This window comes from Phaethon aethereus, assembly GCF_964289735.1.
Source record: "Phaethon aethereus genome assembly, chromosome: Z".
NCBI classification, from domain to species: domain Eukaryota; kingdom Metazoa; phylum Chordata; class Aves; order Phaethontiformes; family Phaethontidae; genus Phaethon; species Phaethon aethereus.
The window spans coordinates 25,201,348-25,433,661 of NC_138577.1; the positions used below are offsets into that span (position 1 = coordinate 25,201,348).

Sequence of the window (232,314 nt, forward strand, 5' to 3'; positions counted from 1 at the left end):
GCCTAACATTAAATTCTAAATGTGCTTGTATTAGTAAGACAAGGGGCTGAATCTGAACAAAACCTCGGGAGAAGTTCAGTATTACATGTATCGTTTTATATCCAAGACAGATTTTGCAAGAGGATAAAATCTTAGTCTTGACGTGAAGTATCAAAGTCCTCACCAGATGAATGGAAAAAATCCTTCAGAGGTTTATCTAAGTTAACCTTGTAACTATGGAGTTAACACTGAGGTTGGGTAAATAGCTATTTACTTACTTGTCTGACAATTTCTTGTGTAAATGTTGATTCCAGTCTAAGAGACCAAACACCACTGCATTCCTTTCCTGTGAACGTGGCAATTCCTAAAACCGAGGGAAGTACAGCATTTCAGCAGGGAGAGCCTGAACCTCAGGACACTCCCTATGAGTCTGCAACACTCCCTCATTCCCCTCATCTGTCCATGATGTTATGTTGCATACTTTAATGATCACAAAACAATTTTTCTTGAATGACCTCTGCCCCATTCTGTATGTTCCAGACTTGGAGGGTGAATCAAGGCTGTACATGCAGTACAAAAGGCTGTCTTCTGCAAGTACTCAGTTTGGCCAAAAAGCTGGAAGAAAAATTTGAACAAAGACAGAACTGCAGAAAGAAGAGTCTGGTTTCATAAGTCAAGGCTGATAAGTGATAATCTGGAGCATTTTTCTCTGGACCTGTCCCTATATAACACTTTTAATTATAGTTAGTGCTATACAATGCCAAGTACATGGGGGGAAAAAAAACATAGAAAAAAATCATTCCAAGGCTTCTGAAGCTGGGCACCCAAAGTGGATTATAGTATTGAATTGTAAGATTTAATTATATTCTATTAAATTGTAAAATATGGGGCCTTTTAACCTGCTAAAAGTATCCTGAAAATATTGTGACTGACTAATGTTTGAGAATTCTTAGATACCATTGTGGCAACTTCCACATAAGAAACCATCAGGAAGTTAATTAATCTATTTACTTAGCATAATTTTAAGAAAACACAGTAAATATGGCCAAATTTAGATATTGAATTGCTTGTTATTTCATCTTCAGTTATGGTATACAGAAGTAGCACAGCGAATAAAGTAGCATAATATATTTGGCCTTATATGCAAAACTACCACACATTGCATTAAGAACCTGTTTAAAAATGTTGGGTTTTGTTAACAACAATCCAGAATTCTGAACAGTTTTGCTGTTGCCACAGCTACCCTGGTTAGGCATGATTAAATTTCAAAAATAGAAAAACAACAGCAGATATGGGGGGAGGGTCTTATTTTTTATACCATCATTAACAAAGAAAGTGTTAAAGGAAGATGAGAAAGAGCCCACTTTCTCTTATTCTGTGCAAAGCTTCTGAAATCCTAAAGCATCTAAGATGATCTTCTTTATCTTAAACACGGAAGACTACATTTACATTTTCATTTCTTATTCTAGAACTTTATTAATGAAGTTGCTCACTCTAAGGAAATACTACTTAGAGGCCTGTTACTTTTCTAAGAACTCACAGAAAAAGTCTTTAAAACTTTCTAAAATGTAAAACTTTTTAGAGAAGTAATATTAAATAGAAGGAACTCAGCAGTTTGCAGTAGAGCTTATTTCTCAGGAATGGAAGTATATTCCTTCTTTGTGGCTTGTAGAATACAGAGAAGTCTACTACAAAAATCAACAAGTAATTACAAGGTTAAAAAAAGTGGGTTTTTTCCTTTTTCCTTGTTATAAACTTTCTTCAGCTGCTATTGACCACAGGACTCCAGGCTACATATAGTCCAAAATCATTGCAAAATACTAAATAATTAACTTGTGATATTTTTCCTCTTCAGAGACAAATTGTGGTTTTCCTACATGAATTAATCTTAAGATGAATTGGTTCCTTCTCCTGCAATGTTATGCTCACTTGACACCTCATACGTTCCTTGCTTTGTTTTTTGGACTAGATCTGGGAGAAAGAAAGTTTCCTAACATTGAACTCCAGGCTGCCCATAATTCAGAAAAGTCTCCCTAAAGATTGAGAGAAAGTGAAGTGAGTCTTCTTTGGTTTTGTTACTATGGCTGCTAGTGGTAACACTTAAGATTCTAAGAAGCTTCTTGCTAAGTCTAGACTGAAGTACATCCTAATTACCATAATTGTATCAGGCAGAAAAAAAAGCAAGCCCCTATACCCACAGTCAAGAGGAACAATTTAATACATATAAGGTACATAAATGAATTACTTTTTCTGGGTGAATATCATTGTTACAGCTTAGCTTAAAAGAAAAAAGTTATTTTAGACGGCACACAACGACAAACTTGTTCCAAGGTTTATGAGATTATTTACTACTATTAGGATGTTTCTTCATTCCTCAGAAGTTATTATCATATGCTCAGAAGCCTTCGAGCATATTGTGGAATATGACATTTAGCATGACAGTATTTAACTGTTATACATCCATATTCCATATTTCAAAGTATCTTATTTGTTACCTTCTTTTGAAGATATGAGGTTAGATTTTACTTTCTAGCAAATAACAATGCACCCCAATTTTTTTTTATTTCCAGAAAAATCCATTACCAATTTTGTGTTACACAAAATTTGATTTGAAAAAGCAAATCCATTGTGTTTGTACAGATAAATAATCCACTGATCTTTAATCCTGTTTCATGCCAGCAAAAGGAGACATTTTAACCATAGCATGGAAATATTTTGCAGGTGCTGAGAAGAAGTATAATGAAATAGTTTAACCATTGGAAAGATCCCATTAAAAGAAAGACTATTAATATTCTGTCACATTTAAGATTTTGTATAATTTTTTTTTTCTAAATGTGTTGTCAGGAGAGGATTCCAACCATTACAGAAAAAGACATTCTCAGCTTCTTCAAACCTCTTTCCATTTACTGTGTAGCATATATAGTCATCAGTTCAAGAATGTAACCTGTGTGGCATATTTTGATGGACATACCCTGAGGCTGCAATACCGTAAGTGATTAACAGAAAGGAAACAAATGCCTCCTTGTCATCTGTTGGCTGATGTTATTGCCATCATGGCTGTCAAAGAAAACAGCAGAAGTTACTGAAAGGAAGAAGAAATTAGCATCCTTCTGAGCATCAAAATTGACAACACTAAGCTATTTCAGTGCAATATATAGAGTAATTCAAAGTCAGGTGATTCCTCAGAGCATGAACAACTGTATAGAGTAACTTTGCACACTAAAAGGATAATAACAATTCCCCTGAAGTAAAAAAAAGTACTGAAAAGAGTCTATCATTAACTAGCAGGTGATCACACACATGTTCTTATGTGACTGTTGAAAATGAAAAAGAAATGCAATTTTTAATATCTTCATCAGAATATTGTCCTGGTTATTAGTACTGATCCCTTAAAAAAAAAATACTGACAAATCAAATGAAACAGCAAAAGAAAAACAGCCTAAAAGGAGTTCAATTTGTGAGGGAAGATTAGAAGAGCTACAGATTGCTGTAGCTTCTCTTCCCACACCTCTCAAGAGGATGGACTGCAAGACAGAGGCTGGGGAAGCAAAGTCCCTCCCACTGGGAGAAAAGATCAGGTTCGAGACCACCAAAGGAACCTGAACATACACAAGTCTATGGGACCTGACGAGATGCATCCCAGAGTCCTGAGGGAATTGGCTGATGTAGTTGCCAAGACACTCACTCTCCATGACGTTTGAAAAGTCATGGCAGTCAGGTGAAATCCCTGCAGACTGGAGAAAGGAAAACTTTGCACCCTTTTTCAAAAAAGGGTAGCAAGGAGGATGCTGGGAACAACCGACCTGTCCACCTCCCTTCTCTGTGCCTGGGAAGATCATGGAACAGATCCTCCTAGAAACAATGCCAAGGCACATGGAGGGTAGGGAGGTGATTCGAGACAGCCAGCATGGCTTCACCAAGGGCAAGTGCTGCCTGACCAACCTAGTGGCCTTCTGTGATGGAATGACCACATCAGTGAACAAAGGAAGAGGACTCACACTCTTCCCTTGCTCCAGCATGGGTTCCTTCCCATGGGAGATAGTTCTCCACTAACTTTTCCAATGTGAGTCCTTCCCACAGGCTGCAGGTCTTCACAAACTGCTCCAGCCTGGGTCCTCTGTGGGGTCACAAGTCCTGCCAGCAAACCTGCTCCAACGTGGGCTCCTCTCTCCCCACAGGTCCACAGGTCTGGCTGGGGCCTGTTGTGATAGGACAAGGGGTAATGGTTTTAAACTTAAAGAGGGCAGATTTAGACTAGAAATAAGGAAGGAATTTTCACACTGAGGGTGGTCAAACACTGGAACATGTTGCTGAGAGGTGGTAGATGCCCCATCCCTGGAAACATTGGAGGTCAGGTTGGACAGGGCTCTGAGCAACCTGGTCTAGTTGAAGACGTCCCTGCTCAGTGTAGGGGGGCTGGACTTTATGACCTTTGATAGTCCCTTCCAACCCAAACTATTCTATGATTCTATGACTCTATATCTCAAGTAGCAGAGCCAAATCCTGACTAAGGAAAGTCTGTAAATACTTTGTAACAATTTGTGATACAAAATTATATTAATTCACTCAAGTCAGACCATAAGCATTCATATTCTTCCTTTTTCCTTGTTTCACATCCTTTTCTTCAGAAGTCCCCAAGTGACCATTTATCCAATGTGGGTCCTAGCTGTTTGTTAATTGTCCCTATTGGTCTAGCCCCACAGCTTACATAATGTAAATAGCTTTTGTCCCAGTGAAATTGTAACTAAGGTGGTAGGGAATTAAAATAGCATTAGAAAATAGGTTTGTGAATTTGTAGCAAGTTGTAACTCTAAGAACATTATGCACCAGCAATGCTGCTCGAGAACCCACCTAACCCTTCCCATCTTGATTTAATTATCAAGGAGTTAAGTGTAACTTTGTGATCATGGTATTATGTTTTGTTCTAATAACAAGTAGTCAGAAAGAAGGAACCCCTTGGTCAGTTCTACGGTCCGGTGGGTGGGTAATTATTCATTCTATAGTCCTGTCTTAAAACAAAGGACTGTGGGGTGAATGATTGCATATTGGACCGATAGCCCGTGAAGATGTATTTAGTGTTGCCAAGTTGAAATGAACTTAGAGGGAAAGGTAATTCCGGCAGGGGGAGATCGCGACCACCGACTCAGAGACCACCCACTCAAGAAACCCTCCGACTCAAAAGATTAAGGAAGTAAAATCCCAAGAAATTATAGTGAGCATGCGTGGTCATTTACATGGTAGGCGAGGAATACTTAACCAATCATTGTATGGACACTTGATGAATATGTATTAATCTTGCCTATAAATGTTTGATTTTTGAACCGATTGAGGAACTCGATTTAGGAGGAACTATCCCCCGTGTTCCCAGCGCTGAGAATAAAGAATGCCTGCCTTTTAACACTACATTGGTGTTACGAGGTTTATTCCCGATTTCGGTGACAGTTTTGGCGACCCAGATGGGACCCTGCTTGTGAATCTCGACGGATCTGTGGGATCACAGGACCTCCAGCCGGCACCGAGGGATTCTCGGGGAGAACCTCTGATCCCCGGACCGAAGAATTCTGAGCAAGTCCCCTGGAAAGGTAATAAGGCATTCTTTAAAGGATTGAAGTAACGTGGGTTCGAGTCCCACTAGCTCGCTCGTAAGGCGCAGCGAAAGCTACGCAGAGTAGGGCTGAAAGGTACCTCTGGAAAGGGTGAGGGTACGAGACCCTCACAAGGAATGCCTGCCTATAAGACGCGGCGAAAGCCTCGCAAGGTTGGGCTAGGGGCCCAGGTAAGGAGGTTGGGGGATTTCTAGCAGGGGGCTAGAAGATCCAGAGGGACCCTCAAGGAGAGTAGGGGTCCCTCCGACTAGTGCCTGTGATAGTGCACAATCACACCCACTAGTCTTGGGAAAATGGGAACATTTCCGAGTAAAAGATCTATCCCACAAAAAAACACCTTTGGGATGTATTTTGAGGCATTGGAAAGATCTGGGAGGTGATCCTCTGACTCGGAAGCAATTAATTGAATATTGCAATCATTGGTGGCCAATGTATGTCCAAGGTTGGACAGTGGGGAGAAATGGTCAGAAAATGGGACATTGCAATATAACACCATCTTGCAATTAATGTTGTTTTGTAAAAAGGAGGGTAAATGGGAAGAAGTGGCTTATATTGATTTGTTCTTTACACTACAAAATCATCCAGAATGGCAGAGACAGTGTGGAATACATCCGTATGATCCCATGGTAAAGATTGTGAAAAAGGGGAAAATGAGATGAGAACTCAAAACAGTGGTGGTGAAAGTTCCTTTTTCAATTACTGATTTAAGATCATGGAAAGAGACTGCAGGTACCTATCAGGAGGATCCCGAAAGGGTGGCTAAGGTAAAATGCTTGAAATTACTTAGGCTGTATATAACAATAGAGTAAAAGAAAAATAGGTGAGGCAAACCCGAAGGGGTGGAAAGCTACTAGCAGTTTTGGCAGGGAATAACAGGATAGGCAGAGGGAGAGGACAAGGAATGAATATCAGAGAGAGAAGGAAAATAAGCCCCGATTGGCAGAAGATCAATGTGCTGTTTGCAAGAAGTGTGGGCACTGGAAAAGAGAATGTCCTAAGGCAGGAGAATTAGATCCGGCTCTCCAGGCAATTAAATTAATGACTCTGGATGAAGAACTATGAAGGGGACTGGGGGAATCAACCCTAGCTGAACCTCTGGTTACATTGAAGCTAGGGAATGAAGAAATAGAGTTTCTGGAGCTACTTACTCAGTATTGTGTACATGTAAAGGGAAATTTAGTCACAAATCAGTAGATGTTGTTGGTGCGACAGGGCGGAAGGAAAATTGGCCATTTTTAGAGCCATTAAAGTTTAAATTGGGAAAACAATGGGTAACTCACCAGTTTCTGTATATGCCTGAATGTCCACTGTCTTTGTTGGGACGAGATCTATTGAGTAAATTAGATGCACAAATAACTTTCAAAGATGGAGAAATCAAATTGTTAATGCCAGAATCAAAAGCCATAGAGGCAAGAGTGTTTATGTTACAGGATTCCTACAGGGAAGAACAGATTCCAGAAGAAGTGGAAAATGCAGTTACTCCTTTGGTCTGGGCAAGTGGAATTCTGGGACGATCTAAACTGGCAGAGCTGGTAAAGGTGATTTTAAAACCTGGAGCCAAACTGGTAAGACAAAAACAATATCCTATTAAGTGGGAGGCTCGAAAAGGATTAGAGGGGTTGATTACAAAATTTTTAGAATATGGACTATTGGTAGAGTGTGAATCAGAATATAACACTCCCATATACCAGTAAGGAAATCCGGAGGTAAGGAATACCGATTGATTCAGGATTTAAGAGGTATAAATCAGATAGTCCAAGATATACACCCAGTAGTGACTAATCCATATATTTTACTGACTTCCTTAAAAGAGGAACATAAATGGTTTACTGTACTAGATTTAAAGGATGCCTTCTTCTGCATACCTCTAGATATAGGCAGCCAAAACATATTTGCTTTTGAGTGGGAAAGTCTGGCCACAGGACGAAAGACCCAATTGACATGGACTGTACTTCCACAAGGATTCAAAAATAGCCCTACGATATTTGGGAATCAATTGGCAAAGGAATTAGAGATATGGAAGAGACAGGACCAAAAGGGAAGTGTTCTGCTATCAGTTTACTAAATTTCCTAGGCCAAGGAGGATATAGAGTCTCCAGAAATAAGGCCCAAATAGGAAAAGAAACAGTAATTTATTTGGGATTTGAAATATCCCAAGGACAGAGACAATTGGGAAATGAAAGAAAAGAAGTTATCCGTCAAATTCCTGAACCAAGTAGCCTGAAAGAATTGAGAACTTTTCTGGGAATGGTTGGGTGGTGCTGACTTTGAATTTTGGATTATGGATTGTATGTAAAGCCACCGTATGAGGCTTTAAAGGAATCCAAGGATCAGTATCTGACTTGGACACCACAATGTTAGAAATCATTCAAAGAACTGAAAAAGGCATTAATGATGGCACCTGCTCTGGGATTACCTGATGTGACCAAACCTTTTGAGTTGTTTGCACATGAAAGGCAACATCTAGCTCTTGGAGTGCTGACGCAACAGCTGGGACCCTGGAGACGACCAGTGAGGTACTTCTCTAAACAACTTGACAACGTGAGTAAAGGATGGCCAGGATGTTTACGCACTGTGGCAGCAACAGTATTGCTGATCCAAGAAGCTCGAAAATTGACCATGGGTCAAAAGATGGTGGTGTACGTACCGCATATAGTAATAACTGTTCTAGAGCAAAAGGGGGGGTCACTGGCTATCCCCCCAGCAGAATGCTGAAGTATCAGGTTGTCCTATTGGAACAAGATGATGTGGAATTGAAAACCACACCGATTGTTAATCCAGCAATATTTTTGTCAACAGAGAATCCAACAGGAAATTTAGAACATGACTGTTTGTTAACTATTGAACAAGTTCATTCCAGTAGACCAGACCTGAGAGATGAACCTCTGGAAAAGCCTGATCTGGAGTTATACACAGATGGAAGCAGTTTCGTACGAGAAGGAAAACGAATGGCTGGATATGCTGTCGTCACCACCTCTGAGGTATTGGAAATCAAGGACACTACCTGTAAGTACCTCAGCACAGAAAGCAGAATTGGTGGCATTAAGGCGGGCTCTGCAAATAGCAGAAGGAAAAAGGGTAAATATTTGGACTGATTCTAAATATGCATTTGGTGTGATCCATGCTCATGGAGCCCTCTGGCAAGAAAGGGGACTGCTGTCAGCCCAAGGAACACCAATAAAGTATAAAGAAGAAATTCTCTAACTCCTGAAAGTTGTGCAGAGACCGAAAGAAGTGGCGGTAATGCATTGTAAAGCTCATCAGTTTGGTCAGACGGCTGTAAATGTAGGTAATTGATTGGCAGACAAAGCTGCAAAAGAGGCCACAGAACGAGGTATCCTTGCACTAGTACCAGTAAAACAAACAAAATTATTAGATTTGAAACCGAAGTACAAAAAAAAAATTGGATAAGCAATTAGCAAAACAATTAGAAGCATCACAAAATGCAGAGGGATGGTGGGTGACATCAGAAAAAAAGGTGATAGTAATCCTGCAAATTATGACATAACTCGCTAAGGAAAAACATGAACAAACACATTGGGGAGTAGATGCTATGGTTTCAAGTTTAAAAACATCTGTAGTATGTGTAGGAATGACAGGAATAGTTAAATCAATAATAGCTAGATGTCCGATCTGCCTTAAAAATAACCCCATGAACCAAAAGAGGCCACCTCTAGGAATGATAAAACACGGAAATTCTTCAGGAGATTACTGGCAAATTGATTTCTCTGAGTTACCCAGTCAAAATGGATACAGGTATTTATTAGTACTAATTGATACATTTTCTGGATGGCCGGAGGCCTTCCCTTCCTGCACCAACAAAGCTAGAGAGGTAGTTAAAGTGTTGTTGAAGGAAATAATACCAAGATTTGGAATGCCATTGGGAATGTCTTCTGATAGAGGACCACACTTTGTGGCAGATGTAGTTCAATAGTTCAGTAAAGTTTTGGGTATAAAATGGGACTTATATACCCCTTGGATGCCACAATCGAGTGGAAAAATTGAGAGATTGAATCAAATGTTGAAAAGACAAATAAGTAAAATTTGTCAGGAAACATCTTTGAAGTGGCCACAGGCTTTACCACTAGCTCTCTTGAAAATCAGGATCCAACCAAGATCAAGAGACGGTATAAGTCCATATGAAGTCCTGTATGGTAAACTGTACCAGACTCCTTTAATCCCAGGGGATATGAAGGTAGCTGGAGAAACTGATTTGCAAGTGTATCTAATTTCTTTAGGAAAAGTCCTTGGAGCACTTTGGAGATATATTGTGCTGACTAGGTCACTTGCCTGTACATCAGTATCAGCCAGGTGATCTTTAAACTTGGAACTCTGAACCACTGCAGGAAAAGTGGAGGGGACCATTCTAGGTACTGTTAACAACTTATACTGCAATCAAGGTTGGAGGAGTGGAACCGGGGATACACGACACCCGAGTGAAGAAAGCCCCGTCATGGAAGGTCATCAATAGGGATTCAGAGACTGCAAAGTTGATTTTAAAACATGTTTAAGAAATTATCATTGGAAAATATGGAAAAATGGGTTTTGATTTGGAAACTGATGATGTTGGGAGCATTATTTGAGATGATAATAGATCAATTGGAAGGGAGAGTGAAGCAGAGCAGCTAATATACATTCCAAGGAGAACTCCAGGAGAAAATTTAATGGTAAGATTGATAAAAGAATTTACAAATTTACAAAATGTAACCCAAATAACCACATGTCTTCCAATTCCAAGAGCAGTAGGTGAATCAATTCCGTGGGGAATCTTAACAACAAATTTGAGCGCAGTAAGCACAAGGGATGAACAATTATGCAAAGAAATAAGTAGAAGCCTCCCTGTACATGATCCTGAGGAAGCTGGACATGTAGTCCATAATTGTGAAAATCAAACTAAGCGAGAGGCAGAGGTTGCATGGGATTCAGTGTGGTCTATGGATATTTTATCTCAATTTCAATATATGGCTAATACTTTATGGTGTTTTGCCTGGGACGGAACAGTCTTTACAGTTTTCCCATCAGTTAATGACAGGAGAACCACATCCAAGGAAAAGGAGGATATAGTACCCTGGTGGAATTGTAAAAAGATATGTAATTGCAGTACAGTTTATAGAGCAGTTCAAGAAATCCCTCCCTTAGCAGCTGCATTGAAATATGGGTATTGGTGCAAAGGACTCAAGAACGATTTAAATTTGACTAGTGTATATAAAATTAGAAGGGGATCAGTATTTAGTTGTAGAAGGTCTACAGTTCAGAGCCCGGGACATTTAGTTTGGGCAATGAGTGATGGAACTTGGACCACCCATTTACCAATGGACGGGAAAGTAAAAATTACTTTAGGAATGCCAACATTATGTCCAATCTGAAAGAAAGGTCCCTTTAGGGGAGATTCTGAAAATTTAAAGTTAATATGGACAAAAAGATCACAAATTGATGATGATGATTGGAATGAACCCTCGACAGGAGTGAAACTTGGATGAGCCTTAGAATCCTTATTGACTCCCCTGGTAACTTACAGGAATAGAGATTGGTTATATAAGTTGACAGGTCAAGTGAAAAGATTAGCCAAAATAACGAGGAAAGGATTTAAACAACTAAATTTACAGTTACAAGCCACTTTGAAGATGACCCTACAAAATAGGATGGCTCTAGATATGCTCTTACTAAAAGAATATGGAGTTTGTGGATACCTGAGGGATAGGATAGATCATTGTTGCATACATATCCCAAATGTTACCCAGGATGTTGAATAGGATTTGGACTTATTAAGAAAAATAGAAAAGGATACTCAGGAAATACAACAAGACATGCAAGAAAATTGGTTTGATAAAATTTTCAGTGGATTGGGATGAAACTTGAGTTCTTGGGTTAAGTCCTTAATTGGTACTGTGTTATTATTATTAATAATATCTTTGAGAATATTATTCATTTATCATTGTTTGAAAAAGGAATTTACAAAAAGAGCTACCATTGATAGCAGAATTACACTTGCATTGACTACAAAACACCAAAATTTAAATGGACTAACTAATAATGCTCCTATCATCATACAATGAAGTGATTGAATGTTAATAAGGAAATTAATTTGTAATGGAAGTATTGAAAAGAAATTATTTCAAAACTTCCAAAGGGGGGAAATGTAACCAAGGTGGTAGGGAATTAAAATAGCATTAGAAAATAGGTTTGTGAATTTGTAGCAAGTTGTAACTCTAAGAACATTATGCACCAGCAATGCTGCTCGAGAACCCACCTAACCCTTCCCATCTTGATTTAATTATCAAGGAGTTAAGTGTAACTTTGTGATCATGGTATTATGTTTTGTTCTAATAACAAGTAGTCAGAAAGAAGGAACCCCTTGGTCAGTTCTACGGTCCGGTGGGTGGGTAATTATTCATTCTATAGTCCTGTCTTAAAACAAAGGACTGTGGGGTGAATGATTGCATATTGGACTGATAGCCCGTGAAGATGTATTTAGTGTTGCCAAGTTGAAATGAACTTAGAGGGAAAGGTAATTCCGGCAGGGGGAGATCGCGACCACCGACTCAGAGACCACCCACTCAAGAAACCCTCCGACTCAAAAGATTAAGGAAGTAAAATCCCAAGAAATTATAGTGAGCATGCGTGGTCATTTACATGGTAGGTGAGGAATACTTAACCAATCATTGTATGGACACTTGATGAATATGTATTAATCTTGCCTATAAATGTTTGATTTTTGAACCGATTGAGGAACACGATTTAGGAGGAACTATCCCCCGTGTTCCCAGCGCTGAGAATAAAGAATGCCTGCCTTTTAACACTACATTGGTGTTACGAGGTTTATTCCCGATTTCGGTGACAAAATCCCAGAATTATAGGAGTAACAAAACATAAAGGCTAGTCATGTTGCTTCAGGAGCTGGAAGGTCCTTCTTTCAGATGTTTGTTCACAATCCTAGAGATGTTGGGTCTCTCCAGCCAAAGCAGGGGAAGACTTTCATTAAGGTTTTCATTTCAGTTGTAACCAAGATCTTCCAGGTCTGAAGGGATCTTAGGAGACTTTTTCCACATGATGGAACACAGTGAGATTTCTAAATGTCCCACAGCAAGACTGAATATTTTTCTAACTTCCTGCCCCCAAAGGTCTACTTATCAAAGATTAGATACAGACCACAAGATGCAATTAAGCAGAACAGACAGGCCCACCAAGTGGAGGAGGAAGGGTAGGCAATCATCTGTTACTGTTGTACAACTATTTCCACTCCCACTCTTCTTTCCTGTCCTGTTTACTTTCTCAGTTCATAAAAGAAGTAGAATAGGAAAAGTTTATCATATATTCAGCACATATGACATACACAGGATAGCATCTGGCAAATGAACAGTTAAACATTTTTGTCCATACCCTCAAGCTCTCTGAATGTAACAATAAAAAAGTTTGTTCTCAATTTTTTTCTTCCGTTTTAGCTTAAGGATTACCTAAATCCTTTTACTAAGCTGACATGACTATCTAATCATCTCAGAGATGGCAGTAAGAGTCAAGCTGATATATTAATAAACAAATCTGGATCCAGGATTTTTTTCTCATTTTTGAATGAGAGTGAAAATAATAAATCAAGTGATAAATTCATTCTCCCTTAGTGTCTTTACAGTTGAAACTTCATATAACCATTGGAAGAGCTTGTGCAACCTGATGCATGCTTAATGCAGGTACTTCCAAAAGCAGTATTCCTATATGACTGTGCTTTACAGAACTACAAAAGCTGTTTAACTATAAAGATCCTTCCTGAATCATTATAATCTCATTGACAGTTACAGAGTATTACAGAGTCAAAGCCTCAAATTGCCAAAACGTTTATATACGATCAAAAATACATCAGTGTAGTCAAAGAACACATCTCATTTGTGCCAGGCTAGGATGGAGAATGAAACACACCTTGCAGTCTAGACTTCAGTGAGATACTGAAAAGAGGACTCTCTGTTATAAAGCCCTTATTTTGCATAACAATAGAACTTAATTGTACGAGTCATTTTCTATCCATTAACTTACTTTTGGATGCTGCAGCCAGAGCAAAGAAAAGAGATGGGTCAAAACTATTTAAAGCGGAATGAGACACCTCTACAGTGTTGTTTGCTCAGATCAGGTGGGATATATAGGAGACCTTTAAGCTCATTTGGGGAAGGAGTGTTCTTGGCCATTTTAGGTGCAAACATTGTTTTTCCACTAACAAGATGATTGAGGTCGGTTTGCTGGAGTACTGAATAGTTTCAGTAAAGAGCTAAATAAATGTAAAATGCATTGATTACACCTCAAAAACTAAGAGCCATCAGATTGCTTTCTAATCTGCACAGAGCTTAAAAGTCATTCAGTATTGGTATATTTTAAATTTCACCTTTACATCAAAAGACAGATATAAAAACTGGGATGTTTTACTTATGCGCCTTAAGACTGGGTTAAAGTACAGGTTAGTTCTTCAATTTTGGAAGTATAAGAAATCTGTACAAAGCATCCTTGACAAAGACCTGGCTCTTCATCTCCCAATTTTGCATGCTTCAGTAATTGGTTTTAATCACAGGACTGTATTTTATCTGCAGATGTCACTTCATAGCATTGAGGAAAACATCTGGCTAAGAGGGTTGTACTGGATACCTTTTTTGTTCTCTCTCATTCCTCAAAACCTATGTATCTATGTTTGACAGTGGGCTGCCTCCCTTCCTCAAGGCATAGGAAGGAAACATAGTAAACAAATATGTAAAAATTCAGGTGGCTAGTTCTGAAAGTAGCATTTCAATAACTGCTCCTTAAATGGAAGCTTTCTCCATGTTGGCAACATCAGCAACACTTAAAGTTATGCTTTAACTTATGGAGAACAGTTCTAAAATATGGTAGACAGATCATTTACAGATGTCCAGTCCCAAAATCTATATCGATTTGTAATAACACAGTGCAGTATATTATACAATTATTCATCTTGGTCCAAGGTAAACAAGTACAAAATATGTACAATATTTGTTACCAATTAAGAATATCTGCATATATGAATCACGAGGTAAATAGAAATAAAATCAAAATAATTTTGATCAAGTTTTGCTCTCTCATTTACAAATGAAGTAATAATATTGCTACTTCATTGTCCTTATCCTGGGCGTATCTGCACAGCTTGTTTCTCCCTAAACTAGAAGCCAAAGATCAAGAGACAATGCTAGACCCAGATTTACAGAGATTAAATCCCACCTAAATTTTTGTGACATATTTCTTACTGGCTAGGTGACTACCAAGGCCACAGCGGTCAATCAAAGGCTGTACAAACACCAGGGACAGGCATCTAGGTGGAACACTTAGGTAGAACACTAGATAGGCATGCAGGCATTTAGGTAGAGGCCAGATGAATCTGCCCAAGAATCATATTCAAACAGATCTCATCTTGCAAGGGAACCACCTTTTTATGAGACAGCTGCTGAAAACACACCTTTGTCTAATTCTCACAGCTCTGAAATAAAAAACTCTGCCTCCAGTTTAAACTAATATAAGAGAGTTTCAGTTTAGCAGAAGCTTATTAAGAATGCAGATTTCCACTTCATCAGGAATAATCCAGAAAAGTCCTGTTTCTGTGTCTGCCATGTCTGAACATAGAAAGTTGTATCAAGCCAAACCACACTGTGAGACTACTCCTTACATTTTTCTGGTCCTCCCCTTCCACTTCATTTTTTCCATTTTTTTGGGAGGGGACTGGACAAGGTGGTCATTCCTCAGGGGTCCTTGACTTGGGTTCTTGCCTGCCATTGTGTATCCCTGAGCTCCTCTCGGCTTGTGCAGATAGGCCTTTAGTGAGCTGCTGGCTCCTATGATGGACTTGGCAGGATATTATTTGGCCTCTCCCTGCTGCCACTGTCTCTGAGAGCATTTTGTCAGTGTTTTATCATATAACCTACCACTTAGATTTAAAAATAAATAGGCAAATAATTTTGAAAAAATAATTCATTTTTAAGGATGCTATTCAGAGTGATAAGACATGTAGAAAATGGCTATTTACAATTCAAGCTTCCATTTATCCTTACAGTCTCAAGTTGTAATGACTGACAGTTAGCAAAAGCACTGGTGGAACCAAAGGGAGTAAAGTGGAGCATACTTAAAAATGAAAGTTGCATCTTTTTTTTTTTTTTCTCATCATAGGTCTGCCTTGCTCAGCAGATCTTAGAAGACTTGTATTTTGAACACACTCCGAGCTATATTTCTCTTAAGCTTATCTTATGCTTAGCTTCATCTTTTCATAAAATTTCTGCCTGTTTCAACATCACATAGCAAGTGACAGATATGTGGTGATAAGTACTATCATTAGATGGGATAAATATACATTCTGACTGTGGGTTTCAAATACTGCCATTGTGAAACCACACTTGGACACAGACAGTCTGATCAGCGCCAAGTGTTTCATTTTTTTTCTAGAGCTCACAAGATCTGGCACAAACAGCAGGTACCTCAGCTTCTTCTACTGCTTTTAGAATAACATGAAGTTCAATAACACAGTATAAATTCAGTAAATATAATACCAAAGGATTTTTGGCTTCATATGAATAAGAAGGCCAATGAACAGATTATAAACAGGCAAGGAGGGGAATCTCACTTTACTGACTTTGGCCTAAGATTCCCTGAGATAGGGAAAACAGAAACCATAATTGCTTTTTTCTAATCAACACAGCTCATAAGCTTGACTGGTAGCAATGGTTGTGTCCTGGTTTCGTGCTAAACCATGGCAGCCTGTTATTAGGATTACTAGATTTTCTCTTTTATAATGCCCTGCTCCTCAAGTGATATGCTACTCAACAAGACAGCAGCTTTAAATACTTTTTGGTTTCTTTTTACCACCTGGGTTTGCAGCATCTATCACTCTTTGACCACTAAGAATCCAATAACTGATATTAAATCTAGCAACATTCAAGCTGCTGCTGCTTCAATTTATTACAAGCTGTTTAAAAAAAAGTAATTTAATATCTATATGAAAGCAGAGTATTAATAGAGTTTCTGTTTCTCTATCCCTGCTAACAGGGCTCAAAAGAGCTAATCACATGAATGCAGGATCTAACTCTCCTAGACTGTAACAAAGCTCAGTGATGACCATTTAAATTGCCTCTTAATGCGCACACATGCCAGAGCACTGCTTGATTTCAAAGCAAAGACTCAGCCAGATCTTCTGAAAGCAGGCATGCATCATCAGACCTAGTTAGTCAGGTCAAGAGACCAAATCTCTACTTATTCTTACCCTGCTAGTGTCTACATGAGTTACAACCTCTGAAAGGTGTATTTTCACCAAATTACAAGGTAACAAATACTTGCTGCCTCTCACAGGATGAAGTGACCTCCCTTGCCAGCCTGCAAAGCAACATCAGTAATACTGCACTAACGACCTGAAAACCAAAAGTATCTCAGCTCTAATCACTGTAGTGCCACAGGAGTTGTTGGCTCTGACTGCTTTGGCACAATCAGCACTGAAGGTCTTCTGACTGCTGGCAGGCTTGGTAATGAGTTCCAAGTACTAGGGGATTATCAGACCATGCCTTTTTTACTACCTCTTTGTTCTAAGCAGAAATCTAAGAAACAATTAACTTGCTATGGAAAAACTGTTACTCTCCATCAGTGATAAGAACTTTTTCTTCTAACCTTTGAAAGGGATTACCAACAGCAACCATTTCCTCTATCTTAACTCTTTCTTGAATTCCACACAGGCTACGAGATTAATTGTGATTTTTTTTTATGTGTGTATATATATATCTCATAGGTCATAAGACTCCACGACACCACGGCCAGCCTGGGATCTGCCTGTGTGCCTCTCTATTTACTCTCATGCAACTTCATTAAATAATACAGAATCTGTAGAATTGACTAAAAGCGGTCATTTGCTCCAAACAAATCGCCCTGAGCTCCATGGAATTGCTGCTGTTCACAACTCTAGATATCAGGCATCAGCTGGGAAATGCAAGCATCCCTATGGACTGCTTTATCACTTCTAGAAATCAACTCATGAGAGCAGCACAAAGACTTCCCAAAAAACATTTGGGACAAACTTCCTATTCACTAGAATTGTATGCTCCAGCCCCAAGTCACAGGAATACAATCAAGAGGTTCAGCTTTCCTTCAGACAGAATCGCTCTAGCAGTAACTCCAGAAACACCCATCCCAATCACAAACGAAGCATCGAATTGCTTATCGACAACTCTCCTTAACCTCCTCTTCAGAAGCCTCCACAGAGGGAAAGCCAACTAAAGGGAGTTTTGAGAGGAATTGTAAGAGCCATGGATCAACCCACTTCACAGCATGACAGCTACTTCTGTTTGTTTTAGAAAGTGCCCGGAGCTACCTAGGACTAATGGTTTCTCAAAACTCTCAGCAAAGGGTTCACAGACAATTTCCAAACTCTTTCAAACCTTTCTATGTTTCCAATGCCTAGCTGGAGGATAAGTGGTGATGTAGAAGTCAGTTCCCTAATATACCTGAAGTAGCAGAGGGAGCACCTACAGGACCTCAAGTGGAAGAAATTCTAACTCTACTTCTGTTGCACAAGCATTTTGGAGTCTCTCATTTCCAAATGTACAAGTACTTGACTTTGTCTGTACGCAATCCAAAACTATCTGTATATGGCATTTCTCACAGCTGTGATGACAGCACCAAACCAGGCAGAGCAATACATCAGAGAGACTATTTCAGTGCAACATCTTAAGTGTTTGTAAATTAAGCGAACACGATACTGCATCTCACATGTATTATCAATTCACTTCCCATATGCCTTTTGGATTAGTCATACAGAATTATTATGGTCAGAGCTTCATGAAATAGGAAAAGTGGGTTTGTGCTGAAACCCCTCCACTGCAAGCCAATTCAGTAAGTGCATTCACTCCTTTCTGTGGCATCATTGCCCTGTGTCTGCCTCTCCTGACTTTTATGCATAAGGAACACAGCACAAATGTAAGAGTTATGCCTTGCCTAGAGCAGGTTCTTCAAAAAGGTAACAGAGGAGTTGCTGTGGATTACACAGAACAGCAAGGTGAGCTCAGTATTGAGAGAGACCATTTGAAGCTGCATCAGGCATGAGATTTGTTTCTTTTTAGGGAGAAGGGACAATCCAGAGTTGAACTTCAAAGCAGAGAGGAAAAAAACCTGTCCAGTCATAGGAACAGGCAGTCAAGTATGTGACCCACTGATTTGAGTACCTTGAGATATATTATGGGGCACAAAGCCCAGAATAGGTGAAGGACTATTATAAAATGAGCTCGTTCCATGACAAAGTATTCTGCTAAAAACTATTTGTCAAAACCAAAATATTTCACATTAACCACAAAGAAGGGTAAACACACCTTATGACACTGTATCGGTCCTTGCTAACCACTAGAAAACTTGTAACTAGCCTGAAGACAGGAGAACGTTAAAATAAATCACAGAATCACAGAATTACTAAGGTTGGAAAGGACCTTCAAGATCATCAAGTCCAACCATTACTCCAGCACCACCGTGTCCCCTAAACCATGTCCTGAAGCGCCACATCCACAGGTTTTTTGAACACTTCAAGAGATGGTGACTCCACCACCTCCCTGGGCAGCCTGTTCCAATGTTTGACCATCCTCTCGGTAAAGAAATTTTTCCTAATATCCAGTCTAGACCTCCCCTGGCGCAACTTGAGGCCATTTCCTCTCGTCCTATTGCTAGTTAGTTGGGAGAAGAGACCAACACCCACCTCACCACAACCCCCTTTCAGGTAGTTGTAGAGAGCAATAAGGTCTCCCCTCAGCTTCCTCTTCTCCAGACTAAACAACCCCAGTTCCTTCAGCCACTCCCCGTAAGACTTGTGCTCCAGACCCCTCACCAGCTTCGTTGCCCTTCTCTGGACACGCTCCAGCACCTCAGCATCCTTCTTGTAGTGAGGGGCCCAAAATTGAACACAGTATTCAAGGTGCGGCCTCACCTGTGCTGAGTACACAGGCACGATCACTTCCCTACTCCTGCTCGCCACACTATTTCTGATACAGGCCAGGATGCTGTTGACCTTCTTGGCCACCTGGGCACACTGCCAGCTCATATTCAGCCGGCTGTCAACCAACCGCTGTCAGCACCCCCAGGTCCCTTTCCGCCGGGCAGCTCTCCAGCCACTCCTCCCCAAGCCTGTAGTGTTGCATGGGGTTGTTGTGACCCAAGTGCTGGACCCGACACTTGGCCTTATTAAACCTCATACAGTTGACCTCTGCCCATCGATCCAGCCTGTCCAGATCCCTCTGCAGAGCCCTCCTACCCTCCAGCAGATCAACACTCCCACCCAACTTGGTGTCATCTGCAAACTTACTGAGGGAGCACTCCATCCCCTCATCCAGGTCATCAGTAAAGATGTTGAACAAGACCGGCCCCAGAACCGAGCCCTGGGGAACACCACTTGTGACCGGCCGCCAGCTGGATTTAGCTCCGTTCACCACAACTCTCTGACCTCAGCTCTCCAGCCAGTTCTTTACCCAGTGAAGAGTAAACCTGTCTAAGCCACGAGCCGCCAGTTTCTCCAGGAGAATGCTGTGGGAGATGCTGTCAAAGGCTTTACTAAAGTCCAGGTAGACAATGTCCACAGCCTTTCCCTCGTCCACTAGGTGGGTCACCTGGTCATAGGATGAAATCAGGTTGGTCAAGCAGGACCTGCCTTTCATGAACCCATGCTGGCTGGGCCTGATCCCTTGGTTGTCCTGCACATGCCTTGTGAGCACTTTCAAGACGAACCACTCCATGATCTTCCCCGGTACAGAGGTCAGGCTGACAGGCCTGTAGTTCCCGCGATCCTCCTTCTGGCCTTTCTTGTAGATGGGTGTCACATTGGCAAGCCTCCAGTCTTCTGGGACCTCCCCTGTTAACCAGGACTGCTGATAAATGATGGAGAGTGCCTTGGCAAGCTCCTCCACCAGCTCCCTCAGTACTCATGGGTGGATCCTATCAGGCCCCATAGACTTGTGGGTGTCCAGGTGGCTTAACAGGTCCTTAACTGCTTCCTCCTGGGTTATGGGTGGGTTATTGTGCTCTCCATCTCCATCTTCCAGTTCAGGGGGCTGAATACCCTGTGGATACCTGGAGTGGCTATTAAAGACTGAGGCAAAGAAGGCATTCAGTACCTCAGCCTTTTCCTCGTCCTTGGAGACCATGTTCCCCGCCATATCCAGTAGGGGATGGAGATTCTCCTTGCCTCTCTTTCTGTTGTTAATATATTTGTAGAAGCATTTTTTATTATTCTTTACAACTGTGGCCAGACTGAGCTCTAGCTGGGCTTTTGCCTTTCTAATTTTGTCCCTGCTTGACCTAACGAGATCCTTGTACTCTTCGTGAGTTGCCTGCCCCTTCTTCCAGAGGTGATAAACTCTCCTCTTTTCCCCGAGTCCCAGCAAAATCTCCCTGTTCAGCCAGGCCGGTCGCCTTCCCCACCGGCTCTTCTTAGGGCACATGGGGACCGTTTGCTCCTGTGCCTTTAAGATTTCCTTCTTGAAGAATGTCCAGCCTTCCTGGACCCCTTTGTCCTTCAGGACTGTCTCCCAAGGGACTCTTTCAACCTGTGACCTGAACAGGCCAAAGTCTGCCCTCCGCAAGTCCATGGTAGCAGTTTTGCTGACCCCTCTCCTTACTTCGCTCACAATTGAGAATTCTATCATGTCATGGTCGCTAAGCCCAAGACGGCCTCCGACCACCACATCTCCCACCAGTCCTTCTCTGTTTGTAAACAGCAGGTCAAGCAAGGCACCTCCCCTGGTGGGCTCACTCACCAGCTGCGTCAGGAAGTTATCCTCCACACACTCCACGAACCTCCCAGATTGCTTCCTCTCTGCCATGTTATACTTCCAGCAGATGTCCGGTAGTTTGAAGTCCCCAGCAAATGCAAGACTTCTGCCAGTCGCTTATAGAATGTCTCAGCTGTCTCTTCGTCCTGGTTGTGTGGTCTGTAACAGACTCCCAGCAAGATATCTGCCTCAATGGCCTTCCCCCTCACCCTTACCCATAAGCACTTGACTTGGTCTTCACTATCATTGATTTCTATGCAATCAAAACACTCCCTAACATACAGAGCCACCCCACCACCTCTCCTTCCCTGCCTATCCCTTCGGAAGAGCTTATAGCCACCCATTGCAGCACTCCAGTCATGAGAAGCATCCCACCATGTTTCTGTGATGGCAACTATATCATAGCTGTCCTGCTGCACAATGGCTTCCAGCTCCTCCTGTTTGGTGCCCGTGCTGTGTGCACTGGTGTAGATGCACCTGAGCTGGGCTATCGATTTCAACTCTGGCACGCCACCCCTTGGCTCAACTCTATTGAGCCTGGTTTTATCCCCTTCCCCCTTCAAATCTAGTGTAAAGCCCTCTCGATGAGGCCTGCCAGCTCATAAGCAAGAATCCTTTTAGCCCTTGGAGACAGTTGCACTCCATCTGCTGCGAGGAGGCCCGGTGCCGGGTAAACCGCCTCGTGCTCAAAAATCCCAAAATTCTGATAATGGTACCACCCCCTGAGCCATGTGTTGATCAGATGTGCTTTCCTGTTCCTTTCAGCATTCTTCCCTGTCACTGAAGAGATTGATGAAAACACTACCTGTGCTCCTGCTCTGTTGACCAGTCACCCCAGGGCTCTCAAGTTCTTTTTGACTGCCTTTGGGCTTCTTAGTGCAACCTCATCGTTGCCAACCTGTATGACCAACAGTGGGTAGTAATCAGTGGGCCGAACCAGACCAGGGAGTTTCCTGGTGACGTCTCTCACCCGGGCCCCAGGGAGGCAGCAGACTTCCCTGTGAATTGGGTCTGGTCGACATATTGGGCCCTCTGTACCCCTCGGAAGGGAGTCACCTATGACAATTACCCTCCTTTTTTTCTTAACCGAGGATGTCTTGATGCGTGGGGCTGGCTGACTCACCATAGGCACCCCCTTGGATGGACTTTCGTCAGGGTCTTCATGTTCCTGTCCCTCATGTTCCAGAGCCCCATACCTGTTGTGTAAGGGCAGCTGGGACGGTGAGGGAGGCCGGGAGGGGATTCGTCGGCCTCTCCGAGCAGGAACCTGCTTCCATTTCCCCTCATCTCTTAGGTCCCCTTCTTCTGCCCGGCAGCAAGAGGGCAGGGGATCCCCTGCTGCTTGTGGAGCCTCCACCAGCTGCCCCTGCTTCAGGGATGGCCAGGTGCAGCTCCACCAATCTATTTCTCACACTCCCTGATGCGTCTCAGCCTCTCCACGGCCTCTCTCAGCTCTGCCCCAGGCTGAGCAGGTCGCTCACCTGGTCGCACCACACGCAGGTGGTGTCTCTACTGGTCTCCGGCACAAGCGACAGGCTCAGGCACCGCCTGCAGCCGCGTACTTGGGCAGCCGCGTGCTTGAGCGGGAGCTCTGTCTGTGTCGCCGCATTCTTTCTGGCCACGGTTTTCAGCCGAGTGGCGACCATGGCTGAGCCCCCTCTGGGAGGACGATGGCCACTTGAGCCCCTAGTGCCGGGGGGGGAGAACTGCGCCCTGCCCGCACGCCTTTCCTACGCGAACTGATGCGCTACGTCTTTCTGACGCGCTACGTCCTTCTGACGCGGCACGTCCTGTCTGTCGTGCTCCAGGTCGCTCGCGCTTCCTGTGGCTGCTCTTGCACGTGAGGGGCTTTGGCTGCCGCCGCTCTAGTCCCCGCCCACGCTGAGTCAGAGCTGCCGCGCGTCAGGAGCCCGGTCTGCGGGCCCGGGGCGGGGCGGGGGGGAGCTGGGGCACCCTCGCTCTCTCCCTGTGCTGCCGCCTTCGCGGTTTGGCCGCTTCGGGAAGGGTCCCCCGGCGCGGTCCTTCGCTCCGGAGCCCTTCGCCTCAGTGGCTTCACATGTCATAACATGCAACTTATATAATTGGGCATTGCTTCCAGGTACCAATGGAATAAAATGCTTGTAACTTTTAAGGTTTAAATGTGAGCACTAGTGGCCAGTTTTCAAAAAGGGAGTGACAGGTAACTTCTGGCACAAAATCATTCCCAAGTTGCTTTTCAAAAAAACTCCTCTTTAACACAAAAATATACCTGTAATAAGATAGCATAAGATACAGCTGGAAATTCCCAAAGGTTGTGTATAACATGGATGCGATGCTTATGTGATCATCAGTAAACAAACACCTTGGTGCCTGGGTATGCTCGTTTACCCATTACGATCTTGAGAACGCTGGTGAACTTCCTGAGGCATTAACTGATTTCTGTAAAATGCATCAAGATCCACTAAAGAACAGGGTGACCTAAGAGTAAAATCGGTCAAGGAGGAAAGAAGGGGGTCTGAAGGGAGACCCTAAGTGGGTTTTACATTTTTTTTGCTGTCAATGAACTGTAATTGCATGTTAGTTTTGCAATATATGGGTCACATTTTATTCCAAAATTGTTTCTCTAAACAATGCTTTGTAGATTTCCCTAGTGCATGTGTGTATTTTTAAAGGAGACTGCTAACAGCTTTTAAAGATTTACTTGTAATTTTAGTTCTGAGTCAGAAATGCTGTTTGTGCTCTTTTTTTGAAATTTGAACTGAAATTCCAGGACATTCTTCAAATTTCCTTATCACTACTTCAACATCTGCCTATCAGAAAAGTGTATTCACTCTGTATTCACTGCGTATTCACAACGACAGCGTAGGTTGCAAAAGACTCTCAAGCGAAAGAAAAAGGAGACAAAATACTTAATTTGGGAAAGATCTCTGTCAGTTTGTAACTAACAACACTGAAGGAAACTTGGTCCTTTATCTAGCACATTCACATATGAGATAAACAGTTCAACATACTCCTTTTTGTTAAGTTTTCAGTAAACTATAAAAGTTAATAAGCCTTCCAACTATTTGTTAATCGTTTTGGATGAATCACAGGAGCACCCAGATACTATCATATCAGCAGAGTCCTTCATCAAATACTTACATATGAAAATGGGTCAGACTATCCACCCAGAAAAATCATACTCTTCCTTGTATGTTTACTTCAACATTGTTATGTACTTATATGGAATTGTTAAACTAATAATATTTTTTGCCAAACTGGCTATAATATAATCCACCTATGACTGACCAACTACAGAAGAAAAATTAAACAAACATTTTGCTGTTAAACTTTTTTTCTGTGGGTTTGAGCTTCTGAAGCCAGAAGGTTACTTGGATTATGTATACAATGTTGGTAATTGCATTCCTTAAATCTACAAAATGCCACAAAGCTCACTATTTTCCAAAATAGCTTTGCAAACAATGACAATTACTGCCCAGACATTTTCAAACACAGCAGGTTATTGGCTTAGGCAGTGATGGAAACCCTAAAAAGAAGATAAATATTTTGAAACGCACTGTAAATCAAATTTGTGCACTGGACTAAGAACGGATTATCTGCCTCTAAACAGCAAAAGATGTTTTAGTTTGAGGGGCTTTTTCCATACTTATTTACTAGAAATGATTTTAAATTGTGTCTTTGTGTTTTTTTATTTTTTCGAGATCTTTAGCAGTTGCATTATAATAAATACTCTACTATAATTAGTTGTACATACTTTACTCATTACATTTACTGATGTCCAAGAATTCAGTGTTTCTCAATCTTTTATTAAAAAGTACATTTTTCAGATTAAAAATTGATTGGGAACAATGCTATGTCGGCTTCATGCTGCTCTGCAAGTATTTATAGCAGATGTATCTACAGTCTCAACTGGGCAAATTTCTACAATGTAATTAACCAAGCCCTTGACTAAGAACGAATCTGTGAGGAGGATTATTATATTGTGATGTACTATGTTCTGATACTGTGGTACCAAGACAAAGGCAGCCACCTTTTGCATCCTTCATTTCAGAAAGTCAGTATTTGGACAAGAAAAAAAAAACAGCCTAAATGGGAATTCATACAATTGACTGTCCAAGCAGCTTTGGCTAGTATCAATAGAGAGGCAACATCAGGAAGCTAAAGGCACTGGTTTTATGTATGTGCACTCCAAGCTGTTCATGAATTACCAGGTTTCTGACTTTGTGCCAGATTCACATTCGCTGTCAGAGCACGACTGTTGTAGGATGAAGACAACATTACCTTCGTAGTCTCCAAGGAGTCCTTCAGCAGACCACAAGTTCAGCTTTGCTGGGCACCTTCATGAAAGAAGCAAATGTAAGACAGGATGCTGCTACATTGTTGTTGAGGGTTTACTCATTGGTATAGAGCTGGTACTGCATCCTTCTCTTTCCTAGCAGATCACAGATGTTAGAGACAATGAGAATGTGGATAGAATAACCCTGGGTTCTGGCAGTTTCTAGCTGGAAGACAATCCCTTGAAATGACCCAGAGAGAAGCAGCATTTCACTGTCAGGTCATTATTTTTATAAAATGGGGATCAAAGCTTAAAGTTTTATAAAACAATTGCCTTTACTGAGAAAGGTAAGTATAACTGACACTTCCTAAAAAGTGTAGTGAGTGTTCCATCCTAATCAAAATGGGATATTTATCCCACTAGCCCTTGTAATTTTATAATGTCTGAAAGTGTTTGTGTTTTCTACTGAAAGACTACTGCAATTACATGAATCCAGCTGTTGAGGTTCCCGCCTTTCCTCTGACTCTTAAAAAATTTATTTTCTATCTTTCCTCAGTACACAGAGGGGGAAAAATGTGAAACTAGTAAACCATAAGGCTTCAAAAAAAGCCTAATAAGAGAACAGTAACTCAGAAGTTTGGGTTTGGTTTGGTGGTTTTTTTTCCCAAAGACAGTATCATGTTTTTTTTTCAAACCCTGGCTCAAGATTTTTGAGCAGTAAGGCTGACTATTCATCTGTGCATCCTTTTCCAAACTTCCATAGACTAAGTCCAGGTAAGTACAGGCCATTAAAAGCAACCTCCAAGAACAGCATGAACTCGATCAAAATAAAGGTAAACGTATACTGCTGAATGACGCACATGGTATAATAAGGAAAACACAGGCAAAACAAAGCTGACATTTTACACGTAACCACAGTACTCCATTGCACAACTCTGGACACCCTATGCAAGGTGACTGCTTTTGTAATCAAGTTGCTGAAGCCACAGAGGAATGATCAAAATTTCAGTCCAAAGTTAACCAAAACATGTTACCGCTCTCTTACCCTTTTATTTTTAAAGGAGATTCAAGGTTTATTGTTTTGAAGGCTTCAAGTCTCAGACTATTAACAAGCAACATACCTCTTGGCAGCTCTTCACTATCCCGATGACCAGCTGAGAGGCAACACACGCTGTAAGCATTTGTTCATCAGCTCAGCAGAATTACATGGGACTCAGCAAGCATCTGGCACTCAAAAACGCTGCTGTCTTTGCGGCAGGCAGATTTATGGACATCATTTTTGCAACTGCTACTTTTTGTGATCATTTGCAGTTCACTCATCTGCTGAACACAGCATAACCAATTAAAGCAGGCTATCCAAAGAGGTATAGAGTTCAGCTCACTGCTGCAAGTCACCAAGAGAGTAACAGCTTTATTCTTTTAATAGTATATATAGCATTTCAGGAGTTCACTGAAGGCATTAAACTGACCATGGGTGTCTCTGTTTCCAGAGTCCTGCATGGGTCCTCCACTCCATCCTGAGGACTGAGCTTCTGCAAGGGAAATCCCCTTGGCCTCTCTGAGCTCAAGGTTTTGCTAAAAGTTTATCTCACACTCTATCTACCCACAGGAGCCATCTCCTCTCCGCTGTAGGCACACCTCTGGCTGGGACCTGTGGTCTCCACCAATTCATCCAACCCTTGCTCCAGGATCCCCTCGCTACCTGAGATTTCTTCAGCTCCTCATGCCCTCCCAGCTCCCCTACTCCATCTCATGGCCCCCTCTCCCTCCCCACCCCTTGGTCCCTCTGCAGCTTTTCCAGCCCGGCAGCGTCCCTCCTTCATCGAGCGGCCCCACCGATGCACATGCCCCAGAGCCGTGGACCCACTGTGGCTCCCCCAGCCCCATCGCTGGCCTTCCACCTCAGCTCGAGCCCTCCTGCTCACACGCAGGGAATTCTCCCTTTAGGGCTGTGTGGCTGCTCACTGCGGCGTCCCCTTCACTTCTCCAGGTGAAGGGGCAGCTGCCGTGAGCCGGAGGCCAGACAGTGGTTGCTGCTCAGCCCGGCCCGAGCAGCCAGCAACAGCCATGGGCGCTCCTTACCCTGGGCACTCCCCAGACTGAGGCCAACCCTGCCCAGCTCCCGGCCTCCGCACAGGTGCCAGCTGCTGGTGGAGGAGACCCGTCACAGCTTGGAGCTCAGTAGCTCTCCACACCACACACAAGCGACCAGGGCAACCCCCAGCCCCAGCCAGGCCCTGTGACCGCCTTGCGCACACCAGCGCCTGTCCTGGCTGTGGCTCTGCGCTGCCATGGGCCGCTGCTGGGCTCCCAAAAAGGGCTGAGGGACACCTGGTGCCACAGGCAGGAAGGCTAAGAGAAGGCTGCTAGCCGAATTTGAAAGATGCCCTGGAAAGAGCTGTTTTTTGAGTGCACCCTGTCCCCAGCATGCCGTGCCAGGTGACAGGAAGGCCACGTCCCGCAGAATTCGATTTGATGCAGTGCTGTCCAAGGCGCCACAGGCAGAGGCACCTGCAATGTCTGAAGCCACATCTACCCGTTTTACTGAGCGTCTGCCCAACGCCTGGGAATGCCGAGGAGCAGCCAGGACGTCTGTGGTGCCAGAAATGTGTTTTGCTCGTACTGGGGGAAAAAGGGCGACATGGCAGAATTTTCCCTCTAGAAGAGAAAGGGACAGAGGGAACACATCCAGAGCCGAGAAACCAAGGCCACAAACCAACAGTTCTCGGAATTGGTATATGGTATAACCATGGTATAATTTTCTTTCCTTAGAATTTGTGATCATCACGACTGCAAGAAGTGGCAAAACCAGCATAGCAACCTCACAAATCTCAGGGAGGATACCTTACAGAAGGATGCTTGTCTTAATGCTTGAGCTCTTTCTCAGGTTGATTAGGCTATGAAAGTTAAAAAAACCCTAACATGTTAACAGAATTTAGGCCATCCTCCTTTAGCTTTAACAAATATTTTTACCAAGGATTGCAGTCAGCAACCAAAGCTGAGCCAGCTTCTTAAACCTCACTGAAAATCCTGAGATGGAATATTCTTCCTTTGTATTTTCCCTTTGCAGCTGATACAAAATGCAGCTTAAATTCTTTTCCTTTTTTATTTAAATCGGCTTTTCTGCACATAGTCCTATTTCACAAGGACTCTAAGCAATATATAGTTAATTGATATATGTAATTATAGCCGTCATACCTCCCCTCCCTAGGAACTCAGTTACCAGCCCTATCCTTGACAAAATGCTTGTGAAGAATAATACATCTGAAGTCAAATGTTATCTGCTAATTGACAGGATGGTTACAACAATGTAACCTTATCTTAGGTAAATAAACTTCTAAGGAAACTTTGAGCCAGAAAGGCCAAATGAGATGTTTGAGATTCCTTTTTGCTGCAGAAGGTCTTGTTTTGATAGTGCATTTGAATAGCAAAGGCTAAATGTGAAAGAGAATCTGAGAGACCAAAAGAGAGGCTCAGTTCCCTTTGAGGGAATATTTGAGTTTATATTTGCTCCAAACTCAGTGTTTTTCATAACAGGAAAAAGCATCTTGAGGTCTTTTAATTATTGTGGTAGAAAAAATGTGAAAAATTATCTTTATCTCGTATCTTATTTGAAAAAAATAAATATAGTGCATCTCTAGCATTTGTTTCTTTAAATTCTTATTTAGATTTTATATCAATTTTTTACACTCCAATAAATAAATAATTCCCAAAACCAACCTAAAATTAGCATTTTTAACATACAACAGTGTTGTTACAGATGTGAAAACTCTTAATAACATTAATATTAAAATATTATATCATAGACAGCAGTACTATACACCAAATGTGAGTTCCACAGATGTGCGAAAGCAGTGAGAAAGAAGAGGTCACCAGCGGAGAGATGATGATGAAGGGAAAAAAAGTTCTGTCCCAGTGTGTGGATTCTGAGGAGTGAACAATAGTGTCCTGGAAATGGACTGCAAACTTTTCAAACACACGTTGTGGTGCATTGACCCTGTCTCTGATGAGTATTCGAAGATGTTAGAAGGCAGTGACCCTACGAAGTGCACTGCACTTCTGTAAAATTATTTGCTTTATTATAAAAATTATAATATATTTATTTATTTATTATAAAGCATAGCTGACCTCAGAACAAAGGTGGCAATAATAACTTAAAATGCACTCTCAACTTAAGTTTGTCTCCTGAAATTCCAGTTAACTCGAGGGTCTGTGACTTCACAGAAAGTCATAACTGGAAGACATGCCTACACGTGCAGAACTGTTACCTCAGCTTAATTGCACATGAAGCGTTACTCAGTACCAATCTGCTTCCAAGGGGAGGGTGATCTTGAATCCTACACAGAAGACTGATCTTCATTGCAAAGGATAAATCATATTGTGAGATAGGTTTTCAAACCATATGAACGATAATTTTTATGTTATAAACATTGCAAGAGTGTGTACAGTTACAAAGACTTTGATGTCAAGGGGCTTGGGGAAAAGAGTAAACAAATACACTGATTTTGATGTGCTTAGCATTAAAGAAATCCAATTTCCAAAAGCCATGGCTTATCCCTTATCAGCCAGGCCAAATCTGATCCCTCTGGGTGGTCATAGCAACCGAAGCCTGGAGCACTCTCTGGCTGAGCCTTCACTTCTAGCTTCCAAAATACTTCCTTTTCTATCTCAGGCTGTGATCCGATGAATTTGTTCCAAACAGGATTACTAAAGAAGTGAGATTATTTATCTAGTGATCTTTCTAGGTCTTCTCTGAAAAGGCCTTCCTGTTTATAGAAATGACATCTTCCCACTCTTAATGCAGAAATACATACTTATATTCTTTCTGGGTCAGATTTCAGTAATTTTCTGACTAGCAGCTATATGACCTCTGAGCATAAACTCTGTGTCCTGTAGCCTGTCCAGCTCAATGAAAATGTCAGCCCTGTACAGAAATAGAAGAAAATAAATGACGTGTGGTGCTTAGGTGATATGCCAGTTTAAGGGACACAATATCCTTAAATGCATGCCATACCGCATTCTGAGTGGCTTGGTTTCCTAAACTGGACATTAACTCCCCCTCTAGCTGGGCCAAATATACTTGGGAAACTACCAAGTTGCTAGTGCTGCAGTGAACCTTGTTCTGCGGCTGACTGAGTCCTTATAAATCTGTTTGGGATTCCATCCTGATTACTGCATGCAAATGCTCTTACACCATTCTGTCTAGGACAAAGATTGGAGGGACCACACAGAAGCAATGATCCATCCCTTCCACCTAATTGTTGTTTGTGGTGACGGGAAGACAGCCAGATAGGGTGTCACTTCTTGCAGAATGACAGCCTCAACTTAGTAATGGCCTTAAGACTCTTAGATTGATGACTGACTGACTCCAAATGAGGCTCACAGGACTCATCCAGTCTATTGCAGTAAACTTCCACAGAAGAGTCCTGGATCTTAGTTCCTAGTAATAAAAAATAATAACAATAAAAAAGGCAGCAAAATAACCAAGGCCTGTTCAGCATTCTACAGAGGATATTTAAAAGTCCTTCTTGTAGATCACATCGCTTCAGAAAGAACAGGGAGTTTACTGATGAAGGAACAGTTGTGGGGTATAGCAAGGGAAATCAGAGAAAAGGAAAGCAAGTTATCTCAGGTAAAAATGGTGTCCATTTCCTCAAGAAATAAACTGAAAAAGTGTAAGAGAGAATTATAATAGCAGGCTTGGCTCCAGAAGGAAGTTCAGGCGCAGGAAGAGTGCATTTTAATAAGACTGAAGGGAATTTTGCGTGCCAGGAATTCTACAGTCAGCATGGGTGATGTTAGGTTTAAGGTAGCAGGAGGAGGAAAAGACAGGGAAACACGACAGCATCTGTTTCAGTGTACCCAGTTTGTCATTATAATCCTAAACACAAATGCTCTGGGGCGGGGCAGGGGTGGAGAATAATACTCAAAACTGAACAATAGTGGGAAACGGATCAGGTAATAACTTGTCGTGTAGCTGTATGGAAGGAAAGTCAACAGAGTTTTGGAATGACAGATGAAACTATTATTAGACTGTGTTATTTACTAAGACTACTCCATCTTTAACTTCTGATATGTAAGGCAATATAACATTGTGACAGAGCACAGAGAGAAATACCCGTATCTTTAAAACAGGTAATTGTCTCTTGAATCCTCATTTGTAAATAAAATAAAAAAGAATAAGCAAAATTAGTAAACACCTTATCAAAATATTTAAGGTTCTCTGTACTTTCTTTAACATCTTACTCATAATAGTAGTGATTATTTTCATTAAACTAGAAACTAGATTTTAACTGAGAAACAAGAAATATTTCATAGGGCTTGATCAGATATTTCCATACAAGATATTTTTACTGTACCAGGTAAGAAAAGAAGCATGTCTCAGCAACAGTGACCTAAGCACCAAGTCTTCTGAAATTACTTTCTTTTTTATATTTAAAAACATCATGGCTTCAGATAAACTTCAGATAAAACCTTAAAAGCTCAATGCAATAAGGACATTTTATTGTTATTGTTATTATTGACTGGCTGTTAATGAAATAATTCCAAGTAGTACACGATATTTTTGCTGCCATTAATGTCATTCTTGATCTACATTATAGCTTAGGTTAAAATATTATCTAGTAACGTACATGACCATGTTCTTGACTTTTCCTTTTCCTTACTGTTTTGCGTATATATGACAAACATTGCTGCTGACAAGGACAGGATTCTAGCATAACATATAGATGTTACTTGAAAGAAAACACCTTATATATATTTTGGCGCATCTGACGAAGCAAACATTAAGCATACAGAATTCTCGTAACTGTAAGTCAGGGAATAGACAACTGTACCATGGGTATCATTCTTAAAAGCTGCAGTTTTATTTTACTAAATTATCTATGTTAAAAACAAATCTGTGCCTGGTGTGGAATTTCACTGCATCAAGTGTTACAATATTTTTGTTTTCATTACAAGCAGGAGAATGCATGTAGAACAAGTGTTAAGAAACATGACAATAAATTAGAATATAATTTACAAAAGCAAAAATAATAATAATAAAGTAACAGTGTACCACATTAATACTGAGTATAAAATAATAAGCAACTAATCACAATAATACAAAGGTAATTTCAGTCTGTATTATTAAGGATATCTATGTGACATTCACTCCATTACAAAGTTCCTAACAAAATGGACTATTTTTAGGTGTATACACCTTGAGGGGTTAATCTCTAGATTTTTCTGTTTTGATCTTCTTCAGCTGATAGTATTGCTCAGTGGAAGTACTGGCACCAGACTGATTTCTGCATTTCGTATTCTACTATTTGATTCTAGGCCTGTGATATTTATAGCCTATACAAATAGTCCTTTCGTCATTATTTGGGAATATAACACTATTTAGCTTAGATTATATAGATGGCTACAGTGTAGCAGCAGCAACGAACTGTGCTGTGGAAACCAATTATTTTTCTTTGAATTAGGTTTCATTTTTCGGTCTTAGTCTGAAGTGTTGCTTAGTTTGTAAATCCACATACATTCTGTGTTTTGTTCCCTTTAACAATACAATTCAACGTTGCTCCAGGGAGTTCTTTAAATTCAGACCTCAGTGCTGTTACGTTGCAGAGTAAACATCAGACTCCCTAGTGTTCTAGCACCAGTAAGAGAGCAAAATGTGTCTTTGGAAACACTCCTTACAATTTTAATGTCCTAAGTGAGGTAAAAAAAAAAAGAAGGTTTCTTTTGAATACATAGAAAACCCTTTTCTTGTTAGCTAAAAGACACATTAGCTGATAAACAAAATCATGCCCTGGAGAAAACCGGACCCTGATACAAAGAGGCCTCTTGCTTAGGGAACGCTATAGCAACCCCTTTCCCTTTCATTATATTTTTGACCTAGCCAGGGCATGCTAGCACCAAGGTGTTTTGTCAAAAGGATATAGAAAGTCGATTCACTTTACAGAAAAGGACTACATATCGCCCTTAATCCCCATGTGCAACCCCCAAAGATTGGGGGTTTTTTATCTACTGGTGTCAGTTTTAAGAGGAACTGTTTACATGGTGATGAGAGCAGCAGATAAGCATACGTGAATACACGCAAGTCAACTGAAAATGAATTCCACTGGTCACAGGAGTACAGAAGTGGAAATACTGGCAAGAGGTAGCAGATGACAGAAATTTGACGGCCGTGAATATGTGGGCTACACAAAACCTCAGAGACAGATTGTCAATATGTTGGGGTTATTTCATAGTATGAGTCTTGTTAACAATACCTATTGTTCCATGTTAATTCACATTACTAAACTGTGTGCAACACATTTGGCTTGTTATTGGTAAAATACATTGGTACACTTCAATCTCATGATATTTTGAAATAATTTTTCACTGAAAAGAGTACTTTTTTAAAAAAGTGCTATTTGAGTTAGAATTTGCAACACATTTTTGTTCACAGAATTTTAATTGCACTACAACAAAGGAGGCAGTTGGACACAAAAGCACATTCATCAAGTACCTGCTGCAAAATGCAAGCATTCAAGTACAATATATTAATATAAACAAGTACCTACTTTCCTTATCTCCTTGTTGAGTCTGTTACTGAAAAATGAAGGGGAAGAGGAGCATAATAATTAACTTTTTTATGGTAGAATGTGACTTGCCTAAGTAGTTTGGTTTCACGTTTAAAAATGCAAAGTATTTGGTGAATATTAAAAATATCGTAATATGAAGTAAGTGGAATATGGCAGCAGCATAGTTAAGGCATCTAGCTACTAATCCAAAGGCATGAGTTTGTTCCAGCCTCATGCTGAAAGCTGCCCCTAGCTTTAAATACAGTCCAGCCTTAAATATGTACCTGGCCATTTAGGTGATGGTGGCCAGACTTCATTCTAGCCATTCCTTTTCCAGTGTGCCTTACTCCTGATAGTCCAACACGCCTCTTGGCTCAAGCACGCTTTTGACTTCTCATTTGAACAGAACCTAGATACTGCCACGAGTCGTTTATTCTTTGGTTATCCTTGCCCACTTAGATGTGGTCTCCTGAACGGCACATTCACATATTCTTTCTCATAAACAAATGCCCTTCTCCTATGGTATCAAAGAAGGGAACATCTGGAATCCATTTTAACTTTCAGCTTTGCAAAGGATTGTTGCTATTACACAGTAGGCTTATCTTTTTCACTGGAATTCCTTAGTTTTGGAGAATCAAAAGTAACATGTAAACCAGATCTAGATGCCCACAGTTTTTTCTTCTCTGTGACTGGTGTTGTAAACAAAAGTGATCTGGAGTCAAAGTGTAAGTTCTAAAGTTCTAAGCAACCTGTACGGTAGTAGTGAAGGAGCTGGCAATACAGTCTTCACCACTGTTTGAGTCTGCATCCTCCATGATAATGAAATATGTTCCCTTTCAGTGGAAATATCAGCTTCATTTGTACAATGGTAAGATGGCTATAAACCTGAAACAGAGATTTCATTTTGTTTCATAGCACACTTGTATTTCATACACCACCGCAATAACTGTTGCACCTCTTAAAACTAACTCCCTCATCGTTGTTCTACTTAGTATAGCTTTATATATGGCTCACAGCAGTGTTCAGGAAATATGGATTACTCCAAAGGGAATTAGGTGGAATGAAGGAAAAATACATTTTTTTAAAAAATTTCTGCTCCTTAAATAACATTACCAAGCTCATTTTATAATTTAAATTGTGGTGCTGTGTCGTGAGATAAAATAGTTAACATTTTTAAGCTATGACTTAATATTTTTTTGATTCTTCTTTACTTCCATAGTAGACCAAGTCATAACAGCTACATTTTAAACAGTTTTAAATACAAATGGATTCAGTGTCATTGCTAAGTCCATAATAAAATTTATTTTAATGGTCCAAGGAGGTAAACAGACTATTGGATTTAGTCAAAAGAACACAAATGTTCCACAGTAAGCTATTCTATATGTGTTGTGTGGATCTTTCCAATTTGGCATCCCCTCCTTATACTGTGTCCAGCACTTTGGATTAATAAATCCCACTTCACAGAAGTTAAAATAATATTGAAATCCTGTCAGCTGGGGCTGACCAGTGGTTACGTTTTCCACAGGGTAATGCATTTGCAAGGACGTCAATCTCATTCCACTCTGTGGCTCTCTTCGATGGACACTCTTCCACAATGATAACAGCAAGGCACATTCTTGTGCTTTCCGTGGGTCAGTGTCCTTGGCAGGTCTTGCAGCACATCTGTCTGAAGTATGCTCGACTGCAGAACTTGAACTTCAGCACCAGTGGGCAATATGCCACTTTGTTCACATCTTTGCACTCTAATAATTAAGAGCATTAAAGAGAAAAAATCAGAAACAAAAATTAAAGTAAATTATTAATTAAAATAAAATAAAATTTGGCATTTAACATGCTGCTCCTCTATCCAACCACCTTGTCCTCTTTGTAACTACTCTTTCTAGTCCAGCCTACTGCACACAATATATTTTAAAAAGCCATAAAAATGTTTGCAGGGCTTCCCTCCCAGACATTTAGAAATGTGCCCACTTTGTCTTGGAAGAATTATCATTTATTGGGATAAATGATCACTTTAGGCAGCTAGGAAATGTGAGTCATTTTTCTTACAATACTTTTATAGCTTCTTTCTCAGGAGTTATTTTGTCCATCATGAGAAGTTATCCAAAATCTAACATGATCTGCACTATTTGGTACCATGCCTCTGTATTTGTAAGAATCCTTGAAATAGAATGTGCATTGCAGCTAACAGGGATGGAGAAAATTATGAGCGTTATGAATAAAGGCACCAACAGTGTGAGTTCAGTGACTGGACTGAATGGTGGATTATACCTTAGGCTTGGTTCCACACACCCATAATTTCTTCTATGCAGGCGGAAAAGCCATTTTTATGCCTGTAATAGACATGTAGGAGCTTTTTTCAGAGTTGTGTTTTCCCTATATGCTGGGCTTACTGCCTCAGTACCCCTTGTCATACTGGCAGGTAATTCTCCCAGGAAGGGAAAAAACAAGAGCTCAACCATGTGGAGGAAGAATTCCTTCTCTTCCATTCCATACAGGTTGTATCTAAAGTGACTTGGGGGGGTACATTACAGGAACACTGCTGGAATATGCTGTGGTTCTCCTCTGGCTCAATCTTCTTTCTGTAGAAAGAAGGTGGTAATAGAGAATGGGATAGTTTGGTCTATGTCCAGCTCTTATTCTGGTATAGCTGGAGATACAGCTGTATCTGAGCGCTCAAGGGTACACTCAGGTTCTACAGCTCAGATGTTGCTGCTGCAGATTTCATTTGCACTGGAGTTAATATTGTGATAGAAGCCTGATAGGGAATTTTTAGTTAAAAGCATTTGCACAGTTCCTTCCAGACTAATATTAAAGCAGGACTTTGTCAAGGAAGTTTGCTTCACACGTAGGAAGATGGAATAGATGTATATGGAGAAAAAGTAAACCCCACAAGTTTGATTTACAAAAATTAAGTGATGGGAAGAATGAAATTAAATTCATTTTCTGAAATTCTCAGAAAATTATTTGTCTCAAAAGGATGCTATTTTTACTCTTTAAATGTTGCATTTGATACTGGCTTCCTCCTACAATCTTTCTCATTAGCTATTAAAGAAAACGTGAATAAAAAGGAGATGAACTAGTAGTACTTTGACCATTATCATACTTTGTATTGATTTGATATCTAGAAGTGAGGACTGGAGGCCAGGATGCTGTTGCTCCAAAGCCTGACAGAACAACAGTCCTTGACTTCAACATGTTTGTAAGCCAAGTATGAAAGAGACAACAGACCCACTGAACAGGTAAGAAAAGAAAAATGTCATGGTGAAACAAACACATCAGCATGTACAATCATTCAGCCACTCCTATTTGTCTTCCTTCTACATACAATCTTCTAGTACATTATTTTTTCTCTAGAACAGGTCGTTATGGACAGTTCATTTGTGCTGCAAGCATACTGTAGTAGCAAGTTAAACACAGATGAGAATTTTTAGTATTTGAACTTAGGAAAGCATTAGTGAGGCTGAACTTCAGGGTCTCCAGTGAACAGTATTTCTGCTAATGGCAATATGCAAGCTTTTAGCTAGATAAGTAGAGGTCATGGAATTACTTAAACTTTGATTTCATTAACACAGATATAGTGCTTTCATTGTAATTTTTTTACTCCACCTACCCAATGTTTTATGTACTACTTTTCTAATAGTTTCATTCTAAATTTGGAAACAGAGTTGGATGCCAGAAGAAAAGACATTGGGGGTAGCTTGTTGAAACATATTTCTCTATCAGCAACCGCACATGGTCACTGTCTTTCACTGAGTTTCAAAAACTCTTCCCAGAAGAGGTCAAGTATCTTCCAAAAATATTTCAGGTCCTTGTGTTTGTGAAGAGTGGGAATATAGGAAAGACAGATGGTGAATTATAAATGAAGTCAGGAATAAAAAGGCCCACTTGATCTCGACGAGATGTAAAAAGTTCACTCAATCCCAAAAACAACCTTCATGCACACTGTATTTAGTTAAATACAGGTAAAGCCACTAACTGCGTTTTTGCTAAAAGTAGGATTTGAAATTATCCTGTTTCATGTTTCTTTAAGTTATTCTTCCTCTTGACTACACCTGCACCCTGTTCAGCCAATGCCATTTGGACAGCAGTGAAATAGTATTATGGAAGTTGCCCACAACTTCTGTTTTAAAAATCGGTTTTGAAATAGATATGGTGGCCAATGAAGTAGTCTGTTCTTCATAGGACTGTGGTTGAGTGGAAGAGGTTTAGCAGAGCCCTTTTTGTTCCTAGCAACTATTGTTAATAAGTTTCAATAAGGTACATGTCCTAAACTCTCCCTTTCTGAACTCTGTGGCTAAATCAGACAATATGATATGAAGTATCATGTTACAGTAATAAACACAGAATGCCACTGTGACTTCAGCTAAAGAGACTGCAAAGACATATCACACAAAGTACAAGGAAAACTGAAATGACATAAAAATAGATAAAATTTTTCAGATAAAAAGTTTTTCAAATAAAAAGGTTTCAGGTAAAGTTTCAGGTGGCCTTTATCAGTCTAGATTGAGCAGGCATATATATACTTAAGGGAATAAAATAATTCTGAATACATTTCAAATTGTGTGGTACATGCTGTCTGTAGTTCACTTCCAGCAGCAAATGCAATGTTACCTTCATCAGCAGCAGCCCGTCAAAATCCCATCTACAATATTCTAAATCACCAGTGAAGAGTTTAAAGAAAACAAAGAGCTAAAGCAGATGTAAAATGTAACAAGATATATTGTTTTACTATTTCCGTATACCCAAAATTTTGACTCTATGTAAACAACCCATGTTTTCCCCAGGAAAGTGCTTCCAAACTTTACCAACGTGATCATTACACTGCAGAGCGGCTCAACCTTCCTCAAAAACATGTATGTCCTTATCTTGGGTTAGTAAAATTAAATTGTCCAGAAATTGTTGAATGGGTTCCACAGGCTGCAAGCACCAGAGTTTAACAAGTGAAGGAAGTGAGGAGGTTTGCTGGGGTTTGAATTAGGAAGGGAATCCAGCTACTTTGACCCTGCCACAAACCAATGACCCGTTGCTGAAGTTGCTTTTGCCCCAACAGTGGGGCTCAAAGCACAAGGCAGTGATACTAGGTGGCATGTGGACAAAGTCTCCCTGTGCAAGCAGGTATGCTCGGCTACGTGCATGCACTCCCAAGGCCTTGAGAGACCTGACTCCTTCCCTGAAACCCAAATACTGATAAAAGTTCACATCCCACTGCACCTGGAGAAGAGACAGAAGCGAGTGTGTAGGCACAGTATGCCTCTCAAATACATTCACATGGAAATACTAGAACTCAAGTATTTCTTTCTTAGAAAGTATCATCTTTCCAAAATAGTTGTGCTCTTTAGGATTAGCTAGTTCTTGACATCTTACAAGCTTTCCATCATCGCCAGTATGCTGGAAAAGATATGCCTCTCTGTTTAAAGGCTAACACTTTACTAACACAAGAGACACAATTCTCTTGTGTCTAAGAGGATTTTTTTAAGGCAGAAAATGTGCAATACCTGTACATTATTCTGCAAATCTTCAGTTTGTGCTTCTTACATTCAGTGTTTGATAGCAGCTCTGAGATGTGTACAGATTAGAATATGTACTTAAGAAATACTTGAAAAATTATTGAAAAAATACCTTGAAGACAAAATTTGTGTTTAATTTTGGGGTAGGGCACCCTGAGTATTTCATGGATTGCAGCAAGGTAATTCTGAAAGGATGTAGGTATTTTAAATTGTTAAATGAACTTGGAGATTACATTTACTTTTTACCTACTTGAGCCACTTAATTGCTTACAAATAATCAATGGTTTCCAGTAAATACATGTGGAATCCAATGTGGGACATCAGCAAAATGGGGATGCTAAGTGGCAACGCACTGGGACCTGTATCTATTGGAAGAGATCTTTTCCCCCTCGATTCTTCCTAACTGCGCTAATGAGGTTGCATGGCTGTCAGTAAGGAGCTGGCTCACACTTGGCCCACTCAGAGTGAAGGCCAAAGAGCTGAAGTCCATCTGGAATACTATGTAAGTGGTTTTCAACATTTTCTATTTGTGAATCCCAAAAATTTTCCAGTGAAAGTATAGGTCCTTGAAAACCACTATTACCAACAGGCTTACTTTTCAGAGTTACCCTGCACAGTTCCACTGTAAAGAAGTCCATGCCCACCAAGTGTGCATAGATCACACACAGAAAACCCTGATTGTATTCATCTATAGGAGATTAGCATATTTTCTTGATAATACTGAAGAATTACTAACATAATCACTATAAATAACATGACCTTGTCATTCTGAAATTAAGAGGAGACTGGAACTACATCATGCCCACTTGTAAGTAATTTATTACCTTCCTTCCTTTGGAAAAAGTCAACATCTGTGTTTGAAAATATCATTTAGCCTTTGAGCTTTAAAGGGCAGAAAGTTCCCTAGACTGATAATCATCACATAAAGATTACTCAAGAGCACTGAACATAAAAATGGGAATTAAAATAAGCAAGGAAAATTCTATTGTGAAGATGTTTTTCAAATGACAACATGGGATGATAAGCCTCTATTTCAAATTAAAACTTCCAAGCAGGAAATTATGGTGCTCATACAACTGAATCATCAGTGTATTTCTGGGAAGATTTTAGTATGCTCCCGTTTCATCACAGGCATCTCCATTTGACAGACTTTTAAAACAACTTTTAATCTATGGCGTGAACCTGAATGGATACAGGAGGTATTGAATGACTGTAGTATAAATTTGCCCTTTTAAAAAATTTTAAAATCAGAGTATTTGTTCCATATAAATAGGATATTAAACTCCAATGTAGTTGGAGAACCTACGTAAAAGATACTCCATTATATACTGCACAGAGACTAGTTACATTACAAAGCGCAGTGTTAGTTACATTGTGGTCAAGTATTCAAAATTCAGGAAATATCATAATTTACAGAATAGCTGTTTTAAAAGAACTATTGTTGCTGTGTAATCTTTCTTGGTTTTTGGACATGTATGTTTCGGTAATTTTTTATTCCTGTTCCTCTTTCACACGAAATGAAATGTACTCATCTGGTGAACAACTATTCTAAATTTGTACTATCAGTGAGAAAACTTTTCTTTTACTGCCTAGCACTCCAATTCTACTTTGAAGCTTTGACAGCATTTCCTAATAGGTTGGCTGGGACAATTTATGAGTTCAGATGTGGAGCCTTTCATAAACATTAATAAGCTTATTCTGACATTATTATCTAATATATCCTCTAGCAAAAAGAGTTATGATTAAGCTAGTAAGTAGTCCGACTAAATTAGACTGTATCACATAAAAATACTGTAATTATTTCAAACAGGCATTATAAATCCATTAAATTAATAGTTAATTAGAGGAAGCTGACAAGTAAGTCAAAGTATAAGAACAGGCTTGTAGCACCATGTAGCATTAAATCTGTGGTCCCAGTCTTTCAGTGAACATGTAATTAACTATTTTTGTCACTACATTGTTATGTTAACGGCTTATGGAGTAGATAGAAGGACAGTGAGAAGTATATCATGCTCCCCCTGCTATTGAACCAATAGAGAGACTGGAAAATTAATGACACAAAACAATAGTATTTTGTCTATGACTTAGGATGTATATTTTTAAGGGTGGTTTTTTAAACAAAGAACCTGTATGTAGGTTTTTATTGACTTTACCTTTGACTTCACACTTCACCTTCATCTTCACCATCATTACAATGACTAATTAGAAAACAGTTGTAAAAAAATAATTCGCAGTCTGAGAGATGATGTCATGTAGACTTTTACTAACATATTAATGCAGTAACACTAGCCATGTCACTTTACCCTGTCCATAATAAATTATATTAAGATGGCAAACCTACCTTCTGTGTTGGAAATGGGAGTACTGTCACATTTACTTTCACACTGCTGCATTGATGGAGGTCTAAGTGTTTCTGGACACTCACTGGATGCTTGTCCGGTGTATGAGAGGCACTGTACTGTTCTCATCTGTTGCCCAAGACCACACTGTGCAGAACACTAACAATAAGAGAGATAAGAAAGTAAAACAACTTGGATCCAATTTTAAAATATAAAACAAGATAATAAGAAAGCAATCAGGAATAGTACACATGCACAAATTTTAAAGAAGGCAGGCATATGAAGAGATTGGGTTAATACAGAAATTAATTTTTGTAACATAGTTTAGAATTCTTTTTTGACAGTATATGCAAGCACTTCTCTTTCAAAGAAAATAAAACACAATGCAATGTTGGCTCTCTGAACAGTTCAGATTTGAGTTATAAGAATATAAATTACATGATTTCATATATCATGTCTGAGTTTAAGTGCCTGTTTTCATGAAAGAAATAATCACTTCAGAATAAGGAAGAAATACCCAGGAGAACAAGAATTCAAATCTGCTAGAGGACTTTTTCAAGGAAAAAGGAAACTATCTTTCAAACAAAAATACTTTGCTGTTTCAAAACATTTTTAAATTTCTATAACTAATCAGTAGTTTTAGTACAATATCAATTTAAGATAAATGCACATCTGAACAACTACCATAAAAGAAAAGCTGATTAGACTGTAATACCACAAATGATTGTCCCCTGGTTAGTTAAGATGAAGTGTTTTATTTTCATTCGTGGCAAATACCTCAGCAAACTTAGAAACTGCAACATCCATTTAGTATTTTAAAAACAGGCCATTGATCATAGTTGAGATGCAAAAACATAAAGCAAGCAGGAAACTCAGTATATCGTATTTAGAAACACTGCATAATGTCAGCACTATTCAGTCCATCCTGTAACAATGTAGCTCCCTGTCTGGTAATTCAGCAGATTTTATGTAAAATTATATAGACCTCAAAGGTTTTTTTGGCAGCTATATATATCTTGCTAAAATAGGAATTGGGTTGGTATTTCCATCATGCTTCTCAAGGAAGTTAAATGTGTTTTAAAAATACTAAACCTTGCAAGATTGCTGTATCCCAAAAGCCCCTTCCAAAAAACCCTGTAACAATGACTATTTAATTTAAAAAAAAATGCATACAGAAACCCATCCAGTAGAAACTAGACTGCTGTCAGCAAATCCTTTCTAGTTCAGCAGATGACTATTATTCAGAATAACATTTCAACCTGAGACAAACAGGGCTCAAACAGAAGCTTTTCTTTCAGTCACGGGAACCATCTCTTATCCATCTCCAGCAACATCTTATCCTTAGAAGGTGCCAATGTGTAGGAGACTAACAGAAATAAATACTTATATGAACTATCTTACCTGCCCCCAGTCTCCAGTAACCCAGCGAGGAGGAGGACATCGGCCTAAACTACAGCGGATGCGGACTGGCGGCTTGTTTTCCTCTTGGCATTGCGCGGCTGGGAAAGTTTTTAAAAGATCGCTGCTTTTGCACAGTACAATTCGGTGTTTGAATCCTGGGCCACACTTTGGTGTGCACTGAAAAAATATTGATATAGATAATGAAAAACTTGGTAAAAAGTCAAGGAAACTGTAAGAAATGTTATTACGGAAAACAAAATATATTTATGGTCTTACAATTAAACTATCATCACAATTTTCTGAAGACGGTAAGGATAATTTTAAAATGTTTAGAAACACAAACAAGCTGACTGATGACTGCTCTATTAAGTTCAAGTTTTTATAAGTTCTTCGCCTCAGTCTTCACTGGCAGTCTCTCTTCCCACATCTCTGAAGCAGATGGACTGCAAGACAGTGTCTGGGGGAGCAAAGTCCCTCCCACTGCAAAAGAACATCAGGTCTGTGACCAGCTGAGGAACCAGAACATACACAATTCTATGGGACCTGAATATGGAACTGCCTTTCATAGGAAAGCAGCTGTAGAGACAAAACATTATCTGGGAAATACTACTATGTGGATCTGAAGAGGTTGCACACCAAAGGCCCTCCACTCATCCAAAACAGGTCAGTATATAACAGGAAAAAAGAAACCCCCCTAAGATTCACTTTTAAAAATACTATTTGAGAGATCCAAACTTTACTGTTGTATGCCTAACCTTGAAGCATTTCTGTCTAGCTTGAAGAAATTTTAAAATAATTCTACAGTACTACGTAAGGTATCTATAGTCTCTATACATATGTAAAAGTGTATATACATATACATCAAAACAACATCTTTAAGAAACATCTCAGTGGGAGCCACCTAAACAAGTCAATACAGAAGGTACAGGTTTATCCTAAATCTTATCTACGCTTAAATTTAGGATCTTAAACTGGGCTGCAAAGAGATGGGTACTCCATTTGGTGTTTATAATCCAGAACTGCAAAATGGGTACATAATCACTTTTCTTAAAATTTAACCTTTCCTTTGCTATGCTATTCTATCCTTTCTTATCAAGGTACTGCCTCCTTGACTACTGTAGTGCATTGTTCAGAAATCTGATACAGAATAGACAGGTTAAATCATCCTCACACTGAAGGGGCTTTAACCCCAAACTTTGTGTACCCTAAGTACCTGCCTACTACAAAACTAGGGGAAGGACTAAAGTAAGTGAAGAAAGATCTCTCTCTCTCTGGCTGAACTGAAAAAAAGAGTATTAACGCTAAATAGAGACCAAAAAAGAATGACAATGAATATGTGAGGTCTTCAGCATCATGATCGTGACTCCTCAGTTCTGGTCCATATGCCATGGAATGTTGCGTGTATTTTCTCCCACAGATACTTAATGTAAAATGCAGGACATTTAAGCAGGAACTAGAAGCAAGTGCCCCTTCCTAGCTGAGTGCTTAAAAATCACTTGCGCTCAATCTTTTCTTCTCAGTGACTAAGCCTTCTGTCAAAAACAAAGAAAAGAGACACTTGAAGACAACATGAAGAGATCTTGTAAAAAATGTCAAAACCCAACGTGCCTGTGCTGTTTCATAATCTCTATAACATGTTAGTAAATAACCAAGAATTTGATGATCAAAATTTGAGTTTAGATGCTTCCATTTTCTTGTCCTGCTTGAAGACACGTTCTTTTATCTACGTCTAAGCTGTGATCTGAGAAAAACCTTCTTTCAGCTACTGGTACCGGAAGAAAACAACATGCTTTAAAAAATTTTTTTTGGAGTTATAGTCAAAATGCCACTAAATAAGATGGACAGCAGCCTGTCCCCAGAAATGAAAGTGAAGTAAGGAAATAGGTTGCCTACAATAATACTGAATCACCAAAAATAAAAAGCATCAGTGGAATTTAACAAAATATGTATGTCTCCAAAGCAAATGCAAGACAAAATACCCAGACAGACAAAAACAAGAAAAAGTGTCTTCCATTACTAAATGCTTCTAGAATTTTTGACCCAGTGGAAGTCATGACTAACGGTAATATGAATGCCAAGTGAATGTGCTTTTCTGATAAGGCTCTTCTCAAGAAATTCTTAGATTATTTTTTGCCGGTTTATTTTATTATCTGGAAAAATACAAAAGAAATAATTTACAGTGGGCAGAATAATTCAGTCAAAGCTCAACTATTGCAAAGCATGAAAAATTTTATGGCGAAAGTGATGTTACTCGAGAATGACTACATTCTGAAGGGCATGACAATGTTAGCTTTAATTATTATTTAATGAAAGCACTTTTACATTCTCCTAAGGACTTAATTTCATCTCTATGTTTACAAACATAGAGATGTTTTTCTGTTTTTTTACTGGTTTTTTACTGTTTTTCTGACCAAAAAGATAGAAAATTTCTTGTTAATTATCTTTGAAGACTAAAAAAAATGTGTAACTATATTGATGCTCAATAATTCTATAATTAGTAATAATAAATAATAGTTCTATAATAGTTTATATCACATATTGCTTGTTGTGAGTATGAAAACAGAACTTTAGAACTTGCATTCCAGACAAAAGTAGCAGGGTTTGCCATTGGTTTAAATGGAAGCAGTATTCAACTTTTCACATTCTGAGTTCACTCTTGTTTTCTTTTTCATGCTTCTGTCAGAAAGTCATACAAATACATATATATAAATCTCTATATTTCTATGTATAGAATACCACTATAGAGATTTTAATACATTATATTTCTGGGAACGTGAACAGAAAAAAGTGCTATTTTTCTCATTATATTAAAATAGTATCATCAGTCAAGACAGTTTGCCAAGCTACACCAGGCAAAATTCATAGCAGAAAGAAGTTGGCACTTTTTCCATAATCCCGATTAAACACCATCACAACCAGAAGTTTAGCAGAGCTTAAATCTTTAGACTAGAATGATTTTGTTCAAGTCTATAACACATTCCTGCTGTATAAAAGGCTGTATCTGAAGACCTTAAAAAGTTGTTCAAGCTTCTTATGAGGCTGGCAGTGTTGATAGCTCTAAGGATGATGTATTAGTGAGCAATGCCTCAAGGAGGTAGCTAAAGGGTAACAGTATATAGACAACATATATCTAGGGCTCTGTAACTTGTCGTACAGATACTATTAGTTGTTAGTACTGAGTTGATGCCTGGATATTCCTATTGGAAATAAAGTATTGTGATAATAGATGCAAAGAGCTTACAAACTATCAATACCACAGATGTGGTATGATAAAGTCTTCAACTGAACACCCCCTCTCACTCATCCATTCTTTCCTTCTCACTCCGTTCCCTTCTGCTCCAAGACAGATTAATTTTCAAAGGGCTGGAATACACTGTGCCCTTTCAGGTAGGGACAAGGATTTTAAGTTTAATACCTTTTCTGCCTTGATTTTGGTGCCCAACTTCTTGCATGAAATGCCGGCTAACAGTGGGGTAAAAAAATAGTGTTCTGCATGTAGAACAACACATACTTTAAGATTCACTGTGCCATCTCTAGGTTTCTTGAGGTCCTGATCTACACTGAGAAAAGTTGCTGAAAGAAGCTGTTTTTCTACACGTTTCAGAATATAAAGCTGATAACTTTTTATAGAACTGATTCAAAAAGATATCTGCTATCTTAAACTGAATAAAACTAGAGACAGATTAAGGTGTAGTCTGGGAATGACTTATCTGTTTTATGATAAAGGATTATTAACAAAACCTTGTTCAAATAACAGAAGATCCAGAATATAAGGAAAAGCATCTGTCTGACAAATTAAGGAAAACAAAAAAAATTCAGAAGTTCACGTTATATTTTAGAAGATTTTTCTTTGATATAAAAGCTCACTAAAATGGCATTTCGTTCATTAGTCCTTACACAACAAACCCAGTTGAACAGTACAGCAAATTGAGACATTTTTCTTTTGTTCAAAGAAAAATAATGTGTATAGTAACAATAATAAAAGAAGTGTTTAAGGAAGTAGTTTCTTCAGCTAGGAACAGATTAATATTATACAAGCATGAAATTCAGACAGCAAGAAGATGAACAACAACAGCTTTCACGGCAGCTCACAGTATTGTAATTTAACATGCAGGTATTACTACTTTTAAGTACTGCCACAAAGCTAGACTATTATTAACTAATAGCGGATGGAGTCTGCATCTTTGGAGACATTAAAAAGCTGTCTGGACATGGTCCTGGGTAACTGTCTCTAGGTGGCCCTGCTTGAGCAGGGGGGTTTGGACAAGATGACCTCCAGAGGTCCCTTCCAACTTCAACCATGCAGTGATTTAGTGAACTGTATGACCTGTATTAACAAATTATGGTAGGAGCTGTTCTGTACCACTTCTACAGGTGCTCACAGTGTTGACAGTAGGCTTCCTTCTTTACGCTTTGAATTTCCAGATACTGTAACAACTTTTGCAGCTAAAAGTATATGTGCACAGAACAGATCCGTGCAACTGCAGGCACATCAATCTTCTTTATAGTATCCAATGATTTATCATTTACTTTGAATGAAAGACTGTTTAAAGGCAAGCAAGTATACAGAAAAAGGGATACAATGAATCATGGGTATATCACTAGCAGGTGATTCCAGTCTATTCTAATAGTCTCCTTTCATTTTTTTAGACAAAGGAAGTGGAACAGTTTTAAACTACCTGGGCTTTAGTAAAGTATTTGAAAGGGGAATGACAACTGAATAAAGGTTAGGATTTGAGAGATGGTACCTGCAAAGACCTTCTAGGATCAACCATAGGACTGATCCGATTCATATTCCTTTCCAGTCTACTTAATGACGTTCATACAAAAGTAGTTTCAGTTGTTCAGTGTTTCTGAAATTAAGGAAACTAGCAGATAGCTGTCCTGGTTTCAGTGGGAATGGAGTTAATTTTCTTCACAGAAGCTAGCGTGAGGCTATGTTTTGGATGTGCAATGAGAAAATGTTGATAAGGTGCTGATGTTTTGGGTTGTTGCTGAGCAGTCAAGGACAGTCCAGCTTCTCCTGCTGGGCTGCCAGCGAGGGGGCTGGGGGTGCCCGGGGAGCTGGGAGGGGACACAGCTGGGACAGCTGGCCCAGGCTGGGCAAAGGGATATTCCATACCATATGGCGTCAGGCTCAGCATATAAAGCTGGGGTGAAGAAGACGAAGGGGGTGGAAGGACATTCAGAGTGATGGCATTTGTCTTCCCAGGAAACCATTACGCGTGATGCAGCCCTGCTTCTCTGTGATGGCTGAACCCCTGCCTGCCCATGGGGAGTGGTGAATCAATTCCTTGTTTTGCTTTGCTTGTGTGTGGGTTTTGCTTTGCCAATTAAACCATCTTCATCTCAGACCATGAGTTTTCTCACTTTCGCTTTTGCCGATTCTCTCCCCCATCCCACCGGGGGTGAGTGAGCAAGCAGCTGCGTGGGGCTTGGTTGCCGGCTGGGGCTAAACCATGACAATACGTACAGGTAACTAGCTAACCTCGATGCTACAGATGTACGCTCTGCAGAAAGAACTGGACAACCATGACGACATAACAATTGAAATGAAGTGAATTTTGGCAGTATGACATGCAAAAGCACCCATTTCCAAAAAAAAAAAAACCCAAGAAATGAAAAAAGGAGGATGAAGATCTGCATACATTAAGAGAGTATAAGAGGACTATGTAATGAATATGTGATAGCTGTGGAACAGAAGAAGCTTATTTAGGGTATACTGATACACTTCAGGCTACGGGTATTTTCAGTAAAGGCAGAAACAAAAGAATGAGGCACATCTGAAAACTCATCTGGGATAATACACAGATTTAACTCCAGTCATCCATTCCCAAAAAGACAACTTCAAACTGAAACATGAAAGCAAAATGTGATCAAGATTAATTAATTTCTGATGAATAATAGCCGTAAAGGAAGAAGGGCTGTTTCAGGTAACAAAAGCAAACACATATAAACTGTCATGGAACTAGAACATTAGAACACTTCTTGCAATTCCAAGATTGAAGTTCAGGAACAGTTTTCCAAGAAGCAGTGGGACAAATCCCCAGATTAACTAATTTTAAAACATAGTTTAACCAATTTATGAAAGCAATTACATGATACAGCTGCCTTTGAAAGAAAGGACAGAGACATGGAAACTCAGGAAAACCTAACTTCTAAGTACTCCAAAGGGTACTTTGCGATAAAAAGTGGGGTGAGATGGGAGTCCAGGATAGCAAGGATCTGAAAATATATACAGACATTTTCGCACTCTGATTTGCATGCGATGCAGTCCCATTCAAATGGATCTGCCTCTCCTTTCAGCTGCACTGGTTCACATTCTTCAGATTTAATACCCGAATCAGTGTAAGATATAGTATAAGCTTGGCTTATACTATAACAGATATCAACATACTCAACAGAAAGTGTTCTTTCTTTAATAAAGAGAAGACCAACTTTCAAGTCTGCCTCTTGAGGCATGTTGCTAAGAAAAGCGATGCTTTACATGAGCAGAGTTACTTCAGAAAAAAAAAAATCAAGCCATTTATTCTGGCTTCTAATATTGCAAACCCATCATCTCTACTATCCAGCTATTTTCCCATTCAAAAAAACAATAGAAACGGAAATGGCTTTTTTCTTTAAAACTATTATCTCATACTAAATGGCTATTCTAGTTTCTTTTTGTTTCATTGGGGTTTTTTTACTATTTTACTATTCTATTTCTTATTTTACTGTTTTTCCACTACGATTGATAAAAACAAGTCACAACTGCTTGACAAAACAACAGAACTGACAACATCGGAAAAAAAAGGAAAAAACTGCTTCAATACTAAATATATGAGGTTCTGAATTTCTTATTACGATAGGAAATGTACTAATATTCAGTGGTCAGAGCTCTTGTCTCCAGTATTACCAATGAGGTTAACACAGCAAAATTTCCTTACTTCTGACCAGTCCAAAGCGACCCACTGTGGGGGACAGGACTGATTGTTACAGGGCTCTTTTTCAGTAGGCCGGTGTGTTAAACAGTTGGTATTGTCCAGTGTCTCCTCCTCAGAAGGTCCAATCTTTCTGATACAGAGAACTGTTCGTGAACGCATTCCTCCATCACAGGTCTTACTGCATTCTGACCAATCTCCTATAAACCATCTGGATAGAAAACGTTAGAAGACTCAGTTAATGCATTTCAGAAACAGAGTAGAAAATTGCATAAACCCAGAATCCAAATACTTTAAATTACTACACCTAAATCATTGTAACGATACACATATTCACAGTGAAAGAAAGTAGAAAATTCTAAGTGTTTTTACTGAACATTTTAGTTCATGCCTCACTTCAATCATATCTTCCAATAAAAATACTACTTGGTATTTTTCTAGAGCAGCAATTTCCAGCTTAGGCTATAGTAGTTAGGAAGAAGTGTTGAGCCTGACAAAACTGCAGCTATTTACGTAGATTTGTAGTGGACTTGCCTGAAATGATTTCTCTGAAAGTGGTTTGCAACTGGAAATGTTTGAGAACCACTGCTGTAGGTTACAGCACAAGTTAAAAGCCAAGATGGTTGCCTCTCTTATCATTACAATCAAATAATTTTATCTTAAAATTATGCTGAGAGTGGATTCTCACCTGATTATGAAACATTTCTAAACTTTTTTGTAACAGGCTATACTGAAATGCAAAATATTCTCATTTATTAGAGTAAGTAAAGCAAACACTAGTAAAACATTAATTCATCACATTAAAAAACGACCTCAAGGAATACTTAAAAAATTTAAAGCACTCCATGACTCTCTGCTAGAGAGTGTATCTGAGTGTTTGCGTGTACATAGTAAAAGGCAGGAGTTGTACAGTTTATTTAGATTACTTTGTGTTGCAGCAGGGATTAAAGCAGCCGTTAATCTGGGTGTAATGTTATTTATTTTTGTTTGCTACTGAAGAATGGTTAATGCAATAATGGTTAATGCCATAATGGTTAAGTTAATCGACTGAAAGTCTCTCTTCACATTGTCGAGCGCATTTGGTGTTCAGTATTCCATATGTTGATTAGATACCTGCACCTGAATCATCCCTGCAAAGGATGAAGTGAAGTCTAGTATGCTGTCACATGTTGCCAACATGCCAAAAATCGGCCATGTCAGTCACTGTGGATGTTTCTGGAAGTACACTGGGACAAGTGTACTTGGACAAGACAAAGCCTTGTAAGCTTTGTCATTTTCTGAAGCCTCTGTCAAAAAAAATGTGCTGCTATCCTGTCTTGTGTTACAGAATGTGTTACAGGATATTCTAATATGAACCTAGATCAATGCAGAGATGCAAACAAATATGCCATATTCTGTTAATTTTTTGTTGGTACTATGATTTGCTCAAGTGCATTCTCAGGTACCTTTTATGTTTATATATGACAAGACAGTACATAATTCATAGAGCTATGAGAGTTATCTGTATAATTTCCTGAAATCTGGAAGTTTAAGAGTTACTTATTGTAATAACAAATAAAATATTGTGAACAAACACAGTCTTTGCTGCAGCTCAGGGACATCAAGTATAACCTAAGTGGTATTCAGTTAGAGAGAGTAACATTCTTATAACTTTTGGTATACACCACAAGGAAAGCGTAATCATGTTAATTAAAAAAGGAAGTGTTTGGCCACTCTATGTAAAGAGTAAGTCTTACTGGATGATAAATCTTCCTGCCAAAAGGGTCAAACTTCTTTCGGTAACTATCTGTTATTTGAAAACCTTCTTCTAGACTACCTACAGGATCAGTAATCAAGAACCCTTCCTTAGCAATCTGGCATTTTGTGTTCACCCTGTGGGGAACATCAGAGTGGAGTCAGATGTGGGCTGAACTGCTCTAACATGTTCAAGCAGATGTTGATTAATACACACTTGCTGAACCTTGATGACTTGAGTTTCACCACGTTCATCAATGGCCCCGCTGTACTGGATGGAGAATCCAGAAGTATCCCACTTCGAGTGTTGGGGTTTTTTTCTTGTTTTTGTTTTTTTTTAAAATAATGTCAGTGCAAAAAATTAAAACTAACTAGTTTGAAACAACTATATTAACACTACTTTTTAAAGTGTTAATTTGTTAGTAGTTATGCCACACAAAGGAAGGGATAGAGATGTGTTTGGCAAAAAGGAACTGACCAAACATGACCACTTCCCAGGTTCTGCTCTCAAGTACATGGTCTGAGAGTTTAGTTAGTGCACTTACAGCCATGCTAAACAGCACTATCCAAACAGAATCCAAGTGCATATCCTTGCAGGGTAAACATATATTTACACATAAGACTGCGGGGACAATGATTTAGACCTACTTTAGACCTGTTTCTGAGACAGCACATTCACATTCAAACACACTCAAGGTGAGAGCAGTGTAATGGCTTCACTTCTGTTTATGTCCAGTGAGTATGGTACATGACACAGGTGGACTAAGTGTAGAAGACACTGCTCTGCCGTCATGCAACCAGTCACCACACCAGGGAAGCAGCTGATACTCTGGGAGGAAACTGGCTTCAGGAAGACCTGTTGGGGTTTTAATGCATTATAGTCTTCTCTCATTCCTCCCAGAGTCCATGCTACAATTTTACAGTTTCTAAGAGATATTTAAAAGAGACCATAGTATTTCTTTATTGTGCCATATCTGAATTTAATGAGCATTATTGATTTTCACGCCCAATTAAAATATAGCTAGAGATTATATGAACTTAAACTAATCAGAGCTTGTGAATCAATAAACTGTTATATCTCTTCCATTTTTTCCACAACTTTTTATTTTTCTCAAAACATAAGAATGGGCTGTTGTGCATATGCCGGAATTATTTTCTAGTGCAAAATATCACACCTGTTTCTGAACAGCATTTGTAGTAATATTACGCTATGCTGTAGGTCCTTGCCAAATTTCATTTTTTGAACAAATGTGGTTTTAATTATCTTTTCAATACATAGTGTACAGCTATCTTTAAAAATAAAACTAAATAGACATAATCAAGTAGGCACCTAATCCTAAAGACACACAGCATGACTGTACAACACTGAGTATCCTGGAGACAAAGTTGTTTGACAAAACAATTATTAGTAAATGGTTTGGTCTACTAACCAGTTCCTGTGTTTGCCATTTCTCATGTGAACACTTCAATCCAAATTTTAATATAATATACTTTAAAATATGGCCAGCATTTAGTATGTAATATAAAAAACTATTGTGAAGTTAATGTCACCTCAAGATTCTTCCGTCATTGTCCTTAAAAATGATCCACAGTTCTACTCCAAGCACTATTCATCACATCTGACACACCTTAAGAAACTGCTTTGCTGGTATCTTCTTACTTACAATGTCTGAGTTGCTTTGTGTAGTTTACACACCTCTCATACCTCAGTCATATGAGCCCTCCTCTAGGTCAAAGTATGTATTTTCCACAACTGACTTCAGAGGAACAAGAAGCCATAACCAAAACCAAAACCAAATATCCTGTCTGGCAAGACAGGACCCTAACACTAGATCAGAATTTTATATACATTTGGTCAACAGGATTTATTACAGATTACAAAAACTTTTCTATCTATGCAAAACACATGTCCATCTCAGCGATTAATGACTTACTCAGGTGGGCAAGGCTCAGTGTTGCAGGCTCTTTGGTTTTCTGGAGGCTTACTGTCAGGGTCACAGTAATTGTTTTGTACCACAGAGTTGTCATCCAGCCTTTTACACACCACCTCTTGTTTCTGCACACCTTAGGATGAAATGAAACACTATTAATTAATCATTCTTGCTCTTCTACTTGTGGAGTAAAAGTGTATTTCACCTATTGATTTCTAATCCTACCATCCCACTTCAATTGGCCAAATGCTGCAGGGGTGTGAATTCCAATTGACTGAATGCCCCCTGACCACAATAAATCTTCCCTTTTCCTTCAGTGTTAGACCACCCCACTGAAAGAGGATTTTAAATTGCTGTTGTTTTCTAAAACAAAGGGAATATATTTATAGATTTACTAACAGATTGTTTTTATTTGTATATTGCACAAAATCCATTTTCTGTCTACCCTCCTATCCTAGTAAGACACTTAAATTTCCAAAGAAAACACCACCAAACAGAATGTGGTCACACTTCAATGCAGAATTATTGTTTATGTGCTCTGGTTTAAAATAAACCAGCAATGCTGGGAAACAGTGTTGCATTTTTATACATGTCATCCTATAAACATTTTCTTCATTAAAATAATAGAAGCATTATTCATCCTGAAGGTTGCAGTCTGTCTCTGTGAATGTTCATTTTGTCTGGCACTCCCAGCTCCTCTTTCACTGTTAACCATCAACAGGGCAGTTTAATACTGATTATTATTGATTATACATCATTATATATAATGACGTGTCACTGCCAAGGCAACATATAAAGTAGCATATTAAGCAGATTTTCTGATTTTTAAAGAACAGGATTTAAAGAAAGGCATTAAAGAACCATTGATAGGACAACAGTACAGCTCAGAGTATTGGTCTAAAGAGTGGTACACACAGCCGCCTCCTTTCTTTTTAGAACAAGCTGTATGATGTTTGCTAACATAAAGACTGTGGATCTGCAATTCATATGCAGTTCTTACTGAACATAAGCAGTTAAAATACTGAAATAATAGGATTACTTGTATGATAAAAGTTGCAAAAAGCCCTGAAACTTTCTTAAAAACAGAGGCAATTATTTAACTTTCTCCAAAATGTGAAATGCATGCAGTTAAACAGGAATTAAAACATCCTGGCTTCAAATACCTGCCAACTTAATTTTACAGCCCTCTCTTCATTTTAAGACAAGCTTTTTATAGGGGGTAGACATGCAGTAATAAAATTGATTATATAAATATGTTTTTCAGACACTAAATAACCCACTAAAACCATGGGATTTCTTTCACCAAATATTTGTAATCCTTTTGATCATTTGAAACAAGCTAAACAACTTACCTTGCAATTACTTCTTTTGTTATTCATTATGGACAAGAATCAGATCTCCTACTTTGGTTCCTAAAATGTGACTTATGCAGAATTGAGGTATTTAATTCCAACAGTGAGTCAAGCCTAGCCTTGAGATGCCTGAAGTTTGGCCCACAAAGCATCCTGCTTGGTTATAAACAGAAGTCTCCCAGTCCACACAGAGGCATGTGAAACGTTCATGGTGTTATGTGCAAAGTACACGGGGAATATGGTAACCTCCTTTTTCCTGAGTCTTGAAGATGGCATGCACTCCCCCATGAGACAGCAGATGCTGGAGTAGGTATGACCCCTTCTCACCCTGCAGGGATTCCTAATTCCCATGAGCACACTGTAACTTCTGTGACTTATTGGTTAATTTAGCTAAGGTGGCAAAATTGTGGTTTCTAGTCTGTAGATTATTTCTAGTTTTTATTCAGTTACAGTCTGATGTAAAATGTCTAAACCATATTGACAGCAAGGTTGAAAATCCATACCTGTCTGTGCTAGATAAATGTCTTATTTTCTGGTTAGACATTAAACCCTTTTCTTGTCTTCCCGCCATGGGTCCCATGAACCTTGCATCCCTGGCTGCACAGTGGCCCAGAATGCCTATTAAAAAAATCTTCCCCTTCTCTACACTCTTAGATGCCTCAACTTTCTACAGCACACAGCTAGAAGCACTCTCCTGGAGATGTACTCCCAGCTGAAATCTCTTCAATCTGCAACAGAAAATTGCTATTTAATAGATAACTGTCAAGGCATCCTGCAAAATATGGGTATTATCCCTCACATAAAAAAAAAGAGACCCTTCTTAACTCAAACACTCTCAGGAAAAAACAGCAATCTGGATCCTAAGCACATAAAAATGTTCTATGTGTCCTCAACTTTAATGTTGATGTTCCTCACAAGCAGGAGAGGTGTTAGATTCATCATTCAACACACCATTTCTTACAGGATGCCTGTTTAACAGGTGAGGACTTTTTATCAACCCTCAAAACCACCTGCCTCCTCACCTCAAAATCATTAACCATGTTGAGACCACAGTTGCCTAATGCTGGAGTCTTCACTTAGTATGTAAAACCAGAGTGCAGAACTTTGCTGCTGGGACATGTCCTTCTTGATTAGCCACACAGAACCTTCACAAAGTAGGTACTTTAAATCAGGTTGTAAACGATTTCACATGTCTGACATCTCATGTTATCCCTAAACATCACAGTCATATTAAAGTAAGCTTTATTTATGAAACAGATACTGATTAATATCAGACATATGTCTTAGAGGTGAGCCACATAAATGAGTCAGCTTATTCCATTTGCTCTTCTTTCTACATGTATCTGGATGATACTTTAAACAACAGCAGGTACCACTGAACAGCGCAGAAAACTGCCAGACTGTTTTCCAAATGTATCCTATATACACAAATTTACATGAACAAGCTAAAAAGAAAATATTTCTGAAAAGCATCCAACCTCAATTTTTTGCTAATTTTCAATTTACATGCTTTACATGTTGGAAAAAAATCACAGAATCATAGTATAGTTTGGGTTGGAAAATAGTTTGGTTGACTTTCAAAGGTCATCTAGTCAAACTCCCCTGCAATGAGCAGGGACATTATTTAAAAACATCCTAATGAGATCAACCTCAAAGTTGTTTCCCAGATGTATCCCTTCCAACTCCGGAACAAGACAAGACCATAGAATAGAATCATAGAATCACTGAATCATAGAATAGTTTGGGTTGGAAAGGACCTTTAAAGGTCACCTAGTCCAACCCCCCTGCAATGAGCAGGGACATCTTCAACTAGATCACGTTACTCAGAGCCCCGTCCAACCTGACCTTGAATGGTTCCAGGGATGGGGCATCTACCACCTCTCTGGGCAACCTGTGTCAGTGTTTCACCACCCTCAGTGTGAAAAATTTCTTCCTTCGATCTAGTCAGAATCTGCCCTCTTTTAGTTTAAAACTGTTACCCCTTGTCCTATCACAACAGGCCCTGCTAAAATGTCTGTCCCCTTCTTTCTTATAGGCCCCTTTTAAATACTGGAATGCTGCAATATGGTCTCCTTGGAACCTTCTCTTCTCCAGGCTGAAAAACCACAACTCTCTCAGCCTGTCCTCACAGGAGAGGTGTTCCTTCCCTCTGATCATTTCTGTGGCCTCCTCTGGACCCACTCCAACAGGTCCATGTCTTTCCTGTGCTGAGGGCCTCAGAGCTGGATGCAGGACTCCAGGTGGGGGCTCTCAGCAGAGCAGAGTAGAGGGGCAGAATCCCCTCCCTCGATCTGCTGGCCACGCTGCTTTGGATGCAGCCCAGGATCTGGCTAGCCTTGTGGGCTGCGAGCATGCATTGCCGACTCATGTCCAGCTTTTCATCCACCAGGACCCCCAAGTCCTTCTCAGCATCCTTCATCAGCATTGCATCTTGCTCTCAATCCCTTCACCCCCCAGCCTGGACTGATACCAGGGGTTGCACCAACCCAGGTGTAGGACCCTGCACTTGGCCTGGTTGAACCTAATGAGGTTCACATGGGCCCATTCCTCAAGCTTGTCTAGGCAGCTTGGGACACCATCTCATCCCTCAGGCATGTCAACTGCACCACTCAGCTTGGTGTCATCTGCAAACTTGCTGAAGGTGCACTCAATCCTACTATGTCATTGATGAAAATATTGAAGAGTACTGGTCCCAGTATGTCCCAATATGTCCCCCTGAGGGACACCACTTGTCACTGAAGTCCATCTGGACATTGAGCCATTGACCACTACCCTCTGGATGCGACCATCCAACCAATTCCTCATCCACCCAACAATCCACGCAGCAAATCCATCTCTCTCCAATTTAGAGACAACAATAGTGTGAGGGACCGTGTCAAAGGCCTTACAGAAGCACAGAGATGACATTGGTAGCTCTTCCCTTGTCCACTTATGTAGTCACTCCATTACAGAAGGTCACTAGGTTGGTCAGGCAGGATTTGCACTTGGTGAAGCCATGCTGGCTGTCTCAAATCACCTCTCTGTCCTCCATGCGCCTTAGCATAGCTTCCAGGAGGGACTCTGTTCCATCATCTTCCCAGGCACAGAGGGGAGACTGACAGGTCGGTAATTCCCATGGCCCTCCTTGCTACCCTTTTTAAAAATGGGTGCAATGTTTCCCTTTTTCCAGTCTGCAAAGATTTCACCTGACTGCCAGGACTTTTCCAATACCATGGAGAGTGGCTTGGCAACTACATCAGCCAATTCCCTCAGGACTCTGGGATGCATCTCATCAGGTCCCATAGACTTGTGTCTGTTGGTTCCTCAGGTGGTCTTGAACTTGATCTTCCCTCCCAATGGGAGGTACTTTGCTCCTCCAGTCCCTATCTTGCAGTCCATCCACTCGAGAGGGGTGGTAAGAGAGATTTCCAGCGAAGGCTGAGGCAAAGAAGTTACTGAGTACTTCAGCTTTCTCTTCATCTGTTCTTATCAGTCTGTCAGTCTTGCTCATCTAGCGGGGTACACTTTCTTTGACCTTCTGTTTCTGGCTGACATACCTGTAGAAGCCCTCCTTATTATTCTTTGCATCCCTTGGCAAGTTCAGCTCCAGCCACATGTTGGCCTTCCTGGCCCCATCCCCACACAACCGGAAAGCACCCTTGTACTCATCCCAGGATACTTGCCCCTGCTTCGACTGCCTGTGTGTTTCCTTCTTGCCCTTGAGTTTGACCAGCAGGTCTCAGCCATGCTGGCCTCTTGCCTTCCTTTCCTGATTTCTTACACCTGTGGATCGAGAGCTCTTGCACTCTTGGAAAGTGTCCTTAAACATCTTCCAGCTCTGTTCTGCTCCCTTGTCCCTGAGGGCAGTTTCCCAGGGAGTCCTGTTGACTAACTCCCTGAAGAGCTGGAAGGTTGCTTTCCTCAAATTTAGGCTCCTGACTTGACTCTTTGCCTGCCTCATATCTCTCAGGATTGCAAATTCCACCAGTGCATGATCAGTGCAGTCCAGGCTGTCTCCAATTTTGACGTCATCAACTAGCTCACAGGTGTGGGTGACCAACAGGTCCAGTATGGCATCCCCTCTGATAGGGCTGTCTGTTACCTGGCACAGGAAGTTATCCTCCATATCCAGGAGTCTCCTGGATTGCCTACAGCTCGCCGTGCTGCTTTTCCAGCCGATGTTGCGGTGGTTGAAGTCCCCCAGCAGGACAGAAGCCTGCGAGCGTGATGCCTCCTGTAGCTGGAGTAAGAAGGCTTCATCAATAGACTCTCCTTGATCGGGTGGCCTGCAGTGGACACCAACCACAGGTTCCCTTTGTTGCCTCAGTTTTACACTCTTACTTTCTTATCTGATTCTGAATTCCTCTGAAAGCTTATAGCTTTCAACCTGCACACAGCTATTCTTCAAAGATAGCTCTTCTCTCTCTACCAATTTCTTGACATAGAGGGCAACACCTTGGCCCTTCTTTCCTTGCCTGTCCCTTCTGAAACAGCCTGTAGCCATTGATAGCCGCATTCCAACGATGGGATTTGTCCTACCAAGTTTCAGTAATGGCAACCAGATCGTAGCTTTCTAACAGCACGGTGGCTTCCAGCTTCTCCTGTTTGTTGCCCATGCTGTATGCATTGGTGTAGAGGCACTTCAGCTGGGCTGTCGGCCATGTCACCTAAGACCCTTTAGTTCCTTTGAGGTCTTTCACTGGTATTTCCCTGTTGGCTCCTATTACATGGTGCTACATAGTTAGGTTCAGTTGGAATTGAGAAACAAATTAGCATGGGGCTGCAGTACATGCCTCCACAGCTGTTGGTTGATTGTGTTAACACACAGATATTCTTTTTCAGATAGTCACCCATCAGGTATCAAAGATTTTAGGACTTCACATAAAGATTTTCCATATATAGCACCTAATATTTCAATTACATGAAATGATATAAGTCTGAAATTCAGTGAGATCTTGCACTATAAGGGCAATTAAATAACCTTTGAACACAGGAACTTGAAACATACAACTAGAAGCAACACCTTTTATTGCTGGGAACCACTCTGTGTAACCCCTTTCATAAACTGATCAAGCTCCACTTTAAGCCCAGGTACATATTTCTTCTCTGAACTTTACTCCTGTGATTACTATAAGCATTCAAATTTCTATTCTAGATGCATTAACCACCGATTTAATTTTTTAAAGTCAAAATGGTCTTTCAGTTTAAGGAACTTTATTGTGTTAACCAAGTCAACTCTTGCAGTCTCTGTGCTGTTAGATACACCATTCCTTTGGTCAACCTCACAACCCTTCTGCGCATCTGCTCACACCTGAGTTTATTACAGCCACAACACAAACTATGCCCAGTATTCCAGAGGGATTTTACTAGTGCCTCATCCAGTGTCATTAACACTTTTGAAATAGATGCATCCTAAAGCCAAATCTGCCCTTATAATGACAACAACACATCCTAGTCTTCTCCATATGTCTCCTAGTGCTGCACTGTCAGCAAATTACATCAGAGCTTTCCACTTTTTCTGGTGCCATCAAAACAAGAAGTCTCATGAGTCAGGTCTTTAAGAAGCTCACTAGGGTCACTGCCTTTTGGCCCAGTAATTTGCACTTTAAGTATGCCTCTTGTGTACTCATGTTTTCTAATCTTTTTTTAGGTGTAAATGACAACAAAAGCCTTAAGAAAGTCTAGATCAATGAATCTACTACATTTCCTTGGTCTAGAAAATTAGTTCTATATTAAAATATATATGGCTAGTCAAGCATGACTTACCATGTTACGCTTTGTCCCATTTATCACTTATTTCTAGATCTTTATATTTTTCTTCAAAATTTCAAATCAGTTAGTAGTTGTGATTTTTAAAAATATATATACATATATACACACACACACACACAGAGTGAGAGATTATTTTCTTCAGTTTTCTACTCCTTTAGTACTATTTTAGTAAAGAAAAGACATATCAATTGCAGCATAAAAAAAGAGAGAAAAATGTTTACCAGATTAGGCTCTCCTTTATAGTATCTTCCTTTGGTTCTTGATAAATAAGTGGAAGATCTGAATATTTGAGAAGCTGTGACAAGATGATTCACTTTAAATTCTATAATCTACACAAACACTGCCAACAGATGAGAATAATTAAAGTCAGATCTGACAACCTGAGTAGAAGTATTTCTTTTGCAATTTTCTACTCAAACTTCACCATGATGAGAAAGAGTATTTAAAAGGTCTAGCCAACAGCAATGCTAGTAACATGGTGCTGCTAGTTGACATAGAATTTATGTTCAGCTCTGACTAATGAATAATCATTTATCCTTTCTATCACAGGCTACCTTAATTCTCTTGGTGGCTGATAAATGCTGAATGTTGCCTTCATAATGACATTTCAAATAGAATTGCTTAAAAATAATAATTTATACGCACTTTAGAGTTAAGCATTTTAAAGAGGTATACCATTCTTGAAAATATATTTATGGGATAGCATAGATATTAATGTTATGTTTTCACTGAATTTCCTACTGGCATCAGACACATTTCCTTCTAGGCTTTGGCTAAAAATTGGCAGCCTAAGTAAACTAATTTTTGAGGGGCTATGTAATATGGAAGTATTCTGAAGTGCTATGAACACAAAGTATCATTGTGCTCAGTTTTCAAAAAAAATTTAAGTCAGATGTGTTATTTACTGAACATTGTTCAGGTAGCATTATCACCCGTAAGACAGTATTCACCACTATTCACTCACACAGTGAAGAATCTTCAATCCATGCCACTTTTAAAATATTCTGCAGCATCTTGCCATACAGTATGTAAACTTTACACCATTGCTGTCTACTTGCAGTTATTTAAAACAGAATCTCAGAAACAAAATTCTGATTCCAACTTTAAGACAAGAAAAAGAAATGGAAAATGGAGTGCAGTTTTTACCCAGACAACAGATAGAACTTGGTTAAGCTCTATGGGCCTTGAAAAAAATCTTTCTAAATTATCAACTCTTCCCTAAGTATATGGTCTCTCTTAAAACAATCCAAAAAGCACAGCTAAACAAGTTCATTTAAACTCTTGGGGGAATAATTACAAGCAGTTAGACAGAAACACTCTGCTTTCAAATATACAGATTTATAGTTTATAACAAAAGACATAAAACGTCCTCATGACTGGTCAATGCAATTCTAATAGAAAACAAAACTCCAGTGGTTTAGTGACCATAATCTCCAGAGAACTGAGATGCTTTGCAGATTTCAATTCACAAGCAGTCTGCATGACTTTCAGCAGCCAAATTTTAAACTACATGGAGCACATTTTATTCTTAAATTAAAATTGCAGGCATGTAAATGCTATATCTATTTTTAAAAGCAGTCCCAAAAACTGTGGTTTGTGATTGCAACAGTTAATTATTAAGATGCCAGTACCAATACATAGTGAATCCTGCATCACTAAAACTAGTGCATGCTGGTTAACCCAGACATACTTTCTGAGCTCACTCATCAGATCACAAGATGCTCATCACAGAGCCAAACTTACATTTTCCTTAATGAGGACAAGTATGTTTTATTTGTCTAAAAACAGTTTCATAATTTAGTTGAAGGCATGAAAGGAAAACATGGTAGGGACCACTCTGCAAGACTGATGAGCAGCAAAGAAAACTGGATGGCAATCAGTTTACTTATAATAGTATACTGACTGACTGTTTCATTAAAAAACATGAATATCTAAGACATTTAACTCATTTGGAGATGAACTCTAATGGAATGAATGAAATCAAAACCAATGCTTAGGATACCTGGCAAATTCCAGATAATAAATTCTGTCATTTGTTGCCATTTACTGATAGAATTTATTATCATGAAACAAATTTTTAAAAGGGGTGTATGCACTAATTGGTGTTTATTTTTAAATGTATACAAAAGTAAAAACACACGGAAGGATTTTTTTTTCCTTTGTTGTATTTTTTTTTAAAAATACCACCAGCAGTTCACTTCCTTATTAAGATGCTAATGGACCTGGACAAAATCATACACTTGCCCCTGGAAAGCTACAAGATAACATATAAGGAAAGACAGGCATGAGAGTAAATAAACTACAATTCTGTGATCTGGAAGTGATATATCGCACCCTTTCCTATTTTAGCACTTCTTCCTCTCTTTCCAGCCCTCCTTTTCTTGTTTTATTTCCTATTTCCACATATGGTAGTTTTCCCTTTCTCAAACTTTCTTGTTAAGTAATAATCAGGTCCTTAAAGAAAATCTTCTGTTGATGTAATTTTTTTTTTAATTCCAGCAAACTGCTGTTCTGATTTTGGCTGGGAGAGAGTTAATTTTCTTGACAGTACCTAGTATGGGAATATGTTTTCGATTTGTGCTGGAAACAGTGTTGATAACACAGGGATGTTTTCGTTGTTGCTGAGCAGTGCTTACACAGAGTCAAGACCTCTTCTACTTCTCATACCACCCAACCAGCGAGAAGGCTGAGGGTGCACAAAAAGCTGGGAGGGGACGCAGCTGGGACACCTGACCCCAACTGACCAAAGGGATATTCCATACCATATGATGTCATGCTCAGCATATAAAGCTGGGGGAAGAAGGAGGAAAGGGGGGAGATTCAGAGTGATGGGGTTTGTTTTCCCAAGTAACTGTTACACGTGATGCAGCCCTGCTTCCCTGAAGATGGCTGAACACCTGCCTGCCCATGGGGAGTGGTGAATTAATTCCTTGTTTTGCCCTGCTTGCTTTACCTATTAAACTGTCTTTATCTCAACCCATGAATTTTCTCACTTTTACTCTTCCAATTCTCTCCCGAATCCCACTGTGAGGGGACCGAGAAAGTGGCTGCGTGGAGCTTAGCTGCTGTCTGGGGTTAAACCACGACAACTGTTCATCCATCCATCCCTTCTGAATTCCCTGTGTTCTCTCTTCTCCCACTCTTCTCTTCAAGCAGAGATAAACTTGCACTGTACATTCTGGTATTCTCTGGCATTGTTTTCCTGTAGTCTTGTCCAAATCTGCCACCAGCTATAAAGACCTATATGAGACAGTAACAGACTTTCCTTCTGAAAACTCTTGACTGAGAGTAGCACAATTATCAGCGAACTTCCAGGAAAAAGGGGAATTAATATGTAGAATACATATACCTCAGTTTTACATAATGTAAGAAGGAAGAACTAGTTCAGATACTATAAATTTGTATTTTAAAGAAATGTTTTTCAACATAGAAAATACTGGTTCTAGTGTACAAAAAGAAAAGCTGCAATTCTGCATTTCCAAGCCTAAGAACAGATACTAAGAGATATGAAAAATTAATGAAATTATATTCCCACCCTATATATGAGTACATGAATCCAGGAAAATAAAAGAGTTGTCTGTTACCAGGCAAGCTTTTTAACTTGATTACTGCTTGGTTCACTGTGCAGAATATGGTGGTCACTGGCAGAGAAAGTACAGAATATTTTGATCTTTTCTTTTTAACACGAATGACACTACTAAATACACAGTTTATAATCTCTCATGAAAGAAACACTAACCTCCTCCTGCTTTTTAGAGGCAATCTAAACATGTAACTGTTTGTTTTACAAACCTTATCTCCTAGGCCACTCTATGAAGAACACAGAGGGAGAGGATTTATAATGTCTACTGTGGTAAGAGTCCATTCATTTCAGAGGCCTGGCTGAGTTTTCAGAACTCTTTGCTTTACACACACTTCAAGCAATAATGACATTCATTGCGTGCTTCAGAGGTCATACATTCCAGAGAGGTACCCACAGAATGATGAACTGATAATTATCAATAAGACTGTAACGTACGCTTTGAGTTGCTCAGTGTCACATGAGAGCCACACAAGGGAGGCAAGAGTGGAATCCAGAGCCGTGGCATGACACTGGGCTGTCATAAGCAGGAAAACCTCCTCCTCCTTGCTACTATTCCATTTACCATGCTCTTCCTATTCTGCAAAACTGAGACAGGCCCTAGAACAGAGGTCTTGTTTGAAAAGTTAAAGCACTGAGATGTGACTCATCAGCACAGCAGCAATGAACATAATACGGAAGTCCAGTGGAAAAGACAGCACATTAACATCTAATTAAAGATTGTAGGTTGCTCCTACCTTGCTCTTAACTTGCCCCTTGGCTCCTGACTGCTCTAGTTATCCTTCTCCAAGACACGGCCTACAAGTAGCTCTAGGAACAACCGAATGCAGTGGATTGCTCTCAAAAGACTATGAAGAAGAGACTGCACAAAGATTGGACACTTCTGCAATATACAATACTATGAAACTATTTAAACTTTGCACTGCCAAAATGCTGCTCTAGCCTTTTTGCTCTGCTTCATGACATTCAACACACATCCTCAAGTTCACAATACAGAAACATCACTTTGGTGAGCTGTAATGCAGTTCTTGCTTTTTATTTTTTAGATTATTTGAATTTAAAAACAAACATCAAGTAATAACTATATTTTAAGAGTCACAGTCTTGGTCAAAGGGCATGTAATGCAGACACAGTCAGTTTGATTTAGAAAGAACTAGACTTAAGTAGTGCGGAATGGACATGAACTAGCCTGTGACACATCCTCAGAGAACGGTACCTGCTCAACTGGTCCCTTTTTCACAGAACAGCCACAATTACTGAAAACAATTTAAGATTTCAGTCATCCTTAATTCTGTTGTTCCCTGGCTTCTAAAATACTTGCAAAACTTACATTCTTTTAAGACAGCTTTTTAAGTATTACATATACCTAGACAAAAAGACACAATGTTAAAATACAGACACATTCAGAGATGGACAGAAGTATTCATTAGAATTTAGATCTGCCTACAGCTTTGATGTAAAGCCTATGCTTTGATATAAAGGTATATTTGACTTTACATCATCTAGAGCTTTCCTGGATCAAGACGGAATATCATATGATCAGTCCATGTACTACAGGTGAGCTACACCAACTTCATTAAGAGGCAGGAAAATGCTTTTAATTGGTTCATGGTCTGTTCCAATGTAATTCTATATGTTTTAACCCCACAAATAAAAAACAAACAAATAAAAACATTTTTATAAGTAAGAAATAAAATATCACATATAAAAATTTTTTCCAAACTAATATTCCCCACACATGCTTATTGTCCTTTTCTCTTTACTCTCAGTGAGAAATTCTGTAACTGTTTAATATTTTGTTATCCTTCGACATTGAGCAAAATGTCTCTTCTAAAGACAGAATTCAAGTAAATAGAACTTCAATAGCAGACTCCATAATGAAACCTATATAAATAAATAAACGAAAGAAATAAACAAAGCCATGCAGTGGTTTAATTTCTAGGTTTTCTAAACGCTTCATATTTATATTAGCCAATTTTACCAGTTACAGTGTCTGTCTCTACAACTTTTGTCTCCCTTTTCTTTTTCCCTGACTCGGCTCCTTTTTAGAATTGTGTCTTCTTTTGGCATATGGCGAAAGGTGTTTCATAAACTGGGGGGAATAGTAGGTACTCATATGGAGAAAGCAGATACAGTTTTTAACATGAATTATAGCTACAATGAAATATTTATTCCCTGTGCACAGAGCTCAGTGAAAATAAGTGACCATAATATATCCTCGTACTAAGCTGAAAGAAAGGAGAGAAAAGCCACCATAAGCTACGAAAGAAAATATTTCTCAAAAAAAATGTTGCAAATGAATAAATGTATGCCATTTTGAGGGATCCACAAATCTTCACTTAAAAGTTAATTAAGTAAAAATGTTTTAATCTAGACAAGTGCCTACTCCTTCAGAGCCAATTATTTTTTCCATTGCATATTGTCAAATCTGTGAAATGACAATAACCTGCATGACAGAAGATCCATGGCTAAAATCCGGTCTCTACCTAAATCAATGGGAGTTTTCCCCATGACTTACTAACTCACAAATATCATAAAAATAGGATTTGGCAGTACTTATAAGGTTCTGATACTTGGAACTGTCTTTTGCTACGAGCTAGGCACTCACACTCTTCATACTTCTTCTTTAAAATGTTCCTTTTACTACCAGATTCACCATTATTAAAATAGTAGTTAAAATGCAAACTGTTACCCAGGAATCCAACAAATTAACAATAAAAATATTGGAGAAAGTTGGCATCTTCCTCTATTTTGTTTCAAGACTTTCTCTATTTAGTGGCACAGAAGACAATTTGTGCTGTCCTTTGTGTATTACATATGGCTAAGCGAAAGAGCTGTATTTAAACAGCAAACAACTAGTAAACAGCCACGGCAGATTCCAGCAGAAAGATGAGTCAAGATGGTTCTAAGCATGAACACCTCCAGTAGCCACAAAAAAAAGACAAATATTTGGTCTGAAGGCTCTTCAAAAAAATATGGTGTCTTCCTCTGGCTATGGGCAGTGCACAGTGCAGTAGAAAACTGAAATTCTGAGGTGGATTTAAAGTGCTCTCCCGTATCTTCTGAAACTGAGGTATGTTGGGGAGATGATGCACTCAGTCTCCAGAGAGAAGAAAGATACTGTTCACACAGCACTTCTACTCACCAGTCCTTGCAGCAGCAATGGTGTTGGCTTTGAAGGAAGCCAACTGTCCTGCTCTCCCAGCCAGAGGTAAAGAATTGCATTGGTGGCCACTAGAGGGAGGATTAGGAATATAGTAAATTGTGGGCAAAAGGCACCCATGATGAATCACATGGGACAACCTACAAATCCCCCACCGCTGCCAAAGGGCAACAATTCTCAGAGACTGCTATGGGCTGGGAAGTGTAATCCACTTGTTATCATCTGCTACAGAGAAGCTGCCAGTATGTATCCTAAACTTTGGTGGCTGGAGGATAGGAGGGCTGACTAGGATCATGTGAAGCACACCTACAAAAAAACAAAGACATCCCTTTATTTACAGTTGCCTTATTTGCCTTTTGTTTTTTAATCTCCTTACTTAAAAATCCTGATGTCCTTTATCAAGAAAGCTCCTGTGAAAAGCAAACATACCAGCTTCAAGGAAATCTCAGAAGAAGCATCAGCAGAGAGAGACACACTGTGCCAAGATAGACTGTATTTAAAAAAACATCTGAACATATTAAATATATTTGAAAACAAAAAAATCTGTTGTGAGAAAATAAATGTCCTTTCACTAAATTAAGGTTTGAGGCATGTCTGAAAGAAACGTTTTCAATTAGTTACTTAGATAATTATGTAGTAAAGCATATCTTGCAATTCCGTTTACTGTGTAGCTTGACTGCCTGGTGTCTTACCTCCAGCACAAGTGGCAGAGCATTCTGACCAAGGCAGATGATTCCATGCAAAACCAACTTCGTTGTCTCCACTGCCAGTGCGAGAGATGGGAACATTGAATTTATACCTTATACCCAAATTTTGTTCCTGTAGCAGAATCTGTAGTTGAAAACAACTGGTTATACCATTAAAACAGGCAAGCAGAGGGCAACTACATTGACATTAAATCTAGCTATGTATTATGTCCTGTGAAAGGGGAAAAAAAGTAATACAGTAAGCTTGTGGTAGTTCTTTCAGGTATTCCCAAAAGAATCTGCACTAACTTTTAAAATGTATACAAAAGACAGTATTATCATGTAAGGGAGCTTTGTCTTTTTCCCCCCCCTTAACACAACTTTATAACTTGTGTCAGATCTTTACTCTTCAACATAATTGTTCCAAAAAGCAAGTTTTCATAAAATTAATGTCTTCATGGAAATTAACTTGACAGCTTGATAATCAGTGAGGTCGAAGTTGTTTAAGGACATGATTGTATAAATACGCAGCAGTGCTCACTGAAATCTTGTGAGCAGCTACCCACGTAGCAGTTATGAACCTAGCTCTGCCCTTGTTCGCACTTCTAGTGCCTATAGTAATAGTAATAATAGCAATAGCAGCAGACTTGTTGAGATCATTGTTTTCCCCTAATGTAACAGCCAGCAGCTTGGTGGAATCACATCTGTGATTCCTTTAAAGGAGTATCAAAACTCTCTCTGAAGCCATAAGGTGATATAGATGGAAGTGCAACAATCACCCTGAGTTTTTGGCTACCCTCACTGTTGAACTGCACTTCCACATACCACCTGTCCAACACTAGCTTTTGATTCTCTATCAAACTTTTTCCTTCTGTGTTAATAACACATATCATGTTAGATGCAGCAATCTGACACATCTCAGAGCTACCTCTCATCCCCTTCTACCTTCTGTGATATTTTGCAAAGGCATATCTGGCTATCCCCGTTGGATAAAAAAGCAGAGAAATTTCAGGAAGAAAGTCAGTGGCAGTGACTGAATGAGAAAAGGCACCATAATCATTGTGTAACTCATTCTATATGGACTCTCCAGCTTATCCACACCTACAGCAGAAAAACCAAGATTCAGGTGTTTGGAAATGCTGCCTAAAATGTGAATGTCCAGGCAACGATCATTCTATACACAAAAATATCCCATTTGGCTCAAGCAATCCTGAATGGCAAATTTGGCAGCTGACAGAAAATACTGGGCAAGTGTCACCTTATTCTTATACTCAACATAGTGGCACAACAGTAGGCTCACTGTTGCCTGCTGTCAGAGACCGGGTATCAGGATGCTGGTCAGAGGCTGATCTTCTGTTACATTCTTGTATTTTGTACAATCTGTTCAGAGCAATGTACTTCACAGCAACATGCTTTAACATGGGTCAAATCATGATATGCTTCCTGTGGTAAGATTACACTTCACACCTGGGCCAGGCTTAAAACGACTGACATCTACAGAACTGTCAGGAACTGCCATGCTGTATCTCAACACTTACATGTATCAGCATTATGCAGAGTTACAATATACACACCGTTTACAATTTTGGCTACCATTATTTGGGCATTTTCTGTGAGATTTCCTGCGGTTCTTCTGACATTACCCCTGATCCATCACAATATTTGCCAGTTTTGAAAGTAAGAAAGCTGTGTTAAAACACAAATTCAAAGTCCCAGATAGGCAAGCTGGATACTCTTGGAAAACACAACCTCTTTTGATTTCATTCATGGCCTTGTCTTTTCTCAGAACACAAATACATATTTAAATTTCAGAAATATACTAATTATAACTTTACCATGACTATGAGATTTTCTGAAGTAGGGCCTAGTGCTTCCAAAGACTCTGGTTCATCTGTTGGCCTCTTGTAATGGAATGCTGTTCCAGCAACATCAAACTTTCTTGGCCAGTCAATAGTCCAGGCACCATTAATATAGTAGTCATCCTCTTCAGATTTTAAAGCTTAAAAAGAAATACAAGCCACCTAAAAATTGGAAGCAGCATTTATAATGGAGAAGCCATTGCAAGTTTATCTACTAATTTGTTAGAAGTATGTGAGCTTCAGTGGAGTATCACTATTTTTTCAAGCAATATAAAGCCTTTTCTTTAGCCCTGGTCAAAATATCCCTCACAGTTTGACAATATTGCCTCTGCAATAATCTTCAGTGTGCAGGTGTACTTCACAGATTTCAACAAGCAGATGTTAAATGGAACAAAAGAAAATGCCTCATGCAACTTGCAATATATCTTCAACTTTAAAAGAGAGCCCATATACAATGTATGCTGTTCTACATAAGATATATGTAGGTCTATATAAAATGTATGCTGTTCTACATAAGATATATGTAGGTCTAAAATGTATAATCAATTATCAACCTAATCTTTAGATAAAGAAGTCGAGGCATGTGATAGGTACCTTAGACAATGTGCAGAGAAAAAAAAAGAAAGAACATTGAGTTTGACATGGAGCCAATCAGCTCTTGCTTTGTTGCCTATGTCCCCTGGGGTTTTTTTCATTCTTAAAGCATAAATCCAAGATATTTCTACTGCAAACCCAAATACTAGCTACTTAAACTGAGAAGGTATTTTATTAGTCCTAATTTACAGCCTTAAACCGTAAAAGTACTGTAGATCAAACACAAATTTCTTAGCTAACCAACCAATTAGGCTGGACAAGCATATATTATTCAGGGATTTATATTTGGTATTTTATCAATAAGATTAGACTAAGTTTCTAAATGTGAAACTGACTTTATATCTTAAGGTGACTATTCTGTTAATTAGATATTGACTGCTTGATTTAACGTGAAGTTTACCAAGTTATTCAGCATTCATATTTACTTTAAATAAAATGTGTTCTTAAAGGCAAAATGATGGTTGGAAATACATGTCATTTTTTGTTGAGGCAAATAACTGACTCTACTAGATAGGGAATAAACTCTCATCACAATCATAAGTAATACAACAACTTAGGGTCAAGTTTTATTCTCAATTATATCTATGTGGACAGATGGCCTACATTAAACAGGGAAAATGTCTCAGTGATGCTCAAATTTTCTGAAATAGATCAGAGAGCATTCATGTGAGCAGGAGATAGTTGGAGAAGCAGTAATGTTCTGTTGGTGACAGCCATATTCAGCAGGAATTAGTAACCATTTCCATCAGCACCATAAGGTCTGAAAAGGACTGTCTTTCCATAGCATAAATCTTATTTCATTGACTTTCCTTGATTTACTTTAGAAACAATCATGTGCTTTGAGTGAAGAAACTAGCTCTGACACATTCCTTTATCTGGAATTCTCAAAGCAATTCAGATTCCTTATTGTCTGTATAGGTTCTGTAGTATAAGAAGGAGATGGTAAAAAAAGTGAGTATATGAGAACAAGACAAATTGCAAGCAGTACTGTACTAAAGGAAAGGAAGAGTACTTCACTATTGATCTATTTACACAGCTATCTGAAGTAATAGTGTTACAGCTGAACATCAGTATTTTGTTTTATCAGTGGTCCTATTGCCACACAGCCAAAATTTCTATCCATCCTGCTTTTACAAAATCTAGCTTGATTAAAAGAAGGTCGCAGGGTGCCTCAAAGCTACCAAGACATATTAAAGTCTCTCTTACTATGCCACTCAATTCCAAACATTTTCTTGTCAGATGTCTAGTATCTACTAAGAACAAATAATCAAGTGAATTCTTTATTTATATCATTTGAGGCATATAAATGAGCACAAGAGAACAAACGTTCTCATACATGTTTTCATAATTAATAATATTATAATTAATAAATTATGTTATCAATTGTATATATGCTATATACACTTAAACTGATGTATATCCAGAAGCAAAGCAGCTCATTTTTCACCCGTCTGCCAAAGAAAAATGCATTTGCATTCTGTAAATAGATTTATGTAATGTCAGTTGTTATGCATAGGTGAATGCCACACAGTTGTGAATAGCATTCCAGTAACATAATTGCATGACAATGATGACGTAGTGGCATAATGTTGTTAGCATATGAGACAGAAGGAACAAGTTAATGTCCTAATCACATAATTTATGAGAACTTGAGAATGCAGGATGCCCACAGAAAATTAGCACACAACACCCTGTTGCATAAGGGAAATCTAAGGGAAGATGTCACCCTGGATTAAGCCATTTAAGCGACGATAACAGCATTACTAAACACATGTTTTTTCATCAGCTCTGAAAACAGGCAATTTTGTTGTTGCTGGGTTATTTGTTGAACAGACCAGTTTAAAATGCTGAATTATTTATGCAGCTGCAGAAACATGCTTTTGCTGTCGCAACACAAGGAGCGATGTTGGTGCAGAAATGATCAGGCAGAGACAGGTGGAGGGAGGACAGGTGCTGACTCAGCTAACTGAATTGCCAAATGTCTAACTGCAGCCTAAGTTTGAGGCCACGGCTTGCAAAAGAACTGGATCTTAGTTTAAGGCACCATGGGGTGTTTGTTGCAAGTTACTTCGAAAGCTTGGTAACTGCTAAGCTCTGAAGCCAGTGTGAGAGCTACAGAGGAAGAGGGTTTTATTTTTATCTTTTTTTGTATACTTCCAAAGGGAGAAATTGATTTCTTAGATTGTGGTCACATATTTGGCAGCAGTGCACATCAAATATAGCAATATGTGTAAATGGTTGTTTTCAGCTGACTCAATTCTCTAATCTGGTTCATGGTGTGACCACACAAACAGCTGTCCTGGAACAACAGAGGGAACTCCATAAAGACAGGTAAGGAGCTGTGAAGTTGACACAGTCACTAAATAAATATTGATAAAACAATACCCTTGAGGTATGTACTCTAACTCAATAAACTCATTTGTAACTACCATTATGCTTGTATAGTTCTTTTTAGGAAACAGACAGATAAGAGGCCTGCCTTTCCCCAGAAACTGGTGATCCTAAAATAGTGATCTGGTTTACACTCACAATACAAAACATCCCATCACAAAATGAAACGGCCCCTGAGACTTAGTAAGATTATAATACAGGATATAATGGCACCTCTGAAAGCTGGAAACACAAGAAACTGGTGACGGACACAAATACCCCATTTGTGTAGTCAGGGCTTCTGTGGCATGAAGCAAGGTAGTGAGGAGAGATTCTGAAAACTCAGGAAATCCTTAGAAATTGTGACAAGCACATAAAAAACGTGTTTATGTACCACTTTACCTTTTTAGATCTGTGGCCAGATTAAATACCAATGAAGTTGTCTGTATTTTTTATTTAAGCCAAAAAATTTGTATTTGTCATCATTTTAGACAGACGGTGCCAATTTAAATGCTTTTCCAGATCACTCTCCTCTGCTTATAAAATAGAGGAATAACAAAATTAATTGTAGTAGCTAAGAGTTATCTTATTTGTTCTGGTTTTCAGCCGCCCATGGAATAGCACTTAGAAAATTACAATGATAGGATGCATTGTATGCCTCTCTCCCACCAACTCGGTTTGAAATGTCAGTATAGTATAAGCAACCTTACCTAGAGTATAATTTGACATGGTGGAGGGGCCATAGGGACTGTGGTGCTGAAATAATAATAAGCACTCTACTGTTGCAGTAGTAGTGTTGCTATTCCTGCAGAATGGAGGGAGATTCATTATCTCCTGAATTACTGAAGGGTGAGGGCAGGCAGAAAGGAAAGTAGGGATCCAACAGTGAAAGGTACCATTATTATCAATACACTCAATTTAGGAATTAATGTACCTAGGGGAATAATTGCCCTTCTGACTCACACTTACAGGCATCATAATCCCTTCCAACACGTCAGTGTAAATACGTATGAACTACATGAAGTACAGACTGACAAAAGGAGCTTCATCAGCTGCTGTTCAGCCTGAAGAGGTAATAGCTTTCGGTTGTGTTAATCTGTTAGTTTTCTGTACAACTAATCAGCTCTCTAATCTATTTTTGACTAAGAAATGGGTGTTCTTGCACTACTGTGAACTGACTGCTATGCAAATCAGGATAGAGACTTTCAGAAATGCATGCTGTCTTGAGTTCAATGAAGCCAGATTTGTACATATCTTATTTTAAAACAGTATAATCCTCCAAGATCAGAGGCTTCCCAGTTGGAAGACACTACCTCAGAGTGGGACAGTAGATCATCTAGTGGTCCTTGTTGACTTCAGCTCAAGTCTGACACCAGAGCTATAGTGAAGTTGACCTGATTTTGCACTGAGTGGACACGGAGGAATCACATGATCTATTTCATTAGCTCCATTCAAGAGAACACATTCTAACCAACAGCTGCAACTGTCTGATCACAACCCAATTATTAGAAGCTAACAATCACCTCTGCTTCTTCTACTATGTGTACAGTTTGGCCAAACCAGAAAATACACCTTCAAATCACAACATAAACTCTGGCTTAAGAACAGTCTGCTATTTAAACCATGCTCTTACCAATGTAGTTCTTTGACATTGCCACTTCTCTTATTTCAATGTGCACAGAACCTCTTGGAATTTGAATCACTTCCATATAACCTGTAAGACAAAGGTAAATTTTATTTGTTGTTTACATTAATCAATATTAGTCATGAAACTAACCGTTAATAAATCGTTTACCACTAAAAATTAGAATGTGATATGGGATTCAAATATACTTGAACATTTTCTTCCATGTGATATAAAGGAAAACTCTTCAAATTTCATACAAAAATTTAAAAGTGATAGGAAGAACTTACCATGTGATCAGGAATTCCTTTTTTAAGTGCTAAGTCTTTTCAATAGTGTATCACAAGTAACTAACGTATAAAATGACCTTAGGATCATAGGATAATTCAGGTCGGAAAGGACCTCAGACAGTAATTTAGCCCAACTTCCTGCTACAAGCAGAGTCAGCTAGGAGATCAGACCAAGTTACTCAGAGCTCTATCCTGATGCGTCATGAAAAACTCCAAAGATGGAAACTGTACAATGATTCTGGGCAACCTGATCCACTTCTGGACTGTCTTTGTGAAAAAGCTTTTCCTTCCATTTGGTCAGCAACTGTCTTATTTCAATATATAGCTATTATCTCTTCTCCCACCATGTACCCACTGCTATGATGAGCTTGGCTCTGTCTTCTTCCATAACGTCTTCATAGGTATTGGAAGGCTGATACTAGGTAGCCACAAACTTCCTCTTCTCCTGGCTAAATAAGTCCAGTTACCTCAGCCTCTCCTCACAGAGGGGCACGTGCTCCAGACCCCAGTAATCATAGTGCTCCCTCACTGAACTGAACTCACTCCAGTGCATCAATCCTTTTCCTGTATTCAGGAGTCCAAAACTGATAACACTAAGATGGCAACACTGTCTTTTTTGAGCTAAGCTTTAAACTAATTGTCCATAACATTCCTTCAGTTCTTAATAAGATGAACTTAAGATACATTTCTGGATTCTTTCTATTCTACAATTTCATGTATGACTAAATATCAGATTCCACCATACACATTAAAATCATACACAACGTTACTTTTATTATAACACCATAACTAAATAATAATAAACACCCCCCCGCTCACTTCTTTTTATGTGCATGAAAAATCATGAGGACTAAGTATTCAGTAATAAAGCATATTGTTGTATCTGACATAAATCCAAACTAGTATAGAAAAAGGAAACAACGAAGCAAAAGGAGTCAAAGTGAATCACCAGTAGCAATGCCATGCTGGAAATCAATGCAGCGCTGTTATTTGCTAAAGAGTCATCTAAATGCATTATGCAATAGAATGGACATAGATGTGCATACCTCCTCTGGGCAATGAATCATTGAAGAAACCTTCAATGGCTTCACATGTACTCCCATCTCCTCCACAAACACGGCATCTATCTTCCTTCGCATCAGACCCCAAAATATTATCACAACCTACATGCTGACAACAGGTAAGAACAAATATTTTAACAGGATGATGTCTTGCACCACTACCTTCATAGATTCTTTTTTAAATGTTTCTCTCAAGTTTGAGATATTCAGTTCTTTTTATCTACTATTGTTAACAGCTGTTACCATAAGTGGGTTTTCGCTTACCAGAGAAAGAAAATAAAAAAGGAGAACAATCCACATTTTGGCTTGTTACCAAATCTTGATTAATAAGCATTCTGTATTTCTACTGTGACTTTCAGGAAGGGAACTCACAGCAATTTACAAACAATGTAATTATTACAGCTATCAGTAAACGATTAGTGATGTTTTTATTTAATATTACAGCAGCTAACTGTGTTCCATCTATATTGTTTTGTTAAGGTAAACATTTGCTGTGTGTTCCTTAAACATTTATGCAGCATAAACAGTATTATTGTTCCTAAAGGCATTTACAGCTTCATCGATTGTATTTCCACATCCTCCGGGAAAAACTTGCAATAATTTTTGTAAGTTTGAATGCAAAGTCTAAATGACTTCACTCTAAGAATGAATGCACAACAATACTTATTGAAAGGCTGAATTATGTGCTGTATTAGATAGGATTCAAAAGCATTTGGAAGAAAGAGGAGTCTATAACTGATCATAAAGTACATTACACTTCTGATTGTCTATTTGAGAAATCCATGTATGGTGAACAATGATTAACATACTGATTCAACCCTATTACAAAGCTAATGAAAATAGAGACAGCTGGATCCTTTAAAAAAAAACAAAAAAAAAGAGAATGAACAAGTAGGATGTAAACAGAATGAACACTGCAGCTTGCCAAATTTTTCCAGGTTTTATACAAAAAAGGTGGCAGCTACACAACTTTGTTTACTGTCTAAAAATGTTATCTAACATTTTGTAAACAGTTAATACATAGGTCATAAGCAAAGTTAAAATACTTTAAATAATTGATAACAAAGTATTATTCTAACCATGTACATTTCAACTTTCTGATTCACCAAGAAGACAAAGGCCCAACTTTATTGTATAGCTTATTCTCAACTCGAGATTTAGTCTGATTATTAATTTTAAAAGATTTCTCAAAACTACTAAAATCTTCTTGTGTATAAGATACATCAGAATTCCTCAGGTTATTTCTTGTGCCTTTTTTTTTTATTAGTTTACTAACACATGGCAAACGCTTTTGGTCTCACCACATTATCCAATAAACATACATCTTCAGCCCTCAATATAGTGAAGAACTTAAGCATCGGGCAAAGCTTTAGTTATGTTAGTGGTTTCAGTGAAATCACTGGAATTTTTAGAGTCACCAGCACTGTTCAGATGTCTGCACTTAAGTACATAATTAAATGCTTTGCTAAACTGAAGCAGCAGTGGGATGTATATAACCAAAAATATGGCACAGACCTCCATTTCTATTCAAATTCATTTCATGCAGTTCTATAGGAATCTTACAAGATAATCACACTTATAGTAAATAGCAAATACTTGCATCATTATACACTTTTTCCTAGAACTACAGAGCAATAGTAACAACTTCCTGTTTTAGTTACATTAACAGCAGAATTGTTTGCAACAGGATGAACTAGCTGCACAGAAAGAGATTGGTATGTTCACATTTACTGTTTTTCAGCCAGAGTGGTGTTCTAATTGGAATAATGGAACAGGCCTTGGAACAGTGCAAGGAATCTGTTCATCTCCTGTTGCCCCTTCCACTGATTCTTCAACAGAAACCATAAAGCAGGAAAAAAGACGACAAAATTGAGGATTCTGTGAATGTCTGTGAGAAGCTACTGAAATTAAAATTATTTGTCTAATTTATGCAATACATTTTTTATCTTTTTGTCTCAATCTTACTCTTTCATTAACAACTTGACCTGTCAACACTCCCGTTTCATATAAGTAACAAACAAGTACCGTAAATAAATGTAGGAGATAGCAGACACAACACAGTAATCCATAAGTACTTTATAAAGCATTTGTAACCTTGCATTCTCCATTGATACAGATATCCAGTGAATCAGCATTGCACTGAGTCCCATCTATTACTGCAGGAGCACGTTCAGTGTAAAAATTATAACCTTCAGCCAAGCAGTTTAATGCACATGGTTTAACCCCACCTGGACAACATAAACAAATGAAAAAAAGCCACCAGAAATCTTGACAAGTTAACAATTAGTTAAAAATATATATGCATAAACAGATCTGAAATTTATAATCTTATCTCATACCTGACACATATAATGTATATGCTTTATTTAACTTTCCTTTATTGATTTCTCTACTTGATTCTTCTTTCTTGCAAAAAAAAGATTATTTCACATAGTAAGATACGGCAAAGTTGGTTGGCTCCGTAACGATCCCATTATGTTAATACAACCCTAATTATTATTGAAAAATTTAAACAATAAGAACACCACTTCACCTTTTGAAAAACAGGAATAACAGAGGAATGTAGTGCTAGAAGTATGTCAGGGTAAATTTCAAAATGAAGATCAAAATATTTCCATTAGGAATTTAGCCCTACTGAATTATGCTACAGCTCAGACCACGTGATCACAACGATCTTTTTTAGGCTTTTAATGTAAAAAACTATGAGTAAAACCATTCAAGTCAATAAAATTCAAAAACACAACAGGGAAGATGGACTTACTCACTCAGGATTTAGAGCAGGAAAAAACAAGATAATAAAAGGGCAGCCTATGAACTTGGAACAACGACAGAAACTTACTAAACTTGATTAAACTGTCTCAAAGAGAAAAAGAAATTACAACCCTCTTCCCTGCTGCAAAATACCCTTTTATTGCACAGTGCAACTATTTATAATTCAGTTATTGAAATAGTCTTTAGAGACTCTTATAAATGTTTTTACCTCTTTCTCCTTTCCCTAGTATTCTGACCTTAAGAAAGGAAAACTTATTGTGAGATTTTTTTTATATTGAACTCATCACTGCAGCATGAAAGGCACTTACAGATCACGTATGGAATCTCTAATTCTATTGCAACTGCAGGTGGAGAAGGGCTCTGTATTTTTAAAGTGGAGTCCCTACAATGATGCTCACTCTCCTTCACAAAACTCTACAAGAATAGAGATGGCTGTTCTGCAACATTTTCAGCAACTGACAAAAGTACAAGCTTAGCAAACTTAGCTCATTATATTTTAATAAAACATTCTATTTACAAACATTACTCTATATCTATATAACATTTATATAATTTTGAAGACTTTACCTATGATAACATTTTGCAAAGCTAACCATTACCTCCAGTGTAGGGTTTCCAGTTATAATACTTTCCACGGAAAGGCATATTGTCAAAATCTGCACATTGCTTTTCTCGAAAATCACGAGCCCCTGAAGGACATGGCTAAAATAATAAAAACCAAAAAAAATGGTTAATTTCTTCCAAATATCGACATAAAAGGAGATGCTTATATGCTTATACTGCAAACATAAACTAAAAAGTGTTGACAAATCATCGAACCAACACTGACATGATACCAAACATTTTATCTCAGAGAAATCTGTTATCTTGGAGCTTAATGTCAGACAGACTTCAGTAACTGAACTCACTGTGTTTCCTATTAACAAAGGGCTGTACTACACCTCACAGAAAATGAGAAACACAGCCAGAAGGGTGACAGTTGAAACTCAGGTACTATTCCAAGATACAGCTCCTCACATGAATGTATTTTAGAAAAAATAGGCTTGAAAATATTAAAATTATTAAAGCAACGAACAACATCTGTGAATGTATGCACAATGGACGGAACCAACAAAAACCATTTGCCTACATTCTATTAAGAGAAAAGACTGAAGAACAAGAGTCTTTTAAAGGTATGTATACACACATATTTTTATACAGATAAACCATTCACAGAACTTGTAAGCAAAAAATATTTCTTATAGAATATAAAAAATTAGGAGGCTTTTAGAGTTTTAGATGTACGTCCAACTAAGCTTCACATCCTATACATATTTTAAAACAGACAATGAGTTACTTTAACTGAGTAATTATGTGTCTTGCAATTCTATTAGCATTTTTTATTTTATTCACAATTATAAATACTTTGGTTGGAAAAATATACGTTTTTGTTAGATATAGCGTCATTCGTGGTAGAAAATAAGTTTCTGATGAGTGTGTTCTTTCTACCACCCTTTTGTTTCCAGAACTCATTAGCTTATGTTCTTTTCTGCTGATTTCAATGTTTCCATTAGCAGATGCCTTTTGAATTAAGAAGTCATATATGGCTTTGGAAGTGTTTGATGAGAAATAAGCCTAGTAGGAGTGTGTGCACTGTTTCCAAAGAATTAAAATGGTCAAAAGAAAGGGAAACAGAACTAACTCATCTCCGAAAGAAAAATGAAGTCAAAATGAGGTTTTTTTGGTTTATGAATAGTAGGAGCTTTAGGGAGTTCTATGTTGAAAATTACAGATCGGCAATGAATGTTGACACTGCAAAATGAAACTTCAACAGAAAAGATGTACAAACAATACATTTTTCATAAAAGCAAGGACAGATTTGCATGCCCTTAATGCTTACATTAATCAAACAGACCATTCCATTAAAAATGTCAAGCACTAAGGACTATCGTAAATCTTGAAACAAAATCTACTAGTCTCAGCAATTCTTAGTTATGTACAACCCTAAATATTACTATAAAAGAAATAGACTACAATAATCAAAACCACTAAGGCAGTAGTCTGAAGTACTAATGTGTTTATGCACTAGAAAACTATACCCAAAACACATGCTAAAAAAATTATTCACTGTCAAACTGTAAGAATAGCATTTCCAAAGGGTCTGGATCGAGTCTATAATTGTTCCAAGATTTGTTTTTAAGACCTAGACAATGAAATGCAAATTTTCCTTTCCAATATCTTGCTTAAATTATTGATTGAAATCTGAGTATAGGTAGGGAATGAACATTTTGGAATAGAGGATTTGACAAGATTTTCATAAATTGGAGCAATGGTTTGAAACAAAGCAATGGATGAACTTTACTACACTTGAGGAGGAACAATCAACTGTGCAAGCACAAGCTGAGGAATGACTTCCTAACCAGCTCTTAAGAAAGGGATTTGGACATTATGGATCAACAGACTAAATAAATATTGTCACTCCTGCAAGAAAAATGAGCACAATACTGAAATGAATAAACACAATCCCATCACTAAGTTGACAGACGAAGTTTGAAGTTATACTTAGATCTGACAGGCCTCACCTAGAATCCTGCGCAGACGTTTGAGCACCATGCTTCAAGAAGATGTGCGCTACTGGGATTTCAAATGCTATTAACACAGAGACTGTCTAGTATAAAGAAGACTAAGAAGAGACATCATAGTCTACAAACACAGGAAAGCTCCCACAGAGGGAATATCATCAATTCTCGTCTTAGTGGGGAAGGAATAAGTAAGGGTCCCAAAGGATGGGAAAACACACACTGTATTTCATGAAAACTGTCCTGACTGTAAGGACATTGAAGAATCCTAATGATATCTCCTGGACTGGAGGTATTTATAAAACAGGTCAGCTGCCTAACCATCAGTTAAGAATAGTTTAATGACAGTTAATTTTGCCTTTGAGCCAGGAAATAGCCTGAATAACCTCCTCAGATACCTTCTAGATGTTCCTTCTGTGACCCTATGAGCTTCCTCTCAGTAATAAACAAATAAAGAAGGAATAAAGGAAGCAAAATCAAGTAAGAACAGAATTGAAAACTGTTTTACAATAAGAAATATAATATGATAAGAATAAAATAAATCCTAGCAACATTTCAACAGTATCATTAGGTAGCTATGGTATGATTGTTAATAATAAAAAAGCACTAAAAATTGTTGTATATTTGTAAGGGAGGAGGATTACGTATTATGACAACTTTTGTGTACGCTGTGGCAGATGCTAAATAATATCTATTTGAGATAAACATTTTAAATAAGAATGCCTGGACAATTACCTCACAAGAGTTCTCAAAGAGTTAAGGGAAGAGGGATCCAGTGTGTCAATGTGAATTTTTAAACAAATCTTAGACTGTGTGTACAAGCAGAAACAGTGCTACTGTTAAAAGGTCATTATTTGAAAAGGACAAATAGAATATCCTAGGTTACAGTTTGCTTAATATCAATCCCAAATAAGCAGAAATGTTGGCAGAGATTTGACTGATACAGGTTTAAAAGAAAGATAAATAATAATACAAATCAGTATTTTGCATAAGAATAGGTTTTATCAACTAAAACTTTTTACAATTCTTGGTTAAATTAAAAGGATAATGGAATACGCTTAGATTTTGTAGAAGCATTTAACTCAGTAGTACACAACATCCTGGTGAAAAAAACCAGAAACAAACCTCTGCTAGTTCAGTAAAGTATACATTAAATTCATTAAATATTGACTGACAGATTTCAACAGATTTGAATCAGGGATCATCACTTAGTTGGCGACATCAAAGGTGAATTTCCTATCAATTGCAAGAATAAGAAACACACATTTTCATTTGTGAATTGGAGCTACGAAAAAATTTCTTGCTTATGAAGTCTTCCAATTACAAAAAGGCCACATGAGTGAAAATAAAGAGGAAGGTAAATGAATTACAGCAGATCATCTGGTAAGCTGGATCCATTCAAAAGAAAACTGCATAGACAGACCAGCAGAAAGATACATATCTACATTAAAAAATAAGATGGTCGAAGTTTCATAATGGTGCACCTTAATTTGGAAGGCTGTATGACTGGAAAAGTTTTACAGCTCCTACTGGACAAGCAGCTCAGCTTCAGTTTCTCTTACAACACTGTGGCCAAAAGGCCTAACACACTACTTGGCTGTGTGAACAGAGCAGCTGTGATTAGCAGTAGGAAAGTATTTTTAATTTGGAAATTTGTAATACTGCCGAATAATAAGAATAACCTCTACAAAGAAATTTGCAGAACTAATAATTATGATAATTAGTAACATTCATAAAACCAAGTTTTTTTCAAGGAATCAGCACATTAACTAGTGTATTTTTTCCTGAAATATATCAAAAGATATCAGGTGAAACAACACCTTTGGGAAAAGTCTTTCCCACTGTTACAAACTTTCTCGATTTAACAAGAAAACTAAGACAAATTTGAAGCTAAACTAATATGAAAGCCTGTTTATGTTTATAGTGCTACTGACTTGGAAACTTATCAATGAAATTCTTTATTGGTGTGTGCTTTTTTCTGGTTCAATTTTTAACTTACTTGAATTTGTAATTTAGGTACATAATTTTGATTTTGTGCATTTATACCCTGCCCCATGGATAGGGTAGTTCATTATTTGATGGGCTCATCTCTAAAATAAAACTTGATAAAATATGATCATTCTGGTAATACAAGAACCAGCAGATACCCGATTGCAAAACAGCAGGTTTAAAAGACACCAAAAGAAATACATTTTCACCGAATGTATAAAAGAGGGTTTAAAAGTGGATTCACGGAGGATACTTCAATTTGGGGCAGTTAATGTGGTACAGATATGATGTGGAGCTCAAGAAATCTTTAGACACCCAGCTTCTGGAAACTTGTACCATTTATCCACAGAAAAGTGATGCTTTGGCTGCCAAAACTTTGTAATTTTTCCATAAACACCTGTTATTGGCCACTGCTGGGAGACAAGACACTGGGCTAGACAGATTTTTGCTCTGATGTGGAATGCTCCTTGTTCACCTTTAACATGGATGCTCACGTTGAACTCACACCTGTCATTAAAGTGAAGGTACCAGTTGGGCACCACATTGAGATAGGGAACCTAACGTTTAGCAGAACACAGGGGGTGCCTGCAATATAGAAGTGCCCTACAGGACTGTCTGTCAATACAATGCAGGATTCACAGCTTTTCTGAACTGGGAAAAAATGCATCCATTGCTGCTAAAATGTAAAACAGACAAGTTTTTACAGTGGAACAAAAGTTACTTACATCAGTATTACAGGAGCGATATCGCTTCCTTTCTCCAAGACAATATTTGCCTCCACCTGAAGGCCTGGAAAAACATGTTGTATGTGTTACTAAATGTATTAGTACAAACACAAGTTCATGAAGTATACTAATGCATTATTAGTATAAATACAAGTCCAAGAGATATATAACATACAAATAAAAATAAAAGTACATGGAATTTTTTAAGGTGAGATTTTAAAATATTTTATTTAATAAGAATTCTAGCATTGACTTGAATTGGAGCAGATACAAAACAGTACTGGGTACTTGAAAATCATCACTCACACAGTATTCATCTAGTTTGCATAGATACCAAGCAATACAGGGATATAATTGTTTTTCAAACATACTAAAAAGGCATTGATTTTAACTATTTGCTTACTTTGCAAAACTACAATGAGAAATGTGTTAACAACCTAGGTGGTTGTTTCATTTTGTAACAGTAAAAAACTTTTTTTTATATTCTTCTTATATTACACTTGAAAATATAGCAAAATGAAGAAACACTGCCTTCTAAATACTGCAGCCAGCAAAGACTGCATTTTTTAGTTCAAGAATCTGATTCTGATTTGTATCAAGCAGTATTAAATCTGAGGAAACTCCAGTGTAAGCAGGTTTCTATTAGTGTGAAGAAGACATTGGCTCTTAAATTCCCAAACTATTCAAGAACCTTATCTGTCCTCCACAGTGGTCAAATAATGAATTAACATTGACTTAAATGGATGATTAATCAGACATCAGCTCTTTCGCTCCTAACTTGAAAGCAGAAAGGAAAAACACTTGGTGTTTGTTTTCTAATAAAGAAATCAAAGAATTTACAATTAACTGCAAAGAAAATCAATACTATTTTTCACATTACAGCTATTTAACCAGATAACACTATCCTTGAACCAAAAGGAATTTTATTCCTAATGCAGACATACCCTCTACCCCCAAAACCATTTGCTTACTGTATTGTTAAACATTTAAAATTTAATCACCTTTCAACATACCAATCTATATATGTGGTGACAGAAGTAGTTAAAAAAATCTTAGGAAATTACTCATCTTCCAAACAAACATTTCACTAGCATTTTTACTTACTGCTGTGAAAAAAATAATGGATTTAGTTTATCATTCTCTGAGTAACATAGTCTGACATGTTATCGATGCATATGAATAATTTTTGCTTTTGAATCCATTCAGTAAGTAGTGATATTTTTTGCCAGATTTGATAATTATTGCTGATGATAGGAGGTGAACAGGCCACCTTAAGGAGCAGTAACATGCTATTTTGGTGTCTGTCTTGCAGAGCACAGTGGAAAGCTGATGTACAGCCTGGCTTGCAAAACACGGGTATAAGCAACAAAGAACCTAAGTGTACTGAGAGGAGAAGATAAGGAGTGACAAAAGCCAAAGAATGGATTCACATGAAAGAAGCACAAAAGCTTAACGTTTTCAAGAAAAAGTGGTCTTAAAAACTAATAACGGTGATAGAAATGGGATTATGGGACATGACGAGAACAAAGTACGGAGGAATAAAACTATCCTTCTCCAAAGACCTATAGCTGTGATGAGGTAACCAGAACAGGACAAGCAGCAACAGAGAAAAGCAGTGATTAATTCAGCGAAGAACAGCAATGGAAGTAAGTAAGCATTCCTCATCTGAGAAGCGCTAGTGACAGAGAAAGGAGCACTTACCTGACAGACCTTCTCGGGAACAATGCTGGGGACATTGGAAAGCAGACAGATGACAGGACCAGTACAGACACACATAACGGACCAAGCTGTAATGGAGAAGCTGGCCCCTCGTGAGAGAGAGTAGATGGACCAATAGGGAGTAATGGCAGGGAGAGAAGTTGCTGAATTGTTTTAACAGTTAGTGGGGAGTCACAACTAGGTGTTGGACACGACAACATACAACTGTATTGTATGCAACATAGTATGACCAACTATGGTTTATATGTAAGCAGTTGCGTGCAAAAGCTTGGAAATACTGTGTTGTTTGTTTTAATAGGTAACTGGCAACAGTTATTTTATGTCCTAGAAAAGCATTAGAGGTAATACGTCTTAAGAAACAAACCTATCTAAGGTATAACTTAAATATATTTTTGCATGAACAGCAAGTTGCAGAAAGAAAACCATTCTGGTTACTGCTAAATATAAATCCAGCTATCTTTACAGTACATAAGATACATTAAAAATGTTAAAAGTATGTCTAGTGAACTTCTCCTGTTTAAGTGTTTCTGTCTGCTATTTTGAAGACAAATGTTGGCAAACTAGCAAAACATTTTTACAGATAACATGTGAAACCACAGTTTTGAATAATTTCCAAATGTGTCTTTTTGTTGGCTCTGGCTTACTTTAGCTACTTACGCTGGACTGTCACAGTGTCTTATAGACGAGGAGACTCCTCCCCCGCAGGTCCTGCTGCACTCTCCCCATATTGACCACGGACCCCAACCCCCATCCATGCTCTGGGGCCAAGTGCCAAAAGGGACGCACTCTCCCTGATAACACCACTGAAAGATTTCACAAAAAACCACACAATTAGCTTCCAGGCTAGCAGAGTTATCAGGACAGAAAAATATAAGGGTCAGGCAATGACCAATTATAGGCATTAGCATTCTCTGTATAGATAACAAAGCTAATATTTTACTTTTTCTAGCCATGTTTAGACATTGGTGAGGGTGTGTGTGATTTGTTAATTGTCTTCACTAAGTCCTGAATTATAGGTCCCTAACAAACAGCATAAGTTAAAGCTAGTTTAAAATAAAGATTTGCTTTTTTTTCATACATACTCCTTAATGTTTCACGTTAAAGGAAATGAAAGTTGCTTACATTCTTTTAAACACTAAGATTCATTTCTAAGATCAGTTTAGTAAAACACCTTCCACTTAGGGGCTTCATTTACGCAAAACCAAAAATTCCGCCCGATAGTATTTTTAAGTATTCCCTGACATTTTAAGAAAGAAAATCTGGACGATGTTACAATGGAAGAAGAATTTGTTGCAGTACTTAATTTATACTAACCCTACAGACATAATAAAAGTAGTGCCAAAGTGTTAGACATGGTACAGAAAATCATTATATAATAGTGACTGGCCACTTGCTCAGGGACAGAGAAACACACACAACTTCTGTGTCCAAAATCAGGCATACGAATTTGACAAAAAGCACTGAGAGAAGCACAGAAGACATGGACAGATACACATACCCCTGTCCGCCCATAAACACTACTGGAAGACTCAGTGTTGACTTTATACTAATAGGTACAGCAAAGTCTTCTCATAGTTCCTGAGTCCTAAGGTTCACCTAAAGCCTTAGACCAAGCAACACGGAACATATGTAAACAAGTAAATACAGCCATTTACAATGACCTGAATTACTCTAGGTTTTTCTGAAAGAAACTGAAGAGAGAATTTAACCTTCAGACATTACTCAGAGAGGGAAAAAAAAAAACAAACTAGGAGTTTGATATTTTGATATGAACAAGGATTGTACAGAGTGTGAGAAGAAATGTACAAGAGTATTAAAGAAAATCAACAAAGACCCTTATAGATCCTTATTTTTTCATTAGACATATAATTTTGAATAAAAGGTACTTCTAGACTGTCAAGTATGTCGGAGTCTAAGTGTGTAGCTCTCAAGAATGTACATTAAAATGATATATTAATATTAAAATGTGTAGCTTATCATCAGCAAATGCACCTAGATACAACATAGTTTTGCATACGAGCACACGCTACCATTTAATATATTTTCTTATTATATTATTTTCCTGTTATTCATATATTAGTAAGTGAAATCTGTGGCATTGTTTTTCTAGTCACATTTACTCTTGTTTTTCTCTCAAAACATTTTTATCCTCCATGACCTCCTTTGTTTCTCTATGTGCTGTACCTGTTTTAAAACACAGCTGTTACAATCCAGAACATTTCTGTTTTTAAGCCTCATCCTCTATCAGTTAGAGAAACAAAAACCAAGCATTTAAGTGTCTACAGAAAAGATAAAAGAAGACTATTTTAAATCTTGTGTTCAAAATGTGTTGCGTTTTCTACCAGGTCTGGCCGGGACAGTTTTTCTCACAGCGGCCCGTACGGTTTCAGGTTTGTGACCAGCGTGGATGACACAACGATGTTTTAGCTGTTGCTGAACAGTGCTTGCACACCATCAGTGTTTTCTCAGTTCCTCAACCTGCCACCCAAGTGAGCAGGCTGGGGGTGGGCAAGAGGTTGGGAGGGGACACAGCAGGGACAGATGATCCAAATTGATCAAAGGGATATTCCATGCCCTGTACCATCATACCCAGCAGTAAAACTGGGGGCGGGGTGTGTGTGTGTGTGTTTCCAGAATAGCCACTGCTCAGAGACTGGCTGGGGAACAGTCTGCTGGTGGGAAGTAGTGAGCAATTGCCTTTGATCTCTTGTTCGCTTTCTCTTTCTTTCCCTTTCAGTTACTACACTGTCTCTCCCAGGCCATGAGTTTTAGTCACTTTTGCCCTTCTGCTTCTCTTCCCCATCCCTGGGGGGGTAGTGAGTGAGTGAGTTGACTGGGTGGTGGCCTAGATGCTGGACGGGGTCAACCCACCACACCCTCCTTCAGAAAGAAAAAACAGACACAAGGTTTCATGAAGTTGTACTGAAGAAAGGAGGGTTTAGTCTTCTTGGAGTTCTACATTTACAAATCGGAGGCTTATGCCAATAACCAAGTATCCATCAGATGAATGTACCCTTCATATGGAGCTTCTCTTAAATCCAGATTATCACTGAATGTCTGCATAACACATAACGCAGTCCGTATAGTGAACTCACATTTTTAGCTAGTATAGATACATCCATATGGCACAGTGTTTTGTAATGCCTCTAATGGTACAATTATGATACAGAATGAAGTATTTATGTGAATTACATGAGGGATTAAAATCTTCTGGTTTTCTTCTCTTTATACTGATAAATCAAGTGATAATGGTTTTATTAACTACAGACAATAATCTCCTTGCAGCATTTTACTGAAGGTGCCACACAAGTATATGAAGAGTTATCTAATGCTAAAGTCAAAAGTTAAAAATAAAAATGCTTCTAAGAGTAAAAATGTATGCTAATAATTTAAATATACATTATGTATATTACAAACATGTCAAAATCAAAGAGATGAAAGACACTCAGAGTTAAGAAATGAAAGAGTTAAAGTTCAACTCACAAGAATATCACATATGTAAAACAGAACATGCAAACCGTCCTAACTCTATACTATTATGACTGTATACAATAGAGAGTTTATTTTACCTGCTTTATTTTTCCAAATCTGTGTAAAATCCCTGTACTCTGTAATTTCCTCTGTCATGCAAACATTGTCTTCCACATTCCCATATTCCCCTGTAAAAACTCCTTAAACACTGGTTTTTCTCCTCTACTGAAGTTAAATCTGAGGACTTACTGCTCACTTCAGTGTCTCTTCTTAATTTTCTAGTGAAAATTTATCTTTCACCAGATGCCACAGATGCACAGAATCTCTGTCAGAGTAATTCAAAAGGACCAAAATCTTCATTATTTCTAATGGGACTGCAAAAATATGCTTCTTCCACAAATTACAGCAACCTTATCTGCTATAATGAGGTAAGGACTATTAAGTAACCAGTGTATGATGATACTAGAAGAGATGACAGCTATTTTAAAAGAACAATCCTTCATGAAACATTTAGAACTGCAATGTTAATTCTGCTCTAACATTGAATAACTAACTTTCAATTAATTCAACTAGAAAGACAGTGGTGATCCATTTGAGTATGTAGAGAATGTGCAAAAAACTCTTAATAATGTAAGCAGTCTGAAATTTTTCTTATAGAGGTCATTACCAACAAAATAAAACATGAAATTGTGGCACATCTGAGATCTCCTTTATATGAATATTAGCTGTTTAACAGAACTAAGATTTAAAATAGTATGCTTTTAGAAAACTCACACAGCAAGTACTCTAATATTGAAGAAAATTTATTTCATCTTTTGTAGGGGGGCAAAAAGATTGATTCAATCTAAATTTGCCATCTCAGTTTTAACAATGTATTTTCAATCATTGCTTCTACAATTCTTTTGCAAGAAAACCTAATGTCCAATAATAACTTAAATTTACCTTATTGCAATGTCCAATAATAACTTAAATAATTACACAAAAAAGTTTTCACTTTTTGCACATTTGCCTCTCATTTATGTGCCTAGCAAGGATCTAAACAATGATGTTTGAAAAGGTTACTTTTTTAATTACTTTAAATTCAAAGACAAAATAAACATTCCTATCAGTTTTATCTTATTGTTTTATATGCATCATTTCCTCATCAGAGTCTTTTTAAAAGTCTATCGGTTAGTTTACCTTCACAAACACATCTCTGGGTATACTAGAGAGAAATTTAATGTATATTTAAGACTACAAATTAGGAAAATGTGTATCTTTTTGAACCCAGCCAGTATGTAAAATCCTTCACCAAAGCAGGAACATACTAAAGCTTCATAACAGAACAGTTGTACAAGTTCCACTAGTAGCAAGAAACCACTCTATTCTCTTTTCCTGTATGCAGTAAACAGCTGAGTAACTTTCATGGAAAATACTCTAAAACCTTCAGGCACGGGCAGACATCTACTGTGGAAAATTTCAACCCAAAGAGCCGAAAGTTTGGCAGGTTTCTATAAGCAACTGCAAGAAGGATTTATAAGAGAGTATTAGGCCATTTTAATTGTAGAAACCCCTCCCAAATCTGCCAAAAAGATATTAACGCACATTGCATCAAATTTTGCTTTGAGTTAATAGTTACACTGAATTTACATTCGTGTAACTAAAAGCAGATACTGGCCCTCCAAATATGATGAAGTACTCCAAGATCTTGTTAGGCCTTTAGAACAGGGAATGTCATGTATCATACACTTGGACAGAGTCCAGCAAAATAAGACCTAATTTTGTTGTGTCCTTTAGGTGTGACTGCAATATAAACGTAGTAGTAGTAGTGATGATGATGATGGATTAATCGTCGTCATCGTCGTAACAACAACAACACCACCACCACCAATAATAATAATAATAATGTGTTATAGAATTGTAACTTACTGTTTTCTCCTTAGCATGTGGTAAAGAGAACTACTAAAATTGTACTACAGGTACAATTCTCTGCTGTTAACAGAAATGAACAGTTTACCTTTGTAAAGAGTACAGATTCTCTCACTTCCCTCTAAAATCCAATAATGGAACAAGATACCGATGACTGCAAAAAGATGCTTTCTAGTGAGCAAACTGATCAAAGCTTCTGGCAAGTGGACACAGCAACAGTGTCTTAAAGCCTCTCAGCTTGTTCATTGTAGTCTCATGGTTCAAAAAATATAAATTGAGGTAAATTGCTCCTTGTCATTGACAAGGAGTAGTGGTTCCAAAATAAACCTAGACTGTTGATTTAAGAGTAGGGCTTCTAACATTTTCTGTTACTCAAATATAAGGTAACCTTTTTGGTAGCATGTGAAGGTCTCTCTATTTTCATTGGCTAACTCTAAGCACTCTGTTTTTTTAAATGACCCCTTCAATGAATTTATTTAACGTGGTATACCAACATTTCCAAACTCAGCATGGAAAAGCCATCAGAATGATGCTAGGTCATGGGCCCTGAATGAAGCCACCAACAAGCATTAACAAACTGGGACAGCTGCCCAAAAGCTTTCATTTCTTTTGTTTAAACATCAGATTGCAAGTCAAAATGCAGTGTAGTCTTTGCTGAAACTAACCCAGCTAGCACGGCAAAGTCAGAATGAGAATAGATGTCAGCAGTCATTGTGAGGAAAAAATCCAATCTGAAGCAGCAAATCTTATGGACAGATGCAGCAACTCTCAGACAGATACTAGAAATTGTGCAATATAGTAAGTTCTCCTCACTTTGTACAAACCTGCATAAAATACATTATCTTGAAAAAAGGCATAGGAAATTCACTTTTTTCCCCAGTACATGTCCTGCAAATTGGTAATTAAAATATATTTCTCTCCTCTTTAGTATCTGTATAGATTTTGCCTTGCAATTGAGAAACACTTTTACTGTTCTTAATCTAAAACTGTTTCAGAACTTTGAAACTACTCATATACAGACATCATTTTAATATCAAAATTCACATGTTCAGACAGACACAGCAGCGCCAGACATCTATCGCAACATTGACTGTCTGTACTTCTGTTAGGTAGAAGAGTTTATCAGACAGCACAGCAATGTCCTTTAAAGCTAAACAGTTATGCAGATAGAATAGTAAAAGAATAATTCAAAGTCAAAACAGAAAGGTCACCAGGAAATATGGGCTTTTAGAAAATTCATTTATTACGGCAACATTTTTTCTATGTGCTTGTATGATTCAGTTTACATTTGATGGAATAAAGATTTTTTTATCTTCCAACAGAATAACAAAGTTCAGGCTCTAGATATATGTTACACATATACAAAGTCCACACCAGACCTAGAGTTGTAGTAGTCCTTAAAAGAAGAGTGCTATAAAATTTAATAAAGATTGAACTAGAGAGTTTTTAGAAAAATTACTCTAGGCTATAGAATTTTTTTAGCAAGGATAAATGTTTTATTAAATTACATATATGAAATATTTGTGAAAGAATTCTGTGGAGCAATTCCATTAGGATGCAAATGTATTCTGAAATAATAACTCTTTTTTTGAACACTTACAGTTGCTCATAAGTACTTTAATTTTCAAGTTCCTTCTTCCTGTAGTCTTTAAACAATAAACTGCTTCTTCAAACAACAAATTATTTGTACTCACCCCCTTTTCAATGCTCCCTGTTTGGCAAAGAGTACCTTCAGCTGCTGGAATGCTGTTGGTAACACAGCGGTTACTTTTGCTGAGGCACCAGAGCTCTCTACACACTTCCTAGGAAAGAAGGCAGAAGCAAGTTGATCAGAATAAAAGCCTAAAATTGCTTCCAATCTTCATACACACATGTATACACAAATTTTTTTGATGAGAGACTATTAAGAACTGGGCTGTACAGATAAAACTACAGATGGTTGTGAAATATTCTGAAGCAATTTCAAAGCCACCATATTTTACCTAAGAGTATTCTGCCAAAAAAAATTCTGGAATAATCAAATTGTAGACTACAAGAATGTGTTTTTCACACCTGCCATGCAAGTAATGTTTTATACTTGCTTTTTTCTTAGATTAGTGCTATGCTGGGCCCAGTATACTTTAGTGTTGCTGTAAAAGTTGTCTTCAGCTGTGCTGTAATATCTCCATTACTGTCATTATCTGCCTCAAAATTACATGGTAAGAGTGTATGAAACAGCAAGTTTTATTTTTGTTTCCTTTAGTTAAAACCAAAGTTTCTGAGCTCAGGCTGCTTGCACTCCTCTTCCGTACCTTGCTAAAACAGTGCACATGTATTTAATAATAATTGAGCTACGTACTAAAATATTTCCTTTAGGCTTTTTAGATTTGCGGCTGATATTTCATAAATGATTTAGCCTATCCTATTTCACTGTGTTGTCAGTGTTAAATAAACACAGGTTTTCAAATAATCTTTTCTCCTACAGTATCTTCTAATTTGGTTTTGCACGTCTACTCATTTAAATTAAGCTAGTTCGGTTGACACTGGAGATTCATTGTTAAAACTATCTGAGGGTTGAAATTCATAATGTGGGCATGATACAAAGTCGGCTGACCACTGGAAATCTTCATAGTTGCTTCACTTGCCCTTGGCTTCAGCTGTATATACAGAATGGAATCCCACGTGTGTTGCTTTTACAGTAAATGACAACATTATAATCTTTGTAGTATTACTTCAAGATCAGTGCAAGGGTTCACAGCCTCCTTACAGATATTTTCTATTTTGAAGTATTTTGTAAAATTTGAAAGATACTTAGATCTATAAAATGATCTTATGATAGTCATTACTATTTCATTTTATTTAACTGCTACTTGAAATCATATCCTGCAAATAATCCCTGTATAGATTCTATGTCTAAACCTTGGTACGAAGAGCAAAAAGGAAGACAGTGCGAGTAAATTCAAATTATTAGGCACACCACCCCACCCCGCCTGAGGTTCATTGTTTCTCTGAGGAAATGAATGAGTATCTGGCACCTACATGATCTTTCCTATATACATCAGCAGAAACAACTGTTAAGTTTTACCCTAAGATTCAAGTTTCTTGCATTGTACTGCGTATACAAATGGATTTATTCACCAGCAGCTGCAGTAACAGTTCAACAGTACAAGCTTTTCTTAAATATTGCAAAATTGTTTTCCAAGTTCAAAATCAGCTGGTGCCATTCTTGCAGGATTGTAAATACAGTGTATTTAGTTTCATAATTGGTTGAAGCAAGGTATCTTTTAAAAAATCCATTAAAAACATACCATATTAGAATGGTCTGAAATTATGAGGAATGACTATTGATGATTTCTGGAGTTTCCATCCAATTTCTGATAATTAGGCCTAAGACATTTTGTCCTATTTGGTGGGTAGTCCTATGAAATCTAAAACAAATTGTTGAGTGTCTTTTTAGGAGAAATATTGCCACTCATATAAGCACACCTGCAGCCAATGTAGAACTATCTTACTTTTCAGATTAGAATTTTTCATTGAAGAAATGCAAACAGTATAAATATTTACTTACTCAAATCTCTGAATAAAAGACTTGTTTTTGCTACTCAGCTGATAAAATTTTGAGATTAAGATACACACTCACAAATAAGTACATGGTTGAAAATATCAAACAGAACAAGAAAAGAACAGAAGATACATCACAAAGGTTCTTGAAAAATCTAATTAGATTACAAACTTCACAGCCATTAAGGTGCTAAACACTAAATCAAATTCACATCTAAATGAACCATGAATCCAAACTTCAATACAGTATGGATTTTAAAGTGAAAACCTAAAACTGGCTCTTTTCAGACAAGGTATGAGGTGCTCCTGTCATAATCCTGCCTTATTTACTTTTACATTTAATTTACTTGCTCATTTTGTTGAGGAAAATCAGTGTAATTTACTTGCTCATATTTCATATGTGGTTTACATTGTCAAATCATAATTAAAAGTGCCAGACTGTGACGATTCTACTTGTGTTTATTTTGCACCTGATCAAGTTCAAATGTTTAAATTGATTGCTGTGCTGACTTTGTGAAGTTTGGATCAATGTTCTGAAAAGCAAAAAAATTCAGTTGCATTAAGAAACAAAGACTTCAACTATTGTAATACAGACAGAAGCAAAAAATCAGATCTGGATAACAGTCTGGAATTTGAAAACATCTGTATTTCAGGGTGATTTGAATCCAGAATTCTGATTTGTGCTTCAGAGTTTACACACAGAATTTCACTTCCGATATGCCTACACAAGTATACCATCTATATATTAACATATAAGTGGAAGTAACAATTAAAACATGCATTCCAATGCCAGGCTAATACATCCACAAGTGAGAGAAACAATTTCCTCCCAATAGGATTCCTTCTGTATACTCAGGCTTATTTGTGGCACTAGACTCCTCCAAATTCACTGAATTAATATCACCCAGATATTTTAATTCCAAAGAAACAATCATCTGAACTGTGTGAATTAATGGATACAGCACTCGAAAACTATTTCAGACATTCATCTGTTTGCAGGATGATTTTAAGCATGTCAGCTCACCTCCCTACTCCACAAAATGAGAAAATATTTTCCTTCTTCCTAAATTGCTTTGGGAGATAGGATGCAAAGAACTATATCAAAACTAGGTATTATTACTGACATAGTCTGCTAGTCCTTATTCAGACCTTAATTTCAACAGGAGTTTGCCTTAGTAAATCCCTAAAGACAAAAAGGGAAGTAATGAAAAATTACTATGAGTTGTATCATACTATCAATATTTGAGTGAAAAACTCTGCTTAAATCAGAAAGCAGTTCTGTTTGAGACAGACATAAAATATCCCAAAATCAACAGAATATTTCCTTATGGAAAACGATGCAAAACACAGAGGATTTATTAATTAAAATAACAGAATGTATAAATTTGTAGAAATAATTTACATTAAAAACAAGAAATTAAAGTATTTTTGTAATTTCTTTTAAATATAGACAAACTTATTTAAGAAGTCATTTCTTTTCCTTTGCTGTTTTGCATTTAAAAGAAAGACTAGAATCTGAAATACATTCTCCATCACACTGTACATGAAAAATAACATTAACACTAACTTGAAAACAAGTAAGATATCTAAAAAGAAGTGGAAAATCCATCAGTGCTGTTCTTTCATTAAATGAAAATGGAATTACACCCGGTACTACTATGGCTATGTCATCTTTATTTTCAGCTGATTTTGGAAAGTTAACAGAGAAATTAAGCTAAGGTGTATATGGCTTTCTGCTCCCCAGCTCAACCTTATACCTGGTACTAACTTCGTAGTTACTGATTTGGGCTATTTCCTTACTACCACCATCCTATCTGTAATATCTCTAAGCAACTCTTTCTAATAAGCCAGCTTTAAAAATGTATGTGGAACTGCCCTGGAAAGGTCAGGCCCAAAATCACTAGTAGAAAGTATACTGCTTTTTTTCCCACACACTAACACGCACACACATGCACACCCACCCCCCGCCCCCACACACCCCCCAACATAAGGTGACCCTTTAGGGTAGCCTTTTGTTAATTGGCGGACACAGGATGAAGCTAACACATCTTTTGCCAACAGTAAATTTGTGTGAATAATTTACCGAAACTAAGAGAAAGATGCATAATCTGAAAATTAATCAATGACCTCAAAGTCAGTCTCCAAATGTGTGGATTTAATAACTATTAATTTGTAAAGCAAACAAGGGAAACTGTTTTAAAAATCCAGGAAACATAAACTGAAGCTGAGGCCTTTCACAAGATCAAGACAAGATAGATGACAACCTGTAACGGTGTATCTTAGGGCTCCATGACTTCAGTTTGGAATTCGGATGCTTGTATTTGCAGTAAATTAAACAAAGCTGAACCCATCTAGAGAAAAAAAACAGCAAATCAAATTATCCTCCTTTTGCCTAAGTGTTACCAATGATGGAGCCTCTTTCTGTTGTGTCATGCAGACTTACATATAGGCATTTCAAATTATGTAACATCTAAGTATCTTATATCATAATCATCATAAATGGTATCAATACAGCACAAAGAAAACTCAGTAATATGAGCAAAGATCAAATTGCTGTGCTGTTCTTAATGTTTTCAACACTAATGAAAGCCTCCAACAGAAGTTAGCAGTTTGGCCCATAATATTAAAAAAAGAAGATGGGAAATACATTCACAATGCATATTAAACTATGATAATTTGGGAGTTTCATTTTTTGTTCATAAAATTTTAAAATTTTAATTAGAATTTTATGTTGTTTCAGCATGTTTCATCTATAATATGCTGCACCTCTTGATGAGCATTTGCTAAAATAGAGCATAAAAATAATTAGTTTGAATTGTAACCTACAATTCAGACCTGAAAAGCATCAACCTAAAGTATTTTCAGCCTCATTGCTGAAATACTGCTGGCAACACAATTAAAACTAGAAAACTATAATTCTGGGTGAACTTCAGAAGGTTGAAAGTTAAGTTCAGATAAGCACCCAAGAGTTACCATTTTAGTGCTCCATTACCAAATGCTCATTAAGTGGTGCAGCATATCATGAATCACAACATGCTGAAAGAATGTGGAATAGAATCCGAAGCTTAAGTTGTACATTCATATTATGTTACCAGCACTTTTTCCTAAATATTGGGTGCTTATGTGAACCTTATGGAAACTACAGAAGCCCCACAAGGTAAATCACCTCCAAGTAGCATCTTCCCTTTCAAACCTATGCAACCTATCCCATCTTTATTCAAACCATATTCCAATACCTGCAATCTCATTATTGTTTCTACTATCATCTAATGCACTCCTCATGCTTTGATCACTAGTTTCCCCTTGCACTTTTTAAACAGCTTTCATAAGATCCAGGCATATTGGTGTTAAATCTGTGTCTCCTGTAAGAGAGAGATAAAGAGAAAAAGAAAGAGCAAGAGAAAGAGAAAGGGGGTTTGGAGACAAGACAGTCCTAGGAAAGAAGAAAAGGGAATGAAAAAGGTACAAAAAAGTATGTAAAACTACTTTAGGATTCAGAAAGAGGAAAAATTCTGGGATTTTCCTTGGCTATACACATCCTAATCTTAAAAAAAAGAGGGAACAAAATTCGCTTTAAGAAAAAAGCTGAAAGCGTTTCAAATGTTCTTAATTACAGCACAATTCTCTAAGTCCTTACACAAGAAAAGCTCAAAACCTTCTAAACACAAAAGGCCTGCACAATAGTCATGACAGGTTTTGTACTTGACCAGCACAACCTTATGAAATAAAAAATAACAGAAGGTTGATTGATAAAAGTGACAGAGTATACTATCAGGATTTTCAATTACTCTCTTTACCTACACATATTTTTAACACCAATTTGTAAGCAATGTAATATAAATCCACCTGAACTATTTTCAGCAAGTTCCTAAGTACTACATACAGATTCAACTGAATGCAGTCACACAGGTGAGGGAACAAAAAGGGAACCGGTTGGTAGGTGCAAAGATACACCAGTAGCTTCTTTGCCTTTCCTTTTGAAAAAAAAAAACAGCTTCCAGAATCCACATCCACCTTCCTACAAAAACCCTACATCAAGCTTAATACCTCTCTTTATTTAACTGGAGTAAATCAAATCAGTGTTTCATGAAAAAGGTGACAATTCACTAACATTCAAGTTTGTATCATCCTGTTACAAGGGTCAATTGTAATTCAGGCTATTTTGCCCAAGAAAAAATATTGTAGAACCGTTGTGTATAGCAATTTGCTTACTCTCCTGGATTTGAAAGCTGGATGACCAATGCTGTTTTGTTTTGGTCATTGCTAACTAACTCAGTTCAACAATTCTGTCTCTGAATTGGCCTGTGGGAAACTAGGAAACAGTGAAGGTATGACAATTGGCATGTCCTGTATTTCTGTAGTTGACACTTTCCCAGAAACTTTCTATTAATGTTAATTAACTTTATGACCAGTCCTCAAAATTCATAAAAAACTTCCCAGAGACAACCAACATAAATCTGAGAATGTATCTTCGTTCTGCCTGTTTACAAGCAGTAAGTTCATAGCTTAGAACTCTGTCTGTCCTCTAAAATGCACTAACAAAATGTGAATAAAAACTGGTATTTAAGTTTAAGGCAATTTTTGTTGGCAAACGAACTGAAGAACTTAATTGCAAACTTAAGACCATGACGAAGAAGACAGCTACCTGTCATTGGCTAAAATACATTACTTGATGTGTTAAACTTTAGTGTGAAATACAAAGAGTGGTGCTGCTGATTTCAGTGAAGACATGTATGCAAAGGAAAAGAGAATTTGTCTCCTTTTCTCTCTACTCAAAGTATTTACTGACACCAATCATGGTGGAAAAGCATAAAACAAAAAAAAAACCAAACCCGAAGAATCGTAAGGCACTACCTCTGAAACCCATGCTAGCAGCCAACAGCTTCACAGGTCATAAAATGCATCACAGCAATACCAACCATATGCATAAAGTATTAACTGCTATTAAAATGTCTGAGGTTTTAGCCTCTGTCCTAAAAATGTGAGGACTAGCTCTAAAGCAAAGCCTTATTTTGAACCACAAAATCTGTAAGTTACAGTCAGGCATTTTCCAGGTATTATTTAAACTCATAAAACAGAGAAATTAAAAGTCAAGACTGGAATTCTTTCCTGAATTAACCCAGAGACAGCACAGAGTCAACTGTTATCAGGCAGATGCTCCAAGGTTAAGGAGGTAAGGAGACAATGAAAAAAGTTCTCCTTACACTCACCTAAACAAAAGGATTGAAAACGGTTCTGCACTACCAGGGGAACTAGCATACAAAGCAACGAATTGAGACATACTTGACAATCAGCAGAAGAGAATTCACATTGCATCACCCTAAAAGACAGCATGTCCAGTAGCTACATAAATACACAGGAACTAGCACTGGTCCTAATAACCTCAAAATCTCCCACTGCAGTGAATCCAGTAAGATAACTGAAAGCATGTATTCCCTTTAGGGAAAAGCTATGTCCCAGTACTACATGGTGAAATTTCCACCATTACAATTTGGCTCACTGTAAGTCATAAATTTAACATTCTCTTGAATCTGAAAGTGTACCCAAGAATGAAATATTTTAAGTAGCTTGAGATATTGCCTCTCAATTCTTTATTCAAAGTATCTATTTCTTCACTTAAATTCTCTAAAGTTGCCTCTGTATCAGAAATAAAGCATAGTATAAAGAACAATGCACATGTAATATTAGAAGGACTGACACACGGTTTTATTTTTTCAGCTCAAAGAGCTAAAGCATCTGTTTGAATTCTTGTCCGACTTAATGTGCTGAACAATACAGGGAAATGTAACCAATAGGCACAATGCTTTTGCTGGAACAGTTCCATCCATAAGTGACCAAACAGTGTTATAAGGTCTAGTACTTAAAACAGTATCAAAACAACTACCAACAAGCTCATTTTAAGGTCAAATCGGCTCTTTGTCAGTAAACACACACACAGAAAGGCAGAAACTTGCAGCCCCTTTGGTACTTTAGTGCTAATGCCTTAATCATTCAAACACTTCTCTATGTATTTAACTTCAAGTTCCTAAGTGACAAAGGCTTCGGGTACTTAAATGTGCAAAAGTCTTTGGAGGAATAGGCCATGATCTATGATCAAAAGCAACAACAGCTTAAAATAAACATACAGAGGGAATGGATGAGGAAATATCAGAGAAAAGGCAATGAACACAGATTAATATTAAAGATAGATGGTTGAAAGAGGTAAATTTTCTAAAGGTTAGTAAGACATGATGACAGAATTCCAAAGCAGAAAGAACATAAAAGATTCTCCAACTATCTCGACAGCTACATCAGATCCCAAAGGAGAACTGTAATTTTTTGGCCCTTGATTTGAGAGTTTGACTGTTTCTTTTGTCATATCTCAGCATCACAAATCAGTAAAGAACATGAGCAAGAGAAAAAGGCAAGCAATTTTCTCTGAGATTTCCCTTTGATTTTGAAATTATTTTCTTCTCGATCACTAAGCCCCATGTTGGAAAACATGCTCTACCCCTTTTTTACCAGGCTTTTTAAATAAAAAGGGCTAAAAGAAGTGCTAGAAAGAAGTTAGTATACGAACTAGGTCCACTGTTAATTGCAGATTTCTACTATTTTTTCCCTCCATAATTACACGTGTCTATTAGAATAAGATCAATGAACTATTAATGGCATTTTCATGTTAATAGTAAATCTAATAGGACTATTCAAAGCACTGACTGTTTATTTTTGATAATGCCAGAGTTGAGTAGAGTACTTAACTTAGTCTTCCCTTGTATTTAGATCTAGTTCCACTACTTAGTTCTAAAACCCTTTCTCAGATGAATAGGTCTTTCGTGTGTGGGTATTTTCCATCTACACTACCAGCTTCCAAAAACTTTTTTTTCCCCCTTCAAAATTATCACCTGAACCCTATATGATCATAATCATCACAGTCACATTTTCGGAGCATTATGGCCATGGCGAGTAGTATTTTTAAATGTAGATGCTATTTCAAAGGCATATAATTTCCTCAAGTGGATATTACCAGACTTCTAAATAGTCTGTTATATTAATATATACAGTCTGAATCCTATTATTAAAAATAGGGGGAGGGGTGTTCTGAGGCACTTAGAAGTTATGCTCACATTGATGGCAACTGATGGAACACAATGCACTATATCAATTCAGAGGACTGGTAATGTCCTGTCAAGACAGAACTTCTTTTAACTATTGCCTCAATTAATTGTTGAACTCTTTTTTTGTAACTATAAAGGAAACACAACAAACACTTCAAAACAAAAAGCAGAAGGCAGAAAGCTAAGATTACCTGCACATCTTTATGACTTCCAATTGTTTGTGGTTTAAGAAAGTGTACTGTGCAGTGTGATCATCACAACAATGATTATATTACATAACAGTGTCAAAAAAACAACCCCATATATGTGGCAAAGCCAGGTTTTCCACATTATTAACTTTCCAGTTTAATTTAAAATGCAGTATACCCCCAAAGGCTGTGCTATAAATGATAGATCAAGTACCTGCAGGTTTCCTTGGTCTGAAATTAAGAGTCCATGTGGTGAAAATTTGTAAGAAAAAAAAGAAAAATGTATGACTTAGATGTAGTAACAGGAAACAGGGCCCTTAAAGAATGTTGGTGGGAAGTGAGAACTTAAAGAGGAACAATAAAGGCCAAAAGAGGTTTGATAAGGGATCAGGAGTAGAAGATCCAGTGAGCTTGCCAGCCAGCTACATACAGCTTTTAAATGCTTTGCACAGTGCAATCTGCCAAAGAGGCATCCCAAGAACAATATTGTATTTATCACCCCAGGGATAATAAAAATGGACTTTCTTTGTAGCTGGGCCTTTAGAGAAGTAAATAGAGTATAAATTCAATGATTACATTGTTTTATTTGAATAATCTAAAAATTAAAATATTATTAAAACTATTTACTTTTAAACCACTAGATATGTTTTCAAGGTTTATTTAATTTAATGAAATGCACAGCAGAATGCATCCTTTTACTACATACTTTGGGCCGCAAGATTTTAGGTACGTATTTATAAATTTATTGCATAATGGCCTGTGTGCAGGTTTTTATTTCTACTGTAAATTTATTTACCTTAATTATTGCACACTGGTACTTGAGCAAAAGCTTTGCTAGTAACTAGCTATTCAGTATTCTATTCTGCTATCTAGCTTCATGCTCCTCTATTGCCATAACCATAATTCATCTTCCCAAAACAAGATCTGAACAATGTGAGAAACAACAAACTCAATGTCAGAAAAAAACACCCCTCAGACCTGACAAATCAATACAAGTACAAGAGTAATTTCAAAATGTAGCTTTAAATGAAAAAATTAAAGCCAAGACAACAGATTTCATGTTTCAGGATTAACACAACATGAACCTGATCTCATTTAACTGAAATCAGGGAAAATTCTGCAGTACACTTTACAAGGAGCAGGATCAAGTTTCTGGCCTCCTTTTTTGCCTAAATTAAAGAATGCTTCCCCGACCTCATTGTTACCCACCCATTTTGGTGTACGATACACACAAATGACTCAAGCAAAAGATGCAGCATAAGGATCAAAATGTGCCCTTTGCTTACCTATGATGGCACCAGACATGGTATCGGAAATCTGTAACCCACTACTGCATCTAACTAACGATTTATGTTATAAAGGAATATATACAAATGACTAAGCAGAACACTCAGCATAAGGATTAAGACTTCTTACCCCATATTTACATTGGCGGGATGTTGCTCCATACTGGAAGCGACACTGTTCATCAGCATCATACACCTGACCTGGGGCCACAGCTGGATAAAGAAAGTCACGCTTGGGAGGCTCATTATCAAGGCAAGTACCACGGCCCGAACTGTTCAACATAAAGGACCAAATCAATTAGGAATTCTACTGACTGTAAATCACAGTAATGATATCATGTATCTAGTTCTTACTTTTAACAGCACTGGGTGTAAAACAAATATGATCGCAATAAACAAACAGTAAGATGGTACACCCATAGTAAAAAGAAAAAATAATTAGAGGGAATTAAGATATTAAAATAATTTTTCATCATTATTATTAACAAAAATGCATATTTTAGATTGTGAAATGGAATTCATATATTATCATTTTTTAAAGCGCGATAATTTCTGAGCCACACAAGACTGATTTTCATTTTTGTTTTAAGATTCCTACTTGTTTTCACTGAAGTATAGCTATATTTGGTCACAGAATGAAAAACAAAAATTAAGCAAATAAAAGAAATTCAGTTTACAATTCTTATTGACCCTTCTGATTCTTCAAACAGCTAAGTAAAATCTAAACAGCTAAGTAGATATGAGCAGCTCAATTCGTTTATATAAAATTAAAACACATTTAAATTTCAATATGACTAAATTAGGACCTTAACATGCATGCTTTTATTCCATTTGAGTGAACAAAATAGTTACAGTGGTAAAAATTCTGCAGGATCTTCCACCTTACCTATACTAGGGTGAGTGAAAAAATGTTTACGGATCAAAGATCTTTTATAGTCTATGAATAATATTTAGTATCTAAGAATTCATGTTAGAACTAAGATCACCATCTTTAAAAACTTTAATATTTCTTCTTTTATATTCACTGTTTTGTTTGGTGGTTGGTGTTTTTTTTTCCAAAATATGGAATTCTCAACCATAATATCTTAGTGTAGTGGAATAAAAAACAAAGCAAGCCAAATGCTGACAGAGTTCTGTTTAGAAAACTTTGTACTTTGCTAAATATAATTATTCAGTTTTATTTAGTCAGTGTGCATAAAAGAAGACAGATGCTTTTTTACTTTCATTTCACATGTGAATAAGTGACGATTTTAAAAGAATTCTTATGCCAACACTTTAAATTTTTTTCCAACATTCCTACAAATTTTGCCAGCACTTATGGTTTTTTTTCCAAATCTTTTCCATGTACCTTGCCAAAGGAACATAATTTCAGAAGTGAATGTTCTACACTGTTTTTTGGAGATCTCCAATTTTCTATATTTTTCATCTGCAGATAAAAAAAGAGCAAAAAGCCTCCTTTAACTACACATTTTATACTCTCATTTTAACCCTATTTTATTCAATTCTTTGAAATACTACAAGAAACCAAAGAAAAACAAAGAAATAAACAACTGCCAACCATTTCAAAAGGCAAACGGCAACTAAGGCTATAACCAGGTAAATACAGAAAACAACAGGATACTGGGTTACTAATCACAAAGAATTTAATGTGATTCACCTGCACACCCCCTCAGCTGAAATCCACCTTTAAAATATCAACTGTGTGGTTCTGGCATAAAAAATAATGTACTTGCCTCTTTATTTCAGTTTTAATTATTGCAAGCCTAAACATTTTCTAATAGCAGAAGTTAGGAAACTATCCTACATTGAAATATTTGATGAATATCCTGAAATATTTCAGTATTGTATTTTGCCTGTACAAGGAGTACAACACTTTGTAATACAGTAATTCCAATATGATGGGAACATTTCCACAGACTCCAATAGTGTAGAGTTTGGTCTATGAACTGTCATCCTGTAAACATACAGCCAAGGGCAAAGCATGAAAAAACCCTCATTACCTTCGGTGACTCTCTCCATAGGCATATGTACCCCTGCATGGATTAGATTACAGAATCAGATCGAAATCTTTAAATTCACCACATTTGTAAACTGAAGTCTATACCTACTCTAGAAGACACATAATTGCAGAAATGTAAGTCAAAATCCTTGTAGTAAATACAAAATTATGCCCCATCTGCCCACATGACAGGATTTTCACCATAATGAAATACTGTTGTAGTAGTAAAAAGCAAGAAAATGACTACTCAGAAGTCATTCACTTACTAGCTATGTCACATCACCACCTCTCAGACTGAAAATTTATCTCTTTGTGCTTCAGTTCTATTACTTCTCTCAAGTAGTTGAACAAAATTGACACATTTTACAAACTTAGCGTGAGAACCCAATACTGTCTTGTGTGAACTGAGTATTTTGGAAAAGAAATAGCACGTGTTATAAAACACATTAATATATCCAGGGATTTTCCATTGGCCATGAAAGGTCTCACCAAAGCTGTGTAAAGGATGAATACAGGCTGAGGACCATATAACCTTTCCAGGCAACTTCTACTGGACTCAGGAACGGTGTAATACTCTTAAGCCTATGTCCTTGATGTTCTCCCTTTCTCTTTGCTCCACCAAAGAAAAACCCAGACACTTGAGACTAAAAAAATTTGTTAAATCTAGGGGAATGAACAAAAAGGGTGCAAGAAGAATAATGGCATAGGAGCACTTAATATACCAAGATCTAATAGTTATTATCAATCGGGACTATAAAAGTGAAAAAAGCCTTTTGTGTAGATGTAAAAGAGATAATAGGAAGGAAAAGGATGCCCACTAACTTCATCTGTGCAATTTTAGAAGGATTCTAATCATAATCGCTTCTGTGCTTTGTGATTTTACATTACACAGGAAGCATATACAAAGTCAAAAAACCTACAGGATATTCTTGCAGAGCATTTGCATTTTTGAACAAGGAGGGGGTAAATTTTTAGTGTCTGCAACAGAAGTAAGATGATTCCAAACTCATCCTTACATTCTATTTACTCCACAAGATACTACTAGTACTCAAAGATCTTCTCATTTTCCAAATTTAGGTTAATTTCATGAGGTTTTATGGGACATAGTGGGACTGGTTTCAATTATAAAAGAACTAAGCTTGATGTCATTTCATCCCAGTACTGCAGTGCAGTGTCTCAAGAGAGCTTTGTAAAACACTCTACAATATAATTTAAACATTGTCTTGTATTTTACTATTACAGGATAGCAACTTAATCTTCTGTTTGGAAAGATATCAAGGATATTAGAGCATTCTCGGACAGCCTGAGATCTCAGACATGCTATCACTACCATGCTATCACTACTAACTGCTTGATCAAAATAACAGCAACCAGGGATTCAGTGTTAGAATCTTTACGGACTGAACAATGCAAAACTGAGGACCATCACCTCTGTACAGACATCGCTGTTATATCCAAGGCCAATAACGAGTAAAAGCAAAAACGATGGATGTAGACCTTTCAGGGTTTATGGTCCTACTGCAGCATACACACAACTCCCTCAATAATTGAAGAAAATAGCCAGAACAACGGCACTGAAAATAGGTTTTGAATGTTACAGAATTGGCTCACTCATAATAATGATGTGGACTATAATGCAAGCTATTCTTAATAATCATAAATGAAAATTATAATTATCTGCAATCACTAAACAATCATATACAGAAATATATGGATAGTATAAATACTATTTTATTTACTGCTGTTGCCAAATAACCTGTAAAAATACGGGGGGGAAAACAGTAAAATTTATTAACTATAAACACAGTGCATTTTAAACATATACATACATGCAAAGCAATGAATTGTTTACATGCCTATATACGACATTTGGCTCCTAACAGAATCTTTACTTAGTATTTATTACATATTTTCCTGAATAAAAACTGATTTCTAGAAAGCACTAGGCTATATTTCTGTACAAGCTACAAAAGCTGCTTAACCTGACATTAATGAATAAACTCTGCAGATTGCTGAAAAGTCTACAGATAATAACATAAATATTTGCAGAATCAGGGAAGTATGGAATGCAATCAGAGAAGTAATGGAAGTATAACTTGGAGTGGTATGTTTAAAATTAAAATGAACCAGAATAGAATTACTAAATGAAAACATTCTTGAATGTTAGGGAAATTCAGTTATTGACGTGGATTTACCACTTTCCTCCACAATATGGTTTCTGTGTTCCAAAGCATTCTTTTATTCGTTTGAATAATTATCCAACAGCCATATTAGAAAAAAATCTGTTCATCCATCTATCAAAATAATCCACCTACCAAAATATATAGGTATCTGGCCTAGAGAGTTTGGGAGATACTAAGTTATAAAGTATTGTGCCAATTTGTTGTTCTATATTTATTTCATCAAACATTCTACAAATAAGTTAATGGGAATCTGCTGTTGATTCTCCCCTTTACAATTTCCTTGAATTTAAATAACCCAAGAGGTAGACAAAGTCAATGCTCAATAATATATTGCCAAATAATACTTACAGAAACTGTGGTTTGTTGGTTTTGGGGGTTTTTTTAACTGGGTAGCATTTTAAGCAAAACATAAGATTTTCAGAAATCTACGGTAATTTGGGACATATGGTTTTTACTCAATTCTCTGTTAGCTAATAAAAAAAAAATATCCTACTAAACTTTAAAGAAGCAAATTATAATCCAAACGGCAGGTCAACAGGTAATAGTGAATGTAAATTTTCTCCACTGATTTCTAGGGAGAGATATGAAATTTAATGAATGAAAATAATGAAATATAGAATCATAGAACCAAAGAATAGTTTGGGTTGGAGGGGACCTTTAAAGGTCATCTAGTCCAACCCCCCTGCAATAAGCAGGGACATCTTCAACAAGATCAGGTTGCTCAGAGCCCCGACCACACTAGACTGGAATGCTTCCAGGGATGGGGCATCTACCACCTCTCTGGGCAACATATGCCAGTGGTTCACCACCTTCATAGTAAAAAATTTCTTCCTTATAGCTACTGTAGATCTACCGTCTTTTCGTTTAAAATTGTTACCCCTTGTCCTATCACAACAGTCCCTGCTAAAAAGTCTGTCCCCATCTTTCTTAGAAGCCCCTTTTAAGTACTGGAAGGCTGCTATACTGTCTCAGAGTCTTCTCTTCTCCAGGCTGAAGAACCACAACTCAGCCTGTCCTCACAGGAGAAGTGTTCCATCCCCCCGATCATTGTTGTTGCCCTCCTCTGGAGCCGCTACAACAGCTCCATGTCTTTCCTGTGCTGAGGGCTCCAGAACGGGATGCAGGACTCCAAGTGTGGTCTCAGCAGAGCGGAGTAGAGGGGCAGAAATGCCTCCCTCGACCTGCTGGCCACGCTGCTTTGGATGCAGGCCAGGAGATGGTTGGCCTTGTCGGCTGTGAGCACACATTGCCGGCTCCTGTCCAGCTTTTCATCCACCAGCACCCCCAAGTCCCTCTTGGCAGGGCTGCTCTCAATCCCTTCATCCCCCAGCCTGTACTGATACCTGGGTTGCCCCAACCCAGGTGCAGGACCCTGCACTTGGCCTTGTTGAACCTCATGAGGTTCACACGGACACATTCCTCAAGCTTGTCCGGGTGCCTTGGGAATGCATTCTGTCCCCTCAGGTGTGCCAACCACACCACTCAGCTTAGTGTCATTTGCAAACTTGCTGAGGGTGCACTCGATCCCACTGTCTATGTCATTGATGACGATATTAAAGAGTACTGGTCGCAACACAGAGACCAGTCTCAGAGAGTGTCCTGAAACACAGGCTGTCTCAAACCACTTCCCTACCCTCCATGTGCCTTAGCATGCCTTCTAGGAGATCTGTTCCATGATCTTCCCAGACACAGAGGGGAGGCTGACAGGTCAGTAGTTCCCAGGATGCTCCTTGCTACCCTGTTTAAAAATGGGTGCAATGTTTCCCTTTTTCCAGTCTGCAGGGACTTCACCTGACTGCCAGGACTTTTGAAATATCATGGAGAGTGGCTTGGCAACTGCATCAGCCAAGTCCCTCAGGACTCTGGGATGTACCTCGTCAGGGCCCATAGACTTCTGTATGTATGGTACATATGATTGATGTAACCTTCTTTTTCAAAACTAGTCTTGGCTTGTACTTTTTTAAAAAGCTAATTTAGATTTCTGGAGTACCAGGGGCCAATCTGCCACAGACAGCATAGGAGGCATATATAGACATATCCTACATGTATCTTGCATTTCCACTTTTATGCCCAAGATTCTTGGGTAGATGATGTCTGGGCCCAAACACTACATGATTTTTTATATTGTCTACATGTGGGCTTGCTTGGACCAAGGTAGTCTTGGCTCCTTTCTAGAGTTAGAAAGGTGTAGTCTGAGATCTAAATGCAGTTGTATGGCAATCCTAGATACTCTCCAAGAATTCCCTGTGATAGATCCTACTTCTTCAAATAGTTTAAAGACTCTTGGTTCTTCTCCTTTCATCTTCAAAAGACATTCTTGCAATAGAGTTGGCCATCTGACTTCTTCTAACACCTTCTCCTATCTGATACCAACAAGATTAATGAACTATGATTCCAGAAATCACCCAGAACCACGAAACAGAAAGTAACTGAATAAAGAATTCTACGCAGAAAGTTCTCTTCTTTACATCTAGGTATCTGCACGGCCGTATAGGCACACTGGATATAATGAAACCTGCACGTTTGGGGGTTTTTTTAATATATATACACACACATGCACTGCAGAGAATGAAATGTATACTAATTGGTTGTCAGTCACAAACAATATTTTTAGGCTTGGTTCACTTCTCCTATAAACAGGTATTAAGGGTTTCTACTCCTCTGATAGGCATCTCTGTTCTCTGACACTGCTCTCCAACCCTTCAATTCTCAGTATTTCTGCATTTAATTCCATTAAAGGTTAGTGAAATTTACAGTAAAGCACTTATGAACAATTCAGTTGATCAACTGAATTCAGTCAATCTTTCACTCCAACATAAAGCTTGACAGACAATGGCTATTATGTGCTAGAAAGAAAGTTTTCCCAAGAAAAAATTATTTTCTTTGGCCATTTCAGAGCCTGTGCTTGTTGGCCATCCTTCTTGAGAATTCTGATAGGTCTACGAGTAATACATAGTTTTGCTTTGTCTCATTGTCATCCTTTGAGCCATATTCATCCTCTGTACAGACATCCAGCAAAATAAATTGCTTTCCCCACTAGTGCCTGACTGAACTGACACATTCCAAGTGATACTTCATGACTATTCCTCAGTAGCCTGAGTCTGGCAAATTTGTTTCTGGGTGCAGTTTTAAGAAAGTCTTGAGGAAGAGAAGGATTTGTATTTTGAGTGTCACCAGGATGACTTCTGTTTCAAAATGCCTGATGATAAAGGCCAATGTGGTATCTACACTACAAAATGGCGCACAGTGCAAAACCGCTCTAGCAAGTGGTGACTCAGGCTGGTAAACTAGTAAATCCACATTAATTTACCTTACCTTATAATACTGTGAATACATAATGAGCTTCTAGCGCAATTCATTCCAGCTGCATTATCCTGGTGCTATGACAGCCCTACCCAAACTTGTATCCAGATCCAAGCCAATAAATCTAAAAGGTGTTATGGTATGTCATACAGACTCACAGTCTCTGGTTTCTGCTTGGGTATCTGCATTTGATCCCATTGTATTCTCTCTTTCTTGTTAGACATAGCTAAATGAATCCAAAACTAGCCAGACTCATTCAGCACAGAAAAAAACACTTCTCTTCCTTGCTTGTAGTCTACTGGGTCCTGTTCCAGCTGTTTTCCCATTCTTGAGGAAAAATGGAAATAAAGGGGGCAGAGTCTAATCTATCTGGAATAAACATCTGGAGACATAGATGACAACATCTTGAGGCTTTTCTGCTAAAGCTCCAAATCAGCATTTTCCTCATCTATTGCTAAGTTATGAAGAAGCATTAGAAAAAAAAAGAATAATTTTTTATGTCTGGATACCAACTGTTCTGCTCTTATAGAAGCAGTCATGGAATTGCTACCACATGAAACTCGCTATTTTTCTTCGCTTCTTGCTCACCGATCATTACCTGCAACAGAAAAGTATCTGCTTTTAAAGCTGTTCTGCCTTCAGGAAAGGTGTGAATGGGTAAAAAGAAGTATCTATGCTTCTAACAGCTGTCTTGCAGGTACCTGTGTAACTCTATCTCCACAGCTTCCTGCTGTCATTGAGGAGATGACATGAAAAGCTGTGGAGAAAACTAGAAACTGGGGAAAAAAAATACAGTTTTACAGATTATTCTACTTTATGAAATAATAGTTATTTTAAGAAAAAATTATCAATTCATTTATAGGATATTAGAACCACAAACAATAAGAAGCATAGACTCATAATGATCAGATCATGTTTGAGACATCTGACATTTTAAAAAATAGATTGCAAAACTAATAGATGAAGGAGATGTTATCATTGGCTCTCAGTACGTTATTTAACACAGTATCCTATACGATTGGAAAATCTATTCGTAATTGCAATGTGTAAAATAATGTTTATCCAAGGTGGCTTTGAAAAAAATAACATCTACATTCCAGGTTACAAAAATACAGCTAAAATATTATAAAAGACAATCTATTATTGAAGCTGGTATGTTTAGATTTTTTTTTTTTAATTTTTGCTCAAATATTACTTAGTATCTTCGGTAATGATTTTTTAATGATTTCACAGGTGGCAGTGATTCAAGTAGAGTTGCAAAGATTGACAATGATAGAAAAGTATCTCAAAAAACCTGGAGAGATTATAACTATGGGAATAAATCCATCAAAGTATTATTCTGGTTTTATGCTAATATAACTACAATTTCACTGGCATCCCACCGACTTAAAAATGCAACTTAACACTGAAGCAAACCTAGGAATGGAAGAGAATAATGGAGATGCTAACAGTAAATAATAAATTAAAAAATTAAACATAAAGTAGAGGAGGCACAAGCTACACATGTTTGTCACTGGCAGCAAAAATTTGGAAGATCACAGTACATATGAATTAAAGAAACAAGAAAGTTTGTTCAGGCTGACATTTAAAATGTCTGGGAATATTATGAACAAATATTCAGCTCTATTACATTTGCAGCCTAAGACAAGCCACAGAATTTTATGATGTTTCTTTCTCTAAACCCATAAATAAGAAATTACTTCTTAGCTATCTGTTGAATTGTGCCTTTATCAACAGACAACATATTGTCAGGACAATTACGGGATCAAAATGGAGTTCAGAGGAAAGCAATAAATAAAAGTAAATGAGACAGAGAATAGCAGAACTGTAACAGTAAGAAACAAACCCCCAGTTGCTACCAAAAAAAATACCTGAACTGTAAGCTTACAGTGACATCTACTACCCTGTGAAACAATCTCTCAGAACAGATGCAAAAGCTGTACCCTTTGTCATAGTTAAAACTAGGCTGCGTACTAGAAAGACTACTAACGGGAACAGTGTTGAATTAACAGAAATGATTTGTCATCGTTAAAACAAAACTATCATGTAATTTTCTTACATGATAGTAGTATTAAATGAATACATATATCTCTCCTGAGACAATCCATTTATATTGTAAGAAACCTGTATCACACATATATGTAAGGATGACTTACTCATTGTGCTTTAGTTTAGACACTCATCTTAAACGCTCCAGTACACAAAATTGGTTGGATGCACAGTTCAGTCGGGTGATACAAAATGCCTTAACCTGAAGAGAACTTTTCTTCCTCTGCACAGCATCAACGTTAACCCTCTATCTCTGCCCACTGACTCTATAGGGAGCTCAAACACATCTCCAGACCAACTCAGTGACCCTCTACATTTTGTGGGAAGCTACATTTGAATCAACCTAAAGAAAGTTTATCAGTCTGGATGGGTCCCTTCAGGTAAGATTCCGAATACAGCACCTTATTCTGAGGTTAGATCCCTGACAGAGGTGGAGAAGCTCATTTTGGTCTTAGTAGTCTCATGGTTAGACCACTTGACTGGTTTAAGCCCATCTCCTAAAATACAGTAAGTGTCTGAATTACTGAATAACTTTTATTTCTTACAGGAATGATTGCACTGATGATACTGAACCTATCAACCAACTGCTCCCAATTGCTCCCATAAAGACCACCTTACGCCATTTAAAAAAATCCTATCACTGATCTGTTCTCAGTTAATTTACATCCGTGTTTGTCTTCCACATTTTAAAACACATACAAAGGCTTCATTATGCACCATATATGCCACTGTATGCATTGATATCAGCACATTATGAGACTAACATATTTTGACTGTTTACATTTTTGCATACAGAAGTAAAATTTCAGGTAGCAATCTACTTCTGGATAAAAATCACCACAGTAGTAGTAATAGGTTACCACAATTTTAAGATATTAATATAAAAATCTATGCCACCCTATAATCTAAATCTATAATCTTTATAGTTCTCACCAATGGTACCAAAGAACGTTGACAGATAACAATCCACAAAACTGGGTTTTGTGAAAACAGTCTGGAGAATGAAAAGTATGAGGAACAGGGCTACAACCTTGTTCCTTTCATTAGATTCCCTCACATTATGCACGTATTTAAAAAAAAAAACTTCCCATCTTCCATAGACACATTCCACCCTTCTCTATTTCTCACACTCAGGTTAATGAAGTAATGAAATATGATCAGCATTTCAAAGTATTTTGAATAGATTGAAAATGAGAACTGTAAGGTGGAGAATGGAGCAGAAGCAGCTTTTGCCATTACATAGAAAAAGTGCTCTATAAAATAAAAGTCTTAAGTGACTTGCTATATTTCTGTCTGTTCATTCTAAAAATGTAAACCACCAGAACAGGTCACAGTATCTCTACTACTTATCCTGAAAGGTGTCAATTTTTTAAAAACTCATTATTTTTCTTGAGAGATTACTTACTCTAAAAAACTGGTGATGTAATCCCGACTGCAAGCTGACCAGGAGAAAGGGTTGGTGTTTGCTGTAATATGAGCTGCCATTAGCTTTGCTGCTTCATGACCTTTGGTTCCACAGGAGTTTCCAATTCCGTCATGATTCATACCAAAACTGCCCAAAAGAGGAGAGAAACAGCCATTACTTTTCTACACCATCAGGCATCTCTTAAAACTTAGTATCACCTTTACAGAAATCATGTTGGACCCAAAAGAACACACCTAGTACAGGAGAACTCTTAAGTGGAGAACTGGGATCAGTTAAATTCTGTTTAGTTTATTCAGATCACAGAATACTGCATAATTACTTAACTTGCTTTTCTCCCACAGACTTTTGAAAGCATTTTACTTACTTTCTAAAGCTTTTAAAGAGAATTTAACAATATTCTTGCAAGATAAACACAGAGCACTCAGTCTTTATTAGATATTGTAGCTGGATAAGGAATATATATTGTGACACTGACACTTGGATTAATAAACAAGGACAAACAGAATAGGTGATGTTGCTGTAACGGTACGGTATAGGCACACAGCAGCCAATGATAATTCAAGCAGGACATGGGTTTTGCAATTCCCAGGGCCATACTGTTTGCACACGCCTTCTCCGTATCCACCCACAGAGTGACTTGGAGCCCTTCTAACAGAGCTCTGCTTTGTCATGGAACATCGGAATGAATACAACTAAAAATCAGCAGAAAATACAGTAAGAAACCTCTGGGTGGCACCTGGCTAACAGAGACTTCCAGGCACCAAATCAATTCACTTTCAACAAAGATAATATGACTCTGGAAAAAGAAATAAGGCAAAAGAATCCTTATGTCTTAGAAATCCTGCGCTAACTGAAATATATCCTTGGAAGCTACAGCTCAACATAACCATCAAATTAAAACTAGAAGTAAATTCACAGAGCATCTATTTGAAGAATTTCATTACAGACTATCTTCAGTTAAATTATTACTGTTATTTCGAAACAATCAACAACGTATACCTGACCGGCCTGAAATAAATAAAGCACCTGAACAGAATATTTCTTAACAGTATACACTTTTCTAAAACTCCATTTTCCTGGTCTGCTTTTGATTATTTTCCATTCCATCATTCAGGGGGGAAAGCTTACTTCTTTACATATTAACCTGTGGTCAAATTTGTTCCTTCTTCCCAAACATGGCACAAGGTTTATGAAATCAGACGGACAGGTAGTGAGACACATAGGAACCTCCCTGACCCCGAGAGAGAAAGTTAAAGGGAATGCCAAAACTGAACTTCTGCACAGCAAGAGCAGCGAAACATTCACTTCTTGCTATATCATACAAAGAGGTCAGTCTTTGGAGCCTTCGGTATCACAAATGCTAAAAAGACTGACTCCCTGATTTCCTACTCATCATTCAGGGACACAAATGCGTTAAGGCGCGTGTTGAGGCACTCTGTTTTGATATTCTAAAAACTTTTAGGACTGACTGCCAGAAGGTACAAATGGTGGTAGATAGAGGCTAGCCATTTATCTCCTGACAATGCCACTTCATACCAGTTCATGCCACATTCTTTACTGAAATCCGTGAGGGTGGTGCTGTATTAATCTGAACATATTGCTCCACAGTGTGGTATAAAAACAAAAGACCTTTATGTTACTCTGAGCCTCAATACACTGGGTACTGTTTCACTTCTTCAGCTGACCGTAACAACTTACAAGCACACAGTATAGCTCACCATTCCTCCCAAAACCCATCAATTGCATGGATATAAGAAAAGGAGTATCAGTGAATGATGGATGTTTCTTACAGAGTAAAAAAGGACTTCACCAAAAAAACACTGCTTCCTTGCCTATAGGATGTCTCCCTGCAGAATACCAAGTCTGCAGCATGTACCTAATTCAGTGTATGATATCTCATAAATGCAGAAAGCGTTATGCGATATTAAACATAGGAAAGGTCTGACTGACACCTTAGATTATTATAGCATCAAATGAAGAACACCCCTCACATATACGAAATACAGCTTTAAAAACAACTCATCTGAGCAATGTATGCATTATAATAAAACTTTCAGACCAGTGTTATTTATTATAATCAGTCTTCAGTATCAATATATATTTTGAGAGGGAAGAACTTAGATGTTCAATGCAACAGAATTTTACAATGAAAAATGTACTTTATTCACGTAGCTCTCCAACTGCCATAGTTTGCTAGAATTACAGGTACTTCAAATAGAAGCATCTCCTTTTGAATTACATTTGTACAATTTCTTAAAATACAAAACCTTAATAATCTATATGAGTGAATCTTTATAGAAATGGGCATTTGGGTATGTGGGAAGGAGTTGAACTGGATCATGCTGACTACATCTGACACCCAGCTTATTCACAGTTAGTGTATTCCATTTGTCAAAGAAATGACAGTCTTCAGCTATCGGGGAAATGAAATTTGTACCTTTTGAGCCCATAAAAAAAAGTTTAATAGCTTTCCTTTTTCTACTAACTCTCCATGTAGCAAAGATGATGTTGCTGATGGTGGCAGTGGCATGCATGATAAAAAACATGTTTGTGAACAGTAACTGCGATTCCTGATGCAAACAGGAACTCAGTGCCTTTTCATGAGCTGATGGTGTTCTAATTTTTTATAAATATTCATTCACCTAAATCATCTATTCACTTCCAAGAAGGCTCTTCTATTTGTCTCTGCTTCTGAATTTAGGAGCAAACTGATCATTAGGTGCAGGTAATTTTTGTTCTGGTGCTTGGAAAGGGGTTTTGCAATCACTGTCATCTATTTCCAAAGATGGTAGTGGCGGCATGCTGTTATAGCCCAGAAATTCGCAATCCTATGGCCAGCATTGCAGATAAAAACACATTTCTGTCCAAAGTACCAGTTTTATTTCCATCAGCACATGTTGGTTATATTTGGCCATCATTACAGTAAAGCTACATCTTTCACAAAAGCATGATTGCAATTAGATTAGGTGGGAAGGCAGGAAAGAAAGGAAGGAATGTAAAATACCCTTTGTGAAGCCACTGTTACAGTTTACTTACCTTATTCAAACTCACTAAACAGATGCAGACTGTATTTCTTTCAATGGCTTAAAAAGCCTCTCTAAAACTACCAGGATAATTCTGTCTTTGAAAGAACAGCCAGATGAGTGAAGAGAGAGTGAAAAGTCTTCTCAGGTGACACAGGACTTTTTCTATGAAGTTACCTTTCCACCTACCGTCTCAAGGAAAGATGTTTAACCCAGCAGCTCTTTTTTTCCAAGCATTATGGCTCCCCTTTTCCCAAGAGAGCACCTACATTACATTTAAGAACTGTACAAAGCAACAATAGTAACTTTAAAATCACAACTGAAACTCTCCTGCAATTTCTCTGTAGTTTGTATATTTCTTAAAAATACCAAGAAGGCAGCACATCTGACTAGTGCTCTATGCCTGCTTCATTTACTAACATCTGTAATGGAACAGATTCTTTTCTCCTCAGTAACGTTTTTCCTTTTATCTGAAAAAAATTATCTAAAGCAATTATTTGTAATACACATCCAACATAAGCTCTTACCTCAAAAATCACAGGGGAGATAACTAGTCTCAGCTGCAGTTAGTAAAACAGCAGTAGATAACCAGAGACCCTGGGGTATAAGCAGAAGGAAGGATGGGAATGTAAACTGCTCGTCTACCCTTCCTTTATCTTGCGAAGGAACAATACTGCAGGTCCCTACAATTTCATTTAAGATGAGGTTACTGATTTGTTGGGTGGTTCTAAACTATGATGGTTATGGTTGCCAAAACACTTATTGCTGATGTATCTGAAATGACAGCAGTTATTTTTGTGAGACAGCCAGGATGCTTCCATCCTGATTTATTATCTAAACATTTAAGATTTAGAGAAGACAGGTCCAAACCAATCTGAATGCTCCTCAGTACTGTTTACTGACTTTTATTTTGTATACCACGTACTTTTACAGCAGGGAAGTTATCCGAAATGTGCTACTCAAGTGAACTGCTTTTTTTCATTAACAATCAATTATCTCTGCTTCCCAACTGTAGTACTAATGATGTGCATATAGAGCCATTTCCTAGTTTTCTTAGCGTTCGGAGCATTCACAACTGCAGAGAATGCCAATGTTCCCTTTCTCTAAATGTAACAGGGTATGTTCATTTTTTAGTCACTTACTGATTCACGTGTTACATGAATTTGACCTAACTCTTTTAAAGCAGTGGCTCTCACTCTGTTCTGCCACTTGTTTAACAGCATAAGGGAGAAGCATACCAAAGACTGGAAATCTTGAGCCAGGTGAGGCAACAAAGTTACAGGAACATAAGCAAGAGAAATACTGTAAAATCAAGCACTCCTTCTTCTTCTCCATTATCTGAGGCTGATTTACAGCTCCATAACCACACGTAACCCCTTAGGAAAAATAAACTTTTCTTTCTAAAGAGAAAAAATAAACTTTGACCTTAAGAATTTTTATTATACTAATTATTTGCACTAGGAGAGACACAATAAACATACATACTAAAAGTGAAAGGGGTCATTTTCAAGCTAAGTATCTTGACCCAGGTACATTGCTAGAACTTCTTCCAGTGCCTCTGCACGTTAGACGCACTGATCTCACAACGCTTATGAAGAATGAAGCAAAGGGCAAGGAAGGTCATAAAACGCACCTAAGTTCATTAAAGTGAAGAAAACTTAAAAGATTTCTTACAGTAAATCTCTACTACAGTGAGAAGATGGAAAGTACGCTTGAACAAGTATTCTTGTATTAGATACAACACCTAATGGGTGAATTGTTAATTTGCTTCTATGTACTGCAATTTTTTTTATTAGATATCAACTTTTTCATAAACTTTGTATTAATTTATTTTTGTAGGATGTTGTACTTATTCTCATAATTATTAAAAATATGTCATTTAAATCTATATATGTATTTCATATAGCTTAGAATGTACAGCCTACATTGAAAAAATAAGCAAATTCTCAGCTTCCCTGTATCTGTAAATATTACCATAGCTTTAAATTACCTTTTCTTAGTGACAATGGAACATGTACAAGGAGGGAAGAGAGAGAAAACTGGAATGTTTCCGCATGATTTTGGTCAACAAAAAGTACATTAATGTGAACATAATGTACTATTAAAGATAAAAAAAAAATCTTTTCCCCTACGGTATCAGAGCTATGAACTACATGTAACAAAGTGCAATTTCTGTATAAACATGGTAATTGTCTTAATTATTTTCATGTCTGCTAGCAGTGAAATATTTGTCAATTGGTATGATATTATGGTAAATTTTTGGAGAAGATACAATCTTCACATTTTATGGCTTTATAATAATAAAAGGTCAGCACTTTTTCTTTACTCTTTTAACCATATCCCCCATACTATGTCACAAGAGAAAGTTCTCTTTCTATGTAGCCCTCCATATATTTCTAGCCAATGTTATAGCAGTATTAGTTATAGCTCCAGAACAGCATGCAAATTACAACTTACCCTTAAATGGCATTACAAATAAAAGAAAAAATTATTAAAAAGTATGGTCTTGAAAAATCTGTTCATTTTAATTTAGGATCACAAACATTGCTAGCATTTATTGGAACTACCTGCTATTGCATTGCTCCCCTCAAGGGAAGAATCAAGGTTAATTAGTTACTTCAGTTGCTATTTCCAAGTGTTAATGTAGGTTTTAACATTAACTGCTGATTTCCTGCATTTGGAGATCATTATATGGTTTGGAGCATCCCATAGCCTTTATTCTGAAGTAATGCAGAATTTAAAACTTTTGAGTTTGGTGAAACATACTACTTCCCTGAAAACTTGGGAAATAAACTAATTGAATAATGGTAGCTTTATAACAAGCACAACTGCCATGAAATTAAACATAATCTTAGCATACTTTTATCATAACATTTTCCCATTTACTTCCTAAGCATCATTCTTCTCTGAGTTATGCCTGATGATCAAACACCCCATCAAATACAATTTTTATATATTAGCATAATTTAGTATTAAATAATATATGAAGCTCTTAAAAGCACAGCAAATTCTAGTTCACTAAAAAAATGCAGCCTATTCAGTAACCTGAACTTTCTTATGGGGAAATAACAGACTTCTATGGGACTATTAGAGAAAGTAGAGCACAAACTTCTCCTTTACATTGCCTTAGCTATTCAGCTTTCATGCCACAAGAGTAACATCAAGCAAGGTTTGTGTGATACACAAAGCCAGAGTATGAATGCATCAGGTGTCTACACTGTAGAGTCAAAGTGGGAAGTATTGGCTCTAATCAGAAAGCAAATGTCTGAGCTCAGATTTCCACTGGAAATTCATGATGCCCTGAAGCTCTTCACCTCCATTTGTTCTTCTTATGCTTTTGTTAAGATCTGTGAAGTGTTATTATATTCCTTTTCCTTCATTAGAATGCTTTAATGTTAGATGAACTATTTTACTGTTGTAAATGTTAAACTTCAAATAATATTTCACAGATATTTAGACACAAGTCTTTTTCATATTGTAAATACAAACATGTCACAGAAAACAAAATTGTTTTTCTAGCCTTATGTTTATGGTATTTTATTTTATATGCACCAAACATCATTAAAATCGAAGTCCCAGTGAAGACGTCTTAAAAAAAGTTGCATACTTTTATACTTGCAATATTACTAAGGCACACATAAAACAATATTCCTTTAACAAAAAAGACCAGGGCAGGAGGTGGAGGGGGCAAGACAGTAGGAATATGGTTATGTACGGGATTATGTGGCTTGTCCAGCCAAAATCTGGACACATGTTGTTTTGTTTTTTTAAATAAAAAAACGGTACTTAAATTGTCCCTAGAAATGTAAGGCATCGTTCTCAGTCAATCCTAGGCATCTAGCAGGGACAGGTTTTAAGTTGTTCTGGCTGGTGTTCAGGTGTTCATACACTGTAGATTTGAGACAGTCTGTCAGCCTTGTTATAGAATCCTAGAATAGTTTGGGTTGGAAGGGACCTTTAAAGGTCATCTAGTCCAACCCCCCTGCAATCACCAGGTCCATCTTCCATTAGACCAGGTTGCTCAGAGCTCCATCCAACCTGACCTTGGCTTCCAGGGATGGGTTATGTACCACTTCGCTGGGCAAGCTGTGCCAGTGTTTCACCACCCTCAGTGTGAAAAATTTCTTCCTTCTATCTAGTTTGAACCTACCCTCTTTTCATTTAAAACCATTACCCCTTGTCCTTTCGCAAGAGGCCCTGCTAAAAACTTTGTCCCCATCTTTCTTATAAGCCCCCTTGAAGTACTGGAAGGCTGCAACACGGTCTCTCCTTCTCCGGGCTGAACAACCCCAACCCTCTCAGCCTTTCTTTGTAGGGTTGAAGATAAGAAAATGATGCATCGACTGGAGATTTGTTAATGGGAGAGCTGACAGGAGGTGGTGTTAGTACACTTCATCCTAGTTGTGTTTTAACTATTTTTGAAAGCTAGTTTGAATTTTGGTATATGTGTCCTTGTTTCCTCAGATTGGAGTATTTTCCTGCTAGTTGTACAACACATACATTCCTTGACACACATTTCTTCTAGAAAACATCTCACGCAAACTCAAGTCCTATAATGCAGCTGAAGTTTGATCCTCGCTGATCACTGAAGAATGAGGAAAAGAAAGCACCTTCTGAAAGTACCTTCTGAAAGTACCTCTAGGATTTCCTAGATTAGAAATTTCTACTCCATCACTGAAGACTAACTTTCTCATATGGGAGGAGATGCTCCCATTTAGTTATGCTGATTTTCTACTTTGCACAGAAACTAAGAAAAAAAAAGTGCTGTATGAACTAATTCAGAATTAAATACATGCTTAAAAATATTGCTGTTCTTCATCTTGAGGCCAATTTACTCTAACTTATCTTCTTATTATTCCTTATACCTCTTCTTCATCAAGATATGACTGCGAAATTCCTCTGAATTTCAATTCATTACATCTTCTATAAGTCAAGACAATTCTGACTTTTCAGAAATTACTTTAGCCACCAGCCTTTTCTCCCAGCTCTTTCCATACAGCCTTCAATAGCTGTTTGTCATTAGTAAATCCTTTTTTTACTACAAGTTTTACGTTCTAAGCCTAGTCCACTATCCTCATATTTTGACATTTCCTTTTTATTTTCCCCTCCTTGGTGCTGGTTTTGGCAGGGATAATTTTCTTCAGAGTGGCTAGTATAGGGCTATCTTTTGGATTTGTGCTGGAAACACTGTTGATAATACAGGGATGTTTTCTTTATTGCTGAGCAGTGCTTACACAGAGTCAAGGCCCAATGAGTAGGGAGGGGGTGCACAAGAAGCTGGGAGGGAACACAGCTGGGACAGCTGACCCCAACTGACCAAAGGGATATTCCATACCATATGACATCACACTCAGCATAAAGCTGGGGGAAGAAGATAGGAGGGGGAGACGTTCAGAGTTAGGGTGTTTGCTTTCCCAAGTAACCGTACGCATGATGGAGCCCTGCTTTCCTGGAGATGGCTGAACACCTGCCTGCTGATGAGAAGCAGTGAATGAATTCCTTGTTTTGCTTTTGTGTGCGGCTTTTGATTTACCTGCTAAACTGTCTTTATCTCAACCCACGAGTTTTCTCACTTTTACTCTTCTGATTCTCTCCCCCATCCTGCTACGAGGGAGTGAGAAAGCGGCTGCGTGGGGCTTAGTTGCCAGTTGGGGTTAAACCACAAGACACTTTTATTTTATTTGTTCTTTTTCACTTTGTTATTTAGTTACCGATCTCAGCTAACTCCATAGGAATGCAACAATGAATAGTACAATGCCATTCTTGTAGGCATATACCCCGTTCAATGGAACCTGGAATGCCTTATCAGTTCAACTTAAGCATGCTGTACAGCATGCATGGGGCAAGCTAGGCATTTTAGAAAGTATCCAAATTAAAAAGCACAGAGTGGAAAGCCACCTAACTCAGCTGGTAGGGAAACAGAAAATGGGACTCGATCTTAAAACTTGTCTGAGCATAAGACCGTATTCAAGCCTGCAAATAGTTTCTTTCTTCACTAAGAAGAAAAAGTCAAACTTTGCTTGACAATGCAGGGGATACACATTCAGTTCTCGCTCCTGCCATGAGAAATCACTGGTTTTAATTTTTGTTTACCAGAAATCTTAAGCATTTCTTTGGTGTGAAATATATATTGGTAGGACAGTAAGCATTATGAAACTCAAGCATCATAAATGAAATTTCTAGAGATGCTATTCTGAAGGTTAAAGGGCCCACTCTGAATTTTATCTGATTCACAGAAGTATTAATACTAATACAAGGCTGTTCTCAGAACTGTCCACAGGGAGAAACAACCATGAAACTGTTAGTCTAACACCATTCTTTATGCCCTCAAGAAAGAAACCCAGAGTTAATCACAGTATATGGTCGTCTTCAAAAAAAACAGCGAGTTATGAGTCTCAATGGCACACAGCTTATCTGCACCAAAACTGGGTTACACACATATAAAACCTACAAGTGGTAAGGAATGCAAGCCAAAAAAAATATTTAAAAAAATACTTATAAATATTTAACAGAAAGTATGTCCGACCATAATAATCACACTCTCAGTCTCTTTAAGTTTTCAAGACTAATTCCTTTTCTGGATAGTATTCTTCAACCAAATGGAAATTATTTGGATCAATACAAGGTTAAATTAGTTAAATTTAATACACTATGATATACAGAAAGTCAGATTGAATGATCTAATGACTTCTCATCACCCTGTAATTTAATAAACTACTACAAACCAACAAGTTGAACCATAATTCCTTCAGGGAATCTTACAAATCCAATTTTGGAGAAACTGAGGATAATCTATAAAAATACATGTATTATCATTACCGTTCTCTTAATCACAAGAAAATTATATCCCTCAGTTCAACATCTTTTTAAAAACCTTGGTATTCCGTGGCAACTATCTAATTAATAACATGATCTTTCGAAGTGCAATTCTCCCATTTTACTTTGAGTGCTTTTTCTGTTGTATGTTATATATTCAGTGTAGACATGTCCCTTAAATGCTTCTATTTTTCATTTGACAATGAAGCCAATTTCCCCTGAAAAGAAAAGCAATCATCACAGTACAGCCAAACAAAAAAGTTTACAAGGCTCCCTGAAACAATTATTTTAATCACATACGCAAGTACCTCCTAGTAGATACTAGGAAGCAGGAAGCTCAGAGGAAAGAACAATTTCCTTGATTTAGTCATAGAGGCATTCAGTCACAATGTGAGTGAACGGGTGGTGATGCATTGATACCACAAAACATTACAAATCTTGGAAGATTTTTTTGCCCACATATTCTTCACAGCTTTTAGTGAATGTATCTACCTGGCATGTTCATTTTTAACACCAAGCTTGCAGTGCAACTTTCTTTAATCACTGTGCATTGGATAAAAGCTAAAGGAATAGGATTTCTACTTTCTTTTCAAACCAGCATTTGACATGTCATGCTAGCTACAGGATGAGGTGAAAGCCTCAAAGATCTGAGATTTCAGAATTTCAAAAGACCTTGCATATAAGAAGCCAAAATATATGGAATGTAGAAAACACAGATGGTTAAAAATATTTCTGTGATCACAGGATATATGCTATCACTATGCTGTTTTTCTCAGATTCTAACCAAAGTCTAAGCTCTTCAAATCAATTCTTGTCATCATGCCAACTTTGCATGATAAAATAGCTGCATATATTTAAATCATTTTCATATATCTGTGGAATAAGCTGCATAAAATATGTAGTTGCATAACATATGGATTAGAATGAAGATGTGGTATTGGAAGATTGTTTTTCTTGTTAAATTCACAGCAAGGTCACCTATTACTATAAGAGATGTTATTAACAAGAATTTCAGAACTACAGTGATTTGGAGGAGTTCTTTCTTCAATAGTGGAAATATATTTTGCTTTACCCTATCTTTTTCAACTCATTCAAGTGAAGGAAAAGAAGGAAGGAAATGAAGATGAGAAGAATTAAATGTGTTTTAAATTATTTTTGTTCAGATCTTACACAATTGCCTTTGGATTTTAAAACTCATCTACTTCAGTGCAACTACAGTGGGTTTTTTGTACATAATATAAATGAGATCATACTTGCCCAGTGATTATCTCGCATGATAGGTGGGCTGGAAATAATTGTTTACTTCCAACTCCTTTTTTTGATCAGCAGATTGATAGCTTCCATTTCAGTCTGCATTGGAACTTTTAGCAGTTGCATCAGCTAATGACTGGAAAAACACGTCATCCATAACTCAGTGTTGGTCAACCCACGTAAACAAAGAAGGAAACCTCTTGATAATAGAAGCTGCCTAGTCTTTTTAGAGTCATCACAATGTACTAACAATGCCGTCTTGTGAAGGAAGACCTGAAATACTTCCAGACCAAACTCTAGTCAGATTTTATGAGTCTCATAATATCAGGTTCATTAAAATGATATGCTGATGCTTAAAATGTAATAAGTGATGCTATGACTGTTCTATGACTACTTTATATACTTCATGCTTGAGCAAAAGATGACTAGAAGTGCATGAATATTGACAACAGATCAATGTTTTAATTAAAATAGTTTGAATTATATTTAAGACAAAATAACAAAAAGCAAAAAAATTACCTGTTAACTACTTTTATTTCATAAAGAAAAGTAGAGAAAAGTAAGAGGGGGAGGAAAGAAAATTTTCAAAGCCAAATATTTAAAAATATGAAACAGAGTAGGAAGGTTGTGAGCCAAATCGCAAAAGCACAGATTTAACTGGAATCTGAAATCAAAGGGTAAACAATGAGTCTTCAGTTCTAAATTTAAAGCCCTTGGTAATATAGACTAAATAAAATGTACTGCCGCTCAATGAATATTATATACAGAAACATGGAGCACCAGAATAGAGATGGTACAGCCATGCAGGGAAAAAAAAAATCTATTATTAAACTAATATTAAAAAGGTGATACATTAAAACGTATTCTTTTTTTAAACTCACTCACTTGTGACCAATCTCATGTGCAATGGTAAAAGCTGAACCTAGGCCAATGTCTTCATTAATGCTGCAGCTCCTTTCAGGCTCACACATTCCAGCCACAGAGGCCAAGCCTGAATAAACAGAAGGAGACACAAAGGGTCATGCCAAGGTGTTTCAGTCTTAAAAGCCCTAGTTATAAATGCCTGGATTCTTTTTAATAACCTCTATGCACAGAAGGAGCAGTTGGCAAAAGGTTAACTTTCTAGTCATTTGCAAAATCACTGGGGGGAATTTCACTTTGCCGGCTAGACATTAATATTTTTTGAACTGCAGTCAGTGCTGGAAAATGTCTAGACTAGGGGTTAGATTTATAAATTTTACTTCTGGTAACTTGGGACCACCTAGTAACTTGAGCCAGGAGAGGGAATTCAAGAAAGCATTTCTATTTTAACATTCTTGAGCCTGAAGAAAGCAAAATGTATCCACACTATTTTTCTAAAGAAATCTGTTTAAGTTTAGTGGGTTCATAAAAACATACAAGCAACTTTTTTAGTTATGAAAAGCCCCACATGGTATGCTAAAAAAAATTAAAAAAACAAAACTGAATGCATCAATGAAGAGCGAGGAGACATGTTAATAACCAGCATTCACTTAACCATGGAAGTCTTTTCCATTTGTCACCCATCATCCTCTGGAATTAAAAAGTTATTGTATTACAAGTGCTTTTAAAAACTTTCTTTAGTGAGAAAAAGCCACTGGCATTTACAGAATGTGGCTCTTCCATATCTTACACATTCTTCAGCAACAGATTATCACACAACATACTGCAGTAATAATTTAGTGCCACTAGAGAAAGCTCTACACATCAGATTTATTAAATGTATTCCTCCCTAGAGTTTCTTATCTGAAAGAAGCAGTAATCCTTTCTTTAAGGAAATTACCTGCTCAGTTAACTACCCTGTAACAAAAAAATGACTGGAAAAAGTGTAACTTTGGTTGGGGCGTAGGGAGAATGGGGCAGGGAGGAGGGAGGAGAGAAATCATATTCTCTGTATGAGCAGGCACTTCAAATTATTCTGTTTGGACTAACAGTAAGCAAGTAGTGAGACAACAAGTGCTTCCTGGCTGTGTCCATGTTAGCAAGTACTATGGAGCCATATGAGTGTGTCCGCAGAGTGAAGCACAGATCCTGAGGCTCCTCACATACCTTTGTATGTGGGTTGGACACTCTACTTTGGACTAGTTTAATCCTGTAGGTTGAACATGTTCACCACACATGTGGTTCAAAGCTTTCTAAAGGGAAAAAATATTAGAGGATATCATGAGAATATAGCCCATGTAAGTGATTTAGACCTTAACCTCTCCTGTAGGCACATATGGAGCATTTGAGGAGCACGTGTTCTGACTTTCTTTTCTCCAAAGCAAATCTAGTTTGCACACATCAAAACTACTCTGATAACCAAACTGACCTGGGCAAATGGTGACAATGTGTGTCCGTACAATTTGCATCAGAACAGCTAAAACTACTGCTATAAACAAATCATCAGTGCAGACACACTCACTGAGGACACAATAAAACAACAGGCAAAACAAGACTATCCATGGAGAAAACTCTGTATATTTCTTGCAGCGTGCAACCTGTAGAAAATACTATAATTACAGCTCACCTATGCTATTCTAATTGAGTAGGACATTCTGAAGACAACATGGCAATACTTACATGCTAACTGTCATGTTCACCTGGAAAGTCCACCACATTTGAGTGATAAAGTCATCTCTATCTTCAGATCTTACAACTAAGCACTTGCTTCAGTGACTTACAGTACCAGATTAATGTAACTACATTCCATGTTTGCAGAGAGACAAGAGATCAAGTCAACAACTCAGTCTATGGCTCATATTTAAAAAAGGAGTTGTCCTTCACTGGAGCTGCAAAAGCATCTGAGGTCTATCCTTTCTAAGAGGTTCCATGAAAGATTCCCTGTTTCAGGAAACTGGAATAGGAGAGAGATGTCTATGCCACATGAAATCCTTTACTTCTGTTTCTTCCTCGAACACCAGTGATTCAGGATTCTTTTGACCTTTTCAGACCTCTCTGAGGCTTTTGTTTACAGACTCCTTGAATACATGCTCAACTTCAGTTACTGGAGGTCAGTGGGACTTAAGCATATTAAATGACTTGCAAAACAAGGCCACAGGACCTTGTCTCTTCTCAATGCCTATAATGCAAATAAATTGTCATGGTTCTGTTGCCAAGGCTCCTGTAACACTGAGTTGGAACTGATACCATATGTGATTTTTTTTTTTAAATCAAGTCTTTTGTTTAATAAAACATTTGCCAAAGTCTATCCTGTTATGCTGGATTCAAGCGAAGCAGAATTTGCCTTTATGCCAAAGTCTGATACAGTAAGAACTAGCACACTAATGATCTGTATTAAAAATATCACGTAAAAATATCAAATAGTTCGTGCATGAATGTACGCTCTTTCAAACTTTTTTCTTTTAACACTTGCGAAGACAAATCTATGACATCAATATAGACAGCCTCTTCATTTTTTTCTCCTCTACACAGATGTCAAAGAAAACCAGTTACATTTAGAAATTCATCATCATTTTTCTTTCACTAGGACATGCTGTGGATATTGTTTATATCTAGAGCAGGCAAAATTCTGGTACCTTTCCCCATGTAAACTACATCCCTGTGCCAGAAGCATCATGCTGACCTGCGTGGGACTTGTACAAAAATTAACATGAGTTAAGGCTATCAAAGCATACAGTAATACAGGGGAAAACAAAGCAAATACAATTATGAGCTCTGCTTGGGAAAAGTATTAATAATCTGAACAAGCTGAATTAGAATTTTATCTTTAATTACTTCCGAGAAAGAGGCTTATGAAAGGATGCAAATTGAAAAAAAAAAGTTACATTCGTCTTTGAATAATGTTTCTTTCATATACTAAAGCACTATTAAGATAATAACTATACTATAGCAAATAACTTTTGGTGACAAATTAGGTATGGAGCGAACAACAGCTCTCCATCCTGCACCTAAGGTTACTAAGTGTGCTTCTCCATCGTCAAAGAATTGTTTTAAGGAGTTTCAATGTTACTGCAATTCACTGTGGTATTTTTCTCTAAGTCAGTGAAAGGAACAATCTCAAGCTGCACTCCCAGTGTACAAAAGGGCAACCTCAAAGTCTGTTTCTTCTGTAAGGTGGTTTTTTTTTTTTGGTTGGTTTGATTTTAAACTTTCCTGAGGTTTTTTACCTGTATTTTTTTTTAACTAGATCATGGAGACAGGTTAAATGGAAACAAAGAGCAACCTGCTCAGTTTCCTCAGAACTACAGATGCCAGAGAAGAAATACACAGCAGCAGGTCACTTAATTTAAACTTCCAGCAATGTATCAATGCTGAAACCCACCTAGGTTAGCTTTTATTGTTCATGTTTATGAAACTGCAAAATTTTGAAAGCATAAACTGTAAAAGATCTAACCAGTCAATAAAGCAATAGCTGAGTACAAAGGAAGGAAGCAGCAAATACAAGCTGAAATTTCTCTTTATAATCTTACCCAGAGTTCCACAAGGCTTGTTTTTATAAGTGCAGATATCATATCTGTTAAGGAGAAAAAAAGTAGATAAAATACGTCAGAGAATCAAATTCGGAAGATATTTTGTGTATTTATCACATATCTGTATCACAGTTCAAGTTGTCAGACCGCAATCAGCTTAATTATGTGCAGCCAGCTGGTGTCGGCATTTTCTACACTCTGGTGTAAACCGCAAGCTGCAGTACACTCACAGCCGCTGGCCTCAGGCCAGTGGGACACCTGCCAGTAAGAAAAAAATGGTTAAAGTGGATCTTTGTAATCACCGGCTCCATAAAGCAGTCTACCACGCTGTTACGGAGTTACAGCAGCATGTCTGTAGACCGCTACTGATTCAAAACACTTAACTACTACTTTTTGAACCTAACTGGAATCCTCTTACACTCTCACACTTATGAATTAAACAATATTAATTCTAACTCCTACTATTTAAACATTGATTCTAATTAAAAACTGTAACTCAATTATTACACCATCAATTACATATAAAAGAAAAAAAACTCTTACGAATTGTCATTACAGTTCCCTCCTGATTATCTTCCAACTATTATGTGTCTTAAGAGTATGCTATAACAAACTAAAGTGAAAAACATTTTTGTGACAAGCCGAATAGTGTCTTTAAAGGTGAATTTTCATCATTTTAGATACAATCTTTCAAATACAGAAGCTCAGTGAGATTTTGCATAGTTAACATGTAAGTATCTGGAGATGAAAATGGAATTAAAATGTTTTCTGTGGCACAGCTAATAATAGCAGTCGTCATGCCACAGTCAATTCATTAATTACACCTTCATATTTTGAATATGCAATCCTATGATATGGCTAGTGATATGAGAAGACTCCTACAATGCCTTTGATTTTTCAAGGATTTATACTGATTTCCTTGAAGTATGTTTCAGAATAATTTATGTTCTTTTGAACAGTGAGGGAAAACAAAGATGAAAAGAAACCATCTTTATGTTTTAATTTCTAACCCGAATAGTTACTAATTTCAGGCCACTAGCCATTTCTGTCAAAAATAACCTAAGAACTGTTACCATGTAGGAATGTGATCACGAGATACCCTTTCAGTGCTAAAAGGGTTAAGGGTCTGTCTGCAAGCCAAATCCATGCACAAAATAACAAAGCTTAAAATTTGGAACAAATCCAGTAAACTGTCTATGCATGTAGACTGCTGTGACCACATGGAATTCCTGTGATTTTTAAAGTACTGAATGTGGAGCAGTTTGTGGGATTAAGCTATAAATTTGAACTCAAATGTTCATATGCACAGATTTCATCAAGGTGCTTCAAACCCTTCCACCCTTTATGCACATAAAGTTCTCACTGATTTCCCATTTGGTATTTGGAGAGGGGGAGGTAATCAAATCAGCGTTCTTACATAAAATGTGTTGGAACATAATCAGGTTTTGTATGTCACAAAGCTGTAAGATAACACAGGTACAAAGAGAAAGAAAGATTTTTACTGACAATTTTCTGCCTTTTACATATCTAAGGAAGCAAACTTCTTATTTCTTCATTTAGGACAGAGCATGAACCTAATCCTATTGAAGTTTGTGCAAAATTATTCCTCAGAGAAAGTAGACAGGGCTCAGGCTTATGGAGTAAGAAAACCCAAACTTGCTAAAATTCTTTAAAATGTAGTTTAGAACTGAACACAAGGTAGTCTGTGCAACACACAGGAAATAGTGGTTTTCTAATGTTTTTTTAATGCCCAATGCTAATAGGAAAAAAACAACTGAAGGCATACATCCTTAGATAAAATGGATGTTTAAGAAGAAAGCCAGTTCCACTAAACTCAAAAAAATGGCATCACTCATTTCTGCAGAGCTCAAAATTTGCCCTTATGGCCTGAATCTGCTTACCCTCATACAGGTATGAATCTTAAGTTACTCCTTCAGTTCCGTTTCACAAGGAACTGTGATAGGAGAGAATGATACCAATTACGATCCTTGTTCCTGTTATCTTTTTTAAAAACAAAGACCACAGTAACCTTCTGTTTATGCTGGGTAGCAAGTATTCTTCATTAGGCATAGGCTAGCATTTGTAAGAAAATATGATGATAATGAAACTTCAATTAATAAAGTTAAGGAAAACATAATTTTATTTTCCAATACACTAATTATTTTTGCAAGAACATACCCAGGTAGTGATTATTCTAATTATGGTTTCATTAAATATTCAATTTTTATAGGCAATAATTAATTTCCTGTAAGGATTATTCATACACTCTCTTATGCCTCAGTTTAACAGAAAACAACTCTAAATTTTCAATGTCCCATGACTTACCTTACCTACATCATCTTCAAGGCCCATTTTTTTTTCAATTTTTCCTTTCATATGGATGGTTTCTGCTTGTGATTTGTTTGAAAGCTCTCATAATTTTTATGTACCAAACTGTTCGATTCCATCCTTTGCTTCTCTATACGATTTAACCAAATCAGCCTAATTTGTCTTTTTTGTTTTTGACACCAATTCCTCTAACTTTATTTTGAATTTCCACGGAATCCATTTAACCCACAGGTGTTGGGTTCCAAAATGCAAAGACTAGTGTCAATACTTGCCAGACAGTAGTTTCAAGCCAAGAACCCCCTGAAATGACAAATCATCTAGATTACCCATGAGATTAGATAGGTCTAATTGCTGTTATATCTATTGTTATAAAAAAACAAACAAAAAACAAACAAAAAAGAACCCAACCCACCACAAAGGTGAAGATGGGTCATAGTTGTCACCAGGACCTTAGTAAATACTTCAGGAGCCAAACACAACCAAAAGTTAAATTCTCAAGCCAACAATTACCCCAACCAATCATTAAAAATTATAACAACAGTCATGGGAGTTAAGCAAAAATGCAGTTTGCAAGATATGAATACATTTTTTTGATTCACTGACAGAATGTGTAAGAGGGCCACCATCTGAATGTAAAAATACAGATATGCAGGTTGCAAAAAACCTCAGGATGAGATAGCTGCCTGATCATTTTGAGACAGCCAAGAAAAATCCTTTGCCCAAGTTGAAAGAGAAGATCATACGCCTCGTAATAAAGTGCATGCATATGTCCCTGAAATGTGACCAGGCTGGGGAAGTGGAATGTGGAAAGAGGTATGAGGCAAGATTGTTGATTACATGTCCATTCCTACTCTGAATGGATCAGAAGTCATTTGATGAGGCAGATGGGGAAGAGATCTGGGACTTCTAGGCACACCTGCAGGAGTGCTGAAGAGCTGCATCAGGCAGGTTGGAAACGCACGATGGATGTACAGCTGTCACTGACAACTCTGACACATCAGCCAGAAGGAAACTGCAGACTATTATCAGTTCAACAGGGTGGTCAAGAATTGGAGAAGCAATAGCCTCCTGTCATGCCACGACTCAAACAGGAATTACTAGTGTGCTCTGCAAGGGCACTTCAAAAGGATATGAGCATGCCCCATGCTAAAATATACATTTACACCACTGAATTAAAAAGTGAAAGGGACCACACTCCTGGAAACTGAAATTCTATTATCTGTATTATCAAATTGTTTTAGAAGTCCATCGAATTGTTAAAAAAAAGTTCATTGCACAGATTTTGCCCCTAACAACAAAGAATTCCCTGAAAAAGTTCAGAGAGTGGCAATTACATGCAATTACATGCAATTACAAACAGGCAAAACATATGAAGCTACTCTGTTCTAGAGAATTCAGCTTATTAGCGTGGACACAAGAAGTTCTGTGCCAGTGGTCCTCAGTGCAAGAAAAAAGTCACTGACATGTTTGTTTAATTTATTAGTGTATATGTAAGCTACAGGCCAGCTCTTGAGGAAGCCTGTTACCTGCAACTCCGATGTGCAGAAAAATCCCTTTCCTTTGCAAATCTTAAGAGTAGTATGATCCTGATCATTTGAGTAGGACACTTAAGTCAAATATACAAGAAAGATGAGTTCTCTGCAAATACTGTAAGCACTGCTCAATCTTGTCAGATAAGTTACTTGCAGCTACAGCCAATCCCAGACACCTTGCATGAAGACAGGCATTTCTCTCCCATCTAGCTGTACCTTGCAGGGAAAGGACAGAGGATTCTTCCCAATCCCTGCAACCTGTCAGTCAGCAGGCCCAATGCCTGTAATTTTGCAACTATGAATTTCACACTGAGTTCTACGTAAGCAAGTGCTTTCACTCATTAAAAAACATTTGAAACAAAAAAAAACCTTACAAATTCACAGCTTTGATGAGTAGAAAGCATCACGATGATTCAATCATACCTCTACCCACCCCTAGCATAAAAAGGTAAGTAATTTATTCTAGAAGTTATAGAGGATAAAAAGCTGTTCCTTAAAAGCTACTCAATCTCATATTAAGAGTTGTTTTCAATACAATTTGAGAACACCTGTACTAGGTTATCCAGTTCATCTGCCTTTGCCTCCACAGCAGTCATTTGTAAGTGCTTGCGGGGATAACAGGACAGCACAGACAGATACCTTCCCTGATAGAAGCCCCCAGCTCTGTGTTTTAGGGAACTTCACACGTAGAGATTGCATCTTAGTATTTAATTGATTTTTTTCTTCCAACGCCTTTAGCACTGAGTTAATTCCTCTTCAATCTTAACAACAACAAAAAAATTTCAGTGTCCACCTGGGGGATGTTGTTACGCCTTTATCAGGACAGTTGAGGCCCTCCGTCCCAACAGAGATCTCTTTCATGCTGATTTTTTTTTTTCTTTTAAATCACATTGAACTTTGTCAGCATCGCACCACTATACTGTGGCCTTTCAGCCACCTTCCTTTGAGCTCTAGGTCGTTTTAAACTTTCTGAAGTGTGTGTACTACAATTCAAAAACTAGTTCTAATAGTTTTATTAACAGTAGTAGATACAAAGGCAAAACGAATTACTTCTTATGTGTTAATGTGTATTTATACATTCAAGGGTAACACTGCCCTTTTCACCGGTCTGATTATGTGAAATGGCCCACTAAAGGAAAAGAGTCTCTATAAAGCACTGTTATTGCTAGCTTTATGTTACTGGAAATGTCCACCGTGACAGAAAAAAGAACTACCTGCATCATTAACACTGAGATAGAAATATACCTGTAACAGGATTGGAAACATATATGAATACTAGCACCGGATATACTTTAAAGAATTTAACTAATCAACAAGAATAACCCACAGCATATATATACCTTAAGTACGACAAAATAATAAAGCATGAAAATTCTTATTAGAAATGCAAACTCTTCAAAGCTAGTATAAAACACAAGCTACTTACTTATAAGCACATAAACCTACTATAAAATTACCTGAAAAATATGCCTGAGTACTATTTGAGATAGATATTGACAAAAAAATAACGGAGGCTTTTGAAGGAGTATTTCTTAATAAAAATAAATTTAGGAAACAAAAAATATAACCACAGCAAATTGCTGAGGAAAAACCTACCAAGATGGCTGGAATATAATTGTAAAAATTACACGAATAAAAGAAAATTCAGGCTAGACAAAACCAACATATAGGTATGACTGCACATAAAGCTCTTCATAACTTTGAGACAGCTGAACATTTACTTAATACGTATAATACTACAGGATTTGCCAATTCACCTGCTCAAAAAGGTTGTCAGAAAACAAAATAAAAGCCTAAGAACTGTCTCTGTCCTGACTTAGAGGAAACAGAGCTGATTACTACAAATTATTAAGAGTTCATTTTTAGGGAACATTTCCAAATATGTTATCTCTGAAAGGAAAGTTTTATTTTTCACTTGTTTCAAAGCAAATTATACTTTTTGACACTTGTTTTTTATTATTATAAGTTTCAACAATAAGCCATTCAAATAAGGACTGTCCTTTTCATACACCCTTGCTCAATGATAAACATAATGGGTTCACTAGAATTTGATCTTTTTTACTTTTTATTCTTCGTGCTATGCAACATGATTTAGCTATACACCCAATCATATACAGCTCGTATTTGAATAATTGTTAAAAAACCTGACAAAGTCCCCTGTATTTTAAAAAATTAAGTTAATCTAGTTGTAACACCTAGAACTACAAGCTGAACTACTTGCTGAATCAAATTGAAATTTCAGACTTCCCTTAAAGGGATCAAAAGCCTCACGCTATCTGACAATTCCAACTCTTACTTCTGAATTATGGAAAATAAAAATTAAAACATAGTCAGTAGGTTGTCATTCTACCATATTCTTTTGTATACAGAATCACAGAATCATTAAGGTTGGAAAAGACCTTTAAGATCAAGTCCAACTGTTAACGCAACACCACCATGTCCCCTAAACCATGTCCTGAAGCACCACATCCACACGTTTTTTGAACACTTCCAGATATGGCGACTCCACCACCTCCCTGGGCAGCCTGTTCCAATGTTTGACCACTCTCTCTGTAAAGAAATTTTTCCTAGTATCCAATCTAAACCTCCCCTGGCACAGCTTGACGCCATTTTCTCTCGTTCTGTTACTAGTTACTGGGAGAAGAGACCAACATCCACCTCACCACAACCCCCTTTCAGGTAGTTGTAGAGAGCGATAAGGTCTCCCCTCAGCCTCCTCCAGACTGAACAACCCCAGTTCCCTCCGCCGCTCCTCGTAAGACTTGTGCTCCAGACCCCTCACCAGCTTTGTTGCCCTTCTCTGGACACACTCCAGCACCTCCATGTCCTTCTTTAGTGAGGGGCCCAAAACTGAACACAGGATTCAAGGTGCGGCCTCACCAGTGCCGAGTACAGGGGCACGATCACTTCCTTCCTCCTGCTGGCCACACTAGTTCTGATACAGGCCAGGACGCTGTTGGCCTTCTTGGCCACCTGGGCACACTGCCTCATATTCAGCCGGCTGTCAGCCAGCACCCCCAGGTCCTTTTCCGCTGGGCAGCTCTCCAGCCACTCCTCCCCAAGCCTGTAGCGTTGCATGGGGTTGTTGTGACCCAAGTGCAGGACCCGGCACTTGGCCTTATTAAACCTCATACAGTTGACCTCTGCCCATCGATCCAGCCTGTCCAGATCCCTCTGCAGAGCCCTCCTACCCTCCAGCAGATCAACACTCCCACCCACCTTGGTGTCATCTGCAAACTTACTGAGGGAGCACTCGATCCCCTCATCCAGATCATCTATAAAGATATTGAACAAGACCGGCCCCAGAACCGAGCCCTGGGGAACACCGCTTGTGACGGGCCGCCAGCCGGATTTAACGCCATTCACCACAACTCTCTGAGCTCGGCCATCCAGCTCATACATATACTTGGCTATGATTTAAAAGTGTTACTTTGCAAGTGCAGACAATGTCACTAATGCTAGAGAATTGTGTGGAAAAATAGTTATAAAACAAATAACTGACTTTTGGTCAGCTTTTATAAAAAGCTTTGTCTCCTAATTCTTCAACATTTCATCACTCTTAAAATAATTTAGTCATTCATTAGATTGGCACAGGTTACAAACAGCAATACTCTTTATAACACAACACTGTTTAATGTCTTTCTAAAAGCTTTACTACAGTATATCCTTGGACTTACAGAAAGTGGTACACCACAACAGCATTCTGCCTTAAAATAAAGTACACGTCTTACTTGGTTTCTTCCTCAAAAACCTCAAACCAAAAAGAGTTATTTCAACCAAGGAATGAAAAGCATAATATGCATGTTACACATCGCTCAACAGAAATAGCTTTTTCTATTATTAGTTTTCCATGTCTTTAAAACTGCCATAGACAACCAAAGTCTGGCTCTATTGGACTTTCTTCTGATACTTAGCTTGGGTGGATAAATGAAATTCTGAGTTACGGTTAAAAAAAACATTACTGCTTTAAGTTCTAGTTCTCCTGATTTATATGAAAAGAAATATTTTAAATAATTGCACTGTAGATGAAATGCTTCCATACTACTTTTTCTAAGCTGCAAAAGCAGTCAGAATAGTAAAAATAAACTCCGTTCTGAAACACTTTTTTTAATGCTGTCATGTGTCTTCATCAATTTTGGCAATGGAACATTAGAATAGCTGTGGCAATTTTACCATAATCATCAGTATTATCAGTGTACTTAGGACAGATGCACAAAGCTGATTTTGAGATTATTATTTAATAAAAGAGTCTCTTAATGCACATTCTACTCCCAGAGTGTCCACCCCTAAGGTGTCTAAAACAATTTTCAACAAAATTCATTAAAAACACGTCAACGGAGAAGTTCTTCTTAAACACTATGTTGATGTGTCATGCAAGCATACAGCAGAGCTATTGCAAAAGATACTATCTACATGAAAATAGAGGACTTCATAAATAAGTTTGTAAACAAAAATAGTTCTAAAGACAAGATGAAGACCCTGAGACGGTTTTCAGCTTGAGACATACTCCAGGCCACAATACACCATTTCAAATCACTGATAAAATGTCATTATACAAAAAATCAGAGGACTGACTTTAAAATCTTGTTATTTTGAGGAAATAATACATTCAGGCTTTTTAGTCATCTTCTGCTTTCAAAGGCTATCTCTATTTATGCACATTTTTGGCAGTTTTCAGGGTTTATTCTACAGCCATCCAGATTAAAAACCTCCTTTTCCAGTGTTAAGCCACGATCCTCATACAGAAACATATCCCTACCAGCTACAGCAATGAGAAAAGAATGAAGCAATGGAAAATACAGAATAACAAGTGCTACAAACTGTTAGATCACAATCCAGTTAAGTATACAAGACAGACACCTACAGAAACTTCAAAGGAGAATGTCAGTACTCTGCTAGCATAAAAAACACGACTCAATACTGCTGAGTTCTACAGCTATCACAGTTATCACAGAGCAATCTTTATGCCTATGAAAGTGTACTATTAAGTGGATTAAAATTAGGTATCATAAACATTCCTTACTGTCTGCTGATGTGTTGTTAACATCATTTGAAACTCTGGAAAAAGACACAATACTTCCCATCCCCATATTCTTCTTCTGATCAGAATCTTTCAGAGGCCATACATAACTTCAACGTAAGAAAGTATCAGCTCAGCATGCCAGTAGCATGAAGGCAAATGAACACTGTACAAACTCATTAGACTACTTTAGCTGACAATGTGGGCTCTAGAATTACTCTAGAGACAGCTTTATAAGAAAACTCTAGAACAGAAGAAACAGCCAGGCACTTGTGTTTCCAAAGCCCTTGCAAGCAATGTTACTTTCTTCTCTGCTCTGTCTTGATTTCTCCATCATTAGAAGATATCTCTTCCTTTTTTCTATTCTGTTTCCAACATGTACAGGTTTGGTGCTCTAACACATTCCTCCCTCTTCCATGGATTTTCTTCTGTGATCCTCAATTCCAGCAGAGTTCTCTCCCCACAGCTTTAAGATTACCAGAGATTGATTGACAGCTCAAGCTACCATCAACTAGCTTATACAAACAGGCTTATTCTGCTACAAACAAAATTTTGAGGAAAGCCACACAGCAGTCATAGCAGCATTTATAGGCCCAAAGCTACCTAACGATCCATCTTGCTTCTTTCCATTTTCACATCCTCCACTGAGTTCTGTGCTTCTGCGTTTAACATCAGCACCCAAGCTAGCTAACAAGGTTTGACTGAGCCTTCATTATATTGGAGTCACTTTACGGAGAGCAGTACAGACAGCATAAGCCATTATAAAGAAGGAGCTCCAGGCCTTCCAGCAGTCATAGACCCATCTTAGTTGAATCCATTCTTCTTCATGAGAACATGTTAATTCTATTTCAAGCTAGGCTTTAGGTCTCTTTCAATCACGCATCTTTTACAACAAAATCATTAAAAAAACCTTTATCTGGATAAACCATATGTAGATCCCAAATTGTAGAAATTTGAAAATTAGTTATGATAGCAAGGCACAAACCAGAGAGTTTATATCTAGCAGGATTTAGGGAGTGTTTAAAAACTTTTCTGCAGCATATCTAATTTTCTTTCCATGGGATAGCTCCTACTCCATAGTAAAAAATTTTATCCTAGCACTTTAGAAATGTAGAGCTACCTACCTGAATGACAATCGCGAATTCATTACCATTCAGAGACAATTGAGAGATTCAACATTTGCACTATCACCAGAACATAGGTAATACTTAACTTCCTGTATTCTGTTCCTCAGAAGTGATTCCACAGTTTTATTGTATTTCAGTCCTGAGCCAAAATTTAGATAGAGTTAGATGGATATGATTAGCTAAAGCTGGCCTACAGAACAGAACAGAAATTTCTGCATATCTACTCCAAGTACACTGCTAATAATTTTTCTATCAGTGCATTCGGGAGAAGTCTGGCAACTAATATATAAAGCCTTTGTTCAAAGGACACTCACCCAGAGCAGCTCAAGTAGCTTGTAGGGCAATGCTTTTTAGAGTGTGCTAATGCAACAAAGTCTGGGAAAAATGAAGACTAGCAAAACTAATTACATAGGCGTGGCTGGGGGCATTCTGCCACACAGCAGAAAATATTATGCTAAACCATTTATAGGAAGCCGCTAGTCTAGACTTTTGGCAGGAGGGAAATGCAGCTAACAGCTATGATTACTAACCAAGTTTTATTTCTGTTGTACAGAAATAAATGAGATAAATTACAGCAGTAACATATTGAAAATTTATTTATAAGTTCTGCTGTGAATATGGCCTTTCTTCCTTTTGTAACTTTCTGAATATTGTAAATGATTACAAGTATCTCAGAAGATAACACATGTCTTTATACACAAAATGCCCACTTTATCTGCCCTTAGTCACACTGTATATGATAAAAGGCCTGGTACTTGAGGTACATTGTAAAGAGTAGCAGTTCATTAGGATGACAGACCAAACCTGGTAGAAAAATAAGAACATAAGAATTGCAACATGGTCTAGACCAAAGATTCCACTGTGCCAGTACCCTGCCTTCATGATGATCTAAGACAATGCCCAACAAACAATAACACCAGTGCAAGCATAAAACAGCAATTACCGCAATAGTCTCCCAACTTCAACTATTTTCAGCTCACATTTTTTTGAAACAGATGTGCTTCTGGGTATTTAGTAACTCTCAACTGATCTTTCTTTTGTGAACTTGCCTAGACAACCTTTCAACCTATGCATATGTTCAGACTCCATAAAGTAACTTGGCCAAGGAGTTTCAACATCAGCTAACTCTTGCGTAAACGGCTGCCTCCCTTCTCCTTGTTTTGAGCCTTCTGCTAAGTTTACTGGGCAGCCTCTAGTTCTTCTACTGAAAGATGCAATGAATGATTGTTCCTTATTTATGCCCTCCGTACAATCTGTAACTTTGCCAATCACTGTAATAGTCTCCCAAATTTGATTTTTCCCAAATTTGACTCCTCCAAGTAAAAGAGTCCTCAATTTAGTAATTCCTTGTAAAGAAAGTCCCATATTTTTTTGATCATCCTCGCTTCTCTTCAAATTCCTCTAAAACTTTTGAGATAAGAAGGCCAGAATGACACAAACTACTGAAGACATAGGCACATCATGCCCAATTTACTCAATGGCATAATAAGGTTCTTTTCCCAATAATTCTTAATACTTAATTTGCTGGATTAACAACGTGTATTTTATGTGTAGTCCAAATCTTTTCAGTAAAATTACAGAATTATCAAATAATAGAATCAAAAGAGGAAAGAGCAGTGATTTTTTTTCTGTTACTTCTGGTTGATATATTTACAAAAATTCTGAGAAAAGAATTGAAACTCTTATGCATGTATTGTTACAACTAATTTTTCCTGAACATGATGAGAACATGTTCCCCCCACCGTGCTCGGGCCCAATTAAGCAATCACAAAGTATTTGGGTAATCACAGAGTTGTATTTACACAGAGAGCTAAATTTCAGTAGCTTAATGTGATAATTAAAAGCTTCTTCAGTCAATGGAATAAAATCTATTTGCTGACTTCTTTTTAAGGTCAAAAACAATCACCCCATTCAAATTATTTTTAACCCTGACAAGTATCAAAAGGAATTTTTATTTTAACAGCAAACTCAAAACAATCTATTTTACAAGTTTAGTGTTTGTTTCTGTAAGCGTGTGTTACATAAATTACAATAAAGGATTTCTCCTCTTCAAGAAATGACAGCAACTAATTTGACTTCCAGTGCTTAGAGTACAACACAAAGCCAATTAAGTGCTGGACATCTGTGGTAGGTCTCCAGATGACATGCATAAATTCCATTAGAGAGGCTGCTGCTGTGTGCTGTGTTCTACAGCTAACGAATTTTGAAGCTAATGAATTTTGTAGATTGCTTGTGAACGGAGAGGAAAAGAAATGCACAGAGTGACAGAATGAAACGGTGGCAGAAGTAATCACTGTTGTAACAAAATTTAAAAGAAGTGAACAGAGAATAGGTCTACATGAAAAGTAATGTAACTGAGACCTTGTCCAAGTTCGTGAGAGTGCACTGAGTCAAATGCCCTGTCATGTTAAGACCAAAAGTAATTGGGTTTTCTTTTTTTCAAATGTGCTGGCAAATGGAATACCTGCACCTCAGACTGATCTCTGATGTCTGTCTGTATAAAAAACTGGAACCAATGCATCCAGGCCAGAACTGCATGTAAATGTTTGTTTCATCTTCTTCTCCATACAACACACAGCAGGAAGAAATATTTGCTTTATATAAGACAAAAAAGTCTGTGTGGCATAAATTATCATTTTCTGTCTAGTTTATTTTTTACAAATCATTTTAATGATAACAGCAACTAACTTGTGAATGAATGGCTGAATACCAGGAGAACAGTAACTGACTTTACAACAGTGATTCTTCACAAACCACCTTACTTTTATGGTGTACAAGTTGGAATTTGTCAAGAGGGCTATCCAGACTGCCTGCATGCATACACGCTTAGGTCCTCATACCTTAAAAAATGTAAGAGTGGAGCAGGGGCAATTTATTTTCGTACTTCTTCCAATAAAGAATCACAGAAGATTCAGTACCAGCTGTGAAAGAAAATGGGCTCCAGCAACAGTGATCTTTCTGGCAAAGGGATGCACCTCCCAGATTCCTTTCCCTGTTTATAAATTCTTTAAACTAAACTATCAATTTCATATTAAAACCACTAGATTGTCAAAAGGAATTCTGCAATTATTCCTTAGTTTTAACCTTCTGCACATTATTCAAGTCTTAATTTTGTAAACCACTCTTTCAAAGCTACCCTATCTTAAAGTGGGAAAACAAATTCCTCTTCAGTATTATTATTAAGCCCACTAAGCATTTAACTATTTTTTTAAAAACAAAACCACTTTCAGTTGTATTTCCGACACTAGTTTGGTTTCCTCTACAAATGTTATGAAAGAATAATTCCATTTTTTTTTTTAATCAAACAACTACTCTTTTGTATTAAGTGACCTGAACTTATGTGGGGTTTGGGGTTTTTTTTCCCCACATACTTAATATTAGCATGAGACTATTAAAATAACTATTCCTCCAAGTCTTATAAAATTTTAAACGCTGAGCAGAAATTTTGACGGGCTATAAGAAGAACCTTTCTTCCCCATGAGGGCAGTTGAGCAGTAAAGTGGGTTGCCCAAATAGGTTTTTGCAAGACTTGACTGGATAAAGCCTTGTGCAACCTGGCTTAATCTCATAGCTCACCCTGCTTTAGAGGAGGACATTGGACCGAAGACCTCCAGAGGTCCCTTCCAACATAAATCCCAGAGATTCTAAGTAGGTGTTTTCTCAAAACCTTCAAAATGTTTATTAAATAATCATGGAATAATAAAAATGACATTTTAACGCAACGCTTCAGAACATTCATTGAAAAGGAAAGTAAATTACATACTCAAAATGGAAGCTTCATTACAGCCATAGTGATTGTAGTCTAAATATTTTATCAATATAGAAAACAGGGGGGACAAAAGTTTACTCCCCATCCCACTCTGACTTGGAATAGTCCTACATCTTATTGTGCTGGGATAGAGTTAATTTTCTTTACAGTACCTAGTACAGGAATATGTTTTTGATTTGTGCTGGAAACAATGTTGATAACACAGGGATGTGTTTGTTATCGCTGAGCAGTGCTTACACAGAGTCAAGGCCTTTTCTACTTCTCACCCCGCCCCACCAGTGAGAAGGCTGGGGGTGCACAAACAGTTGGGAGGATACACAGCTGGGACTGCTGACCCCAACTGACCAAAGGGATTTTCCACAAAATATCATGTCACACTCAGCATATAAAGCTGGGGGAAGAAGGGGGCAACGTTTGGAATGATGGCGTTTGTCTTCCCAAGTAACCATTATGTGTGATGATATCCAATCACTGCTTTTCTGGAGATGGCTGAACACCTGCCTGCCCATGGGGCGTGGTGAATTAATTCCTTGTTTTGCTCTGCTTGCATGTGTGGCTTTTGCTTTACCTGTTAAACTGTCTATATCAACCCACCAGTTTTCTTACTTTTACTCGTCTGATTCTCTCCCCCAACCTGCCATGGGGGGAGTGAGAAGCATCTGCACGGGGCTTAGTTGCAAACCTGAGCTTAAGCCATGATACTTACTAACAACTACACATGAAACCTCTTGAACCACATTCCCCAGTTAGTTGACTGTTAAGTTTTAAGCACTTGACATTGTTCTGTAAAACACATTCTCTTCTGCAATGTCAACGCACCTACCTAAAACACTAACTGCAGAAATTCAAGTTCAAGCTGAAAGAAAAATAAGTATGCCTTATTTTTTCCAGCTTGGTAAGTTTGGGCAATTAATGTAGCTAAACCATTATAAATATATATGCAAGCAAGCACCATAAGTTCCACAAACAAGATTAGTTAATATCCAATAAAACATTTCTCCCCATTGTGGCTGAAAAATAGGGAGAATTTAATTGTTTTGAAATCACTTAATTACCTTATTACTTTGCTCTACGTAAAGGTAGTGAATCAAAACACAACTTTCACCAGACCTATAGAGAAATAAGGACCAACATAGAAGTTTAATAAAGTACAGTTGCTTGGAAAGAGGTTGAATAACATGCAGAAAATACCAGTATTTGATTTTTTTCTCAATGTATTAATTGTAATTGCTGTTGTGCAAAACAGTCTGGTTCATAATTTGTTCAGTTTTAGTAACTTCAGTGTTTCCATTAATGTTAAGTGTGGCTTTATTCAATAAATACAAGTCATTTACAAATGTAACTACTTTAATGACATTCTCACTTTTCATGGAAGAACTTTTCAAAACCTAAAGCAAAAAATCTGAAGTAAAAAAATTATTTTTAATTAGTTAAAAATGTAAAAATAAGTGTACTTCTGTTCTAGAGCTACTTAAAAGAATGTGCAGAAGTAGAGTTTCCTTCCAGTAATTCAGGGAGAGAGAGCAAATTCAGCAGTGCAAAGACTACAAAGAAGAGCCACGCATTTCAGTGAAGTTAATACCCTAGCATAGCACCATACTATTTAGAATCCCATTTTTAGAAAGGGTCACATACAGGATCAAAGTTTTTTGGATTGCCAAACAATCCATTTAATTGACTCAAGACATAACCAAAAATAGAATTGCAAAACATCACAATTCTCCTGACCAAATGCATCTCTTACTATTGCTATTGTTTGCTGCTAATTTTTTTAACCACTAAATAAGTAACAATCTTAGCCAAAATATGACTAAAATGGAATAGCTTCAAAACCAATCTTGGTCAAAGACCCATAAACACTTTCATGGCTTAACAGATTGCATTTCACACATCTGAAAAATTCCTTGGTTTTGCTAATGTTTGGAGTACAATTTCTTGTTCCTCAGTGTTTCCAAACATATTGTTCAGAATTGCGTAATGTATTTCACTCCACTTTGGCAGGTGGTTGAAAGAGCTCATAGGGTAGACATTTCTTCTGAAAGAATCTGGACAATGAGTATTTGTCAGCATTACTTATGACCTTGCGATTTTTAAGCAGGACTAACTCTCCTAAAATTACAATATAAGCAAATACCTTTTATTACAGCTAAATTAACGTGCAAGCTAAGAAACTGCCTGTACTTTTTCCTCCCTATTTATCCAATCACTTAGCACTCCCTTTTTCAAGCTGCCGAGACTAATAAACGAGAGATTTGCCATGGGTCTGGCTGAAGCAGTGCGAAGGCTATCCAAATGCAACCTCAGTGCTATTCAAGGAGCCTTCTTAAAAGGTCTGGAAAAGAAGTACGCTCATCTGGAAGCTGAATGTGATCAGCTCTATAAAATACCAAGTTCCACAGTCTTCAGAACACAACCTGAACAAAATGTTGAGAAATAACTAAAAACCCGATTATACTATACTTAATAATGAACACCTGATGCCCTAACATAATACAACAGAGATTTGACTCCCAACAGCAGCGTTGGATAGTCATGAAGTATCATCCCTTCAGCAACTCAGCACAAAGCTAATTTTAAAACAAAGATTTGTAAGTGGCCAAATGGGAAAGAAATAATTAATTTTGGTAGTTTCTATCCTTCTAGTTCTGACATTAAAGCATCTTTTCTTTCAAGATCACAACTGCATAGCTCTGAGCTTATTGACAATGAAAGATTAGCTGAGTCAGCTTAGTGTGTGACAAAACAGGACTAAGCTAACTTGTACTATCTCGCTGGTACTTTGTAGTGTATGTTGCTCATATGTCTAAACTATTACACAGACTCTTACGCTTCCCCAGCATCAGTGTTACTCTATGAAGGTCCAGGAGCCTTCCCACTAAAATCACATAGGTCAACATGCTCTTAAAACACCAAAACGTATCAACTGTAAATAATTTAAAAACTACATCTCCAATTTGGAAAGAACCTAAACAATAGGTTTAAATCTATTGTTTTTTGTGTTTTAAACATGAAAAAATATCTCAGTTACATGATCTAAGTATTCTTCATTCTCCACAGACTACGGCCGTGATTTGACATTCCAGTTAAGTCTTACTAAAGCCACTACTAAAACAGCTCTTAAGTTTCATCATCTCACTGCAAAACAGAAAAATCTTACTGCCAATGTTCTGGAATTTTTTAAATGACAACAGATCAGAAATTATCTCAATTTTTTGGCAAATCACTTCTTGATCTTTTGATTTTTTGGGGACAATTAAAAACAAGAAAAAAATCAAGTAAGTATTTGATTTGAAACAGTGAAGTATTTCAGGTTTTTTAGTTTCCACATTTTAAAGTATTCTTAATTGAATCTGATATTCCTAAGAACCAATCATAAGTTGGTTTTACAGGGCAGAAGAAGTCTCCCCATTTATCCACAGACCAGGTTCAGTACCTGTAATGCCAGAGCAAGTGTCTTCATAACAGTCCTCCAAAACTGATACAAAACTCAGGTATCAAAGATCATTAATATGTTTGTGCAGTCTGATTGCTAAAAACAATGCCAGTCACTCTAACAACTTTTGTAGTAAGGATATGTATCATCTTCTACCTGGAGAAACACTAATGATGAATTTCAAGTTACAGAGAATTGTCCTGAATGGTAACTATGTTCTGAGAGGTAATACAAAAGCCTTCAATTCCAAATTATGGGAAAAAAGTCACAATGATTGCTCATTAACTGAAAAACACACTGGTAAGTGCATGTGTGTAGAAGCATCCTTCTTCTGCAGTATATAGAACACCATGTATCTTCCTAGCAAGCTATATATCACATGGACAAAGACTCAGACTGCAGAGTAGCAGCAAGCTGTCAAAATTCTGAATACTGATGTAGGTATCCATTCAAAATTATGGGCTTAAGCTGTGGGGGAATTTTCAGGCTAATCTGTTGGACCAGCAAGGTTTGGGCAAAAAAGCAAGTAATTAACTATTACTTAATGTATAGTAATTAAGTATTATGATATTAAGAGATATATGAGATATATCATATCTCATGATATGAGATTCCATAAGTTGTTTAGGAGAGAGGAAGAAAACAAGCAATTTTTTTCTAGACCAAAAAAAAAAAAAAAAATCTAGAGATATAAAAATGTAGAAATAGAATCTAAAAAGCTAACGAAAGATATGTCTTCTACCAAACAATCTGGAGAACCAGAGAAGCTGTGACTGGTAGTACATTAGAAGAGCATTAAGACAGCAAAGGACACAAAACAATGATTCTGCTTTCAATGTCACCACAGAAAGAAATGTGATTCTGGGGGGATCTACTCCTCAGCACTCATCACTATATCACAGACCATGGATCACCAACGCTGAGACCGCTAATAACTGATGGCTTTTACTAAACCAGCTATGGGTTGCTGGTTGAGAATGTGTCAGAGGTATCAGGACCAAAGTGCCACAAAACATCAGAGGAACACAGTTGCATTCTGTCTGGGAGGCTGAAGAGGATTTATCTTTTCATTTTACCAGATCCCAAGGAACAAGAAAAACTCACTTTTAAAGAGTAAAAAAATATGCAGGAGGTATAGCAGAAAATGCTTCTTCAGCATAAGCTAGCGATCTTTTCTGCTTTGAAGAAGCTCTCACTGAATACTATAAAAAATTAAGATGGACTTCCCTGTTTTTTCTGTCTTTTTGAAAAAAATAAAATAGGATGTATCCAATAATTCCCCCTTCCACATCACAAAACAAAATGAGCTGCATTACAAGAAGGGCAGATTTCAAAACCTGGTTCTTATTTCCACCTGTAACTAGCTAAATTCTCTTTACTGCAGAAACCAGAGAAAAGGTATAAAGATGGTGTGAATATTGTATTTCAATGACCAGGCTGGACAAAACCAGAAAAAGCAGGACTATCCTAATCTGCTCTATAAAAGGCTAAAAGAAAAAAGGCTAAAAATTTGTAGACATGGTGTATAAATCTGTGGATCATATAAGAGTTTGGTGTCTCTGGCATAAGTAGTAAGAGCAATGAAAGAGATAGTGAAGCCCAATTTCCCTTGTTGCCATGGCTTCAGGGGACACAGACATCCACAGCATGGCATGGACAAAGGTACTGACAGTCAAAGTTAGCAGACTGTAACTTTATATGACCCAAGCATATTGGCAGTAAAAGTCAAATTTCAATAACATACACATGAACAGCATGTATTCAAAGATTGTATTTTATAGTTGAAGTGGTTTATTGGTGATTTGTATTTACATCTGTAGCAGCAGAATCAAACCTTTAAGCAGATAGGAAGCCATGGCAAGAGATTCTGTTTTGATACTATAAGCACAGAGTATCAGCACAACCGCATGCCTCAAAGCCTCGCATAAAATTTACTGAAAGGTAACTTGACTGATAAATCTTGCACAGGGAATTTTCATCTTGGTATGAAAACAACTCTACTGAAGTCATAGGACTTACTTATAGGAGTGAAGATTTGATAATCAGTCCCTGGCTGATGTAAGTTGGAGAGTGGAGGGTGTAGGAATGTATGGAGGGAGGGGTTACAACTATTTTAACACTAACACACACAACAGTTCGGGGAAAAAAAAGTTATCTATCCAACAGCAGTAATAACTAAGATTGAGACAAGCAAGAATGTAATAATTAAACAGAAATTTTGTCACAATATGACAACTGCTATTCTTGTTCTAATAAGCAGATGTAGTCCGCATCAATTCTATACTGTATTTAAAAAAGGAACCTTAAATACAGATGACCTAGGCACCTTGGTGACTCAGAGAGAAGAGTGCCATCTACTGAGTCAATAACTTAATTATAATAAAATCGACAAATCACATATTTGTCATGAGACAGAAAAGGAAGCTTTAAGTGATATTTGAAGAGTTTTATACCTCCTACTGGAAACTAAAGCTTTTTTATTTTGAAATGTTACTGCAATTTATATGATAGCGAGTCTGTTTCTGTACATATGAACTAGTGTTTTAGCTAAACTAATACTTACACCTAAAATATTTCTGAAAGGCTTCTGGTGCCTTTATTTCTAAGTAATCGAAGAGCTTTAGTTTCCAAAGGGAAGATGTCACTTTCTGAATATTCTGCCTCTTTAAAATCCCTCATAGTTGGACACAGAAAGATGAAGATGCTCAAAATTACACACCCAATTATGTCTGGAAATGTAAGCCTTTATTCCTCCCCCCCTTTTTAAAAGATTCTGGAATATGGGTTTAACTATGTAGGAGGACAAAATATTAAAAAAACAAAACATGAAGAACCAGTTAGAGAAAATATTATTTATTTATTTGACATTTGGGTTAACAAACTTATTGATAATCAACCTGCAACATATGAAAGCATACCTTTGCAGAAAAATTACTACTTCTAGAAATATGTACAGTGGTCAAAGAGTACGTAACCCTTAAGTGTGTTCTGCGTCTCACTTTGCCAAATACAGAAGAATGCCATTTATCTACAGATTCCAAATTCTTTAATTTAAATTATAGATGACAAATGATTACTTCTAGATCTTTGTGAACCAACTGCTACTGTGTCCTTTATACATTTGCAAAGTGTACAATACACACTTGAAATCTAGTCAGTGAAAATGATTAGAAATGGGGCATAACCTGCACTGCCAATGTCTCTTTGAAAGGCATGGGTATATCTTAAATTTTGTTTTAGATTTACTCTCAGAAATTACTTTATCTTTAAAAAATACTTATTAATACACAAAAGCTACTTCAGTAAAGAGATTAATTAAACAGAAAACCATCCTACTACACAAGTTCTAAAAAGAGTATCTCTTCCTCCATGATGTTTGTAAAAGCAATATTTACAAGGACTGAACCGATACTACGGCTCCTATTCTGAAACATTTAAGAGTATATACAGAAAATGTGATTTTAGCACTGAGTGCCCCAAGCTGCTCTACCACACAAAAATCAAACCTTTATTTCCACACAATATTGCGCAGTGAACAAGCAATACAGGGGGAAAAAAAAACCCACAATGGGGTAGAAATTTGATCATAATTTAGATTCTGCAAGCTTCTGAACATTAAAAAATAGCTCTTTCATATGGACAGTCCTTCCTTGTAGACAGTTTACTTTCCACAAACAATTCACATTAGAGTAATTGGAGGATCTGATCAATGAGCTGGATATGGAGCTTGGATACTAGTATTTGCCCTAATTGCTTACCAAAATCTTCTGTCAGAATTTTAACTACTGCATATTTGACAGAATCACAATCTTACTTTCTTATTTGCCAATAGTGTTTCTGAGAATAAGGAACTCTTAAAATAAAAAAATGTCCACACTGGCAATTTAAAAAGCAGAAATACACTTCAAAAGTGCTTAGCCCTACAGTGGCTTTCATCAAGTTCACAGAATCACAGAATAATTAAGATTGGAAACGACCTTTACAGAGCAAGTCCAACCTTCGACCCAACACCACCATGCCCACTAAACCATGTCCTGAAGTGCCACATCTACATGTTTTTTGAACACTTCCAGCGCTGGTGACTCCATCACCTCCCCGGGCAGCCTGTTCCTGTCCCTCCATTCCTCCTGTTCAACGGAGGTGGAAATGTTGACAAATTGTACAAAACAGCATGGTATATAGATCCTTTATTTTTAACAGCTTGGCTAGGAAATTTTCACATATTTACTACAAATAGTACAACAATAGGAAACTGCCTTACTAGAACCCCTGAAGAACTTAAAAACTGTGTGAAGTATTTGCATAGTATTCCCATTCCAGTCCTTCAGCCCTCTCATTACATTTTTCAAGCAAATAGCTCAGCCTCACTTGCATTTTACTATCTTAGTGGCAAAACATTCACATACATAAACTCAAGTATAATCAACAGCAGTTTTATGATGGCTGTTTAAAAAAAAAGCGGGGGGGGGGGGGGGGGCGGGGGTGTAAAAAAAAAAAAAATCAACTTTGTTTCCAAAGATTTCATCTGTGGAAAGCAAAACTTCAGAAACATCTGACCTTGTTTCTAAAGTTTCCTCCAAAACGCCGTGTTTGAAAATATGAAGCAATCATGAGCTGGCAGTTCTTGGATTTGACCTCACCACATGTTAACAGGAAATTACTTGGTAACTATTTGGGAAAAATAAGATGCGTGGAGGAGGAAACCATCAAGACTTTGTTTTGAGAGCAACTGTAAAATTATATCTCGTATAGCATTCAAGGAGTCTATGCTACTGAAAAACAAGAGTTTCTCAAGCTTGGTTTCAGCATATAAAACTGACATAATTCCTAAGAACAATACATGCTGTGACAGCCTTAAGGGCAAAATGACAGTCAAAAAAACCTAAGATATTTTGGTGGATTGCATAAATTGCAAGTTACTTACCAAAAGATTAAGTTCTTTAGCAGTGTCCAAATGCACATTTTCATAAAAAACTTACAATGAATACAATTATGGACTTCTTTTTTGACATAGTATTGACACACAACCATTGTCTCTCTTCCTGCTTTGTGCTGACATAGTATGATTTCCTGCCCTCCACATATACACCCCTCATTCTCTCCCATCTTCAAAACCCAGGTTGTGTAAAGACTGAGGAAGGAGGAAGAACAGTGGGAAAGCATCGTACATCAAGGTAAGTTCTGACGCACAGTAGATACCAATAGTATCTTCTCTCTTTTTTTTTTTCCTTCTTTCTTGTAGTGCTGTCCATACACGTCAACTTTGTTATAGAGGACTTCAGAGTAGCAATAAATTGCTGGAGACTGTTCCTGGGATCCAGGGCAATAGTGACTGCATGTCTCTAACCAGGCCTGCATCCATCCCAAGCAATTCCAAGCAATTATCCAGTGTTCTCAGTGAATGTTGGTGCTCAAAGATGTCAGGCATGGAAATATTTTTCAACAAAGCTACCACAGCAAACATGGTAGAACGGGCTCTGAAGATTAAGGCAAGGCTTTCCTTAGCAGACCATTATCCACTTGGTAATCTTTATTAAACTGCTGCAGCTTCAGATCTTTCAGCTACGAAGGCAAGTAGCAGCAAAGGAGTTTGTTTGTTTGTTTTTAATAACAAGTTTAGTCATATGGAAGTGAAACTCTTTACACCAATTAAGTGAAAGAGGTTATAACAAAATAGCTAGCAGGCTAGGAGAAGGGAGATTTGGCCTACTACAAGAAGAAAGTGGTCTATCTGAACCTAGGGCAATTGAGGAGAAAGGAGACAGCCTCCTGTTTATGGATGGGGAGGTCTTAGCGATACAATACAGATATACCGAAGGCAAAAAGTCTAGAACTGGAGTGCTTAAGGTACCTACAAGTTATGTAAACATGCACAGGCAAGAATAATTAGCTAGGCCTGTCATTTTCAAATTATATTACTGTGAGCTGATCACAGTAGATCAGGCACTCCTATTTGATAATTAAAATAGAAAAAGGCAGATTATGTTTGAAAGGTTCACAGAAGCACTGAAATTTTTTTATGCTACATACAGTTTCTTAAGCTGCTTAAAAATAGACAACTCCAAACAATCCAGTTTGCTGTGTAGTGAAAGGCAAGCTAAAAAAAAAAAAAAAAAAATCACTCTCTATCTTCAAGTCTAAAATCCTTTTCCTCAGTAATGAAAAAAGACCTGGATCAATATGACTTGGAGCTTTCTATGTTCATGGCATAAAAATCAGTATGAAACTAGAAACTAGAACAGCTCTGGTCCAAAGAAAGAGAACGGCAAGAAACTTCAGTATTTTAAAATACTGTATTAGTATAATATTGAACAGAAAAGCAGAAGGGAACATAGCCCGAATGAGTGATTTAAGATGAAGCAATGTCTTCACCACATAGTTCAAGCTTACATGTTTAACAGCTGAGAAAGAAACACCCACAAATACAGCATCTGATCTTGTAAACCATAATTTATGTAAGCATTTCTACTAAAGTCAAGGTTTCGATCCCATTTGCCTCCTTATTTTGCAGAGTTGCACCAGCCTTCACTATATGACACAGTCATGGCTTTTGCTCTGTTATGTCTTTATAATCCACTTCCCTCTAAATATTATACTAAACTGCCACTTCACATATGTAAGCAATATCTTTAGTATTGTGATATCCGATACAACTTCTATTTTTGCATTATAGCCTTTTCCTTAATTTGTATCCAGTTTTTAACCTAGTGTCTTACAAAGTACTTTATCTACAAAAATCACAGTATTTGACACAACGGAAACACCAATTCCAGAAATTAAGTCTTTTATTGTGAGCTAGAAGAAACTACACACTGACACAGTAATGCTAAAAGGCAACTGGGGGAAATAGCTCATCTCAAACCTACTATCGAAGTGGCTTCTCTCCGAAAACACACACTGATAAATTCCATCATACACTTGCCATTTACAAGCATCAAATAAATTTATAGCTGTGTACAAAATACAAAATTCACATGCTTATATGAAGAAGGTTCACACAAAGAGGACTGCACATTCTCTTACTAAGTATGAAAATGTTTTCTCTCTGAGCCTCTGAACAGACTTTACAGTCTGCACACTTTCTAACTATGTCCAATCAAGGGATGCCAGCACTTCCAAAGGTAAAGACAATGGTCTAGCAAAAGAAAGGTTGACATTCCTTAATGAAATACCCTATGGGGATGGAAAGAATTTTGAGTGAGAAAATCTTTAACAATGGACATGAGTCCTCATTGCCAAATCTTCCACAAGACTACAGAGCAGCCCAGGAACTAAACTCTCAGTCAAAGGGCCTTGATGAACCCCTCAGCTTTGTCAGCTTGACATATTTGTGAAGTGAGAGATATCGTTGGAATTTATTCAAGTACTACTTATTATAGATCTATTGTCCTAGAACTTAAAAAATAAAAATATTTCTAAAGTACAGATTATTTCACACTGCTATGAGTCTGTGATTCCAAATTAATGTTTAACAACACAGCATTCTATTTCTACAAATGAGGTGGTTTTAGAAATAGGACACTAAAACACATCTGTATCACCAGTCCCACAAAACATTGCTCCAGATCACCTCACAGAAAATACTTGCATACAGCTGCACCAGACACTTGGGGAACAAATGATTCAAGAACAGTGTGGAAGAAGAACCTGTTTAACATGCAGCAGGGGAGCAGAGGATGCACCTGAACTTCATGAATAACGAAAAAGCTTATGGTAGACATCATCTGCAACATACAAGTAGATCAGTAACAGCCACCTCTACCAGAAGACGTAACTCAAAGTTAGATCACAAAAGTAGTAAAAATTATTTTGCAGGCTTAAAGAAATGTCCTGGTTTCAGCCAGGATAGAGCTGGTTTTCTTCACAGAAGCCAGTGTGAGACTGTTTTGGATTTGGGATGAGAAACTGTTGATAATGTGCTGATGTTTTGGGTTGCTGCTGAGCAGTCAAGGACAGTCCAGCTTCTTGTGCTGGCCTGCCAGCGAGCAGGCTGGGGGTGCACGGGGAGCTGGGAGGGGACACAGCCGGGACAGCTGACCCAGACTGGCCAAAGAGATATTCCCTACCATACGACGTCATGCCCAGTACATAAACTGGAGTTGGCCGGGGAGCGGAAATCGCTGCTCGGGGACGGGCTGTCGATCGCCGGGTGGTGAGCAATTGCTGTATTGGGCCTCACTTGTTCTTGTACATTCCTTTGTCGGTATTATCATTGTTGTTTCCTTCTTTCTTTCTGTCCTATTAAACTGTGTTTATCTCAACCCACAAGGTTTTTTTTTCCTAATTCTCTCCCCCACCCTACTGTGGGAGGGGGAGTGAGCGAGCGGCTGCGTGGTGCTTAGTTGCCGGCTGGGGCTAAACCACGACAGTCCTTTTTGGCGCCCAACGTGGGGCCTGAGGCTTGAGATAATAACAGTTGCAGGTCACAATATCAGTTTATTTGATTTGCATGATGCTCTCGTCTTTGTTGTACATGTTAAGGATCGGTGTTGGTCTCTGCGGGCTGCTGTACTCGCCTGCGAGTTTTGTTTTTCGAGCACTGACCTTGAGCTTAATGTGGTATCATCTGAGCTCTGTACTAAAGCCGTTACTGTATTTTGGCTACAGTCTTGTGGAGACGATTAGCAATTATACTTCTGCCTCTGAAAGGCTTTCTATGGAGGAAATGCAGAATGATACCTTTGCTACCCTCTATCATAACGTTTCCTCCTTCATCACAGTAATTTTTCCGTATTTTGAACACCCTTGGGTAGTTATAATACCTCTATTGCTACTTCTGGGGAACATTGTTTCGGTTTTGTCTAAGGTTGGCAAGCGATTTAAGAATATCACCCGGAGATCTGCCCCAAGGCTGGATAGTTATGAATGGCAGGGTGTGTGGAACAGCATGGGCAAATGCCTGGGGCGGTGGGCACCTCCGGTGTTTTGGAGCTTCACTCCCGAACAAGTGCAGAATCCTGATAAACTAGCAGAATATCTGGAAGAAGTATGCTGTCAGCCTGGCAGCTCCAAGGAGACACAAATCATTGCCATGTGCTGGGGCCTGGCCCATGCCTACCGAGCTCTATTTAACACTGTGCAAAGGGGAGAGGGGCTCTCTGGGTCTGATGGCAATGTGGCAGGCACTGTGACTACTCCAACCCCTGCAACAGGCACTGTAGCTACTCAGACTGTTGCAGCTGAACCAGAGAACCAGCCCATCCCAGTATCAGTTGCCCCTGTACAAAAGAAGAAATCTTGGAAGCGGAAGTCAGCTCGTTTAGTAAGGGAGGAGGAAGATTCTGCTAAGAGGGAGGCAGAGGAAGCGAGTGAGGAGGCAGAGCTCTGAAGCAGGGCCATCACAAGGACTGAAGAGGGAAGAGAGCAGGTCATCGCTTGAAGAGGAGGAAGAGGAAGAACTCATAAAAGAGACGGTAACTACCCGATCTCTATCACTGAGTGAACTGCGAGATATGCGAAAGGATTTCAGCCGTCGTCCAGGTGAGCACATTGTCACCTGGCTGCTCCGATGCTGGGATAATGGGGCCAGTAGCCTGGAATTAGAGGGTAGGGAAGCCAAGCAGCTGGGATCCCTTTCTAGGGAAGGGGGCATTGACAAAGCAATTGGAAAAGGTGCACGAGTCCTCAGCCTCTGGAGACGACTCCTGTCGGGTGTGAAGGAAAGGTATCCCTTCAAGGAAGATGTTCTATGTCACCCAGGCAAGTGGACCACCATGGAGAAAGGTATCCAGTACCTGAGGGAGCTAGCGGTGCTGGAAGTGATTTATGGTGACTTGGACAATGGACAATCATCCAAAGATCCAGATGAAGTCAATTGCACGCGACCTATGTGGCGGAAGTTTGTACGGAGTGCACCATCATCATATGCCAACTCATTAGCAATAATGGCCTGGAAAGACGGAGAGAGACCAACGGTGGATGAATTGGCTGGCCAACTCTGGCAATACGAAGAAAGTCTCTCTTCCTCCCTACGGGCCTGCGTCTCTGCTGTAGAGAAACTGTCCCAGGAGTTCCGGCAATTCAAAGAGGATATGCCCTACCCTCCACCCGTACGGACCAGTGTCTCAGCCATTAGGAGTAAGCGCTCTTCTGTTCAAGAGAGAGGATATAGAGGATACACACCGCGAGCCACCCTGTGGTTTCAATTGCGTGACTACGGAGAGGACATGAGGAGGTGGGATGGAAAACCTACCTCGACCCTAGAGGCACGAGTACGTGAGCTGCAAGGAAAAACAATTACAAAAGGGCGTTCATGTTCCTCCAGAAAAATCGTCGCTCCACTTTCCAGTGGGCAGTTCCCCAGAAAGAATAGAAGAGCTGATCTCACCTCTGATCCTCTTGAGGGGACTTCTGATTCCTATTTACAAGAAGTGGGTAACGAGTACTATGAGCAGGATTAGAGGGGCCCTGCCTCCAGCCAGGCGGAGGAGAGGGATAACCGAGTTTATTGGACTGTGTGGATTAGATGGCCTGGCACGTCAGACCCACAGGAATATAAGGCTTTAGTGGACACCGGTGCACAATGTACCCTGATGCCATCAAGCCATATAGGGGCAGAACCCATCTGTATTTCTGGAGTGACAGGGGGATCCCAACAGCTGACTGTGCTGGAGGCCGAAGTGAGCCTAACTGGGAATGAGTGGCAGAAGCACCCCATTGTGACTGGCCCGGAGGCTCCGTGCATCCTGGGCATAGACTATCTTAGCAGAGGGTATTTCAAGGACCCAAAAGGGTACCGGTGGGCTTTTGGTATAGCTGCCTTGGAGACGGAAGAAATTAAACAGCTGTCCACCTTGCCTGGTCTCTCAGAGGACCCTTCTGTGGTGGGGTTGCTCAGGGTCGAAGAACAACAGGTGCCGATCGCTACCACAACAGTGCACCGGCGGCAATATCGCACCAACAGAGACTCCCTGATCCCCATCCATGAGCTGATTCGTCGGCTGGAGAGCCAAGGAGTGATCAGCAAGACTCGCTCACCCTTTAACAGCCCCATATGGCCAGTGCGAAAGTCTAATGGAGAGTGGAGACTGACAGTAGACTATCGTGGCCTGAATGAAGTCACGCCACCACTGAGCGCTGCCATGCCGGACATGCTAGAACTTCAATATGAACTGGAATCAAAGGCAGCCAAGTGGTACGCCACCATTGATATTGCTAACGCGTTTTTCTCGATCCCTTTGGCGGCAGAGTGCAGGCCACAGTTTGCTTTCACCTGGAGGGGTGTCCAATACACCTGGAATCGACTTCCCCAGGGGTGGAAACACAGCCCTACCATTTGCCATGGGCTGATACAAACTGCACTGGAACAGGGTGAAGCTCCAGAGCATCTGCAATACATTGACGACATCATCGTATGGGGCAACACAGCAGAAGAAGTTTTTGAGAAAGGGAAGAAAATAATTCAAATCCTTCTGAAAGCTGGTTTTGCTATAAAACAAAGTAAGGTCAAAGGACCTGCACAAGAGATCCAGTTTTTAGGAATAAAATGGCAAGATGGACGTCGACAGATCCCAACGGATGTGATCAACAAAATAACAGCTATGTCTCCACCAACTAGCAAAAAAGAAACACAAGCATTTCTGGGCGTTGTGGGTTTCTGGAGAATGCATATTCCAAATTACAGTCTGATTGTAAGCCCTCTTTATCAAGTGACCCGGAAGAAGAATGATTTTAAATGGGGCCCTGAGCAACGACAAGCCTTCGAGCAAATTAAGCAGGAGATAGTTCATGCTGTAGCCCTCGGGCCAGTCCGAGCAGGACAAGATGTTAAAAATGTGCTCTACACGGCAGCCGGGGAGAATGGCCCTACCTGGAGTCTCTGGCAGAAGGCACCAGGAGAGACTCGAGGTTGACCTCTCGGGTTTTGGAGTCGAGGATATAGGGGATCTGAGTCCCGCTATACTCCAACTGAAAAGGAGATACTGGCAGCATATGAAGGAGTTCGAGCTGCCTCAGAAGTGGTTGGCACTGAAGCACAGCTCCTCCTGGCACCCCGACTGCCGGTGCTGGGCTGGATGTTCAAAGGGAGGGTCCCCTCTACGCATCATGCGACTGATGCTACGTGGAGTAAGTGGGTCGCGCTTATTACACAGCAGGCTCGAATAGGAAACCTTAATCGCCCGGGAATCTTGGAAGTGATCATGGACTGGCCAGAAGGCAAAGATTTTGGAATATCACCGGAAGAGGAGGTGGCGCGTGCTGAAGAGGCTCCACCATATAATGAACTGCCAGAGAATGAAAGGCAATATGCCCTATTTACTGATGGGTCCTGTCGTATTGTAGGCAAACATCGAAGGTGGAAAGCTGCTGTATGGAGCCCTACACGACGAGTCGCAGAAGCCGCTGAAGGACAAGGTGAATCAAGTCAGTTTGCAGAGGTGAAAGCCATCCAGCTGGCTTTAGATATTGCTGAACGAGAAAAATGGCCAGTACTCTATCTTTATACTGACTCATGGATGGTGGCAAATGCTCTATGGGGGTGGCTACAGCAATGGAAGCAGAGCAACTGGCAACGCAGAGGCAAGCCCATCTGGGCTGCTGAATTGTGGCAAGATATTGCTGCCCGACTAGAGAATCTGGTCATAAAAGTACGCCATGTAGATGCTCACGTACCCAAGAGTCGGGCCACCAAAGAACATCAAAACAACCATCAGGTGGATCAGGCTGCTAAGATTGAAGTGGCTCAGGTGGATCTGGACTGGCAACATAAGGGTGAATTATTTATAGCTCGGTGGGCCCATGACACCTCAGGCCATCAGGGAAGAGATGCAACATATAGATGGGCTCGGGATCGAGGGGTGGACCTGACCATGGACGCTATTGCACAGGTTATCCATGAATGTGAAACGTGTGCTGCGATCAAACAAGCCAAGCGGTTAAAGCCCCTCTGGTATGAAGGACGATGGTTGAAATATAAATATGGGGAGGCCTGGCAGATTGACTATATCACACTTCCACAAACTCGCCAAGGCAAGCGCTATGTGCTTACCATGGTGGAAGCAACCACCGGATGGCTGGAAACATACCCTGTGCCCCATGCCACCGCCCGGAACACTATCCTGGGCCTTGAAAAGCAAGTCTTATGGCGACATGGCACCCCCGAAAGAATTGAGTCGGACAACGGGACTCATTTCCGAAACAACCTCATAGACACCTGGGCCAAAGAGCACGGCATTGAGTGGGTGTATCACATCCCCTATCATGCACCAGCTTCCGGAAAAATTGAACGATACAACGGACTGTTAAAGACTACACTGAGAGCAATGGGTGATGGGACATTCAAACATTGGGATAAACATTTAGCAAAAGCCACCTGGTTAGTCAACACTAGGGGATCTACTAATAGAGCCGGCCCTGCCCAATCAAAACTTCTACGTACTGTAGAAGGGGATAAAGTCCCTGTGGTGCATGTGAGAAACATGCTGGGGAAGACAGTCTGGGTTACTCCTGCCTCAGGCAAAGGTAAACCCGTTCGTGGGATTGCCTTTGCCCAGGGACCTGGGTGCACTTGGTGGGTAATGCGGAAGGATGGGGAAGTCCGATGTGTACCTCAAGGAGACTTGATTTTGGGTGAAAATAGTCAATGATTTGAATTGTATTATGTTAATTGTTACACAATACAGTATGTCATTACTACTATGGTTGCTATCTACCATATCGATGGTATTACAGTAAGAATCACCCAGACTGATGAAGAATGAGCTTCACCGAAACTAAGCAACATGCAGCAGTGATGGAACCAGAACTGGCTTCAGCAGCTTGCGCCCAACAAATCCCTCAAGACTGACATCTTCGACCTGCAGATCATGGACATGGACCGTGCCAGATAACGATCCAACACCACATACCATCTCCCCTGCCCTGAGAGACTGCTATGATGGATGAAGCCCAGAGTCATGGACTGAATGAACTACACAGACATTTTAAAGTGATGGCCCATGGACTAAGAAAGTGATATCTGTGTGTATATATTAAAAGACAGGAAGAGTAATAATGAATAATTGGAATGTATTGAAAGTACAGGACCTGGGCATGACGTAAATGGTATGGAATAAGGGGTGGATACTGTCCTGGTTTCAGCCAGGATAGAGCTGGTTTTCTTCACAGAAGCCAGTGTGAGACTGTTTTGGATTTGGGATGAGAAACTGTTGATAATGTGCTGATGTTTTGGGTTGCTGCTGAGCAGTCAAGGACAGTCCAGCTTCTTGTGCTGGCCTGCCAGCGAGCAGGCTGGGGGTGCACGGGGAGCTGGGAGGGGACACAGCCGGGACAGCTGACCCAGACTGGCCAAAGAGATATTCCCTACCATCCGACGTCATGCCCAGTACATAAACTGGAGTTGGCCGGGGGGCGGAAATCGCTGCTCGGGGACAGGCTGTCGATCGCCGGGTGGTGAGCAATTGCTGTATTGGGCATCACTTGTTCTTGTACATTCCTTTGTCGGTATTATCATTGTTGTTTCCTTCTTTCTTTCTGTCCTATTAAACTGTGTTTATCTCAACCCACAAGGTTTTTTTTTCCTAATTCTCTCCCCCACCCTACTGTGGGAGGGGGAGTGAGCGAGCGGCTGCGTGGTGCTTAGTTGCCGGCTGGGGCTAAACCACGACAAGAAAATACCATCAACATTCTTATTTTTCTTCCTAGTTTTACAAAGTCATATTACTTGAACTAAAGTCACAATGTCAGCATGGCAGGAAAAAAAAAAACAAAAAAACAACAAGCAAAGTCAGAAGAAATACCTTTTAAAAATAACACTATTACGTTGTAAAATAAGTCCTAAGTAGTACAGTTTTAAAGAGTGACACTCCGGTGTTTCAGGCTGAGGAACCCGCAGGGTTTTGTTCGTTAGTTTGTTTGCTTTAAAGTGTGGAAAGAAAAAGGTTTGTGGTTTTGTTCCCCATGCACGCATGCAGACATACATGATGTTCTCGTGTTCCTTCCCCTCCTGCCCATACACTAAATCTAGTTTTCATCACCTGTAAGGAAGAATAAGAAAGTATTCTGCCCTCTACATGGCCTAAATCCTTCAATATGAAACACTGAATATGCAGGTTTGTTGGGTTTTTTTATGTGTATCTAATTGTGCAGAGCCAAATTAATACTTAAGGCATTTGGCACAAGCATGAGTTTGACTTATAGATCAAAACACAGGACTGCAGCCATAGTAAATACTCTTCCTGATAACTCACTAAACAGAACCACTTAAAGAGAAGTTAAATGTATAGAGGCCATCGGCAAAGGAAGATAAAATCACATATTATTCTCACAGCAAAAAAGTCTTCTGGATGAGGCTAAGAAAGATCAAAATTTTCCTTTATACCTATAGAAGCCCCACTGTATAATATGTCTGATATCTAACAGTTAAATGTTTTTAGATTATGTTTTGGATTTTTCTAATGGTCAGAACAATTGTAATTTCTCCATTACATATAAAGAACTTATTTAATTTATTTAAATAAAAGTGCTACATGTAACAAATAGTGACCTTGCTGCATACTTCACTGCACTGTATTACCACCAAAAAAAGCCACTCCACACTGCGGTATAAAGAGTATTAAAGGAAATCTTAATGTTCAGGCAGGCAAATACATACTGAAAACAAGTATGTCCCCTCTCTCTGAAAGACTGCAAGTGCACCAGTATATAATTTCTCCTTAAAACACTTGGTATAGTCAGTGCTTGCCTGAATAAAGTGTTTCAACTGAAAGCTTCTACAAACCAGCAAGAATAGAATAGAGCAGAATATTTCAGTTGGAAGGGACCTAGAATAATCATCTAGTTCAAAATAGAGAAGAATTAGAGAAGAAGTAAAAGTACAGCAGGACTTCTGGTCTAAATTAAAGAATACTTTCATCATGCATGATGAAAAGTAGATAAGAAGAGACAGATACAAAGGTGACAAAGAAGAGTTCTGTGGTTTTCAGCTAGTCATTGTAGGAGATTACTTGCTTTGTATACAGATGTAAGCACAGCATACTGGAGGAGTTATTCTGAACGTACAAACCAGGTACTTAAAACCCATCCAAAATAGTTTTTAATCATGGTTTTCAAGCTTGCTTCCACTAATCAAACAGAAACAATTCTGACATAAAATGACATTGAGGCAATTCACTATTGTAATGTGTGCTCAAAACTTAGTGACTGCTGGTACAATCTTGACAGTCAAATTATCAGCAACATCATACATGGCAGTCTCAGCTGACATCACTCAAGGCTCCCCTCACTGGGTCTATTATTTTCAGTTGTTATTTACCACATTGCTGGGACTTACCATCCTAACTATATATGATAAAACGTGTTAAAATAAAGGATGCACATCCCTTTCATTTTACAATTTGTTGCACTTACATAAAACTTCATGCTTATGCATAATATGCAAAACCTAAAAATAAAAAAGCTTCTTTAACATAAAAGTATTTTTTATACATTTTCCTATTTGTGATAAATAGTTGAAACTGACCTCAACCATTGTTCAGGTCTAGTTCAACAGCACTTATAATTGAAAGCCACTTCTCTCTTGCTGTATAATAGACACATAATGCAAGAGAGGAAAAGCATATGAAATATTCAGTACAAAGGATCTACACACAATACTGTGCCAAAGCATCAAATGTTAGTATAACTATCACTATCGACAAACTAACATTTTGACTCCCTAAACCATACCAAATTGCTTGAATGAGAGTATTGCCTGTTAAAGAAATAATCAGTCATTATGCAAATGAAGACAACTGCACATAATTTGAAAAAAATATTTAATTCTTGATTAAATTTTTTTAGCTTGAGGTACCACTACCACGCGTATCCACAGCAGTAGGCCCTGGCCATGCACACACAATAGCTTTTGGCTATCTCCATAGTGTTCATGGACTACTTCGATATAGTTTTGAAATACTATAAATAGTGGTATGTATATTAAAAGAGTTTAAACTAGGAGTGCCTAGAATTTTGCATAAGTGCATTTGCAGACAATTAATTACCAGTGATCTAAGAAAGATATTTGATTATGCAGCACTGAAAGATTTTTTTATTCACACTGTTGATAATGTTGTACTTGGTGGCCTGTATTAGTTTTGTCAGTAGAAATAGAGCTAGTAAAGGCCAAATAATCAGAATTACAAGAGTTTCAAGTCTACAAATAAGTAAAAGATAAGGCTAAAAAAGCAGAAATTATTTTGCTGACTATATTCCCATGTGCTACAGTTTCACCTGCTGATAATAGGTCCATGTGGCAACAAGAGAAGGGAACAGAAAACACAAAATGGTAGGAAGAATTGGAATAGAGCGCATGAAAGAGCAAATCTACACAAGGCTTGCTAGTCATTAAATGTGTGTATAATTTCATATTTTTTACAGTTGGCCAGACCACCGTTGCTTCACACATTGTTGCAAAATAAATGGTTTGACCAGAATTTCAGTTAGTTCTCAGTGTTATCTCAGTGTCTGTATTTCAGCAACCATATTTGCCAGTGTTTTCTTTGTATAATGACTGTGAAACATACATCTTTAGAAAAGTAAAAGTGTCAGTTAGGAAAATAACTGAGAAAGCAACACAGGTGGTAATTTCATTCTGAATATACCACATGTAAAAAAATGTGGTTTCTTCTTTTCTTCATCAAATTATTCATTAAAATGTTTCAATTTCAGTTGAAAACAAAAGTTTTATTTCATTTGAGTGTAAACCAGAATTTTATCTGTTGTTTAGCAGATCTGATTTCAGAATCAACTTTAGTACCATTTAACCAAGCACCCATAATCAAGTCAGCATGGCAATTACAAAGTATTCAAGCATGGAATTTTAACTTTGGATTTTTACTTCACCTCCATCATCCAGTTCTGTCAGAATTTTAATATCCTTTTAAACTACATTTTATCATACATTATGAAAGTGAAATTACACAGCTACAACTGCAGACATGAACTACAACATATTTCTTTACTCGGGATAATTCTGTAACATCCTCTGCCCCTGCCTATTCACACCTTCTCTTTGACTGGAGAATTTCCAGACATTTCCTTTCAAGTGTCACTTCTTTGCTGTAAATTCCTTAATAAAGCAAGCAAGCAAAAAAAATTAATCTGTAAGTAGTGCTAGTCACTTTGGAAAGTACTTTTAATTACACTGAATATGCTTAAAAATTAGTTAGGAAGTGATTTATCTCTATGCATAAAGGTTGTTTATAAAAGCAATGAATTTAACACAGAAATGGGTACATAGGTACAACTTCAGAGAAAATACCATCCCTAATTTAAAAAAGGTTAAGACATTCATGCACCTAACTTCATTAATCTACATTTTAAAGTTGCAAAATACTTCAAAAAGTTATTAAGCATGGAACAAAGAGTGTTCACTTTAGATTTTACATGACAATTTGCATAATTAAAATGAACAAGCTACGAACTCAAATTGAAATCTTATCCAGATTCTACTGAAATAGTGGGCATGCTGCCATTGACCTCAAAGCATAAGTAATCATACCCTGTGTTAGGACAGACTGGTGTAAACTAGCAGAAACTGAAGAATATTGAATACTAAAATTAAATGGATACAATGTTGCCACTTAAAGAATTAATTTACAACCTGCGTCCTAATTAAAAGCATATGTTTTTAATGTATTCTTATACATAAGTAATCTAATAAAACATAGCTATAAAATTGAGCTAAATAGTCCAGATTGATGTTTAAAATGTGAATAAAACATGAAAATGTAGTATATATTCATGTGTGGTGAGAGATAGAATTTATGCAACAGATCACAGACAAAATCCAAAATTGGTGAAAATCCAGGGTAGAAATTGGCCTAATATACTTCTCTGGATTATTAAGAATGAGGAGCACAGCTACTCACTTGCATATGTATTATTCTGCCAGTCATTGTAAGTTGTGAAAATAGTAACAGCCCTGATATTGTACTTAAGCAAAAGAGGGGGAGGGGAAGGGAAAAAAGAGAAGAATGCTAGGATTCTACTCAGACTACTAAGAAAAATTAAAAATGAGAGATTTTTACACAAGTCTATGTTCTTTATAAAAAAGAACGCAAAATACAACATTTCAAACTGCTAGAAAGCCCTTCCTCAGATATCTGGCCAAGCAGTAACTGAGTGTTCTAACAGATATCCCAAACTATTACCACCAAACATTTCCTGGAAAAACTATCAATTGAATAGTTTTATGACCCTTTGTGCAACTCAGAAGGTAAATGCCTGGAGAAAAAAAAAAGGGAAAAAAATAGAGCATACAAAAGTATATTTCATTGATTTATTTCTTCTGTAGTAAGTCTAGTATGTAAAAGGAAAGTTGCATTTGTAAACTACTGTAGGCATTAACATACCATTACTATCAACAGCAAATGTAGTTTGATATTTTATGGATTTATCCCAATGCATTTTTAATTAATGAAGATTTCACTGCATCATTTAGAGAAAGACTTTAACTGGGGGCAGTAAGAAGTTGCACTGCCCACGCTGTGTGCTAGTAGATATTCTCAAGTTTTCCAGTTCAGGAAGTCATTAGGTGTGTAACCAGTTCCACTCAGTGAGCACATCTTAAGAGATGTTTGTGGGATTACACTAAAAATTCTTGTCTTCAATTTAGATAGAGAATGTTATTCGCCTTTTTACTCAGTATCAAGTATTCCAACCAATCTACCAATAAAAATTAAAAAAAGAAAACAGCTTTCAGACTTGAAGTCTCCAGTCAGACCATGAAAGTCTGAGCTTTACTCCATGACATTGGTCACTCTTCTGGATTTGGTATTAAATAAAACACTTTTTGAACATATTTTGTCCATCTGGAATGGATTAGGCAAACTCCAGGTATACCTTATACCTTTTCCACCCTCACAGACTCAAATTTTACAAACTAAATCAGAATATACATCTTCTAACTAACCAACTGTAAACTAAGAGTCAACTAATGGCATCAGAAATTAAAAATAACAGCCTTTTTATTGATGAGAAAACATTCTACTCACACAGTGTGCTTGTTAATTAGCTGCAAATCACCTGCTGGTTGACATTTGCCATGCAATAAGCAGTTTTTCAGATTCACATTCTAGCTACTTTATTATTCCGTGCGAGCTCCCTCAAATCCCACAGAGTCTATTTGATTCCTTTCAGCTACAAAATCTAGGAATAAATTTTAAAGGTACAATTTACACTAACCTCCTCCCCACAAAATCCCCCAAAATTGACAGCCAAGAGCAGAAACCTGAACAACATTTCAGGCCTTAGTCTGTTAACGTGGGGTGGGGGAACAAAAAAAACCCACCCAACAAGTAAGTGTAACTGTCACATTAAGGGGAATTATATAATATGCCAACTGATTTTATCAACTCCCAACTATTTCACATTTTTCTCTATTGCCTGTGTGATTGAATTTGATTGTCTACCGATTGTCTACCTTTCTTACCTCTTTCTTCCTACCATCCTTTCACAGCCTACAGCCTCTCTCAGCTCACAAAAAGACATACAGAAAACCAATGAGGGAGAATTCTCCATTTAAATCTTTGTGTATGTTTTTCTCCCCACTGAACATGCAAAGCTTGCAATCTTGGAACATGGATCTAAACGCACAGAGACCCTGTATTGGCCCACAGTCATTATAAGCTGCATCTGTTAGACACAACTTCTTTCTTGTCGACCTTAGGGCAGTCATTCCAAATGATGCCTTAGGACAGTGAAGACTGGCAAAAAGCTTTTGACACAAGAGTAAGAATGTAAGAACTGTGGTACCAGCGCCCTATCTAGCAACATACTGATTCTGTCAGTGGTCAGTAGCAGGTCTCTAAAAGGATTGTAAGGAAAATGTCTTGTATAGAAACCCTAGTACTAATATTCCTATTATGCAAAGCACTGTGCAAAAAACATCAAATACCTTACTCTCGTCAATCTGCTGCAGCAGAATCCTAGTACTTTTCATGCTTGTTTGTTTTTTTTTCCATATACATAATTTTGAATATGCAGATAGATTTTTCACTTAGACACCTTTAATTCACTGAAAACAGAGAGGCATGGTGAATTTAGTGTTATTATTTAGAAAGCGGGCTCCTCACATTTTAAATATCTGCAGAGACAGACAATAAGAGCAACATATGCATCTCAGCTTTTCAACATCTCTCTCTGAGGAGTAATCTTATACACATGGTCCCCAGGAGACTAAGTCAATGGACAATCTTAAGATTTTTGCACAAAGATAAACTAAGGAAAAACAGCCTCCTCTCAGTGGTTTAAATTTACTGCAAGGAACCCCAGTAGAGCAAGGAGTGAAAATGAGGGTGAAAACTACTTAATGGACCAAGAGCCAAGGAAGTAAGAAGTAAACAGGTACAACTGACATCAGAATTACTTCGGGAACTCTGAGCCCTTCTTCCTAATGGAGGAAGAAACCGCAGGATGAGGATCAGAGACAGGACTTCATGGGAACAGAAATGCTTCAGGTATTCACATTTATTGGACAAGGCTAGGAAATTGTCCTGACAGAGCAACATGAGAGTGCCTTGTATAGAAAAGAAATCTTTGCAACAAGTTAAGAAGCCCAGTAAAAAAACGGAAAAGTGCCTCTAGAAAAGAAGCATAACAATCTTGGACCTGCAGGAGGAAAGGAATGTGCAGAGTCCTGGCTGGCCCTACCTCACTACCAAATGCCTTAACTAGTACAGAACCTGATGGGGAAATGTTACGTGTTATTACAGAATAAAAGTATATTACTAACATATAAGCAACTGACATGCAAAAGGGCAACTGTGTCCATAAAATACATTTTCCTTTAGGACTGTTATCAGGACAATGCAACTACCAAACCATCCCCGGCTACCTAAAACCTCTTAATGTTATAAAAAAATGAAAGGCATGATTGTGGTCAGCTCGACACAGGTATGTAAAATGAAACAAGAAACTTTTTGCCCCTCTAGAGTATCTCCAGCAACGCCAGAAACATTGCAGTTCTTAGATTATGAACCACAAGATTTGCAGGAGTTTAGGATTGCTGCCCTATACGTATACCTTCTGCCCCGTAAGAAAAACTGGCAGCACTGGCCTGCACAGGGGATGCATACCTCACAGACAAATGAAAGAGAGTACGCCTTGCTCATGTGGGCACATGAATTAGGGAACAACTAACTGAAGCATTGTGAAGTTAACCTTGTATATACACAATAAAAATAAACCAGTTCTGTAAAATTTCTCTCCTTGAAAGATTTGCAAAATCCACCAATTGTGTAATAATGCTAATGCCTCCCATATGGGCTTCCGCAGTGTTGCTAGAGACATGTTGAATACTAATACTGGGGTTAATGCTAACAGCAGCCATACCACACTGCTTAGCAATACACTTACTGAATTACAAGTACAGTGGTACCTGGCAAGAGTACAAGAGTCTGTATTGAGAGCGCTCATTCACTGTCTCACAAAAATTAACATATACAAGCCCATTTAAAACCCAGAGAAATAAAAAAATTATACCATCTGTGGTTCTGAACATTTTTACTGACATCAGTCTAACCTACAAATCGAGGTGTATTTGGCTTAACCAATAAAAGTATCTTATAGCCCTGATTCTTTATTCAAGCAGATAAAGATTCCTCCAACAGAGTATATCTCTTCACAGTGGGGCTGTGGAATAAATTATTGCTAAAGCAGTAAACCACTCATAAAATTAACTCAAGGGGACTCCAAACCAGGTAAAAGATTTTTTTTTATTTCAAGATATTATAAGTCACTGACTTCAGGAGCTGTATCTACGTAAGTGCATCTGTAAGAGCGCACTGGGGTGGGGTGGGGAGAAGATACAGGTTTACAGTCTCAAAACTAAAACTTTACTTGAAGTTTTTTGCAGACAATCCCTTATGTTCCTATAAAAGCACTACAGCTGCATCAAAAAGATCTTAATGCTTTTGTCAAGCGTAGTGGATTTGGTTTTCTTCACAAAGAGTAAGACAAAATCTTGGTATGTGATGTTACCAACAGGAGATGACGTTTCACACAATGACTTTTGAGAAGTACTATCTCTTCAAGTGAGTAACGTTTCAAATGTTTTTCTGTTTAAAACATTTGTATCTCAAAGACCAAGTTCTGCCCCTTTAGAGAGAGACACACACGGGCATCTCAACCTCCCCCTAGAACTTCCCTCTCTAAGAGAGGCTGTTTGGTACACGTTTTACTTGATCTACTGACACACCAGGAAGCAAATTAATAACTCAATATCTTCCCTCCCTGCAGGAAAAGACTCCATTGCTGCAAAGTTTAGAAAGTCAGTCGCACATATCATTTGGAAAAACAACTATTTAGCACCTGGAGAAACCAAACTAACCATCTTGAGCTATATACTGTAGTACTAGAGAACTCATAGGGTGTAAAAGAAAAAAAAAAAAAGGTGTGTGTTAAACTTGTCATCTTCTCCTCCACCCCTGCTACAGAGTGTAACCTGGAATGCAACCCTCCAGCCCTTACCATTCTGTGCAGGCACACAGGACAAGGAATAGTTTTGTTCATACTGTATATTTGCAATTTTTTGCTTGCAATTTAAACAAGGTATTGCTGAGGAATTCCACAGTTCCTACTTTATGATCTGTAAGATCAAGGGAAGGAAGCAATTGATTGAAATGGAAGGGAAGCTGGGCTACATGTTCTTCAAAAATAAGTAACAATATCATAGTGTACACTGTGACCTCTAAAGTTTTGTGTTTTTAAGGTAAACTATGGATAGTCTATTCCTTAGAGAATTTCTGAAGAAACAAAAAGAAGCAGAAGGCTACCAATGAAAGTTAAAAAAAAATTAGCAAACAGACAAGAATTAACTTCAAAAAGGCAATCGATACTTCTGCACTGGGGGTGGGAGGCACAAAGGAGAATATATAGAGACTCTCAAAACTTACGCTGAGCTTTAAAATGACAGACCTGAGAACCCAGCATTGTGTTAAAAAGTGAGATTATCACTATGCAGGAATACAGCAACCAAATGCAAAGACTACTTTTTGTCTACCAAAAAAACTTGAGATAGAAGGATCATAAAAGTTCTTCTCCTACTTTTATTATCTGTAATACGAAAGTATTTTAAGGATTCACTACGCTTATCTAAGGTCAAAGTCACTTCATGGAAAAAAGAAGACATTGTCTTAACAGCATTACACTATTAATCAAGTTCCTAATTAAAACCTCTCTGCTTAGTATTTTACTTTCACCTGCCTCCAAGAACCCCATTTGGACAATTATAGGATAAAATATTGAAGTTTGAGACTTAAATATAGCCTCCAACAGAAAAAATCTAGGTGCAAATTCAAAGAGCGAGAGCTATACAAAACACCAGGTCTCATTCTTTCAGAACATTAATTCCATCACCGACTTATCTTGAAGTAACATTAAGTGCTTAACTCAAAAACTCAGAAAGTATGAACAAAAGTTCCGTAAATGAATAAAAGAAGGCAAAAGCACAGTAACACTCACAAAAGTATTATCAGTTTCCGGGTAATTGCTATCCTTGTTATACAAAGTCACCCAATATCCCAAGACTCTATAATAAGCCGTCTTTGTAAGGCCTATTACCTACCCTGGGGTTCCCATTATAAGAAGGTATCTAATTCTTACCAATTTCAGGGATGCTCAGAAGCTCCCCAGTGAAACCGAAGGAAGATGCTTCTGTTGACAATAGTATCAGGAAACGTTCCTGAAGCTATTTTTATAACTCTTATGTCCTGTCTGAAGGTAGCATACACAAGTCCTAAAGAAATTTCGCAGCATACTTCTATAATTACTAAGCCCCCATAATGAATAAAATAAGTCCTTAATAGTTACTACTTCTTGATGAAAAAACTTTCTTTTCAATGGGTATTATTCACGTTCTCTAAAAACTTGCTCCTTTTTCAGTTAAAGGCCTGCAAGTTAGCACTGACTTAAGTCTTCATCTGGAACACAGAACTGTTCATAACTATGCTGGGAACATCATATCAGAGTGGGGAAGCCAGTACAGAATATACAGTAATAAAACATATTAAAGCACAACAGTGAAAGAAACAACTGTGCTTTGCAGTGCCAGAATAACACTAACAAAACATCAAGTTATTTAGCCATAACAGTAAAAAATATAGTGTTGCCAATGCAGCTTATACATACATATTGGGGGGCTTCAACTGACACAACAATACCACCTATGCATTACACTTTTTCACCCACTGCCTAAAACATACTCGTAAAAGCTTGATGTGTAGCATAGCTGTAAATATGTATTTAATTTCACATGTGAGCAGCCGTAGTGAAGGAATTACTTGTATGCAAAAAACTGAGCATAAACGAAAGCCTTTGTGAAAAATCAAGATCTTAGAACATAACCGTATTTTAATTTCATTACATTTGTTTTTATTATTGACTTTAATATTATTTTTTTTTAAACTTCTTGGAGTATAACACCTCTCTAAATCACTCTGGCACTTAATCACTCTGTTACTATATAGTATTAATGATCACATGTAACAATTATATTTGAAATATGAATGCAAAAATGCCTGCAAGTGATTCATTAGCTTTTCTTTCCTCTCAAAAAAACCAAACCAAAACCAACAAAAACCACCCATACCCCAAAAAAACAGCCACTTTTACATCTATGCAAAATTCCGGAAAAGATCCATTATTTTAATCACTATTTAAAAGTGTTCTACAGTGAACGCTATGATTCCACAAATAGGTCACATACAAGGCAGTACAGAATTTGTCCTGAAAAGCAGAAACTATAATAAAAAGATCCTAATCCAAACTATTGCTGCTGCACCTGCCTCTATTTTTTGAGTAAATAATGTCCTTAAACAATGGGGAAAATGTTTTCCGCATAAGTACAGTTGCCTACCCATAACTGCAAAGAACAAACAAGAATACGTTTATCAGGACTGCAGGATTACAGTGCAAGCTTTGTCGAATTTACCACAGTAACTGTGGAATAGCAAACAAATGGGCATATATGCAGGCTTTGAAACTTGCTATTAAAACTGTCAGTTCTCATCTTAACTGAGCATAATAAATCAAACCAGCTACAAAGCAGATTCTCACATTGCCTGAATCTGAAAGAACCTGTTTTTCAGAAGAAATGCTATTACAGTAGTTGAGGTTCCAGCTTGAAATTCTTATTAAAAACATTATTTATGGTTAACAAAACATTTTCCATACTGTTTTGTTTTCCACAATCTTATTAATTCTTTCCAATTCTAAAAGTATAAAATGTTCAGTAAGATCCATCTGTTCTAGTGGAATACTTTGCATTGGCAATTATGAACTGAAAATAACAGCAGAAGCAAGTAATTTGCTTACTTTTCCAAAAATCTTAATCTATATTTTAATAGTCTGATATATTTAAGACAAGCCACCTATTAATCTTGCTCTTCTTGAGATTACCTACCAATTACATTACTTCACAGCTAGCCTCTCTCTCTATATATATGTAAGGTAAGAACAAGAAAGCTACAGAAATAAAATAAATTACAATAAACACAATACTTATAATGACCATACCTAGTAATAAGAACCGCATTATCATGGTGGGCAATCCCATTTTCTGGAATGGTGTTTCCATCACTTTGGTGGGAGAGAATGGATTTCTGCCACTTACAGAAGCTATCGAGGGACTTGTCTGCATGGTGGTTTATCTCCAAGTTTGGCTGCAATACAACATGCATACCAGAAATGTTCCAAACAAATTACTAAGGTCAGTTGTCAAGCCTTTTGAAAACTAAAATGGGACTATAATTAGAAGCAGTGGTTTCTAGGAATAAACTCTTCTTGCCAAATTTTATCTCTAAAATCTGACCCCAAGTTCAGCTGTGTATTACTGAACAGGCATTCTTTCTGCTCAAACTTTAATAATTATCATGTCAATACAAAAAAAACCCAGAGTGTCAAAATACAGATCTAAAAATAAAACTGACGTCTCCAAAGGTGTATTAATATTCACCTGAAGAACAGGTATTTTTGAGATGATACATGAGGAATATTCCTTTGAACTATTTCATCTTTATTACAGTAATGGAAAATTACAATATAGGTTTTGTACTCAGATGCAGCCATTTCAACCAATAATTAAATGTAATCTATATTATACAATAACATAACTTGTATTTCAAAAATGAAAAGCTTAGCGCAACGGTTCTTACCTGATCTTCAGTGAGGACAATTAAACGTGTCACTATAATATTCACAACGTTTCCTAGACTGGAATCACGATAAAGTTTGGCAACCTGACCTCCAGAAAATAAGAAAAGGCACAAAGTCAGACAAGAAACACTACTTGTTTCCTAAATGGTTAAAAATTAACCTATATTCTTGTTCAATGTAATTTCATAATGTTAATTATCATTATCACCTGAATAAGAGTTATTTTGGGGCAAAAAAAAAATGATCACGCAGTAAAACAAACCTCCTGGGTCACATTTTTCAATCAAAACTGTTTATACCTTGCTTCATAATTCATTCAGCACAAGGAGCATTTAGACTCTTGACTTAAACAGAATAGAACTGTATAATCTAAAGGTAATCACATTAATTTTAAATTAAAGACAAACTATTTAAAAGTTATCACAGCGTATTTCTTGACAGAAACAGTGCTGCAATTTTTCCCACGATTCTAACATTTGCCGCATTTCAACTATCAATTCCTGCAAGCCAATACATATTTTAAAGCATTATTCGTGTCAAGAAATGAATACTTTACAGTTGTCTAATCATTTCAGTACATGCATATTGATATGAACACAGAGAGGGATGAAACTTACAATATTCATTACACTCAAAATGTAGTGTTCAATGTCTTTGCGACCATGGTATCCCACCATCATTTTGTCTGCTACTACCAGCGTTTCCACAAACCGTTCAAGGCTTACTGATCTCTTCTGTCGACTATGACTACTTAACGTATCATTGACTGGAAGTGAAGTTGGAAAAGCAGATCCATCACTCATCCACCAAGGTTTACCACTTCTTGTGAGGTCTTCTAGGAACCAAAATAATTAAACACTTCAGAGGGGTCACTAGTAAAACTCATTCAAATGCAGCTGTTTTATCTTGAGATTACCATCTTCAAGCTTTGAAAAGGAAGTCTTTCTTGAGGTAAAGAAAACTTAAATTTATTACTTTTTTTAATTTTAAAATACCTTATATAATGGAAAACTAACTTTGAGTTCTAAAATTCTCAACTCTCGTTAATTTGACTTTGGATAATAAGTCATCGATCTTCTCTTAACAGATCTGATTCTGCACATCTATGTTAATACTGAAGATTAGTTATAATTAACCACAAGCACACTTCAGAATTTTAAAAATAAGAACAAGACAGATATAACATTTGGACAAAACATACTGGAAATGAAAAATTCAAAATTAAGGTAAAAGCTATCAAAATAACCTAAGGAATTAAACACACTGATAAAGCACCAAAAAAGCTTTTTCCCTCTTGCAGAACTCCGTAAGTATTAGGCAATTATGCTTACATACCTGATAGTTTTCAAATTATTTTTCTCTTCAGAAAGCTCTCAGATTATATTTTATCTACCTCGTGAAGTAACTACAATGGGAAGTGTAAAATGGCCTGACATAGAATAATTGCTATAGTTATTTTTAACCCTAATTTGATGTTTGTTCAGTATATTGACGTTTGTACTTGTTTCAAGTAAACATATAGAAAAAATACTTCTTGCACGCAAGAGATTGATTACTAAAAATCCAAACAGCTGCATTTATCAGCAAAACAAATACTACAAACTCACTCTGAATTTCTGTCCTCAGAACAAAATTGAACCTGCCCTTCCCTGCAAAACTGGCATTTTTGTGTGTATTAAATATTCCTTTTCCATGAAGGGCCACACAAATCCCAATCTTAAGGTATTCTTGCTAGTTATGAACATAAGAATGTTAAGTTAGATACATTTGTAATTGCCTGAACAGAGCAGCTCAAGTGAGCAATTTCTGAGATACATCCTTACCTCTAGTAAAACGGGTTCAGCTAAGGATGAGTTGAGATAGGACCGGTATCTTCCGTGAAAAAGCAATGCTTTATGCAATTCACCTAAGCACACTATTTTCAGAGAGCAGTAACTACATCACGAAGAATGTACGTTCAGGTCAAAACCAGGAATACAATGCTTCATCATTCCCACTGTTGCAGAGTTTCATAATTTCTGAGGTCACAGCATTGGCTTTGAAAGGTGCATATTTTAGAAAAATCAAAAAAGTAAAGTAAACCTCATAGCTGAAAAAATGCCGGTAACAAAATTGTCCTCATTCTGCAATGGGTATAATCCATTCTAAAAGAGTGTATCAAGTATTAGACCCTGTTGAGGATTCTATAATGAATACTAACTTTCTTCCCATTTTTCACCTCTATTGTAGGAAATTCAAAGCTGCTTTAATTGTTCAAATATTTTCATTGCACGTAAGCAGTGATTTAAAAATGTCTGGAATTTTCTCTGACAACTTCTGTAACTACAATCTTTTAAAATCCACTCTTCCATTTTCAAATAACAAATGCTGATGTTTGAGGGTTTCTGATGCTCTTAGAGTGCTAGAAATACTTTAAAAATGCAATACTGTTTCCACATTCATTCATAGTTTTTCACTCAAAGATGCAAATCTATTCTAAACATTTGAAAACTGATGAGCTCATGCAGAAAACTTTCAGAGAAAAAAAGAAAATATTATTTGGACTCATCTTGATAGCGTCTTTCAAACAAAGGTCTCAGAAGACTTCACAAAACCAAACATTTCTGCTTTTCTTATCAGATGAGAAGCTTAGGCTTCAGCTGGTCTCAACATAATGGGAAAGCTTGGAAACAATCCTGAGCAGTTAGGCTCACACTCCAGGATCTGTCAATGCTTATGCTGTTTTACTTTAAAAACGTTAATGCTGACTGAATTTTCTTTAAAAAGCTAAAACATGTCAATAAAACTTTGCAATACATTTAACAAAAATAGGTCTGTGACAAATTATGTCATTTTTCAACCATATTCCTAGATTAAAAAAGAAAAAATTAAACTTCACTAACCTCAAACATAGCTATCTGGAAATAAAAAAAAGCAAGAATGGAAAGAAAGAAAAAAACACACAGAGGAAAATACTGTAATTAATCCCAAAATAATGATCACAAAAGCAGGCAATTAGGTTTTAAATTGCAACTGAAAAGAAATGCAAACATGTGTAGACATGGAGTTCACAATTATGGTACCCAAGTTTTCATAAGTCAGTTCTCTGAAGATGTTAGGTGAACGTGGAAAAAGAGGAAAGAACATAAACAGAAAAGGATCTCAAAACACAACAGAAAATTACTTATGTTTGATGCAACTACAAGAATATTGTAAAGTGAAGCATTATGTGCTTATTTTTTCTTACTATTTTAACATCATCATTTAATGTATACACAAATATTTTTTCATTTTACACCGCACCGATTGTCTGGCATGAGTAAACCCACTACATAAGGTAGAATATAGTAGAGCCATCCCTAAATAATCTGCCACTCTGCAGCTTTCATATGCCAATTTTTATTGCTTCTCAATCCTATCCAAAAACGGCATTCTGCAAGATAACCCAGTGGCCTCACATCCCATTGAAGCAATTGGGATTTGACAGTGGTCAACTTCTTACCAAGGCCTTAATGATTTCAGCTATATTTGATAAAACATAAGTTAACCTGGTGACATATATGAAATAGTAGTTTAACATTTTTTACCTTTTAAACATTCTTATGTTTAACTGCTTAAAATCTAATTTAGGTTATGAAAATCTATCCCATGTTCTTATCTGAATCTCCCTGCCTCTTCTTTTGTATTAGCCACCATAATTTTCTACTATCTACTATGAAGTTGTCCATCACTTGCTCATCCCAACCAATTATTATCATCCTTTCACCAAATTCCCTACCCCACTTTCTACCATTTATTGCAATTTTTCTCAAAAAGGTCAGAAATAACACTTCCCTTGTCTCTATCAACACTTCAAAATCCTAACCCCTTCCCTGATACAGAACATATACACGATAAATTTAGGTCTAGATTGCAGTAGGAGAAACTTGCCAGGCCGTGAATAGTGGTAGAGCTACACAAGCAGATTCCTCCCAGCATATTATACTGGCAATATTCTTCTGCATGTAAAGCTAAAATCAGTCTCCAGACAAAATAAATCATATACTGCCAAAAAGCAACTACAGGTTTGTTACGACTGCACTTTGAAACACAAAATTGGACTGCTCAAAACTTCCAAAATCAGTCAAATGCTCCAAAGATTACTGTAAACCTGGCTTTAGTCCTGGGGTCTGAAAGCTGGGAAACTGAAAAGTAGTATTTTATTTTACTTTTTAGATATTCTGGAGATGCTTTGGATGCTATGCCACTTTGTGATAAAGCTGCAACAGTGCTCAGAAAATGGGTTTAAAAGGTTTTGGTACCCATGAGACGAACATTAAAGTTGCACGTCATCTGGAAAAATAAGACCTTGCAGTTTTGGAGGAGGGCAAATTTTTTCTGAAATTTTCCTGGCGTGGAAGTACTCAGAACAACAGGAAAAGCAGGAACTGAGATGAATAAGCATGATAGTAGTCCTGAGGCTTGTAAAAAGCAGTGCTTTAGAATTTCAATAATTAAGGACTTCAGGATGTGACAGATATGAAAGCTCAGGAAATGCACAGGAGCTTCCAAGAACAAAGGCAGCATCAAATATGCAAAGGAATAAATGCTAAAGATTACTGCATGTTTCACAAAAAATGCACACAAGATGCATAGCTCTGATCAACCTATGACCGGTACGACAGATACTGCCAGAACAACTGAATGCAACCTGACCAAACTAGCTGCCATTGCTTCCTCCTCACTTGGAGGATAATAACGTCCTCAGCATTAATCTAGAGGATAACATCTGACACGAGGCCAGTACCCTTTCTTTTTCTGGGGATATAATGATGGTAAAAATTGCATCATCCTACATTTCATAATCCTTCCACTTATTTCAAGAGGCTTAAGTGACAGCTTTCCCTACAAAATGTACATACATTAGTACTCTTACTCTACAATCAGTTAGCATGCAGTAACAGTTAACTGAAACACTCAGGAAAAACTGTCTCCCAAGCAGGGGTCTTTGTAGACAATCTGTAACTCTTAAGTTTAATCAGCTGGTGCCAGTAAAAGTTACAACTTCCAAAAGAAGTTGAAATAAGTTACAGCAATGAACAGTGAACAGATATTATTTTATTTTAAGATGAGTATTTGTCAGCCTGCCCTGTGCACTGAATTTCATGGCATACAATCATCTAGGACTGAACTTTTAAGAAGAAGCTACTTCTGAAATATAAACAAATGACAAGGTTAGAACATTTTTCTATTATGTAAAAAAACCCACATTATTTTAGTGCTCTCAAATAACTTGTCAGATTTACTTCATGCTGTCTCCGTGAAGTCAGGTTTCAGCTTCAGTTTAAGCAAGTGAAAATAATGTCAAAGAGTACTTGAAAATTGTATTTGTGGAAGTTAAAACTGCTTTACACAGAAAACATGTCTCAATCAAAACTATATAATCCTTCCCATAAGGCACCTGTAAATCACATACTCGAATATTATGGAATGATGTTAACCCACTGAACTAAAAGTCAATATTAAAACACCAGAAACCTTCAAAAACGAGAAAGATGTGGGCTCCAGATCCAAATGTATTACTACTCATAACACTAACACATTTATTGTTTGTCAAGTTTCCTCAGATGAGATGGAACACTTACTAAACATTGAGCTGTAATACTTAGTCACTCAATCATGCTTTCCAGTTGGCGAACAAAGTACACTTACAGAACATTTTGCAGAAGCCTGTGCTCATTACTACCTCTGTACACCACATAGGCATAAAACAAGACTTACTCCCAGTTTCTGAGTTTTAGGAAGACATTATACTCTCGATCTGAATCTGAAAAAAAGCAAAACTACTTTTCAACATGGCACATTGCATCCCCCAAAAGGAGGATTCCCATTGCTACATTCTCCACTGCGTCTTATATGTGAACCAAGCAAGATTTTAAAGCACATCTTAAGTTATAATTTTTTAAACGGAGTGACAATCATACTCATTTACCTGAGACTCCACAGTGACTGTGATCATAAAGATGTTGCTGGTGCATGGTAGATTTTTTGTATATAACATGAGGATGACCATTCTCATAACTAAAGTTACTAGGATCTTCCGTTATATTCCTCAAAGGCTCAATAAAATACTCTTCGTCTTCTGTAGCAATGATTCCATGCTTAAAGAAGAAAATAAGAAAATAAAAACTTGCAAAAGACAATAAAAAGTTCCTATTAAAAAGCTAACTTTAAAAAACATTTGACTATCATCTACCTCTGAAGAAATTCACAATTATAAGCCAATACAGAAAACAATGTGTGAGCCAGCTCTCCTCTGCTGATTTTAGTGAGAGCAGGAGTAAGCACCTACATGCAACACAATGAGAAAAGAATAAAAATAGCATTGTCCTGTTTCTGGGGTTCTTTCCCATCATTTTTAGTGGAGGTAGTAAGAAAGCAATAGATATTCTTGGTACACGACAAATATCTCTTCACAGAGATGTTCAAAACCTACATGATTCGTATCCATTAAAAGTGACACCACGACAAAATGGCCTTGCTCAAATGGTGAGACCAATATCCCCCTATGATGCCATACCGGGAGATGCTTAAAGCCACATACTGCATCAAAGAACGGCATGAAGTATTAAGTTTAGAACACATATTCAGGGAGACCATTCAGCACTCTACATCCAGATGCCTAATTCCAAACTGAGCCAGTTATTAAGATCAAATTATTAACTTTAGCTACACTATCTAGAAAGCATTTATTCCTTAAAAGGTCTTGCCACAAATCTGGCAAATCTGAGTTGTTGCGGACTGTGCACTCGACTTCACTCTCCACAACAAATGAACATTTTTTTCCCCTCATGCTGCAGTGCGGAATAGTAGATATTCTATTCTCATAACTTTCACATTTGTGAACTCAGCTTCTTCCAAACAGGAAGTGGTTTATGGAAGAAAGGGGAGATTTCAGGCCAACTATGCAATTTCCTGAACCTTCAGCAATTAAAACTGAACTTTAACAGAAAATCCAGTTTGAGGATCCTTTCAGATATAGAAATAAGCCCTGACAGACTCCTACACCTACATTTGCTAAATAGAAAGTTCTAGTACCTGTACCTAGAAAATTATGAATGTATGAACTTTCTACACCAGGAGAAAGAACTACTCATCAAGTAGAAGACCAGAAGCAGGAACTTCTGCACTCATACCTTGATTTGATGAATCACAAATTTCTACCACACCTTTGATCCGTAAAGCAAGTACTACACATAACACCTTTTTTTAAAGGAGGTTTTTTTCTTCCTCTGGTGAGGCCTCTATGATCAGCCATAAGACCACTTGCTCCATATCTGTTCTAAATATCCTAAAGCTGTTTCTAAGATCAGGGTTTGCCATTGTACTCTTGGTCAAAGCTGTCATCCTGCTGCTGTCTTGTAGATCAAATGCCTGCCATTCTTCACTCCTGGAATAACCGGATTTCAGTAACAACATAAAACTTAACAACATAAAACTTACAAAATAAAAAATCCTGCGTAACACATCAGAAAGAACAATGTTTTCCAATTATAACCCTATTATAAATTTTGAAAATATATGAATGAACACACTGGAGCTTTCAATTACACATTCCTTACATAGTGAATCTAACAGTAAGTGTTCCGCTTCAGCGGTATTCTTCATTATGAACTCAATTATTTACACAAGAAGGCAACATCAGGGTCTGTATTCACCTGGAAGATGCTGATATCAAATTCCTCTCACAATGCCTTCTTGTTACTTGGACTCTAAGATTTTACAACAAAATAAATCATTTACTTGTACACTGCTGCCTAAATAGTATTGAAAATATAAACCAAATTGTAACTGGGTTTGCCAGATGTGCAGAAAGAACCTTGATAGTCTGGACTGCATCCAGTCTGGATGTCAGACATCTGGGTTCAAGCAAATCCTGAGCCATAATAAGCTCTGGTATTATGTTCCCACAGGAAGAGTCCTGCAGAGTGGTTCTAGCCAACACCATCAGGCTGTCCGCTTCACGCCAAGCCTAAGGACACAAAGGTACCACCCAACCTGTGGCTCTGTCTCTGCAACAGAGTGGGTCTTAACCTACATCTGATTACTCCAGAGCACACATCCTTCATGTCTGTACTCAACCCCAGCCAAGTTAACAACTCTAAGCAGGAATAAAACATTTATATCAGATACTGAAACTGATAGTTTTAAGCAGTGAGATTACCTCAACGGGAGTGAGTCAATTCAGATGTCATAAACAACACTTAACTGTGGCATTAATTCTCTATACAAATTGAGTATTTGTAGGAGCAAATACACAAAAACTATTACAAATGTCTGCAAACCATGATCACAGTTCCTTCAGGTACCAGCAGTGAAAAAGGTTACCAGAGTATCACTAACTTTTCCTACACCTAGTTGACATCTGATCTCATCTGCCCAAACATGATGGTGGTTTAAGAAAAGACATTTGAGTAACATTTAGTTGAGGGACTGCAAATAAATTTTAACTTACACCTACCACCAGGTAGTCAGAACATGTATGCGGTCAGTAGCTGCAGCCAGCCACATGATTTGATAAACACTGGAAACGCACTTGCCCTACATATGCCCTTCACATAAGCCTGACACACACATACCATTTTAAACCTAACATATTAATTTTGCTTGCAAACAAAACTCTTCTTCCAATATTAAACTGATGCAAGTGGTCTTGTTGAATCACAGTGACTGATATTTAAGCAGCACTCTAAATTCTGTACAGAAAAAGTACCTATGTCAGTGACAATCAGCATTTATTCTGAGTTTAGAAAATTCATGTGGCTAGAGATATTTCCATTGTATATGCATTCAGCATATACTAAACCCTGTTTTAGGCTTATAATCTACTATTTGGGCAAAACACAATTTCAGTTGAAAAAGGAGACTGAAATAATGCCCTTGTAAAGCATTAAAAGGAATTAATTTTAATTTTTTTTTTTTTTAGTTTTGCTATTGTATTTGAACAGTTTGTAAATTAAACTTCTGCTCCAAACCATAAGAAATACCCTTACAACATAAGAATGACCAGCAAAAGGTTTTGACAAAATACTATGAATTTAAGAAACAAGCTGAATGCCCCAAGTAGGTTACTACAAGCAACATTCCCAAGATCATTATCTAAAACAGATTGTTTGAGGTCCTATGTTATCCAATCCCACTACAGGCTGCCAAATCCTGCTAACATATATAAGGTTTGGATCCAGCAGTTTGACATGCTCAGACAAATCTGTGAATCCACATGGAGTTCCCCTGAATTTGTGAAAAGGAATCTTTTTCTGTCAGGCTGTCCAGCTGGGGCCTTAACTTCCTTCAGCTGGGGCATGTCCATCAGTCACAGAAGCAAACTGAATTATGGAGGACAAGCAAGTGTGTGCCTTTTCCACATGGTACTACTGCTTTATAATTTCTTCATGACTTGAACCTTTCTGGACCTTATGCGCTATCCATTTTTAATATAAAGTAGTAGTAATGGAAACTTCTGAAAACGTGTCAGTGTTGTTCAGAATGTCTACAGCTGGCTATACATGCCAGAATGGTTTTATGACTAAGGAAAAAGATTGTATTAGCCTAGTGTGTTCTTGAAGATGCAAAAAGTAGTGATCTGGCCAGAGACAGTGTATCATGGAATCTAACAAGACACCTTAAAACTAGGACAGGGACAGCTTATGTATCATTTTCTGAATAAAAGAGAACTCCAAAGACACTGATCTAGAACAATATATTCTTTTCAATATAATTTCTGATCTTTATAAATTATTTTATAAATTAGACATTATTTTACATACGATTCAAAAATAATATGCGATATGCAATTTATAACCTATAACAGTAGATGCATTCTTTATGGTAGAATCAGCTTTCAAATGAGCTAATTTAAGAAGAGTATAAATAATTTATACACATATGAATTTAGGAATAGATGAAACAAACATGAAATCTTCCAGCAAAATAATGCCTCCTTTAACCAAGTAAGGTCATGCTTTTAGCCACAGCCTACTTCTTGTGCTTTCTTTAGCATTTCTGTTTGGATGGAGACACCTGCGATACTCAGCAAAAATGTTACTCAGTGCATGGAACTTCACATGCTATGGAAATAATTGGTGTTTTACATTAAACATTTCCTAAACATAAACATCCACTTTCCTAATAAGAATCACCTTCTACATATTTTAAAGTATTTCCCACTACTGGGCTTTTCAGCTCAAAATGAGAAAATCTGCTACTGTATAAAACTTATTGAGTACTCAGTTAAGATCTTTGATGTTTGGCAGAGGACAGAGGTAAGTCAGAATGCAAAAAGTTTGGTTTCTGCTCAATTCCACTACTGTGAGCTCCAAAACTTTTCTTCCTCAAGACTTGCTCCTCTCAGAATGAGACAAACTTCTTTCCCTTGAGGTGGTATTCTTCCCTCTTCAGCCAGTCTGCTGCTGTTTCTTCTCTTCTTTCCTTCAGTATGACACACTCAGCTTAGGCAATGCCTCAGCCTTGTTGCATTGCACCCAACATCCAAAGGCCCCAAAACGCTGCTCGTTGCAAGCTCTTTCATGAAGGCCAAACCTGCAATCCATCCACAATGTAACATCTACTACAGTAAGCAGGAGTTTGGAAGCCAGCAAGCCTCCTGGACAAGACCTTCAATTTCCTCCCATGACTGCTCACTGGATTATAGAGCTTTCCTCATAACTTCAGACAATTTATAGCATAATCAGGGCCCAACAGATGGAAACTGCTGCAATGAAGGAAACTTCAGTAAGCAGCAACCTGTAATTCTGGGGCACTTGGTAATGAGCAATATAGCGGGAGAAGCTGAAACAGGAAACAGTGACAGGGAAATGAACCGACTGCTCGTCAGTCTTATTATAATGAAACTGAGAGAAAGCCCTCCTTGCACTAGAACTCCACTCAGATACTACAAGTGTTCTTCAAAGTCATACAACTTATGTTAATTAGATCATGGTCTCACCTGACCACCCTGAATAACTAAACAGAATGATCTTTAAAGGTCCCTTCCAAGCCAAACTATTCCATGATTCTAGATTTGACTCATTTGGCAACACTAAAACTTAACAGGACAACTGGAGCAAATGGAATTCTTAAATTCTGCTTGTGAGTTAATACTCACTGTTAAAGATTACTCTTGTTTTAGTGTTAAACTTAAAATGACTAGCTTTGAGACAGGTGTTAATCAAGGACTACGCAGAACGTGACTGGCACTCTCTTACAGATCCAACAATCAGACTGGAAAATCCAACGAATGCCTTAAGGACGACATACTCTGACCTATCACTAATTCTAAAACAAGTAATGCTGTCTTCAATATTCACTGCCAACTGCTTTATTAAACATGTTCTAACCAGCTTCTCTATAACAAAATATGCCTCAGTAGGAATCATCATGTAAAAACAAGTCTGTGATGGATTCATCTGAATGGAGTGGTAACTCCCATACTCAGTGCTCTGGAAGGCCCTGCCAACACTGGATGACAGAGGCATTTCTGTATGGCAGAGGACAACACCAAGTTGAGCCTACCACTGCCTACCCCTCTGCAGGATTCCTGCCTCTCTGAGAAAGAGCCTTGTGTCACCTCTGCTGCTGCTTCTGGAGCATGACAGGAGCCTCGCGTGCTTATGACTAGGCCTTCTTAGGAGATGCAGTGGACACCTGACACTTGCAGTCCCAAGGAAGAGGCATGACCATGAAGAACTTGAGAGTGCCAGTTGTGGTGTGCCCAGAGACTGGATTAAAGCTGCCTTAGTACCTGGAAGAAATATGTAAAGAGCTGATGACAACTAAAAGCACTCAAGATGACAATTTAACTTGGAAGCACTCCATGCTAAAGTTAACGTTGTTAACATACTGACACCTAGAACCACAGAACAGGTAGCCTCCCTCCAGCAAAACAGCAAGGCTGAGAGCAGAGGGAAAACACACAGTAATGGCAGTGCTCAATGTCACCTCCGGGGATGAGGCACAGAAGAAAAAAAAAAAAAAGTTCTGCTTCACCATGATACCTTCCATGCTGCTAAATTCGTTGAAGAAAACAAGTGCCATCAGGAGCAAGAGATGGGCAAAGCTGATAGGAAAACATGGACTTCTTCCTGCCTATCCCACTCCTGTTTTCCTAACAAGAAAGGAAAACAAGAGTTGGCTAAATCAAGAGCACATGTTCTTGGCTCACACCCTGGCCAAGGTCAGAGCGGAACTGAAATGGGATCACCATGGCACTGACTGCAAGCTCCAAGTGGCCAACCACTCTGTGCCACTACTGGCAGAAACTCTGGAGATATAAAGGCACGTAGCCTCTTTCAAGAAGTGAATCCTGAAAGCAGGGATTTAGTGTCCATAGTATTTTTTAGCTGAAAACAACTCAAAAGCAAAATGATATAGAGTATATTAGTTAAGAGCTTAAATAACTGTGACAAAAAAGTTGTTATATGGGAACTGCAAAACCAAAGTGAAAATTATAATAAATTCAGACCTATCTGCTACAAGTCTGCATTAACCAAACTGTGATACCACACTCAACAGAACATCACTTTAACTACATTCCTTTGAAAGCGTTCACTGATCCCTGGAATTCCCTGTTAAATTCTTTTTGCTCAACAGTACTCCAAAACGTTAACCTAGACTGTATCAGGAGTATCACAAGTTGCTGGGTAGGTCTGAAGCAGCTGGCTTTTATTTGTAAATAACATCCCAAAATACATTACTCAATAGCACTTCCAAGGATAAACTGGGATTAGTTTAGCAAGTCTGTGTCATCTTTTTTTTTTCCTTAGCCATTAGTTAGATGTCTATTCCTAACAAGAAGATTGACCAGTGGTCCACTATAATTAAAAACCAGAATGAATAACCATAATGAATAACCATAATACATACATATATTTTTACTAGATAAATTACTGGCACTTGACTTAGTATTTCCTAGTCATGCCCTTCTATTTTAGTATTTTGTTACTCAACAGTCTGTTTTTTTAATTTTTTTGCATTTGTTTTCTAATTTCTGTTGGGAATAAAAGAAGCTTTTTCCCATGCAAGTACTACCATCATGTGATCAAGAAATCAACAGTCCAAGAAGACATGAGAATAAAAGGTAAGAATTTCTAACCCTACTTTTAAATGCAACTGTTTACAATTTCTAAACAAAATATTTCTAAAGAAAGGTAAATAATTACTTCCCAGTGCTGGTACTTGCAAAGGATATACTTTCCTCTTCACTCTTTGAATTAATAGCAATCACAACTTCTACACCAAGCAATTCCTCTTCTCTGTTACTTACTCAAAGTTTCTAAACCCAAATTCTCAAAGACGACAAGAGGGTGTTCAGTTGAATCAGCGTCTCTCTGGAGAGATTCAGCACCCTACAGGATCCACGGTTTCCTCCTCGCTATCCCTTGAGCTTGCAACATTTTTTATAACCTGTAAGGATCTTGGCACAGACCTAATATCTTGCAGCCCTAGTGCAGACACTGTGAACACTGAAAATGTTGCCTGCTAAAGGACTACAGAATTGGGTCTTAGTACTTACAATTAAGCTTGAAAAACTGATGACTACTTTTCCCCAGGACCCAGATCAGGTTTTAGGGGTTTTCTGCACCTTCCTGTCTGCTTGCTTCCCGCAGGGACTCAAAAAACTGAAAGATATGCCAATTAAGTTCTTCTTATGTAATTTAAAAGGGACAAGCACACTGTTATACCAGAACATGTAATGTGCACTTACCAGACCATTGCAGTTGCTTACAGCCACTTTAGTTGTACTGTGTTGGTCTTGCAAATATCCTGTGTAATGACAGTGGTCTAAAAAATCGTGCTTCCACTGCGGTCCATCTTTCCCCCAGTATTCTACTGTAAAATGTCTGGACACCAAATCTGTGTTGAGAGTCAGGTTTAAATGAAAGTGCTTGCCATAGGCAGAAAGTTTAAAAAATAATTTAGATGCTGCCAGTTCTTGGTCATAAGGGTCTGTGCTCCTCCTCCTTCTTGAGGGTTTAGCATTTTTCACAGTAAAGCTGAGGAAGGCTCCATTTTGATCAACCCTTATTGGGATTGTTAGTTGGTAGTGTTCAAGGTAAGACAGGAATTCCTCTTTGTAATCACAAGGTAAGACAGTCCAGGGAGTGGGCATAGAAGAGAAGAAAATATAACAGGAAACAACAAGTAGTAGTATAAACATAAACCATACTTGGTTAAATCTCATCACCCTCATGAGTAAAAGTCATTTTCAGGAAAATGCAAGACATAGCATTTTACTAAATAAAATAAAATAAAATGTTCTTTTCTTTCTAAGTCAAGAAGATGTGTTCAGTTTCCTATTAATTTGATGTCACTGGAAATACAAAAGTTTTTAACTATGTATCTTTACCTATCTACCCAAAATATGTAAACATTTGGCACTAAATTCTAACCCAAGAAGGACACATTCCTCCTAGGGATACCACTGAAAGACAAAAGCTATTAGATCCACCTGCAAGAATAAAAACAGTAGTAATGAAAATATTACAAAAACATGTAAACAGCTCTTCATTAAAAACCTATAAATGTTAATGGATCAAAGTAAGATTAGATCCTTACTTCGTAGTCTAAACACATGTTAATGTTGTTATGGCAAGTCTCTAAACTATTACCATGTACAACATTTTACTAGATTTAATTTGCAACGTTTTCCTACAGTGAAAAGTAGACAGAAAGAAATTAAAACAAAAAAAAAGTCAGATTTGCTGTATTTAAATTTCAACAATGAATCATGATAAAATTAAGAGCAGAGCCCATATGATCTCATGAATTATATAAATGTGGTTTAGAAAATATTACCCGAACACAATGCAAAAATAGATGCTTCTTGTCAACTACAGAGGTCAGACCCCTACCTTGAGAACTATATGAAAGCCTGTTGTCACTGTGAAATTCCGATGAAACCATGACTAGGCTCAAAATCCATGTCCACGTCTTCCAAAAAATTTCCATAATTTAGAAAAACAGAAAGCTCTCTTTTTTTTTTTCCCCCCCTCCTTGGAGAGCTACCTGTGTGCTAGAGAGTTAACTCCGCTCCAGAATCGCACCATAACAGGTATATTTATTTTATACTACTTCCAAATTAACTATTGGATGATCCACTTTTTGACAGGTATTCTTTTCCAACAACCTGTACTTTCTTCTATATCTGCAGTCATTTTCTCAATTCAAAATAAATATTTGTAAGATTCCTCAAGATACCAGTAAGACTTTAGACTGGATAGTTACTGAACTTGTTCCATTTCTTTTCCTGAAAAACAAAAGAAAATGAGTCATGGCAAATACTTTCTACTAAAACGGATCTATACTGCAAAACACTAAGCCATCATAGCGAACTACACAATGTAACATTTTGAAATAATATTTAACTATAATCACTTTTATGGTCCAACGTCACAATCTTACAAAACCATGAATTACCATTAACCTTGAACAGCAGACAGCTTGAGATGCACATATGGTCTTTATGCTAAATAGGCATAAGGATTCATAAAGTTAAGGTTTCTTGTTGCTCAAATACTATGTTCAGACTTGTCCTATCTATAATCAATGCTATGCACTCACTGATTTCAGTGGTGAATAACTAAACCAAACACACTGCTAGACAAAGGAGGAACCTGTGGAAGAATCCAGCATACAATTATCTTTCTGCAACATGTATTTTATTATTACTTGGGCCTCAGTTGTGCTTATGCAGGCAGAATTCTCATTCACTGAAATGGGAATGCTGCATGTTCTAATACCAAAGAACAGTTTTCAGTATCTGAAGCCATTCATCATACATATTCTAATTTTTCCAATATTTGTTGTCAAAAATGTTTTTTATATATCTTAACTACAATTTAAGGTAGTAGATTATATTTTTATTTTCATTTTCCAGGTCACAGGATTGAGCAAATAACATGTTACTTGCCTTTTTTTTTTTTGTTTTTGCATTTGAAACACTATTGCAGAAATACTAAAGCTGCAGCCAGTGATTAAATGGAAGATTATGCAGGCAACTAAGAGCCCAGTATCATGGGATACCACACCATGTGTTCTGTCAGCTGGGCCTAATCACTCCTCTTAAGCACTTGCAGCACACCTGTGCACAGAGCAAACTCTGCCGAGGCAGACAATGGAGAAACAGAACACCTAAGAAGGGAAGACTGCTTAAAAAAAAAATTTCCAAAAGCATACAGAGTCACTTACACGTGCAGCAGATAAATTTGCCTTTCTAAAATTCTGGAAATTACTTACAACATTCATTCAGACAGATCATATCCCTGCAGCCATGGATTATTTGTAAAGGTTAAGGAGTTGCAGCATACCATCTCAAGAAAAATCAACATCATGCAAATCCTATTTACTAACATCACAGTGAGTATTAGGAAACTTCTTAGCCAATTTGAAACGCATCTAGTTATTACTGTGTAAATCAGGTTAATCTCATCATTCCAATGCCTACTTTTTAAATATCTTTCAAGACAGCACACAGGATTTTATCAGGTTTGTTGAGGGAATAAAAGATATTTTGCAAGCATACCTTGGGCTTAGTATTTTTTTTTTCCTGCGGAAGCATAAGGATTTAGTGATGCCATTCACATGCGGCAAGGCCTCAAAGTATATTCATAAAATCTCTGGTCTGGCCTTGCACGGAAAACCTTTATTTCCTAGCTAATATTTAGTTACAGGCTTTAGACTTTTACAAGTCTTGAGGAGACATAATCAATGCCATACTCTTCGGCTATATTAGTACACTAAATAATGTGCCTTATTTCTCATCTGAGAATGTCCAGTTTCAAATTCCTGTCACTGAATGTTGCTTTACCCCTGTCTGCTGACGATCGGCTTTCCTCTCCTTGCATGGATAGTTATAATCTCATACAAGCACTTGACACTTCCTGATAAGCAGCTCAACCTATTTGGTTTACCTCACTCTATACAATCCAGTTTCCAGATGTCTAAACACTTCTGCAGGTTTTTTTTCTGAACCCTTTCCCATTCATCAGCATCCCTTTTCACGCACAGACACCAGAACTGGACACTCTAGTCTACTAATGGCTGGTTACTGCCATATGTAGAGGTAACACTGCCTCACAGCTTTTCCTTAGCCAAAAAATCCTAACAGGGAGCTCATGTTCAGCCTTTGAGGTGGATAGTAAGTTATCCTAGCAGTAAGATCTCCTGAAACTATAGTACCTACGGAGCTAGGTAGCTCAGAACACTAGACAGAAACTACAGTGCCCATTATTTAGACACCAATGGCCCACATGGTAGGCATTGGTCAACAGTGTCCAACAGTCCCCGACATGTAGTGTCTTTGCAGGGGTCTGTGTGAAATGCTCCCCCTCATTTCAAGCTTCACACAAGAAGAATCTCCTTTCACGCTAAGCTTGCTGGAAGTTTCAAAATTTTTAACCTCCTTTCCAAAAGTGTTACAGCCAGCTTGAGCACCGATACAAGCAGACCTACATTAATGCTCCGAATACAGGACTAGTATTGGACGTGAAGGGTAAAGCACTGAGGTAACTCCAGATATAGCACTTCCAGTATGAAGTTTAGTAGGAACCTCAAAGCGTCCACTGCCTATACCCTTTTTTCTTTCCATCTTCCCTGGTAGCATATACTCAGCATTCCACTTTTGACTGTTGTCAAGATGACACATCCAGTCAACACTAAGCTTACAGTAAGAAGCGTTTCCTCTGTCTTTGTTCACCCACTGGTAAAGGCAGGTGTGGCTCCATGTCCTGAACCACTACCTAAAACCACAGCCCCTGCCTAATTATAAAAGCTCTGCCAAGCAGCAAAGAAAAAGTACAGTATGTTTTTCAAAATCTAGGATGCTGATGACAAAGCAGGTGCACGGCACGCGCGTTCCTGTGGAGGCACTGATGACACCAGTGGCAGTCCTGGCACTGGTGCCATGAGCTTCCCACCTGCTACTAAAACTCAACGAGGACAAAAAAAGGCCATGAACACATACTTCAGGGCCAAAAAGTGGATTATGGGGAGGTGACTAGCCCAACTGTTCAGACCAGTCATCTTGGGAGCCTCCATCTTAGCAAAGGCGCCTTAGGCCACTAACGTGTCCCTTAAACTGAAATTTTAGGATCGGCAAGCTGCCAGGAGATCACCATCCCCAGAGCATCACAAGTTCCCCGCCACTGGCGGGGTCTCCACACAACTCCCCACCAGGGGCGTCCACTACAGAACCGTCCGGCTCTTGGCGCGCCTGGCGGCGGCGGCGGCAAGTTCTCCCGGTAGCAGCCGAGGCGCCGAAACAACACGACGGGGCAGCGCCGGATCACGCAGGCCGACTGGGGGCTGATCTTCGGGGCAAGAACGGACGGGTCGAGGGGAGCCACAACCGCGTCGAGCTCCGCGGCGGGCGGGCGGGGGTCACCACACACCCCCGCCCACGCGTGTGGAGGCGAGCAGGGGCGCCCCCCGCCGCCGCCGTCCCGCCCTCCCCAGCCCGGGCGGGCGGCGGGGAGCGCCGCGCTGAGGCGCGGCCAGGGGCGGCCGCCCGCCCCGGCAGTACGAGTGGTTGCTAAGGAAATGGGGAGGGCGGGCGGGAGCGGACGGGGCGGGGATCAATCACACAAATTCAATTACAGGTACCGGGGCTGGCCGTGAAAAGCCTTGCGGGTCTTCAAAAGCCGGGGATTAGCCGTGCCCCCAGGAGCTCCCCGGGCGAAAACAGCGGCGCGCAGACCGCGCCGGCAACGGCTCGGTGAAAAGAAACGGGGGCCGGGGCGGGGCGGGCACGTACAAAGGGAAAGGACGGATCCTTCCTCCCCGGGAATTAACCCGAAACCCAGGCGTGAGGAACAGAACTGCTTGCTGTGCGTGCCCCGATGTACAGCAGGGCCGGCCGCCCCCGGGGGGGACGACGGGGCTGCCGCCGTACGAGCACCTTACCTCCGCCCGCCCCACGGCTCCCCGCCCGCCGGCCCCGCCGAGGGGTCAGCTGTCACTGCATTTCGGGGGGAATGCAAAAAAAGAAAACACCACCCCCTTCCCCCCCCAAAAAAGGTAACAGGCTAGAAAAATACATGGCTACACACACAGCCCAACACGTATACACATGCATATTGTATACACAGTCTGCACGTACAAAAAAATTTAAAAAAAATAGTATTGAAGCAAGTTGGAGATCACCAGACACGCATCCCTCAAAGAAAATTCAGAAGGGGAAAAGAAAAAGCGCACTCTCTTCCCTGGAGAGGCTGAAGGGAAGAGTCTGGTTGCTGTGGTGGAGCTGATCCTAAAGTTAACTTTCAGCAGCCCATTTCCAGACAGCAGCGCTGAATCTATTTGGATAAAACGCGTGTGACCCAGACACTTGGCGTTTGGCCCAAACGCGTTGCACCGGCAGCCCAAATAAAAACAAGAGTCTGACTCTCCCTCTCGCTCGCTCGCTCTCTTCGCTCTTGTACAACAATGAAAGAAAATCGCGAAGACAAAATCCGCACACACATCGCCAGGGAGCGAGAGCCCACTTACCTCCTCCCACCAAACAAAGTCCCTCTGAACCGCGGGGCCGCTGCGGAGACAGACACCCGCCGATAAACACGGCTTCGCGGGGTTAAGAGTCTGGCAAATCCCAAGCGGCTCGAAGCAAATCAAAACCACACGCTTCCATCTTCCTGATGAGCCCGGCGAGAGCCCGACACCGCCGCCAGCCCGGGGCTACGGGAGGGCGGCCGCGCTGGCCCCGCCGGACCCCGAACGGAGCGTGCACTTGTCCGACCGGCGCCGCCGGCAGCGCCGGGCACGGCTCGACCGGGCGCTGGGCTCCCTCGGCTTACGGCAATCCGGAATAGCTGGGGTCTGGCGTTGGGGCTTGGGGGCTGCTTTGGTTTGCATCTGTTGGGTTCTGGGGTTGGCTTGGTTTGTTTTTCCTCCCTCTACCAACGGTAGAGTAGCAAAAGTATGAAAAATCTGGAAGAATTGCACTACTCGAGACCGTACTTCGTAAAGCAGTACTCGCTTCAGCTGAAAAATCCTCGCACCCCCTTCCCCCAGCCTCAAAGGTTTCTCTCTGAAATTACTCCAAATCCACCTCGCCTAATGCAATATAAACCTCCCCCCGCTCCCCAAAGCCCTGCAGGCACCATTATTCGGGACACAAGAAAAGCAAAAAGTTTCATTGAATAGCGTGAAATCTTCCTTACCGTTTTCATCTTCAATTTCTGATATAAAGTAAGTTTCAAACAATAGAGATTGCACAGGACGATTCCCGTATTCCTCTCTGCTTTTCCCCTCTGTGCAAGCAACCATCAGGGTTATATTCTCCAACAGAATAAAATTCTCTAGCCTTCCTAAAAGGGGTTTTTAGAAAACGGGCTGGCTTGGCAGGAGGAAGGATGCCATCAATTCACCCAACCTATCACCCTGCACATTTTGTCTTTCCAACAAAAAAAAAGAGGGGGGGGAGGAAGGAAGGAAAAACAGGCTTATATTGGGGTGGGGGTGGGTGCCCTCCTCTTGAGCAGCCTCCTCTGTGCAAAATACCATGTGAATATCATCTGAGTTGGGGGGGGAGAGGGGGGAGAGAGAGAGACAGAGCGGGGGGGGAGAAAGAGGGGGGAGAGGGAAGGCAGGCAGAGCAGGAAGGACTCAGGAAAGTTTGGTTGAAGTAGCCCCAGACCTCCTCTCGCTGCCGGCCGCCGGCCAAGCCGAGCGCGGCGGCAGCAGGGAGCCCTGGCAGCCTCGCCCGGGGGACGGCGCCGAGCACGCTGACGTCAGCCTGCAGATGTGCCCCGGCCCGGCGGCGCGGCCGCGCATGCGCGCCGCGTCACGTGGCGACGGCGGGAGGGGGCAGGGGTACAGTCGGGGTAACGAAAAGCGGCGGGGGGAAGGGGGCGGGGAGGCGGTGCGCACCTCGCGGCGGGGGGGGGGGGGGGTAACGTCCTCGGCGCGACCCCCGCTCGGTGCCGCGGGGTGGAAGGCGGGAGCCGCGCAGCCGCCGGCGGGGAGCCCGGCCTGGCTGCAGGGAGATGCTGGGACGGCCGTGCCGCCGCTGCGGCTGCCCCGGTGTGCAGGCGGTGGGCGGTGGGCCGGGGCGGACCCCTCCGCCCACACCCCTTCCCGCCGGCGGGGCCCGGCTCGCGCCCCGTAACGGGCCTTAATAAAAGAAAAGAATAAAAAAACACTAAAAACCAACACCCATTTCCAGCTGAAGGGAGGCGGTGTCCCAAGCTCGCGCAGCGAGCGGCAGCGGGGGGACCACGGCAGCGGGGCGGCGGCCGGGAGTCCCGCCTGGGCCCGGACGCCCGGGGGTCCCGCATATGGGCCCAGCCCGGCCCGCGCAGCGAGTGCCCCGCCACTCGCGGCGGGGAAGCGGGGGGGCGCAAGGGGGGCGCCCCGACGCAGCGGCTCCGCCGCCGCATCGCCAGCCCTGCCGGGGAGCGGGGGGAAGGTGGGCAGGGCAGAGGGTGGTTGGCGGTCTGCGGGGCCGCTGGCGTTCCGTGAAGCTGGCGGTGGCGGGGCGGCGAGGGACAGACGACCTCACCGCCCGGTTAATTTCCGATAGCCAAAAAAAAAGGGGGGGGGGGGGCGGGAGAAATGCTTCTGCTAACTGTTGTTGCCCGCTGGTGTGCGTTACCCTCCCGAGGCGGAGGCGGTAGGTGTTGGTTCTGGTGCATCTGCGGTAACTGGCGGGCCTGCGAAGTGACCCGCAGGGGAAGGTCCAGGAGCGCAGCTGCTCCGGGCCCTCTTCCCCCGATCGAAAGCACAGGCTCGGCCTGCGGAGGCGACGCTCGGCGCAGCATCCCGCGCGGCCCCGCGGGGCTGGCTGCCCGCCCCGGGAGGCGGAGAGGTCCGACCTGCGGCGGGCGGTCACCCTTTCCAGTAAACGCCGCGTAGTGATCCTCGGCCGTGAAGCACTGCTAGAACGGAGTTAGATTCTACATAAAACCATGCGAAATGTCTTTTTAGCACTAGCTCCAGCAAAGTAAGCACGCACACCCCCTGAAAAAGGTAGCCGCATCTGTCATCACTCACACTGAAACTTCGCGCGCACTGATGATAAACACTTATTTCTGAGGTCCTTTTACAGTCGCTTGGCGAAAACAATGTCACAGTGGGGTCGGGGAGTAGCAGAAGGTACCGGCGCATTGAAAAGCTGAGCTGCAAAACCCACGGTCCTCGGGGGCACGGCCGCTCGGGGCGACCAACGCTGCGCGGTGAACCTGCTCCCCCCGGGTAACTGCTCATGCCGCGGGCGCCATCCTGCGTCGGCGAGCGGGGAGGGCCGGCAGCCCCCGCCGCCCGGAGCCCCCGTGGGCCGTGGCTGTGGGTACGTCTACTGAATTGACACAGGTACTTCTGATGTTGGGGGGAGTGGGTTTTTTGTTAATATTCCGAGGTTTCTGCTTCTGCAGCAAATTAATACGTCAGGTGATGGCATGGATAAAACCACGCTCACCGAGCAAGTTCTGCGGCAGTCGCAGCCGGGTGTACCTTAGCCGCATCGCCTGTCTCCAGGGTCAGGCATTGTGGCAGGTTCTGCTCAGCCTCTTCTACGAACTCGGTGGTGTATACGGAGAACGGGGGGGAGTCTATCCTTTTGAAAGGACGGATTGTGAAGAGAGAGTTTTTCCCCCATTCTGCATCGGGAGCAAAAATAACCTTTTGAACAGACAGACACGTATCACAGCCAATTGCCTCATGCTTATGGTATCCTCAAGGGATTCGAGAGACCTGCCTTCAAATCAGACCCTGCCCGAATCAGACTCGGGAATGCTCACGTTGCTGTCTGACGGCTAGGCTGGGGACTATTCTGGTGTGGAAGACTGGCCTCTCCGTGACTGGAGCTGCTCCACTGTGTATAACTGATCAAATACTCATCAAGCTAAAAAGAAAGTCAGCTTATCACCGTCTGGTTACGGCCCTCACATGGGTTCAACTCCCTGCTCTAAATCAAGCAAAGCAAAGCAAAGATATATGGGGTCTGCAAAACCCAGCTGCTTGCTCAGACCAACAAGTTATTTATTCCCATTGCCAGACAACTACATCTGCTTGCCTACACCCAGTGCTGGAGCTGAGAAAACGTTTCCAATAGCAATTTTGTCAGAACAGGTATATTACCAGGAAAAGCTTTGGCTCCGGCTAAAAAATTCCTGACCATCTGTGATCAGAATTTCTGACAATTCCCAATACAGTTTGACTTACCTGTTTATTGCATAAAATCCCTTTTCAGTGTAAACCTCATTCAGATAAAAATAGTGAGCTTACTTGATGACTTTTATTTTTGTTTCATCAGCCCAAATACTATCTATATACATTTTTTATGATCTGCACCTTTTTAGAAAAGAAACTTGCACGAAAAGTGGTATGCAGATTCTTAGCATAAATTTTTCTTTGCTGTAGGTAGAAGTCTTTGCAGCAGGGATAGGAATTCTACTATGAATTCTGATAATATGTATAAACCCTTTGGGCAAATATGTCTCAGAATCTCTGGACAGGATTACACATTTACTGAGCACAGAGCATATTACTCCACGTCTTAACCGGTTCGTTAGTCTTTGCTGACTGTGGAAGTAGTTAGCTAAAGCACTCTTGACTTTGATTTAGGCCTCTGAAGCCTTTAGTATGTCAGTCAACAACTGATGAGATTGGCAAGCACACTTTTTTGTTTAAATAAATATTTATATTGAACTTCAATTTAACGTTGCTAGATCTATTTAAAGGTATTTGGGATTGATTCCAGGAGTCTTGCCTTTAACTGAAATAAATACAGAAGAGAAAGCTACAAGCCTTTGCTGAACAGTGTGTTTCTGTAAGATGAGATTCTTGTTACCTGTGCATTTGGATGGACATGCTTGAAAGTATGAGGGTTTTCCAGGATATATTTTTACCTGGTCAGTGAAGGAAGATGGGGAAATAATAACCTACCTATTTAGAAATGTCCCAACAGTGTTTGGAGAGAAAATAATCTTTTTTAAAACATAAATTATTCTATAAATTACATAAATACACTTGCTAAAATACTTTCGTTGACCATATAGTTGAAAAAAACTATACATTATAACCTTGCACTTATATGTGCTATAGGTTCCGTGCTTTATCTGTGCTTATAGGCAGAAAAGCTCTTGATGTGCATAAGGGCTTCATTTTTAGTCTCGTGAACAAAAAGATTCTAGGGGTGCATGAAGGTAATGGTGCTACTGAGATCCATTATCTTTCACTGACGTTTCTTTGTCAAGAGTCTGAATTCAGATTGATTACAAATCTAGTCTTCCCTTGCAGAAAGAGATCTCAAAACATCTCTAGAAATGACCCTGGGCCATGTGTTCAGACTAATACCAACCACCTGCCATCAGAAGTAGAAGCTATTGTTGCCTGGCACATTGTCTTTCAGAGAGAGAATGCATATCAAAGTGTACTTTCAGTTGGAAAGTGAATCCCTTTTGAATTGAGCTGTCCTTAATGGCCCTCTAAAACAAAATTCACAGCGATGCATTTGGCTTCAAGTACGGCTTTTGAGGCTACTTCTGCCTAGCGATACGGATATTGCCAAGAATGTCTTCATTTAAATACGAAGAGCCTTACCAAAGGGAGGGTGGGGGACCATCCTTTTCTAGGGTGCTCCCTGCAAGCAGCTGTGGATTTTATGCTGATGTGGGGCTTATCGTCACCCAAGCCTCCTTGTTTCTGCAAGACCCTGTGAACCTGGCCAATCCGATTATTTTCCTATAAGATTTGGAAATAAAAATGGAAAACTTCATGTAAGCTTGGCATCCTCCAGCACATCCTGGCCAGTTTCCTCCCTGGTGGAACAGAGATGAGGCAGGGCAGAAAGAAGATCAGAGAATATGAATGTGGTGAGAGTAGTGCTCAGAGCTTGCTCAAAATGTGGGAGGAATGGACAGTGGAAGGGGTAAGATTAAACATCTCTCTAGTAAATCTAAGATGAGGAATCTTAGACTACTCAAATTGATTAGGGAATCCCTATAGCAGAAAGGATGTTGGCCTCAAATTTTGCAGGCACTTAAGGCAGAACTGATCCTATCCTCATTAAGATTAAAATAGTAAAAACAGCAGAGTTCCACACAAGAACAGGAGTAGTAATAAGCAGAAAAGAAGCAGTAACTCTGATGAGGGAGTTGTTTTATTTCAAAGACAGAGTATTTTTTCCTTTTGTCTATTTCCAGCCTTCCAAGTGAAGAGATAGATACCAGAAAGAAGGTTAGATCAGTAGGCATAACAGTTTGTTTAAAGGGAGCATTTTCCAGCTATATGTATTACAGTTTTTATGTGTATTTTTGTATTGTTATTCCTATTTCCAGATAAAGTTGTTTGTAAGACTGAAAAATCTCTAAGTCTTGCAAAGAACAAAGCTGAGAAAACTGTACAATATGTGGAAAATGCGTATGGAAAATCTCTATGGAAAAATTTGGCAAATGGTATTCCTCAAAGATTAGTGTACACAGAAACGTAGAAAAGCTATGCAGAAAATCTTAGCAAATACATAAGAATTCAGTTATTTTTATTTTAGAATGAAAAATCTGGAATTAACTCATAAGAAGACTTGGCTATTACCATGCAGACCACTGCAGCATTCTGCAGTCTGGCATTCAGCTCTAGGAATGACGCTCCTGGTGCAGAATTAGGCAACTTGGTCTCAGGTGCCTGAGTGACTTGTTTAGTTTCTGAATTGAAGGAGAATTAAGGTAGTCATGCTAATGGGCATCAGAGACTGGTCATTTAGCATGTGCTGAACTATGTGGTGATTCCCCTTTTCTTGCTATGCTTTATATAACAGCATGAACACATACACTAATGTCAGAGATTGTAAAATTGGATTGTGAAATGAGCACAGATTTATTTTGAATGGAAAGAATTGGACTTTCCTTTCCATATTCCTGGACAGTGTAGCTGGAAAAGATTTATTAAAGACTGTAGAGCATATGGTGCATACTGCTTTGGACACAGATTACAACTTCGTCTAATTTAGATGGTTTTCTGGCATTCTTTCTACCACAGTGTCTTGCAACAGTTTATAAATGGAACTATCTTTAATGAAAGCTGTTAAGCCAATAGTTTGAAGAACTGAAAAAAAAAAACCAACCCAATGCTCCCCTCTTCCCTTGTAAATTTTGGGTATCCCTCCAAATGCAAAGACTTACTGTGAATGCAGTAAGCTGTTATGTGGATGTGGTTACCAAATACATTTCTTTCCTCTTATCTCACAGGTAACTTCATTGTTCATTTTCTTACAGCATTATTACAGCACTAACAGCTCCGTGTTTAGAGAAGGCAATGTTCTGCTTTGAAGGGGGCTGTTAAGGCCCCTTTAAAAAGTCCAGCATTTCCCTTTTCCAACTTATTTAGGACTGGCTGGTTTTGCATGAAGCAGTAAGGGCTCTAACCTTCATACATGTCCCTAACCTCGAACTTGTTGGACACTGGAGACTGGAGAGTAGAAAGGGGAAATGCCATATATGCTTCCCCTATTCTTTACCCAGTTAACCCTAGTTAGCCCCTTGTGCTCTTGTATCCGCTCTTGGCGACAACATCCAGGGCCAGATAAATCTTTTGATATGACCAAAAGATGGTCATTGATGATGGTATTGATGATCTGGATGAGGGAATTGAGTGCTCCCTCAGTAAGTTTGCAGATGACACCAAGTTGGGTGGGAGTGTTGATCTGCTGGAGGGTAGGAGGGCTCTGCAGAGGGATCTGGACAGGCTGGATCCATGGGCTGAGGTCAATTGTATGAGGTTTAATAAGGCCAAGTGCCGGGTCCTGCACTTGGGTCACAACAACCCCATGCAACGCTACAGGCTTGGGGAGGAGTGGCTAGAGAGCAGCCCGGCGGAAAGGGACCTGTGGGTGCTGGTTGACAGCTGGCTGAACATGAGCCGGCAGTGTGCCCAGGTGGCCAAGAAGGCCAACAGCATCTTGGCCTGTATCAGGAATAGTGTGGCCAGCAGGAGTAGGGAAGTGATTGTGCCCCCGTACTCGGCACTGGTGAGGCCGCACCTTGAATCCTGTGTTCAGTGTTGGGCCCCTCACTACAAGAAGGATGTTGAAGTGCTGGAGCGTGTCCAGAGAAGGGCAACGAAGCTGGTGAGGGGTCTGGAGCACAAGTCTTATGAGGAGCGGCTGAGGGAACTGGGGTTGTTTAGTCTGGAGAAGAGGAGGCTGAGAGGAGACCTTATCGCTCTCTACAACTACTTGAAAGGGGGTTGTGGTGATGAGGGTGTTGGTCTCTTCTCCCAAGTAACTAGTGATAGGACAAGAGGAAATGGCCTCAAGTTGCGCCAGGGGAGGTTTAGATTGGATATTAGGAAAAATTTCTTCACTGAGAGGGTGGTCAGGCATTGGAACCAGCTGCCCAGGGAGGTGGTGGAGTCGCCATCTCTGGAAGTGTTCAAAAAAGTGTGGATGTGGCGCTTCAGGACATGGTTTAGGGGACATGGTGGCGCTGGATTAATGGTTGGACTTGATGATCTTGAAGGTCCTTTCCAACCTAGTGATTCTGTGATTCTGTGACCCAACAGGTGTTTTTATGTTAAGAGCAGTCTTCAGCTTCTTCAGTACAACTCATAAGTGCCTTAAATTAAAAGCACTTCCCACTTCCCACTAATTTCCACTGTAATCCATTAGCATTCACAGCCATCCATGACAGCCCACTATGGTGTTGGATTTCAGACTGAGGCAGCTCAGGAACATCCATATATTTCATTTAGCTGCAATGCTGTGAAAGCGGTGATCTCCCATGAAAGAACAGTAACAAAAAGAAGTTCCGAAAAAGAACAGTTACTGTTCCCCTAGTCATGACGGCAGCTATTTCTCAAATGAACCTCTCCATGCCCTCTGCCACTTATACAAAGCCTGGGAGCAAGAGAAAATACCATGATCATTGAAATGTTACATACATTTCACAGGACTTAGTCCTATGTATCCTCTGTTATTGCACTAAATATTCTTGAAATACATTGTCTTGCATATATTTTTGTTTATTATTTGTTAAAACGGTGCTGCTGTAGTCTAAAGATAAAACTAAAATAAAGGACTTTAATGAAAAGATCAGAAGTCACAACATAAGCTTCCCAGCATCAAAAATGTCTTATTCACATTTTACTGAAAAATCAGCTGTGCATTAAAATCATAAACAACTTTTTGTTTCTAAGGAGTCAAAAGATTACATTTCTTAGTTACAGGCCTATATTCTGGGCACAATCTGTGAATTGAAATATGAACTGGGTTTAGCGTACTTCTGTTCCTGCTATAGCCATTAAGAGATTATTTGCATCAATAGGCAAGTTATACTGGAAAAGGATAAGATTCAATTTTTCTCAAAAACTTTCAGGATGCTTAGTATTACGATTCAATAGAGTTGTACTGTATATGCTATCAGTTTGGCATCCTAGCATGAAACAACCATAAAACCATCCAGTGATATGAAGGTGATGGTGTGTGTCTGTTCACAGATGTTTGAGGGCAAAGGAGGAGGGAAAAGCAACTTGTTCCCGTATTTGTACTTATGTCATGAGCCAAAATCAAAAGAAGCCTCACCATCCGTGTGGTCATCACTGGAAATTGATATGGCTTCAAGCTGATTCAAGCGGCAACCTTCTGAGCTCCTGAAAGACTAGATCTGCCTAACTTCAGTTTTTCTTTTTTTCTATTTAAAAAACCAAACCAAACCAAACCAAAACAAAACAAAACCCACAAAACACATGCCTGAAACTCCATTAGTGGCAATAGCTTCTATGTATTATTTTTTTAAACTTTGTTATGGATAGTGTATCAAGAGATTTGTCAGCCAAAATAAAAGTACTCAAAGCAAATGGAGTAACAGCTAAAGAAGTCCACAGGCTTGCAGAAAATGCTGGACATTTATTTTTATCTCATTGCATCCACAATTGCAGCCATCTATACATCTACACAATTTCATCCACAGGTTAGGTTATCTGGCAATACATATGAGTAAGTTCCTATATAAATTATTGCTTGAACAGTTTTCTGCATAGATTTAATTATAAATATAACACAACTCTTCCAGTACTGTCAGTCTGTATAAAGTTTGGCTAACAGTAAGTACCTACAACCGTCTTGATTTAACAGTGTGTGTACAAGGGCAATCAGGTACACACGAGTACAAACACAGGCGGAGATATCCTGCCTGCACCTGTGTATCTATGGTGAATTTTTTCTGCTGTCTTTAATGGCAGACTTAAAGTATTTGCCTGTTTCCTAAACCAGTTAATGCTCGTCCTGAGCAGTGCAGAAGTTGAAAGTTTAGTTTTGCATTTTACCAGATATGGTTGGTATTTGCTAAGAGATTGAACGGGACTACAAGGGACCTAGGTGTAATTAAGTGTTAATTACTTCATAATTCAAGGATCGGCATGACTCTCATAGTTTAAATTTGTGCAACATCACACCTTCAGTTCATCTAGTACAAATTTTAAATCAGGCCAAAGTACATTTTAGTAATTATAAAAATGAGGTATTTCGCAGCTATTTCCACCCATGCAAGACTACATATTTCCCTAGCCTAGGCTCATACCTCTTCTGAAGTATCATTAATTTTCTGCATCACCTGTGAGTATAGCCTGGCATTTCTATTTAAAGTCTAGACACAGAGCATTTTTTCTTCTCATTTTCGAATAGCTGTCCCTGACCATTCTCTTTCTCTGCCCCAGAAACAATGTCTGACTTTCAGAGGTGAGAGACAGAACTGGGATTCCCTCTGAATAGGCTTGGGGGAGGGCGCAGGGGTAACCTTTGCTCTTGTCCTGCGCCAGATTCTCGGCTTTGCACATGAATGGATACTCTTCTATTGGGGTCTTTCTTTTGGGGGATAAAACAAATTAACTGCAAAAGAATACCAGGGAATTCACTTTGTGCACTATCTCTGCAAAGTTTTTTTTCTGAGACTCCATGGAAAAAAGAAATTCAGAAGCTTGAATTGCCTGATGCAAAAATAGGCAGGGCAGCCCAGCATTTCTCGCGCACTGCTCAACAGTGAAACTACACACAAATGTCTTACCAGCTATATGGTTTCCTTACCAAAGATGGATTGTAAAATACATTACTATAATTCTTCTGAAATCCAACTATAGTTTTGAAGGTAAAAAATTTTGTGCTTATTTGTTTAATTGCTGCTCTCTAACTAAGGACAAAGACTAGGTGTCTTTTTTTTTCTATTTTTAGTTCAAAAATTTGGGGAATTTGATGAAGTATGATGTGCAGAAAAGGATGTTCATCTTGAGAACAGAACTCTGGGTGACAAAATGCCCACACTCTCTATGAAGTATGATTAGATACTATGACTGTTTTTCTCAAAAAAACTCACTATGCTTGTGCTATTGAACATGACATATGTCCTAGTAAATGTGCCTGGGTGGACACATTGCTACCAAAGTCTCTTCTGCCCCTTGCTAGCATTTAGGCCTTTAAGCATCTCGGAAGTTCTTCCAGTTGTTTCATGTATGTATTTTACGTAGGACACAGGAATGAATTGTCTATGACTCAATATAAAAAAAGCTGTAGAAAAAGATGACCATCGCTACTTTTCATGTTTTCTCAGTTATGACGCACTTAAGTATGTAATATACAGTTATTGAATCTTACAATGTTTTCAGGTGAGACATTGATCAACAACAATGAATGCTATGCTTTGTGCATTGACAGCAAACTACCATCAGCGGTGGGATCAACAATATATCAGGACTATCCTAATTCTGTCTCCCTTTCTGATCCTGTTCAGGGAGAAAGTGAGTTCTCCCCCTGACCTCTGAGATGCATTAAGAATATTAATGGTAAGTATGTGCAGTATTAATGGTAGGTGTGTGCAATCCAGTGGTCATTACCTCTTAGCTTATTAAACAACTTTTCACAAATGAGAAACTGTTTACTCTGTATTAGTTGGCAAGATCACACAGGCGTAGTGACTTCAATGCATGTTAAAAAAAATTAAACTATTTTATTCAGGTCTATTCATATAGATTTAAATATAGATTTGTTTTGTAAAGCGATATGTATGTATAAATGTAAAATCTGCATATGTTGGTATTAGGAGGGTGGGAAGGGCTACTATTTAAATTAATTCTTTATAATTTCCATAAAATAATGCTTTGCTATTAAAAAAACCCAAACAGATCTTTTCTTACGGCTAGAGTACTGTGTTTTAACTCAAGATTCCTAACTTTTCTCATCTTTGTTTTTGAATAAGCATTTTCTGAAGCATTCAGGTGGTTTGATAGTAGTGAACTTATAAGCACCATAGATTTACATTTAGGAAGTTCTTATAGTTGAGAATGGGGAAAGGGCTCTCCTGTTGTTGATTATCTGGTTTAGATTCAATTTTTCAGACGGGTGTACAGGCCCTCACAGCAAGTAGTTCCACTTTTGAGGCTGAATAAAAGTAGTCTAGATTACCCAAATAATCTTTTTTAAACAGTCAAATTAACTAATTTGGACTAATTAACTGTATAGTTAGAAGGTAATTTGCATGATTAACAAACACTGCTTTTTACCCTTTGGGAAAAAATAAAAGTAATTAAAAGGAATTCCTCTTTTAAAATACAGTTTGTTTTGGATATACTTCTTACCCATCTTTCTTCCTGTTATTTTACTAAAATAAACATACTTAAATGTTTTTTCATAATGCTGGTAACAAGATCAGAATCTCCCTACAAATATTACGCTCTGTCAGAGCAGGTAATTTGTATTTCCTGACTTCACACTTAGTAATCAGGCAATCGTCCCACATCAGGCAGCATAATACTTTAAACCCCTGAGCAGTAGAGTCATAGACTGGCCAGCTGGAAGCAAAATAGGTTTCCCCTTTACCCATTGCCAATATACTGGACTCAACCAATTCCCTGAAGAAAAATGACTATATACTTGGCGTACAGCAGCTACTAAATTTAAATTCCTCCCGCCCCTATATACTAAGGTTCAACACTGAACTCCTATGATTCGGCCAGCTTGGATTCAGAAAGTGATCTTAGCCATCAATAAATTTACTGACATGATGTTTTGCTTTCCTTCCCTTCATACTACTAAAAGGAAGTTCCAGTGAGATGGAAAAAGTGGCAGATACAGCCAACCTAACACGCCATCAACAATCATTTCTGCTGTATTACCTGCGCCAGTCCACGTCCGATTGCACTGCTTCATTTCTCTCATGAATTACTGTCTTCCATAGCAATGTGCATGTTTAACCAGCAAACCTGAACTGAATGCAGGTTGTCTAGAAAGGAATGGAAGAGGAAAATAGTTTGAATAGCCACTTACAGTTAATAAAAACAAATCTTAGTTAGGCTTCTCAACTGTTCCTGGGACTACAGAAGATTCATCAACATCATATGGAAAAATCACTGTATCCCTCTCTTTTGAATGTTTGAAACAAGTGCCACTAAAGTCAACAAATGTTGTCTGCGTGACTCAGCAGACATTTATTTAACCTACATGTTTATGAGTTCTCTGATGTCCATTTAGTCTAGAGAAAACTTAATTGCAGAATTAGTATCTTTACCTCAAATTAGATTGTGTTATAAGCTAGCCATGTGTGTTGTAAGCCTGATTGGATACTGGATGGGGGATGAATAAATGTCAACAACTGTGGCATAAGAAATTAATACTAAAATACAACTGTAATAGAAGCAGAAGCATGATTCTCTGATTTTGTAAACAATGAACTCAAAGTAATTTTGTTTGGTTTCAATGGAAGCCATATTGGCTTCATTAGTTTTACTAATCTAATTTTGACACATAGGACTCCGTAACTCTCTCCAGTTTCCATTATTCCTACAAATCCTTTTTATGTTGAAGCAAGATGGAACGACCCATTAAAACATCTTAGAGACAACCTCAGTATGTATACTAACATTGAGCTGAATGTATACTAACTTGACAGAAAAAGAAAATTGTTGTCAGATGTTCAGAATCCTTATGCATATCTCTGAAATTAAATAGAAAATGAAAAGAGATTTTTGCATTGTGTTTTTGGAGTAAGAACTTTGGGATTTTTTTTTTGTGTGACATTCATATTCTAACGTCTACCCCATATTAAGGCAGAGTCAATATTACTTACAATTTTTCTTGAATAAAATAAAAGTTTAGCAGAAAATTGTCTTTATTCAAGCCAAATGTTTTTCAAGTTTCCTTGGGTTTAAGAGTTTAGGAATAGTGATGGTGAAGTTGAGAAGGAAGTTGTTTACCCAATTAAAAAAATTCATGCATCTTCCCATTTAACAATGAGACAAAATACAATCTTCTATTAAACTGTGCATCCAGAGCACTTAGGTGACGTGAGAGACCCAATTTCATGACCCTGCTTCTAACTAAGTCAATATTATTTAGAGTAACTGGAATTGTTTTATCATAAAACCAGGGAGAGATCTGTGCTTGACTGGTAAATTGGTTTGTTGTCCTGGCATTCAATAACGCAAACCAAGGTTCTCACCTTTGCTTTGCCCTAAGGTTTTACACATCCGATCTAGGAAGTCTTATTAATAGACTGTGGGGTTGTTCTTTCTCTTTTTTTTTTGTTTTTTTGACCTTTGTAGAGCTGACAAACCTTTCCATAGAAACAATACAATGAACTATGGCCTAGATTTTAACTTCCATACAACTGGGAATTAAAAAAGAAGGTTCTTATTGGTTCCACCTACAATGGAGTATAACTATTACAAGGAGAGAAAAAAAGTTGATGAAATGGCACACCTTACACTGAACAATTTCCAACTGTTCCATCACTACATTTACAGAAACTTGTTCTAAATTCAACTTTTTGAAAAGTTGCTCTTTTACACAGTTTTCTTACTTTTCATAAAGCTTAAGAGAGGGAGTACAATTTGTACTATGCTTCTATAAATTGATCTGCCAGGACTGAAGAATATCAGCAATCAGCAAGTGAAGTACAAAACCTTTGTAAAGAAAAGGTGCTCCCTTTCAAACTCTTAACTGGTAACTGTTTCTCTTTAAATAAGGGATAGATAACAGTAATAAAAAAACAACAAATAGAAATGTATTGTATATGTATCAAGTATCTGCTTGATCTTTGATCCACAGTTTTCCTGGTATACAAAGTGGAGACTAAATACAGAGCTAAGTGCACAGCACCAATTTATAAATGCTGTTTGTCAACCTCTTCCAAGAAAATGTTGTTTGATTTTGGGATTGCAATTCCTTTTTCCACCTTCCCAGTTTTACGTGTGGCAGAGTTTGCCTCATAACAAAATCTATTGTTGAGAAAATTATGTTTTTTTCTGATGGAAAGAAATTCTTACGTTCTGGGAACAAAGGGCTGGAAGGCCCAATTAAAGCTATGACCTGGATCCCTATGGCCGGTTTGCACAATCTTTTTTTAAATTGTTTTCATTATCGGTGGCTTGGCATCAAGCAGTAGGCTAGTAGGAAGGAAACCGTAACAGAGTCTGAGGCCACCTAGAAGAGAGATCCACAGCTTTCTTCTGCGGGAATAATTTTTGTAGTATTTTAGCACTTTCCAGCTAGACTTAGCATGCAGGTTCACTCACACTTTCAGACTTCCCCCACAGGGTCCAGGTTCCTGCCTCTGTGCAAGTACATGATTACCAGAGTCAGTTGCTCCTCATCTTTTTTCCATGTTGATATAGGAACCCAAGGCAGATTTTCTGTGTAATACTAAATATCTTCTGGCCTATCTGTTTCATACGCTCATTTTCTGACAAGTGTTACACTGAAGATGGGAGAGGGACAGCTGAGTGATTCACAGAGCAAACCAAAGTATCTGCATCTCATCACCATCCACAACTCCCCTTTGTCACTTTAGCAGCTCAGGTGTGCACCCCTCACAGAGAGTTTGATAACTGTGCTGATGACTTGCTTCTCTGGAGTCAGCACCAAGTGGCAGATGAATAGCCTTCACAATTTCCTCCCCAGGAGATATTGGTATGGTGTCTGGATCAAAAATTGTATAGACTTTGTAGTTGCATGGAATGCAACTGGTTTTTCCTCCCTAAGGAGACTTTCCAAGTCCTTTGGGTTTCCTGGAAGCTGGAAAGGGAAGGGGGGTACGTCTACTCTTCTCAGAAAGTATTTATCAACTCGTTTTTTGTAGCAGCATCCTGATCAGATGAAAGTTGGCTGCCCAGAATGAGAAGGCACCTGAAGACCTAAGATAACTGCCGGTAGCTGGTAGTCTGTTAAAAGGCTGACACTTTTTCTACTGGTTAAAACATGACATAATGAGCTGCTGGAGGAGGATGCTCTTCCCATATAGCTTTTAATGTGTTGGGAAGAATCTAGACTTTTTTTTTCTGTTTTCCATACCAGAGCTTTTCCTTCTAACATGATTCAGTGTGATTCTGCAAATTTCCTTTCACAGTTTTACAACATAATGGTTTACTCACACTTTTATTACTGAGAAATAATATATGTATTAATAATCCCATGTTTATAGGGAAGTTTTTGGAAAAGTCTAAAAAAGTAAAACATGTCCTGAACTGAGAATTTTTCATTAATTTGCATGAAGAACAACTGTAGGCAGTGCCCTGCTCACAAAGGAGCTGAAACTCTGCATCGGGTCACCTTCCTGTTGGGAAAGGGACCATTTTCTGCCTCTTAGTTTCCTCCGGACACTTCTGTAACAAAAAAGAGATGCATCCCTCAGAATTGCCTCAGAAACCAAATGAAAAAATTTTTTTAATGTATTAGCTTTGAAGGAAAAATCTTCAGGGAAGTTTGTGCCACAAAGAAAGCAACTGGATAGAGGCTCAGAGCCAAAGATAGGTCTGTTTTGAGTTACAACAGGGTTAGAGAACGTCCCATTGTGAATACTGCCTGACCTAGAAGGTACTGCTTTTGGAAGGAGAAATGGGAGAATAAAGAAAATAGAAAACATAAAAGAGAAAGTCAAGAACAAAATACAAAGAAAGAAAACTTAAAATGTATATGGAGGAAGATAGAAGAAGAAACTGATACAAAAACTCTCAGGAAAATCTATCATACGATCTTTGTTAATGATATGGACTAATGGTGTGACCATGACAGAGGCAAAAGAAGAAGTGTCACTTTTTTCCAAAATAAATGGTAATTCTTACTCTGGAATTACTCTGTATGTGCAACACATGGACTGAGGTTTTAACATCATAGCATGTAAGATAACTTTTTTTTTTTTTTCATTTTAGGCTACTGAAGGATACATAAGTGCTTCAAATATCAAGTAGTATATAAAAATAGTAGCAAGCTATTTGTACTTCATTATGTATCACTCTGCCAAAATGAGAAAACAACCTTCTAAATCTGATCACAACTTGTCTTATCCTTTAATTATAAAACGTTTTGAAAGTAATAACGATTGTAAGCAAAAAAATTTTTGTTTTCATATCTAGTGGCCATATAGAGTATTAATAAACCATTCCGATGATTACTTACTGTTTAAGCTTAGTTGAAACACAGTGTTAATGAACAATGAAATTTTGAACACTATTATTATCATCACTAAATTCATGCAAAGGACTTCCTTAACCATGCAAAAAGCAGGCACAAATCTTAGAAATAAAACATTTTCATGGGAAAATATAACACTAATTAATATACTACAAATACTCCATTTGGTCTGATTCAGGCTGATATGTTGCTTACAGACAGATCGTGTAGTTTGCTAATAATTTGCTAGACACCCATATCTGATAATGTTTTTTCACATAAGCCTGATCCCTGCCATACATATGCATATTTATTGGAAAACCTCATACTAGTATTACTTCAATATTATTTACTTCTTAAATTGAGTTCTGAACTGCTACCACAAACTAGATGTTTGAAAGTAGCAAACACATCAACTTTAGTTTGATTATTTCAGTCTCTAATATTTTCTAGGTATTTCTTTTTAAAAAAACGGTGCTGGGTTTTTGTCCCCTTGCAGAATTACATGCCTGTTGATTACCTTCCAAATTGCATTTTTTAATAATAGCAGCTTGAAAACAACCTTGCTAAAGTGTTGCTTGCTCAAGTGAATTTTGTTCAGCACTCATGACAATGCTTCTTTATGTAAACGTTGATGCTGCAGTAATACAGTGGGACAGTTTCATCCCTGGTGTAGCCCCATGGACAGTCCTACCTCTAGTGGAAAAGAACTGCATCAGGAATTAATTTGGCTGAGTAAAATAACTCTCTCTTGGTTTAAGGTGAAGGTTTCCATCTAACTCCTGATAGCTCTGTATAGGGTTAGCTAATTTGTTTTAGGATGTTTCTGGCATGGTATAGGGCACTTTTCATTGTAAGTACTATTTGTATCATACGTCCTACTGGGGCTCTGTCTGTCCTCTCCCAGTTTCATTTGGTTTATGTGACTCTTGGCTCTCTAAAAAGTGCTGCTTCTCTTGCAGTAATTCACAGTTGATGTAGAGATGTAATATTTCATAAAATTAGTATCTGTGTTACATTATAAAATTTGAACGCTGCTGGAGCTACACTTTTCTTGATGTAGAACAGTCCCTGCCTGACTAACTCAGTCAAGACACAGTTGTTATTCTCAGCTTCGCTGTTCCTGAACTGTAATCCATATGTGAGAGCTTTCTTTCTGAGTTTAATCATCTCAAAGTTAGCAGTCCAGAGACTTGCAAATGTTTTTTAAATTCAGCTTTGTTGTTACTGCCCATGTCAGTCCTAGCTGTAGGAGGAAAGTTACATTTTAATTTGTGTGTTGTTCCTATCAGAGTTTTGCTGAGACACTCACATATGTAGTTTTGGTATTATTTTTATACCTTTGCCAGTTCTTCAATATTTCATCGTCCCAAATAATAGACTACATGCAGTGTTGCCAGAATCCTGTCATATGCAAGGGACTTTGATCAGGTTACACTATTTTTGTCAAGCTTGCACACAGTCAGTCAAAGAATGTATTGACTGTGCAGCCTTATCCTTCCTATGCAAAGAGCATAAAAACTAAGCTCCTGTTTGCAGTCAGGGGTTGTTCTGCAAAGTTAGAGCCATCTGAGAACTACCTGATAAAGTCTAGTTGAATTTTTAATTTGCAAAACAGGTAGGAGGACTATTCTGAACAGACTGATTAACTTTAAATTCACTCAGTTGAACAGTTTCACCTTTCCATAATGAAAGACAGATCTACTCCCTTTCTATTAGGCAAATTCATTCACATTGACCTCAGACTTTGGATTCTTCTCTTAAATACAATAAATTAATTACCTAGTTTTCCAGTGTTGCAGTTCAACGTTGCAGGACCATAACGAACACATTCCTGGATCTAATCAAAATACAACTTTCAACGCAATTACTTTCACAAAACAAAACCCTCTAATAGTGAAATAGACACAAGTCCAAAAAGGAATGATGCTGAAATAAACGCACTTTCAAATAAAAACCTAGCTGCAACAGATTATGCATACACAGTAGTGTTGTAAGCTAGCACTTGCTCTTTGGCAACATTTATTAATATAATGTAAAAATTTAACCATAAAAGCTTTATGGTTAAATTTAGTGGAATGTGGTTAAATTTAGTGCAATATGGTTAAATAAGTCAGTGGAAATAGACATAAAATTAAATAGTTCTGTTAAATAAATGTACCAAAGATGAACTATTATAGGAGATATCGATTTTAAGCACTGTAACTGGTTTCTGTGGATAATCTAGTGTTCTGGCAAAGATGTCTTTAGATCATGACACCAAGAATAATGGCTTGCCTTGTCACCAATCAAAATTCCGCAACATTTTATTAAACAAAATAAAAGCACTTTATAATCTTAAGGGAACTTGAACAACTGATTGTTGCGAAAATTATTTATTATATATAGTAAAGGACTGGTTATTTATCAAGTAAACTGCAACATTAATCTAGTTTAATTTGTGTTGTAAGTCATTCTGCCTGAAACAGTCTCCAGCAACTTATTTAAATGCAACCTAAATTACAATTAGAATAGGAATACCACCAAAATTACATTTGTCTTGGCTAACTATAATCCAAAAGCTCATTTGAAGCACCTGCAAGCAGCATTTGTTGCCAAATAGAGAAGGCAAGATTATGTTTCATTTGACACAATAAATTTTCTAAAGTACAGAACTTAAAATGGTTGCAGAACAAAGAACGTCTTGTAACCATGGCTGATTATAATTACGAGTAGTTCAGCACTGCTGAGGTACCTTGGAATGTTCATTGTTTAACGTGGAAACAATCTGAACTGAAACATAGTGTTAGTATTGCCTGAGAATATGCACAAAAAAAAGAGTGCATATGGCTGCACTGGATTAATCATTAGATTTTCACCTTTGGGATTATGATCAACAGGTTGTTATGCTAAAACAGTTAGAAGCAAAATAAATAACTAAGTAAATAAAATAAAAATCCAACAAGAAAAAAACAACCAGTAGATCAAATCCAGTAAACCAAAGCAAACACTGAAAAAAGCAACTAACTTTCTGAAAGTACATGGATTGGCTATCTTTTGTGAATAAGTAACTCATGAAGGATTAATTACAGACTCAATGTAAGCAGGCACAAGGTGGCAATACCTTCCCAGACTGTTTTATATGCTGTTGTTGGACTTCTGTTTTTATTTTAAAAAGCTTCAAATGCAATGTGAAATACAGAAAATGTAGTGTTGATGTATCAAAACATTAAAGAATGTTCAAGGTTTCTAGGTAGACTTAATTTACCAAGGTTATATGCCTGTAACTAGCCATAGTAGTCTTTATTAGCATCACCTGTTCTCTCTTAAAAACACAAACAAAAAGCTCATGGGTATTTCTGCCAAAAATTTATATCCAGAAACTTTTATGCCAGACTTTCAAAATCACAATTCTTTTATCTGCAGAAAAATTCAGACAAATACAACAGTTAATTTTAATGCCACTATCCAAAGTTGAAAAACTATGTGCAGAACAATTTAGTTAATTTTCTAGGAAGTGACATCAGTAAGTTTGTACCAATTGCGATCTTTTGCAGACTTGAGTTTGTGAGGGCAGATGTGTTCTGCACTTCCTTGTAACCTTGTAATACTACCTACTAGAAGGTGTTCCTGTTGCCAGATCAATTTCCTTGCAATATGCAGTTCACTGTACCTATCTATTCTGAAATTGAGAAGAGTCAGGGGCTCTAGACTGTACGCACAGTCCAGAAGAATCTTTACCATAGAATGAGTAATTTTTTCCTCTTCATGTATGTGCCAGTTTGGATTCCATCAAATCTGAACGACAAGTAGCTCTCCCTCAGGTTGAGATTTTCTACTGAACCAGCCACAACTGCAAGCATCATCCTCCCCAATTTGGCCTCTGGTTCAGCAGGTGATTGTTTATCCATTCATTATGCCCTGGATGGTGACAGAGTTGTGACCGACATATTTTTCTTGACCATATTAAAGTCTCCCAGCTCAATACTGGGAGAATATGATACGGGTTAAATGGAGAAGCCTTCTGCTTATCTGATGCTTAGCAGAGTCAGAGCTGTGCAGGGCTTTAAGCAGCATCAATACTCCAGAGAAATGGGCCTAATCAAATAAACTCAGCCAAGTACAATACTACCTTACACAGTAACAATCAAAGTCAAAGAAATCTGTACTTACTGCTTGTTGCTATCATGGCATCTATCTTAATCACCACTGACTATTATATAAAACACAAAGATTAATTGAGGTTTACCAGGAAGCCCGATTAACAGTTCTGAAGATTGTTCTGTTATGATCAGCCAATTATCTATATATGAATTGATATACAAGGTTGTAATTAAGATCTCAGAGTCCAAGGGCTGTTCTGGGTGTTAGTAGCTGCAGTTAGGCTCACCTGTGAATCTCAGGTACAGTTCTTATAGCTAATGGATAGCAATGTGATGTAAACAACCTCTAATTCAAAAACATGACTCTGAAATGGTAGAAACTAGTATTGCCATTCAGAAGCCATGGTAACAAAGGGAAAGTTCAATTTCCTCTGATCTAGGATATTATGAAGTTTCTTCTTCAGAAAAAGGAAATAAGAATTTCTGCTTACATTTCTGCTTGATCTACAACTCCAAAGTAAATCAAAGCAACCACTTCTTTTTATGAGTTACTGATGAGTGAGGTGCTAAGATTGCCATATGAGCATAAAATGAGATGTTTGCCATTACTGACAATGTCTATTGTTCAAGTATGAACTGTAGTCTCTGACCATGTCCAGTGGAACCTGGGTTTCCAAAAGTCAGGTCCAGAGTGGTTTTAATGTGATTCATGCTTATGTCAGGAAAGTGCAGACTAGGCAATCAATTCTTTTAAGGACAGACAGCTAAGATACTGTCCTCAGCTGGAATTCCAGACACCTTTAAATAGGTGTCTGAATTGTGACTCCTGAGGCCATGGATCAAGCATGCTAAAAACTCTTTTCATTACACCGACGATCCATATGAACACTAAAGAGCTGACGATAAAGATATGAATAACCTGGGTACATTCTCTGAGATCACTGTTGCCTTAATTTTAAGCTCTAAATTATTTTCAAGAGCTGCTTTTAGAAGATCTGTAGGTTATCAGCAGGCTGTCAGACTAAATTTCCTAAAAAGATGGGAAGGAATGAATTTGCTTCTGAGCCACACTTCTCTCTAGCAAGAGATTCCTCTAAATACAATAAAAACTATCCCAAGAAACATCATGTATAGGTGGTGGGAAACATGTTGGTTTTTTCCAGGGTGTGTGTCAGAACTTCAGTTCAGGATATTAAAAAGCCAAAATCTCCAGGATGACAACAGTTACAGCAATCCACAGGTGATCTGTTTGCCATTACTTATGTGTTGGACCTCACTATAGGATGCTTTTTGGATTTTCGTTTTGTGGCTACTACTGCCATATCTGGTATGTCAAGATGGATAAGGTATCCAAAGTCATGTTTTTGGCATGAGGAAGAACTTGCTTGTCTAGGCTGGTATACCTGGTTTCAGCAATGAACCGTTTTTTGTTATTATCCCTGCCTTTTGTTGTTGTTCCACAGTGTTTTAATGAATTGGCTTTGCTTGACTTCTCATTATAATTTGGCTGCATTTGTACTAATTTATAAATATGGCACTAAGCATGTGAAACTGAAAATGTGATCTCTTGGTCACAGAGCTGATGCTGATGAAATTAATTGTCACAGAGAGAGTGGACAGGGTCAGACAAAACTGTCAGGGAGACCCTTCCATTGAGTTGTAAGGTTCAGAGGGGACGCCCTTTTGCATTCTAAACTCCTTCTTAGAGAGAAGTCTGGGTGCAGCTGGATCCAGACTTAGTCAACAGTTTATGTCTAAAGGGTTATATATGCACAATCAATCCTTTATATCATTTAGCTAAGATTTCAAAGTTCAGCATGCTGTTAGTCACTTACCGAGAATCTGTTGCAGCAAAGAATCGCTCAACCTTGAGAGATGTCCCTACTCAAGGGGAGATCCTAGCGTGCAGCCCACTGCCATGCAGCAGAGCTCAAAGGGCTCTTGGTCTGCTCACTATTTATGGGAGTAAGATGATTGACTCACAGTCATGTTTGCATACCAGCACAGATTGACCAGCACTGTGGTTAGGTGGGAGCATTGCTCAAATTAGCCCTTGGCTGTTGTGTAGTTATCTGTCTCCCAAATCCACTTTGAGCCAGATGCAGCCATCACACCAGACATGTCCATTATGACCTACCGCCACTGGTTGTTATCGCTTGGAAAGTTATGGCAGATAAAGGTCAGATTAGGGAGGGGAGGGGGGAGCACACAATCACACTCCACCTCATGACCATAGTCAATTAATCATATTCTCATAGAGTGGTGGTATGGTCACCTCTTGCCTCTGTGCCATAAATAGTATATTTGCTATGTAATGGCTTGTATGTTTTGAGTGGTTGGAGTTGGGTTATTTGTTTTATCATGTACCAAACCTTTATGTACAATATGATTATAAGCAATGGACACATTAATGTTAGAGTTAGTAAAATCACAACTGGGTGAAGCATGAAATTAGAAACTCCTGTTGCTGTTGGTGACCATCCAAGAACAGTTACCCACCAATGGTGTTCTCCATCCTTCTTTAGTCTTTCTAAGACATGGTGTATCTCTTCTGTATCGTGATGAATGGTGATTAGAGTTTTGTATCCATTGTTTTGGCCTTGTTCTAGCAGTTGGCACAGCTCATTGTGTTGTGGTAGTTTCTTCACCAACATAAGATTCATTCCAATGGGAGTGGGCAAGAAATCTTGACTCAATGTATAGTTAGATTGTAACAATTTATAACACATAACAGGAGCTGAATAATTAAAGTCGCATCCCATAATTTTATAAAGTTACAAACACAAATATTTGAGAGATTACTTGCATCTACAGTAATGGTATCTATGAACATAAAATCACAAAGGGTTCTCTGACATACACATCCTTTTCCAATATATGCAAGTACAGTTTCAGGGGTTTCATCTGGATGTATGTCAAAATGACAAACATTTTGTCATTGTCAAGACAGATGTCTTGGGCTTTGATGGTGTTACTCTCACAAATAAACCCTTGTTGTTCCCGTATAAAACATGCATTAACATCAACAGTTTGCCATTTGTTTCCATTTCATTGGGCTCACACTCTGTGTTCTAAAGGATATAGTTCCATTGTGATGTAATCCTAATGCAATGATTGGGTATGTGGTGTATACCGAAGCACTGTGTGTGTGGCCTTATTGTTGATGGGGTCATAAGTAAATTTGACTAAATACTACCAAGATTGGAATTCTTTCTCAAATTTAGTTGCATTATCCCAAATTACCTTTTGAATTTCAGTGGGTAAGGTGCCCTCTTCACCTTCTCTTATAATTGCTGCTACCATAGATTGCATCCACAGTTGACCTTGGCTACAAGAGCTAGAGAAACATTACTTTCAGCTGCAGCAAGTGCATCCACAGTCAGCTGATGGTTCCCTTCATTGATTTTTTCTCATTGAGGAAATATATCGGGTAAGAGCCATTGGTTAGTTCCCAATGCTAATAGAAAAGACCACAATGGGTATTCTAATTTGTTTAAATCACTTGTTGTTGTGCTCAGTTTATTTATGAGTACTTTGGCATCTATACTATTTAAGACTCCTAATCCTGTCCCTATGACACTGGTCAACTCTTTCCTCATTTGCTTTGGAGAAGTGGGGGTTCACCAATGTGACCATGCTAACCATCCTGCATAGGACATACTGAGGAATGGTGAACAGGTTGGTTTGATTGCAGATATATTAATTTGCATCAATAGTTCTACTCATTTGAGGGACCATGATGGGTTAGTAACACTTGTGGGCCTATATTTTTGATTACATATGGTCCAGTTGCAGAGATTTGTGGGGGTAGAATTTTCTTATCCTTAGTTGAGAGGGATGTTGTGGTACTAAGCCTAGTAATTGAGAGGGCTTTAAACTAGATTTGGAGGGGAGAGGGGATAAAACCAGGGATAAAACCAGGCTCACTAGAGTTGAGCCGAGGGGTGGTGTGCCAGAGTTGAAATCGATAGCCCAGCTCAGGTGCAGCTACACCAATGCACGCAGCATGGGCACCAAACAGGAGGAGCTGGAAGCCATTGTGCAGCAGGACAGCTATGATATAGTTGCCATCACAGAAACATGGTGGGATGCTTCTCATGACTGGAGTGCTGCAATGGATGGCTATAAGCTCTTCTGAAGGGATAGGCAGGGAAGGAGAGGTGGTGGGGTGGCTCTGTATGTTAGGGAGTGTTTTGATTGCATAGAAATCAATGATTGTGAAGATCAAGTAGAGTGCTTATGTGTAAGGGTGAGGGGGAAGGCCAATGAGGCAGATATCTTGCTGGGAGTCTGTTACAGACCACACAACCAGGACAAAGAGACAGATGAGACATTCTATAAGCGACTGGCAGAAGTCTCGCATTTGCTGGCCCTTGTTCTTGTGGGGGACTTCAATCTACTGGACATCTGCTGGAAGTATAACACGGCAGAGAGGAAACAATCTGGGAGGTTCCTGGAGTGTGTGGAGGATAACTTCCTGACACAGCTGGTGAATGAGCCCACCAAGGGAGGTGCCTTGCTGGACTTGCTGTTTACAAACAGAGAAGGACTGGTGAGAGATGTGGTGGTTGGAGGCCGTCTTGGGCTCAGCGATGACGACATGATAGAATTCTCAATTGTGAGCGAAGTAAGGAGAGGGGTCAGCAAAACTGCTACCATGGACTTGCGGAGGGCAGACTTTGGCCTGTTCAGGTCACTGGTTGAAAGAGTCCCTTGGGAGACAGTCCTGAAGGACAACGGGGTCCAGGAAGGCTGGACAGTTTTCAAGAAGGAAATCTTACAGGTGCAGGATCAAACGGTCCCCATGTGCCCTAAGAAGAGCCGGTGGGGAAGGCGATTGGCCTGGCTGAACAGGGAGGTTTTGCTGGGACTTGGGGAAAAGAGGAGAGTTTATCACCTCTGGAAGAAGGGGCAGGCAACTCACAAAGAGTACAAGGATCTCTTAGGTCAAGCAGGGACAAAATTAGAAAGTCAAAAGCCCAGCTAGAGCTCAGTCTGGCCACAGTCATAAAGGATAACAAAAAAAGTTTTTACAAATATATTAACAACACAAAGAGAGGCAAGGAGGATCTCCATCCCTTACTGGATATGGCGGGGAACATTGTCACCAAGGATGAGGACAAGGCTGAGGTACTTAATGCCTTCTTTGCCTCAGTCTTTAATAGCCAGTCCAGGTATCCGCAGGGTATTCAGCCCCCTGAGCTGGAAGATGGGGATGGAGAGCACAATAACCCACCCATAATCCGGGAGGAAGCAGTTAAGGACATGTTAAACCACCTGGACACTCACAACACTATGGGGCCTGATGAGATCTACCCGAGAGTACTGAGAGAGCTGGCAGAGGAGCTTGCGAAGCCACTCTCCATCATTTATCAGCAGTCCTGGTTAACAGGGGAGGTCCCAGAAGACTGGAGGCTTGCCAATATGACACCCATCTACAAGAAAGGCTGGAAGGAGGATCGTGGGAACTACAGGCCTGTCAGCCTGACCTCTGTACCGGGGAAGATTATGGAGCGGTTGGTCTTGAGAGTGCTCACAGGGCATGTGCAGGACAACCAAGGGCTCAGGCCCAGCCAGCATGGGTTCATGAAAGGCAGGTCCTGCTTGACCAACCTGATCTCCTTCTATGACCAGGCAACCCGCCTAGTGGATGAGAGAAAGGCTGTGGATGTTGTCTACCTGGACTTTAGTAAAGCCTTTGTCAGCGTCTCCCACAGCATTCTCCTGGACAAACTGGCGGCTCGTGGCTTCGACAGGTTCACTCTTCGCTGGGTGAGGAACTGGCTGGATGGCCGAGCCCAGAGAGTTGTGGTGAATGGCGTTAAATCCGGCTGGCGGCCCGTCACAAGCGGTGTTCCCCAGGGCTCGGTTCTGGGGCCGGTCTTGTTCAATATCTTTATAGATGATCTAGATGAGGGAATCGAGTGCTCCCTCAGTAAGTTTCCAGATGACACTAAGTTGGGTGGAAGTGTTGATCTGCTGGAGGGTAGGAGGACTCTGCAGAGGGATCTGGACAGGCTGGATCAATGGGTAGAGGTCAACTGTATGAGGTTTCATAAGGACAAGTGCCGGGTCCTGCACTTAGGCCACAACAACCCCATGCAACGCTACAGGCTTGGGGAGGAGTGGCTGGAGAGCTGCCTGGCGGAAAGGGACCTTTGGGTGCTGGTTGACAGCCGGCTGAATATGAACTGGCAGTGTGCCCAGGTGGCCAAGAAGGCCAACAGCTGGCCTGTATCAGGAATAGTGTGGCCAGCAGGAGTAGGGAAGTGATCGTGCCCCTGTACTCGGCACTGGTGAGGCCGCACCTTGAATCCTGTGTTCAGTGTTGGGCCCCTCACTACAAGAAGGATGTTGAGGTGCTGGAGCATGTCCAGAGAAGGGCAACAAAGCTGGTGAGGGATCTGGAGCACAAGTCTTATGAGGAGCGGCTGAGGGAACTGGGGTTGTTTAGTCTGGAGAAGAGGAGGCTGAGCAGAGACCTCATCGCTCTCTACAACTACCTGAAAGGGGGTTGTGGCGACGAGGGTGCTGGTCTCTTCTCCCAAGTAACAAGCGACAGGACGAGAGGAAATGGCCTCAAGTTGCGCCAGGGGAGGTTTAGATTGGATATTAGGAAAAATTTCTTCACTGAGAGGGTGGTCAGGCATTGGAACAGGCTGCCCAGGGAGGTGATGGAGTCACCATCTCTGGAAGTGTTCAAAAAACGTGTGGATGTGGCGCTTCAAGACATGGTTTAGGGAACATGGTGGCACTGGATTAATGGTTGGACTTGATGATCTTGAAGGTCCTTTCCAACCTAGTGATTCTGTCATTCTGTAATGCCTATTTCAAATTTAAATGATAGGTGGGACATCTCAGATTATGGGGAGCCCAGAGGCAAACTACAAAACCAGGTTGTACTAAGGTAAAATTGTACCAACAGTATAAGCTTTCAGCAGCACAAAGTTTCATATCCTTTGGTGTTCCATTTGGTGTGATATTGTACACAGCGATTTGAGATGCCTTCTTATCTCAAATCCATTGATCACCCGGCATCCTACCTTTATATCCTGGCCTGTCACTCACCGGAGTCAGGGGAGTCAGTCAAAACCCTTAAGATCCCTGCTCCATTCATTTTCCAAACATACTTCAGTTCTGTGCATTACTAGAGTTAAGAGGGCCAAGTCTTTATTAGAATATTAATCCCATACTTCTGGTATATTTAACACAGGCTTGGGACCATGGCCGCTCTAGGGTTCTTTGATCACAGGTTAAGAGGAAAAGCAGCATTGTTAGGCTTTGGACTAGTAACATGAATACATCACTTCCATCTGCCATCCTGTGGGGTGCTGTAAGAGAAAATAGACACTTGTTTCGGTGGGGACAGTCCAAACAGGTTACCCCATTAAAAAGAAGGAAAAATCCACCACGCGCTAACTGAATGTTTTGCATCACTGCTATCAGTAGCTTCCCAGGCAAGTGGGCCATGAGGTTTAATTGAAGTCATAGGCACAGCACCAATGGATGGTAGATTGACCATCACAGCCTGTCAATGGTGTAATGTTGTTGGATATTCTCTTTTCCTAGTAGGTGGACTGATAAGCTCAGTTTTTACAAAGAATGCTCAGCTTACAGGGCTTCCAGTAGGCCCAGATCATAGAATCATAGAATCATAGAATCATAGAATCATAGAATCATAGAATCATAGAATCTTTGGGATGGAAGGGACCTTTAAAAGTCATCTAGTCCAACCCCCCTGCAATCACGAGGGACATCCCAACTAGACCAGGTTGCTCAGAGCCCCGTCCAACCTGACCTTGAATGTTTCCAGGGTTGGGGCATCTACCACCTCTATGGGCAACCTGTGCCAGTGTTTCACTACCCCCATTGTGAAAAATTTCTTCCTTATATCCAGTCTGAATATAACTAGTCTAACAGTCCCTTCCAACCCAAAGATTCTATGTTTATATAATTCTATGATTAAATTTTCATCTTAGTCAAGCTGGTAGATCTGAATGTTCATTGAACTTCCCAGCTTTTTTTAATGTTAGCTTTGTAGAGCTAAAAATTGACATTAAGCTAAAGAAATCTTTATTTCATAGAATGCACATAGGTAGAGTTCCACTATTAGCATTTAGGGAAGTGTTAATTCCAATTAAACAACTGTCACTTAGACATGCATGGAGAAAAAAATGAATGGAGAAGTTATCTTACTCTCCCTTTAGGTGTACTCTCCAACCTTCCTGATTGCTGATACTACTGATGGAAGATCCTATTCCAGGCTTTTCTCACAAGGAAGATCTGTTCTTCATTACTGCCTTGAACTTCTTCCATTTACTTGTCAGGATTTTTCTAGATGCTACAGCTTCCAGCTAGCTCTGTTTCAGACTGAACCAGTTTCCCTTAAAACCTGATAATGCATTTTACGCCATGAGAGAAAATGGATTATGTCTTTTTGGAGCTTTTCTTTTGTAGCAGTGATTTAATCGAGCCTGATGAAAAAGCTCTACATTGAAGCTCTTGGTTCTGAGCATGTTCCAAGCCTAAGCAGAAGGACATTCTGGAATGCAATAAGATACTGTCAAGCTGCAGGAGGGTCTCAAGAAATATCTATGTATCTTCTTATGGTCCAACAATTAGCAGTATAGGGATTTCTGAAACATCTGACTGCCAATTTTCTTTAATATCTACTCCTGAATCTAAATTCTATAAACTTGCATTTTTTGGAAAACTTGTACTTTACCTCTACAACACATTTTATGACAGTGAGTTCCATAATTTAATATAAAGCTTTACATGAAGTGCTTTCTTTTAAATCTATTCTAATAATTTACTTGGATGAGATTTGAATTTATGTTACTAAAAAATAATGAATGTTGCATCTTCTCTAGAGCACTCATTTATAGACTATCCTATATCCTTCTCGGTAGTTTTGGGCTTTTGGGGTGTGGGAGGCTGTGGGTTGGGTTTTTTTCTTTTTAAAACTAGAGAAGCTACTTAGTGTTCAATATTTTTTCTTCAACTTACCAATGTCACCACAGAAGCAGGCATTCAGGGTCAATGAAGTATTTGAGCTTTGTAATATTAGCAGTAAGGTTAAAGAATAGCAGAATACAAAGTATTTAAAAACAAAGGAAGAAAAACAAATCTAATGAGACAATGCTAGAAAGCAAATCAAACTTAGCTATTTGAATAATTAATTTAAAATACTGTAAGGTAAACATATATAGATAAGTCAGACATTAGAGCTAGACTTTGAATAATGAAGTGCAGTTGATCAAGCAGTATCAGACAAAAAAAAGTGAATGTTCATGCACAACAGCACATGCTGGGATCTACACATCTTCTTCTCCCATGCATCCTTATATCATCTTGTAAAGTTCTCATGTGAAATACTCTGTTGAATCCTGTTCAGGATTTTCATACTAATTTTTAGTAGCTGCAAGACCTAACAGAAAAAAATAGCCTTATTTCAGTCATTGCATGTAGTTTCTTTATCTTTTATTTCTTGGAGGACAACTTCCTAGTACAGGTGACCGGAGGAGAGATACTGCTGGACCTGTTGCTCACTAATGTGGAAAAATTTATAGGTGAGGTCAAGTTTGGAGGCAGCCTTGGCTGCAGTGATCATGCCCTCACGGAGTTCTCAATCTTGAGGGGTACAGGATGGGTGAAAAGCACAGTCAAGGCCCTAAACCTCAGAAAGGTAAACTTTCAGCTATTTAGGGCACTAGTGTGTGGGATCCCTTGGGAAACTGCCCTCAGAGGCAAAGGAGCAAACGAGACCTGAAAGATAATTAAAGACATTTTACTTAGGGAGCAGAAGCTCTCAACCCAAGAAGCCAGGCAGGGCAGACAAGAGGCCAGCTTGGCTAAGTCAAGACCTCTTAGCCAAACTGAAACACAAAACCAAAATGTATAAGCAGTAGAGGCAGCGATATACATCCTGGGAAGTTACAGGGATATGGCCTGGGGGTGCAGGGAGGGGATCAGGAAAGCCAAAGTACAGTTGGAGCTGAACTTGACTAGGGACATGAAAAATAACAAGAAGGGTTTCTTCAGGTACATAGGACAACAAAGGAAGATGAAAGAAACTGTACCCAGCATGATGACCAAAACAGGAGACCTCGCTACAACCAACATGGAGAAGGCTGACGTACTCAACAACCCTTTTGCCTTGGTCTTCACCAGGAACTGCTCTAGTCACACCACCCAATTCACAGAATCCAAAGGCAGGGACTAGGAGAATGAAGTACTGCCTACCGTAGGAGAAGATCAGGTTCAAGATTGTCTAAGGAACTGGAATGTGCACAAGTCCATGGGACCTGATGAGATGCATCCGCAGGTCCTGAGGGAACTGGCAGATGAAGTTGCTAAGACACTATCCATCATATTTGAAAGGTCATGGCAGACTGGTGAAGTTCCCAGTGACTGGAAAAGGGGAAAAATAACACCCATTTTTAAAAAGGGAAAAAAGGAAGACCTAGGCAACTATAGGCTGGTCGGTCTTACCTCTGCACCCATCAAGATCATGGAGTAGATTCTCCTGGAAACTATTATAAAGCACATGAAAAACAGAGAGATGACTGATGACAGCCAGCATGGCTTCACTAAGGGCAAATCATGCCTGATAAATCTGGTGGCCTTCTATGCTGGGTTGCAGCATTGGTGGATAAGGGAAGAGTGACTAACATCATCTACCTGGACTCGCACAAAGCATCTGATACTGTCCCGCACAACATCCTTGTCTCTAAAATGGAGAGACAGGGATTTGACAGATGGACCACGCAGTGGATAAGAAATTGGCTGGATGGTCACACTCAAAGAGTTGCAGTCAATGGCTTGATGTCCAGATGGAGACCAGTGATGAGTCGTGTCCCTCAGGGGTCCATATTGGGACCAGTATTATTTAACATCTTTGTTGGGGACCTGGACAGTGTGATTGAGTGCACTCTCAGCAAGTTTGCATGTGACACCAAGCTGAGTGGTGCGGTTGATACTCTACAAGGAAGGGATGCCATCCAGAGGAATCTTGACAGGCTGGAGAGGTGAGCCCATGTGAACTTCATGAAGTTCAACAAGGCCACATGCAAGGTCCTGCACCTGGGTTGGGGAAATCCTAAACACGGATACAGGCTGAATGATTAGTGGATTGAGAGCAACCCTGCTGAGAAGGACTGGGGGATACTCGTGGATGAAAAGCTGGACATGACTGGCAGGTTAGTCGCCAAGGGGAGCCGCTCGGGAGCCGGTCTGACCTGCAGTGGCGTGGCAGCTCTCGGCACACAGGTGTTCCCTGAGGCAGGGAGACACCAGGGCAGCGGAGAGACCCACCAGGAGCTGGCAGCTCTCGCAGGAGACGCTGACGAGGCCTGGGCCTTGCCAGAGAGATGGCGGCCCGCCCCCAGGCCTATAAAAAGCCGCCTGGGGAGTGCAAGTGGCAGGAGCGCTGGAACAGAGCGGGGAAACAGGGCGTGGCGCGTCAGCCAAGGCACGGGGCGGCAGTTTGCGCTGAAAGGTGTGCAGCTCCAGAGCTGAGTGTGGCTGGTGGTCATCATGCTCTCAGCGGGAGCTTAGGCTTGGTAGCCACGTGGTGGAAAGCCATGTCCACTGGAATGGATGTGGCAACCCAGACAGAGCTCCCACAGACACACGCGGCCATCCGGGTGTCAGGCCGCGGACAGTGCCAGAGCCTCTCACTGGTAACCGATGGCAGCAGTGAGAGCCGCTGTGTGAGGTGTGGCTGGGTGGATGGTCGGTTCAGCCAGCTGGCAGGGCTACGAGAGGAGGTACAAGGATATGGGGGAGCATCAGAATCTGAGAAAGAGGTGGATTCGTGGAACCGTGCTCTGCCCTCCCTGAGACAGAAGCAGGAACAGCCGCCACAAAACAAACAAGATCAAGGGGGTCCTGTATCCACCCCCTGCCAGGCTGAAGGCAGTACCTTAAAGGAAGGGAGTGAATGGAGGCACGTCCATGCTCGGGGTGGCAGGCAAACCCCCTCCTTCCCCACCTCACCTCCCCAGGTGCCTCAGTACAACAGCTATGGGGCTCTGGACGTGGAAGGACAGTCCATGGATGATGTGGATGATGGTCCAGCTACACCGGAGGTGTTGGCAAGGTCAGAAAGGGCTACCCCCCGCAACACAACCACCCCCACGAGGAAGACAAGACAGGTTATAGTTGTAGGTGACTCTTTTCTGAGGGGAACTGAAGGTCCAATATGCCGGGCAGACCCTTCTCTTAGGGCAGTCTGCTGCCTCCCTGGGGCCCAGGTTAAGGACATCACTAGGAACCTCCCTAGCCTGGTGCGGCCCTTGGACTGTTACCCACTACTGCTCTTCCCTGTGGGTGGTGTTGAAGCTGCAATACATAGTCCAAGGGCAATCAAAAAAGACTTCAGGGTCTTGGGACGGTTGTCAAGGGAATGTGGAGCATAGGTTATTTTTTCTCTGTCCTTCCAGTTGGAGGCAGCAACACAAGAAGAAACAGATGGTCCCAGTCTATTAATACATGCCTCCGTGACTGGTGTCACCACCAAAATTTTGGGTTTTTTCATAATGGGATGGCCTACATGGCACCTGGCTTGCTGTCATCGGATGGGATTCAGCTTTCTCAAAGGAGGAAGAAGGTCATTGCTCACAAGCTAGCAGGGCTTATTGACAGGGTTTTAAACTAGACTAGAAGGGGGAGGGGGATAATACCGGGCTTGCCCGTGACAAGCTGTGGGATGACAAGACAAGGTTAGAAGAACAGGGGGCTTGCGAGGGCCCTGAGCCAGTTGCACCAGCAAAAGACCTCAAAGGAACTAAGGAGTGTTCCTCTGAGAGGGTGACCTGGCCAACAGCCCAGCTGAAGTGCCTCTACACCAATGCACGCAGCATGGGCAACAAACAGGAGTTGGAAACCACCATGCTGTTAGAAAGCTACAACCTGGTTGCCATTACAAATCCTGAAGGATTGTAAGGACTGAAGTGTGGCTATTGATGACTACAGGCTGTTTCAGAAGGGACAGGCGAGGAAGGAAGGGCGGAGGCATTGCTCTCTATGTCAAGAAATGGATAGAGTGCGAAGAGCTGTCTCTGATGAATAGCCACGAGCAGGTCAAAAGCTTATGGGTAAGAATCAAAGACTGAGGCAACAAAGGGAACCTTGTGGTTGGTGCTTATTACAGGCCACCCGATCAAGGAGAGTCTGTTGATGAAGCTGCCTCACTCCAGCTACCGGAGGCATCAGGGTCGCAGGCTTCTGTCCTGCTGGGGGACTTCAACCACCCCAGCATTGGCTGGAAAAGCAGCACAGTGAGCTGTAGGCAATCTGGGAGACTCCTGGAGTGCATGGAGGATAACTTCCTGTGCCAGGCAATAGACAGCCCTACCAGAGGGGATGCCATACTGGACCTGTTGGTCACCAACGCATGTGAGCTAGTTGGTGACGTCAAGATTGGAGGCAGCCTGGGCTGCACTGACCATGCACTGGTGAAGTTCGCAGTCCTGAGGGATATGGGGCAGGCGAAGAGTAAAGTCAGGACCCTGAATTTGAGGAAAGCAAACTTTCAGCTCTTCAGGGAATTGGTCAATAGGACTCCCTGGGAAACTGCCCTCAGGGACAAGGGAGCAGAACAGAGCTGGAAGATGTTTAAGGACACTTTCCAGAGAACACAAGAGTTCTTGATCCCCAGGTGTAAGAAATCAGGAAAGGAAGGCAAGAGGCCAGCATGGCTGTGTTGAGACCTGCTGGTCAAACTCAAGGGCAAGAAGGAAATGCACAGGCAGTGGAAGCAGGGAAAGGCATCCTGGGAAGAGTACAGGGACACTGCCCGGTTGTGTGGGGATGGGACCAGGAAGGCCAACATGTGGCTGGAGCTGAACTTGCCAAGGGATGCAAAGAATAATAAGGAGGGCTTCTACAGGTATGTCAGCCAGAAAAGGAAGGTGAAAGCAAGCATACCCCGCTAGATGAGCAAGACTGGCAGACTGTTAACAATGGGTAAGCAGAACACTGAGGTACTGAATGACTTCTTTGCCTCAATCTTCACTGGCAGTCCCTCTTCCCTCTCAAGAGGATGGACTGCAAGATGGGGACTGGAGGAGCCAAGTCCCTTCCACTGGAAGAGAAGATCAGGTTCAAGACCACCTGAGGAACCTGAACATGCACAGGTCTATGGGACCTGATGAGATGCATCTCAGAGTCCTGAGGGAATTGGCTGATGTAGTTGCCAAGCCACTCTCCATGATATTTGAAAAGTCCTGGCAGTCAGGTGAAGTCCCTGCAGACTGGAAAAAGGGAAACATTGCACCCATTTTTAAACAGGGTAGCAAGGAGGACCATGGGAATTACCAACCTGTCAGTCTCCCCTCTGTGCCTGGGAAGATGATGGAACAGAGCCTCCTGGAAGCTATGCTAAGGCACATGGAAGGCAGGGAGGTGATTTGAGACAGCCAGCTGTGGTGGTGCATTTCCCCAAACCCTTCTCCTTGCCTTGCACCTGGGCTGCTCTGCAACCTGAGAAATTCAGTTGCCTGGCAAGCCTTGGCCTTTGAACAAAGGTTTTGTCAGTTTAAAGTCCCTCAGCCATAACAAGCACTGTTCTGTAGCTGAGGTAAAGAATGGCACTGACGGTATCAGGAATGTGGTTGCCTGACTAGGGTGAGGAACGAGAACAGGACTAATTATCTCCTGACAATCCTGGAACGACCAGTACCCATGCTACTGGAGACTTGAGAAATTATGTGTCTGTGTTGCAGCCAGGATGGAAATTCATAGATGCCTGAAGTCAATCATCTCCCGATGCTATAGAAGCGGTCCCAAGTGATGCTCTTTGAGCTCTCCTGGACCGCAGCAGGCTACGAACAGCATCTCCCTCTGAGTGGGCGCCTCTTAGAGCTTGTGAGTCCTTAAGTTTACGGTAAGTTTGGAGGATTGTTGTCAAAGACCGACATGGGACCTCGGCTGAAACCTCTACTTCTTTGAGGCTCAACCCTGACCTGCTGAGAAATGCAAAGTGTTCAACGTATTTCACTGGACTCACATGGAATTTTTAACAGGTACCTTCTTTATATCTTTTTATATATCTCTATGTCTGTATCTGCATCTCTGTATGTAATCTGAAAACGTTTTAAGTGTTTATCTAAGTTGTTGTGTTATTAAGCTTAGTTAGAAAATTATAGAACTAGTACTTTACCTTAATATCAGAAGTGATGACATCAACCTGTTTCTGACTTGATTTCCCTGACTCTGCGTATATCATTCCTCCCGATCAACGTGTAAATCATTCCAACCTAATTGTAATTTGCTTTCTCTTTGTATAATTTTTTGACATTGAATAAGTAATAGAGTGGACCTTCACCAAGGGCAAGCCCTTCCTGACCAACCTTGTGGCCTTCTATGATGGAGTGACCACATCAGTGGACAAGGGAAGAGCTACCAATGTTGTTTCTATGGCCTTCTGTAAGGCCTTTGACATGGTCCCCCGCAACATCCTTCTCTCTAAATTGGAGAGATGGATTTGATGGGTGGATTGTTGAGTGGATGAGGAACTGTTGGTTGGATGGTCACATCTAGAGGGTGGTGGTCAATGGCTCAATGTCCAGATGAAGATTGGTGATGAGTGGTGTCCCTCAGTGGGATCAAGTGAACCCTAAGCAAATTTGCAGATGACACCAAGCTGAGTGGTGCAGTTGACATGCCTGAGGGATGGGATGCCATCCTGAGGGACCTGGACAAGCTCGAGGAATTGGCCTGTGTGAACCTCATGAGGTTCAAAAAGGCCATTTGCAGAGGCCTGCACCTGGGTCGGGGCAACCCTTGGTATCGGTACAGGCTGGGGGATGAAGGGATTGACAGCAGCCCTGCCGAGAAGGACTTATGGGTACTGGTGGATGAAAAGCTGGACAAGAGCTGGCAATGTGTGCTTGCAGCGCAGAAGGCCAGCCGTATCCTGGGCTGTATCCAAAGGGTGGCCAGCAGGTTGAGGGAGGGGATTCTGCCCCTCTACTCTGCTCACATGAGACCCCATCTGCATCCAGCTCTGGGGCCCTCAGCACACGAAAGACATGGACCTGTTGGAGCAGGTCCAGAGGAGGGCCACAGAAATGATCAGAGGGATGGAACACCTCTCCTGTGAGGACAGGCTGAGAGTTGGGGTTGTTCAGCCTGGAGAAGAGAAGGCACCTTATTGCCACCTTTCAGTACTTAAAGGGATCTTCTAAGAAAGTTGGGGACATCCTTCTTTTTTTAGCAGGGCCTGTTGCAATAGGACAAGAGGTGATTTGGACTAGATAAAAGGAAGGAATTCTTCACACTGAGGATGGTGAACCACTGGCACAGTTGGCAGATGCCCCATCCTTAGAAACATTCAAGGCCAGGATGGACAGGGCTCTGAGCAACCTGATGTAGTTGAAGATGTCCCTGCTTATTGCAGGGGGATTGGATGAGATGACCTTTAAAGGTCCCTTCCAACCCAAAGATTCTATGAATGTGCACTTGCAGCACAGTAGGCCAACTGTATCCTGAGCTGCATCAAAAGAAGCGTGGCCAGTAGGTCAAGGGAGGTGATTTTGCCCCTCTACTCTGCTTTCCTGAAACCCCACCCAGAGTACTGTGTTCAGTTCTGGGTTCCGCAGCATAAGAAAGAGGGCCATGAAGATGATCAAGGGGCTGGAGCACCTCCACTATGAAGACAAGCTGAGAAAGTTGGAGTTGTTCAGCCTGGAAAAGAGAAGGCTCTGGGGAGACCTTATTGCAGCCTTCCAGTACCTGAAGCTGCGTACAGGAAAGCTGGGGAGGGACTCTTTATCAGGGAATGCAGTGACAGGACAAGAGGTAACAGCCTTTACCTGAAAGAGCGTAGATTTAGATGAGGCATTAGGAAAAAATTCTTTACTGTGTGGATGGTGAGGTACGGGTGCAGGTTTCCCAGAGAAGTTGTGGATACCCCATCCCTGGAAGTGTTCAAGGCCTGGTTGCATGGGGCTTTGAGCAACCTGGCCTAGCAGAAGGTGTCCCTGCCTGTGGCAGGGGTATTGGAACTAGACGAGCTTTAAGGTCCCTTCCAACCCAAACCATTCTATGATTCTATGCAACCTTTATTTCTAATGTGAACTGAAAAATCATTAATGTTCCTATTCCAATAAACTGAAGTCTGGTTAATAAATAGCACATTTTCTTTCCAAAGGTTATAGTAACTACAAATACACAAGAGCAGAATTTCCAGAATCAATTCTGTCATTAATTTCAGAGTAGTTGTGTAAAATTGGGCAAATTATCATTTGTACACCCATGTACAAAAGCAGATTAGGATTACACAGAATGCCAGCATTTATTCATAAGGTAACTGTTAATTGACATAACTTTGAAACTGTAGAAAGCAACAGAACTGTTACAATCCTTAATAAACTAGATCTGAAAAAGTAAAGACATACCATTAGGCACTACAGCATGACACAATATGAGTTGTTTAGGAAGCATGCAGTTGTGGAGTTGC

At 38.9% G+C, this 232,314-nt stretch overlaps 1 protein-coding gene across 1 annotated transcript; it reads right to left on the reverse strand.

Moving 5' to 3' along the window:
• Positions 1–35,726: 35,726 nt before the first annotated feature.
• Positions 35,727–189,353, reverse strand: ADAMTS6 (ADAM metallopeptidase with thrombospondin type 1 motif 6; the record flags this gene model as incomplete). Its single annotated transcript, XM_082013693.1, has 24 exons — positions 35,727–35,898; positions 42,005–42,161; positions 43,404–43,580; positions 50,330–50,534; positions 53,992–54,121; positions 68,527–68,665; positions 70,356–70,519; positions 74,977–75,057; positions 76,304–76,427; positions 78,413–78,546; positions 79,690–79,792; positions 84,363–84,426; positions 86,739–86,884; positions 93,155–93,262; positions 103,699–103,840; positions 114,508–114,654; positions 126,504–126,609; positions 130,049–130,092; positions 173,751–173,896; positions 174,389–174,472; positions 175,007–175,221; positions 180,340–180,508; positions 188,110–188,474; positions 189,257–189,353. The coding sequence occupies 24 exons, from the start codon at positions 189,351–189,353 to the stop codon at positions 35,789–35,791; spliced, it is 3,357 nt and encodes a 1,118-aa protein (XP_081869819.1). The 3' UTR covers positions 35,727–35,788.
• Between the last annotated feature and the right edge of the window lie 42,961 nt (positions 189,354–232,314).